Here is a 237709-nt window from a genome sequence, read left to right as displayed (position 1 = left end):
AGAAGTAATTGTGATGCACCCCACACACAGCAGCAGACCGAGACGGGGACATGTGTTGTCTGTAGAGTGCCAGAGCGAGTGGGAGCAGCAACTCGCCCACATCTAAAGAGAAGTCGCCAGGAACCTACTTTGGACTAATGTCAGAGACGCATAAACGGCAGTCGGCTGCTCGCAGTATGCTTTCTCTGAAACCCATGGGACAGTCCAGGAAGTCTAAAGGTACTGTCACACATAACGATATCGTTAACAATATCGTTGCTTTTTGTGACGTAGCAACGATATCGTTAAGGAAATCGTTATGTGTGACAGCGACCAATGATCAGGCCCCTGCTGGGAGATCGTTGGTCGCTGAGGAAAGTCCAGAACTTTATTTCGTCGCTGGACTTGCCGCTGACATCGCTGGATCGGCGTGTGTGACGCCGATCCAGCGATGTCTTCACTGGTAACCAGTGCCGCGCTTAGTAACCCGATGTTTACCCTGGTTACCAGCGTAAAAGTTAAAAAAACAAACACTACATACTTACCTTCAGCTGTCTGTCCCCGGCGCTCTGCTTCTCTGCACTCCTTCTGCATCCTGTGTCAGCGCTGGCCAGCCGGAAAGCAGAGCGGTGACGTCACCGCTCTGCTTTCCGGCTGACCGGCGCTGACAGTGCAGAGGAAAGCAGAGCGCCGGAGGACAGACAGCTGTAGGTAAGTATGTAGTGTTTGTTTTTTTAACGTTTACGCTGGTAACCATGGTAAACATCGGGTTACTAAGTGTGGCCCTGCGCTTAGTAACCCGATGTTTACCCTGGTTACCGGGGACCTCGGGATCGTTGGTCGCTGGAGAGCTGTCTGTGTGACAGCTCTCCAGCGACCACACAGCGACGCTGCAGCGATTGACATCGTTGTCGGTATCGCTGCAGCGTCGCTGAGTGTGAAGGTACCTTAAGGAAGGAAAGCCATAGTCGTAAAAGAACCCTACCAGGGGAGGGAAGTAAAAATAACCTGGCTGACATCACGTACCCACAGGGTCATCCGTTCATTGAACAGATCAGCACTTCTGGATGGTGACTCTGCAGCCGCCTCCCAGCAGTATATGAGGATCCATCAACTCTTTCATGCAGGGCGATTCACAAAAGTCACCATCAGGAGACCTGCACCAAACTTGCAGACAGCCACGAGCCAAATGTGGCTTGTAAGTCACAGATAAGGGACCCCTAATGTACATGGGATGGGGCGGATTGTGAGGCTTTCAGTGGTGAACAGAAGGCAGAGAACCCTCATTACCTGTCACATTATTCAATATGTTTAAGGAACATTTTTTTTCTTATTTCTAAACAGTAAAACCTTTAAAAGTTTTGGCTGTAATAAGATCAATTATAAAGACTAAATAGATTTCATTGTTCTTTATAAAACAATAAGGTGTTTGGATGCAGGGGCGGATTATCAGAGGGTCAATATGGGCGGTAGCCCAGGGCCCAGTGGTCTGGGGGGGCCCTGGGCTACCGCACAGATTGACCCTCTGATAATCATCTGTGAATTCCGGCGGCCGCCGCCGGCATTTGTGTGCCCCCGGACCCGGTGGGCAGAGAGAGGGGGCCCGCATCGGGCCCCTTCTCATCTGCTCACCGGGCCCTTTCCGGTGCTGCGGCGGTTTCCTATTGATGTGCGGGCGCGCGCCCGCACGTCAATAGTTAACAACAGCCGCTAGCCAATTGGAGGCTGGCGGCTGATGTCGGCCGCAGGCGCACATGTCACCTGGCGTCTGACGTCATTGTCAGTCGCCGGCGAGTGTGCTCTGTTGGAGGGAGCTCATCGCTGGAGCGCGGGCAGGTGAGGAGACTTTGTTTTTTTTTTTGTTTTTTTTTTATAACGGTGGACACACTGAGGGCAATGCTGGAGGACACTGGGGCAGATTGCTGGAGGGCACTGGGGCAGATGGCTGGAGGACACTGGGGCAGATGGCTGGAGGACACTGGGGCAGATTGCTGGAGGACACTGGGGCAATGCTGGAGGACACTGGGGCAATGCTGGAGGACACTGGGGCAGATTGCTGGAGGACACTGGGGCAGATTGCTGGAGGACACTGGGGCAGATTGCTGGAGGACACTGGGGCAGATTGCTGGAGGACACTGGGGCAGATGGCTGGAGGACACTGGGGCAGATGGCTGGACGACACTGGGGCAGATGGCTGGACGACACTGGGGCAGATTGCTGGAGGACACTGGGGCAGATTGCTGGAGGACACTGGGGCAATGCTGGAGGACACTGGGGCAATGCTGGAGACACTGGGGCAGATTGCTGGAGGACACTGGGGCAGATTGCTGGAGGACACTGGGGCAATGCTGGAGGACACTGGGGCAATTTTGGAGGACACTGGGGCAATGCTGGAGGACACTGAGGCAGATTGCTGGAGGACACTGAGGCAGATTGCTGGAGGACACTGAGGCAGATTGCTGGAGGACACTGAGGCAGATTGCTGGAGGACACTGGGGCAGATTGCTGGAGGACACTGGGGCAATGCTGGAGGACACTGGGGCAGATTGCTGGAGGACACTGGGGCAGATTGCTGGAGGACACTGGGGCAGATTGCTGGAGGACACTGGGGCAGATGGCTGGAGGACACTGGGGCAGATGGCTGGACGACACTGGGGCAGATTGCTGGAGGACACTGGGGCAGATTGCTGGAGGACACTGGGGCAATGCTGGAGGACACTGGGGCAATGCTGGAGGACACTGGGGAAATGCTGGAGACACTGGGGCAGATTGCTGGAGGACAGTGGGGCAGATTGCTGGAGGACACTGGGGCAGATTGCTGGAGGACACTGGGGCAATGCTGGAGGACACTGGGGCAATTTTGGAGGACACTGGGGCAATGCTGGAGGACACTGAGGCAGATTGCTGGAGGACACTGAGGCAGATTGCTGGAGGACACTGAGGCAATGCTGGAGACACTGGGGCAGATTGCTGGAGACACTGGGGCAGATTGCTGGAGACACTGGGGCAGATTGCTGGACACACGGGGGCAGATTGCTCGAGACACTGGGGCAGATTGCTGGAGACACTGGGGCAATGCTGGAGACACTGGGGCAATGCTGGAGACACTGGGGGAAATGCTGGACATACTGGGGGAAATGCTGGACATACTGGGGCAGATTGCTGGACACACTGGTGGTAATATTCTGGACACACTGGGGGCAATGCTGGACGCACTGGGGCAGATTGCTGGACACACTGTCTGGGGGCAATATGCTGGACACACTGGGGCAATATGCTGGACATACTGGGGCAGATTGCTAGACACACTGGGGGTAATATGCTGGACACACTGGGTCAGATTGCTGGACACACTGGGGCAGATTGCTGGACACACTGTCTGGGGGCAATATGCTGGACACACTGGGGGCAATATGCTGGAGACACTGGGGCAGATTGCTGGACACTGGGGCAATATGCTGGACATACTGGGGCAGATTGCTGGACACACTGGGGGCAGGACTGGAGGCATGGGCAGAATGTAGACACGGGGCATGATTGGAGACACGGGGCAGAATGAAAGACATGGGGCAGGATTGGATCATGGGGCAGGATGTGGAGACATATGGGGCAGGATGTGGAGATCATATGGGGTAGAATGGATACTCATGAGGGCAGGATGCGAGAACATATGGCTGGAGCCAGGAATGAGACACATGGGGCCAGGATGTGGAATATTATTACCATAGGGGCTAATTAAGGGATATTATTACTGCAGTGATGTATTTATTTTATTTTTTTAGTATACTGTTTTAAATGGGGGTCGGTCCTGTTACTGTGCAGAGTGACACTATATCGCCTTTTTTTCTTCATGTGGTGAAATGTAGAAGTTGTGAAAAATTAAGTAATGTGTTCTGCAAGTGGAGCTCGAGATAACTGTGTTATTTCCTGCAGAAACGAGTCCTGGCTGGAAGAAATGATGGCGGTCTGTGCTGGATGAAAGATGAAGGACTTCACCTAGAGACGTCACTGGTGAGTCAGTGTTACCTATACACTGACACTATACACTGTATACTATATAGAGGTCCTGTGTATAATACCACCAGTGATCTCTGTATTACCTCTACACAGACACTGCATACTAAGTACAGATCTCCTGTGAATACTGGCACTTATAGTGATAGTATTGTGTTGTTGTTTTTAGATGATCAGTATTGTAGTATTCAGTCACTATGTGGTGGTAATATGTGGTCTGGAAATGGTGTTGTGGTATTTGTCCCTTGTATGTGATATTTGGTCACCAAGTGGTGGTAATATGTGGTCTTGACATGGCGCGGTGGTATTTGTTCCTTGTATGTGATATTATTCGATCACTGTGGTTGTAATTTGTGGTCTGGTCATGGTGCGGTGGTATTTGTTCCTTGTATGTGATATTATTGGTCAAAATATACCTAAATTGTATTGCAGATTCTAACAAATATTTAATAGGTTACAGTAGAGTAGGGCCCGGCCATTTTTCTGGAATAATCTGGTTCGGGTATATCATGACCCCCGTCACATGACCCCCGTCACATGACCGGGGGGGGGGGGGCCCACGGTGTCTGAACAGCCCGGGGCCCTGGCTACCCTTAATCCACCCCTGTTTGGATGTCATAAAGGATGGTTCCTTGCTCTGCCGTCCAGTGAATGATTGCCGTGGAGTCGGCGTCACCCGATTGACTCGCTGCATCTTCTCTGTGAGAGCAGTTGATCACTGAGGGCATTGAGCTGGAGTTTAGGGTGTTAGCATGAGATGTCTCCAGCCCGAGCAGGTGGGATCTGACATCATCCATTCTGTATGTGATCGGTCTTCAGACTGGATGTTGATGTTGCAGTTGATTCTTATTTGCAGTCTTGATCTTCTATGTTTGGCCTCAGTCGGTTTCACTGGAGGCTTCATTTCTCCATAATAACAATTTCTCTTCAGTCTGGGGGACGGTTGGTGGAATGACCCAGCCTGTAATTTTTAGGATGTCCCTGTGAGAAAATGATAAAATGTTATGGAAAACTCTGTGGATTCTTGCACACGACGCACTATGGCATTTATGGTTTTATATATCAATGAGTAATTCAATCTTTGAATTTGTCTGATGAAAACGTCATCTTCTGGCAGAACATTTTCTCCACAGTAAATAGAGGCTGGAGACTTTAGCTTTAGGGCGCTATACTAAAAAAAGTGAATGCTCCTGTGCTTGTGCTGTCATGGAGTAGCACGCTTGCACACAACATTCGTCATATTTATGCTTCGCAGAATAACTCAATCAGTTCCGCAACACATAGAAATGGGCAGAATATTGTTACAAGGCTCAAGTAGGATAACTGTAACCCACATAAAAGGTGAATGTCTGCTTTGTGCACTCACCTGATAAATGAAGAAAATTACACAAGAATGATGCTCTGTGCATGAAAGATGGAAAATGGCGGCTGACCCTGTGCCGCACTGGATGGACTGTGCCGCACCTCCCGCTGTGCCCCGTCCAGGAGTGACACTTAGGTTCCTATAAAATATATATATAGACATTACATGTGACAATCTCTTGTGCCAAATCACATGGCAGCATAATACACAACAACTGTCACTTATAATTGGACTATAAAATAAAATACTCACTGTTTCTGCATCACTGCTGGCGATGAATTCCCTCAATGGAACAGAAGGGTTCTCCAGGCATCAAATAAAAATACAGTCACTGGCGGGTGGAATCGCATATTGGGGTCATTATCTACTACCAGAATCTCCCCATAGTTTTCCAGATATGCTCGGACCAGAAACTGAGGCTCGCTGTTAATGTGCCTGCAGAGTGCACAGCTGTTATTGTCCAGTAGCCATCTTCCAATGCAGGCCTTGTGGAAGAAGTGGGAGCACTGCATGTAGCTGGCTTGATCCCCAGGTGCAAAGTCATCCAGACAGATGGCACATGTCGCATGTGGGTCCTCGGCTGACCTTACGGCGGTGGGGAGTAGCAGCATGGACGAATTCACCACTGCGAGCTGGGTGGTAATGGGGGATGGGTTCCCATCTTCAGACCTTTCCAGTGGTGGTGGTGGTCTTCTTTGTCTCTGCCTTCTACCTCTAGTGTTAACAGGCGCTATCTCCATTCTTCTTCGTCGGGCAATCCTGCCCCTCGTCCTGTGGGCTATAGGGGAATCCTCCCTCCTATGCCGCGATGTTCCTGTGTGAAAAAGACAAACACATATAAGGATTTTCTCCTGTAGAATATTATCCCCTATAAGGCTAGGTTCACATTGCATTAGTGCAATCCATTTAGCGCATACGCTAACGGAATGCGCTAACGCAATGTCTAAAAAGGGATCGCGTTTAGCGATCCCGCTAGCGCAGATGCCCAATCTGCGCTACCGAGAAACGGACCTCGAACGCTGCAAGCAGCATTCAAGGTCCGTCAAATACTAATGTGACATCGCTAACGCATGCCAAAAATGGCATACATTAGCGATGCATTAGTTACATTGAGGTCAATGGGTGCGCTAACGGATCTGTTACATAGCGTTAATTGCACCATGTAACGGATTCGGTCAGCGGACACCCACTAACGCAATGTGAACCCAGCCTAAGGAATATAGATTTTAGAGACCTGTATATGGACGTATTAGTGGATCTTTACGCCCTTCCCCATCTTACCTGATGTAGAAGGTCTTGTGATCTCATTTGATGAAGGCTCTCCTGGGACTTGGGATGGATTAGAATTGTCCCTTGAAGCCATGATCCTCTCAGTGTGGGGCAAGATGGTGGAACTCTCTTAGCCCTGAAAACACTGAATAACGCTGACCAAAATAAATCTTCACGATAAACGCTCAAGAAATATTTCCTTGTCTTTGCCAAAAAAAAACAAAGTCAAAAGGGAGCACTCGCTAGAGATACTTCTCTTACATGTGTGCACCGATCAACACAACAACAGGCCCTTTAACAGCCGAGGCCATTATGATGTCATAATGTCATCACCTCACATTCCATGGTCATTGTTCCATGATGTGTCCTGATGTCACTGCCTACCTCATCATGCAGCTCTGAGCCACAGACTGCATATGCCTGTTCCCTTATATAATGCCATGTATTATTGGGATATACATGGAATTACTAATCATTTGTACAAAATAAAACAAAAAACTGATTTTAATAACAAAATCATTTATAATTCAAGTGAATTAAAGTTATTTCACTTGATTTGTTTTAAATCACAAGGTAAATAGCATAAAATATAAAGGTGAAATGGTTTTATTTTTGCATTACCCCATTTAAAAAAGAAATTCAAATCAACCCCCTAAGGACCTGGTTTTCGTTTCGAGATCCATAACTTCTTTTATTTCTCCCTCCACATAACCATATTTGGGTTTTGTTTTTTTGTTGGACGAGTTGTAGTTTTGGATGACACCAGAGGCGTAGCTGCGGTTTTGGCTGAGGGTGGGAGAAGCTTCTGAGTGGGCCCCCTACCCAGGTAACTCTGATTACAACTGGGTGGTGCACCCTAATAGTGGAGGAGAACCTCAGCAGGTGACTGCGCTGTTACTGAAAATAATCTGTATATCAAGACCAACATGGATATTACCGCCATATGGTCAGTGGTAGATACCAGTCTCCATAGGCAGACTCTATATAGTATAATATACTCCCCAAAGAAAGACTTTACATAGTATAATACACCCCCCATAGGCAGATTCTACCTATGTGAGGTGCATTATACTATACAGAGTCTGCCTATAGGGGTTATATTATACTATGTAAAGACTTTTTTCTGGGGAGTATATTATACTATATAGAGTCTGCCTATGGGGGGTGCATTATACTATATAGAGTCTGCCTATGTGAGGTGCATTATACTATACAGACTCTATATAGTATAAAGGACCCCCCATCGGCAGACTCTATAGTATAATGCAGAACCCCATAGGCAGACTCTATAGTATAATGCAACCCCCCATAGGCAGACTAATATAATGCAGGCCCCCATAGGCAGACTATATTATAATGCAACCCCCCATAGGCAGACTCTATTATAATGCAACCCCCCCATAGGCAGACTGTAATATAATGCAGCACTCCATAATCAGACTCTCTAGTATAATGCATTAGTGATGTCAGACGCTGACAGGGGATGATGTGAGAGGGAGCATAATGCTATTTCTCTCATCAATGTGGTCACCTGTATCAGCATCCAGCCGATATAGTTGAACCTGCGATGATGGGTGGGAACCGGGCCCCGCCGCCTGCTGAAGTTGCCCATTGCGGCCAGGTGGCACAACAGGGATATCGATTCCTTCTGCACTGTTGCAGAATGTAACTGTATTGGCGCACTGTGCACGCAGATAGTTAGAGCAGCCTAGCTCCAGATGGGCCCCTCAGAGCAAGAGGCCCAGGACGACTGCCCCCCCCATAGCTACACTACTGGATGACACCAATACTTTGTATTGTAAAATGAATAGAAGGCAAAAAAAATCCAAGTCCAAGTTCGGTAAAATTGCAGCCTCCTTCCCCCCCACCACCCACGTAATTCTACCATCATTTTTTTGTTTTGCTTTTATAGCACGTGGTAAGTGACCTGGCAGCATGGTTCTACAGGTCAGTACCTGGGGGTATAAAACTTGTCTTCTTTTGTTGCTATTCTTTATTTACTTCTTTTTGGTGAAAACAATTCTCAAATATTTTTCCGTTACTCGAGCTGTGTGAGGGCTTTTTTTGCAATCTGAGTGGATGGATTTTGATACCATTGCCAATTTTTATTTCTTACATTATTTATTTTACTGTTTTTTTTTTAAGGAAGAGCGGTGGCTAAAAAGTGATAATTCTAGATTACCGATTTTGATAGATCAGCCTTTTTTTTCAGATATAATGATATTATACATATATATATATATATATATATATATATATATATATATATATATATATAATGTATATATTTTTTCCACTTTTAAATTATTTTTTTGTGAAGAGAAAAAGGCAGATGTTTTATTATTTTATTTATTTTTTATTTTTGTAAACTTTTTTTGGGGGTTATTTCCCTGTAAGACACAAGTCTTTTGACACCTTTTCCGCACCAACCAAACAAATATGACGCAGAGGCCAATGCATTCCTGAAAACTGTCGTATTTGTATGGTATAATTTTTATGCAGGATCACAAGCAGAACTTATCGGTGGCTGTCAGCTGTATATCAGAGCTATAACAACCTGCTGCAACGGCTAAAATCAGTACAACTACTGATCACAGCCATTTAACCCTTCAGAGGTTGCTGTCAATAGATCTTGATGTTTATATGAGGGACGGGTCTCCCTCTTGATCCCTATTGGAACACCACGATTGCGAGGTGCTGATGGTTGCCATGGTAACCCCAAGCAAAGAAATCACCATGAGGATAGCTATTCTTTATAAGCAGGGTCTAACATGCCTCCTGTTATTGTAAAATTGAGTGATCTAACACTACATGAGTATTGCAGGGTATTAGATCAGTGGTCAATTAAGTGAAACTTGAAGTCCGATCCAGGGATTACCTAAAAAATACAAATTCTAATAAAATATGTAAAAACTAGCTGAAGAGCCCGGCGTTGCCTGGGCCTAGTAAATATCTGTGGTTAGTTATAGCACCTCACTTCTCTTATTTTCCCATCACGCCTCTCATTTTCCCAATCACATCTTTCATTTTCCCCCTCACATCTCATTTTCTCCCTCACACCTCTCATTTTCTCCCTCACTCCTCTCATTCCCCCCTAACACTTGTCATTTCGACCTCACATCTGTCATTTTCCGATCACTCCACTATTTTCCACTCCTCTCATTTTGCACTCACACCTTTTCATTTTCACCTCACACCTCTCATTTTCACCTCAGTATATATATGTTTGTCATCTCCCTTATATATAGTATACACCTGTATGTCATCTCCTCTATATAGTATATACCTGTATGTCATCTCCCCTGTATATAGTATATACCTGCTGTGTGTCATCTCCCCTGTATATAGTGTATACCTGTATGTCATCTCCTCCTATATATAGTGTATACCTGTATGTCATCTCCTTCTATATAATATATACCTGTATGTCATCTCCTCCTGTATATATTATATACCTGTGTGTCATTTCCCCTGTATATAGTATTTATCTGTATGTCATCTTCTATATATAGCATATACCTGTATGTCATCTCCTCCTGTATATAGTATATACCTGTAGGTCATCTGCTCCTGTATATAGTATATACCTGTGTCATCTCCTCCTGTATATAGTATATACCTGTATGTCATCTCCTGTATATAGTATGTACCTGTATGTCATCTCCTCCTCTATATAGTATATACCTGTGTGTCATCTCTCCTGTATATAGTATATATCTGTGTGTCATCTCCCCTGTATACAGTATATACCTGTGTGTCATCTCCTCCTGTATTAGACCTCGTTCACACGTTATTTGCTCAGTATTTTTACCTCAGTATTTGTAAGCTAAATTGGCAGCCTGATAAATCCCCAGCCAACAGGAAGCCCTCCCCCTGGCAGAGACCCGTTGAAGCGCTGACGTAGGCGCGAAACGGCCGTTGTCACATCCTGCTCACCTCTTCCCTTGTTCCACTGTCCCGGGCCGTCTATGTGATGGCGTTTTAAAGGCTTGAATAAAGATTGTTGCACCACACTGGACCGGTGAGTGTTGCCGTACTTCTCTTCAGATTTTTTGTAAGCTAAATTGGCAGCCTGAGAAATCCCCAGCCAACAGGAAGCCCTCCCCCTGGCAGTATATATTAGCTCACACATACACATAATAGACAGGTCATGTGACTGACAGCTGCCGTATTTCCTATATGGTACATTTGTTGCTCTTGTAGTTTGTCTGCTTATTAATCAGATTTTTATTTTTAAAGGATAATACCAGACTTGTGTGTGTTTTAGGGCGAGTTTCGTTTGTCAAGTTGTGTGTGTTGAGTTGCGTGTGGCGACATGCGTGTAGCGACTTTTGTGAGATGAGTTTTGTGTGGCAACATGAGTGTAGCAACTTTTTGTGTGTCGAGTTGCATGTGACAGGTTAGTGTAGAAAGTTGTGTGCAGCAAGTGTTGCGCATGGCGAGTTTTGCGCGTGGCGAGTTTTATGTGTGGTGCCTTTTGAGTATGTGCAAGTTTTGTGTGAGGCAACTTTTGCATGTGTTGCAACTTTTGTGCATGTGGCAATTTTTCCACGTGTGCAAGTTTTGCATGTGGCGAGTTTTCCATGAGGTGAGTTTTGCACTTGTGGCGAGTTTTGCGTGAGCCTAGTTTTTGCATGTGGCGAGTTTTGCGCGTGGCGAGTTTTGAGCGGCGACTTTTGTGTTTCGATTTTTATGTGGCGAGGTTGGTGTATGTGTGGTGAAATGTGTGCTGAGGGTAATATGTGTTCAAGCACGTGGTAGTGTGTGGCGCATTTTGTGTGTGTTTTCATATCCCCGTGTGTGGTGAGTATCCCATGTTGGGCCCCACCTTAGCAACTGTATGGTATATACTCTTTGGCGCCATCGCTCTCATTCTTTAAGTCCCCCTTGTTCACATCTGGCAGCTGTCAATTTGCCTCCAACACTTTTCCTTTCACTTTTCCCCATTATGTAGATAGGGGCAAAATTGTTTGGTGAATTGGAAAGCACGACGTTAAAATTTCACCTCACAACATAGCCTATGATGCTCTCAGGGTCCAGACGTGTGACTGTGCAAAATTTTGTGGCTGTAGCTGCGACGCCTCCAACACTTTTTCTTTCACTTTTTTCCCCATTATGTAGATAGGGGCAAAATTGTTTGGTGAATTGGAACGCGCAGGGTTAAAATTTCGCCTCACAACATAGCCTATGACGCTCTCGGGGTCCAGACGTGTCACTGTGCAAAATTTTGTGGCTGTAGCTGCGACGGTGCAGATGCCAATCCCGGACATACATACATACATACACACATACACACACACATTCAGCTTTATATATTAGATATCTGTCTGGATGACTTCGTAACTGGGGATGGAGTCAGCTGCATGCACTGCTCCCACTACTTCCACCTTGCCTGCATTGGAGGATGTCTACTGAACAATAAAACCTGTCCTCTCTGCAGGCACATGAACTGCTTCCACAGTTTCTGCTCCGGTCAAATTTGGAAAACTGTGGAAATTCTGGTAATAATAACCAATGACCCCAATATTTGATTCCACCCACCAGTTACTGTATTTGCACTTGGTGCATAGAGAAGCCTCATGTACTGCTGAGGGAATGCATTGCCAGCAGTGATACAGGAATAGTGAGAACTGTATATACTCGAGTATAAGCCGAGTTTTTCAGCACATTTTTTTGTGCTGAAAATGCCCCCCTCGGCTTATGGTCGAGTAAGATTCCAGAAGATGGAGGGGGAGCAGCAGGTCACAGTAGGCAGGAGCCAGCTGCTGCGGCTAGCTCCTGAGCCTGCTGCTAAAAAAAAATGAATATTCACCGAGCTGGCAGTGAATATTCATTTCTCTGTAATAGTGCGCACAGTAGTCGCAGCCCCAGGCTTCCTGCAGAGGCCGGGCAATCACGTGTGCCCGCTACTTAAGAGGAATTAATATTCACTTCTCTCCTCTCTCATTGGAGTGGAGAGAGGTGAAAATTATTTTCTCTTAAGTACCGGGCACACATGACTGCCCAGCTGCGGACACTGTGCTCCTACTTAATATCAATGAATACTCACTGCCCTCCACGCACATAGTTCCTTCTGGGCAGCGGTGAGTTTTCCGGCAGCTCTGCTCTGCTTGTGAGCAGCACATGACGTCACTGCCATGCTCAACTTACAAACAGAAAGCAGCTGCTGGCACTGGAACAAGATGCTGCGAAGGAGCGCAGGGACAGTAAGTATAATGGGTATTTTTATGTTTTCTGATGGGGGCCATGCAGACTAGGATAGGGATGAGGATCCATATAGACAAGGATAGCGATGAGGAGCCATGCATACAAGGATAGGGATAAAGAGCCTTGCATACAAGAAAAGGTATGAGGAGTCATGCATACAAGAATAGGTATGAGTTATGCAGACCAGGATAGGGATGAGGAGCCATGCATATTAGGATAGGGATAAGGAGTCATGCATACAATAATAGGGATAAGGAGTCATGCATACCAGGATAGGTATGAGGGGACAATGCATACCCGGCTTATACTTGAGTCAAAAAGTTTTCCCAGTTTGTTGTAAAATGAGGTGCCTTGGCTTATACTCAGGTCGCCTTATACTCAAGTTTATACGGTATATTACTTTATGATGTTCGTCCTTCGTTTTCGAAGATGACCATGACTTCAGGGTTAGAAGAGAATTAATAGTTATGGGTCCGGAGGTGGCTGATGAGCCCAATCCGGGCCCTGAAGGTTCGCCCACATACTTGACATACGAAAGCAGATGTGGTCAGTACACCAGATTCTGCTTGTGTCTTGCGTACAGCACGCTTTCTTTTAGCGTCACAGATTTTCCTATCTTCAGCTGCACGTGCTCCTGAGGTGATCCTGCCCCGACAACCTGGACGATCCAGAGCAAACTCTTCCCATTCATTGGTGTTGACTTCCAGGTTTTTGAGAGACACCTTAAGGCAGTCTTTATAGCGCTTCTTCTGCCCCCCAACTGCTCGCTTTCCTTGGCACAGTTCTCCGTACAGCAGTTGTTTCGGTAGTCGGCTGTCCGGCATTCGGACCACATGTTCAGCCCACCTGGCTTGGACTTTCAGCAGGAGAGTGTAAACGCTGCAGAGCCCAGTTTGTTACAGAATTGCCGTGTCTGGGACATTGTCTTGCCACCTGATGTGGAGGAGTCTGCGGAGGCAACTCATGTGGAAATGATTAAGCTGTTTAGCATGCCGGCTGTACACTGTCCAGGTCTCGCTAGCATAGAGAAGTGTGGTGAGGACCACCGCGCATTAGACCTTCAGCTTGGTGGTAAGGCTGAGTCCCCTTCATTCCCAGACGTTCTTACGCAGTCTCCCGAAGGCGGCACTGGCTTTGGCGATTCTGTTGTTAACCTCAGCGTCTATGGTTACTTCACGGGAAAGTGTGCTGCCTAAGTAGGTGAAGTTATCGACTGCTTTGAGGTTTTGCTCCTTCACAGTGATACTTGGCTCCTTGTACAGTTTTCCTGGAGCCGGTTGATACATAACTTCGGTTTTTCTAATGTTGATCTCGAGACCAAAACTGTCGCAGGCTTGCGAAAAACTGTCCATTTCATGCTGCATCTGCTGTTCCGTGCTAGCGTTAAGTACACAGTCATCAGCAAATAGTAATTCACGGATAACAGTCTCATGCACTTTCGTAACCGCCTTCAGGCGTTTTGGGTTGAATAGTTTGCCATCAGTCCTGTACCTAACCTGGATTCCATCTTCACAGTTGTTAAAGGCATCACTTAACATTGCAGAGAACAGCATACTGAACAGGGTTGGAGCCAGCACACAGCCTTGTTTTACGCCATTTGTTACTGGCAAAGCCTCAGATACGTCTCCACCGTTCAGAACCTTCACCATCATGGAACTGCTGGATGACTGAGATGAACTTGCTCGGGCAGCCAAATTTTGCCATGATCTTCCACAGGCCATCTCTACTGACTGTGTCAAAAGCCTTGGTCAAATCAACAAAAGTTACATAAAGGTCACGGTGTTGCTCCTGGCACTTTTCCTGAAGTTGACGTGCTGAAAAGACCATATCTACTGTTCCACGTTTAGCACGGAAACCACACTGGCTTTCGGGTAATAGTCCTTGCTCAAGGTGATGTAAAAGGCGGTTGAGCAAGACACGAGCCAATATCTTGCCTGCAGTGGACAGAAGGGAGATGCCTCGATGGTTGTCACAAGATTGGCGATTACCTTTCCTCTTGTATATGTGGATTATGCTGGTATCTTTCATCTGTTGGGGAACCTGTTCCTTTGTCCACATATATTGGAATAGTTTGGTCACCGTTTGCATCAGAACAGGGCCGCCAGATTTATATACCTCAGCAGGTATAGCATCATTTCCGGGTGCTTTTCCACAAGAAAGTTGTTTTACTGCTTTCCTGACTTCATCTCCACTTGGAAGAACATCAAGCTCCTTGTTGATTTCTACCTGGGGCAGGCGTGCAATAGCCTCATCATTGATATTGGCAGGGCGATTAAGAATATTATTAAAATGCTCAGCCCACCGTTCCAGAATTTGTTTCCTTTCTGTCAGCAGCTTAGTTCCATCTGCGTTAAGCAGGGATGAAGAGCTTGATGACTGGGGTCCATATACAGCTTTGAGCGCATCGCAGAAGCGTTTCTGGTCATGGGTATCTGCATAGCCCTGAATTTCGTCGGCCTTCTTGCTAAACCAGATATCCTGCATCTCGCGTAGCTTGATTTGTACCTTTCTTTTTATGTTGGTAAAGGCACCTTTCTTAGCTAACGATGTGGGGTCATTTTGGTACACCTTATACCACTGATGTTTCTCTTCTAGGAGTGTCTTTATTTCTTCGTCGTTTTCATCGAACCAGTCTTGATTATTTCTGGTTGCTCATCCAAGATGCTCCAGAGCAGTATTATAAACAGCATCTCTCAGAATTGTCCACTGTTCCTCAACGCCAATCTCCTCTGCCTGTAGTATATTTAACAGTCTGCCATCAAGGTCATTGGCAAATTCCCTTGCAATTCTTTTATTTTGCAGCTTATAGATATTCAGCCTCTTTGTCGTTTTCTGCCCTTGGGGTCTCCTCGCAGGCAGGATGCGGAGCCTGCACTTAGATACAATGAGGCGATGGTCAGTCCAGCAGTCTGCACCACACATGGCCTTCGTCACTCTAAAGTCCATCTCATCCCTTTTCCTGACAATGATGTAATCAATGAGATGCCAATGCCTCGAGCGTGGGTGCATCCATGATGTCTTCTTGCGGGTGGGTAAGCGGAATAAAGTGTTGGTGATGACAAGGTCATGTGTGGCACACATCTTGAGGAGCAGCAGGCCATTACTGTTACACTTGCCAGTGCCGTGTCTCCCAATGACCCCTTCCCAGTTTCGATGGTCTGTTCCCACTCTGGCATTAAAGTCTCCAAGTATAATGAGCTTGTCTGCCTGTGGGATTGCTGAAATAAGTGTGTCAAGTTCATCATAGAACTTATCTTTAATGTCATCCGGATTAGTCATCGTGGGAGCATAGGCACTGATCAGAGTCGCGCGTTTCTTGTTTGTAAGTGGGAGCTGAAATGTCATCAGACGGTCGTTGATGCCCTCCGGAAGCCAGGTAAGTTTACGAGCAAGATGAGTTTTGATAGCAAATCCCACGTCTGCTTCTCGTTTTTCAGTGCTGCCTCGACCACTCCAGAAGAATGTATATCCACCACCATGCTCTGTCAATTGACCCTTGTCTGCCAGGCGTGTTTCGCTGAGAGCTGCTATATCAACCTTGTAACGAGCTAGCTCCCGAGCAACAAATGCCGTTCTTCTCTCTGGTCTATCTGCCTTGGTATTATCCAGCAGAGTTCTCACATTCCATGTGCCAAGGTTGAGTACCATCATTTTCTTTTTCTTTATTGTGTGTCGACCGCTGTATGGGAAACCCGCCAGCTGCGGTAGGCCGGCCAGGTGAAATGAAGCAGACTATGTTTGAGGCACCTTTTCTAGCCCCTTCCTCGATTGAGGTGAGCAGAGCGATCCTGAACAGGACTGCTCAGACACCCAGGAGGCTGCCGAACTCCACTGCTGCTTCGGTCCAGTAGAGAGCGACCATATGGCCTGGGCCGCCTGTGTGCAGGTTCGTGACTACAGCTTCCAGTGACTCCACACCTGCTGCTTTGCCACTCTCCCATCGCCACAGGACTTTTAATTACGCAGTGGTTGAAGTCATGACTTGCGCTTGACTTGGATTAAAGTGAGGAGGAGTTGCGCAGTCGTCAACCTCACTCTCTCGCCCGTACCTATCGAGCCCCAGTGGCAAGAGCTAAGCGAGACAACTGGAGATAGGTCAGGGTGCACCATGATATTACTTTATAGTCCAGTTATAAATGATACTTATTGTGTATTATGCTGCCATGTGATTTGGCACAAAAGATTGTCACACGTAATGTTTGCATATATTTCATAGTAACATGAGCGACACTCCTAGATGGGGAACAGCGATTGCGGGGCATAGAGGGAGGTGCAGCACAGTCCATCCAGTACAAGCACAGGGTCAGCCGCCATTTCCAAATCACACTGGCAAGTCCACCTCTGAATGACTTAAGAAAAACAAAATTAAGACTTTGAAGTGGCCTAGTCAAAGTCCTGACCTTAATCTGAATGAGATGCTGTGGCATGACTTTAAAAAGGTGCTTCATATTCAGAAACCCTGGAATGTGGCAGAATTACAACCATTCTGCAAAGAGGAGTGGGCCAAAATTCCTCTAGACCGTTGTAAGAGACTCATTGCCAGTTTCGGCAAACGTTTGATTGCAGTTGTTGCAGCTAAGGGTGGCCCAACCAGTTATTAGATTTAGAGGGCAAACTTTTTTCCACACAGAGCCCTGTAGGTTTGGATTTAGGCAGCATCAATAGTAAAAAGTTGGTCATACAGGGTTAATAGCAGCGTTAATGGAGTGCGTTACACCGCGGCATAACGTGGTCCGTTAGCGCTGCCATTAACCGTGTGTGAGCGCTGACTGGAGGGGATTATGGAGCGGGCACTGACTGCGGGGAGGAAGGAGCGGCCATTTTGCGGCCGGACTGTGCCCGTCGCTGATTAGTCGTGGCTGTTTTGCCGCGACCAATCAGCGACTTGGATTTCCATGACAGACAGAGGCTGCGACCAATGAATATCCGTGACAGACAGACAGAAAGACGGAAGTGACCCTTAGACAATTATATAGTAGACTAGATGGTGGCCTGATTCTAACGCATCGGGTATTCTAGAATATGCATGTCCACGTAGTATATTGCACATCCCATGTAGTATATTGCCCAACCACGTAGTATATTGCCCAGCCACATAGTATATTGCCCAGCCACATAGTATATTGCCCAGCCACATAGTATATTGCCCAGCCACGTAGTATATTGCCCAGCCACATAGTATATTGCCCAGCCACGTAGTATATTGCCCAGCCACGTAGTATATTGCCCAGCCACATAGTATATTGCCCAGCCACATAGTACTGTATATTGCCGAGCTACGTAGTATATTGCCCAGCAACATAGTATATTGCCCAGCCACATAGTATATTGCCCAGTCACGTAGTATATTGCCCAGTCACGTAGTATATTGCCCAGCCACGTAGTATATTGCCCAGCCACGTAGTATATTGCCCAGCCACATAGTACAGTGGGGCAAAAAAGTATTTAGTCAGTCAGCAATAGTGCAAGTTCCACCACTTAAAAAGATGAGAGGCGTCTGTAATTTACATCATAGGTAGACCTCAACTATGGGAGACAAACTGAGAAAAAAAAATCCAGAAAATCACATTGTCTGTTTTTTTAACATTTTATTTGCATATTATGGTGGAAAATAAGTATTTGGTCAGAAACAAACAATCAAGATTTCTGGCTCTCACAGACCTGTAACTTCTTCTTTAAGAGTCTCCTCTTTCCTCCACTCATTACCTGTAGTAATGGCACCTGTTTAAACTTGTTATCAGTATAACAAGACACCTGTGCACACCCTCAAACAGTCTGACTCCAAACTCCACTATGGTGAAGACCAAAGAGCTGTCAAAGGACACCAGAAACAAAATTGTAGCCCTGCACCAGGCTGGGAAGACTGAATCTGCAATAGCCAACCAGCTTGGAGTGAAGAAATCAACAGTGGGAGCAATAATTAGAAAATGGAAGACATACAAGACCACTGATAATCTCCCTCGATCTTGGGCTCCACGCAAAATCCCACCCCGTGGGGTCAGAATTATCACAAGAACGGTGAGCAAAAATCCCAGAACCACGCGGGGGGACCTAGTGAATGAACTGCAGAGAGCTGGGACCAATGTAACAAGGCGTACCATAAGTAACACACTACGCCACCATGGACTCAGATCCTGCAGTGCCAGACGTGTCCCACTGCTTAAGCCAGTACATGTCCGGGCCCATCTGAAGTTTGCTAGAGAGCATTTGGATGATCCAGAGGAGTTTTGGGAGAATGTCCTATGGTCTGATGAAACCAAACTGGAACTGTTTGGTAGAAACACAACTTGTTGTGTTTGGAGGAAAAAGAATACTGAGTTGCATCCATCAAACACCATACCTACTGTAAAGCATGGTTGTGGAAACATCATGCTTTGGGGCTGTTTCTCTGCAAAGGGGCCAGGACGACTGATCCGGGTACATGAAAGAATGAATGGGGCCATGTATCGTGAGATTTTGAGTGCAAACCTCCTTCCATCAGCAAGGGCATTGAAGATGAAACGTGGCTGGGTCTTTCAACATGACAATGATCCAAAGCACACCGCCAGGGCAACGAAGGAGTGGCTTCGTAAGAAGCATTTCAAGGTCCTGGAGTGGCCTAGCCAGTCTCCAGATCTCAACCCTATAGAAAACCTTTGGAGGGAGTTGAAAGTCCGTGTTGCCAAGCGAAAAGCCAAAAACATCACTGCTCTAGAGGAGATCTGCATGGAGGAATGGGCCAATATACCAACAACAGTGTGTGGCAACCTTGTGAAGACTTACAGAAAACGTATGACCTCTGTCATTGCCAACAAAGGATATATTGCAAAGTATTGAGATGAAATTTTGTTTCTGACCAAATACTTATTTTCCACCATAATATGCAAAAAAAATGATAAAAAACAGACAATGTGATTTTCTGGATTTTTTTTTCTCAGTTTGTCTCCCATAGTTGAGGTCTACCTATGATGTAAATTACAGACGCCTCTCATGTTTTTAAGTGGTGGAACTTGCACTATTGCTGACTGACTAAATACTTTTTTGCCCCACTGTATATTGCCCAGTCACATAGTATACAGCACAGAGCATGTAGTATACAGCACAGAGCCACCTAGTATACAGCACAGACACGTAGTATACTGCCCAATCACGTAGTATATTGGCAAGTCACGTAGTATGCACCATATCCCTGTTAAAAAAAAAGAATTAAAATAAAAAATAGTTACATATTCTCCTTCCGGAGCCTCCAGATCGAAGGGGCCGGTTACCGATGCTCCTCGCGCGCTGCGGGCTGAAGAGTCATTGCGGTCTTGCGAGATGATGACATAGCGGTCTCACGAGACCGCACGTCATCATCTTGCGAGACTGCAATGCATGCAGTGGTCACTGGGGCATCGCGAGGAGCATCTATAACTGGGCGCATTGACCCGGAGGCTCCGGAAGGGGAGTATGTAACTATTTTTTATTTTGTTTATTATTTTTAACATTAGATATTTTTACTATTCATGCTGCATAGGCAGCATGAATAGTAAAAAGTTGGTCACACAGGGTTAATAGCAGCGTTAACCGAACGCGTTACACCGCGTTGCCATTAACCCTGTGTGAGCGCTGACCGGAGGGGAGTATGCAGGCGCCGGGCACTGACTGCGGGGAGTAAGGATCTGCCATTTTCTTCCGGACTGTGCCCGTCGCTGATTGGTCGTGGCTGTTTTGCCGCGACCAATCAGCGACTTGGATTTCCATGACTGACAGAGGCCGCGACCAATGAATATCCCTGACAGAAAGACAGACAGACAGACGGAAGTGACCCTTAGATATCCCTTCTTTTCATGCTTTCAATGCACTTTACTTCTAGACATGTTTGGCTAAAAGATTCTTTGCACAATATTGTCTAAGTATATGGGATTCTTATCCTGTTTATCTGTTATTAGGTCAGTATTCCCACCAATGATTTTCCTGTACTATGTTTTCTGATGTTGTTCTTTAGTCCTCTATTTCATGTTTTTTATAATATGATTCAATAAAATTTGATATATTTTATAAGTTGTTTTTTTTTGTTTCCTTTTGGTTTATTCACCTATTTCTGGGTACATTAACAAAAATAGTTAAACAATACTATCCGTTATTATTTAGAATGGCACTTCCATATTTTTGACACGAAAACAAAAATACTCAAACCTACAATAAGGACTGGTCAACAAAGAGATCCATAAAACAGGTACATGTTATTAAATATCAAAATGTGTTAAAACGCAAAGAATACAGTAAGCAAAAATGTCATATAGGGGATGCTGGGTGAAACAAATGGTATGGATATAATGGGCAGGGAGGTATAGTTGTAATGATATTTTAGTACTGTGACAATAATCCTCTCCAAGTATGCTTATAACCACAATCTGGCATTATCCATAGTCAAAATGTAATGCTAAATAAAAATAGGCACAAAACAATATATAGTAATGTAATATGAGTAAAGACCTTTTATAATGAAAATAGGGATTTTTGTGTACTCACCATAAAATCCTTTTCTCCGAGCCACTCATTGGCTCTTTGGTAAGTAAATACAAAAAGGGTTAGCTCCTCCTCTGCAGTATACACCCCCACTGGCTCCGGATAATACCAGTTCAGTAGCAAAGCAGTAGGAGATTAACAAAAATTAACCGTAGGTACAACATGTCAGACACTAAAACACTCATCATAGGCAACAGGCCAAAACAAGGGTGGGTGCTGTGTCCCCCAATGAGTGGCTCGGAGAAAAGGATTTTACGGTGAGTACACAAAAATCCCTATTTCTCCGTCGCCACATTGGGGGACACAGGACCGTGGGACGTCCAAAAGAAGTCCCTGGGCGGGAAATAACAACACAACAGTGTAAACTCATGGCACCTGCTGTCTACAGGTGCGCCACCGCTGCCTGCAGAATACGCCTACCCAGGCTTGCATCGGAAGATGCCTGAGTATGGACATTGTAGTGCTTTGAGAAGGTGTGCAGGCTAGACCAGGTTGCAGCTTTGCAAACTTGCTCTGCAGACACTTGATTCCGAATGGCCCAGGAAGCACCTACCGACCGAGTGGAGTGTGCCCTGAGACCCGCTGGGATAGGCTTGCCTTTGATGCGATAAGCCTCTTGAATAGCTGACCGAATCCATCTGGCAATTGTCGACTTAGAAGCGGCCAGTCCCTTCCGGTGTCCTGCCGGGAGCCAGAACAGAGCTTCCATCTGTTGAAAAGGTGCCGTCCTAGACAAGTTCTTCCTGAGAGCTCTCACAAGATCCAGAGAGTGAAGAGCCTTCTCCACGCGGTACGTCGGAGCAGGACAAAATGACGGAAGTACGATATCCTTGTTAAGGTGGAAGGAAGACACCACCTTTGGCAGGAAGGTAGGGGACGGTCTGAGGACCACCTTATCTCGGTGGAATGTAAGGAACAGCGTCCGACAGGAAAGGGCAGCCAATTCCGAGACTCGTCTGATCGACAAAATATTGACGAGAAAAGCCACCTTCCTTGAAAGGAGAGGTAGAGAGGTGTTCTGCAACAGCTCGAAGGTAGATTCCTGCAGGACACCTAGGACCAGATTAAGGTCCCAAGCCTCTAGAGGTGCTCTGTAGGGAGGCACCACGTGGGAGACTCCCTGAAAGAACGTTCTGACCTGGGGTTTGGAAGCAATTTTACATTGAAAAAGGACTGACAAGGCCAAGACCTGCCCTTTAAGGGAACTCGGCGAAAGCCCCAAGTCCAGACCAGATTGAAGGAAATCCAGGACGGTAGGGATGTTGAAAACCAACAGAGGGCGACCTCTGATCCTGCAACATTCAAAGAAGGTCTTCCAGGTCCGATGATAGATGCGCGGTGACACTGGCTTTCGGGCATTGATCAAAGTGGAAACTACCTCGCGGGAAAAACCTGCTTGAGTCAGAACCCAGGATTCAATGGCCAAGCCGTCAAACACAGGGCCCCTGAGTTCTGGTGGTAGATCGGGCCCTGAGAAAGTAGATCTGGACGATCTGGTAGACGCCAAGGAACATCTGCGATGAGTTTGACCAGCTCTGCATACCACGCCCGGCAAGGCCAATCCGGAGCGATGAGAATCACCGGAACACCCTCCGCCCTGATCTTCCTGATGACTCTGGGAAGCAGGGGCAGGGGAGGAAACAGGTAAGGAAGGCAAAACTGACTCCAAGGAAGGACCAGCGTGTCCGCCCCGATTGCTCTCGGGTCCTGAGACCGGGCTACAAACTGAGGTACCTTGGCATTGAACCAGGAAGCCATCAAGTCTACGTCCGCGGTACCCCAACGAAGGCAGATTTGTTGGAATATGTCCTGATGGAGAGACCACTTGCCTGAGGCTAGACCTTGCTAGCTGAGGAAGTCCGTGGCCCAATTCTCCACTCCTGGAATGTGAATGGCCGATATGACCGAGTGGTTGTTTTCGGCCCAGCGAAGAATGTGCTCTACCTCGCACATTGCAGCTCTGCTGCGTGTGCCCCCTGATGATTTATATAAGCCACAGCCGTGGCATTGTCTGACTGGATACGGATGGGGCAGCCTGCTGGGAGATGATGGAACCGCCTTAGAGACAGCCAAATCGCACGTATATCTCCAGGATATTGATTGGAAGGTGAGACTCGTGATGAGTCCAGGTTCCCTGCGCAGTGTGATGGCGAAAGACCGCTCCCCAGCCGAGGAGGCTGGCATTGGTAGTGACTACCAGCCAATGGACTGAGAGGAAGGACCTCCCTTTGAGGAGAGAGGTTCGGAGCATCCACCATTGGAGTTTCTGCTTGACCCGAGGGGAGAGAGGACACAGTCGGTCGAGGAAAATGGACTCCCATCCCATGCATCCAGCATGTAGGGAACGGAGGTGTAGTTGCGCAAATGGAATCGCCTCCATTGCTGCCACCATCTTCCCAAGAATCCTCATGCCAAAACAGATGGAACAGGGAGACGGCTGGAGAAGCTTCCAGACCCCCTGTTGAAGAGCCAGGACCTTGTCCCGAGGAAGAAGCACCAACACTAGGGAGGTGTCCAGGGTCATGCCCAGGAAGGAGATCCGTAACAGGAGATGACTTTTCTAAATTGACCAACCAGCCCAGTCGAGAAGAGTATCTAAGGAAATGCGAACTCACTCCTCGCAGGCTTGGAAAGATGGGCCTTTGACCAGTAAGTCGTCTAGGTAGGGAAGCATGACTAGACCCCGAGAATGTAGAATGGCCATGACCGCTGCCATGACCTTTGTGAAAACTCTGGGGGCGGTGGCGAGGCCGAAGGACAAGGAATGAAGTGAAAATGTTCCTCTCTGCGGGTGAAGTGAAGAAACCTTTGGTGAGGTGGAAAGATTGGGATGTGGAGGTACGCATCCCGGATGTCGATGGATGCTAAGAATTCGCCTTATTCCATCGAGGCAATGACGGAACGGAGGGATTCCATCGTGAAATGGCAGACTTTGACGAATCTGTTCAAGAGCTTTAGGTCCAGGATGGGCCTGTCTGTTCCATCCTATTTGGGGACCATGAACAGATTTGAAAAAAAACCACGGAACCTTTCGTCCTCTGGGACAGGGACAATGACTCCATCTTGGCGGAGCGACTCGATGGCCTGGGAAAAAGCCCAAGCACGCGTTTCCGCTTTGGGAGGGCAGGAAGCAAAAAACCAAGTTGGAGGGGGGAAGGAAAAATTGATTTTGTAACCGGAGGACATCAGATTCCTGACCCACTTGTCGTGAACGACTGTGAGCCAGGCATGACGAAGCAAGAGAAGGCGTCCGCCTACTTTGCTGGAGTCGTCCGGACGAGATTGCGAGTCATTTAGAACAAGATGGTTAGGGTCTGGATCCCCTGGACCTAGACTGCGTGGTGCGACCCCTCCAGGAATGGTTGTGCCTGTACGAGGCCTGTGGGCTTTTGTCTCTGCCTGCCCGGCGCCCAGAACCAGGGGAACTGGCCGAGGAATGCCATGCGTAATTTCCACGAAAGGACCGAAAACGAGCCTGCGGCTGTCGACGGAACGGTTGTCTGAATCTCTGCTGGGGAAGGGAAGTACTTTTTCCCCCTGTAGCGTCTGAAATCAGTTTGTCCAGCTTTTCACCAAATAATTGGCCACTGAGATATGGAAGGGACGTGAGGGACTTTTTAGATGCGGAGTCCGCTCGCCGGTTCCTCAAGCATAGTGCTCTCCTAATCGCCACAGTGTTTGAAGCCATAAGTGCAGAGCAATTCGCCGCGTCCAGGGAAGCGTTTACTAAGTAATCGCCAGCCAAGGAAATTTGATTTGCCAGCTCCGCTATTTCAGAAGGAGATAATAAACAAGAAAAGAAAAGCCACTATAATGTATGCACACCACCAAAAGTTATAATAAGTCAAACAAGCTTTATTGGTAACATATAAAAACAATTAAAACCATACACACAAAACTCCCTCCATATACGTGTAACCCAACACTACCCAATACACAATACTTCCATATAGTAGTGGAAAACATGCATCAAATATGGCAGATAATCAAATAGTATACACATATAAATAATTACTGGCAAAAGCCGCCCTGTCCTGATCAGCAAAAGATATATCTGTCGATGGCTCCCTCCGCTGCCCTTCACTTGCTGGCTGCCCAGTTCTTGCTATATTGTCTCTATATTTTGTGAGCCTTCTGTCTGGATCACCCTCTAGCTGCCGCAGCATGTTCCCCTCTTTAGCTCAGGATGGGTGACAGCCGTGCTCCTTCTTCCTATTTGGGGTAATTATTTGTCCGTATTTGCATGTGCCCTACTCATTATATACCAGGAGGACTATTTGCTGTGGGTAAGCTGCAGCCTGACAGGGTTTTGCTATCGACAGATATATCTTTTGCTGGAGGGAGTTTTGTGTGTATGGTTTTAATTGTTTTTATATGTTACCAATAAAGCTTGTTTGACTTATTATAACTTTTGGTGGTGTGCATACATTATAGTGGCTTTTATTTTCTTGTTTATTATCTGCTCTGCGTATTAGCCATTGTTTTGCACCCCCAATATATATTTATTTATTTGATATCATTGTGGTGCGCCAACTAATTTTTCTATGATGCTATGTCAGAAGGAAGATCACTGTTCTGTGAGGCCTTATGCAGAGAGTCTGCCCAAACAGTCACGGCTTTGGCTACTCAGGTAGCAGCGAAGGAGGGAAAGAGTGCCGAGCCTGAAGCCTCAAAAGCTGAACAGGCGAGACTGTCCACTAGGCGATCTGTGGAATCTTTGATAGAAGATCCATCTTTCACAGATAGGAGAGTTTTAGAGGACAAACGTGAAACAGGAGGATCCACAGGAGGGGATTCTGACCATTATTTGCGAAGATCGGGAGAAAAAGGATATTTGGACTCCAGAGATCTCTGGCCTGCAAACCGTTTGTCCGGACACTCCCTGTGTCGCTGGACTGTGTCCTGGAACTCCGGGTGATTGGCAAACACCCTATGAGTACGTTTGGTCTTTTGAAGGACACCGAATTATCCGTATTGGAGGTCGCCGGTTCCTCATCAACCTGAAGGGACTGGTTGACGGCCTCAATGAGACTATAGTGCTCTGATAACCTGGCGACTCCAGATCAAGAGGCCCATCAGACTCAGGTTCAGAGTCCTGGTCAGAAGAGGTGTCTGGGGAGCGAGAGCGGGAAGTGGAGCTACCAGATGCCGAGGCACCAGAGAGCCTGGGAAATGAGCTACGGACGAGCTTCCTAGATGGCCGCTTGTGCTTAGAATGAGAGCGGCCCCTGCAGGCTGAAGATTCCGCAGCCGTAGGAGAAGCCTTTTGAATAGGCGGATTAGTGGTCCTGCTCCTGGATGGACTCGATAGCTTTAGTCAAAGAAGCCACAGACTACAAAAGTGACAAAGCCCACTTAGGGGGACTGGTCACCGCAGGCTCGTTTGAGGCGGGGAGCTCCTGAGCACATTTAGGGTCACAAGCATTACGGAGTAGAACAGTATGCCCGCTTGGTAGCACAGCCTGACAGGAGGTGCAAGAGGTGAAGAACACTGTATGTGTTTTAGCAGATTTTTTTGAGGGTTTAGGCAGAGACATGTTGTGCTGCTAACCTCCGTGCACAGCTGATGTGGGGCACTTGTGCAGCTAAAAAGCAGAGCACTGCGTGCATGGGGAGGAGGGCCTGTGTCAGTGTGCAGCGCACCTACCCAGGTCCTGTGTCCTGCCGTGGCGCTGTGACCGGGAGGAGAGGTGCAGCCTGGCGTCCAGAAGCTTCTCGTATCCAAGATGGCCGCCGAGAGTATGTGGAGCGCTTCTAGCAGTGTGCGAGAAGCGCTAAACCGGTAGGCGGGGTGTCATGATCCCAGTGCAGGATTTCACCTACACGCCAGGGGTTAATGTGTTGATCAGTGCAGGCTCTGACCTGCACACCTGGGGCTTGTTATTGGCCTCTCTTTGGTTCGGGGTGAGCTTCTTATAGTCCTGGGAAGCTTCAATCTCTGTCAGTTATACTTTTGCTATTGGCTGAGTGTGTTGACCTCTGTTTGCTTGTGCCTTGTGCCAGTATTCTAGTTTGCTTGTATGGTTCTGACTCGGTTCTGTTCCCTGGTGTGATTTTGCCTTTTGATTCTGTACTGTGTATCTGCTTCTCTGGTTTTCTGACTCCTGCCACGTCCCTGACTATTCTTTATTTCCTTGCTCCTTGTGTACTGCGTTTCCGCTCCCATTTATTGACCTTGGCTTGTCTTGGATTGCGCCTCCCTCTGCCTCATCCTTTCCCTGGTGTCCAGTGACTCCCTTTCCCTTCTCCTGTACCCTTTGTTCCTGTAGTATCCTGCATACTCCTGCTACAGGACACTAAGCCCAGCCCCCTGTTGTCACGTGACCACAGGTCCTTTCAGTACATTCACTACCTGGCGTTCTGCTCACTCCAGCTCAGCTGTTACTGTGTTTTCTTGCCCAGCTCTCGGGCGCTGTGAGTATAACTGTCACAGGCTGTCTGAGACTCTGGGTTCTCACTGTCAGGGCAGCATAAACCACTGGGGAGTGCCACCTGGTGGTTTCTCCTGATATTATAACTGACCTTAAATTTTTTTTTTTCCCCTGCAGCATGGACCCGCTGCATGCTTTATCTGAGCAGGTGAAACACTTGACTCAGTTGCTGCAGAAGCTAAATTTGGAGCACCAAACTCTGGCCCAGTCCCAACGGCAGGTTGCGGACTCGGTTCAGGGGGCGCTATCCACAGGGTTTCAGCAGGTGGGGGCTAGAGATGTCTTTTTAGTCCCACCGGAACCCCCGGTTAAGTTACCAGATATGTTTGCTGGTAACAAAAGAGATTTTAGAGTGTTTAAGGAGGGCTGTAAGCTTTTCTTTTCTCTGAGACCCCGCTCCTCTGGGGATGAGAAACAGAGGGTGTGGGTGGTTATGTCCCTGCTTTTGGGGGTCCCCGCAAGCCTGGGCATTTTCTTTTTCCTCTTCTGCCCCAGAGAGAATGTCTGTGGATGTGTTTTTTGAGGCCTTAGGGCATATTTATGATGAGCTGGATAGAGTGCGTTTGGCTGAGGGCAAGGTGATGAGTGTCTGTCAGGGGAAGCGCTCGGCAGAGTGGTTCTGTTCTGAATTTAGACGTTGGACAGCCGAAGTTTCTTGGAATGATGCCGCCCTTCGGGGGCTGTTCCGTAGAGGCCTGTGTGAACGTCTGAAGGACGCCCTGGCACTTCATCCTCCACCTGACTCCCTGGAGGATGCCATGATTCAAGCGGTTCGCATGGATCGCAGACTGCGGGCAAGAGGCGTTATGCAACTCGAAACTTCGTTATTTTCCAGTGGAGGTGAGACCCGGACTCATCCTGCGGCTATGAAGGTGAGCACGGTCACCTGTGAGATGGAAAGAAGACGTCGCCAGGAGAAGCAGTTGTGTTTCTATTGTGGGGAATCTGGACATTGGAGGAAGGACTGCCCCTCCTGTCCGTCATCCTCCAAGGTGGCGGGAAACGACTAGGTCTGGGTAGTAGTCGATTAGGCTACCCAGACCTTCAGGTACGGTTTTCCTCACTTGCAAAAATTGTGCTTCAGGTGGAACTGGAACTTGGTGGTGGTCCTGTTCAGACTACCGCCTTTGTTGACTGTGGTTCTGCTGTTAACTTGATTGACACCCGGATTATGACTCTTAACCCCTTCATGACCCAGCCTATTTTGACCTTAAAGACCTTGCCATTTTTTGCAATTCTGACCAGTGTCCCTTTATGAGGTAATAACTCAGGAACGCTTCAACGGATCCTAGCGGTTCTGAGATTGTTTTTTCGTGACATATTGGGCTTCATGTTAGTGGTAAATTTAGGTCAATAAATTCTGCGTTTATTTGTGATAAAAACGGAAATTTGGCGAAAATTTTGAAAATTTCGCAATTTTCACATTTTGAATTTTTATTCTGTTAAACCAGAGAGATATGTGACACAAAATAGTTAATAAATAACATTTCCCACATGTTTACTTTACATCAGCACAATTTTGGAAACAAAATTTTTTTTTGTTAGGAAGTTATAAGGGTTAAAATTTCACCAGCGATTTGTCATTTTTACAACGAAATTTACAAAACCATTTTTTTTAGGGACCACCTCACATTTGAAGTCAGTTTGAGGGGTCTATATGGCTGAAAATACCCAAAAGTGACACCATTCTAAAAACTGCACCCCTCAAGGTACTCAAAACCACATTCAAGAAGTTTATTAACCCTTCAGGTGCTTCACAGCAGCAGAAGCAACATGGAAGGAAAAAATGAACATTTAACTTTTTAGTCACAAAAATTATCTTTTAGCAACAATTTTTTTATTTTCCCAATGGTAAAAGGAGAAACTGAACCACGAAAGTTGTTGTCCAATTTCTCCTGAGTACGCTGATACCTCATATGTGGGGGTAAACCACTGTTTGGGCGCACGGCAGGGCTTGGAAGGGAAGGAGCGCCATTTGACTTTTTGAATCAAAAATTGGCTCCACTCTTTAGCGGACACCATGTCACGTTTGGAGAGCCCTCGTGTGCCTAAAAATTGGAGCTCCCCCACAAGTGACCCCATTTTGGAAACTAGACGCCCCAAGGAACTTATCTAGATGCATAGTGAGCACTTTGAACCCCCAGGTGCTTCACAAATTGATCCGTAAAAATGAAAAAGTACTTTTAGCCTCAATTTTTTCATTTTCACATGGGCAACAGGATAAAATGGATCCTAAAATGTGTTGGGCAATTTCTCATGAGTACACCAATACCTCACATGTGGGGGTAAACCACTGTTTGGGCACATGGTAAGGCTCGGAAGGGAAGGAGCGCCATTTGACTTTTTGAATGAAAAATTATTTCCATCGTTAGCGGACACCATGTCGCGTTTGGATAGCTCCTGTGTGCCTAAACATTGGCGCTCCCCCACAAGTGACCCCATTTTGGAAACTACACCCCCCAAGGAACTTATTTAGATGCCTAGTGAGCACTTTAAACCCTCAGGTGATTCACAAATTGATCTGTAAAAATGAAAAAGTACTTTTAGCCTCAATTTTTTCATTTTCACATGGGCAACAGGATAAAATGGATCCTAAAATGTGTTGGGCAATTTCTCATGAGTACACCAATACCTCACATGTGGGGGTAAACCACTGTTTGGGCACATGGTAAGGCTCGGAAGGGAAGGAGCGCCATTTGACTTTTTGAATGAAAAATTATTTCCATCGTTAGCGGACACCATGTCGCGTTTGGATAGCTCCTGTGTGCCTAAACATTGGCGCTCCCCCACAAGTGACCCCATTTTGGAAACTACACCCCCCAAGGAACTTATTTAGATGCCTAGTGAGCACTTTAAACCCTCAGGTGATTCACAAATTGATCTGTAAAAATGAAAAAGTACTTTTTTTTCACAAAAAAATTCTTTTCGCCTCAATTTTTTCATTTTCACATGGGCAGTAGGATAAAATGGATCATAAAATTTGTTGGGCAATTTCTCCCGAGTACGTCGATACCTCATATGTGGGGGTAAACCACTGTTTGGGCACTCGGCAGGGCTCGGAAGGGAAGGCGCGCCATTTGACTTTTTGAATGGAAAATTAGCTCCAATTGTTAGCGGACACCATGTCGCGTTTGGAGAGCCCCTGTGTGCCTAAACATTGGAGCTCCCCCACAAGTGACCCCATTTTGGAAACTAGACCCCCCAAGGAACTTATCTAGATGCATATTGAGCACTTTAAACCCCCAGGTGCTTCACAGAAGTTTATAACGCAGAGCCATGAAAATAAAAAATAATTTTTCTTTCCTCAAAAATGATTTTTTAGCCTGGAATTTCCTATTTTGCCAAGGATAATAGGAGAAATTGGACCCCAAATATTGTTGTCCAATTTGTCCTGAGTACGCTGATACCCCATATGTGGGGGTAAACCACTGTTTGGGCGCACGGCAGGGCTCGGAAGGGATGGCACGCCATTTGGCTTTTTAAATGGAAAATTAGCTCCAATCATTAGCGGACACCATGTCACGTTTGGAGAGCCCCTGTGTGCCTAAACATTGGAGATCCCCCAGAAATGACACCATTTTGGAAACTAGACCCCCAAAGGAACTAATCTAGATGTGTGGTGAGCACTTTGAACCCCCAAGTGCTTCATAGAAGTTTATAATGCAGAGCCGTGAAAATAATAAATACGTTTTCTTTCCTCAAAAATAATTATTTAGCCCAGAATTTTTTATTTTCCCAAGGGTTACAGAAGAAATTGGACCCCAAAAGTTGTTGTCCAGTTTCTCCTGAGTACGCTGATACCCCATATGTGGGGGTAAACCACTGTTTGGGCACATGCCGAGGCTCGGAAGTGAAGTAGTGATGTTTTGAAATGCAGACTTTGATGGAATGCTCTGTGGGCGTCACGTTGCGTTTGCAGAGCCCCTGATGTGGCTTAACAGTAGAAACCCCCCACAAGTGACCCCATTTTGGAAACTAGACCCCGAAGGGAACTTATCTAGATGTGTGGTGAGCACTTTGAACCCCCAAGTGCTTCATAGAAGTTTATAATGCAGAGCCGTGAAAATAATAAATACGTTTTCTTTCCTCAAAAATAATTATTTAGCCCAGAATTTTTTATTTTCCCAAGGGTTACAGGAGAAATTGGACCACAAAAGTTGTTGTCCAGTTTCTCCTGAGTACGCTGATACCCCATGAGTGGGGGTAAACCACTGTTTGGGCACACGTCGGGGCTCAGAAGGGAAGTAGTAACTTTTGAAATGCAGACTTTGATGGAATGGTCTGCGGGTGTCACGTTGCGTTTGCAGAGCCCCTGGTGTGCCTAAACAGTAGAAACCCCCACAAGTGACCCCATTTTAGAAACTAGACCCCCCAAGGAACTTATCTAGATATGTGGTGAGCACTTTGAACCCCCAAGTGCTTCACAGACGTTTACAACGCAGAGCCGTGAAAATAAAAAATCATTTTTCTTTCCTCAAAAATTATGTTTTAGCAAGCATTTTTTTAGATTCACAAGGGTAACAGGAGAAATTGGACCCCAGTAATTGTTGCGCAGTTTGTCCTGAGTATGCTGGTACCCCATATGTGGGGGTAAACCACTGTTTGGGCACACGTCAGGGCTCGGAAGTGAGGGAGCACCATTTGACTTTTTGAATACGAGATTGGCTGGAATCAATGGTGGCGCCATGTTGCGTTTGGAGACCCCTGATGTGCCTAAACAGTGGTAACCCCTCAATTCTAACTCCAACACTAACCCCCCCACACCCCTAACCCTAATCCCAACTGTAGCCATAACCCTAATCACAACCCTAACCACAACCCTAATTCCAACCCTAACCCTAAGGCTATGTGCCCACGTTGCGGATTCGTGTGAGATATTTCCGCACCATTTTTGAAAAATCCGCGGGTAAAAGGCACTGCGTTTTACCTGCGGATTTTCCGCGGATTTCCGGTGTTTTTTGTGCGGATTTCACCTGCGGATTCCTATTGAGGAACAGGTGTAAAACGCTGCGGAATCCGCACAAAGAATTGACATGCTGCGGAAAATACAACGCAGCGTTTCCGCGCGGTATTTTCCGCACCATGGGCACAGCGGATTTGGTTTTTCATATGTTTACATGGTACTGTAAACCTGATGGAACACTGCTGCGAATCCGCAGCGGCCAATCCGCAGCCAAATCCGCACCGTGTGCACATAGCCTAATTCTAAAGGTATGTGCACACGCTGCGGAAAACGCTGCGGATCCGCAGCAGTTTCCCATGAGTTTACAGTTCAATGTAAACCTACGGGAAACAAAAATCGCTGTACACATGCTGCGGAAAAACTGCACGGAAACGCAGCGGTTTACATTCCGCAGCATGTCACTTCTTTGTGCGGATTCCGCAGCGGTTTTACAACTGCTCCAATAGAAAATCGCAGTTGTAAAACCGCAGTGAAATGCGCAGAAAAAAACGCGGTAAATCCGCCATAAATCCGCAGCGGTTTAGCACTGCGGATTTATCAAATCCGCAGCGGAAAAATCCGCAGAGGAACAGAATACGTGTGCACATACCGAAACCCTAACCCTAGCCCTAACCCTACCCCTAGCCCTAGCCCTAACCCTACCCCTAACCCTACCCCTACCCCTAACCCTACCCCTAGCCCTAACCCTACCCCTAACCCTAACCCTAGCCCTAACCCTACCCCTACCCCTAACCCTACCCCTAACCCTATTCTAACATTAGTGGAAAAAAAAAATGTCTTTATTTTTTTATTGTCCCTACCTATGGGGGTGACAAAGGGGGGGTCGTCATTTATTATTTTTTTTATTTTGATCACTGAGATATAATCTATCTCAGTGATCAAAATGCACTTTGGAACGAATCTGCCGGCCGTCAGATTCGGCGGGCGCACTGCGCATGCGCCCGCCATTTTGGAAGATGGCGGCGCCCAGGGAGAAGACGGACGGGACCCCGGCTGGATCGGTAAGTATGATGGGGGGGGGGGGGGATCGGAGCACGGGGGGGGGGAATCGGAGCGCGGGAGGGGTGGAACGGAGCACGGGGGGGCGTGGAACGGAGCACGGGGGGGCTGGAATGGAGCACGGGGGGGTGGAACGGAGCACCGGGGGGGGTGGATCGGAGTGCAGGGGGGGTGATTGGAGTACGGGGGGGTGATTGGAGCACGGGGGGAGCGGACAAGAGCACGGGGGGGAGCGGAGCACTGGACGGAGGGGAGCCGGAGCAGTGTACCGGCCAGATCGGGGGGCTGGGGGGGCGATCGGTGGGGTGGGGGCACATTAGTATTTCCAGCCATGGCCGATGATATTGCAGCATCGGCCATGGCTGGATTGTAATATTTCACCAGTTATAATAGGTGAAATATTACAAATTGCTCTGATTGGCAGTTTCACTTTCAACAGCCAATCAGAGCGATCGTAGCCACGAGGGGGTGAAGCCACCCCCCCTGGGCTAAACTACCACTCCCCCTGTCCCTGCAGATCGGGTGAAATGGGAGTTAACCCTTTCACCCGATCTGCAGGGACGCGATCTTTCCATGACGCCACATAGGCGTCATGGGTCGGATTGGCACCGACTTTCATGACGCCTACGTGGCGTCATGGGTCGGGAAGGGGTTAATAAGATAGGGACAGTTAGGCTTCAGGATCCTGTTAAACTGGTGGCGATTGACTCATCCCCTCTTACTCGGGACGGTATCTGTTTCAGGTCTGAACCTTTTTCTCTAAGAGTGGGCCCCACTCATGTAGAAAAATTAAGTTGTCTTGTGTTAGATAATTTGCCTGCGGGACTGGTCCTGGGAATGCCTTGGCTTCAACACCATAATCCTACCATTGATTGGGTGATGGGGGAGATCACTCAATGGGGATGCAAAGATAAATGTTGTAATCTGAAACCTCATGTTAACTCTGTTAAATCCATATCTGTGTCGTCTGTCGGTCTGGAGGGTATTCCGGAATACCTGAAGGATTTCGAAGACGTGTTTTCCGAAAGTGAGGCTGAGGCGCTGCCACCACATAGACCCTACGATTGTGCCATTGATTTAGTACCCGGAGCCAAGTTACCTAAGGCTCGGTTGTTCAATTTGTCTGGTCCTGAGCGCCAAGCTATGAAGGAGTACATTGCTGAGAGTCTCCGCAAAGGACATATCAGGCCTTCTGTTTCACCTGTGGCAGCAGGATTCGTCTTCATGAAGAAGAAAGATGGTGGTTTGCGGCCGTGCCTTGACTTTCGGGAACTTAACAAGATAACGGTTAGGAACACTTATCCGCTTCTGTTGTGAATTCGGTTGTCGGGCTCCCTCCTGTGGTCATGAATGGTACTTCGGCTGGTTCTGTCCATGGACTTCCTCTGGTGGGTGTTTCTGAGTTTCAGAGGTGACGAGGTTAATTCGTTAGCTGCTGCTCTATTTAACTCCACTTAGATCTTTGCTCCATGCCACCTGTCAATGTTCCAGTATTGGTCTAGTTCACTCCTGGATCGTTCTTGTGACCTGTCTTCCCATCAGAAGCTAAGTTCCAGCTTGTATTTCTTTGGTTTGCTATTTTTCTGTCCAGCTTGCTATTTAATTTGTTGTCTTGCTTGCTGGAAGCTCTGGGACGCAGAGGGAGCGCCTCCGCACCGTGAGTCGGTGCGGAGGGTCTTTTTGCGCCCTCTGCGTGGTCTTTTTGTAGGTTTTTGTGCTGACCGCAAAGTTACCTTTCCTATCCTCGGTCTGTTCAGTAAGTCGGGCCTCACTTTGCTAAATCTATTTAATCTCTGTGTTTGTATTTTCATCTTTACTCACAGTCATTATATGTGGGGGGCTGCCTTTTCCTTTGGGGAATTTCTCTGAGGCAAGGTAGGCTTTATTTTTCTATCTTCAGGGCTAGCTAGTTTCTTAGGCTGTGCCGAGTTGCATAGGGAGCGTTAGGCGCAATCCACGGCTATTTCTAGTGTGTTTGATAGGTTTAGGGATTGCGGTCAGCAGAGTTCCCACGTCCCAGAGCTCGTCCTTATTATCAGTAACTATCAGGTCATTCCGTGTGCTCTTAAAGGGAACCTGTCACCTGAATTTGGCGGGACTGGTTTTGGGTCATATGGGCGGAGTTTTCGGGTGTTTGATTCACCCTTTCCTTACCCGCTGGCTGCATGCTGGCTGCAATATTGGATTCAAGTTCATTCTCTGTCCTCCATAGTACACGCCTGCACAAGGCAAGATTGCTTTGCGCAGGCATGTACTATGGAGGACAGAGAATGAACTTCAATCCAATATTGCAGCCAGCGGGTAAGGAAAGGGTGAATCAAACACCCGAAAACTCCGCCCATATGACCCAAAACCAGTCCCGCCAAATTCAGATGACAGAGTCCCTTTAACCACCAGGTCCATTATTGTCCTGACCACCAGGTCATAACAGTACAGGTGGCCCAAAAAGTACTAATGCATCTCAATAGAGGGATAAGAGAAGTTCTGAGACCATTTTTTTTTTCTTTGCAGTGTGTTTTGTTTCTATTTTCCCCTTTACCTCTGGGTGGTTCAGGACACTGGTGTAAACATGGACATTCAAGGTCTGTCCTCTTGGATGGATAATCTCACTACAAGGATACAAAACATTCAAGATTTTGTGGTTCAGAATCCGATGTCAGAGCCTAGGATTCCAATTCCTGATTTGTTTTTTGGTGATAGATCTAAGTTCTTGAATTTCAAAAATAATTGTAAATTGTTTCTTGCCTTGAAACCTCGCTCCTCAGGTGACCCTGTTCAACAAGTAAAGATCATTATTTCTTTGTTACGTGGTGACCCTCAAGACTGGGCATTTTCCCTTGCGCCAGGAGATCCGGCATTGCGTGATGTTGATGCGTTTTTCCTGGCGCTTGGATTGCTTTATGACGAACCTAATTCAGTGGATCAGGCAGAGAAAATCTTGCTGGCTCTGTGTCAGGGTCAGGATGAAGCGGAGATATATTGTCAGAAGTTTAGAAAGTGGTCTGTGCTCACTCAGTGGAATGAATGTGCCCTGGCAGCAATCTTCAGAAAGGGTCTCTCTGAAGCCCTTAAGGATGTCATGGTGGGGTTTCCCATGCATGCTGGTCTGAATGAGTCTATGTCCTTGGCCATTCAGATCGATCGACGCTTGCGTGAGCGTAAAGCTGTGCACCATTTGGCGGTACTATCTGAGCATGGGCCTGAGCCTATCCAATGTGATAGGACTTTGACCAGAGCTGAACGGCAAGAACACAGACGTCGGAATGGGCTATGTTTTTACTGTGGTGATTCCACTCATGCTATCTCCGATTGTCCTAAGCGCACTAAGCGGTTCGCTAGGTCTGCCACCATTGGTACGGTACAGTCTAAATTTCTATTGTCTGTTACTCTGATTTGCTCTTTGTCATCCTATTCTGTTATGGCATTTGTGGATTCAGGCGCTGCCCTGAATTTGATGGACTTGGAGTATGCTAGGCACTGTGGTTTTTTCTTGGAGCCCTTGCAGTATCCTATTCCATTGAGAGGAATTGATGCTACGCCTTTGGCCAAGAATAAGCCTCAGTATTGGACCCAATTGACCATGTGCATGGCTCCTGCACATCAGGAGGATATCCGCTTTCTGGTGTTGCATAATCTGCATGATGTGGTCGTTTTGGGGTTGCCATGGCTACAGGTTCATAATCCAGTATTGGACTGGAAATCTATGTCTGTGTCCAGCTGGGGTTGCCAGGGGGTACATGGTGATGTTCCATTTTTGTCTATTTCGTCTTCCACTCCTTCTGAAGTTCCAGAGTTTTTGTCGGATTATCGGGATGTATTTGATGAGCCCAAAGCCAGTGCCCTACCTCCACATAGGGATTGCGATTGTGCAATTAATTTGATTCCTGGTAGTAAGTTTCCTAAGGGCCGATTGTTCAATTTATCTGTGCCAGAACACGCCGCTATGCGGAGTTATATAAAGGAATCCTTGGAGAAAGGCCATATTCGCCCGTCGTCATCACCGTTAGGAGCAGGGTTCTTTTTTGTGGCCAAGAAGGATGGTTCTTTGAGACCTTGTATTGATTACCGCCTTCTTAATAAAATTACTGTCAAATTTCAGTATCCTTTGCCGTTGCTGTCTGATTTTTTTTCTCATATTAAAGGGGCTAGTTGGTTCACCAAGATAGATCTTCGAGGGGCGTATAATCTTGTGCGTATTAAACAAGGCGATGAATGGAAAACAGCATTTAATACGCCCGAGGGCCATTTTGAGTACCTGGTTATGCCATTCGGGCTTTCCAATGCTCCATCAGTATTTCAGTCCTTTATGCATGATATCTTCCGAGAGTACCTGGATAAATTCCTGATTGTGTATTTGGATGATATTTTGGTCTTTTCGGATGATTGGGAGTCTCATGTGAAGCAGGTCAGAATGGTGTTCCAGGTCCTTCGTGCAAATTCCTTGTTTGTGAAGGGGTCAAAGTGTCTCTTTGGAGTTCAGAAGGTTTCATTTTTGGGGTTCATTTTTTCCCCTTCTACTATCGAGATGGACCCTGTTAAAGTCCAGGCCATTTACGATTGGACTCAGCCGACATCTGTGAAGAGCCTGTAAAAGTTCCTGGACTTTGCTAATTTTTATCGGCGCTTCATCGCTAATTTTTCTACTGTTGCTAAACCGTTGACTGATTTGACCAAGAAGGGTGCTGATGTGGTCAATTGGTCTTCTGCGGCTGTAGAGGCTTTTCAGGAGTTGAAACGTCATTTTTCTTCTGCCCCTGTGTTGTGCCAGCCAGATGTTTCGCTTCCGTTTCAGGTTGAGGTTGATGCTTCTGAGATTGGAGCAGGGGCTGTTTTGTCGCAGAGAAGTTCTGATGGCTCGGTGATGAAGCCATGTGCTTTCTTTTCTAGAAAGTTTTCGCCTGCTGAGCGTAACTATGATGTTGGTAATCGTGAATTGTTGGCCATGAAGTGGGCAATCGATGAGTGGCGTCATTGGCTGGAAGGAGCCAAGCATCGCGTGGTGGTCTTGACAGATCACAAGAATTTGACTTATCTTGAGTCTGCCAAACGGTTGAATCCGAGACAGGCTCGATGGTCGTTATTTTTCTCCCGTTTTGATTTTGTGGTTTCGTACCTTCCGGGCTCTAAGAATGTGAAGGCTGATGCCCTGTCAAGGAGTTTTGTGCCTGACTCTCCGGGTGTTCCTGAGCCGGCGGGTATTCTCAAAGAGGGGGTAATTTTGTCTGCCATCTCCCCTGATTTGCGGCGGGTGCTGCAAAAATTTCAGGCTGATAGACCTGACCGTTGCCCAGCGGAAAAACTGTTTGTCCCTGATAGATGGACTAGTAGAGTTATCTCTGAGATTCATTGTTCAGTGTTGGCTGGGCATCCTGGAATCTTTGGTACCAGAGATTTGGTGGCTAGATCCTTCTGGTGGCCGTCTTTGTCGCGGGATGTGCGTTCTTTTGTGCAGTCCTGTGGGACTTGTGCTCGGGCTAAGCCCTGCTGTTCTCGTGCCAGTGGGTTGCTTTTGCCCTTACCGATCCCGAAGAGGCCCTGGACGCATATTTCTATGGATTTTATTTCGGATCTCCCCGTCTCTCAAAAGATGTTGGTCATTTGGGTGGTTTGTGATCGCTTTTCTAAGATGGTCCATTTGGTACCTTTGTCTAAATTGCCTTCCTCCTCTGATTTGGTGCCATTATTTTTCCAGCATGTGGTTCGTTTACATGGTATCCCGGAGAACATCGTTTCTGACAGAGGTTCCCAGTTTGTTTCAAGGTTTTGGCGATCCTTTTGTGCTAGGATGGGCATTGATTTGTCTTTTTCCTCGGCTTTCCATCCTCAGACAAATGGCCAAACCGAACGAACTAATCAAACTTTGGAAACATATCTGAGATGCTTTGTTTCTGCTGATCAGGATGATTGGGTGTCCTTTTTGCCGTTGGCTGAGCTCGCCCTTAATAATCGGGCCAGCTCGGCTACTTTGATTTCGCCGTTTTTCTGCAATTCTGGTTTCCATCCTCGTTTCTCTTCAGGGCAGGTTGAGTCTTCAGACTGTCCTGGTGTAGATACTGTGGTGGATAGGTTGCAGCAGATTTGGACTCATGTGGTGGACAATTTGACATTGTCCCAGGAGAAGGCTCAACGTTTCGCTAACCGCCGGCGCTGTGTGGGTCCCCGACTTCGTGTTGGGGATTTGGTTTGGTTGTCGTCTCGTTATGTTCCTATGAAGGTTTCCTCTCCTAAGTTTAAGCCTCGTTTCATTGGTCCGTATAAGATTTCTGAGGTTATCAATCCTGTGTCATTTCATTTGGCCCTTCCTGCTTCTTTTGCCATCCATAATGTGTTCCATAGGTCGTTGTTGCGGAGATACGTGGCGCCTGTGGTTCCATCCGTTGATCCTCCTGCCCCGGTGTTAGTTGAGGGGGAGTTGGAGTATGTGGTGGAGAAGATTTTGGATTCTCGTGTATCGAGACGGAAACTCCAGTACCTGGTCAAGTGGAAGGGTTATGGTCAGGAAGATAATTCCTGGGTTTTTGCCTCTGATGTTCATGCTGCCGATCTGGTTCGTGCCTTTCATTTGGCTCATCCTGGTCGGCCTGGGGGCTCTGGTGAGGGTTCGGTGACCCCTCCTCAAGGGGGGGTACTGTTGTGAATTCGGTTGTCGGGCTCCCTCCTGTGGTCATGAATGGTACTTCGGCTGGTTCTGTCCATGGACTTCCTCTGGTGGGTGTTTCTGAGTTTCACAGGTGACGAGGTTAAATCGTTAGCTGCTGCTCTATTTAACTCCACTTAGATCTTTGCTCCATGCCACCTGTCAATGTTCCAGTATTGGTCTAGTTCACTCCTGGATCGTTCTTGTGACCTGTCTTCCCATCAGAAGCTAAGTTCCAGCTTGTATTTCTTTGGTTTACTATTTTTCTGTCCAGCTTGCTATTTAATTTGTTGTCTTGCTTGCTGGAAGCTCTGGAACGCAGAGGGAGCGCCTCCACACCGTGAGTCGGTGCGGAAGGGTCTTTTTGCGCCCTCTGCGTGGTCTTTTTGTAGGTTTTTGTGCTGACCGCAAAGCACCCTTTCCTATCCTCAGTCTGTTCAGTAAGTCGGGCCTCACTTTGCTAAATCTATTTCATCTCTGTGTTTGTATTTTCATCTTTACTCACAGTCATTATTTGTGGGGGGCTGCCTTTTCCTTTGGGGAATTTCTCTGAGGCAAGGTAGGCTATATTTTTCTTTCTTCAGGGCTAGCTAGTTTCTTAGGCTGTGCCGAGTTGCATAGGGAGCGTTAGGCGCAATCCACGGCTATTTCTAGTGTGTTTGATAGGTTTAGGGATTGCGGTCAGCAGAGTTCCCACGTCCCAGAGCTCGTCCTTATTATCAGTAACTATCAGGCCATTCCGTGTGCTCTTAACCACCAGGTCCATTATTGTCCTGACCACCAGGTCATAACACGCTTCCCCTCATTCCAGACTTATGTAACCAGTTATCAGGGGCACAATGGTTCTCCAAATTAGATCTCCGGGGGGCCTACAACCTGATAAGGGTTCGGGAAGGGGACGAATGGAAAACGGCGTTCCTCACATCAGAGGGACTCTTTGAAAATATTGTTATGCCGTTTGGGTTAACTAACGCCCCTGCTATTTTCCAGAACTTTATCAATGTGGTGTTTTCAGACCTGATAGGCCGTTTTGTTGTCATTTATTTGGATGATATTTTGGTATATTCCCAGGACAGTCAGTCTCACTTGCAACATCTACGGACAGTTCTCCAGAGACTCAGAGAGAACCAATTGTTTGTGAAATTGGAAAAATGTTCATTTTTCGTTCAAGAACTGTCTTTTTTGGGGCTGATTGTGTCCAGTATGGGGTTTCGTATGGATCCTAAGAAGGTGCTGGCAATTGCAGACTGAGTTCAGCCTTGAGATCTCAAAGGGCTCCAGCGCTTTTTAGGGTTTGCGAACTATTACCGGAGATCTATTAAAGGTTTCTCACAAGTGGTTAAACCACTGACGGATCTTACCCGGAAGGGTGCAGACGTAAAAAATTGGTCGGGACTTGCTAAGGAGTCCTTCTCTGCGCTTAAGAAATGTTTCATGTCAGCCCCGGTGTTGGTCCAGCCTGACCCGTCCAGACCTTTTATTGTGGAGGTGGATGCTTCTGAAGTGGGGGTGGGGGCAGTGTTGTCCCAGGGTCCGGTCACCCTCACTAATCTTAAACCCTGTGCCTTTTTCTCCAAGAAGTTCTCTTCCGCCGAGAGAAACTATGATGTAGGCAATAGAGAACTTCTTGCGGTCAAGCTGACATTCGAAGAATGGAGGCACTTTTTGGAAGGGGTGGCTCACCCTATCACTGTTATCACGGATCACAAAAATTTAGCATACCTTGAATCTGCTAAGAGGCTTACTCCTAGACAAGCCCGTTGGTCACTTTTTTTTTCACGATTCGATTACTCCATTACTTTTCGACCGGGGTCCAAAAATGTTAAAGCGGATGCCCTGTCCAGAAGTTTTGACCCGGTGTCTCCCCCCGAGCCGCCGTCCTCCATTCTTCGCCCGGGGGTGGTAGCGGCGATCTCGTCTGAGTTGGAACAAGAAATTTTGAGGGCTCAGTTCCTAGCTCCGACAGCTAGACCAGGGGATAAATTGTTTGTTCCAGATTTATTGCGGCCTAGACTTCTGCAGGAGTTTCACGGGTCTAGGCTCAGTGTTCATCCCGGTATCACAGCCACTAGAGAGGCTGTAGCCAGGGTGTTTTGGTGGCCTTCACTTGGGTCTGATGTTAAGAGATTCATTTCTGCTTGTGGTGTTTGTGCCCGTTCCAAAAGCTTGCATAGCCGGCCGGCTGGGGAACTCATACCTTTACCGGTTCCTGATAGACCATGGACTCATCTCTCCATGGACTTTATTACTGGTCTTCCACCTTCCAGGGGTAATACCGTGATCTGGGTGGTGGTGGATAGGTTTTCCAAACAGGCCCATTTCATTCCCTTGGCAGCATTGCCCTCAGCAGAAACTTTGTCAAGGTTGTTTGTGCTGCATGTGGTCCGTTTGCATGGGGTACCCCTGAATGTTGTGTCTGACAGAGGGGTGCAGTTTGTGGCCAAATTTTGGAGGGCATTCTGTAAGAAATTGGGCATCTCACTCTGCTTCTCGTCGGCGTATCACCCGGAGAGCAATGGTCAGACAGAACGCACCAATCAATCCCTGGAACAGATTCTCAGGTGTCTGACCTCCGCCAGACAGGAGGATTGGTGTGATGCGTTACCGTTGGCAGAATTTGCTTTTAACAACCGGGTGAGTCAATCCACCAACATGTCCCCATTCCTGATCAATTATGGGTTTAATCCCCATTTTGGGGAATTTTCTCGATTGGATTCCGGCTGTCCAGGAGCTGAGGGGTCTGTTCAACGGTTAAAAAATATCTGGGCTGAAGTCCAGCATAATATCTCTCGGGCCCAGGGTAGGTATAAATATTTTGCGGACAGGAAGAGAGCCCTGGGACACATGTTTCAGGTGGGGGAGAAAGTTTGGCTCTCCACACGTAACATCAATTTAAAGGTACCATCAGCTAAATTGGGACCGAAGTTCATCGGTCCGTACGAGATTGTGGAGATAGTCAATCCAGTGGCATATAGGTTGCGTCTTCCCACGTCCTTAAAAATATCTAATGTGTTCCATAAATCTTTGTTGAAACCCATGGGGTCTGTCAAGGAGGACTCAGAGTCTGTTGTTCCTCCAGTGTTAGTGGAGGGTCACTGGAAGTATGAGGTCGGACATATTGTGGACTCTCGGCGAGTGCGCCGCTCCTTGCAGTACCTGGTCCACTGGAAGGGATATGGACCGGAGGATCGTTCATGGGTCTCTGCTCACTCGGTACATGCAGATCGTCTGGTTCGGGCTTTTCATGCCAGGTACCCAGGGAAGCCTGGGGGTCCAGAGGCCCCCGTTGAGAGGGGGTACTGTCATGATCCCAGTGTAGGATTTCATCTACACGCCAGGGGTTAATGTGTTGATCAGTGCAAGCTCTGACCTGCACACCTGGGGCTTGTTATTGGCCTCTCTTTGGTTCGGGGTGAGCTTCTTATAGTCCTGGGAAGCTTCAATCTCTGTCAGTTATACTTTTGCTATTGGCTGAGTGTGTTGACCTGTTTGCTTGTGCCTTGTGCCAGTATTCTAGTTTGCTTGTATGGTTCTGACTCGGTTCTGTTCCCTGGTGTGATTTTGCCTTTTGATTCTGTACTGTGTATCTGCTTCTCTGGTTTTCTGACTCCTGCCACGTCCCTGACTATTCTTTATTTCCTTGCTTCTTGTGTACTGCGTTTCCGCTCCCGTTTATTGACCCCGGCTTGTCTTGGATTGCGCCTCCCTCTGCCTCATCCTTTCCCTGGTGTCCAGTGACTCCCTTTCCCTTCTCCTGTACCCTTTGTTCCTGTAGTATCCTGCATACTCCTGCTACAGGACACTAAGCCCCGCCCCCTGTTGTCACGTGACCACAGGTCCTTTCAGTACATTCACTACCTGGCGTTCTGCTCACTCCAGCTCAGCTGTTACAGTGTTTTCTTGCCCAGCTCTCGGGCGCTGTGAGTATAACTGTCACAGGCTGTCTGAGACTCTGGGTTCTCACTGTCAGGGCAGCATAAACCACTGGGGAGTGCCACCTGGTGGTTTCTCCTGATACGGGGCCTCTCGCGTGATGCATGCTGTGGGCGTAGATGCGGCCTAGCTGGGGCCGAAGCTGGGGAGTAAATTAGCGGTGCCCGGCCGCAAGATGCTGCCGAGCCCGCGGTGCACTCGGGAGCCCCCCACCCCTGCCAGACTCACCGCTGATGTCCTCTTCAGGCTAGGTATGAGGGGAGATGCAGTCAACCTCGATCCACCACCCTCTTGATGAGGAGGTGGAGAGGGACTGAGGAGCACTGTTCTTCAGTGGTGGTGCAGAGGGAGGGTGGTCGTACCGTGCCTATTGGAAGGTGGCCTCTCTGTATCCTAAGGGTTCGCTCACCTAGGATTTCACAGGGCTAGTTCTCAGCCGTACATCGCACGTCGCAGGAGAGGATACAGGGAGTAAACTCGCCGTGCTCGCCTGTGGATGTTTTGGGGGAGATCGGACCCCTTAAAAGGGTCCGTCACTCCATCATCCTCTTACGCAAAGTTAAAAATAGAATTAAAAATAAAAAGTAAGAATGTCTGGAGAAAAACAGATGCAGTGCCTCCTACGGACACTAAGCAAGAACTGGTATTATCCGGAGCCAGTGGGCGGTGTATACTGCAGAGGAGGAGCTAACCCTTTTTGTATTTACTTAGTGTCAGCCTCCTAGTGGCAGCAGCATACACCCATGGTCCTGTGTCCCCCAATGTGGCGATGGAGAAACAGTCCTCAAGGTGCTGCACAGTGGTCTTAAGCAGGTGCACAGCCAAAGAAGAAACACTTAATGATGTTAAGTAATGTGTGTGTAGTCTCGTGGTGGGGACAGAAATGCTTCCCAGACTTAAAAACACATAGGTGATTATAGATTAAGAGTATCTATCAAAGAAAGACTGCAGCAACTCAGTGGTAAGTACCTTACCGTGTGACTGCAGTAAATGTGCCAGGACAGAGTGTTCACCCAGGCGTCTGCTCATCCCAACGCGTATTTCGCCGCCAGCTTCTTCCGGGTGTGAAAAATGTACATTTCTCTGGAATAAGATATCGGTTCACAGATGTCAATGAATCACTTTATTCAACTCTCTATGACCTTATAGGGGGGTTGATCCTTCTGACTGAATCCCTTTAAATTATAGAAAATGCATGGAGCCATTTGAAGCTATGTCTACTCCCTCAAAATTCTGCTGACCTTTGAGAAAATGTAAGTGCCAGTGGCATAATGACCGCGGTTGCCACCGCAACCAGGCCTGCATGTGAGGTGCCTACCGACACCAAGCCCCATTACTTCAGCTGGATGTGCTCCTTGGACACTCATCGAACTGTAGTGTGTTGCGGGGCACAAAATCACCGTTTCCATGCACTGAAATACATGCTGCCGACCAGAGGACAGCAGCTGATGTCGGCATGTACATGACTGTGGACGCATGGCAGTGACGTCGTGCACTCCCAACACTTGGAGGCTGAAGTCAGCTGCAGGCTTCAAAAGAGGCCGCTCAGCGGTGGAGCGGAGGGAAGGTAAGAGCGTTTGTTTTTTTCTATGCATTGAACAGCGGCACCAGCAGAATGGGGGAACATATACCAGGATGGGGAACATATACCAAGATGGAGAACATATACCAGGATCAGTGACATATACCAGAATGGGGAACCTATACCAGGATAGGGAATATATAACAGGATGGAGAACATATACCAGGATGACTAACATTTATCAGGATGAGGGATACATACTAGGATGGGGAATGCATACTAAGATGGGGAACATATACCAAGATGAGGAACATATACCAGAACATATACCAGGATGGGTGACATATACCAGAATGGGGAACATATACCAGCATGGGGAATATACACGAAGATGGGTGACATATATACCATTACGGAGATCATCATGGGGCATATATATTCCTGGAAGGGGCCCAGGATGGGGGACATTACTACATAATGGGGAAGGGGGGCAACTTGTTTGTCCTTATAGGAATTAGAACACTACAGGGGTCCATACATCTGACCAACATGCAGGTCCAAATTTTGCACTGGGTCCCATTGGACTAGTTACACCACTCATTCAAACTGCTGTAAAGACACACAATTTTTAAGTACAAAAATGCTGTGTAATAAATTTTCAACCTTTAACATAATATCATTAAAGACATTTTCCCATGAACAAACTACATTTTAATCAATAGAACTTGGAGTAACAATTTCCCCAATTGGATGTGTTTAAAAAAATGTCCCTGTGCTAAGATAATCTTAGAAATGTGACCCTGCTGGATGGGCATGTCCGGATGCCGCGTGAGTGGTCGTGCAGCTGCTGGGCTCCCGCCGGGTACACCCGTATTGTGGCTAAAGCACCCTGCAACGGTGCTTTAAATCTCTTACTGATGGGTCCCAGGACAAACAGAAACCCGGCGCTGCCTGGAGCACTGTCGGCCGGCCCCGCGATGGCCCTGGATGTCTTTTTCTCTTCCATGATCACGGCGCCACTGGAGGCTGGGTGCCATCTTGCCACATTTAGGAGGCGGCTAGTGTGCAGGTAGAAGCTGCTGTCAGTGAAATCTGTTGTGAATTCTGCTCTTGGGTTCCCTCCGGTGATTATGAGTGGTAGTGCTGCTGTCTTTGGATCACAGCATTTATCAGGTGTCCACTTATTGCAATTTGGACTGGGCTATTTAGTCTTGCTTGATCCTTTAGTCAGTGCCAGTTGTCCATTGTTTTTTGGAGGATTCACATCCATACCTGGTCTCTCCTGTTTTGCTGTTCATTTCAACAAAGATAAGTTCTGGCTTTGTTTTTGCTGTCCACATGCTGTGGACCTTATAGTTCAGTGCATTTTCATGTTTTGTCTTGTCCAGCTTTGTCTGTGAAGGATTTTTGGCAGCCAAGCTGTGTCTCTGGAGATGCAGATATACCCTCCATGTCTTTAGTCAGATGTGGAGATTTGTATTTTCTGTGGTGGATATTTTCTAGTGTTTTAATACTGACCGCATAGTACTCTGTCCTATTCTTTCTTTTTAGCTAGAATGGCCTCCTTTGCTAAATCCTGATTTCAGTCTGCGTATGTCATTTCCCTCTCCTCTCACAGTCAATATTTGTGGGGGGCTGTCTATCCTTTGGGGATTTTCTCTGAGGCAAGATAGTTTTCCCGTTTCTATCTTTAGGGGAAGTTAGTTCTTAGGCTGTGTCGAGGTGTCTAGGGAGCGTTAGGTACATCCCACAGCTACTTCTAGTTGCGGTGCTAAGTTCAGGGTCTGCGGTCAGTACAGATACCACCTTCTCCAGATTATGTCTCATGCTGCTCCTCGGCCACCAGATCGTAACAGTACAACTGGCCCACAATGAGTTAAATGCATCTCAGAAGAAGGGAAGGAAAGTGCTGAGCCATTTTTTTTTCTACAGTCTGTTTTGTCTTTCCTTCCCTCTTTTCCTCTGGGTGGCTCAGGAGTTTGGCGCGGGCATGGAGGTTCAGGAATTGGTTTCTCGTGTGGACCAACTTGCTGCTAGAGTACAGGGTATTTCCGATTATATCATTCAGACTCCGGCTTTAGAGCCTAGAATTCCTACTCCTGATTTGTTTTTAGGGGACAGATCCAAATTTTTGAGCTTTAAAAATAACTGTAAACTGTTTTTTGCTCTGAAACCCCGTTCTTCTGGTGATCCCATTCAGCAGGTTAAAATTGTTATTTCCCTGTTGCGTGGTGATCCTCAGGATTGGGCATTTTCCCTGGAATCTGGGAATCCTGCTTTGCTTAATGTAGACACCTTTTTTCAGGCGCTAGGGTTATTGTATGATGAACCTAATTCAGTGGATCATGCAGAGAAGACCTTGTTGGCCCTGTGTCAGGGTCAAGAAGCGGCAGAATCGTATTGCCAGAAATTTAAAAAATGGTCTGTGTTGACTAAATGGAATGAGGATGCCTTGGCGGCAATTTTCAGAAAGGGTCTTTCTGAATCCGTTAAAGATGTTATGGTGGGGTTCCCCACGCCTGCTGGTCTGAGTGATTCTATGTCTCTGGCCATTCAGATTGATCGGCGCTTGTGCGAGCGCAAAGTTGTGCACACTGTGGCGTCCTCCGAGCGGAGCCCTGAGCCTATGCAGTGTGATAGGATTTTGTCTAGAGCTAAACGACAAAGATTCAGGCGTCAGAATAGGTTGTGTTTTTACTGCGGTGATTCTGCTCATGTTATTTCTGATTGCCCTAAGCGTACAAAGAGAATCGCTAGTTCTGTTACCATCAGTACTGTACAACCTAAATTTCTGTTATCTGTGACTTTGATCTGCTCATTATCGTCATTTTCTGTCATGGCATTTGTGGATTCAGGCGCCGCTCTGAACTTAATGGACTTAGAATTTGCCAGACGTTGTGGTTTCCCCTTGCAGCCTTTGCAGAACCCTATTCCTTTAAGGGGGATTGATGCTACACCGTTGGCTATAAATAAACCTCAGTTTTGGTCACAGCTGACCATGCGCATGGCGCCAGCCCATCAGGAAGATTGTCGTTTTCTGGTGTTGCATAATTTGCATGATGATATTGTGCTGGGTTTTCCATGGTTACAGGTACATAATCCAGTGTTTAGTTGGGGTTGTCAGGGGGTTCATAATGATGTTCCTTTGATGTCAATTTCCTCTTCCCCCGCTTCTGAAATTCCTGAGTTTTTGTCACATTTTCAGGATGTATTCGATGAGCCCAAATCCAGTTCCCTTCCTCCGCATAGGGACTGTAATTGTGCTATTGACTTGATTCCAGGTTGTAAGTTCCCTAAGGGCCGACTTTTCAACCTGTCTGTGCCAGAACATGCCGCCATGCGGAGCTATATTAAGGAGTCTTTGGAGAAGGGGCATATTCGGCCATCTTCTTCACCATTGGGAGCAGGTTTTTTTTTTGTTGCCAAGAAGGATGGCTCCTTGAGACCATGTATTGATTATCGCCTCTTGAATAAGATCACGGTCAAATTTCAATACCCTTTGCCTTTGCTTACTGATTTGTTTGCTAGGATTAAGGGGGCTAGTTGGTTTACTAAGATTGACCTTTGAGGGGCATATAATCTTATTCGTATTAAGCAGGGTGACGAATGGAAAACTGCATTTAATACGCCCGAAGGCCATTTTGAATACCTTGTGATGCCATTCGGACTCTCTAATGCCCCATCTGTGTTCCAGTTCTTCATGCATGATTTATTTCGGAGTTATCTTGATAAATTCATGGTTGTATATTTGGATGATATTTTGATTTTTTCCGATGATTGGGAGTCTCATGTGAAACAGGTCAGGATGGTATTTCAGATCCTCCGTAATAATGCTTTATTTGTGAAGGGGTCGAAGTGCCTCTTTGGAGTGCAGAAGGTTTCTTTTTTGGGCTTCATTTTTTCTCCCTCATCTATAGAAATGGATCCGGTTAAGGTTCAGGCCATTCATGATTGGATTCAGCCCACATCTGTGAAGAGCCTTCAGAAATTCTTGGGCTTTGCTAATTTTTATCGTCGTTTCATTGCCAACTTCTCCAGTGTGGTTAAACCTCTGACCGATTTGACGAAGAAAGGCGCTGATGTGACAAATTGGTCCTCCGCGGCTGTTTCTGCCTTTCAGGAGCTTAAACGCCGATTTACTTCTGTCCCTGTGTTGCGTCAGCCGGATGTTTCTCTTCCATTTCAGGTTGAGGTTGATGCATCTGAGATTGGGGCAGGGGCCGTTTTGTCTCAGAGGAATTCTGATGGTTCCTTGATGAAACCGTGTGCCTTCTTTTCTCGGAAGTTTTCGCCTGCGGAACGCAATTATGATGTCGGCAATCAGGAGTTGTTGGCTATGAAGTGAAATATTTAGAATTGAGAGTCCTCAGTGGTTGATACCTTTTAATGGCTAACTGAAAAGATGGTAACAAATTGCAAGCTTTCGAGACTACACAGGTCTCTTCATCAGGCAAAGACTGATCATCAGTGCCTGATGAAGAGACCTGTGTAGTCTCGAAAGCTTGCAATTTGTTACCATCTTTTCAGTTAGCCATTAAAAGGTATCAACCACTGAGGACTCTCAATTCTAAATATTTTTCTATCCACTGGCTAACACGGTACCAAGATATATTTCTTTCCTGTATGGCTATGAAGTGGGCATTTGAGGAGTGGCGACATTGGCTTGAGGGGGCCAAGCACCGTATTGTGGTCCTTACCGATCATAAGAATCTGATTTACCTTGAGTCTGCCAAACGACTGAATCCTAGACAGGCTCGATGGTCCCTGTTTTTCTCCCATTTTGATTTTGTGGTCTCGTATCTTCCGGGTTCTAAGAATGTTAAGGCTGATGCCCTCTCTAGGAGTTTTTTTCCTGATTCCCCTGGGGTTCTTGAGCCGGTCGGCATTCTGAAGGAAGGGGTGATTCTTTCTGCCATCTCCCCTGATTTACGACGGGTTCTTCAGGAATTTCAGGCTAATAAACCTGACCGCTGTCCAGTGGGGAAACTGTTTGTTCCTGATAGATGGACTAATAAAGTGATTTCTGAGGTTCATTGTTCTGTGTTGGCTGGCCATCCTGGGATTTTTGGTACCAGAGATTTGGTTGGTAGGTCCTTTTGGTGGCCTTCGTCGCGGGATGTGTGTTCTTTTGTGCAGTCCTGTGGGATTTGTGCGCGGGCTAAGCCTTGCTGTTCCCGCGCTAGTGGGTTGCTTCTGCCTTTGCCGGTCCCTGAGAGACCTTGGACGCATATTTCTATGGATTTTATTTCAGATCTTCCGGTTTCCCAGAGGATGTCGGTTATCTGGGTGGTTTGTGACCGGTTTTCTAAGATGGTTCATTTGGTACCTTTGCCTAAATTGCCTTCCTCTTTTGATTTGGTTCCGTTGTTCTTTCAGCATGTGGTTCGTTTGTATGGCATTCCGGAGAATATTGTGTCCGATAGAGGTTCCCAGTTTGTTTCTAGGTTTTGGCGGGCCTTTTGTGCTAGGCTGGGCATTGATTTGTCTTTTTCTTCCGCATTTCATCCTCAGACAAATGGCCAAACCGAGCGAGCTAATCAGACTTTGGAAACTTATTTGAGATGCTTTGTGTCTGCTGATCAGGATGATTGGGTGGCTTTCTTGCCATTGGCCGAGTTTGCCCTTAATAATCGGGCTAGTTCTGCTACCTTGGTTTCGCCTTTTTTTTTGTAATTTTGGTTTTCATCCTCGTTTTTCTTCAGGGCAGGTTGAGCCTTCTGATTGTCCTGGTGTGGATTCTGTGGTTGACAGGCTGTAGCAAATTTGGGCTCATGTGGTGGACAATTTGGTGTTGTCTCAGGAGGAGGCTCAGCATTTTGCTAACCGTCATCGGTGTGTTGGTTCCCGGCTTCAGGTTGGGGATTTGGTCTGGTTGTCTTCCCGTCATGTTCCTATGAATTTTCTTCCCCTAAGTTCAAGCCTCGGTTTATTGGTCCTTATAGGATTTCTGAGATTATCAATCCAGTGTCTTTTCGTTTGGCCCTTCCAGCCTCTTTTTCCATCCATAATGTTTTCCATAGATCTTTGTTGCGGAAGTATGTGGTGCCCGTTGTTCCCTCTGTTGATCCTCCGGCCCTGGTGTTGATTGATGGGGAGTTGGAGTATGTGGTTGAGAAGATTTTGGATTCTCGTTTTTCGAGGCGGAAGCTTCAGTATCTGGTCAAATGGAAGGGTTATGGCCAGGAGGATAATTCTTGGGTTGTTGCCTCCGATGTTCATGCTGACGATTTGGTTCGTGCCTTTCATTTGGCTCGTCCTGATCGGCCTGGGGGCTCTGGTGAGGGTTCGGTGACCCCTCCTCAAGGGGGGGTACTGTTGTGAATTCTGCTCTTGGGCTCCCTCCGGTGGTTATGAGTGGTAGTGCTGCTGTCTTTGGATCACAGCATTTATCAGGTGTGTCCACTTATTGCAATTTGGACTGGGCTATTTAGTCTTGCTTGATCCTTTAGTCAGTGCCAGTTGTCCATTGTTTTTTGGAGGATTCACATCCGTACCTGGTCTCTCCTGTTTTGCTGTTCATTTCAACAAAGATAAGTTCTGGCTTTGTTTTTGCTGTCCACATGCTGTGGACCTTATAGTTCAGTGCATTTTCATGTTTTGTCTTGTCCAGCTTTGTCTGTGAAGGATTTTTTGCAGCCAAGCTGTGTCTCCGGAGATGCAGATATACCCTCCATGTCTTTAGTCAGATGTGGAGATTTGTATTTTCTGTGGATATTTTCTAGTGTTTTAATACTGACCACATAGTACTCTGTCCTATTCTTTCTTTTTAGCTAGAATGGCCTCCTTTGCTAAATCCTGATTTCAGTCTGCGTATGTAATTTCCCTCTCCTCTCAGTGTCAATATTTGTGGGGGGCTGTCTATCCTTTGGGGATTTTCTCTGAGGCAAGATAGTTTTCCCGTTTCTATCTTTAGGGGAAGTTAGTTCTTAGGCTGTGTCGAGGTGTCTAGGGAGCGTTAGGTACATCCCACGGCTACTTCTAGTTGCGGTGCTAAGTTCAGGGTCTGCGGTCAGTACAGGTACCACCTTCTCCAGAGTACGTCTCATGCTGCTCCTCGGCCACCAGATCATAACAGATATCCTGGGGACTGGTGAGAGGCCTTCGGGCCATGCAGATGCTGGGACCTCGGGGGCTATGAGGGAAACAACACCTCAGCATGAAGCCCCAGAGCTTTGTTAAGGATATGTATTTGATTATGAAGAAATTCGGAGACATGTTGTCAAATGTTTATAGAATAAAAGAACAATTTACATTTTACTCAAAAATATTCCTATAAAGAGAAAAATCAGACAAACTGAACATTTTGCAGTGGTCTTTTAATTTTTGCCAGAGCTGTATATATCTGCTATATCTAAGGGTCACTTCCGTCTGTCCTTCTGTCTGTCTGTATGTCACGGATATTCATTGGTCGCGGCCTCTGTCTGTCATGGAATCCAAGTCGCTGATTGGTCTCGCCAGCTGCCTGTCATGGCTGCCGCGACCAATTAGCGAAGGCCACAGTCCGATTAGTCCCTTACTACTTCCCCGCAGTCAGTGCCCGATGCCCACTCCTTACTCCCCGCAGTCAGTGCCCGGCGCCCGCTCCATACTCCCCTCCAGTCAACGCTCACACAGGGTTAATGCCAGCAGTAACGGACCGAGTTTTGCCGTGGGTAACTCACTCCATTACCGCCGCTATTAACCCGGTGACCAAGTTTTTACTATGGATGCTGCCTATGCAGCATCAATAGTAAAAAGATCTAATGTTATAAATAATAAAAAAATAAAAAATCATTATATACTCACCTTCCGCCGCCTTTCCTGCTCCTCGCGATGCTCCGGTGATTGCTCCATTCAAGTGGCAGGGTCCGGTGCCAAAGATGGTATGCGACAAGGACCTGCCATGACGTCACGGTCATGTGACCGCGACGTCATCACAGGTCCTTGCGCTCATACCAACCCTGGGACCGGAAGCTGCCGCGTGCACCGCACACAGGGCCAGGACTTCAAAGGGCCTTCGGAAGGTGAGTATATGTTTATTTTAAGTCTGTATACTACGTGGCTCTGTGCTGTTTACGTGGCTGGGCAATATACTACATTGCTGGGCAATATACTACTTGGCTGGGCAATATACTACGTGGCTGGGCAATATACTACGTGGCTGGGCAATATACTACGTGGACATGCATATTCTAAAATACCCGATGCGTTAGAATCGGGCCTCCATCTAGTATATATATATATATATATATACACACACATATACTGTATATCTTACAGAATCTTCTTTATTATGTATATTGCCGTCCCTTATTACACAGTGCCCTCTCTTGTTATGTACAGCACCCTCCCTTACATATCGGATTATATAGAGCAGGGGTAGGGAGCCTTTTTCCGGCCGGGGGCCATTTGGAAATTTCTACCATCATCCGGGGGCCACATAAAAATGATCACCTTGAAAATTACAGGGGGAACAGAGATCACAGGGGGGCACATAGATCACAGGGGGCATATAGCTGGAGCACAGAAATCACAGAGGTGCTTATAGCTGCAGGGGCAGAGAGATCACAGGGGAAACAGATCACTGGGGGGCACAGAAATTATAGGGGGAAGAGATCACTGGGGGCACAGGGATGACACAGAGATGACATTGGGGCACATATCTGGGAGGCACAGAAATCACAGGGGGCACAGGGATTACATAGCTGGGAGGCAGTGATCACTATCAACTTATAGTTGGGGGGGCAAAGAGATCATACTGGGGCACATAGCAGAGGGACAGAGATCACAGGGGGCACATAGCTGAGGGGCACAGATCACCTGCAGACACAGAGCTGCCAGCACAGAGATCGCTCTGGACTCTCTGGCAGCAGCTCCTCTTCCAGGATAGGAGAGCATTCGACACTAACCTCACCCACCCCGATGACATCATTCATGTGCAGGGCAGGCAGCATTCTGTAATGAACGCTGTGTATCGTGCACTTGGGGGTTAAATGGCCGGTAGCTGGCAGTATACGGCGGCCGCATGAAAAGACACTGCGGGCCGCATGCTGCCTGCGGGTCGGAGGTTCCACACCCCTGATGTAGAGCCTGCCTTTATTACATACTGTCCTGTCTTGTTAAATATATAATGCAATGATGGCCGATGGAGCATGGGAACACTTATTTTCTAACGGAGGAGCTGATGGCCCGGTCGTCTGGTCACCGGATGCTCCATCAGCAGTCATTTTATATCTAACAAGAGAGGGGACTATGTAATAAAAGAGGGAGTTGTGAATAACAAGAATAAACTATGTAAGGAACAGCATTGTTCATAACAGCAGAAGATGCTATATAATAATAGACCGCCACATACACAACTCGAGAAATCGGATGAGAACAGGACATTCTCTGACCCTCACAGATGTGTGACTGGTTGTATAAAACTCTATGAGTCCGAGTGCCATTTGATAAAAAAAAATCTGGAAGCACACGGACATATCACTAGAATGTGAGAATGCAGCATATGGGATTTTACAAATAACATTATTACTCCACGTCACAGTGCAGATACAGAAGATGTAAAAAATACTGAATTCCCGAGGCCAAGAACAGCAGCAGGCAGAGATGTGCCCCACAAATGGCACCCAGATGACGAGGAACCAGGAAACTGTGTCGACAATCTTATATCCTAAAGAAATGGGGAATAAAGTTTGTTTTAAACTTGTTTAATAGAAAATTTGAAGACACGCAGTCCATTAAAAACAGAGATATGCAAAAGTTACAGTACTTCATACAAAATGGTACAAAGAATAAGGTGCATTTATTTCAACTGCCCTTAAGGGGAGTGTATCATCAGAAAAAGATCTTTTGCTTAAATCATTTTTTTGTGCTTGGACACACCAGTTCATGCAATGGTTTTCCTTGTTCTTTCTGGAATTTGCACATTGTAGATTCAGACGAAAAACCGTATCAATTGATATAATGAATATATTGTATGGAACCAACTAAAGAACAGATAACACTTTAAAGTGTACATATACAGACAAAACCCTTAAAAAAGGGGGTTATATGGGTTTTATTGGTAATATCAGGGTAGAATATAAAAAGAAAGGCTAGCATGCCCTAGTAGGCCCTATAGACCTGCTTCCAGTATCCGTTGTTTCTGATGCTGCACATCTCGTATCGTAAAGCAATTTTCTATGCTGTGAAGATATGAGATGTGCAGCACCTGAAACAGCGGATACTGGAAGCCTGCGCTAGCATTTCTTCTGCGGTGTTGCTATCAGTGTGTCAAGAGTGGGAGAAGATGGTTGCATTGACAATCCAACACCAGGGGCAGCACTTTGAACACATTTTATAAGTGGTCATAAACTTGTAAATAACTCATGACAGAATAAAGTTGCGTTAAAACCAAGCACACCATTGTTTTTCTTGTGAAATTCTCAATAAGTTTGATGTGTCACATGACCCTCTTCCCATTGGAAAAAATAAAGTTGGATCCAAAATGGCCACCATGGTCACCACCCATCTTGAAATGTTTTCCCCCTCCCATATACTAATGTGCCACAAATAAGAAGTTGATATCACCAACCATTCCCATTTTATTTAGGTGTATCCATATAAATGGCCCACCCTGTATGCGGCCTCACATTTATAGGATTTTGGCGTCAACTGTGGCGAGAACAAATCCAAGTAAATTCCAGTAATACTTGAACAATGTGTCTTATATACGAAGGAGTATCTTGCACTATTGGGCGCAGCATGTAATCCAAGTAACGGGATAATGGCTCATTAATAGAGCCCCTTCTCGACACTATCGGACAACCTGGCAGTTTCTCTATAGGTTTATGAACTTTAGGGATAAAATAGCAATACTTTTTTTGGGGGGTATTACACCATTTTATGGCAAATTTTACTGAAAATACTCCTTCCTCTACTGTCTGTCTCAATGAAGTATGTAAACGTTCTTTATTCACAAAAGTTGGATAGGATTTTAATAATACACAAGTGGAGGGATCAGACTGTTGACACTGTGCTTCTTGCATATAACAACTCCCTGACATCACCACAATATTGCCCCCCTTGTCTACAGGCTTAATTATTGGAACTAAGCCACAATGGGGCCTCTTAAAATTACATAAAAGTAAGAGGTATCCGAATATGACGATTGTAAAAAAATAATTTGTTGGTGGGCAAAAGAACCTATAAAAACATATATAAATGTGGCATCACGGTGCTAATTCTGGCTCAAAGGAAATAAAAAGTTTGAATTACTTTGACCTAAAAGTATAAAAAATACAATTCATGAACTGTTGGTATTTGTTCATTTTGCGACTAAAAATGGAGAAAAAAAGTTATGTGGTTCAAAATAATCTTCAATTATCCCACAAAAAAAACCTCTACTGAACTCTTTCGACTGAAATATGTAAAAGTTACAGCTGGCAGAATATGGTGCTGCAAAAACAAAAACTTTTGTAAAACAGACCTTTTAGCGTGCGTTCAAAAATAGGAAAAAGATAAATAACCCTGGTGTTGCAGTGACCTGAATATACAGTCAACTTATCACTTATAACCGTACGGTGAACAGAGTAAAATAGCAAAAATAAAGAAATTACAGATAATTCCTATATTGCTGTTTATTTGTTCAGTCTCCCAAAAAGAAGTATTTTATTAATATGATAGGTACATCACAAGGACAAGAGTACACTATTCAGGGATTCCGGAGACAGTAACGATATTTCGACCCTCCTGGGTCTTTATCGTGCTGCTGCTAAAAGTAAAATTAAAGACTTTGATTGTTCTAATATGGGATATACCATATGCATACAAATAAACATGTATACGTATACACAGTACCTTGAAAAAGTATTCATACCCCTTAAACTTTTCCACAAACGTAAATGTAATATTAGGATTTTATGTGATATGCCAACACAATGTAGCAAGTATTTGTCAAGTCTACATGGTTTTGTAATTATTTTAAAAGTATAAATTTGACAGTTGTGACATGCACTTGTTTAATTTCACAATTGTGACATGCACTTGTTTTCAGCCCTCAGTAGTCTGAAACCCCTAAAAAAAATCCTGAGTGACGAACTGCCTCTCCACAAGTCACATCATTATTGCATTTGTTGCTAAAGTAACATTTTTGTAGAAAATAGTAAAATTTTCATTTTTTCCTTTCCAATTGCTTTAATTTCTGTGAAACACCTGAAGGGTTAATAAACTTATTGAATGTGGTTTCAAATACTTTGAGGGGTGCAGTTTTTAAAATGGCATCACTTTGGGGTATTTTCCATCACATATATCAGTGAAAGTTACTTTCACATGTGATGTGGTCCTGAAAAAAAAAATTGGTTTTGTAAATTTTGTTGAGAAAACGAGAAATTGCTGATAAACTTTCAACCCTTCTAACTTCCTAACAAAAACAAATTATGTTTAAGTAATGAAGCTGATGTAAAGTAGACATGTGGTAAATGTTATTTATTAACTATTTTGTGTGATATAACTATAGGGTTTAAGGACATAAAAATTACATTTTGAAAATTGTGAAATTTTCCAATATTTTTGCCAAAATTCCGATATTTTCACAAATAAACACAAAAATATTTACCTAAATTTACCACTAACAAAGTACAATGTGTCATGAAAAAAATTTTTTTTTGTATCACTGGAATACGTTGAAGCATTTCAGAGTTATTACATAAAGTGACATTTGTCAGTATTTTTATAATTTGACCTGGTCAGTAAGGTAAAAACAGGCTCGAGAGTGATGCGGTAAAGGAGCGGAGAAACAATGCACACACATTGGGAAGGACCTGTCAGTTTAGGGAAGCAAGACAAGGGAAACAAGTGAATGCAACTGATGTCTTCATATCATAATTATGGGCTGTAGACACACATCACTTATAATCATAATACTTTATTATGGTTTTATAATGTATCCATAAAAAATATTGTCTGCTCGTGATTTTTTGATAAGCTGTCCAGAAAAAATAAAGTCAAGTTGACAAACCATGACACTACTCTTCGCTCCAATACCAGGAATTAAGAAAACTAGTCTTATGTGGGGGCAGATATAAAATAAAGGATTTTGTCCTTTTTTGGTAATCACGAGTCCTGAATAGAGGTCAAATATGTCTATTAGTTCTAATGCTGGAGATAGTGGCATCCGGGTGTGAGATACATAAAATAAGAATATTTTTTTACTGACGGGAGTTTGAGCCGGACTTCCTTTTTTCTCACCTGTTTGTTCCCAACTCTGCCAGCTGGATACAGCACCCTCCGGTCGATACATACAGCATGGTTGGCAAACTATTGGTAGTGCTGGTGAGCTTTTAACTTTTTCTATAAAATAAGGTAATCTGCACATAAAGCAAGACAATCCTCGCCCAACAGCTGCATCACCCCCGTCTGACTAATTCTAATCCCTGCAAATTTATGTTTTAGGGTCGATAGAAAAAGGGGAACCTGCTCTTCGAACACACAAGATGAAATTTCATCAGCTGGGTGTGGAGAATATTGCAGCCGGCAAAAAAAAAATTCTCACAACTTCAAGAAAACCACAAAATCTTAACATTCAAGTGGTTTGTTGTGGATATTTCGTTACATTTAGTATTTTGTCATGTCACTCTTAGATTACCCTTAACCTTACTGACAACTAAGCCAGTTTTGCCATTAGACCGTTTTTGATTATCTCCCCCATTGTGCGCACTTTTAAGAAGTGAAATCATGACACGGATTTTACATTTTTTACAATGTAACCCTACCTGGGTTTGGGAACGGAGGTGGTGAACATGAACTAATCAGAAAAAAAATAAAAATACTGCAGAGCTAAACAAGTTATTTCTGCCTTGAATGGACAAAGAGTTAAATGTCTTAGGAAAAACTGTACCCCATCAGGTGGAACACTTTCAATGACCAGTCACCTGACCGCTCATGTGACCGCGACGTCATCGAAGGTCCTTCACTCACCGCATTCCAAGGCTACTTTCACACTGGCGTTTTTTTTTAATACGTCGCAATGCGTCGTTTAGGGGAAAAAACGCATCCTGCAAAGTTGTTTGCAGGATGCGTTTTTGCCCCATAGATTAACATCAGGGACGCATTGCGACGTATTGACACACGTCGCAACCGTCTTGCGACGGTTGCGCTGTGTTGTGGCGGACCGCCGGGAGCAAAAAAAGTTAAATGTAACGTTTTTTGCAGCTGACGGACCACTTTTTCCGCCCCCACCTCCCCGCACCTCACAATGGGGCAGCGGATGCGCCGGAGAAATGCATCCGCTGCCTCCGTTGTGCAGCACAACAAACGCTAGCGTCGGAATCTCGGCCCGACGCATTGCGACGGGGAGATTCCGACGCTAGTGTGAAAGTACCCTAAGGAACAGAGGGAGACGCTTGCAGCGCTGTGATCCAGGGCCCGTCCGAGGGTGAGTATATCCATGTTTTTTATTTTTATTCTTTATTTTTTACATGAATATGGATCCCAGGGCCTGAAGGAGAGTCTCCTCTCCTCCAGATCCTGGGAACCACACGCCGTATAAGATGACTGGGCGTATAAGATGACCCCCGTCTTATACGGCGGGCATATCCCAAATTCCATATGTTATATGGAAAAGTTGGGGGTCGTCTTATACACCCAGTCATCTTATACACCAGAAAATACGGTACTTTAAGATTTTGTGATTTACATAATAATAAAAACTGCTCTATTAGAGTTTGAGAAATCAGAGATTAAGGTGGGAGGGGGTCTACAGGCATTAGAACAGATTTATTCCAATCAGTACACAGGCCTGAATAATCGCCAAACTTATTTCAGGGAACCAGTGTTCACTAATGAATTACTGGTGTCTCCTAGGAGTACTAGAAGACCATGAGTTTAGAAGGACAACTTTCCAATCATCTCTATGTGCTTGAACCTCTGAATATTGGGGCAGCTCTCAATGTCACATTAGAGCAAGTAACAGCAACAAGATCAAATAAGACATAACTGTCTCCTGGCCCAACCATATGGTATTTCACATCATACATTCAGCATGTGATCGGTCTTCAGGCTGGATGTGGATAGGCATTTGGTTCTAATTTTCAGCCTTGATCTTCCTTGTTTTTTCCTCAGCCAGTTTCACTGAAGGCTTATTTTCATCATGATGACAATCCACTCTTCAGTCTGGGGGACGGTTGGTGGAATGACCCGACGTGCATCTGTCAAGATGTCCCTGTGAGAAAATGATAAAAGATGTTATTGATACCTTGGTGGGATATTGCACACAACGCACTTTGGCATTTATGATTTTATATATCGATGTGTAATTCAAGATTCAAGACTTTAGTTTCAAAGACTCAATAAATATAAAATAATGCTACCGTGCTTGTGCTGTCAGGGAGCACGCTTGCACAAAACATCCATTTATTATTATTATTATTATTATACATTTTTATAGCGCCATTTATTCCATGGCGCTTTACATGTGAATACGGGGCAAATATAGACAAATACATTAAACATGAGCAGATAACAAGGCACACGAGTACATAAGGAGGGAGGACCCTGCCCGCGAGGGCTCACAGTCTGCAGGGGGTGGGTGAGGATACACTAGGAGAGGGAAGAGCTGGCTGTACGGCTGTTCAGTAGGTTGAGGATCACTGCAGGCTGTAGGCTTGTTGGAAGAGATGAGTCTTCAGGTTCTTTTTGAAGGTTTCTATGGTAGGCGCAAGTCTGATGTGTTGGGGTAGAGAGTTCCAGAGTATGGGGGAAGCACGGGAGAAGTCTTGGATGCGGTTATGGGAAGAAGAGATGAGAGGGGAGTAGAGAAGGAGGTCTTGGGAGGATCGGAGGTCGCGTGTAGGTAGGTACCGGGAGACCATGTCACAGATGTATGGAGGAGACAGGTTGTGGATGGCTTTGTATGTCAGTGTGAGGGTTTTGAACTGGAGTCTCTGGGCGATAGGAAGCCAGTGAAGGGCTTGACACAGGGGAGAGGCTGGGGAATAGCGGGGGGACAGGTGGATTAGTCGGGCAGCAGAGTGTAGGATGGATTGGAGTGGTGCCAGAGTGCTAGAGGGGAGTCCAGAGAGTAGGAGGTTGCAGTAGTCGAGGCGGGAGATGATAAGGGCATGCATCCATCACATTTATACCGCACAAGATGACTCAATTAATACTGTAAGATATAAATAGGTAGAATATTGTAACAAGGCTCAAACAAAGATAACTGTAACCCACATAAAAAGGTAAATGTCTGCTTTGTGCACTCTCACCTGATATATCAAGTAAATTAATCAAGAATGGTTCTTTGTGAATGAAAGGGCTGCAGATGGAAATGGCGGATGACCTCATGCTACTACAGGTTGGTCGGTGCTGCACCTCCCGCTGTGCCCCGTCCAGGAGTGTCACTCATGGTCCTATAAAATATATACAAACATTATGTGACAATCTCTTGTACTAAATCACATGGCAGCATAATACATAACTATCATTTATAATTGGACTATAAAGTAAAATACTCACTGTTCCTGCATCACTACTGACAATGCATGGCGTTACACAGTCTTATACCTGTAGACAAGATTCCAGCTTGCTAGAAGTATAGAATAACCAGATAATAAAACAATAGACAGGACACGTTGACTTTTAATTGGAAGATTTTGGCCACGGCCTTTATTAAAAATTTAAATACATAACTTTATAAAACATAACCAAACCGCAGCTTAGCCAAAGCTCAGGCCCGTTTACCATTTACAATACCTGCTGTCCACTCAGCTCCCTGAATGACATAACCCATTAGGCCTGTGGTGAAATGAGGGGCAGCACTTCCTTAATGCAGTGATGAGGAATGACGAACCCCCTTCATCGCTGCCCCTTATCTCTCCAGCTCACTTTTTGTTTACAATTTGTCCTATCAGTGGACGTCACTGAGGTGCAAAAACTACACTTCACCTAGTGACGTGCTGTTGACAGGCTAGACCCCATAACCAATCCCTGGGCTCCAATAACTAATATTATACTGGGAAAATCTTGGCGGGAGAACTTTTCGTGGGGGGTTATACTATGGCTTGGTAATGCCACACACTACCCTCCTAATGGTCCGGGTGCTGCCATTCCGTCAGCAGTACACAAGGCTTCTCCATGCACCAAGTGCAAATACAGTAACTGGTGGGTGGAATCGCATATGGGGTCACTGGTTATTACCAGAATCTCCCCATAGTTTTCCAATTATGTCCAGCACAAAGTCTGGCTGGCTGTTAATGTGCCTGCAGAGAGGACAGGTGTTATTGTCCAGTAGCCATCTTTCAATGCAGGCAAGGTGGAAGAAGTGGGAGCACTGCATGTAGCTGGCACTATCCCCAGTTACAAAGTCATCCAGACAGATGGCACATGTCGCATGTGGGTCTTCAGCTGACCTTATGTAGGTGGGGAGTAGCAGCATGGACGAATTCACCGTTGCAAGCCGGGTGGTAATGGGTGATGGGTTCCCATCTTCACACCTTTCTGGTGGTGGTGGTCTTTGTCTCTGCCTTCTACCTCTAGTATTAACAGGATCTATCTTCATCCTTCTTTTTCGGGCAATCCTGCCCCTCGTCCTGTGGGCTATAGGGGAATCCTCCTTGCTTTGCCATGATGTTTCTATGTAAAAAAGACAAATAATACATATATTAGGAATTTCTCCTGTGGAATATTATCCCCTATAAGGAATGCATATTTTAGAGACCTGTATATAGATGTATTTAGTGGCTTTTTAAGTGCTTCCATATCTTACCTGATGTAGAAGGTCTTACGATGTCATTTGCTGAAGGCTCTTCTGGGATGTTTAGGATATGGGATGGATTTGAAATGTCCTGAGAACCAATTTTCCTCTTAACTAGCCAAAATGCTGAAAATCTCTTGGCCTTGAAGACACTGGAGAACGCTAAATTGAAGAACTCTTCACTATAGATGCCGAGGAAATATTTTCTGGTCGTTGCCAAAAAAAAAACACTATGAAAAGGGAGCACTGAGTAGAGATACTTCTCTTACGTGTGTGCACCAATCAACACAAGAACAGGCCCTCTAATAGGCGAGGCAATTATGTCCAACCTATTTAGCCATCAGTTTATTAAAGGCTTTGTCTTGCTTTTTTCTCTACCCTCCCGTGAGTTATAACAGCAATACAAATAAACAGTATAAAGAAGCAACAGGTTGTTATAAGTATAACAAAGTGCTGTTTACGGTAGTCTTTTTAAAGGGATAATTGTTAACTTTTAGAAATAGTTTTTCTGAAAGACTCGAGAGTGAGTGTTATTCTTGTTGCATAAACAAGCCCCCTTTGAAAGCCAAGCCTCCTTTAAGACTGGACCTACCCACTGGCGGGGCATCTGGACATAAAGAGATCACCTATGCATTTCGAAATGGGTTCTTCCTAATATGAAGACATTAGTTGCATTCACTGTTAACTCTAAAATGATGATAATTGCAGTCAAAATTACTTATATAAGTTTCTTTTGCCTAAAAAAAACCACGGACATTTCACTTCTTTTTTTTTTTCCTAAATGGCAAAAATACGCCCTAATTTATGGACTCTCCTGGAATTTCTGGACGATGGAAACCCAAGCTACCACTCAAATACTGAAAATCATATTTGTGGAATATTTTTTCAGAATAGTAATAAAATGACCTGTAATAGTATAAGGCTTATTCTGTACATGATACATAGTATAGTGCATGGCGTACTGGTACATTACATACCCCGGCCTATCAGCCCCTGGAACACGAATATAACTAATCTATCAATCATCCACTATAATCTTTTATTATTATATGTAACAGTCCTTTTATATAGTCAGGTAATCTGATTGTCGTGTGCGTCAATGTAATGGCATATGGATTGGGCTCAGTACTCTTTATTTTGCGTGGGGTAATCACCTGCAAACTATAAGGCTATGTGCACACGGTGAGCATTTGCAGCAGATTTTTCTGCAACAAAAAACAGTGTCTTGGCAGGAAAAACGCCGCATAAAATACATGCATTGTTACATGTGTTTTTCCCATTTATTTCAATGGATAAAAAACGCTTAAAAAATTGACATGTTGCAGATTTGATAAAACACTTTGAAGGTTTAAATCTGTAAGGAAATAATAAACAGTGTGTGCATGAGACTTCAGAAATCTCATTCACTTTACTGGTACTGTAAAACACTGCATTGTTTCCGTCGTATAAATGCACTGTGTGCACAAGCTCTTATAGGGGAAGAATGATCATTCCCAGACCCTGAGTCAGTTTACATGTCCTTGGCCTGTTTGTTAAACAGTCCCTGCATGTGTTGCGGCTGTTGAACAGCTGCGAGACATGCAGGTGCGGGCACTCGAACATATTTTTCGAGCATGCCGAAGACACTCGGTTAGCACCCGAGCATGCTCGGATAACACCTTATCTGAGCACGTTCGCTCATCACTACTGTTTACCTTAAACTATTAAAAATGCATGAGTGAACATTACATACATTACCTCCAAAAATATACATATAGCATTATATGGTATAAAGTAACTCCAAAAATATACATATAGCATTATATGGTATAAAGTAACTCCAAAAATATACATATAGCATTATATGGTATAAAGTAACTCCAAAAATATACATATAGCATTATATGGTATAAAGTAAAATTCAGAACAGGCTTATAGCAAAGTTTTCATCTTGAATATACGGCACAGCCCTTCTTGTTAAACAGAATTTATATATTGATAAGGTCAACACTAGGGTTGAGCGACCTTTACTTTTATAGGATCGGGTCGGGTTTCACGAAACCCGACTTTTTCAAAAGTCGGGTCGAGTGAAATCGGCCGATCCTATAAAAAAGTCGGGGTCGGCCGAAACCTGAAACCCAATGCAGTGCATTGGGTTTCCATGGTTCCCAGGGTCTGAAGGAGCGGAAACTCTCCTTCAGGCCCTGCGATCCATATTTTAGTGTAAAATAAAGAATTAAAATAAAAAATATCGCAATACTTACCCTCTGACGCGCCCTGGTACTAATCGGGAACCTTCCTTCCTTAGAATCAGCCTTCCAGGACCTTGCGGTGACGTCGCGGCTTGTGATTGGAGGCGCGGCCGCCCATGTGACCGCTCACGTGACCAATCACAAGCCGCAACGTCACCGCTGACATCACCGAAGGTCCTGGAAGGGCTGATTCTTAGGAAGAAAGGCTGTCGGAAAGAAGCAGGGCGCGTCCGAGGGTGAGTATATTCTTGTTAGGTATATACTCACCCTCGGACGCGCCCTGCTTCTTTATTTGTAATGAATGTTTATTTGTAATGTGGTTTTGACTTACTCTATTTTTTTGGTAAATAATTATTTTATTATTTTCATTGTTTTGCAGCTTCTTGGCAATAATATAAAGAAGACGCGACAGGACAACACTCGGTGGATGCCATATCTGTGTTTTCAATTGAAAAAAAACTTTCAGTTAACTACTTGCAGGAGAAAGTTTTTGTAGCTGGTGGCCAATTTTTGTACTGTACCAGATTTTTGTTGTATGTGTTTGTTTTTAATGTTAAAATGTCTGCATTTGATATCTCTCCAGTATTTTCTTTTTTATAAGCAAAATACTTATTTTGATATTTTCTGATGTTTTATACCGGAGTGTTCCTCGGGGCACGCTTATAAAGTGTCTTATATATGTGTTTCTAATGAGTCACATTATATTTTTTTTCTAATTGTTGCTCTAAGATATCTCAAAGATTTCATGGTTTGGAAATGATTGTTATGCCTTTACTGTCTTATATAAAAAAAACTGAATGGACACTTGTCAGCTCTTCTCAGGTGAAATGTTAGCAAGTTCCGTCTGTTGGGCCATTATTCTAGGTCATACCCCCAGATCTGTGAACTGAGCAGTAAGGAAAATTAGCTGGTCTAAGAAGCATATCCATCTTTCCTACTTAAACACTTTCTTCATTGCTACTTAATGTTTTATATTTTAAAGCCATTGTAAGATTTTATAGAAGGAACTGATTGTAATTAGCACCATAGGTATCATCAGATTTTAAGGACAGTGGGCAATCATTCAGCACTTTTTTGTAGGCATACATCCTCTCCCCAGCAACCTGTATGCATTTGACATGACATTATTTGTTCCTTTTATTGCATTACTTTCTTCATTGATTCCTTTTGCATAATTTATATGTAGTTTTAGTGCTGGTTTTGTACTCTGAGCTTGTTGCCCTGTGCACAATATTTTAAGACAGACTGAAATGTCAAGTTTGTTCTGTCAAAAGCAGTAGTGTTTCAAAATAGATAAAAAACAACATAAAGACTACATTCTAGAGCTGCTGTTATACTTATAAAGACAGTAAAATGTGATAACAACTATTAGCAGGTCATCTTTAGTATGTAGGTTTGATGAATCGGTGAGTGGTTGTATTGTATTGTGTGTGGTATTGTTATTAGTATTGTGAACTTTATTAAAATGTTTGCCTTCTGATTCAGTGTTTACTTTTCTTAATTTCCAAAATGCTTGATTTCTTTGAAGGTTGTGTCTTCTGTCTTTACACACTTCTTTCTTAACCCCTTCCCAACATGCGCCATATATGTACAGGTCCTTCTCAAAAAATTAGCATATAGTGTTAAATTTCATTATTTACCATAATGTAATGATTACAATTAAACTTTCATATATTATAGATTCATTATCCACCAACTGAAATTTGTCAGGTCTTTTATTGTTTTAATACTGATGATTTTGGCATACAACTCCTGATAACCCAAAAAACCTGTCTCAATAAATTAGCATATTTCACCAATCCAATCAAATAAAAGTGTTTTTTAATAACAAACAAAAAAACCAACAAATAATAATGTTCAGTTATGCACTCAATACTTGGTCGGGAATCCTTTGGCAGAAATGACTGCTTCAATGCGGCGTGGCATGGAGGCAATCAGCCTGTGACACTGCTGAGATGTTATGGAGGCCCAGGATGCTTCAATAGCGGCCTTAAGCTCATCCAGAGTGTTGGGTCTTGCGTCTCTCAACTTTCTCTTCACAATATCCCACAGATTCTCTATGGGGTTCAGGTCAGGAGAGTTGGCAGGCCAATTGAGCACAGTAATACCATGGTCAGTAAACCATTTACCAGTGGTTTTGGCACTGTGAGCAGGTGCCAGGTCGTGCTGAAAAATGAAATCTTCATCTCCATAAAGCATTTCAGCCGATGGAAGCATGAAGTGCTCCAAAATCTCCTGACAGCTAGCTGCATTGACCCTGCCCTTGATGAAACACAGTGGACCAACACCAGCAGCTGACATGGCACCCCACACCATCACTGACTGTGGGTACTTGACACTGGACTTCAGGCATTTCCTTCTCCCCAGTCTTCCTCCAGACTCTGGCACCTTGATTTCCGAATGACATGCAAAATTTGCTTTCATCAGAAAAAAGTACTTGGGACCACTTAGCAACAGTCCAGTGCTGCTTCTCTGTAGCCCAGGTCAGGCGCCTCTGCCGCTGTTTATGGTTCAAAAGTGGCTTTACCTGGGGAATGCGGCACCTGTAGCCCATTTCCTGCACACGCCTGTGCACGGTGGCTCTGGATGTTTCCACACCAGACTCAGTCCACTGCTTTCTCAGGTTCCCCAAGGTCTGGAATCGGTCCTTCTCCACAATCTTCCTCAGGGTCCGGTCTCCTCTTCTCGTTGTACAGCGTTTTCTGCCACATTGTTTCCTTCCAACAGACTTACCATTGAGGTGCCTTGATACAGCACTCTGGGAACAGCCTATTTGTTGAGAAATTTCTTTCTGGGTCTTACCCTCTTGCTTGAGGGTGTCAATGATGGCCTTCTTGACATCTGTCAGGTCGCTAGTCTTACCCATGATGGGGGTTTTGAGTAATGAACCAGGCAGGGAGTTTATAAAAGCCTCAGGTATCTTTTGCATGTGTTTAGAGTTAATTAGTTGATTCAGAAGATTAGGGTAATAGGTCGTTTAGAGAACTTTTTCTTGATATGCTAATTTATTGAGACAGGTTTTTTGGGTTATCAGGAGTTGTATGCCAAAATCATCAGTATTAAAACAATAACAGACCTGACAAATTTCAGTTGGTGGATAATGAATCTATAATATATGAAAGTTTAATTGTAATCATTACATTATGGTAAATAATGAAATTTAACACTATATGCTAATTTTTTGAGAAGGACCTGTACAGTGCTGTGGGATCACATGAGCTCACACCAAGCACCGTCACGATCAAATGTGGGTGTCAACTCAATATGAGAGGTGACGCCCTGCTAGCATTGATCGTGGGTGTTTAGCCCCTCTGATGCTGCTGTCAATAATGACAGTGACAACAATGGGCATCGCAGAGGGTGGTAGCTCCCTCTCTGCTCCCATGATCACAATGCGTTTGCCATTGCTTTGTGCCGACGGTCTCCATGGTGACCCCGGGATGAAAGATGGCTGCAAGGTCACCCAGGGACTATGGCCTTGGCCTTTAAGCTCTTTGAGAGTAGGAGCTGAAATGCCTCCTCCCTGCCTGCAAGACGCTGATCTGATGCCCTGCAATTTAAATGCATTGCAAAGTATGAGATCAGGAAACATAGATGTCCCATACTGGGACAAGGTAAAAATGTATAGGCTCGTCCAAGGTTGCCTCCCCCTGTTTGATGCGGCGATGAGCCTGCAACTTTTCTCCGATCCACCCATGGCTGTTAACATCTTAAATGCTGTTGTCAATCTCTGACAGCAGCATTTAACATACCTGTGCCAGAAGCGCATCATAAACCCCCGCCCATCGGCATACACGGGCAGCAGTGGTCTGGTCAGTGGAGGTCTAGTGGAAGGAGTGACCGCAGACAGGCATCAAAGGCCTAACACCAAAAAATTGGCCTTGCTTTAGGCAATTAGAAATTGGTTCCAGGGGTACACGGGCAGCAGTGGCCTGGTCAGTGGAGGTTTAGTGGAAGGAGTGACCGCAGACAGGCCTCAAAGGCCTAACATAAAAAATTGGCCTTGCTGTAGGCAATTTGAAATTGGTTCCATGGGTACACGGGCAGCAGTGGTCTGGTCAGTGGAGGTCTAGTGGAAGGAGTGACCGCAGACAGGCCTCAAAGGCCTAACATAAAAAAATTGGCCTTGCTGTAGGCAATTTGAAATTGGTTCCATGGGTACACGGGCAGCAGTGGTCTGGTCAGTGGAGGTCTAGTGGAAGGAGTGACCGCAGACAGGCCTCAAAGGCCTAACATAAAAAAATTGGCCTTGCTGTAGGCAATTTGAAATTGGTTCCATGGGTACACGGGCAGCAGTGGTCTGGTCAGTGGAGGTCTAGTGGAAGGAGTGACCGCAGACAGGCCTCAAAGGCCTAACATAAAAAAATTGGCCTTGCTGTAGGCAATTTGAAATTGGTTCCATGGGTTACACGGGCAGCAGTGGTCTGGTCAGTGGAGGTCTAGTGGAAGGAGTGACCGCAGACAGGCCTCAAAGGCCTAACATAAAAAAATTGGCCTTGCTGTAGGCAATTTGAAATTGGTTCCATGGGTACACGGGCAGCAGTGGTCTGGTCAGTGGAGGTCTAGTGGAAGGAGTGACCGCAGACAGGCCTCAAAGGCCTAACATAAAAAAATTGGCCTTGCTGTAGGCAATTTGAAATTGGTTCCATGGGTTACACGTGCAGCAGTGGTCTGGTCAGTGGAGGTCTAGTGGAAGGAGTGACCGCAGACAGGCATCAAAGGCCTAACAAAAAAATTGGCCTTGCTGTAGGCAATTTGAAATTGGTTCCATGGGTTACACGGGCAGCAGTGGTCTGGTCAGTGGAGGTCTAGTGGAAGGAGTGACCGCAGACAGGCATCAAAGGCCTAACACAAAAAAATTGGCCTTGCTTTAGGCAATTAGAAATTGGTTCCAGGGGTACACGGGCAGCAGTGGGCTGGTCAGTGTAGTCAGATTGTAATGAGTGTCTGCCAGTTAGTAGTCAAAAACAATACAGAAATGTGAATGTCTCGCATTTAAAACACAACGGAAACACTAAAGGGTGCAATCATTAGGTACAGGGGTGGGATCCTCTGCGTAGTTTCTGACCTACTAATTTGGCGCAAAGTATTTACTTGGGTAAATAGAGGACATTGCCCCTGACTATGTGAAGTACCATCATACATGTCAACACAATGGTATTGTCAGTGTCAGGAATGGAAGGATGTCAGCGCATGGTCTAAACATTGGTGGAAGTGTGAGAGATAATTGTGGAAGTGGCAGAGCAATGTTTGACCTGGGGGTGGGTGAACTCTCTTGTGGACGGCGGTACAGGCCAAAGGGCCGCTCATGTTACAACAGTGTGTCTGACGTTGGGTGCGCACCACCACCGCCAGAGACACTTTATTGTACTATGAGGGACCCAGTGCAAGTGCTGTCGAGCAAAAGCGGACACACCCACCTCTTCAGACAAACAGCACTCTCACGGGTGCTTGCGCCAAGTCGCGATACCACGGGCCCGTGTGGGGAGTTTGGCCATTTAGGGAGGTGTTCACATGTATGCTGGACAATCAGCTGCTGCAAATTAAGACATTTGATAAGTAATTCACAGTAGTCCACAGGCAAGAGCTTTTCAGAGGAAAACTAGGTGTCGCCCGGGCAAGGTGGGGCAAAAGAATTAGAAATCCAGTTGTGGTTCATTTTAATGAATGTTAGATCATCAACATTTTGTGTAGCCAGACGAGTCCTTTTTTCGGTTAATATTGAACCAGCAGCACTGAATACTCTTTCAGATAGGACACTGGCAGCCGGGCAAGCAAGCTCCTGCAATGCATATTCAGCCAATTCTGGCCAGGTGTCTAATTTGGATGCCCAGTAATCAAATGGGAATGACGGTTGAGGGAGAACATCGATAAGGGATGAAAAATAGTTTGTAACCATACTGGACAAATGTTGTCTCCTGTCACTTTGAATTGATGCAGCAGTACCTGTCCTGTCTGCGGTCATAGCAAAATCACTCCACAACCTGGTCAGAAAACCCCTCTGTCCAACGCCACTTCTGATGTGTGCACCCCTAGCACTCCTGGTCTGCTGGCCCCTGGAGCTCGTGTGAGAACGATCACAGGCGCTGTGTGCTGGGAATGCCTGAAGCAAACGGTCAACAAGAGTTGATTGTTTTGTTGCTAATATTAGTTCCAAGTTCTCATGTGGCATAATATTTTGCAATTTGCCTTTATAGCGAGGATCAAGGAGGCAGGCCAACCAGTAATCGTCATCGTTCATCATTTTTGTAATGCGTGTGTCCCTTTTGAGGATACGCAAGGCATAATCCGCCATGTGGGCCAAAGTTCCAGTTGTCAAATCTGCGGTTGTGCTTGGTTGAGGGGCAATTGCAGGCAAATCGACGTCACTTGTGTCCCTCAAAAAACCAGAACCCGGCCTTGCCACGCCACCAATTTCCAGTGCCCCCGGGAAAGCTTCCTCATTAAAAATATACTCATCCCCATCATCCTCCTCGTCCTCCACCTCCTCTTCGCCCGCTACCTCGTCCTGTACACTGCCCTGACCAGACAATGGCTGACTGTCATCAAGGCTTTCCTCTTCCTCTGGTGCAGACGCCTGATCCTTAATGTGCGTCAAACTTTGCATCAGCAGACGCATTAGTGGGATGCTCATGCTTATTATGGCGTTGTCTGCACTAACCAGCCGTGTGCATTCCTCAAAACACTGAAGGACTTGACACATGTCTTGTATCTTCGACCACTGCACACCCGACAACTCCATGTCTGCCATCCTACTGCCTGCCCGTGTATGTGTATCCTCCCACAAAAACATAACAGCCCGCCTCTGTTCGCACAGTCTCTGAAGCATGTGCAGTGTTGAGTTCCACCTTGTTGCAACGTCTATGATTAGGTGATGCTGGGGAAGGTTCAAAGACCGCTGATAGGTCTGCATACGGCTGGAGTGTACAGGCGAACGGCGGATATGTGCGCAAAGTCCACGCACTTTGTGGAGCAGGTCTGAGAAACCAGGATAAGTTTTCAATAAGCACTGCACCACCAGGTTTAAGGTGTGAGCCAGGCAAGGAATGTGTTTCAGTTGGGAAAGGGAGATGGCAGCCATGAAATTCCTTCCATTATCACTCACTACCTTGCCTGCCTCAAGATCTACTGTGCCCAGCCACGACTGCGTTTCTTGCTGCAAGAACTCGGACAGAACTTCCGCGGTGTGTCTGTTGTCGCCCAAACACTTCATAGCCAATACAGCCTGCTGACGCTTGCCAGTAGCTGCCCCATAATGGGACAACAGGTGTGCAACAGTGACAGCTGACGATGGAGTGGTTTCACGACTGTGGTCTGTGGAAGAGCTCTCGCTTCTGCAGGAGGAGGAGGGGGTGTGAACGCCTACAGCCAACTGTTTCCTAGACCGTGAGCTAGGCACAACTGTCCCGAAATTGATGTCCCCTGTGGACCCTGCATCCACCACATTCACCCAGTGTGCCGTGATGGACACGTAACGTCCCTGGTCATGCCTACTGGTCCATGCATCTGTAGTCAGGTGCACCTTTGTACTCACAGATTGCCTGAGTGCATGGACGATGCGCTGTTTAACATGCTGGTGCAGGGCTGGGATGGCTTTTCTGGAAAAAAAGTGTCGACTGGGTAGCTCGTAGCGTGGTTCAGCGTACTCCATCAGGGCTTTGAAAGCTTAGCTTTCAACTAACCGGTAGGGCATCATCTCTAACGAGATTAGTCTAGCTATGTGGGCGTTCAAACCCTGTGTACGCGGATGCGAGGATAAGTACTTCCTTTTTCTAACTAGAGTCTCATGTAGGGTGAGCTGGAGATCGTGGAACTAGCGGGTGTGCCGGTGGACATGGCAGACTGAGAGACGGTTGGAGACGGTATTGTTTCCGCCGGTGCCCTAGATGCAGTATTACCTCCAACGAAACTGGTGATTCCCTGACCCTGACTGCTTTGGGCTGGCAAAGAAACCTGCACAGATACTGCCGGTGGTGAAGAAAATGGTGGCCTTACAGTGACGGAAGGGATGTTGCGTTGCTGAGTAGCTTCATTGGCCGAGTGTGCTACAACCTTAAGGGACGTTTGGTAGTTAGTCCAGGCTTGCAAATGCATGGTGGTTAAATGTCTATGCATGCAACTTGTATTGAGACTTTTCAGATTCTGACCTCTGCTTAAGCTAGTTGAACATTTTTGACAGATGACTTTGCGCTGATCAATTGGATGTTGTTTAAAAAAATGCCAGACTGTACTCTTCCTAGCATCGGATCCCTTTTCAGGAATTGCTGACTGAGCTTTAACCGGATGGACACGCTGTCCTCCAACATTTTTTTGCTTTGCCACGCGTTTTGGGCAAGATACGGGCCCGGCAGATGGAACCTGTTGCGATGTTGATGCCTGCTGCGGCCCCTCCTCCTCCTCTTCAGAACTACTGCCGCCTGCACCCTGTTCCCCCAATGGCTGCCAATCGGGGTCGACAACTGGGTCATCTATAACCTCCTCTTCTAGCTCGTGTGCAACTTTGTGTCACCGTGTAGGTCGGCGGTATAGCGTTCGTGACGGGGCAACATAGTCTCATCAGGGTCTGATTCTGGATCAGTACCCTGAGAGGGCAATGTTGTGGTCTGAGTCAAAGGACCAGCATAGTAGTCTGGCTGTGGCTGTGCATCAGTGCACTCCATGTCAGAATCTACTTGTAATGGGCATGGCCTGTTAACTGTTTCACTTTCTAAGCCAGGGACGGTATGTGTAAAGAGCTCCATGGAGTAACCCGTTGTGTCGCCTGCTGCATCCTTCTCTCTTGTTGTTGTTTTTGCTGAAGAGGACAAGGAAGCGACTTGTCCCTGACCGTGAACATCCACTAACGACGCGCTGCTTTTAGATTTGCCAGTTTCAGAAGAGGAGGCAAAAGAGCTAGAGGCTGAGTCAGCAAGGTAAGCCAAAACTTGCTGTTGCTGCTCCGGCTTTAAAAGCGGTTTTCCAACTCCCAGAAAAGGGAGTGTTCGAGGCCTTGTGTAGCCAGACGACGAACCTGGCTCCACAGCTCCAGACTTAGGTGGAATAATTTTTTTCCCACGACCACCTGATGCTCCACTACCACTACCATCATTACCAGCTGACAATGAACGCCCACGGCCACGACCTCTTCCACCAGACTTCCTCATTGTTTTACAAACTTAACCAAAGTAACTTTATTTGTTGCTGTCAGACAACTTACACGGTGAGCTATAACTTCAGTATGATTTCGATATCGCTTTACAGGTTGGTGAAACCGCAAGGAAAATCAGGCACAATGTTACACACTCTGTTTTCTGTGGCACAAAATCAGAGAGATGCCACACACGCAGGACTGTCACTCAAGCAAAAATGTCAATATTAATCTCCCACTTTTTTTTTTTTTTAAGGAGACTTTAGAAAAAAAATTAAATAAAATGATTTATTCAGGAAGAATTTAGAAACCAAATAAAATAAAATGATTTTTCAGGGACAATTTAGAAACAAACAAAAAAAAAAAATATAGGCTTTCTATGGCCCACTGAGTGAGAGATGGCACCCACAGGAGTCAGGAGTGGCACACAAGCCCAGAGGCCAATATTTTTCTCCCACTGATTGATGTGATTTTTTTTCAGGTAGATTTTAGAACCCAAATCAAGCAAAAAAAAAAAATAGGCTTTCTATGGCCCACTGAGTGAGAGATGGCACCCACAGGAGTCAGGAGTGGCACACAAGCCCAGAGGACAATATTTTTCTCCCACTGATTGATGTGATTTTTTTCAGGTAGATTTTAGAACCCAAATCAAGCAAAAAAAAAAAATATAGGCTTTCTATGGCCCACTGAGTGAGAGATGGCACCCACAGGAGTGGCACACAAGCCCAGAGGCCAATATTTTTCTCCCACTGATTGATGTGATTTTTTTTCAGGTAGATTTTAGAACCCAAATCAAGCAAAAAAAAAAAATAGTCTTTCTATGGCCCACTGAGTGAGAGATGGCACCCACAGGAGTCAGGAGTGGCACACAAGCCCAGAGGCCAATATTTTTCTCCCACTGATTGATGTGATTTTTTTCAGGTAGATTTTAGAACCCAAATCAAGCAAAAAAAAAAAATATAGGCTTTCTGTGGCCCACTGAGTGAGAGATGGCACCCACAGGAGTCAGGAGTGGCACACAAGCCCAGAGGCCAATATTTTTCTCCCACTGATTGATGTGATTTTTTTCAGGTAGATTTTAGAACCCAAATCAAGCAAAAAAAAAAAATATAGGCTTTCTATGGCCCACTGAGTGAGAGATGGCACCCACAGGAGTCAGGAGTGGCACACAAGCCCAGAGGCCAATATTTTTCTCCCAATGATTGATGTGATTTTTTCAGGTAGATTTTAGTACCCAAATCAAGCAAAAAAAAAAAATAGGCTTTCTATGGCCCACTGAGTGAGAGATGGCATACACAGGGATGGCACTCTAGCAGAAATGCCAATCTTAATCTCCCACAAAAAAAAAAAAAAAAAAAGGGACTGTCCCACAATTACTATCTCCCTGAAGTAATCTCAGCCAGGTATGGCAGGCAGCAATAAGGAGTGGACTGATGCACAAATGAAATAAAAAGTGTGGACAAACAAAAAAGATAGCTGTGCAGAAAGGAAGGAACAAGAGGAATTTTGCTTTGAAAAAAGCAGTTGGTTTGCACAGCGGCGTACACACAGCAATGCAGCTATCAGGGAGCCTTCTAGGGCAGCCCAATGAGCTACAGCGCTGAGGAAAAAAAAAAAATGTAGCCTCCACTGTCCCTGCAAACCGAAGGTGATGTTGGACAGTGGAAATCGCTACAGCACAAGCGGTTTTGTGGTTAATGGACCCTGCCTAACGCTATCCCTGCTTCTGAAGAAGCGGCAGCAACCTCTCCCTAAGCTCAGATCAGCAGCAGTAAGATGGCGGTCGGCGGGAACGCCCCTTTATAGCCCCTGTGACGCCGCAGACAGCAAACCAATCACTGCAATGCCCTTCTCTAAGATGGTGGGGACCAGGACCTATGTCATCACGCTGCCCACACTCTGCGTTCACCTTCATTGGCTGAAAAATGGCGCTTTTCGCGTCATTGAAACGCGACTTTGGCGCGAAAGTCGCGTACCGCATGGCCGACCCCGCACAGGGGTCGGGTCGGGTTTCATGAAACTCGACTTTGCCAAAAGTCGGCGACTTTTGAAAATGAACGACCCGTTTCGCTCAACCCTAGTCAACACTATCAGACTAGTGGGGGTTTAACTCCTGACACTTCTACCGATCAGCTGTTTGCGTGTCCCGAAGTGACCAGAGGTCAGTAGAGGCGGGCCGCATGGCTTCGTACATTGTGTAGTGGTCACTTTTTGGGTACTGCAATTTAGCTCCCACTGAAATGAATCTAAGCTGTTGTACTCAGCCACGTTACAGTGTAAAGAGTAGTAAGACCTGCAAGCAATTGACTGGGTGCTAGGTGTATGATCTGGTATTGATGACTGTGAGGAGATGGCCACGGAGTCCACAGCTTCTACGGGTTGCAGACTTTTTGCCAGGATGGAGCACTGGTTACGTCTATATTATTGCTGTGTTTTACTAGTGATTTGCTTGCTTGTCAGTTCAGACTCAGGAATCAATGTTTCCATTGACAGAAAGCAGAGAAAGACGTACAGGCTGGATCTTATAAATACATAAGGCCAGACAGAAGATTGCTAAAGGTAGATGTAAAGCAATCCTATCAATCTCATCTGTATCTCAAGGTCTCAAGCCATTGTGCTCCCAGCAACTAGGCCCATTGTGTGGATGAGGATAGCAGACCCAGGGGACCATAACTACAGGGGGTCTCACGTGCAGTCCCAGGTGATGGGCTTATGGAATATTTTTCATTTTTTTTAGATAAAAGAAAATGTGTAAGGGGGAAGGAGGAAAAGAAGCATCATGTTTAGTCAGGCAGTTGTTGGAGTGATGTTGAGGGGAGAGGATCTAGGCTGGAGCCATGAATGGATGGCCTATGGAGTTTTGGAGATCGGTTGCCAGCTGGGCTGGATCCTCCTGCTACGGCTGAGGGATTTGTCGTCTGGATTTCACAAACTTTCTTAAGGATTGCTGGACCTGGATGCATGGACATCGGTTGTGGTATTTGTCGTCTGGAGGAGCCTGGACTGTAGCTATAGATTATTCTGGCAAGAGATACAAAATCTAGTCTGGTACGGGGGCAGTGGGATTACCGGCCCCAGGGAAGGGATCTTGTGGACTGGGGGCAATGTATTTTGGCAATCTACCTGGGTTTGTTGTAAAACCATGAAGGTAGGGAAAAAAAATAGTTGCCTAGGTGATTATTACAATCGACAGCTTCAGATCTTCACAATGACCTATTCTGAGAAATCCTGGAAAACTCCATTAATACCCTGTCCACAGACTGAGTAGAATAGACAAAGCAACAGGTTCACTTTTATGTAATAAAGTCAGCAGAATGGTTTGTAGGAGTTAAATCTTGCACAGAAAAGTTCAGTAAGTTTCCACCTCGTCAATGTTCACTATAGACACCAGGGTAAAGATCAGGTCTTCACAACACATGACGTTTATGTGGATGGTCTCCAGCTATTGTATATGAAGCAGAAACCCTTCGTGGCTCTGGATCTGAAGAACATTCCTGAAATCACTCGCCATATTTGCTGCTGAATTCGATTGTACATCAGGCTGCCTTAACTTTAAGGAGATGAATGAATCTTTCTCTTCTTTACGCAAATCTTTAATTTTCCTCTTGTACACGACTGATCGCTCTTTAGAAATTGACCTGTAAGAACCAAAGAAAACACAAACTAAATATTCACTGGAAGCATTCAGAGGAGAAATGTTCCTCAGCTTTTTAAAGTGTATTAAAGAGTGAGCAATGAAAATACAACACTAAAATTGTGGACAACCAATAAGTAAAGGGTTTATCTAATTATGAACACATTTAACCCCTTCACGACTGGGCCAATTTTCATTTTTGCGTTTTCCTTTTTTCCTCACCTTCTTTCCATGGCAATAACTTTTCAATTATTCGGTTCAAATAGACATATGTGGTTTTGGATTTTGCGGGACGAGTTGAACTTTTGAATGACACCATTCATTTTACCACATAGTGTACTGAAAAACGGGAAAAAATTCCAAGAAGGGGAGAATTTGTGAAAAAAAAAAAAAGGAATTCTGACATTGTTTTTTGGGACTTGTTTTTACGGTGTACATTTTGTGGTACAAATTACCAGGCAATATGATTTAGCTTGTCAGTACAGTTACGGAGATAACAAACACTCCCATTTTTTTCTTATTATTATTTTAATGGTAACAAAAAATCAGAAGTTCATAAAAAAAAATTTTTAAGTTGTGTCGCCGTTTTCCGAGACCCATAACATTTTCATTTTTCAGTCAATGGAGCTGTGCGATAGCTTAATTTTTGAGGGGCAAGATCAAGTTTTAATTGATACCATTTTGGGATAGATGTGACATTTAGATTGCTTGTTCTAGCATTCTTTATGGCATTGCAGCGATCCAAGAAAACTTAATTTTGATTTTACTTGACTTTTTTTCCCGTTTCTGGCGTTTACTGATCAGTTTAATTATCTTTATATTTTCATAGATCTGACTTCTCTTAATGGATTAATACCACATATACAGTGCCTACAAGTAGCAATCAACCCCCTGCAGATTTAGCAGGTTTGAAATGCACTGCAGCAAAAAAAGAATGTTATTTCTTTGTTTATTTTTTTAAATTGTGAAAAGTCTTTTCAGAGGGTCATTTATTATTCAACCCCTCAACCCACCAGAATTCTGTTTGGTTCCCCTAAAGTATTAAGAAGTAGTTCAGGCACAAAGAACAATGAGCTTCACATGTTTGGATTAATTATCTCTTTTTCCAGCCTTTTCTGACTATTTAAGACCCTCCCCAAACTTGTGAACAGCACTCATACATGGTCAACATGGGAAAGACAAAGGAGCATTCCAAGGCCATCAGAGACAAGATCGTGGAGGGTCACAAGGCTGGCAAGGGGTACAAAACCCTTTCCAAGGAGTTGGGCCTACCTGTCTCCACTGTTGGGAGCATCATCCGGAAGTGGAAGGCTTATGGAACTACTGTTAGCCTTCCACGGCCTGGACAGCCTTTGAAAGTTTCCTCCCGTGCCGAGGCCAGGCTTGTCTGAAGAGTCAAGGCTAACCCAAGGACAACAAGGAAGGAGCTCCGGGAAGATCTCATGGCAGTGGGGACATTGGTTTCAGTCAATACCATAAGTAACGTACTCCACCGCAATGGTCTCCGTTCCAGACGAGCCCGTAAGGTACCTTTACTTTCAAAGCGTCATGTCAAGGCTCGTCTACAGTTTGCTCATGATCACTTGGAGGACTCTGAGACTGACTGGTTCAAGGTTCTCTGGTCTGATGAGACCAAGATCGAGATCTTTGGTGCCAACCACACACGTGACGTTTGGAGACTGGATGGCACTGCATACGACCCCAAGAATACCATCCCTACAGTCAAGCATGGTGGTGGCAGCATCATGCTGTGGGGCTGTTTCTCAGCCAAGGGGCCTGGCCATCTGGTCCACATCCATGGGAAGATGGATAGCACGGCCTACCTGGAGATTTTGGCCAAGAACCTCCGCTCCTCCATCAAGGATCTTAAGATGGGTCGTCATTTCATCTTCCAACAAGACAACGACCCAAAGCACACAGCCAAGAAAACCAAGGCCTGGTTCAAGAGGCAAAAAATCAAGGTGTTGCAGTGGCCTAGTCAGTCTCCTGACCTTAACCCAATTGAAAACTTGTGGAAGGAGCTCAAGATTAAAGTCCGCATGAGACACCCAAAGAACCTAGATAACTTGGAGAAGATCTGCATGGAGGAGTGGGCCAAGATAACTCCAGAGACCTGTGCCGGCCTGATCAGGTCTTATAAAAGACGATTATTAGCTGTAATTGCAAACAAAGGTTATTCCACAAAATATTAAACCTAGGGGTTGAATAATAATTGACCCACACTTTTATGTTTAAAATTTATAAAAATTTAACTGAGCAACAAAACTTGTAAGATTTATGCATCTGTTAAGAAATCCTGCTCTTGTTTGAAGTTTGAAGGCTCTAACTTATTTGCATCTTATTAAATCTGCAAGGGGTTGAATACTACTTGTAGGCATTGTATATATATGTATATATATATATAATTTTTTTTTTATTAATATTTTTATTTTTAATGTTGGGAAAGAGGGTGATTTTTAATTTTTTTTTTTACTTTTCACTGCTCTTTAACTGTCCCCTTAGGTGACTTGAAGCTGCGATTGTCTAATCGCTTGTGCTATATTTCACAAATCAAGGTTTTCTTTCAACCCCGGCCACAGGTCTCAGAGGAGCTCCATAATGACAAACACCTCATACCAACTCATTGGTGGCATGTGATTACGTCACTGGTGCGCCAATTGGTGCATAGAACGAAACACCCCCATGCCAGCGAGTGATAAATTAAGCTATCAGAATTTGACAAAGGCATTTAACAGGTTAACGATAGCAGGTGGAGCTTCACTCCATGTGACATACAGTGGGGCAAAAAAGTATTTAGTCAGTCAGCAATAGTGCAAGTTCCACCACTTAAAAAGATGAGAGGCGTCTGTAATTTACATCATAGGTAGACCTCAACTATGGGAGACAAACTGAGAAAAAAAAATCCAGAAAATCACATTGTCTGTTTTTTTAACATTTTATTTGCATATTATGGTGGAAAATAAGTATTTGGTCAGAAACAAACAATCAAGATTTCTGGCTCTCACAGACCTGTAACTTCTCCTTTAAGAGTCTCCTCTTTCCTCCACTCATTACCTGTAGTAATGGCACCTGTTTAAACTTGTTATCAGTATAAAAAGACACCAGTGCACACCCTCAAACAGTCTGACTCCAAACTCCACTATGGTGAAGACCAAAGAGCTGTCAAAGGACACCAGAAACAAAATTGTAGCCCTGCACCAGGCTGGGAAGACTGAATCTGCAATAGCCAACCAGCTTGGAGTGAAGAAATCAACAGTGGGAGCAATAATTAGAAAATGGAAGACATACAAGACCACTGATAATCTCCCTCGATCTGGGGCTCCACGCAAAATCCCACCCTGTGGGGTCAGAATGATCACAAGAATGGTGAGCAAAAATCCCAGAACCACGCGGGGGGACCTAGTGAATGAACTGCAGAGAGCTGGGACCAATGTAACAAGGCCTACCATAAGTAACACACTACGCCACCATGGACTCAGATCCTGCAGTGCCAGACGTGACCCACTGCTTAAGCCAGTACATGTCCGGGCCCGTCTGAAGTTTGCTAGAGAGCATTTGGATGATCCAGAGGAGTTTGGGGAGAATGTCCTATGGTCTGATGAAACCAAACTGGAACTGTTTGGTGGAAACACAACTTGTCGTGTTTGGAGGAAAAAGAATACTGAGTTGCATCCATCAAACACCATACCTACTGTAAAGCATGGTGGTGGAAACATCATGCTTTGGGGCTGTTTCTCTGCAAAGGGGCCAGGACGACTGTTCCGGGTACATGAAAGAATGAATGGGGCCATGTATCGTGAGATTTTGAGTGCAAACCTCCTTCCATCAGCAAGGGCATTGAAGATGAAACGTGGCTGGGTCTTTCAACATGACAATGATCCAAAGCACACCGCCAGGGCAACGAAGGAGTGGCTTCGTAAGAAGCATTTCAAGGTCCTGGAGTGGCCTAGCCAGTCTCCAGATCTCAACCCTATAGAAAACCTTTGGAGGGAGTTGAAAGTCCGTGTTGCCAAGCGAAAAGCCAAAAACATCACTGCTCTAGAGGAGATCTGCATGGAGGAATGGGCCAACAGTGTGTGGCAACCTTGTGAAGACTTACAGAAAACGTCTGACCTCTGTCATTGCCAACAAAGGATATATTACAACGTATTGAGATGAAATTTTGTTTCTGACCAAATACTTATTTTCCACCATAATATGCAAATAAAATGTTAAAAAAACAGACAATGTGATTTTCTGGATTTTTTTTTCTCAGTTTGTCTCCCATAGTTGAGGTCTACCTATGATGTAAATTACAGACGCCTCTCATCTTTTTAAGTGGTGGAATTTGCACTATTGCTGACTGACTAAATACTTTTTTGCCCCACTGTATACCCTAAAACATCAGATGTTTATTAGATATTCATTAAAAGAAGGATAAATATCTAACCAAATTGAAAACAAATCCCTATAACTCCTCACATAGAATACTATGTGACTGGCTCCAAATGTATTCTGCAGCAGAACGAAGACCCCAAACATACAGCCAATGTCAATAAGAATGATCTTTAGAGAGAAGAAGAACAAGGAGTTCTGGAAGTGATAATATGGCTCTCCCAAAGCTCTGATCTCAACATCATCAAGTCTGTCTGGGATTACATGAAGAGACAGTAAGATTTTCGCAAACCAACATCCACAGAAGATCTGTGGTTCTCCTTCCAAGATGTTTGGAATGATCTCCCTGCTGAGTTCCTTTAAAACCGTGTGGAAGTACCTAGAAGAACTGATGCTTTGATGCTGTTTTTCTGTTCAAATAATTTTATTATAACTTTGAAATTTAGTATTAGCATGTGGAAATAATCATATAGTCAGATCGCAAGGGAATAAGGGTAAGGAGAGGGAGGGAGGTAGGGGAGATGGGTTTGGGGAATGGTAACCTGGGATCATACTTATTCAAATAATTTTATTATATCTTTGAAATTTAATATTAGCATGTGGAGTCAGCTCACAAGGGAATAGGGGAAGGAGAGGGAAGTAGGTGGGGGGGGGGGGTTTGGGGAAAGGTAAGAACAACATTGTGGACACACTGTCCATTTTAAACAAAATTTGATAATGATTAACAATTTTTAACAGATTAACATATAGTAACATATAATAGCATATAATAATAGCAAAGAGCATATAATAAGTCATAATAACCTCACAGGTATGTAGAAGCCATCATCTTTCCTTTAATGCGATAGATTGGAGTTTACCTCAACCCATTTCTTCCATTTCCTATCATGTTTCGTATAGTAATTATTTACTATTGCGAAGTTTTCTTCGTATGTCTTGTGTAAGTTAATTTGGTCTATAATTTCAGTAAAAGCCGGTAAAGTCGGATTCTTCCAATGGAAAGCTATGATTTGTTTGACCACAAGGCAGATGTGGATGATAAGAGATCTCACATTTGTGTCTATTTTTTCCCAGTTCAGGGACAACAAGGTCATTGCAGGGGTAACTATAATATTACCTGTTAATAATTTGTTAATTAATTTTATGGCTTGCCTCCATAAGGGTTTTACCCGGGGGCATGACCAAAACACATGTAGCAAACTTCCACGCTCTCCACATTCTCTCCAGCATAATGGAGATCCTCCTGACGGCAGATGAGAAAGGCGAGCCGGAGTATAGTACCATCTTGTTATTATTTTATAATAGGCCTCTTTCAGTGTCATGCAGATGTTTGATGCATAAGTAAAGTGGATTGCATTTTCCCACTGTTCTGGAGTGAACGTTACATTCAGATCCCCTTCCCATTTTATCATATGAGCTAACTTATTGAATTGTATGTCATTGTTAAACCACCGATATATTTTCTTGTTATTCCAAAATAAATTGTGTGTGGGATTTTTTAGTAAATTAATAGTTGCTTCAGATATTTTTGGTTTGTTTGTAATGAATTTTTGAACTTGGTCCTTTAGTACCATGTAAGAGAAAAAGGCTGAGGAGGGTATTTTAAATTTTTGTTTAATAGAGCTGAGGGTGAGAAATTTAACCCCATCATGAATATCATTTAATTTTTGAATCCCATTGTCTCTCCATATGGGGGAGGGGTTAATATTTTGAGTAAGCATGATAATCTCTATAGGGGTATTTTGGAGGAGGATTTTCCTGTTGGAGCCTCTCTTTCGTTTGGACAATTTATTCCAGGCATATATAATGGGAGAAAAGATAGGGTGATGGGCGTAGGCCTTATAAGGTCTGTTGAGAATATGGTCAAAAACCAATTCTTTGGGAGATTTCCTATGGTTAAGTTCAATTTCAAGGTCAAGCCAATTCGGAGGATCTTCTTTCATGAACCAATACTGGCTTTGTTTTATTAAATTCGATAGATATAAAGCTGTAATGTTTGGTAAGCCTATGCCCCCAAATTCCTTGGATTTATATAGAATGTTTGTGGAAATGCGGGCCCTTTTTTTATTCCAAATAAACGTATTTATTGTTGATTGGAAGCTAGTCAGGTAGGAAGTGTTGATTTTTAGGGAAAGTGTTCTCAGTATATAAGAGATTTTTGGGACAATAAAAATTTTAGTTGCCAATACTCTGCCCCACCATGAGAGGTCTTTTGTACGGAGGAAACCCAGGTCTTTGTTTATATTTTCCAAGAGTTTGTTCAAGTTTTTCTTCATTAATGTAACATAGTAACATAGTTAGTAAGGCCGAAAAAAGACATTTGTCCATCCAGTTCAGCCTATATTCCATCATAATAAATCCCAAGATCTACGTCCTTCTACAGAACCTAATTGTATGATACAATATTGTTCTGCTCCAGGAAGACATCCAGGCCTCTCTTGAACCCCTCGACTGAGTTCGCCATCACCACCTCCTCAGGCAAGCAATTCCAGATTCTCACTGCCCTAACAGTAAAGAATCCTCTTCTATGTTGGTGGAAAAACCTTCTCTCCTCCAGACGCAAAGAATGCCCCCTTGTGCCCGTCACCTTCCTTGGTATAAACAGATCCTCAGCGAGATATTTGTATTGTCCCCTTATATACTTATACATGGTTATTAGATCGCCCCTCAGTCGTCTTTTTTCTAGACTAAATAATCCTAATTTCGCTAATCTATCTGGTTTTGTAGATGTGGGGAGAGTAATTTGGTGAAGGTTTTATAATATTCGTTTCCAAAACCATCAGGGCCTGGCGATTTAAAGTCCTTGAGTTGAAATTTGTGTAAATTATATAATTTGCTGTAATAATCTGCGAAGGAGTTGGCTATATCTTGGGGATGAGATACCGTTGTACCATTTTTTGTTTGTATTTTGGTGATCCTGTTTGCTTGTCTTATTTTTTTCATTCTATTAATCATGTAACGCGTTGGCTTATTAATTGAGGAATATTGCTTCATTTTGGAAATTTTGACCATGGTGTGGAATGATGAAAATATGATTTTCTTAAGCTCCTGCCTGAGGTTCAGTAGCTCTATTTTAATTTGAGTAGACGGGGGGTTTAAACTTAGTTGTTCGTTTTCTTTGTCTTTTATTTTATTTTGAATGTCTTCAATCTGAATTCTAAGCAACCTTTTCCTTTTTGCAGAGATTTGGATCATGATACCCCTCATGACTGCCTTATGGGCACACCAATGGGTGAAAGGGGATGTTTCAGTAGGTGAATTCTCTGTGAAATAATTTGTTAGTGATTTTTCTAATATTGATCTATGGTCAGGGTGGTGTAGTAGGTTAGCGTCACATTTCCATAGTGAATTTTTATTAACCGAGTGGCCAATTTGGATTTCTGCTGAAACTGGGGAGTGGTCCGAGAATGTTTTCCTTTCTATTGTGATTCTATAGATTTTAGGGAGCGTAAAAATGTCCGATAAGATTAAATCAATTCGTGACGCTGATTGATGAGGGTCAGAGAAATGGGTGTATTCAATTGAAGTGGTGTTTAGACACCGAAAGATGTCAAATAATTCATTTTGGTGTATCCAATTGTCTAAAGTATGTGGTCGGTATCTATTTGGGGTGGAGGAATCCATATTTGCATTTGGTACCAAATTAAAGTCTCCCAACCAAATCATGGCACCTCTCTTGATTGACATTACTTTTTTATTTACTTTGTTCAGAAAACCTATTTGACCTGTGTTGGGGGCGTAAATATTGATGATTGTGCAAATCTGGTTATTCAAGGAACAAACAAGAATATGAAACCTCCCTTTAGCATCTTTGATCTCCTCTAGAAATTCAAATGAGATAGTTCCTTCAACGATTGTGACCACACCGGCTTTCTTTTTTGTGTTGTCCGACTTGTAAATATGTGGGAAATTTTTATGCGAAAATTTTGGGTTGTCTGAGTGTTTAAATTTGGATTCCTGTAAACAAATTATATCGGCATGGCTTTTGGATAGTTCTCTCCAAAGGGTGTGTCTTTTGTGTGGACTATTTAAGCCTCTAACATTGTAAGATAATATCTTTAAACTCATTGTGTAGCAGCAAACCTGTGAGGATTAAGAAATCAATATACGTTAAGTAAGAGTAAGAACAATAAACAATAAACTGTAATGTCCACTTGAAGTGGTCCACTACGGTGAACCTGACTTCACCTGTTGGGGGAAAAGTTTGTGTTGCTAGCTCCCAAGCAACACCTTCTTGGTTGTTGACTTATACCCATGTAACATTAACAAGAACGACCAAAAATAGGTATTAGCTTCTTATCGGGATAGTTTCCCATTTAAGTAAACAATAAACTTGAACAAAAACTCTTCATGTTTTACCATCAGAGTCAAGGCGATCCTTATGTCGTGGTTGAAGAGGAATACTGATGGAGTGCAAGAAGTCTCTGCCTTCTTCTGGAGAATTAAGAACGATAAAGTTGCCTTTGTAGTTGACTATTAACTTGAGTGGGAATCCCCACTTATAGGAGATTTCATTGTCCCTGAGAGGTATGGTAATGCTTTGAAAAGTTTTCCTCCCTTCAATCGTTTTTTTGGAGAGGTCAGCATATATTTTTAGTTTTTCAAATGGCTCAGGGAAATGTTTATTTTCTCTAAAGTAATTTTTGATTCTTTCTTTTGTTTTGAAGAAGTGCACTCTCATGAGTGTGTCTCTGGGTAGGTCTTTAGGGATGGTGGGCGGTTTTCGCAGCCTATGTATTCTGTCAATTTCTAGCTCTTGCTCTGTTAGGGAGGGAATAATTTTCCTGAATAATTTTTTGGTAAATTCCTCCAGTTTGTTTGGGCCTATGGTCTCGGGGATGCCCCTAATTTTAATATTGTTTCTGCGATTTCGATCTTCTAAATCCGCTACTTTGAGCTTCAGCTTGTGCAACTCTTTTGTGATGTCTTTATTTATTTTAGAGGTTAGATCTGGCCTCTCTTCTATTTTTTTTAATTCTGTCCTCAAACCCGTCCATCCTTTTGCTGAGGAGGGACAATGAGTCTTCTAGTAATTTATTTTGTTTATCAAATTTTTCATTCATACCATGTTCGAATTTGTCCATTTTCTCTGTCAATTTAGATATAAGAATCCCCACAGAATTCAGATCAAATCCCTGGGTATCGTCTATGTTTGGGTTACTTATTTTTTGCTTGGATTTAGCTGGACTCAAGTTAGGAGAGGTTTCTGAGACCTCGTCAGATGAGTCATGTGGAGTAGTGTATTTTTCGGCTATAACCTCTGGAATTTTCCTCTTTAAAGAGGTAGATGAATCCATCTCTATAATAGTAGTGGGGGAGGATTGTTTTACTTCATTTTGGTTAGAGTGTTTTTTGTGGTCTGAATCTTCCTCATCTTTTAGTGGGGACCTGGACCTATTGGGACTTGTTTTAGTTATCAAGTCTTTTGATGTATTTCGCCCTACCCCTTTAAATTTTTGGGCTTTTTGAGAATTAGATAAGGCCATGTTTGAGAATTGGGGTTTGGCCGAGGATTTACTCATAATTATCCCCGATCCGTGCTCTAGAATTCAGATAGTAGTAACTAAGACAGTCACAGAATAGGGTAGGAGGGTTGCCCACACTCTAAATCTCCCAGCAAAGTTGGAGTTATATAGAATGATTTATATGTTGTCGTGGAAGAATTTTAGGGAGGATTAATCAGAATTCTCTACTGGTAACTCTGAAGTAAGAGACAAAGGGTTGCTTATTAGAATAACTCTAAGAATATAATTTAGGAGAGAGAAGGTACTATATAGGCAGGCAGTAGTTATGACTATGCAGAGATGCAGAGGGGTGTGTAAACTAATACTATTCACCTGGGTTTGATCCTACCAGAGAAATTAGGTTATAGCTCTTTTGCATTATAAGCCCTTCAGGCTCCTAACTAGTCGTCAGCAGGATTAGTTGTGTTGTAGTCTCCTCTTTTTGCTAGTGGATCTGGCAGGGTCTTCAAAGCCAACGGCTGGAACTCACCACCTCCAGAAATGGCGCTGAAGCAGTCCGGCCGGCTGTCTAAGTCCTCAGCTTGTGTTGCCGCTTTGTCGTCTTCCGGTGCAGGGACTTTCCCAGCCAGGAGCTGGAACTTACCGCCGATTAGATTTGCAGCTGATCGGGTCCAGCTTGGGTTGTCCAGCGCAGCTTTAACAGGAGTCGGTCGTGTGTGTCTCCTGGTCCGCCGCTGGCCACCAATAAAATGGCGGCATCTTCTGTTTTCTCCTATGATGCGAAGTCCAGGGGAGTGTTGGAGGTGGCGAGAAGCGCTGTCTGTCACTTCACCGGATCCTCCCTGAATCCTTAATTGTTCTTTTCTGCCTCCGCCTTTCAGACCGGGGAGGCTTGGTGCTGTATAGAGATGGGCAGGTAAATACTCCTATTGTGTCAGATTTTCTAAGATGGCGCCCGGAGAGCTGGTACTTCTCTAATTAGCCGGGCCGGTGTCGGGGTGAAGGTAATAAACTCTGTGACCCGTTAATTTTGAGGGTTCTTCTGTTGTCAGGTGGGTTGTCACAGTACTGGGTGGACAAGTTGAGGAATCACAGTCAATTTAACAGGGAGAAAACCGGCAGGAAAAACAGCTGAGGATTCCTGTCACAAAGATTGACAGGCCTCAAAATGCTGACAGGAATTTCTCTCAGAAGAGACAATTAAGTCACAAATTTAGGCTCTCTGTTATCCTAGAGAGATACTGGGAACATATCCTCGATTATTTTTACCAAAGGATGCTGTTTTTCCACGGTTTGAGTTGATTTCAGACGATGTCACTCAGGAGCTTAGGCACCGCACACCTTACACCATTGCTGCCTAGGCCACGCCCCTTTGATGCTGTTTTTCAAGGCAAAAAGCGGTCACAGCAAATATTGATTTAAATTAGATTTCTCTTTTGTTCTTTCACTTTGCATTTTGTTAATTGATAAAAATAAACTATTAACCATTCCCTTTTTTTAAAACCATTGTTATCTTGCAGCGCTTAAAACATTTGCACAGTACTGTATGTACTGGTAAACAAAAAGTATATTTTAGATAAGATGTATAATTGCAAAATGAAGATGCCTGTGCTCTCCAGAGAATTACTAATGAACTTTTATACCATAGCAAATTGTGCAAGAATTGATCTTTAAGTCATTACCATCTCCTGGGGCCACAGAGACACAGAACATCTAATGGAAGTTAAACTACAATTAAAAGGTTATTGATTATCCTGTGTGTAAAGATCTGGCATCGGACAGTGATTTGAACTCACGTGAAGTCTTTTCCTCTCAGCTTGTGGAATATCTCATGGTCCATGTTGTGGCAGGGAATTATGTTGTCAGGCCATTGCAGGCTGTGATTTTTGAGTTCTCCTGGAATATATCCCTTGCTGTTTATCCCAATTTTGCTTCCATTCCTTCCTGACTTTGATAATACAGACAACCCTGGAATGGGCTATGAAATATAAGAAACACATTTCAGGAGGTGTAATTATCCTTGTTATTTATTCATGCTGTGAGACAGTGAGGGGAATCACGTGCAAGGGCCCTTATGTGTCCCCCAGAACGTGCTTAGAAACATACTGATCCGGCTGGAATGGGTTGTAATCACAGCCATGGCAGTGGTTTTCATGTAAAATAAAAGTAAATGTGGAATGGGTCAGGTTATTTGCCCAAGTCAGTTTAGGAAAACACTGTCTTGGGCTTTTATTTTTGGAGAGATCTGCAGGATGGTAGTGGGACGGATCTCTCCTTCCAGTCTTGGTCTTACAAGTGATATGTTATACCCAATTACCACCAAGTACAGTGAATCATATCTATCACATCAGATAAATCTTTCCTATTACAATCTTTATTATAAAATTAATAAAGTAATCCCATAAAAACAGAGATGGTAGGGCAGTGTGATTATAGCCACAATAGTAGTAGATTATATTATACTATTATTATATTACAGTACAAACGTATAGGGGTTTCCCTATGTCAGCAGTGATTCTGTAGTTTTTAAGTAGCAGGATATTACTCAGATGTAACGAGTACAGCCTGTTATATGCAATTAAGAAACTTCACATATCAGCACAGACTCACTAATAATAGAAAAAGAATCAACAATATATAAATATTGGTCAAAACTGGATCCCTAATATGATTATTATTATATAAGGGAGTCTTATGCAAACAGTGAAAACACTTAATACATACCATGTGCCATTATGTGGTCTCATCACACTGCCTAATACCCTTACATGCATCTCGCGTTCAGCGTCGTCCCCTGACGGGCTTACATTTCCATTTAGTGATTTTGGTTGGCTCTTACAAGTGGCCCATGACCACAGTTTCCATTTAAACCTGCAGTAAAGGTTTGGGTGTGTCAGTTTTGTGTTTGGATTTCACATGTAGCACAGCTGAAGGTGCTATGCCCACGTATGCCTGGCTGTGTGAAGGGAATACATACAGACCAGAGCCAGCGACGTGGGCAACCACGATAGCACCCATGAACCTTCCAGGGGACTGGACTTTATTTACTTGTTCCTGGCTGCGATCCAGAGGTGAGCAATTTCCTGTGTGCAGTATTTGGACAATAAAGGATGTTTTACTTAACTTGCCCGGGTCACTGTCTCACTAAATTCACTGGCCGCTGCCTTACAATGTGTATAGACATTGGCACACACAAAAATGTTGCTAGAAGATAGTAAATTGAAGGGAATGAGGTTAAATTATTAAGGTATGTAAGATAAAGATATTTTGATTCAAAACACTACATATCTCAGCATGTGTTACCAGGTCGTACAATAACATTTCCTTTATTACAGCTTACAGTCATCTCAATAATTGAGATGAGCGGATTGATTGCAGGTCTCTGGTCCAGCGTCCAGCTCAGTGGTACCTGGCCGATAGACTAAAGCCCACGAATCTCACCTTCATTTGTCAGGGATAGCGCGGGGCCATGTGTGAGACATGACCCAAATGTGACGTTGCACCAATACTGACAAAGCAAAAGCCGAGCTGGGGACGCTGGACGGTAATAGAATTGCTGGCTTCACATCTAGCGGCCAGGTAACTATGACCTGTACGCCAGACCAGAATCCTGAAAATTGATCCGTTTAACTCAATTCAATATCTTTTCACATCATAATTGGGGCCAGAGAGAGTGGACACTGCGGGCAGTCCAGATTGGGGCAGTTAGCCTAGATGCTGCTAGTGACTATGGCATCGAAGGACTATGACATTAAGGACCGTGGCATCTAAGGAGTTTGAAAGAGGGATTTTATACTGAAAAGCAATAATGTTTTAGAAGATGTACGGTACATTTCAAAAACAATATATCATAGAATCATGGATTATAGTCCAAAAAGGTCCATTTATTACAAAATTATTTAAGCAAATATCCCCCCACCAGAAAAAAAAACAAACTAAATAAAAAAAACAATCTTTTCATTAAATAAATTGTCATGCACTGTGCCACAGGTCGGGCTTACCCAGGAGGGGCGTCAATATGCGGCTACCTGGTTTTCCCTAGAGCTCCAGATGGTGGATTAGGATTGAGCTGCAGGTAGCCACCGGGTACCACTCCAAGGACATTCCCCGATACTGCAGCAGCTGATCCCAAGGGTCAGGGTCACAGACACGGACTCAAAGTCACAGGCAGGACAGGAACCAGATATCCGGTAGAACCGGGTCAGGCTCAAATAGAACAGATGTTCAGACAGTGCGGATTCTGGATCACCAGACAGAATGGACACTGGTGCTGGTTCAGACAGGGCAGATTATGGATCACCAGACAAAGTCTAGTTCAGATAGTGCAGACACTGGAACACTAGACAGGATGGACACTATTACTGGTACAGGCAGTGTGGATTCTGGTGGTACTGACAGGTTGGGTAACAGGTCTGGGTGCTGGTTCAGAACGGGTATGGGAACAGGAGCCAGACAACGGAGTAAGCAGCTTGCAGACTAACTAAACACAGATGCTGGTCAGGCACCTCCCTACAGGGGAAGGTGCCTTAAATACTTAACATCTACGAGGTATTGTCTAGGGACACATCAGGAGAGCACGGGCTACCCCTTTAAGAAGCAGGGAGTGTGCAAGTACGCTGCCAGGACACTTGCGCGGCGTGTGCAGGTCCTGGGACATGATGGGAGCAGCGGCGGACGAGAGTCGCCGCTGAGCAGCCGTGGCAGTGAGTCTGTTGGCGTCCCATGCAGGGACGCCGGCGTTGGTGTGACAGAAATGTTATTGTTTAAACATAGTAAAAAAAAAAAACATAACAGCCTGGAAAAAGAGATTCCGTATGTGGCATATGGCATGAAAAAAAATGCAAAAACAAAACAAAAACTAATTCCAAAATTGCTGTTTTTTCTCCAAATCTCCCATGTAACAAATATAATAAAAATCAAACAATAAATTATTTGTTCCTCAAAAGAATGTAAAAAATGTAAGACCAATTGCATATAAAAAAACAACTACTTGATGGAAATATAACAAAATTATAGATCTAGAAAAATGCACCCCCGCTCTAATTATTTTTCCTATAAAACATACCGTATATGCTCGAGTATAAGCCGAGATCCCTAATTTTGCCACAAAAAAACTGTGAAAACTTATTGACTCGAGTATAAGCCTAGGGTGGGAAATGCAGCAGCTACTGGTAAATTTCAAAAATAAAAATAGATACCAATAAAAGTAAAATTAATTGAGACATCAGTAGGTTAAGTGTTTTTGAATATCCATATTGAATTAGGAGCCCCATATAATGCTCCATACAGTTCATTATGGCCCCATAAGATGCTCCATACAAAATAGGCCCCATATAATGCTCCATACAGTTCATGATGGACCCATAAGATGCTCCATACAAAATACGCCCCATATAATGGTCCAGAAAGTTCATGATAGGCCCCATAAGATGCTCCATTCAAAATACGCCCCAAACAATACTGCACAAAGGTTAATAATGGCCCCATAAGATGCTCCATATTAAAATATGCCCCATATAATGCTGCATAAAAGGTTAATGATGGCCCCATAAAATGCTCCATAGAATATTATGTCCACAGAAAAATCGATGAATCCAGCAGGAATGTAGTAAAATCACTAAATTTATTTCTTCATTTTTTTTTTTTTAAAAAGGAAAGGGTTGTATCCTATGGTACACCACTTGTAAATAAGTATAATTTCTTACAGCATTATGCACACATGGCGGCGTTAAGACGTTAGTCGAAACACGTCGGAAGAACGCTGCCATGTGTGCATAATGCTGTAAGAAATTATACTTATTTACAAGTGGTGTACCATAGGATACAACCCTTTCCTTTTTTAAAAAAAAAAATGAAGAAATAAATTTAGTGATTTTACTACATTCCTGCTGGATTCATCAATTTTTCTGTGGACTGAGTGCTCAACTTTTCCGTGCAGGAACAGGTGTGGAATAGCCGATATTCAGGTGAGCTGACTATCTTTTGGTTTTTTGTGGATAGAATATTATGCCCCATATAATGCTGCACAAAGGTTGATGGCCCCATAAGATGCTCCAAAGATTATGCCCCATATAATGCTGCACAAATGTTGATGGCCCCATAAGATGCTCCATAGATTATGCCCCATATAATACTGCACAAAGGTTGATGGCCCCATAAGATGCTCCATAGCATATTATGCCCCACTTTCTGGTGCTGCTGCGATTAAAAGACAAAAAAAAAATTACATACTCACCGCTCGTCGCTCAGGTCCCTGGCACTTGCGATATTCACCTGTCTCCATCATGCACCGCTGTGTCTTCCGGGTCTCTGCAGTGACTGTTCAGTAGAGGGCGCTCACTAACCACGTTATCACGCCCTCTGAGCTGAACGTCACAGCCAGAGGATGCGAAAGACGGAGCCCGGTGGTGGAAGGGGGACAGGTGAATATTTAATGGCTCACCCTCCCCCATCATACTCACCTGCTCCTGGCACGGTCCCTGCTTCTCCGATGCGATGGTCTCTGGTGCTGGCAGCTTGTTCCTGTGTTCAGCGGTCACATGGTGCCGCTCATTAAAGTAACTAATATGCGCTCCACCCCTATGGGAGTGGCTTCACGTCCATATTCATTACTTTAATGAGCGGTACCACATGACCGCTTAACACAGGAACAAGCTGCCGGCGTCAGAGACCATCTGAGAAGCAGGGACCGCGCCGGGAGCAGGTGAGTATGATGTGACAGCCCCCGCTACCCCTCCCCCAATGACCCCCTGGGACAATGACTCGAGTATAAGCCGAGAGGAGTACTTTTAGCCTAAAACTCTAGGCTGAAAATCTTGGCTTATACTCGAGTATATACTGTAACCAAATTCAGAAAAAAGTACTGAAACCTAAAAAAAATATAAATTCAGTATCAGTGTAACCTCCCCGATTCAAGGAATAAAAATGTTTTATACCGCATAGATCAATAAACATAGAAGAGTAAACATCCCCTGACAATTAACAAGTTGCCATAAAAATGGTAGAACTGCATGCACATGAGGTTGTATGCAAGTGTATGCATGCAAAAGGCATATTATGATCAGACACGACAAAAAACTGCAGGCAGAAGAGAAAAATAAATGAGATATAAATAAATACAAGTGGTGATGTGTGTGTACATTAAGAATTACATTATTTCTATTCTTCAGTTTTCATTATTGCCTCTATCTCGAATTTTAAGTCGTCTCTGAGTTAGTGGCTGGAGACTAGTGTCTATAATGTCTCCCATATACTGAGGCATGAGGGATTCCTGCTCTGCTGTCGAAAAGTGGCACTTGTTCAGAAGCAGCTTCAAGGACATTATACAGCAGTACATCAGTGAATCCAGCACTGGAATGAGATAAAACACTCACAAGGAAGCAGCAGCATAATCTGTTTTTCCACCTTCAGTCCTTTCTATTCCACTCTCTATATGATTCTATCGGCAGCTGTACTCTGATACCTCAGCTGGATTGAATTCCATCTTGTTTAAGCAACACAGATTTTATCAGCTTTAAGAGTGACTAATCACTTCATGAGGAATGAGAAGGAAAATAATTGGCTCATAAGCGTAGAAAGAGCGTTCTTCTCTGGTTTCGAATAGACCAATTACCGTACATACTCGAGTATAAGCCGACCCGAGTATAAGCCTACCCCCCTAATTTTGCCACAAAAAACTGGGAAAAATTAATGACTCGAGTATAAGCCTAGGGTGGGAAATGCAGCAGCGGTAAATTTCAAAAATAAAAATAGATACCAATAAAAGTAAAATTAATTGAGACATCAGTAGGTTAAGTGTTTTTGAATATCCATATTGAATCAGGAGCCCCCATATAATGCTCCATAAAGTTTGATGGGCCCCATTAGATGCTCCATATTAAAATATGCCCCATATAATCCCGCATAAAGGGTAATAAGGGCCCCATAAGATGCTCCATAGAGATATTTGCCCCATATAGTGCTGCACAAACGTTATGGCCCCATAAAATGCTCCATACAGATAATTGCCCCATATAATGCTGCACATGGCCCCATAAGATGCTCCATACAGACACTTGCCCCTTATAGTGCTGCACAAGCGTTATGGCCCCATAAAATGCTCCATACAGATAATTGCCCTATATAGTGCTGCACAAGTGTTATGGCCCCATAAGATGCTCCATACAGCCTCTTGCCCCTTATAGTGCTGCACAAACGTTATGGCCCCATAAGATCATCCATACAGTTACTTTCCCCATATAGTGCTGCACAAGCGTTATGGCCCCATAAGATCATCCATAAGGTCACGTGCCCAATATGATTTTGCTGCGATAAAAAAAATAATAAAATCGCATACTCACCTCTCGTCGCTCAGGACCCCCAGCACTTTCAATATTCACCGCTCCTCGTTCCGGTGCGGCTCCGTCTTCAGCACTGATGTTCACGCAGAGGGCGCGCACTGACCACGTCACTGCACCCTCTGACCTGAGCGTCACAGCCAGAGGACGTTGAAGAAGGAGCCGCACCGGAACGAGGATCGGTGAATATCGCGCAGCGCTCCCCTCCCCGTATACTCACCTACTCCTGGCGCGGTCCCTGCACGTCCCTGCTTCTTCCAGCGCTGCATCTTCTTCCTGTAGTGAGTGGTCACAGTTACCGCTCATTACAGTAATGAATATGCGGCTCCACCTCTATGGGAGGTGGAGCCGCATATTCATTACTGTAATGAGCGGTACCATGTGACCGCTCAGTACAGGAAGAAGCTGCAGCGCTGGAAGAAGCAGGGACGTGCAGGGACCGCGCCAGGAGTAGGTGAGGATAACTAGACAGCCCCCGCTCCCCCTCCCCCAAAAAATGGGCTGAAAATCTCGGCTTATACTCGAGTATATACGGTAATATTTCTGTAACCATGATTCGAATGTTTACAAGGAAGCACAGGAGTCAGATAGGGCATGTAATGATCTCGAACATGCAAAATAGGATAAAAAGATGACAAACTCCAAAATTTGAGAGTCAAAAAATGTGACAATTTCAAGGAGATTTCCATAACTTTTATAGAGTGATGACCTATCTTCGGAATAGATCATCAATAGTAAATTGGTTTGGGTCTGAACCACGGCATCCCCATCTATCAGCAGTTACTTACGGCAGCCACAGAATACTGACATGCCGCTGAACCAGCATCCTCCAAATCAATTTGTTCAACTCTATCAGCTACCCTATCATTTAGAAAAAAAGTCACATAAAAGTCACACGACAGTCATTACTCTGACAATTAGACAACCAAACGTTGCTATGTAGCCCTACCCTAAACTCCAATAATTTCCACAAGCTTTATGGAATCTGACTCATTTATCTAAGCCTTATATGTATATTAAAAAAATAAACCTTTGAAGAAGTTGGTGACTTTTCACATCGTAGTCTTATGGAGTAACTTGACATCATTTATTGCATATCAGAAGGTTTAATGTAAGTGTGACGTTTTTACAATGGACAAGTATCTCCCACCTTTAGGGCAAGGCCAGCTTTCCGCAGAGACAATTTGGCTCCTTGATCTTTTAGCAAGCCTTCTAGCTTGCTCTGCTGGTTACTTGCATGAGGTCCGTGGGCAGTCAGCTCTGTCTGAAGCAAACATCGGTGAAATCTCATTTTTTGCCTATTATCTGCAGACTGCACCGTTACTATAGGTTCCTCCTGTGAAGTATCATCTACGAGAGAGACCATGTTAGAGAAAACATGTAACGTTATGTACATATATATTCAGTGAGCAGCTTTTTCTAACAGTACTTCCCAGTGAAGTGCAATCCTGCATTGTACGGCCATGCTCCTTTTGGTAATACATGAAATAGGGCACCAAAAAGTATTAGGATTATAAAATGCTATACAGGTAGTCCTCGAGTTACTAACTAGACAGGGACTGTAGATTTGTCAGTAGCCTAAATTTGTATAAAAGTTGGAGCAGGGCCAGGAAAAGAAAAAATACAAACCTCCCAGGCCACCCCCATTGCTTGTTTCACCCCATCTGGTCCTCTTCTTTCCATCATAGTGCGCCGCATCCTTGGCCTCTTCACTATAGGCCAGGACGTCCGGCGGTGTCCATGCCTCTGAAGTCACTGTACATCATAAGTCAACGCCGAGACTTTATGATGTGCAGTGACTTCTTGGGCATGGTCATGGCCAGAAGTTCTGGCCTATAGTTAAGAGGCTAGGGATGCGGCGCATGACTCTGGAAAGAAGTGGACTAGACGGTGGGCAGCAAGGTGGCCGGAAAGATGATTATTATTTTTTGTTACCAATACTCACCTCATCTTTTACCTTTCTTGCCTCCTCAATGGCCACCATCTGGTCCTTTTCTTTCCGCCGTCACGCGACCTATCTTCGGCTTCTTCAATGTAGGCCAGGATTTACAGCTGCACTCAGGCTTCAGAGGACACTTGGCGTCATAAGGTCACAAAGCACGTCTTGACGTCATGACCTTACAACACTTAGTGATCTCTGAAACTTGGACATGGCTAGATGTTCTGGCCTATAGAGACGAGCCTGGAGATATGGCGTATAATGACGGAAAGAAGAAAAGTCGAAGGCAAGCGGTGAGCACCAGGGCGGCCAGAGAGGTAAGCACAGAGGTATTAGGTTTTTTTTTCTGAGTTTTTCATCTATAAGCTGTATGTAAGTGGAAGGTTTGTAAGTCGCGGTCTGCCTGTAGTGTCAAGTCTCAATATTCACCCTGCCAGTCTGAGGCTGTGCCTTCTTTATTATGTCTCTTGTTTGTGGACATTTTCACCTGCAGTCATTTCACAGCTACATCACAGTCTCATAGATTCTATTAATTTGCACACTGAGAGCAAATAGTAGATGTATTTCGGGCTTAATTTTACAGGGTGCTGTTAATTACATAAGAGCCGCAATAAGGCATGCTAATTATATCAGTCCAGTGGGAACATAACTGCGCTTATATTTATAATCAGTTGAACATGTAATTAGGAAATCATTTTAATTACCCAAAAAAAATTAATTAGAAATTCACCTGTATGGACAATTACAGGGGCAGACAGAGACCCCCTCTCAGAGGGTTTCTTATACAAGTCAAAGTCAATGTGGCGCTCGGCCCAACTCCAGCGGTCCCGGGAAAGCGTGGGCTGGAGGGTGTTTGCGTGCAGAACATTTTCTTTCCAGGCCTGCAATACAAGACATACATAGGTATTTACTTTATCAGCCTGACCTTTCAGAGTGCGAGATGGGGAGCTGACACCTTACATTAAAAACTAATTAAAAATATACAAGGACTATTTGGCTGTCAACGCTGACCTTTCTGTTTTAATGGGTTTTTAGGAAAATAACTTTTTATTGTTTTCAACTGCAGCGCATGCCATAAATATACACAAATGTAATAATTTTCCTGTTGTGATTCATCCCTTAGGCAAAACAAAACAAGACATAAAAGTCCTTATTACATACATATCACACAAGACTGCTGCAAAATTGCACGTTTGTTTGTAGCTGTACCATAAATCATTTACCTGGTACATCGGTCTACTAATTGGAAGCCTATTAAACAGTATGCTACAGGGACAGCAAGTACGTTTTTATAGCGTGTCTTGAGGACTTAAATATACCAATTGCCTCTTCAATGAGAAGGAAGACTTGAACTCTAGTGCCATCTACCGGAAGTAGCAATCCAAAAATTAATATAGACCCTTTAACCCCTTTACCCCCAAGGGTGGTTTGCACGTTAATGACCGGGTCAATTTTTACAATTCTGACCACTGTCCCTTTATGAGGTTATAACTCTGGAACGCTTCAACGGATCCCAGTGATTCTGACATTGTTTTCTCGTGACATATTGTACTTCATGACAATGGTAAAATTTCTTTGATATTACCTGCGTTTATTTGTGAAAAAAACGGAAATATGGCGAAAACTTCGCAATTTTCCAACTTTGAATTTTTATGCAAATAAATCACAGACATATGTCACACAAAATACTTAATAAGTAACATTTCCCACATGTCTACTTTACATCAGCACAATTTTGGAACCAAAATTTTTTTTTGTTAGGGAGTTATAAGGGTTAAAAGTTGACCAGCAATTTCTCATTTCTACAACACCATTTTATTTTAGGGACCACATCTCATTTGAAGCCATTTTGAGGGGTCTATATGATAGAAAATACCCAAGTGTGACACCATTCTAAAAACTACACCCCTCAAGGTGCTCAAAACCATATTCAAGAAGTTTATTAACCCTTCTGGTGCTTCACAGGAATTTTTTGAATGTTTAAATAAAAATTAACATTTAACTTTTTTTCACAAAAAATTTAATTCAGCTCCAATTTGTTTAATTTTACCAAGGGTAACAGGAGAAAATAGACCCCAAACATTGTTGTACAATTTGTCCTGAGCACGACAATACCCCACATGTGGGGGTAAACCACTGTTTGGGCGCATGGCAGAGCTCGGAAGCGAAGGAGCGCCATTTGACTTTTCAATGCAAACTTGACTGGAATTGAGATGGGACGCCATGTTTCGTTTGGAGAGCCCCTGATGTGCCTAAACATTGAAACCCCCCACAAGTGACACCATTTTGGAAAGTAGACCCCTTAAGGAACTTATCTAGATGTGTGGTGAGCACTTTGACCCACCAAGTGCTTCACAGAAGTTTATAATGTAGAACCGTAAAAATAAAAAATCATATTTTTTCACAAAAATTAACTTTCCGCCCCCAATTTTTTATTTTCCCAAGGGTAAGAGAAGAAACTGGACCCCAAAAGTTGTTGTACAATTTGTCCTGGGTACGCTGATACCCCATATGTGGGGGTAAACCACTGTTTGGGCGGATGGGAGAGCTCAGAAGGGAAGGAGCGCCGTTTGACTTTTCAATGCAAAATTGACAGGAATTGAGATGGGACGCCATGTTGCGTTTGGAGAGCCACTGATGTGCCTAAACATTGAAACCCCCCACAAGTGACACCATTTTGGAAAGTAGACCTCCTAAGGAACTTATCTAGATGTGTGGTGAGCACTTTGACCCACCAAGTGCTTCACAGAAATTTATAATGCAGAGCCGTAAAAATAAAACAAAAAATTTTTCCCACAAAAATTATTTTTTTAGCCCCCAGTTTTGTATTTTCCCGAGGGTAACAGGAGAAAGCGGACCCCAAAATTTGTTGCCCAATTTGTCCTGAGTGCGATGATACACCATATGTGGGGGGAACCACTGTTTGGGCGCATGGGAGGGTTCGGAAGGGAAGGAGTGCCATTTGAATGCAGACTTAGATGGAATGGTCTGCAGGTGTCACATTGCGTTTGCAGAGCCCCTAATGTACCTAAACAGTAGAAACCCCCCACAAGTGACACCATTTTGGAAAGTAGACCCCCTAAGGAACTTATCTACATGTGTGGTGAGTACTTTGACCCACCAAGGGCTTCACAGAAGTTTATAATGGAGAGCCGTAAAAATAAAACAAAAATTTTTTCCCACAAAAATTATTTTTTAGCCCCCAGTTTTGTATTTTCCCGAGGGTAACAGGAGAAATTGGACCCCAAAATTTGTTGTCCAATTTGTTCTGAGTGCGCTGATACCCCATATGTGGGGGGGAACCACTGTTTGGGCGCATGGGAGGGCTCGGAAGGGAAGGAGCTCCATTTGGAATGCAGGCTTAGATGGAATGGTCTGCAGGTGTCACATTGCATTTGCAGAGCCCCTAATGTACCGAAACAGTAGAAACCCCCCACAAGTGACACCATTTTGGAAACTAGACCCCCTAAGGAACTCATCTAGATGTGTTGTGAGAGCTTTGAACCCCCAAGTGTTTCACTACAGTTTGTAACGCAGAGCCGTGAAAATTGAAAAAAAAAAATCTTTCCCCCCAAAATTATTTTTTAGCCTCAGTTTTGTATTTTCCCGAGGGTAAGAGGAGAAATTTGACCCCAAAAGTTGTTGTCCAATTTGTCCTGAGTACGCTGATACCCCATATGTTGGGGGGAACCACCGTTTGGGCGCATGGGAGGGCTCGGAAGGGAAGGAGTGCCATTTGGAATGCAGACTTAGATGGAATGGTCTGCAGGCGTCACATTGGGTTTGCAGAACCCCTAATGTACCTAAACAGTAGAAATCCCCCACAAGTGACCCCATATTGGAAACTAGACCCCCATGGAACTTATCTAGATGTGTTGTGAGAACTTTGAACCCCCAAGTGTTTCACTACAGTTTATAACGCAGAGCCGTGAAAATAAAAAATCTTTTTTTTTCCCACAAAAATTATTTTTTAGCCCCCAGTTTTGTATTTTCCCAAGGGTAACAGGAGAAATTGGACCCCAAAAGTTGTTGTCCTATTTGTCCTGAGTACGCTGATACCCCATATGTTGGGGTAAACCCCTGTTTGGGCACACGGGAGAGCTCGGAAGGGAAGGAGCACTGTTTTACTTTTTCAACGCAGAATTGGCTGGAATTGAGATCGGACGCCATGTCACGTTTGGAGAGCCCCTGATGTGCCTAAACAGTGGAAACCCCCCAATTATAACTGAAACCCTAATCCAAACACACCCCTAACCCTAATCCCAACAGTAACCCTAACCACACCTCTAACCCTGACACACACCTAACCCTAATCCCAACCCTATTCCCAACTGTAAATGTAATCTAAACCCTAACCGTAACTTTAGCCCCAACCCTAACTGTAGCCTTAACCCTAGCCCCAACCCTAATTTTAGCCCCAACCCAAACTGTAGCCCTAACCCTAACCATAGCCCTAACCCTAACTTTAGCCCCAACCCTAACTGTAGCCTTAACCCTAGCCCTAACCATAGCCCTAACCCTAGCCCTAACCCTAGCCCTAACCCTAGCCCTAACCCTAGCCCAAACCCTAACCCTAGCCCTAGCCCTAACGGAAAAATGGAAATAAATACATTTTTTTTATTTTTCCCTAACTAAGGGGGTGATGAAGGGGGGTTTGATTTACTTTTATAGCGGGTTTTTTAGCGGATTTTTATGATTGGCAGCCGTCACACACTGAAAGACGCTTTTTATTGCAAAAAATATTTTTTGCGTTACCACATTTTGAGAGCTATAATTTTTCCATATTTTGGTCCACAGAGTCATGTGAGGTCTTGTTTTTTGCGAGACGAGTTGACGTTTTTATTGGTAACATTTTCGGGCACGTTACATTTTTTGATCGCTTTTTATTCCGATTTTTGCGAGGCAGAATGACCAAAAACCAGCTATTCATGAATTTCTTTTGGGGGAGGCGTTTATACCGTTCCGCGTTTGGTAAAATTGATAAAGCAGTTTTATTCTTCGGGTCAGTACGATTACAGCGACACCTCATTTATATCATTTTTTTATGTTTTGGCGCTTTTATACGATAAAAACTATTTTATAGAAAAAATAATTATTTTTGCATCGTTTTATTCTCACTATAACTTTTTTTTTTTTTTTGCTGATGATGCTGTATGGCGGCTCGTTTTTTGCGGGACAAGATGACGCTTTCAGCGGTATCATGGTTATTTATATCTGTCTTTTTGATCGCCTGTTATTCCACTTTTTGTTCGGCGGTATGATAATAAAGCGTTTTTGCCTCGTTTTTTTTTTTCTTTCTTACGGTGTTTACTGAAGGGGTTAACTAGTGGGCCAGTTTTATAGGTCGGGTCGTTACGGACGCGGCGATACTAAATATGTGTACTTTTATTGTTTTTTTTTTTTATTTAGATAAAGAAATGTATTTAGGGGAATAATATTATTTTTTTTCATTATTTAGGATTTTTTTTTTTTTTTTTTACACATTTTGAAAATTTTTTTTAAACTTTTTTACATTGTCCCAGGGGGGGACATCACAGATCACTGATCTGACATGCAGCGCTGCAGCCTTCACAGTGCCTGCTCTGAGCAGGCTCTGTGAAGCCACCTCCCTCCCTGCAGGACCCGGATCCGCGGCCATCTTGGATCCGGGGCTGGAGGAAGCAGGGAGGGAGGTGAGACCCTCGCAGCAACGCGATCACATCGCGTTGCTGCCGGGGGCTCAGGGAAGCTTCCCTGCGGGAAGCTTCCCTATACCGCCGGCACATCGCGATCATCTTTGATCGCGGTGTGCCAGGGGTTAATGTGCCGGGGGCGGTCCGTGACCGCTCCTGGCACATAGTGCCGGATGTCAGCTGCGATAAACAGCTGACACCCGGCCGCGATCGGCGGCGCTCCCCCCGTGAGCGCCGCCGATCGCGCTGGACGTACTATCCCGTCCGTGGTCATGGGGGCCCACCCCACCTCGACGGGATAGTAAGTCCCATGTCAGAAAGGGGTTAAGGAGCCTGGTCACTTGACTTAGGATAAAAGCGAAATCAGAATCTCTATTTACAGACACCTTACCACTTAACCCCTTAGTGACAGAGCCAATTTGGTACTCAACCCCTTCAAGACCCAGCCTGTTTTCACCTTTCTGACCCGGCCAATTTTTACAATTCTGACCACTGTCCCTTTATGAGGAATAACTCTGGAACGCTTCAACGGATCCCACTGATTCTGAGAGTGTTTTCTCGTGACATATTGTACTTTATGATAGCAGTAAAATTTCCTCGATATGACTTGCGTTTTTTTGTGGGAAAAAAAAATGGAAAATTGGTGAAAATTTAGAAAATTTCCCAATTTTCCAACTTTTTATGCCCTTAAATCAGAGTTATATTGCACAAAATAGTTAATAAATAACATTTCCTACATGTCTACTTTACATCAGCACAATTTTGGAACCAATTTTTTTTTGTTAGGAAGTTATAAGGGTTAAAAGTTGCCCAGCGATTTCTCAATTTTTCAACAAATTTTACAAAACCATTTTTTTAGGGACCACATCACATTTGAAGTCACTTTGAGGGGACTATATGATAGAAAATATACAAAAGCGACACCATTCTAAAAATTGCACCCCTCAAGGTGCACAAAACCACATTCAAGAAGTTCATTAACCCTTCAGGTGCTTCACAGGAATTTTTGGAATGTTTAAAAAAAATGAACATTTTACTTTTTTTCACAAAAAATTTACTTCAGATCCAATTTGTTTTATTTTACCAAGGGTAACAGGAGAAAATGGACCCCAAAAGTTGTTGTACAATTTGTCCTGAGTATGCTGATACCCCATATGTGGGGGTAAACCACTGTTTGGGCGCATGGCAGAGCTCGGAAGGGAAGGAACGCCGTTTGACTTTTTAAATGCAAAATTGGCTGGAATGAAGATCGGACGCCATGTCGCGTTTGGAGAGCCCCTGATGTGCCTAAACAGTGGAAAACCCCCACAAGTGACACCATTTTGGAAAGTAGACCCACTAAGGAACTTATCTAGGTGTGTGGTGAGCACTTTGAACCCCCAAGTGCTTCACAGAAGTTTATAATGTAGAGCCGTAAAAGTAAAAAATCAAATCTTTTTCACAAAAATGATTTTTACGCCCGTAATTTTTTATTTTCCCAAGGGTAACAGGAGAAATTGGACAACAAAAGTTGTTGTGCAATTTGTCCTGAGTACACCGATACCCCATATGTAGGGGGACCACTGTTTGGCACACAGCGGGGCTCGGAAGGGAAGTAGTGATGGTTTAAAATGCAGACTTTGATGGAATGATCTGCGGGCATCATGTTGCGTTTTCAGAGCCCCTGATGTACCAAAACAGTAAAAAAAAACACAAGCGACCCCATTTTGGAAAATAGACCCCCAAGGAGCTTATCTAGATGTGTGGTGAGCACTATAAACCCCAAAGTGCTTCACAGAAATTTAACGTAGAGCCGTGAAAATAAAAAATAATTTTTTCCACAAAAATGATCATTTCACCCCCAAATTTTTACTTTCACAAGGGTAATAGGAGAAATTGGACCATGAAGTTTGTTGTGCAATTTGTCCTGAGTACGTTGATACCCCATATGTGGGGGGGGGGACCATTGATTGGGCACATGGCAGAGCTCGGAAGGGAAGGAGCGCCGTTTTCGAATGCAGACTTTGATGGAATGGTCTGCAAGCGTCATGTTGCGTTTGCAGAGCCCCTGATGTGCCTAAACAGTAGAAACTCCCCACATTTTGGAAACTAGACCCCCCAAGGAACTTATCTAGATGTGTAGGGAGCACTATGAATCCCCAAGTGCTTCACAGATTTTATAATGTAGAGCCGTGAAAATAAAAAATCTTTTTTTTCCACAAAAATGATTTTTAGCCCCCAATTTTTTTTATTTTCCCAAGGGTAGCAGGAGAAACTGGACCCCAAAAGTTGTTGTTCAATTTGTCCTGAGTACGCTGAAGCCCCATATATGGGGGTAAACCATGGTTTTGGTGTACGGCAGAGCTCAGAAGGGAGGGAGCACCATTTGACTTTTTCAATGCAAAATTGGCTGGAATCAATGGTGGAGCCATGTCACATTTGGAGACCCCCTGATGTACCTAAACAGCGGAAACTCACAATTCTAACTCCACCCTAACCCCAACACACCCCTAAACCTAATCCCAACCATAATCCTCATTACAACCCTAACCCCAACACACCCCAACCCTAACCATAACCCTAACCACAAACCTAACCCTCATCCCAAACCTAACCCTAACCCCATCCCTAACCATAACCCTACTCCCAAGCTTAACCCTAATCCCAAACCTAAGGCTTCTTTTGCACTTGCCAGGTTTTTTGTGGCCCGTTATTGCGGGCCTTTTTTGTGGGCTGTATTGCTGCAATTTTCACGGTCTGCCGCAATAACGGACTTGCGGATTGTCTTTTTCGGGTTTGCAATACTATGGCAAAAGTATTGGAAAAAAAAACCGGCGGTCTGCAAAATCGGAAGTCACGGTGCACCGCAAAAACAACCTTCCATTGTTTTTGCGGCCCCATTGAATTATAATGGGGGCTGTGCCCGTTAACCATGAAAAATATCTGGTGGTGGGGGATGTAAATAATATAGCAAATGACCACTGGGACAAGAGTAACCATGCACCTAAGCGTAGGGACGGTAATGACACTCCCTTTGGTAATTATCTCAGAGAAATAGGCTGGACTGATCTGTGGAGGGTCCGCAATGTCAACACATATTCCTATTCCTGTTACTCGACTACATATGGCTCGATGTCAAGAATTGATGTCGCCTTGGGAAACGATAGGATGAACGAACTGTTAAACGGGGTGGAATATAATCCTAGGATTTTATCAGATCACAGCCCTGTTCAGGTCTCTTTAAAGTTGTCAAGTCAGGATGGTTTGGGGAAGGCGGGATGGAAAATTCACCCAGTTTGGTTACAAATTTTGGACATGGAAAAGGTGGGGGCAGAGATAGAGGAGTTTTTTAAGATCAATGAAGGGAGCGCAGAATGCCATGTAGTGTGGGACACCATGAAAGCGTATCTAAGGGGAATTTTGTTTAGGGACATCTCAAGACATAAGACAAGGACCAGAGAGCGGGATCAGGGTGTCCTAGAGGAATTGAAGGCAGCAGAGGCGGCATTGGGGGAACATCGTACTGTGGAATCTCGGAATCGTATGAGGGCAGCTCAGAGGGAGGTTGACCAGCTATTTTTGAAAAAGGCGGAGAGGTTGAGGGCCTTCCAGAAAGAAACCTTTTACTCAGAGGGGGAAAAAGTGGGGCACTTGCTCTCGGTAGTGGCGTCCGCGCAAAGAGAATCTTCACATGTCTACTCTATTAAGACGGAGGAGGGAACGGTGGTCACTCAGGGGGTGCAGATCTTGGAAGTGTTCAGGAAATTCTATGACAAATTATACGCGTCCAGTGTGGAGAGGGGACCCAAAGATATGGCAAAATATTTGGAAGAAATTGATTTGCCCCGGTTGAGTAGAGAGGAGTGTGAATTGTTGGAAGAACCGATTGGGGAGGAAGAATTGGGGGCTGCATTGGCGGGCGTTGCGGGGGGTAAGGCTCCGGGAGCGGACGGCATTCCAGCTGAGATTTATAAGACCCTGAAAGAAACTCTGTTGGCCAAATTGGTAGGGGTGTATAATAGCTCGTTGGAAAGAGGGGAGTTGCCTTTGTCGATGAGAGAGGCTATTGTGGTGGTTATCCCTAAGGCCGACAAAGATCCACTGATGCCAGAATCCTATAGACCAATTTCACTCCTGACTGCCGATATTAAGATTTTGGCAAAAACCTTGGCAAATAGGTTAAGTAGGGTGATAGACAAATTGGTACACCCTGATCAATCAGGCTTCATGCCAAACAAATCAACGGCACTCAATCTGAGAAGGCTGTTTTTAAATTTACAAATCCCTTCGGACAATGTTGGCAAAAGGGTTGTGGTATCATTGGACGCCCACAAGGCCTTTAAATGTGTGGAGTGGGGCTATTTGTGGTCAGTGTTGGAACGTTTGGGACTTGGACCTAAATTCATCTCATGGGTGCGGCTGTTGTACTCTTCCCCAGTGGCCAAAATTAGAGTGAATAATGTCCTTTCTGGGACTTTCTCTCTGTCTAGGGGAACTAGACAGGGATGTCCTTTGTCCCCACTGCTATTTGCCCTGGCGGTGGAGCCCCTTGCTGCGAAAATTAGAGGCTCCCGGGAGGTGAAAGGATTTATGTATGGGGTTTCGGAAGAAAAGATTGCGTTATACGCAGATGATATTTTGCTATTCTTGGAGGATTCGGGGGAGACCCTGGCAGGGGCGGAGGCCATTATTGAGGAATTTGGGAGTTACTCTGGTTTGAGAATCAACTGGGAAAAGTCCAATATGATGTTAGTAGATGGGGACTATGAGAATAGTGAAATACGGGACTCTCCTACAAAGCTGAGGTTAGTAGATAAATTTAAATACCTGGGGATCCAGATCGCGTTGCCTCTGACTAGCTTTGAGGAACTAAATTTGGCGCCACTTTTGCGGAAGATACGCACTAAGGTTCAGGCGTGGAAAAAGCTACATTTATCGGTTATTGGTAGAATAAATCTAATAAAGATGATTGTGATGCCGCAACTTCTCTACGTGCTACACAACTCCCCTATGTGGATATCGCAGAATAGATTTAGGAGGATTAAATCTCTATTTGGCGAGCTGATTTGGGATGGGAAAAGTTCTAGATTTAAACAAGAAATTCTACAAAGACCAAAGACGGAAGGAGGAGTGGCATTGCCCAACCCATGGTTATACTTTTTGGCTGCACAATGTCAACATTTTAGGGGATGGGGTGAGGAATCGGGTTGGGAGCGGACACCCTGCAGTCTGAGGAATTTGATTGGGTCAAGGGTACTGAGTGAGGGCCTGGAGGGTGGGCATTTTCGAGAGAAGGGTACTAAATTCTGCACTATTAGGCTTATCCAAAAGGTTTGGGACAAAGTTAAGGGAATTAGGGGAGTGAGGGCACTTACTAGGTTCTCGCCCTTGTGGAATAATTGTCTCCTACAGGAGTTTAGACAGATGGAGGGATTTCAGGTTTGGAAGGGAGCGGGAATCTCTCGGATGAGCCAGGTTTTGCACCAAGGTAGAATTAAGGATTTCAAGACATTACAGGAGGAATTTCTGCTGCCAAGCTCTGAACTGTATCAGTATAATCGCATCTCTCATGCATATCGGGCACAATGTAGGAGGGGGCCTATAGAGATTCAGGTGGACCTGATGCTAGACTTTATCCTTATGGGGGAAAGCACAAGGGGGGTGATCTCGGGAATATATGAGTTCCTGCTATTTTCCTTTTTAGAGAAACATCCTATCAGAGCCAGGGCGAAGTGGGAGGCCGATTTGGGGGCGATTGACGGCGATCGGTGGGACTCAATATTGGAATACGTGCCCAAGATCTCGATGAGTGAGCCTGGGAGGTTGTCACAATTGTTTGTTATTCATAGGGCCTATAGAACTCCGGATATGCTGTTCAGGGCAGGTTTAAGACCTAATTCTGAGTGCCCTAGGTGCTCGCAATCCGAGGCGGGTATCTTCCATATGATGTGGCAGTGCCCTAGGCTGGCCTCGTTTTGGATTGTAGTGATAAACAAAGTGGGACTAACATACAATTGTTCGGTACCACGGGACCCTCTGGTATGCATATTAGGTTACGTGGAGGAAATTGTAACTGATAACTTGTATAAAACAGTTATTGCTAGATTGCTGTTTATTGCACGAAAGTTGATCGCTAAGTTCTGGATTAGGGTTGAGCCACCAATGAGAAGAGATTTCATGATGCAAGTAGACCATATTGTTGCATTGGAGAGGAGCATCTATTCTAAAAGAAACAAGATGGACCTTTTCAACAGGTTATGGATTCCCTGGATCGAGTCGACGTGATCTGGAGACCTTGCTCGTGCTTTTGGAACATATATCCCCGTGGGAGCAGTATTGATACGACGCCTTCTTGTTCCTGGTTAATAATGGACATTCGGGTAGATCGGAGTGGTTCTTGTTAGGTCTCCAGGGGTGGGGGTGAGGGGGGGGAGGGAGGTTGGTTTGGGGCTGAAAGTTTATTGAAAATGCAAAACATAGATGTGTACTGTTTGCAGTAATGTAATCTGCATATATTTTTCTCACTGTTTAATAAAAACATTTGATTAAAAAAACCATGAAAAATATCGAGCAGGTTCGATATTTTTTCACAGCCGTAAATATGGCACTTATGGCCATACGGTGTATGGCGCTCCGTAGAATTATTGCAGCCCGTTTTTGCGGCCCCATAGAAATCTATTGGGACCGCAAAAATGGGACACAAAACCATGGTAAGTGTAAAAGAAGGCTTACCCTAACCCTAATTTTAGCCCCAAACCTAACCCTAATTTTAGCCCCATCCCTAATTTTACCCCCAACCCTAACCCTAATTTTAGCCCCAACCCTAACGGGAAAATGGAAATAAATATATTTTCTTTGTTATATTATTTTTCCCTAACTAAGGGGGTGATAAAGGGGGGGTATTTACTATTTTTTTTTTATATTAATAACTGTGATAGGGTTTATGACAGTGACCAAAATGAACCAATACGAAAAATCTTCCTATTGTTGCCGGGTGCTTGCCGGCAGATCTCGGCAGGCACAATACGCATGCGCCCACCATTTTTTTCTCCCGGATGAAGATGGCGGCGCCCACCGGAGGAAGGAGGAGGAAGGGACGGGGGCAGGATCAGGGACCCTATTTCTCTCTCCTCTGATGTGCGATCACATCAGAGGAGAGAGAAATTACATGGCACAGCGGACTTTTTTTTTTTTGTGGCCGACGCTACACGGTTAGTAGCAACAATCGCAAAAAAATGTTCTTTGGTCAGGGATAGCCGAGACCCCGAGATCTGCCGAGTACCGGGCAGCAGATCTTGGATGGCGCACTACGCATGCGCCCGCCATTTTTTCCCAGGAAAAGATGGTGGCGCCCATAGGGGGAGAAAGCAGGAGGACCCACAGACACTGGTAAGTATCGGGGGGGAGGATCGGGGACCCTATTTCTCTCTCCTCTGATGTGCGATCACATCAGAGGAGAGAGAAATTAAATGGCAAATTGCATTTTTTTTTCTTTTGCGGTTGCCGGTAAACGGTTAATTACCGGCAATCGCAACCCGGGGCTCAGTAAAAACTAACCCGAATCATGTTCTCTGGGGTCTCGGCTACCCGTGGCAGCCGAGACCCCGGAGAAAATCCAACTCTGGGGGGGCGCTATACACTTTTTCCACAGTTTTTCCATTTACAGTAATGAATATGCGGCTCCACCCCTATGGGAGGTGGAGCCGCATATTCATAACTGTAATCGGTGGCCCCACGTGACCGCTCATACAGTAGAAGGTGCGGCCAGGACAGGAAGCAGCGCCAGCGAGGGAGCGAGCCGGGTGAGTATTTTAAGAACAGCGGGGGGGCGTACAGGGGGTGTGGACATGGAGCTTTATTTTAAACATGAGAAACTTAAAAAAAAGGAATATTCATATCTTCTCTACAGCAAACGCTGCTGCAGGGAAGATATGAATGGCGGCTTCAGCACCACGTGGTGGGGACAGCGCTTACTGTAGCGCTGTCTCCTGCACGGCACACGGACTGCACACGGACAACGTCCGTGTGCGGTACGTGTTTTACACGGACCCATTGACTTTAATGGGTCGGTGTAATCCGTGCGCCCCCACGAACACTGACATGTCTCCGTGTTTGGCACACGGAGACACGGTCCGCAAAAAATCAATGACATCTGCACAGATGCATTGATTTTAATGTGTCTACGTGTGTTAGTGGCTCCGGTACGTGAGGAAACTGTCACCTCACGTACCGGAGCCACTGACGTGTGAAACCGGCCTAACACTGTAAATATTGAGTCTTTGCATAAACTTGATGTATATGTCAATAATAGCTCACAAAATTACAAAACACTTATAATTCTACAGTACTTTAGTAAACAGAAAATGTAGTTTAATGCTGGTTTAATAGGTCCATACGTGTAGGTTGAAATCCGATTTGCTCAGTGACATTTATGAATATATTCAGGCTCTATTTTAGTAATCCTTTGACAACGCAAAAGGAGAAATATGCATTGGGGAGCGGCCATCAATCTAGACATTGTGTATTAATTGCTTAATGTGAGTGTTATTCACTATGCATTAGCAAACTATATTACCTCTGCTATTGCTCAAAATATTAGTATCTTTTAACTGACCAAGTAAAAAATATAACTTTTTGGGCATTTTCAGTATTAGTGGGTGCTTGCAAATCTATGTGCTCGCTACGATCATGCTTTATATTAAAGTCCTTATATCTGTGGTGTATTACTTTTTAAACCCCCATCCTGACGGTGATTTTCTGTTTTTGCCTTTCATTTTTTTATTCTCCTTTTCCAAAAAGCCATCATTTTTTTTATTTTTCTGTCGACACAGCCGTACAGTGTTTTGCTTTTTTGTGAGATGATTTATATTTTTGAAGGCCACCATCGGTTTCATCATGTGATGCAACTGAAAGCGGGAAAAAAATCCCAGGGCGTTGAAATTTGGAAAAATTTTAAATTCAATTTCATTTTATTTCTTTATTTTTTTTAATAAATATATATATATTTAAAAAAGTAAAAAAAAATACTGAATTTTTTAGTCCCTTTAGGGACTGTTATGTATAGCAAAAATCACAATATCCTATAAATGCCAGCCGTGGGCTGGCTTTTGCAGGAATACAGTAATCATAGGCGAAGGGGTCCTCAGTAGGCTCCTGGCTATCATGACAACCTATTGGCTCTCCACGATTGCAATGCGGAGGCACCGATGGGCAGTAACAAAAGCACTTCCCCAGGTTGCGAGCTGTGAATGTCAAGTCACAGATTGTCAAACATTCAACAGGTTAGCAACTGCGGGGTGAACTCCATCTGCAGCTGTTAGAGGCAGAGGATTACTGAATAACACAGCCATCATCTGCCACCAGTTTCTGACCCCGCATCATAGTCAATGAACAGACGTACCAATACATCAGCTGTCGGTAAGAGGTTACTGAATTCTATAAAAGTAATGTTTATAAAAGAATTCATTCACTCTGAATAAGTGTCGGGCATCTTCTAAAGGCAAAATAAAGTTACCACGAGGACGGCATTAGCTCAACCATGTGAATATTTTATTATATTGTATACCTTGGATAATTCCAGGATCCGAGCATCATCTGGCTTTTTTGAGTGCTGGTTGCTTTCAATGCTACTTATAAATCCTGGATACAGGAAACCGCTCGGTGTCATCCATTCTTCTCTAGACTTTGCTCCTCTTTTTTTCAGCTCCTCTATAGCACATACTGGACTCACAGTAGCTGACTGGTACTCTAGACAGTATGAGTATCTCTGGTTTGGTTCCTGAAAGAAAAATAATTAATCTGAAAATAAAATACTTTTTGAGAGTATGAAATTCTTAGTGTAAGTTTAATTACTGTGAAGTCACACGTTATTTGGACACTCATTGATAAGCTAGTCCTGGTGGACTTGACTTTCTCTGAATAGCCAAGTAATGCTACTTTCACACTAGCGTCGGATTCGGCCCGTCGCAGTGCGTCGGGCCGAGATTCCGACGCTAGCGTTTGTTGTGCTGCACAACGGGTGCAGCGGATGCATTTCTCCGGCGCATCCACTGCCCCATTGTGAGGTGCGGGGAGGTGGGGGCGGAGTTCCGGCTGCGCATGCGCGGTCGGAAAAAGCGGTCCGTCGGCTGCAAAAAACGTTACATTAAACGTTTTTTGCTCCCGGCGGTCCGCCACAACACGGCGCAACCGTCGCAAGACGGTTGCGACGTGTGTCAATACGTCGCAATGCGTCGGTAATGTAACTCTATGGGGCAAAAACGCATCCTGCAAACAACTTTGCAGGATGCGATTTTTCCCCTAAACGACGCATTAAAAAAAACGCCAGTGTGAAAGTAGCCTAATACTACTGCTGATTGCAGCCGTGGTCTTTCTAAGAACTTGGGTCTGATATTTATCACTTGAACTGACTGTCATTAAGATAATCCCTGTCTACATGAAGCCACCTGGGATCATCCGCCATCGGCCAGTGCAGAGGATTGCTAACAGAGTTCTGTCACCCTAGCAGAGCAGTCCTGGTCCATACACTACATGGTCAGCCATACATTTTTGAAGTCCTGCAATCATAGTACATTCTTGATTTTTTTTTTTTAGACTTGAGCAGGCAGCGATCGATATATATTGATCCATTTTTGATATAAGCATGTCATTGCTACAGTAAAGTCAAACAAAGACTGGCGGTGAATTAGTGATGAGTGATGTTTCCTGCGGATACTTTCATTTACTATATTCTCAGATAACCCCTTTAACTGTCTAACTAATTCTACTGGGTATTATTGCACTGCTATGTTCTTATGCAGCATTTTTACGGAATTTTTTTTTTCCTGCAGCCAAAACGTGCTGTCTTGGCAAGAAAACCCTGCATTTAAAATACCCACTCTTCAGCATTTTCGTGGCTTTTATTAAACATTTGTTCCAGGTTTTTTTGTTCATTTTTATGGGTGAAAAACCACTGATTGACAATGAAGGATTGACAAGCAGCAGATTTACAAAACACAGCAGTTTTCCAATTCAAGGAAAAAAATAAAACAAGCATGTGCATGAAATTTCTGAAATCTCAACCTTTTACGTTACCATAAAAAGCAGCTCTAAATTTGCATAAAAAAGCAGCCCCCCCAAAAAAAGCAACGTGTGAACATAAACTTACACAAGACAGCATGAACCTGAATCTAACCTTACATATTAAACCTTACAGAAATCCTTTTATTCCTGCTGGAGATTACAAGCCTGCAGGTAGCTGTGAGATAGCGACTTTCACCAATCTGAATGTAGAATGCATGAGCCAATATTTAACATACCTAAAGGTTTTAATATATTCCGTATGCAAAAATAATAGATCAAAGGGGTTTTCCATACTCTATAACTTACTGGTAGTGGGCCCAGTGTGGGGTAGGAAAAAAAATCTTATAGTCACCTACCATACCAGGGCTGCTCCTTCACACTCACAACAGAATGTGATGGCTACAGCTGATCAGAGGCTGCTGATTGGCTGCATTGATCATGTGAGATGCTGCTGATTGGCTGCAGTGATCATGTGAGATGCTGCTGATTGGCTGCAGTGATCATGTGAGACCTCCTCTGGGTGTGGATACTCTGAGACCGGCTGGGGACACAATAGTGAGTGGGGAGGAGAGGCGACAGTCCGGGAGGTGAGTAAAGGATTATTTTTTTTCTTACCCCAACCAGAGCCCATTAACAATAACTTCTAAACCAGGGAACCCCATTTTAATGTTGTTCTGCAAATAAAGAGATTCTTTCATGTTAACTAACCTCAGCCATTTTCTGTCTTAAAATCTTTTGTGCCAGCTCTGTAGAGTTGAGTGTTTGTGAGCTGTAATTGTGTACAGGCATCCCGTCTACAGGAACGATCTCCACGTACTCCACTATAGGTTTCTTCAATTGTCTGCTCATCTGCCAAACATGGTCAATGTTTGTCTGCAGGAAAGAGAGGACATTTTATACCCTACTTCATTCCAAAGAATCCTGGCCAAGAACAGTGATAGAGAGGGCTAAAAGCAATTTATCAATAGTACGTTAGGCAATATTCACATTGGTATTGGAGGCTTTATTCAGATTAAATTATAAACTGCTCAAAAAAGTTAAGGGGATGCTCACAACATAACCCTAAGTCAATTTAACATGTTTCTCAGACTGGAATCCGGTTCCGAACCTCTGGGACATTATGTATGGGTCCAGCCTGAGCTGCCAAGTAGGACCAAAAACGGTGAGCTCTGATTCAAGTCTGGGGGGAGCTCTTCCAGGATAACAACATCTCATCATGTGCGTTCATAGACATTGTATAGAGTGCACCTATATAGGCACATGAGGGCCATATACACTATTGAGTCAGTTTATGAGTGATGAAATTCATAGAATTTGGATAAGCCAGTGATTCTACGCTTTACTTTCATTTTCATGGTGATTTGGGATCCAGCCCTCAATTGGTTGATTTTGGTTTCCACTGAAAGTTGATACATTATTTTGTTCCCAATATATTATACGATTTATATCAGCAAAGATTTCCAACTTGAATGAATGGTTCTTGAGATCTGATGTGGTGATTTATGTGTTCTCTTAATTATTTTGAGTGGTGTGTTTGACAAAATGACGTTCCCCTTGGTGGAAACTATTGCATGCCAATGGGATCCATGGTGGTGACCGTAACCTGTTCTAACTTTAGGCCATAATAATATATTTATTATGGAGACCATGATGCATACAGTGGTGAAAATAAGTATTTTATACACTGCCAATTTTGCAAGTTTTCCCTCCTAATCTAAAAAAAAATACAGACAATCACATTGCATGATTTTTACATACGGTAATTAATTTGCATTTTATCGCATGAAATAAGTATTTGATACAATAGAAAGAAAGAAATTTGATACAGAAACTTTTGTTTGTAATTACAGAGGTCAGACATTTCCTGTAGTTCTTGACCAAATTTGCAGACATTGCAGGAGGGATTTTGGCCCACTCCTCCATACAGATCTTCTCCAGATCTTTCAGTTTTCAGGGCTCTTGCTGGGCAGCATTCAGTTTCGGCTCCCTCCAAAAAAGATTTTCTACTGGGTTCAGGCAGGAGACTGGCTAGGCCACTCCAGGACCTTCAAATGCTTATTGCAGAGCCACTCCTTAGTTGCCCTGGCTGTGTGTTTCAGGTCATTATCGTGCTGGAAGACCCAACCACAACCCATTTTCAATACTCTTACTAACGCAAGTAGGTCTTGGCAAAAATCTTGCGATACATGACCCCTTCTATCCTCCCTTCAATAGGGTGCAGTTGTCCTGTTCCCTTTGCAGAAAAGCACCTCCAAAGTATGATGTTTTCCCCACCATGCTTCACAGTTTGGACGGTGTTCTTGGGGTCGTAATTATCCTTCTTCTTCCAAACACATTTTTTTTGAGTTGATACCAAAAAATTCTATTTTGGTCTCATCTGACCACATGACCTTCTCTCGTGTCTCCTCTTATTTATCCAGATGGTCATTGATGAACTTCAAATAGGTCTGGACAGGTGTTGGCGTGAGCAGGGGGACCTTGCGTGCCCTACAGGATTTTAATCTATGACGGCATAGTGTGTTACTAACAGTAATGTTTGAGAATGTGGTCCCAGCTCTCTTCAGGTCATAGACCAGGTCCTCTCATGTAGTTCTGGGCTGATTCCTGATCGTTTCTCAGAATCATCCTTACCACATGAGGCGAGATCTGGAATGGAGTCCCAGACCACGGAAAATTGATGGTCATCTTGTGTTTCTTCTATTTTCTAAAAATTGTTTCAACAGTTATTGCCTTCTCACCAGGCTGCTTGCCTATTGTCCTGGAGCCCATATCAGCCTTGTGCAGGTCTACAATTTAGTTCCTAGTGCCCTTAGACAGTTCTTTGGTCTTGGCCGTGGTGGAGAGGTTGAATTGTGATTGATTGAGTGTGTGGACAGGTGTCTTTTATACAAGTAACTAGTTCAAACAGGTGCAATTAATACAGGTAATGAGTGGAGCGTAGAAGGGCTTCGTAAAGAAAAACTAACATGTCTGCGAGAGCCAGAATTCTTGCTGGTTAGCAGGTGAACAAATACTTATTTCATAAAAATCATACAATATAATTTTCGGTTTTTATTTTAAGATTCTGTCTCTCACAGTTGAAGTGAACCTATGCAAAAAATTACAGTTCTGTCCATTCTTTGTAGGTGGGAAAACTTGCAGTGTATAAAATACTTATTTTCCCCACTGTATGTTCTAATGTCATAGTTTATGTTAGGCCAGTTTTGTGAACAAAAACTAAGTAACCCCCAAAATGATAGCATGATGTAAAATCATCATCTTTACTAACATTTTGGAAAGTTAGAGATGGACACTTAAGTGATGGGTTGTCTTTAAACATCTTCCGATACATTATCGGGTCTCTAGTAGTGTTGAGCGATACCGTCCGATACTTGAAAGTATCGGTATCGGATAGTATCGGCCGATACCCGAAAAATATCGGATGTCGCCGATACCGATACCCGATACCAATACAAGTCAATGGGACACCAAGTATCGGAAGGTTTCCTGATGGTTCCCAGGGTCTGAAGGAGAGAAAACTCTCCTTCAGGCCCTGGGATCCATATTAATGTGTAAAATAAAGAATTAAAATAAAAAATATTGATATATCCACCTCTCCGGCGGCCCCTGGACATCACGCTGGTAACCGGCAGGCTTCTTTGTTTAAAATGAGCGCCTTTAGGACCTGCGAATGACGTCGCGGCTTCTGATTGGTCGCGTGCCGCTCATGTGACCGCCACGCGACCAATCAGAAGCCGCGACGTCATTCGCAGGTCCTTAATTCCTAGAATTAGGAGTTTAGTGAATGAGAATGATGTCGCGGCTTCTGATTGGTCGCGTGGCGGTCACATGAGCGGCACGCGACCAATCAGAAGCCGCGACGTCATTCGCAGGTCCTAAAGGCGCTCATTTTAAACAAAGAAGCCTGCCGGTTACCAGCGTGATGTCCAGGGGCCGCCGGAGAGGTGAATATATCAATATTTTTTATTTTAATTCTTTATTTTACACATCCCTATGGATCCGATACCGATACCACAAAAGTATCGGATCTCGGTATCGGAATTCCGATACCGCAAGTATCGGCCGATACCCGATACTTGCGGTATCGGAATGCTCAACACTAGTCTCTAGCCTTCCTCTTCATGATAAGTCTCTTCATTTTCATCCCAAGAGATCTTCAAATGTTATCTTTTTTTTTGCATTATAATAAGCTATTGGACTGAAAAGGGCCCATATATTGCTTTTGCACAAATGTCTTCTTCTGTCTATGTCGGCTCCTGCATTAAACCTATACCCGCTTTGATATATAATAACTTTAGAGAGTCCTACACAACTTTGCTAAAGCAACAAGAGGAACAAAAATGGTGGGAATGTAGAAAGTTCAGGAATTCTAAATGTCAAATGCTAGTAGAGTCTGTGCACTTACCTGAATGTGGTCCTTGGTCTCGCAATTCTCAATCTCCTGTTTCAACTGAATGTATGGTTCATTAAAATTATCTAAGGGTACATGCAAATGACTTCTAAACATTTTGTCCTCTTTCTCTGAAATAACCAACTTTTTGCTGACTGTATTTTCTTTATCTGCAAACAAATCTCCCGGTTTAAGTGGAACTCCAAATTCTCGACTGAGAAGGTGAATCATTTCTCCTGAAGGTAGGAGGTCGCTCTGAATGACATCTCGCAACTTTTTGGCACGGCAGACATAATCTAACCTTAAAAAAATACAACAATACAAACAATTTGGAGAGACATAAAATTGCAGTAAATTCAGATTGCATGTGGTATAGTTTATTCAGTAACCGTCAGCTACAAATTAAAGAGTTATTCTAGCCATGTAGATTTATCAGTTAATGTCTGGTTAGGTGATAAATGTAATATCAGTAGAGTTTTGCCTTTTCGAAGAGTTTGTATGAAGTTCAAGTATGCCTAATAAAAGTCCATACAACTCTATGGTGGTTACAAAATATCGGAAAGTTTTCATTTGCTGTTTCCTAACTTGTAAAGTGTTGTACAATATGGTAGAGGGCGTGCTCTATCACCTGTCCATAAAAACTACTTCTGGCAGGAAGGGTGGACTTACCAAAGTAGCCAAAAGTTTGGTAATTAAATTACTTTCTTTCTTATGTTTTGTCGGTGGCCATTTTGCCAAAATTAACAAGAAGCAGTGTCATATTGGTTGGTAATATTTCAGAAACTGATGACCAACTATTATTTTGTCAGTTTATCCAAGCTATAATAAAGAGGCAAATTACAAAAAGGCAATTATGGCTGCACTGTGTTTAATAATATGGAAATGTTTACACGAGAGTGCAGATCCTTCTTAGGCCAGTCTCACACGTCCAGATAATTCCGGTACCGGAAAAATCGGTACCGGAATTATCCGTGTCCGTGCGTTTATGTGGCACATCAGTGTGGCACACGTGTGCCGCCCGTGTGCCGACTGGGTACCACACTGAGAGTGCAGGAGACAGCGCTAGAGATAAGCGCTGTCCCTTGCATCTGGTGCTGAAGCCGCCATTCATATCTTCTCTCCAGCAGCGTTCGCTGGCGAGAAGATATGAAAAATCCTTTTTTTTTTTTAATGTTTTTTCGTGTTTAAAATAAAGATCCCTGAACCCATCCCCCTCCCACCCCCTGTGCGCCCCCTGCTGTTAATGAAATACTCACCCGGCTCCCTCGCAGCATCCTGTCCTGGCCGCAGCTTCTCCTGTATGAGCCAGGACAGGACGCTGCGAGGGTGCCGGGTGAGTATTTAATTAACAGCGGGGGGCGCTCAGGGGGTGGGGACAGGGATCTTTATTTTAAACACGAAAAAACATTAAAAAAAAGGATTTTTCATATCTTCTCGCCAGCGAACGCTGCTGGAGAGAAGATATGAATGGCGGTTTCAGCACCACGTGGGGGGGACAGCGCTAACTGTAGCGCTGTCTCCTGCATGGCACACGGACTGCGTCCGTGTGCGGTACGTGTTTTACACGGACCCATTGACTTTAATGGGTCCGTGTAATCTGTGCGCTCCCACGAACACTGACATGTCTCCGTGTTTTGCACACGGACACACGGTCTGTGAAAACACGCTGACATGTGCAGAGACACATTGATTTCAATGTGTCTACGTGAGTCAGTGTCTCCAGTACGTGAGGAAACTGTCACCTCACGTACCGGAGCCACTGACGTGTGAAACCGGCCTTAAAGGGAATCGGTCACCACTATAAATATGTGTTACATGTATTTTGTAACCAACCAAAATGACTGCAAATACAACTCCTTTTATGGTACTAATAAAAGTATCAAAACTTCAAAATATAAAATAGTGTAAATAAAAGTAAAAAACACAAAAATCATCAATTTAAAAATAGAAGAGACTTCAATATTACAGAGAGAAAATATTAATAACTAAGAAGGGTATCTACCTGGACAAAGCTTGAAAGCACAATGGCGGGACCATGTCTCTGATGTACAGAAGTGGCTGATTTACTAAGGCATAAAGCGGTTCATGAAGTTGGACATGACACAACAAAACTCCAAGATCTTTGTATAAACGCTCATGAAAAGCCATTTCTGAGTTGTACAGGATCACCAGCTTTCCGTTCTGCTCTGCTGCCCTAAAATAAAATTTGGAAAAATTAAAATTACAATTCCACAACTAATGAAACATTTATACACATGACTCAGACACATCAGTAAACACTACATATAGAAGAATGTTTGCTACCTGGATGGTACAGTCTCCCACAGCTCTTTTACAGCTTTTTGCCTTAATCCTTCTAAAACGAATAGGTGAATGTCTCCATCCATGATGTGAACTCCAGTTACAACATCCAGGGAAGCGTCATCTTTCTGATCATCCCTTAAGCTCACTCTGGACAGGATATCCAAGGACAGATTAATTGGGTCCAGGTCAAGGCTAAAAGCGCTACAGTTGATGTCTGTTATTTTCCGTATAAGATCTTGAAACAATTCATTGCTCTTGTAATCAAAAATGTAGATGATACGTCCAAAGGGACAATCAGGATCCACGGTCTCGGAAGAAAGGGGCACTGCCAGGTCTACCCTTACTTTGAGACGAGATTGAGCCTCTACATAATGTCCTACTGGTAAGGGTGAAATCTGGCTGTTATTGACAGATCCTACTATTCCACCGTTTTTGCTACATGAATGATTCTCTGTGGCATCAGGACGTTCACAGTTATGGATCGGAATGGAAATATTCAAGTATGTTGCACCATAGACCAGTTCAGATAATCTCATTTTTGCAATCCCATAAGGATCAGACAATCTGTCTCGTTTCATGAAGGGGTTATGGACAGTGCTTTTAGAAGTCACAAGACCGACATTACTCAGTTTTTCATCTTCAGGTTCCATGCCAAAAAGTGATGGCTTGCTTATGTCCTCCTGTATTTTCTGATCTCGATCATGCACCTCGATCTCTATAGGAGAGCCGAGAAGAAACTCACGCAGCTTTCCTGGACTCATAGTTCCTACAAAAACAACATTGACGTCTCTGAAAAAAACATGCGTTCCATGTATCTGGCCTTGAGTTTGGTGAACAGGAAGGTCTTGGAATCGGTATTTGCAATACACTGGAACACATTTTTCCTGAAAAATATGGAGATATCACACATTACATAATGCATAAACATTATGCGCCATTCAAGGGGCCATCAGGTATTTCAAAAGAGCCTGCTTATCTCCATCGAGAGCACTCAAAGAGACAGAAGTTTTGATCTGTGAGGAGACAGGACTCCCGCTATTCACTAGGGGAGAAGCACTCATCCTGACACTGCTCTCTACCAAGATCGAATACTGACCCCATAAACATTTTATTGTGCCAGTCTTCAACTAGTCGGAGAGCAGTGACAAGCTGAGCAATTCTTACCCTAATGGGAGCCTCAGCACCCCGGTCACCAAAGACTAAAATTGCTGACATGTCACTAGATGTCTAAAGTTTTCTCAAAAGCGCAGTTAATCTTTATAAGTTGCCAGATGTTTTACCAATAGCTTATGTTAGGGGTGTATGCTATATTTTCGTCTTCAATCCTGACAGTAAGTTACCTTTCCTGATCTGCTGAATTAACCATTTTAGGAAAGTGGGTTTCAATGTGTGTTTCTGCCACACAAAAAGCTTACAAGAACCCAGTGATGTTCACAAACTGGAACTTTTGTTTTTGTTTTTCACAATTAGCAATCTTGAGATCAATGTAGTATTAGAACAAAAAATAAATAAAAAAAAGTCGACCAAAAAATGCACAACAACTTGGTGTGCGTTTTTTGGTTCATATTTTACTTTTGATTGTTATTTATTTGGACATGCAGCATCCATGAATTACATAGTGAATTATGTGCCTAGTGCTTGGCATGGCAACCTTTGTTGTCAGGAATAATAAGCTTCCTGACATCTGGTGATAAATTTGTATTTGTCTTTGCCATGTTTTAATCGAAAAACACACACAAAAAAAAAAAAAAAACTAGGCAAAATTCGACTACCCAAGACATTATATGCTAAATATTTGGCCCAGCAAATGTTGAAAACTAACACGAAAAAGGATAAAACAATGTCAATCACAATTTTCATCCTTATAGCCGACAACCATTTGCGTCCGGTTCACTAAAATCTCAAGGAAAATGGCATCACAACAATCAGACAGAAGTAATCACTCTTTTCTCATTTAGTTTCTATCTTAGGTTTTGTCTGTTTAATGGCCAGTGTGAACATACTCCTATATATTGCATGCATACCAACTTATACTCCGGCTCATTTAAAAAAAAATTGTATTCAGTGCCACCTGTTAATAAATGGAAATTTGTGACCATTTTAAGATGTTAAGCATTTCTTGGTGGGTCCAAAAGCTTACCTACTTTCCTGTATTATCTAGGTGTCAAGCTGAAAGACTACACAAAGTGGACTTTATCAGTGCCTCTAGCCACCCCTGGGTGTATCCTAGCATGTTAAGCAAGTGTCCCATTCAACTTGACTATCTTCTGGCCTATGAGATGGGTTTAAGCACCTTTCTTTAATTATGGTTCCTGACTAGTAAAAAAAAAAATGAACAAGTGGTTCCCAAACGCAATACTGTTGCTTCTCTAAAGTGGTTGTACCAAGTTATTACTTATTCAAAGGAGAGATAATAAGCTGCTAATTGTAACGGAAAAATAGTCCAACATGTTGACCAACCTTCCACTTTACTGGACTGTGGGAGATATTTCGGCTATCTGCACCAGTCCCCAAAATAGGGAATACATGCATGTGGGACCATCTCGCTTTTCAAACTTGGCACTCCGGAGCTCCGCTCTTGGGATCAGTGGAGGTCCTCCAAGTTATTGATTATTTAGTATATCAGTGACCATCTACATTTATTTTGTAACACTTTTAATGCTGCCTTGTTTTACCGTTGACTTGTCGTATGATATACAGTCATATGAAAAAGTTTGGGCACCCCTATTAATCTTAAGCTTAATGTTTTATAAAAAAATTTTTTTTTGCAACAGCTATTTCAGTTTCATATATCTAATAACTGTTGGACACAGTAATGTTTCTGCCTTGAAATGAGGTTTATTGTACTAACAGAAAATGTGCAATCTGCATCCAAACAAAATTTGACAGGTGCATAAGTATGGGCACCTCACCAGAAAAGTGACATTAATATTTAGTAGATCCTCCTTTTGCAAAAATAACAGCCTCTAGTCGCTTCCTGTAGTTTTTAATGAGTTCCTGGATCCTGGATGAAGGTATTTTTGACCATTCCTCTTTACAAAACAATTCTAGTTCAGTTAAGTTTGATGGTCGCCGAGCATGGACAGCCCTCTTCAAATGATCCCACAGATGTTCAATGATATTCAGGTCTGGGGACTGTGATGGCCATTCCAGAACAGTGTAATTGTTCCTCTGCATGAATGCCTGAGTAGATTTGGAGCGGTGTTTTGGATCATTGTCTTGCTGAAAGATCCATCCCCTGCGTAACTTCAACTTTGTCACTGATTCATGTACATTATTGTCAAGAATCTGCTGATACTGAGAGGAATCCATGCGTCCCTCAACTTTAACAAGATTCCCGGTGCCGGCATTGGCCACACAGCCCCAAAGCATGATGGAACCTCCACCAAATTTTACTGTAAGTAGCAAGAGTTTTTCTTGGAATGCTGTGTTTTTTGGCCGCCATGCATAACGCCTTTTTGTATGACCAAACAACTCAATCTTGGTTTCATCAGTCCACAGGACCTTCTTCCAAAAAGAAATTGGCTTCTCCAAATGTGCTTTTGCATACCTCAGCCGACTCTGTTTGTGGCGTGCTTGCAGAAACGGCTTCTTTCGCATCACTCTCCCATACAGCTTCTCCTTGTGCAAAGTGCGTTGTATAGTTGACCGATGCACAGTGACACCATCTGCAGCAAGTTGATGCTGCAGCTCTTTGGAGGTGGTCTGAGGATTGTCCTTGACTGATCTCACCATTCTTCTTCTCTGCCTTTCTGATGTTTTTCTTGGCCTGCCACTTCTGGCCTTAACAAGAACTGTACCTGTGTTCTTCCATTTCCTTACTATGTTCCTCACAGTGGAAATTGACAGGTTAAATCTCTGAGACAGCTTTTTGTATCCTTCCCCTGAACAACTATGTTGAATAATCTTTGTTTTCAGATCATTAGACAGTTGTTTTGAGAAGCCCATGATGCCACTCTTCAGAGGAGATTCAAACAGGAGAACATGATTGCATACACCTGGCTATGAAGTTCAAAGCTCAATGAGGTTAGAAAACCAAAAAAAGTGCTTTAGTAAGTCAGTAAAAAGAAGGTAGGAGTATTTAAAACAAGAAAATGATAAGGGTGCCCATACTTATGCACCGGTCAAATTTTGTTTGAATGCAGATTGCACATTTTCTGTTAGTACAATAAACCTCAATTCAAGGCAGAAACATTACTGTGTCCAACAGTTATTAGATATATGAAACTGAAATAGCTGTTGAAAAAAAAACAATTTTTATAAAACATTAAGCTTAAGATTAATAGGGGTGCCAAAACTTTTTCATATAACTGTATACAAAAGTTACAGCCCTCAGCCCCTTTGACAATCTTAAAGGATTTACTCATGTCTTAAACATTTTAATGACTTTGAGCAACTTGTACATTTTCATTACAATTTCATTTATATCCAAATTAATGCACTATGAGAATATTAAAAAATAAAAAAAAGTTGTTTTAGATTTTGGTGCGCTACCAGCATTATATCTGTACAACAGTCTACAGACCTCATTTTGCATATTCCTCAAAATCTAAATATAATTTTTTTTTAGAAAACTTTAATTATAAAAACCATTCTAGTAATATTCTCCCAATTCCCTGAATGGAAGAAGTTGAAAGGAACACGGGCTCTTAATATCTTTTTCAATTATACCTGTGTCCGTACACTTTGTAATAACAGATGCAATTAGCTTCGGTACAAGCAGTATAAATAATGAGCTGGAAATACCCGACTCAATAACAAGTGAATCAGTGTAAATCATTCTGAAACATTTAATTAAACTTAATTACAGAATGTTAAAGAAAACAGAATATGTACCGTATGTATCCTATAAATAAATGTTAAGGACAAATTGATCAATTATATGTATGATTAAATGCGGAATTTCATATTTTCAGATCATATTAAATGCTAATAATGTATTAAAAAAGACACATAAAAAAATATGTGTCAAGGAAAACAATACAATGTCCATTATCCATTTTCTAGATGTTAGGCTTCAGCTTCTGATCCAATTATTTCTCATGGGCAAAAAAGTTAAGTGACTTGAGTGTAAAAACCGCATTATTTCAGCTGTTTTTTTTATGTGCAGAAAATCTGCTGCATTAATAACAGATCAAGCAAAGTGGAGGAGTATATATACCTATATATAAATGTACAAAGGAGGTAAGATCTGTATGACAGAGCACATCAAGTCTCTATGAGCGCAGAACAGCCCGGAATTTGGGCTGATACATCTCACCTAGTGATGAGCGAACGTGCTCAGATGATGGATATAAGTCAAATATCATTAAAAAAAAAAAAGTTAAAGTCGGTGCTGAACTGTGCATTTTTGGTGCATTTTTCACTATAGGATTTCATAGATTGTAAGCTTGCGAGCAGGGCCCTCACTCCTCCTGGTATCTATTTTGAACTGTGCTGTAATGTCTATTGTCTGTACAAGTCCCCTCTATAATTTGTAAAGCGCTGCGGAATATGTTGGCGCTATATAAATAAAATTATTATTATTATTTGTGTACAGCTGAAAAAATGTATGTAAAAAATGCAGTTGAGTTTTTAAGTGTTATATGTCAGGAAAAAAAAATAGCTACACCTGTAATAAATCAGAGCACCTTGCTTTTGCATATTTCGGTAACACCACCTGCTGAAAAATTGCCTCAGGGCATGTTTATCTGGGGTTTTTTTGAGGCAGAGAAATAAGACGTAGTTTGGAAGAGAAATCCAAGCGTCTTTTTTTTTTGCAAGGTTTTCCGATCTGAAATAGTTTTTGAAACTTTTTTTGGTGCAGATTTGACAAGATTTTGGCTTTTTTTTTTTTGCTTATTTTTTGTTGACTTTTGACTTGACAGTGTAAAGTATTCGTCAAGGAATCAGCATCAAAGAAGTGACACGATCTCATCCCCGGGCTCCCGTCTGCTGCACTGATACACCCAGAGGTGTAGACCATTCTTCAGAGAGAAGCAGGTGGAAGACAATCTGTGCCAATGAGCTGTGAATCCAAGTCAGGCAGTGCTCTCTCTGGGCAGGTGAACGCTGCTACATCAGGGTAAAGGGGAAATGCTGATAATGGCCATGCCAAGGGTGCAGTGAAGCATCACCCTCATTTGTATCTGAAAGACTCTCTTTAAGGCCAGTCTCACACGTCCAGGTAATTCCGGTACCGGAAAAATTGGTACCGGAATTATCCGTGTCCGTGTGCTTACGTTGAACATCAGTGTGGCACACGTGCGGCAGCCGTGTGTCGCCCGTGTACCGACTGAGGACCACACGGACCGTGCAGGAGACAGCACTAGAGTTAAGCGCTATCCCCTGCGTGCGGTGCTGAAGCCAGTATTCATCCCTTGTTTATTACAGTAATGAATATGCAGCTCCACCCATATGGGAGGTGGAGCCGCATATTCATCACTGTAATGTGTGACACCACGTGACCGCTCATACAGGACAAGCAGTGACGCTGAGAGGATGTAAGCTCCAAGGGAGGTGGGAGGGGGCAGATTACCGGCAACTTTATTTTAAAAACAAAAATAAATAAAAAATATTATTCATTCCTTCTTTCCAGCAAACGCTGCTGGAGAGAAGAAATGAATGGGGCTTCAGCACCACACGCGGGGGAGACAGTGCTTACAGTAGCGCTGTCTCCTGCACGGCACACGGACTGCACACGGACAACATCCGTGTGCGGTACGTGTTTTACACGGACCCATTGACTTTAATGGGTCCGTGTGATCCGTGCGCTCCCACGAACACTGACATGTCTCCGTGTTTTCCAAACGGACACACGGTCCGTGAAAGCATGCTGACATGTGCAGAGACACATTGATTTTAATGTGTCTACGTGAGTCAGTGTCTCCGGTCCGTGAGGAAACTGTCACCTCACGCACCGGAGCCACTGACGTGTGAAACCGGCCTAAGATTGTGTACAAGTTGCAATCGTGAAAAAATGTACTGAGCTTTACGATAATCAGATCTATTTCTCAGACTCTACTTATGAATTGCCGAGCATGATTATGAGCTAGTAGTCAGTAAATAGCAGTAAAAAGAATGGAAAAACGTAGAAAACGTTCATATGGAGAACGGTCCTTAAAAAAAAAATCTGCATTTTTGCTTTAAATTTGCCGTTTGAATTGATGTTGGACCATGTGTTGCAATCCGCAGTGATTGCTGTGTGGAAACCAATTATGGAAGGCTGCGTGTTGACTATTGAAAACAAATGTCAGCAAGTTTGCAGGTGGTTCTTCACATGCATTTCTGCACCAGAATCTGCACGATAAAACCGCTGTGTTAACATAGTTACTATGGGTAATTTTTTTTGGAATTTTACACCCCTGTTCTAACTATTGTCAAATTTTAATGCAGTTTTGCTGGGAATTTTTCCCCTTTTTCCTTAAAATATTACTGAACTTCCACATGAGAAAATGCATGCAATACATACAGATTTTGCAGCACATTTTTAAAAGGGGAATATTATAGCATATGTGAATACAGCCCTAATGGCCCGCTCACACTGGCGTGTAACTCGGACGAGTGCAATCTGATAAAACAATCGGATTACACTCGGACCAATGTTATTCAGTGAGGTAACGCAGACCTGCGCATTTTTTCTCAGCTGTATTTGGCACGAGAAAAAATGGCAGAATGCTGGGATTTCACTCCGGAATCTGATGAGAGGGAGAAAAAAAAACAGAAGTTAGACAGGCCATCAGTATGACATCCGATTTTTATGGATAAATTACAATTCTGTAAGATGGGAAACTCAATGGTCCTGTAAATGCTTAATAGCTGCTGAGTAAAAAAAAATGGATTGCACACGGATGACAAGAGTGAAAAAAAATCATCCCACTCTCCTGGATGAGAATGGGACCAATTCTTTATACGCTAGTGTGAGCAAACCCTAAGATGTTAAATCTGTTCCAGTCTTCTGGCAGAGTTTTCAGGCTGAGTGGAGTTTTTCGAGGTTGTTTTTATGTACCATTAACGCCCAAAACATGTGAGCAAAAATCAAACCAGGACCAGTAGGAAACAACGGGAACCAAGCAAAATTGGTAGTGCAACCCCCAATCCCAAAAAAGTTCATATGTTATATAAAATGTAAAGAAAACAAGACTGCATGGATTTGGAAATCTCGTAGCCATATTTTATTCGTAACATAACACTGATCAGAAGGTGACCATTAGACATTTTTCCATTTAAATTGACGGGAGCAACACATCACAAAAAAAAGTTAAGAGAGGGCCATGTCAACCATTGTGTGGCATCCCCTCTTTTTTTTTTTATTACAACAGTTAGTAAACGTTTGGGAAGTGAGGACATAATTACTGGAGTTTTGGGAGAGGAATATTGTCTCGTACTTGTATGATGTATGATTCTCACAGTTACACAGGATTGCAGGATTTTTCATTTCAAAATGTGCCAAATGTTTCCTATTAGTGAGAGGTCTGGACTACAGGCGGCCGGTTTATCATTCAAACTCAATTTGTCATCAATTTCTAAATGAGTTCATTTTTTAAACAAAATAGAAAAATGACTTGGACGGCATTCACACGTTGAGTATTCCGTCAGTATTTGTAAGCCAAAGCCAGGAGCGGGTGATGAATACAGAACTGGTGACGTGTTTCTTTTCCTCTGATTGTATCTCTCTTGGTTTTAGCTTACAAACACTAATGTAAAATACTGACCAAATACTGAACGTGGACTAACCTTCACCTTCTGATCTGTGTTCTGTTGTAAATAAAATATGGCTATTAGAGATTTCCAGATCATTCTATTCTTATTTTTTTCTTTAGATTTTACAAAGCATCTAAATTTTGGGGAAATTGGGGTTGTATAATAAATATTATTATTTTCATAATTAAATAGTCCTATTATCTAAACTGGGGAAATTCCTTTAAGTACAAAGTACCGTATATACTCGAGCATAAGCCGACCCGAGTATAAGCCGGCCCCCCTAATTTTGCCACAAAAAACTGGGAAAACTTAATGACTTGAGTATAAGCCTAGGGTGGGAAATGGAGCAGCTACTGGTAAATTTCCTCCATATACAAATATGCCCCATATAATGCTCCATGCAGTTCATTATGGCCCCATAGATGCTCCAAATAACAATGTGCCACATATAATGCTCCATACAGTTCATTATGGCCCCATAGATGCTCCACATAAAAATGTGCCACATATAATGCTCCATACTGTTCATTATGGCCCCATAGACGCTCCATATAACAATGTGCCACATACAGGTCCTTCTCAAAAAATTAGCATATAGTGTTAAATTTCATTATTTACCATAATGTAATGATTACAATTAAACTTTCATATATTATAGATTCATTATCCACCAACTGAAATTTGTCAGGTCTTTTATTGTTTTAATACTGATGATTTTGGCATACAACTCCTGATAACCCAAAAAACCTGTCTCAATAAATTAGCATATTTCACCCATCCAATCAAATAAAAGTGTTTTTTAATAACAAACAAAAAAACCATCAAATAATAATGTTCAGTTATGCACTCAATACTTGGTCGGGAATCCTTTGGCAGAAATGACTGCTTCAATGCGGCGTGGCATGGAGGCAATCAGCCTGTGACACTGCTGAGATGTTATGGAGGCCCAGGATGCTTCAATAGCGGCCTTAAGCTCATCCAGAGTGTTGGGTCTTGCGTCTCTCAACTTTCTCTTCACAATATCCCACAGATTCTCTATGGGGTTCAGGTCAGGAGAGTTGGCAGGCCAATTGAGCACAGTAATACCATGGTCAGTAAACCATTTACCAGTGGTTTTGGCACTGTGAGCAGGTGCCAGGTCGTGCTGAAAAATGAAATCTTCATCTCCATAAAGCATTTCAGCCGATGGAAGCATGAAGTGCTCCAAAATCTCCTGATAGCTAGCTGCATTGACCCTGCCCTTGATGAAACACAGTGGACCAACACCAGCAGCTGACATGGCACCCCACACCATCACTGACTGTGGGTACTTGACACTGGACTTCAGGCATTTTGGCATTTCCTTCTCCCCAGTCTTCCTCCAGACTCTGGCACCTTGATTTCCGAATGACATGCAAAATTTGCTTTCATCAGAAAAAAGTACTTGGGACCACTTAGCAACAGTCCAGTGCTGCTTCTCTGTAGCTCAAAAGTGGCTTTACCTGGGGAATGCGGCACCTGTAGCCCATTTCCTGCACACGCCTGTGCACGGTGGCTCTGGATGTTTCCACACCAGACTCAGTCCACTGCTTCCTCAGGTTCCCCAAGGTCTGGAATCGGTCCTTCTCCACAATCTTCCTCAGGGTCCGGTCTCCTCTTCTCGTTGTACAGCGTTTTCTGCCACATTGTTTCCTTCCAACAGACTTACCATTGAGGTGCCTTGATACAGCACTCTGGGAACAGCCTATTTGTTGAGAAATTTCTTTCTGGGTCTTACCCTCTTGCTTGAGGGTGTCAATGATGGCCTTCTTGACATCTGTCAGGTCGCTAGTCTTACCCATGATGGGGGTTTTGAGTAATGAACCAGGCAGGGAGTTTATAAAAGCCTCAGGTATCTTTTGCATGTGTTTAGAGTTAATTAGTTGATTCAGAAGATTAGGGTAATAGGTCGTTTAGAGAACCTTTTCTTGATATGCTAATTTATTGAGACAGGTTTTTTGGGTTATCAGGAGTTGTATGCCAAAATCATCAGTATTAAAACAATAAAAGACCTGACAAATTTCAGTTGGTGGATAATGAATCTATAATATATGAAAGTTTAATTGTAATCATTACATTATGGTAAATAATGAAATTTAACACTATATGCTAATTTTTTGAGAAGGACCTGTATAATGCTCCATACAGTTCATTATGGCCCCATAGATGCTCCATATAACAATGTGCCACATATAATGCTCCATACAGTTCATTATGGCCCCATAGATGCTCCATATAACAATGCGCCACATATAATGCTCCATACAGTTCATTATGGCCCCATAGACGCTCCATATAACAATGTGCCACATATAATGCTCCATACAGTTCATTTTGGCCCCATAAGATGTTCCATATACAAATATGCCCCATATAATGCTCCACGCAGTTCATTATGGCCCCATAGATGCTCCATATAACAATGTACCACATATAATGCTGCTGCAATAAAAAAAAAATGACATACTCACCTCTCGTCGCTGCTCCTCGGCGTCCCGTCTCTCCGCACTGACTGTTCAGGCAGAAGGTGGCGCGCACACTAGTACGTCATCGCGCCCTCTGACCTGAACAGTCACTGCAGAGAACGCGGAAGACAGAGCGGCGCCGACACTGGAACGAGGGACAGGTGAATATGAAATACTCACCTGCTCCCGGCACCGTCCCTGGCAGCTTCTCCCGGACAGATGGTCTCCAGGTGTGGCAGCTTCTTCCTCTGTCAGCGGTCTCTGGTACCGCTCATTACAGGAATTAATATGCGGCTCCACCCCTATGCGAGTGGAGTCCATATTCATTACTTTAATGAGCGGAACCACGTGACCGCTGAACAGAGGAAGGTGCCCCAGGAGCAGGTGAGTATGTGACCGTCGTCGCTCCCCCTCACCCGCTGACCCCCCTGCCAATCATGACTCGAGTATAAGCCAAGAGGGGCAATTTCAGCCCATTTTTTTGGGCTGAAAATCTCGGCTTATACTTGAGTATATACGGTAAGTATTTAGTTTTGTCTCCATGGAGCAATAATGAATATAGAGAACAAGGCAAGAGCATTTACTGTGACAGAAAAGGAGAATAGAAGAGTTTGATCCCTGTAAAAGGGTGGTGAGGCAATGTCTAAGCTAATTAGTATTAATCCTATTCTCCAGGCAATTAAAATGCATCCTGGACACCTAGGAAAACACAGAACACTTTTTGTGATCTCTAAGCTTGAAAGGGAAACTGTCAGTAAGATGAAACCCACTCCCTTATTCAAACTGCATATATGGGCATGTACTGTAGGTCTTTGAAATGTAAATCCACCTTTTATATCGTCTTTCTGTTGCTGCTTTCCCAAGTAATCAACAGTTTCATTCATATGCAATTGAGGCCTTAAGTGCTCTGGGTGTGAGAGAGCACTTCTCAAGCCCCTGCCTCCTGAGGTTGATTCCCAGAATAGCACCAGCCTCTTTACCTTGATTGATAGCTCAAGGGCCTAACTTCCTTGCCTGACAGTGAGCTATCAATTAAGCCAATATGGATGGTAAGGGAAGGGCAACTCGTGCGGGACAGAGAGCCTTGTAAAGTGCTTTGTCATGCCAAGAGCACTTAATATCTTATTTGCATATACATGAATACCCTAATTACTCGAGAATACAGCAACAAATAGATGACATAAAAGGGTCAATGGATTTACATTTAAAAGACCTGAATTCCCATGTATGCAGTTTAGGGATGTTGATCTTACTGACAGACTACCTTTAAGCGCTATTTAAATAAGCCGAGTCCAGTTCATTAATGAGTGCTGATTGACTATACACAGGTGCTTCTCACAAAATTAGAATATTATCGAAAAGTTAATTTATTTCTGTTCTTCAATACAAAAAGTGAAACTCATATTATATAGAGTCATTACAAACAGATTGATCTATTTGAAGTTTCTGTTAATGTTGATGATTATGGCTTACAGCCAATGAAAACCCAAAAAGTCATTATCTCAGTAAATTAGAATACTTTATAACACCAGCTTGAAAAATGATTTTAAAATCTGAAATGTTGGCCTACTGAAATGTATGTTCAGTAAATGCCCTCAATACTTGGTCAGGGATCTTTTTGCATCAATTACTGCATCAATGCGGCGTGGCATGGAGGCGATCAGCCTGTGGCACTGCTGAGGTGTTATGGAAGCCCAGGTTGCTTTGATAGCAGTCTTCAGCTCGTCTACATTGTTGGGTCTGGTGTCTCATCTTCCTCTTGACAATAGGATTCTTTATGGGGTTAAGGTCAGGCGAGTTTGCTGCCAATCAAGCACAGTGATACTGTTATTTGTAAACCAGGTATTGGTATTTTTGCCAGTGTGGACAGGTGCCAAGTCCTGCTGGAGAATGAAATTTCCATCTCCAAAAATCTTGTTGACACAGGGAAGCATGAAGTGCTCTAAAATTTCCTGGTAGACAGCTGCGCTGACTTTGATCTTGATAAAACACAGTGGACCTACACCAGCAGATGACATGGCTCCCCAAACCATCACTGATTGTGGAAACTTCACACTAGACCTCCAGCAGCTTGGATTGTGGCCTGTCCACTCTTCCTCCAGATTCTGGGACCTTGAAATCCAAATGAAATGCAAAATGTATTTTCATATGAAAACAACACCTTGGACCTCTGAGCAACAGTCCAGCTCTTTTTCTCGTTGGCCCAGGTAAGACGCTTCTGACATTGTCTATTGGTCATGAGTGGCTTGACACAAGGAATGCGACACTTGTGCCCATGTCCTGGATACATCTGTGTGTGGTGGCTCTTGAAGCAATGACTCCAGCAGCAGTCCACTCCTTGTGAATCGTCCCCACATTTTTGAATGGCCTTTTCTTAACAATCCTTTCAAGGCTGCAGTTATCCCTGTTGCTTGTGCACCTTTTTCTACCACAGTTTTTCCTACCACTCAACTTTCCATTAATATGCTTGGATACCGCACTCTGAACAGCCAGCTTCTTTAGCAATGACCTTTTGTGGCTTACCCTCCTTGTGGATGGTGTCAGTGACTGCCTTCTGGACATCTGTCAAGTCAGCAGTCTTCCCTATGATTGTGGAGCTACTGAAAAAGACTAAGGGACCTTTTTAAACGCTTAGGAAGCCTTTGCAGGTGTTTTTTGTTAATAATTCTAATTTACTGAGATAATGACTTTTTTCTTTGCATTTACAGGTCCTTCTCAAAAAATTAGCATATAGTGTTTAATTTCATTATTTACCATAATGTAATGATTACAATTAAACTTTCATATATTATAGATTCATTATCCACCAACTGAAATTTGTCAGGTCTTTTATTGTTTTAATACTGATGATTTTGGCATACAACTCCTGATAACCCAAAAAACCTGTCTCAATAAATTAGCATATCAAGAAAAGGTTCTCTAAACGACCTATTACCCTAATCTTCTGAATCAACTAATTAACTCTAAACACATGCAAAAGATACCTGAGGCTTTTATAAACTCCCTGCCTGGTTCATTACTCAAAACCCCCATCATGGGTAAGACTAGCGACCTGACAGATGTCAAGAAGGCCATCATTGACACCCTCAAGCAAGAGGGTAAGACCCAGAAAGAAATTTCTCAACAAATAGGCTGTTCCCAGAGTGCTGTATCAAGGCACCTCAATGGTAAGTCTGTTGGAAGGAAACAATGTGGCAGAAAACGCTGTACAACGAGAAGAGGAGACCGGACCCTGAGGAAGATTGTGGAGAAGGACCGATTCCAGACCTTGGGGAACCTGAGGAAGCAGTGGACTGAGTCTGGTGTGGAAACATCCAGAGCCACCGTGCACAGGCGTGTGCAGGAAATGGGCTACAGGTGCCGCATTCCCCAGGTAAAGCCACTTTTGAACCATAAACAGCGGCAGAGGCGCCTGACCTGGGCTACAGAGAAGCAGCACTGGACTGTTGCTAAGTGGTCCCAAGTACTTTTTTCTGATGAAAGCAAATTTTGCATGTCATTCGGAAATCAAGGTGCCAGAGTCTGGAGGAAGACTGGGGAGAAGGAAATGCCAAAATGCCTGAAGTCCAGTGTCAAGTACCCACAGTCAGTGATGGTGTGGGGTGCCATGTCAGCTGCTGGTGTTGGTCCACTGTGTTTCATCAAGGGCAGGGTCAATGCAGCTAGCTATCAGGAGATTTTGGAGCACTTCATGCTTCCATCGGCTGAAATGCTTTATGGAGATGAAGATTTCATTTTTCAGCACGACCTGGCACCTGCTCACAGTGCCAAAACCACTGGTAAATGGTTTACTGACCATGGTATTACTGTGCTCAATTGGCCTGCCAACTCTCCTGACCTGAACCCCATAGAGAATCTGTGGGATATTGTGAAGAGAAAGTTGAGAGACGCAAGACCCAACACTCTGGATGAGCTTAAGGCCGCTATTGAAGCATCCTGGGCCTCCATAACATCTCAGCAGTGTCACAGGCTGATTGCCTCCATGCCACGCCGCATTGAAGCAGTCATTTCTGCCAAAGGATTCCCGACCAAGTATTGAGTGCATAACTGAACATTATTATTTGTTGGTTTTTTTGTTTGTTATTAAAAAACACTTTTATTTGATTGGATGGGTGAAATATGCTAATTTATTGAGACAGGTTTTTTGGGTTATCAGGAGTTGTATGCCAAAATCATCAGTATTAAAACAATAAAAGACCTGACAAATTTCAGTTGGTGGATAATGAATCTATAATATATGAAAGTTTAATTGTAATCATTACATTATGGTAAATAATGAAATTTAACACTATATGCTAATTTTTTGAGAAGGACCTGTACTGTAAGCCGTAATCATCAACATTAACAGAAATGAACACTTGAAATAGATCACTCTCTTTGTAATGACTCTATATATGAATTTCACTTTTTGTATTCAATAATTGAAATAAATGAACTTTTTGATGATTTTCTAATCTTGTGAGAAGCACATGTACAGTACATGTTAATCAGTGGTTCTTTACTGGCCCATTCTCGCTAGCCTATGAACACTGTATAGGGAAGAATGATTTTCAACATGGGACAATGTGCTGCCGACAACTCGATTTGATGCTGGGACAAATAATCCAATCCACTGACGAGCAAGTGTTTTGGTTGTTTGGTGGCGGCAAGCTTACAGTGGGCAATAATTGCCAACGCTCGTTTTCTGATTATCGGCTGGTTTCACATTTGCAGTTGTGTCCGCAGCATTTCTGACGCAAACATCCGCATGCGTCTTGACTTTTTATTTTTAACATTGTAGACGCAGGTGCATGCGTTTGCATACGTTCGCCCACGTTTGCTTACGCGTGTATTTTTTCGTGGTGTGCGGCTAACGCATCATGTTGGAATTTTTGAGGCAGCAAATTTCTGTCAAATATGCGCAGGCATGTGCATGCGGATGAGTGCGTTAAAAAAAATGCATTACTGTCTATGGGAACACATGCGTACGCATGTCTTTGCGTACGCATGCATTCGATGCCCTTGCGTACTTTGGACTGCGCATGTCCAGGAACTGATTGTGACATGCCCATTGAGACACGCCCTCCTGGAAATATCAAACGCATGCGCATAAAAAGCGCAAACGCATGTAAAAATGCATGTAAAAATGCATGCAAACGCTGCTTTTTTTTGCCGTCATGCCTAAGCTGATGCGGATAAAAAACGCTGCGTTATCATGCGGTTTTGAATGCGTTTGCGGTTGCGGATGATACACTGCGCACATAGATGCAAATGTGAAACTAGCCTAAGCTATTGTTTTTTTTTTTTTATTTAAATAAATTTTTATTAACAAAATAAAGAACATCCGGATGTCATTTACACTGCATTATATCACATGCACGTTTTCTTATTTCAATACACCCCAACATTATCCCAACTACCCCCCACCCCATTCCCAATCTATACCCACTGAGGCGTTATCTGCCTCGTGTAGTTTATCCTAATCCAGATCTTAAGAAACTCGACGTCTATACTCCTCATTCCAATTCAAACCAAGGAGACCACATCTTATTATACATATTTATTTTCCCCCTTTTTTTGTACACCCCCTTTTCCAATTTTAAACCATTTTGAACATATTGGAGAAATTCCCTTCTCGCAGGTGGTTCCACATTAATCCAATTTCGTGCTATCACTTTCCTTGCCATGTAGAGTAGCCTAGCAATTGCAACCTTTTAAATATTATCAACTCCAATTTCTTCCACATATCCCAGCACGCATACCATCGGGTCTCTAAGAACTCTACACTTATACGCTGCTTCAACCCGACTCAAAACCACCACCCAAAAAGCAGCTAGCCTAGGACACGTCCACATCATGTGATATATTCCAGCTTTCACACTCGTACACCTCGGACACTCAGAATTGGCACGCAATCCCGCTCTGTATAGCACTTCCGGAGATTTATATACTCTATGCAGAATATATAACTGCGAGAGTCTATATGGTTCACTCAAGGATAGTCGCGGAATCCACTCCATCACCGATTCCCAGGTTTCATTTTCCATCGGTCCTACATCCCTCTCCCACTTAGCTCTCGCCTTTATAGGGAAATCTAGTAAAAACGTGCGCATAAGGTCCTTATACAGGGTGGAAATAACTCCCCTTGTAGTCCCGTCACCACACACATACTCCAACACAATATCATCCTGAATTCTGAAATCCACCTTCTTCTTCTGAGCTCTAAAGGCATGTCTCATCTGCGCATACTGATATACCCCTGTGGATCGCAGCCCAAATTCTTCCTGCAATTGAGAAAAGGACTTCAATGCCTGCCGCTGGATTATCTGGTGAACAAAGCAAATTCCCTTATTCTGCCATTCCATCAGTCCTCCCAAAGCCTCAAATTCCTTTAAATTGTTATTAGACCATATCGGTGTGAATTTAGTCAACCCTGTAACCCCACGAATCTGCCTTAGTCTATTCCATAATTTTCGAATCAGGAACAGGGTTGGGTATACTTTCCCCAAAGCGCCCAAAGAGCCATCCTCCAAACACCTGACCATCGGTCGTCGGTCCGTCACCTCTTCCATTAGATGTTGTACTGCACTGGATGACGCCCCTCGCGCCCAGCCCTTCAAATGCTGGCTCTGGGCCGCAAGGAAGTATATTTCCGGGTTGGGCAAAGCCAAACCACCATCCTCCTTAGGTCGCTGAAGCGTCTCCAGGCTAATACGTGGATATTGTCTACCCCATATCAAACTTCTAAAGAGGGCATTAATCTGCCTGAACTTCCCCCTAGGGATCCAAATTGGTGCGTTATGTAAAACATATAGGATTTTAGGCATCAGGACCATTTTAATAAGGTTTACTCTACCGACGACCGATAGATGTAATTTATTCCAGGCATCTACCTTCGCCTTGAGTATCCCCATAACAGGAGCCAAATTTCTTTGTAGGTACTCCATAATTGGCACCGAGACATATATTCCAATTTATTTAAATTTGGAAACCACCTATAGCCTTTCATCACCCACATCCTCACTTACATTCTCACCTACGTCATCCACCCTAAAAAGAACCGACTTATCCCAATTAATTGTCAATCCTGACACAGCACCAAATCTCTCAACAATTTCAATGGCCCCTCTTAGTGAATCGTCTGGATCCGCCAGGAACAGCAAAACATCATCCGCGTATAGCGCTATTTTTTCCTCTATTTTCCCATACCTAAACCCAGGGACCCTATCAGACTGCCGAATCTTAGCGGCAAGAGGTTCTACCGCCAGCGCGAACAGGAGGGGTGAGAGCGGGCATCCCTGCCTAGTACCCCTAGCCAGCCCTATAGGTCGAGACAGCTCCCCGTTCACTCTAATTCTAGCCGACGGTGATGAATACAGCAGCTGTATCCAGGCCACAAACTGCGGACCAAACCCCATACATTCCAGCACCTGCCAGAGGTATCCCCATTCAACACTGTCAAACGCCTTATGTGCATCCAGCGATACAATCACTCTACGACCACCGTTATCAGACTCTACCTGCAAATTTACATACAACCTGCGCAAATTGATCGCCGTGGATCTGTCAGGCATAAAGCCAGATTGGTCCGAATGCACCAGACTCGCAATAACACTAGAGAGTCGGAGAGCCAACACCTTGGCCAAAAGCTTGACATCAATTGTTAGTAAAGAAATTGGGCGGTACGACTCCGGTTTCCCCAAGTCCTTATCCTTCTTTGGAATAACCACTATTATGGCCTCTCTCATAGAGGCTGGCAAACACCCACAGGACCTAGCTTCCTCCAGTACCATTTTTAATCTAGGAATCAACACTTCTGCCAACCCTTTATAGATCTCAGCGGGTAGCCCATCGACCCCAGGCGCCTTCCCATTAGCCATAGACATCAATGCCCGACTTAATTCCTCCTCAGTGATAGGGGTCTCAAGGCTCTCCCTATCTGCCTCATTCAGTCTCAGCAGATCCAGACCCTCCAAGAAAGTCAGAGTGTCCTCGACCGATTCACCAACCCGGGAGGAATACAAATCTGCATAGAAGTCCGCGAAGGCCCTCAAGATTTCAGGCGTTTCCGTTATTCTACCTCCACTTGCAGAGTCCAAAGAATGTATATATGAAGAACCTCTCTGAGCAGCAGCCACTACCGACAGCATATGTCCCACTGTTTCTCCCTCCTGATAAAACAAAACCCTTTGGAAATCCCGCTTCCTCTCAGCTTTGCCTAACAGAATCTTTTCCAAATGATCTTGTGCGCTTTTCATCCTTTTCTCTGCCTCAGGGGTTCCCAGTGTGGCCATCCCATCTTCTGCTTCCTTCAACTCCTCAACTGCCGCTTTTTCTGCCTCCCTCGTCCTCCGCTTACACCTACTAATGTCCCTAAACAGTAGTCCCCTCAGATACGCCTTCATTGCATCCCAGATTGTAAGAGCATCAGTGCTTCCATCATTTAAGAGAAAGAATTCCGCCACCTCCCGTCCTATACTTTCCAACTCAATACTCTGTAACCAATTGGGATGAATCTTCCATTCTCTCCCACTTGTCGACCGTGCCCCCTCCAATCTAACCTCTACTTCAATTGGACTATGGTCCGACAGGGCCCTTGGCAGATATCTCACCTCCACAACCAACGTGTCCAAAATCCTGTTACCCAGAGCCATATCAATCCTAGAGAGCGTGGCATGCGCCGGTGAATAACATGAGTACCCTCTCTCTCCAACGTGTCTTACCCTCCAAAGATCAATCATACCTATCTCCTGTATATAGGTGCCAAATGTTGTTATGTGTCCCTCCGACCTATTCTGAGTATTTTTATTTTTGTCCCAGTAGTCATCACAGATGTTGTTTAGATCTCCGATAATTATTAACGGTATTGGCCCCCATCTTTCCACTCGCTCCATTACTTCTCTAATTTTCCTGCTAGAGTAGGGAGGCGGAATATACATCGCGGCAACACACATCATCACTCCATACAATATACACTGTATTAGTACGTACTGCCCCTCCACATCCACATATACCTTCACCTCCTCATACTGAACTCCCGCTGGAACCAAGATTGAGACTCCTCTTGCATACGTGGAGAAGGTAGAATGATAACCCTTCTGAATCCACCGTCTATTCAGGACATCCACCTTCTCCCTTACCAAATGTGTCTCCAGCAAGCATATCATTGAGGCCCGTTGGTCTCTTGCATATTGCAAACACGCGGCACGTCTGGATTTCTCCCCTAGGCCTCTCACATTCCAGCTCAAAATCTTAAAACGGGTCCCCATCACTTGACTCATCTTTACTAAAAGTATCATCATTTTTGAGCACGAGCTGTCTAACTACCCTCCCCCCCCCCTCCCAACTCCCCCTCCCACTCATCCCCCCTCACATCTAACCATTCCACCTCTCTCCAAGAGTGGGGCATCATCGCCCATAGCGAACACTCCGTTTGGCATTACCTTCCCAACCCTCCTCCCACCACTGTACATAACAGGATTTCAGACATTTTGAAAAATAACATATCTCAACAGATTTTAAACATAGAATTATTTACACATGCAAGAAACCTACATACACTTAAAGTATGCCGCATACCCTTCCTCCCTCCTTCCCAACAACGATTACACCATCCCATTAACTTTAACTGAATATAATCCAGCTCCCTTCTTCGCCACCTGTACTCCTTGGTTTGTCAATCACATGACTCTATGCCCCCTGACAAATAAGTAACCCAAATAAGACTTTTCCCACAGTTTCAGTCTCCTTTTCCTTTAAGCTTTTTAGCATTAATGTCAATCCACTGGGTAGCTTCCTCCGGCTTCTGAAAAAAATGAATTTTATCAAACGCCACCACCCTCAGTCTTGCTGGAAACATCATGGAATACTGCACTCCCAACTCCCTCAGCCGTCTCTTGATACCCGTGAACATCATCCATTGTCTCTGCACCAGAGTAGAATAGTCCGGGTAGATAGCAATCTTTTGGCCTTCAACTGTCAGATCCGTCATGTCTCTGGCCTTCCTCAGGATAATGTCTCTGTCTCTATAGTTTAGAATTTTGGCAAGCATGGTACGGGGATTCGCTCCAGGGACAGGTGGTTTCGGCGGGACCCTATGCGCTCTTTCTACCGCGAACACTTTTGTTAGCGCCGTATCTCCAAATGTCTCTAACAGCCATTTTTCAATATATTCCGTTGGATTCCTCCCTTCAGCTTTTTCAGGGATGCCCACTATGCGAATATTGTTTCTTCTGGACCTGTTCTCAAGGTCCTCATTTTTTGCCGCCAATTCAGCTATTGCTTGAGTGAACTTTTTCTCTGCTTTTTGCAGCTGTACTATATGGTCTTCTGCAGTGCTCACTCTCTCCTCTACCTCCCCCACACGTTTGTCAATCTTCTGCATGGCTGCGTTTATCTGGGCTGTGTCCCCCTTAACCTCCTGTATCTGTAAGGTCAGAGACTGTTTACATGAAGAAACCAGCGCAAAAACGTCTCTTAGGGTAGGCGCAGCTTCTGGCGCCATTTCCTCGGGTCCCCCTTCTGCCACCGCCATTTTACTCTCCTTTCTCCCCTGTTGTACCTCATGTTCTCCTGCTGGGCTCTCCTCCTCCTCCTCCTCTTCGGTCTCAGCTCCGGCTCCCTCCTCTGCGGCCTCCGCTCTCGCAAACTGCTGGAGCTTTGCCGCTACCTCCATACGCTTTCTGCATGCGGCGTTCTCCTTGTCTGCCTTGTGTCGGCGCCATCTTGGATTGCGCCTGCCTCCCCGGCTCCCGCGTCCTTCTGCCGTCTCCTTGTCATTCTCGCCGGTTTAAGCGCTACCGCTCAGCGCCACCGGACTTTGCAAGTCTCCCCGCACCAATAAGCCCCCACAGGGACCAAACAGCAGCGGCTCTGCAGGATTTTGGTATGTACAGCGGCGGGAGCTCACAGCCGCACGTCCGCTCACATGGACTCTAGCCTAAGCTATTGTTACACGAGCAATGAGGAAGGTAAATTACATGTTTATTATAGGCATTGTGTGAAATGAATGTATTCTACAGAATGCCTACCATTAGTTACGAGTGAGTGCACTCGTTGCTCGGGTGACCTTCGAGTATTTGTTAGTGTTCGGAGATTTAGTTTTCATCACCTCAGCTGAATGATTTACAGCTACTAGCCAGCCTGAGTACATGTGGGGGTTGCCTGGTTGCTAGGGAACCCCCACATGTAATCAAATTGTCTAGTAGCTGTAAATCATTCAGCTGCCATGATGAAAACTTAATCTCCGAACACTAACAAATACTCGGAGGTCACCCGAGCAATGAGTATACTCGCTCACCACTACCTAGGATTATTTGAAAATTCTTTCCTTCTGGCCTTTTATATTTTACGATGGGATTGTATAGAATGCCTAGTTATAGGCAATATGTATGGATTGAAGTTAAGCAATTTGGCAATTCCTAATTACCACAAAAACCTGGCTTGGACTAATGTCTGGATTATAAATTACCTGTAAAACATTAATTGGTGTCGGTGACATTGGAAGACATGTAGCTGAAAGGATACGAACAACCAATGGATTGAGATCACGTCTTTGTTGATCCGACAGTAAAGAAGTGTTAAGGGCCAAAGTCACATAGCCGTCTAATATTTGAGGTGAGCACTCCTGCAGACGACTGGTCACTGACCGATCTCCTAAGAAAAAGAAATACACAATGCCAATTATTTTGAAAGCAAATTAAATTGTCTTTCTCATGATATCAACAGCTCCAATGGCATTCACCATGACAGATGCTTTGCACCCAGTCTTGATACTACTACAACTTACACAATGCTTACTTTACGTGTAGAAACCCTTGGATTTTACAGCACAAACCTATACTGTCTCAAATACAAAGCAACACTACATTGTAAGTACCATATATACTCGAGTATAAGCCGAGATTTTCAGCCCATTTTTTTTAGGCTGAAAGTGCCCCTCTCGGCTTATACTCGAGTCATTGTCCCAGGGGGTCGGCGGGGGGGGGGGGAAAGAGGGGGAGTGGCGGCTGTCACATCATACTCACCTGCTCCCGGCGCGGTCTCTGCACTTCCCTGCTTCTCCGTTGGTCTCCGGCGCCCGCAGCTCTTCCTGTGTCCAGCAGTCACGTGGTACCACTCATTAAAGTAATGAATATGGACGTGACTCCACTCCCATATGGGTGGAACGCATATTCATTACTTTAATGAGCGGTACCATGTGACCACTGCACAGAGGAACAAGCTGCTGGCATCAGAAACCATCGCATCGGAGTAGCAGGGACCGCACCGGGAGGGGGCGAGTATGACAGGGGAGGGTGAGCCATGTGATATTCACCTGTTCCCGTTCCACCACCGGGCTGTGTCTTCCACGTCCTCTGGCTGTGACGTTCAGGCCAGCGCGATGACGTGTTTAGTGCGCACCCTCTGCCTGCACAATCACTGCAGAAACCCGGAAGGCACAGCGGCGCATGGTGGTGGAACGGGGACAGGTGAATATCGCAAGTGTCAGGGGCCCGAGCCAGCGGTGACACCGTCACCTGGCACCCAACAACGAGAGGTGAGTATATCATTATTTTTTTTTTAATCGCAGCAGCATATGGGGCATATTATTCTATAGAGTATCTTATTGGGCCATCAACCTTTATGGAGCATTATATGGGGCATATTATTCTATGGAGCATCTTATGGGGCCATCATTATCCTTTTTGCAGCATTATATGGGGCATATTTTAATATGGAGCATCTTATAGGGCCATCAATATCCTTTGTGCAGCATTATATGGGGCATAATATTCTATAGAGCATCTTAAGGGGCCATAATTAACCTTTGTGCACCATTATATGGGGCATATTATAATGTCGAGCATCTTAAGGGGCCATAATTAACCTTTGTGCACCATTATATGGGGCATATTATAATGTCGAGCATCTTAAGGGGCCATCATTAACCTTTGTGCAGTATTATATTGGGCATATTTTAATATGGAACATCATTTGGGGCCATCATTAACCTTTGTGCAGCATTATATGGGGCATATTTTTGTATGGAGCACCTTATGGGGCCCATCATGAACTTTACGGAGCATTATATGGGGCGTATTTTGTATGGAGCATTTTATGGGGCCCATCATGAACTGTATGGAGCATTATATGGGGCTGCTGATTCAATATGGATGTTCAAAAACATTTAACCTACTGACGTCTCAATTAATTTTACATTTATTGGTATCCATTTTTATTTTTGACATTTACCAGTAGCTGCTGCATTCTAGGCTTATACTCGAGTCAATAAGTTTACCCATTTTTTTGGTGGCAAAATTAGGGGTCTTCGCTTATACGCGGGTCGGCCTATACTCGAGTATATATGGTATGTCGAAAAGGAAAATTTTGAAGAAAACTGCCCCTAAATGTACTTTTATGGTTCTAAAATGTGGAATTATGATGCAATTGGATAGACTTGCCACCATAAGCGGAATACTGTCCTATTACTACGTTATAACAAAGTCCCAGATGTCCCACAAAATCGTGTCTTTATTGTAGAAAACAACTTTAAAAGTGCATGCCCTGGAGGCCGTAGCGTCATCCTGTACGGCTGTGCACATCATTCCAGCACAAGTCTCCCATTGGTATGTGCAGTGCACAGATGTAGATGGGGGAAAAAAATATTACAACAATCAACTCATAAATTAGATGTTGTAAAGAGAAATAAAATCTTAATGGCAGAATTTCCAGTTTTCGGCCACTGCACCTTCCCGAAAAAAAACAAAACAATAAAAAAGTGATCGAAACAGAGGACCCGAACAAGCCCTCATAAACCTCTATCGGCTGAAAAATAAAAAAGTTATAGGTCTCAGAAAATAGGTTATAATATATTTAAATTGAAACGTGCGTCGTGTTGGTGGGTGAGCTTGTATGCACATAGCTTTTTACCTATTTGTCCTTTCATGTATCATATATATTACTGCATTTCTACGAGACTATGTGCAATAGTCTTGGCACCATTATGACTATTCATTATATTTTTTACATGACATGATATCTGACATTTACTTATTATTTCTAGTCAGAATTTATTTACATATATTTATGCTTTCGCTGGTTGATCAGACATACAATTCCACTGCCCATACACTTTGTGAGAGTACTTTCTCAAGATGTAAATGACTATATCTCTTTCCTCCTTTTAGGCTCACCCACCTTCCATATCTGTATTTTGTCATGTTGGTTATTTATGTGATTATTTCTTTTTTTTAACCATATTTCCTAATAAAGATCGTATTACTCCTATTTATGTCTGTCCTAAGACTTTTTTCTTTTTTGTTAATTCTTAAATATAATATATATATTATATATTGTGGCAGGGTCACTGGCACAGTGTATGAAGGGAGATATGTGTCACTGATCTTCACGGCGACTGAAAGCAATTTTCAATGAATGGTCCATATTTCCAGAGAGATATGACAGCTTGGAATAAAGGTGGCCCATAGTGCGGAGTCAGCCTCAATACTGGCATCACTTCTTATATTAATAAATGATCTGAGCAGGAACATGGCAGATACAACGATTGTATAACTCAGCCTATCACATAATTGTATGTCTACACAGCCGAAGCAGCAATCATCACCCTCTAATGCAGTGTTTTTCAACCAGTGTGCCGCGGCACACTAGTGTGCCGCGACACATGGTCGGGTGTGCCGCGGGGAACGGGAGTCAGCTGTTCTCTGTGCCGACTGTCAAGCTGACAGCCGGCACAGAGAAGCTGCAGCGCGCCGGCTCCCGGAGATCAATTGTACTCGCAGACATCTACCAGCTGCGAGTACAATTGAGGCTCTGACCGCTGGGTCAGAGCGACGCCAGCAGCGTGATCAAGTCATGTGATCACGCTGCTGACGTCACTATCCGGCGCGCCGGAGACAGAAGACACTTGGTGGTAAGTGCTCCTGTGCTGTGGAGCTGAAGACACCGAAGATTCAGCGTGGGGTGGGTTTATGGGGAGTATGTGGGGGGATTTATTAAGTGTGTGGGGGGATTTATTAAGTGTGTGGGGGGATTTATTAAGTGTGTGGGGATTTATTAAGTGTGTGGGGATTTATTCAGTGTGTGGGGATTTATTAAGTGTGTGGGGGGATTTATTAAGTGTGTGGGGATTTATTAAGTGTGTGGGGATTTATTAAGTGTGTGGGGGGATTTATTAAGTGTGTGGGGATTTATTAAGTGTGTGGGGGGATTTATTAAGTGTGTGGGGATTTATTAAGTGTGTGGGGATTTATTAAGTGTGTGGGGGGATTTATTAAGTGTGGGGGGGATTTATTAAGTGTGTGGGGATTTATTAAGTGTGTGGGGGGATTTATTAAGTGTGTGGGGGGGATTTATTAAGTGTGTGGGGGGATTTATTAAGTGTGGGGGGATTTATTAAGTGTGTGGGGGGATTTATTAAGTGTGTGGGGGGATTTATTCAGTGTGTGGGGGGGATTTATTCAGTGTGTGGGGGGCATTTATTCAGTGTGTGGGGGGATTTATTCTGTGTGGGGGGGATTTATTCAGTGTGTGGGGGGGATTTATTCAGTGAGTGGGGGGATTTATTCAGTGTGTGGGGGGATTTATTCAGTGTGTGTGGGGGGGGATTTATTCAGTGTGTGGGGGGATTTATTCAGTGTGTGGGGGGGATTTATTCAGTGTGTGGGGGGGATTTATTCAGTGTGTGGGGGGGATTTATTCAGTGTGTACGTGGGGGGGCTGGAATTTATTTAGCATGTGTGGGGCAGGGTGCATTTATTCTGTGGAAGGGGATGGATTTATTCTATCGGAAGGGCAGTGGATATATTCTGTGGGGGTGAGTGGGGAGATGGGGGTGGACACAGTAGCGAGGGGAAAAATGTGTGCTGACACAGTATTGGGAGCATTGGTGATGGGATGTGTGAGGACAGTATGGGGGGTCGGGGGAATGTGTGAGGGGGGAATGTGTGAGGAGGAAATATGGAGAGAGCAAAGGGGTATGTTAGCGGGGGGGGATGTACAGGAGGAGGCTATTAGAAATGTGTGCAGACAGTATGGGGGGATGAAAGTGTGAGTGGGCACAGAATAGATACTGAGTAGTGTGAGGGTAACAGCCAGGAGGAGACAGTATGCCAAGTAGGAGGAGTGTAATGAAGGGGCACAGTAGAGAGACTGGGCTCTCTATGAGGGACACCGTATGAGAAGGCAGTGTGAAGTATGGAAAAGAGAGAGAGGGTAGTGTGGATGGCATGTACCATAAGAGGGACAGTGAGGGTCATATTATGTGCTGGGAATAAAGTGAGGGGCAATTATTTACTCAGGGGCTCAGCCTAGGGCAGATATTGTTATTCCGGAGCATTATAATAACACTGCTATCTTTAAGGGTGTTGTGTCGGGATGTGCTGCAGAAGACACGAGAAGATGGAAGTCTGCAGAAACGAGCTCTGCCAGTGGATGAGAAGAGTCATCATGGCATCTGGACAAGGTGAAGATGAAAAGAAAGAGGCGACTCCACAAACAACGTCATCTATCAGGTACCTGGATGTAAATGTGTTTTTTTTGTGATACTAATTCTCATTTTTATTTGTTAGGAACATTAAAGGGGATGTCCAAGGTTGTGATGAGTCTGCAGTCATACTATGTGACTGCAGACTTCTGAATTCTCACAGTGCGCACTGCTATCATAATTCTCTGATGTTGGTGATTTACATACATGCGGTCACGTGCTGACTAGACATGTGTGGCCTCATTCAATTAAAATGAATTGACTGAGGCCGGACACGTCTAGTTAGAATGTGGCCAGAAGTATCCAAATCACATACTTGTGCTGTCATGACCGTCCACTCTGGCCACCGGCAAGGGAGAATCCTGAAAGTGTGCAGTGCTTGCGCTGTGAGAATTCAGAAGCCTGCAGTCACATAGAATGACTGCAGACTTTCATCTCAAACCTGGACGCACCATTTTGTGCCATTTTGGTTGGTGGTGTGCCTCGGGATTTTTTAAGTATAAAAAGTGTGCCGCGGCTCAAAAAAGGTTGAAAATCACTGCTCTAATGAGACACCAATCTTATACAGTAGAATTTTAGTAGTAAAACTAAGAGAATACAATAAAAACAGTGATTATTGTTCCAAAAAAAACTGTATTTTTATTTATTTATTTTATTAGTACAATGAAACTTTAACATTTCAAAGAATGCTCATTAGCATTATTAGCATATTAAAAGATTAACCTTCATTTGTTTTTGTTTTTTTTGATAAATCAATAGTACACGTCAAAATAACAAAGTTTGCAATATATCTTATTGGAGAAATCTGTTTTTTTTTCTTCTCCTCCTTAACTGATCCTACTACATTCACAGGTATAATCTGTATTCAGTGACTGTAGGTTTTTACATTACTGTGATAGGACATGACAGTTTGTGCTTATAATCTTCTATGGAGAGTGGAGGAGCTGGAAGACAATACTAACGAAAAACAAGATAAAGGTACGTGCACACAATGTCTGTTTTCAGGTGGAATCCGCTTGGAAAAGAACAAAAAAAAGAAGAACTTAACGCTTCAGGGCTTCATAATCATGAAGCAGTAAAAAGAAGTAACATGTTCACTCTTTGGGCGGCTTCCAAATGTAGTTAAATTCATGGGAAGAAAACGCTGGTGGTGTAGCCGCCGCAAAAAATGCCAACATAACTACCAGCAAAGCAGCTTCAGAAAAAAGACCGCCAGCGTTTTTCGGAAGCGGCTTCACCTGGAAAAATCTCAGTCCTTAACTACTGTTTTGCTGGACTGGCTTCCTTTCACCAATTTGCATTTGCAGAGCCCCTGAGGTATTAGTATAGTGGAAACCTCAGAAGTGACACTATTTTATGGAAACTATAACCTTTCAAGGCACTGAGGTGTAGTGACCAATTTGACCTAAAAAAAAATTAGGGTGCAAAAAGAGAACATTTTTTTCCCAATTAGCGCAAGTATTTGATGAAGACATTTCTTCTGCATCAAAAACATGTCTCTTGGCAGGAAAACAACATGCGCTTTGCCGCCTATTTTCAAAATTCTATTTTTATTGAAAGGTTAACTAATTTTCAATCACAAAAATACAACAAAAAGAAAAGAATAGCTAGGACAGTGTATTTGGCGCCTTTTTTTTATACATTTTTCCTGTTCATTAGAATGGGTGAAAAAACTGCAAAAAACGCTGAAAGAATTGACAGGTTTCAGATTTGAAACAGCTTCAAAACTGCAAGGACAAAATAAGCAAAATGTGTAGAAATCTCATTAATCTTACTGGCAAAGTAAAATGCTGCATTTTTCGGAGTAAAAACGCAACATACACATACCCTTAGAGGTACCTTTTTTTTTTTTAACTTGACAGTTCAGTATAAGATTTACCATAAAAATATACAACAAATATGTTTTCTTATTTTACGTTTATAATCTTTTACTGAATTCTACAGCTTCATCACCACTATCTTAGGGCAGTCCCACACGTCCAGATAATTCCGGTACCGGAAAAATCGGTACCGGAATTATCCGTGTCCGTGTGCCCGTGCGTTTCTGTGGCACATCAGTGTGGCACACGTGCGGCACACGTGTGCCACCCGTGTGCCGACTGGGTACCACACGCACCGTGCAGGAGACAGCGCTAGAGATAAGCGCTGTCCCCCCCACGTGGTGCTGAAGCCGCAATTCATATCTTCTCTGCAGCAGCGTTTGCTGTAGAGAAGATATGAATAATCCTTTTTTTTGTTGTTGTTTCTCGTGTTTAACATAAAGATCCCTGTCCCCACCCCCCTCCCACCCCCTGTGCGCCCGCCTGCTGTTATTAAAATACTCACCAGGCTCCCTCGCTGGCTGGCGCTGCTTCCCGTCCTGGCCGCACCTTCTACTGTATGAGCGGTCACGTGGGGGCGCTCATTTACAGTAATGAATATGCGGCTCCTCCTCCCATAGGGGTGGAGCCGCATATTCATTACTGTAAATGAGCGGCCCCACGTGACCGATCAAACAGTAGAAGGTGCGGCCAGTACAGGAAGCAGTGCCAGCGAGGGAGCCGGGTGAGTATTTTAATAACAGCGGGCGGGCGCACAGGGGGTGAGAGGGGGGTGGGGACAGGGATCATTATGTTAAACACGAGAAACAAAAAAAAAAAAGGATTATTCATATCTTCTCTACAGCAAACGCTGCTGCAGAGAAGATATGAATCGCGGCTTCAGCACCACGTGGGGGGGACAGCGCTTACTGTAGTGCTGTCTCCTGCACGGCACACGGACTGCACACGGACAACGTCCGTGTGTGGTACGTGTTTTACACGGACCCATTGACTTTAATGGGTCCGTGTAATCCGTGCGCTCCCACGAACACTGACATGTCTCCGTGTTTGGCACACGGAGACACGGTCCGCAAAAATGCATTGATTTCACTGTGTCTACGTGTGTCAGTGGCTCCGGTACGTGAGGAAACTGTCACCTCACGTACCGGAGTCACTGACGTGTGAAACCGGCCATATTCCAATGTAATAAACAAGGGATATACACTGAGGTTTTGCAATGTCCAATGTTCCAAGGCATCTCAGTGTCCATTATTTTTCAGCAATTGCAGGTTCTCTGTGCTTAAATGAATACCTTTCTACTGTGTTAGCATGTGGAATAAACAGCTTACTAAGTTTATTTTGTGGGTCAGTATGATTAATGAGAAAGGGGGAGAGTTATTATAACAGGTTATGTGTTAGTGGCAATGGCAATTAAAGACTCAAATTCAAGCGGAGATTCTCTGAATCAACACAGTTTAAAAAAACCCAGCCCATGAGATCATGGGTTAAAGGGGTTGTCCGGGACTTTTAGGTTGATAGCCTATCCTTAGGATAGGACATCAATGACACCCGTCACCGCCTGCTGTTCCCGATGATAGTGGAGGTCAGATTTGACCAGTTGCGGAGCTGCACAGCACAGCTCAGTTGACGGAATGGTGGCCGGGTACTGTACATCCTCCCTCTATTGATTTTGAATAGGTGAGGGATGTACTGTACCTGATTACAGCCACTATACAGTCGACAGAGCTGTGCTGTGCAACTCTGCAACTAAGAAATTTGGGAGGCCGCAAACACTGGTAGCACCTGATCGACGGCAGTGCTGGGTGTTGCCCCCACATCAATCATACACTGATAACCTATCTTAAGGATAGGCTATTAATGATAAAGTCCTGGCAAACCCCTTTAAAACGGAGGTATTAAGCTGCCACACAACTGCTACTTTCACTTTAAACCACTTATATACTGGGCTGGCTTCCATCTATGGCGCCAATTCTGCTCTCATATTGAAGAAGAGAAGCCATGATCCCAGTTATGGGCCTTCGTAGCCGGGACGTAACTCATACATCCTTGGCTACTGAGTTCCAACCCTGCAAGGTGGTATGAGCTACTTCTCTGGTAGGGAAAGTATCATAAAAAACGTATATCATCTACTATTTACATTACATTAAAAAAAATGATCCCGGGAAGAGTCCTGACATTTTGTTACACAGTACGGCGCCACCTTGTGTTGAAATTGTATAACAATATGCAGGTCCATCTGATGAGCTGAGCGCTGGTCACACATGCTCAGTCACTCTGCCCTCTCTCTACACTTTACAGAGAAACTAACAGAAATAACTTTTTGCCTCTCAAGCCGGCTCTGCATAGACTAGCATGTGTGACCTGCAGCACTTACACTAGAATTGCGTGTGAACACAGGCTCTAAAACAGTAGTTTTCGCCATACTTTGCCAAAGCTGCAGGAAGTGGCAACAGTGCCAAGTGCCTTCAGGATGGCACAGGTACAAAGGATGGATTGACTTGGCAGTGCTAACATAGAACGATCAAGTATTTAGTTTTTAAAACAATTGTATAACCTTTGGATAAACTTTTCTGCTGATATTTGCACGCACCTGCAAGAAGCGGCATGAAGTTATTGCACAACATCAAATACTTCCTTTCTCCTTGAAGTGATGGAACGCTTGAGGCCTTTTCACACTTCTCTTTCTCTGATTTTTTCCTGACTGGGAAAATAAAGGAATAAATAAGTGATGAAATGCTGTAGTTTTCTAAAAAAAGAAAAAAACAACATACAGTAGAGTTTGGAAGCGTAAAGACTAAAGTATAAGCGCTGAATATCAAATTACAGAACAGACACCCCATGGAGTCCTGCTCTCATAATGCTAGGTTCACAAAATCCGAAATTATTTTCTTTACTTTAGTACTTTCACCGAGAAAGAACTGCGAACTGCTAAGACTGTTGACTATGGAAATACCACATGGTGTTTTTCAATCCCATGGTTTTATTCATTGAAGCTAGCGTTTATGCTCTAAAAGTCCTGTGCTTTCTACCACATTCTGTAAACTGGAATTTTAGGATATCATTCAGTATAATGTAACATCTGGCCAATGTAATACTTTGGGGGGGGGGGTTTATTCCCAAGCTTTGAAGAAGCTCCATAAACTTTTTATATGTGTAGTAAAAAAAAAAAAATATTGTCGGAAGTTTTCACAATTTTACAGCGTTCTTTTACTTTTACGTAAACTAAAAAAAATATACATATATATTGTTTGCTTGTTGTGTATTTATATATATATATATATATATATATATATATATATATATATATACACAACAAACTGATCCCATGAAAGCAGGAGAGCATAGCAGCCAGATATGATAAAAATAACAATGAAGGGGGGAAAAAAAAGGAAAGGCGGCAGATAAAAAAGGGGTTTAACAATAAAGTGTTCTAGGAATATATTGCGCACTCATATATTTATTGGCGAAAAAAAGGAGAAATTAAAAAAATACTTACATAATTATGGGAAAGTAGAATAATATAGTTTGTAGGTGAGAAAGCCTTGGCATTGGTGCTTAAAGGCACAGATGATTGGCCTCGGGGAGACCAAAACATCCAACACCGCGGAGACACCATCACGTGTTTCTCAACGCAGTGATTCCAGAACACTGCCCCCATCCCTTATGGGAAATATGCAGATGCAAGTAGAGAAGCTGCGGAGACACCATCACGTGTTTCTCGACGCAAGCAGTGAATAGCCAGGCCTTTCCCCGGGAAGGAACAACCACGGGAAGGGCAGCATCCTATGAAGGAAAGCCACCTATGCCAAGCATGGTATCCATCCACAGACAGCTGTTTCGGGGTTTTTGCCCCTCATCAGTGTGGAGTAGGAATCTGGCTATTAGGAGCAGTGCCTAGTAAAAAGGCTATAAAGGCACAGATGATTGGCCTCGGGGAGACCAAAACATCCAACACCGCGGAGACACCATCACGTGTTTCTCAACGCAGTGATTCCAGAACACTGCCCCCATCCCTTATGGGAAATATGCAGATGCAAGTAGAGAAGCTGCGGAGACACCATCACGTGTTTCTCGACGCAAGCAGTGAATAGCCAGGCCTTTCCCCGGGAAGGAACAACCACGGGAAGGGCAGCATCCTATGAAGGAAAGCCACCTATGCCAAGCATGGTATCCATCCACAGACAGCTGTTTCGGGGTTTTTGCCCCTCATCAGTGTGGAGTAGGAATCTGGCTATTAGGAGCAGTGCCTAGTAAAAAGGCTATAAAGGCACAGATGATTGGCCTCGGGGAGACCAAAACATCCAACACCGCGGAGACACCATCACGTGTTTCTCAACGCAGTGATTCCAGAACACTGCCCCCATCCCTTATGGGAAATATGCAGATGCAAGGAGAGAACTGATGAGGGGCAAAAACCCCGAAACAGCTGTCTGTGGATGGATACCATGCTTGGCATAGGTGGCTTTCCTTCATAGGATGCTGCCCTTCCCGTGGTTGTTCCTTCCCGGGGAAAGGCCTGGCTATTCACTGCTTGCGTCGAGAAACACGTGATGGTGTCTCCGCAGCTTCTCTACTTGCATCTGCATATTTCCCATAAGGGATGGGGGCAGTGTTCTGGAATCACTGCGTTGAGAAACACGTGATGGTGTCTCCGCGGTGTTGGATGTTTTGGTCTCCCCGAGGCCAATCATCTGTGCCTTTATAGCCTTTTTACTAGGCACTGCTCCTAATAGCCAGATTCCTACTCCACACTGATGAGGGGCAAAAACCCCGAAACAGCTGTCTGTGGATGGATACCATGCTTGGCATAGGTGGCTTTCCTTCATAGGATGCTGCCCTTCCCGTGGTTGTTCCTTCCCGGGGAAAGGCCTGGCTATTCACTGCTTGCGTCGAGAAACACGTGATGGTGTCTCCGCAGCTTCTCTACTTGCATCTGCATATTTCCCATAAGGGATGGGGGCAGTGTTCTGGAATCACTGCGTTGAGAAACACGTGATGGTGTCTCCGCGGTGTTGGATGTTTTGGTCTCCCCGAGGCCAATCATCTGTGCCTTTATAGCCTTTTTACTAGGCACTGCTCCTAATAGCCAGATTCCTACTCCACACTGATGAGGGGCAAAAACCCCGAAACAGCTGTCTGTGGATGGATACCATGCTTGGCATAGGTGGCTTTCCTTCATAGGATGCTGCCCTTCCCGTGGTTGTTCCTTCCCGGGGAAAGGCCTGGCTATTCACTGCTTGCGTCGAGAAACACGTGATGGTGTCTCCGCAGCTTCTCTACTTGCATCTGCATATTTCCCATAAGGGATGGGGGCAGTGTTCTGGAATCACTGCGTTGAGAAACACGTGATGGTGTCTCCGCGGTGTTGGATGTTTTGGTCTCCCCGAGGCCAATCATCTGTGCCTTTATAGCCTTTTTACTAGGCACTGCTCCTAATAGCCAGATTCCTACTCCACACTGATGAGGGGCAAAAACCCCGAAACAGCTGTCTGTGGATGGATACCATGCTTGGCATAGGTGGCTTTCCTTCATAGGATGCTGCCCTTCCCGTGGTTGTTCCTTCCCGGGGAAAGGCCTGGCTATTCACTGCTTGCGTCGAGAAACACGTGATGGTGTCTCCGCAGCTTCTCTACTTGCATCTGCATATTTCCCATAAGGGATGGGGGCAGTGTTCTGGAATCACTGCGTTGAGAAACACGTGATGGTGTCTCCGCGGTGTTGGATGTTTTGGTCTCCCCGAGGCCAATCATCTGTGCCTTTATAGCCTTTTTACTAGGCACTGCTCCTAATAGCCAGATTCCTACTCCACACTGATGAGGGGCAAAAACCCCGAAACAGCTGTCTGTGGATGGATACCATGCTTGGCATAGGTGGCTTTCCTTCATAGGATGCTGCCCTTCCCGTGGTTGTTCCTTCCCGGGGAAAGGCCTGGCTATTCACTGCTTGCGTCGAGAAACACGTGATGGTGTCTCCGCAGCTTCTCTACTTGCATCTGCATATTTCCCATAAGGGATGGGGGCAGTGTTCTGGAATCACTGCGTTGAGAAACACGTGATGGTGTCTCCGCGGTGTTGGATGTTTTGGTCTCCCCGAGGCCAATCATCTGTGCCTTTATAGCCTTTTTACTAGGCACTGCTCCTAATAGCCAGATTCCTACTCCACACTGATGAGGGGCAAAAACCCCGAAACAGCTGTCTGTGGATGGATACCATGCTTGGCATAGGTGGCTTTCCTTCATAGGATGCTGCCCTTCCCGTGGTTGTTCCTTCCCGGGGAAAGGCCTGGCTATTCACTGCTTGCGTCGAGAAACACGTGATGGTGTCTCCGCAGCTTCTCTACTTGCATCTGCATATTTCCCATAAGGGATGGGGGCAGTGTTCTGGAATCACTGCGTTGAGAAACACGTGATGGTGTCTCCGCGGTGTTGGATGTTTTGGTCTCCCCGAGGCCAATCATCTGTGCCTTTATAGCCTTTTTACTAGGCACTGCTCCTAATAGCCAGATTCCTACTCCACACTGATGAGGGGCAAAAACCCCGAAACAGCTGTCTGTGGATGGATACCTTGCTTGGCATAGGTGGCTTTCCTTCATAGGATGCTGCCCTTCCCGTGGTTGTTCCTTCCCGGGGAAAGGCCTGGCTATTCACTGCTTGCGTCGAGAAACACGTGATGGTGTCTCCGCAGCTTCTCTACTTGCATCTGCATATTTCCCATAAGGGATGGGGGCAGTGTTCTGGAATCACTGCGTTGAGAAACACGTGATGGTGTCTCCGCGGTGTTGGATGTTTTGGTCTCCCCGAGGCCAATCATCTGTGCCTTTATAGCCTTTTTACTAGGCACTGCTCCTAATAGCCAGATTCCTACTCCACACTGATGAGGGGCAAAAACCCCGAAACAGCTGTCTGTGGATGGATACCATGCTTGGCATAGGTGGCTTTCCTTCATAGGATGCTGCCCTTCCCGTGGTTGTTCCTTCCCGGGGAAAGGCCTGGCTATTCACTGCTTGCGTCGAGAAACACGTGATGGTGTCTCCGCAGCTTCTCTACTTGCATCTGCATATTTCCCATAAGGGATGGGGGCAGTGTTCTGGAATCACTGCGTTGAGAAACACGTGATGGTGTCTCCGCGGTGTTGGATGTTTTGGTCTCCCCGAGGCCAATCATCTGTGCCTTTATAGCCTTTTTACTAGGCACTGCTCCTAATAGCCAGATTCCTACTCCACACTGATGAGGGGCAAAAACCCCGAAACAGCTGTCTGTGGATGGATACCATGCTTGGCATAGGTGGCTTTCCTTCATAGGATGCTGCCCTTCCTGTGGTTGTTCCTTCCCGGGGAAAGGCCTGGCTATTCACTGCTTGCGTCGAGAAACACGTGATGGTGTCTCCGCAGCTTCTCTACTTGCATTGGCATTGGTGCTTGGCATGCCAATTAGTTTTTTTTTACATTATGAAATCGAGAGAGAAAGCATGTTTGCTAGCCCGTATTTTTTTTTGCTGCATGGAAATGTCATCTGGAATGGGGCTTAACGCTTGACCCCAAGCTAGCGCACAGTGAGACAGTCTAACATTTTTCTCCAAAATTCCTTAATAAATTTTTCCCAACAAAATGTGCACTCCTAGACCATCGTCAATTTAGTAGTTAAAAAAAAAAAATCATGATTTCTGCAATGATGAGGGTCTGCTAACTCTCTCAGGTGATATAAGTCGTATCAGCAGTCATTAAGGGGTTAAAAAGATTTTTTTCAACGTAGAAGAAAGCTTTCTGTGTTAGCACATGATCAGTAAAGTTTATGAAGGGGGCTGGCTGACTGGCTCATTTTAATAACTAAGCAAGTCCTCTTCTCTATTAATAGCTGAGACAATCAGTGACAGGTAAGGCTGGCTTTGCTACTGAAATAAGCAGTCAGTTCCTACATATCACTGGCCACAGTCTAACAGACAGCTCCCTCGTGAATCAAACCCAGTGAGTACCTGGAAGTGTCAGGACCACTTATAATCTGTTGCTGATATATTGAATTTGAGACAGATTTCTTAATTTATGGTAAGTACATTACTAAATTTCATCTTTTTGCACTTTCTAAGCATTAAAATATATATTTTTTTAAACACTGAAGAACACTTATAAGGTCCCAAATTATCATAGCCCTAGGCTACAAGGCTTACAGTGCCTTGCGAAAGTATTCGGCTCCCTGGAACTTTTCAACCTTTTCCCACATATCATGCTTCAAACATAAAGATACCGAATGTAAATTTTTGGTGAAGAATCAACAACAAGTGGAACACAATTGTGAAGTTGAACAAAATGTATTGGTTATTTTACATTTTTGTGGAAATTCAAAAACTGAAAAGTGGGGCGTGCAATATTATTCAGCCCCTTTAACTTAATACTTTGTTGCGCCACCTTTTGCTGCGATTACAAGTCTCTTGGGGTATGTCTCTACCAGTTTTGTACATCGAGAGACTGAAATTCTTGCCCATTCTTCCTTGGCAAACAGCTCGAGCTCAGTGAGGTTTGATGGAGATCGTTTGTGAACAGCAGTTTTTCAGCTCTTTCCACAGATTCTCGATTGGATTGAGGTCTGGACTTTGACTTGGCCATTCTAACACCTGGATACGGTTATTTGTGAACCGTTCCATTGTAGATTTTGCTTTATGTTTGAGATCATTATCTTGTTGGAAGACAAATCTCCGTCCCAGTCTCAGGTCTTTTGCAGACTCCAACAGGTTTTCTTCAAGAATGGTCCTGTATTTGGCTCCATCCATCTTCCCATCCATTTTAACCATTTTCCCTGTCCCTGCTGAAGAAAAGAAGGCCCAAACCATGATGCTGCCACCACCATGCTTGACAGTGGGGATGGTGTGTTCAGGGTGATGAGCTGTGTTGCCTTTACGCCAATCATATCGTTTGGCATTGTTGTCAAAAAGTTTGATTTTGGTTTCATCTGACCAGAGCACCTTCTTCCACATGTTTGGTGTGTCTCCCAGGTGGCTTGTTGCAAACTTTAAACAACACTTTTTATGGATATCTTTGAGAAATGGCTTTCTTCTTGCCCCTCTTCCATAAAGGCCAGATTTGTGCAGTGTATGACTGATTGTTGTCCTATGGGCAGACAGTGCCACCTCAGCTGTAAATCTCTGCAGTTCATCCAGAGTGATCATGGACCTCTTGGCTGCATCTCTGATCAGTCTTCTCCTTGTTTGAGATGAAAGTTTAGAGGGACGGCCGGGTCTTGGTAGATTTGCAGTGGTATGATACTCCTTCCATTTCAGTATGATCGCTTGCACAGTGCTCCTTGGGATGTTTAAAGTTTTGGAAATCATTTTTTATCCAAATCCGGCTTTAAACTTCTCCACAACAGTATCACGGACCTGCCTGTTGTTTTCCTTGGTCTTCATGATGCTCTCTGTGCTTCACACAGAACCCTGAGACTATCACAGAGCAGGTGCATTTATACGGAGACTTGATGACACACAGGTGGATTATATTTATCATCATTAGGCATTTAGGACGACATTGGATCATTCAGAAATCAACAATGAACTTCTGGAGTGAGTTTGCTGCACTGAAAGTAATGGGGCCGAATAATATTGTACTCCCCACTTTTCAGTTTTTGAATTTCCACAAAAATGTAAAATAACCAATAAATTTCGTTCAACTTCACAATTGTGTTCCACTAGTTGTTGATTCTTCACCAAAAATTTACATTTGGTATCTTTATGTTTGAAGCATAATATGTGGGAAAAGGTTGAAAAGTTCCAGGGAGCTGAATACTCTCGCAAGTCACTGTATACACTCAGTTATTATCACTCTACCTTTACAACTAATTGAAGTAAATCACACATACCTGTTTTTGGTGTTTGGTGAAAAGAGAACAAAATAATTTTTTGTTTTGTTTGTATCATTCATTTAACCCCAGAAAATTAGAAAATAAAAGGGGCAAATTTTTGCACAATTCCGTGAGCCCATGGAAATTGGACTGCATTTGATATCATCCAAGTGCAGTCCAATGCTTTTCTTGCACCCATAGGTTTGAATGGGTGAGTGGCTTCTAATTTTACAGTGAAAACGCAGCGTGCAGTGATTTATTTTTCACAGTGAGCTTCAGTCAGTGAAAAAAATCAGAAATCAGCGTGGTCCCACTATAAATCAACTCTGACTCTGTGTCATGGAAGCCCCAAAAGATGCACCAAATGTATTAATGACATGGGCTTCCTAATGAATTTGGCGCATTCTATTTCACCAATCTTTGAGGAATCATCCCCTTTGATTTGTATTTTTGCCATTTCCCCAAGATATAAATAACTGGCACCTAAAATGTCACCCCCTCTAGAAGCTTCAACTTTCCCAATAACAAAAGAATCAAACAAGGTATATCACAGATACATTTCTGCTATGAGATGGCAAAATCAACATGGTCCTAGGGAGCAAAATGATCCTTTCCATTATGTCCTTAAGGGGTTTGATGACTTATTTTCTAAAATTGCTTATAAATTACCACTGAAACTATATCCATAGACTAGGCTTACACATCGCTTATACCCATGTGGCTCCCAGGTTGTATACAATACAGATGTGGTGGAGATCTGAAGATAGTAGTGAGCGGGGCACCCATGTTACTGTGTGTCCTTTTTCTGCTTGAGACACACTGGGGACAAGTTATTATGCATTTTCTCTACATGTACGGTACCTTTTTCTGCGATAACGCTCTCAGAGTGCTTAGGACGGCACACAACACCATGTTCTCCCTTTGATGATGACTCTTCCATTTTCTGGTTTTTCGAAGACTGTATTTTCAATTCATGTTTCTGTAAATCGGTTTTCATGTCTGTCCAGCTTCTTGCTGATTTCGGCTTTACTGTCTGTCCTGCCGCGGTTTTTTCTGACTGAGCCACAATGGATAAGCCGGTATTTACCATCTCCAGCCTGTCAAAGAGATCAGTAAGAGATATTACTTACCGGGAAGAGGATGAAGCCAACACATTTATCTGGTAAAAAGCACTTCAATATAACGCATCAAATCGTACATTCACATCATTAATATTTCACAAGCAGTGTGTATTATTAATATATTCACAACATGTTTGTCATGTAACTTCGGCACATATGCGAAAACATACCCACAGCCTATAATGGGTAAAGCATGCCCTTTCAGTACACGTTTCAGCAGTACTATGAGAGTACACCTTTCTGCTTTAAAGGAAATTTGTCACCAGGTATTTATTACCCCCTCTTAGAGCAGCATAAAGTAGAAGCAAAAACCCTGATTCCAGCGATATGTCACTTACTGGACTGCTTGCTGTAGTTTTGATAAAACCCATGTTTTATCTGCTTCAGATCCTGCAGTTCTCTGAATGCTGAGCTCTGTATAACTCCGTCCACACCGATTGGCAAGCGGTGTGGTTGGAGTTATACGCCGCTAAGCATTCAGCCCACACTGTTTAAACCCGCCAACTCTATCTGTCAATCAGTGGTGTGGGTGGGGCTATATAGAACTAAGAAGTTAGGCCACGTGTAGACCTTCAGTATTTGATCAGTATATTACATCAGTATTTCTAAGCCAAAGCCAAAAGTGTTTGATAAATATAGAAGTGGTGACGTGTTTCTATTCTATTATTACTTTTCCTCTGATTGTTTCACTCCTGATTTTGGCTTACAAATACTGATATAAAATACTGACCAAATACTGAATGTGTGCACGTGACCTAACTGCTGAGTTCTATATAATCCCGCCCATACCACTGATTGGCAGATAGTGTGGGCGGGTTTAAACAGTTACCAATAAATGGTGTGGGCGGGGTTATACAGAGCTCAGCAGTAAGAGAACTGTAGATCTGTAGCAGAGAAAATAGGGATTCTGTTAAAAATGGGCAAGTAGCCCAGTAAGCGACACATTACTGGAATCCAGGTCTCTGCTCCCACGTTATGCTCTACTCAGACGGGGCAGAAAATACCTGCTTACAGATTCCCTTTAATATTGGTTAATTCACAGGACTATTATATTCCTAAAATCACAGTTGTCCTACAAATCATTCTGGAAAGCATGTACAAAATTATCATTGTGACTACTACATTAATTATAGAAGTCCAATTAAAGAAACTGAATACTATTACCTTTTGACACAGTTGCTCTGCTCTAGGCTCAAGGAGCTAGTTTCTGGGACTATGACACGTGGGAATGTTTCATTCTTCGTGCATGTCAGTGCTGGCATAATAAAAAAGGAATATACTGTATATATTATTCAATGAGCAGACGATTAAAGGAACAACAATCCATTTAAGAGAAAGCATGGGTCAATTCAGACATACGTGCTTAAAGCAGAAACCATGATAATATCATGGCTCAGTTAATAATTTGATTTTAGCTATACTGGAGGGTGATGATTGACAGGGTGTCAAGGCTGATATTACAGACTTCACTGTCCTCTACACTGACCCTGACATTTCTTTGGAGCCCCTTCAATTGACAACCTCTGCGATGTGCTTGTTACTAGAAAGCACATTGCAGTGCTTGCCAGTAGAATGTTGTGGACAGTGAAGTCTGTCATATGAACTTGCTGATGAGTGGTGCAGACTGACTCTTCAGTTGAACGGCCCATCACCTGTGCTGTAAAGCATCGGCAAAGCGCTGTAAAGTACTTTCCAATGACAAGGACATCACAACATTTGTCAGTGCTCCAAATCATTGGCAGGATCCATGAAGACTGCTCTGAGATTGTGCTCAGACTGCTGTCAATCATTTGAAGGCAGCTCTTTCCCCCCATCAGAAGCAGTGTGATCTTCTCATTTCATTCCATCTGAATGCTGTACCCAGAAGAGGGGTGGATAGAATGTAACAGAGACAAGAAATAATGCCTGCAAATCAGCAGAGGATTAGATGACCCAAACTAAGATGTGCTCATGGAAGCAGAGCAGGTAATGAAAGTTTATTAGAAAAGTGGTTACTAAGAAGATTTCGGACATATGAAAGTGGGTCAAAAAGTAGTGGAAAACCTTTTAAATAACATGTTTTTGTTCTAGTGATCGGCTGAAGTCATTGTGGTTGGATTCCACATTTTGGTGGCATATACTAGTGATATGACATCAATATCTATGTTGACCCAACTCCTTTTAGATTTGTTATATATGGAACCAGCCAAAAGTTTGGACACACCCGTTCATGCAATTCTTTTTGACGTTCTTATTGGAATTTGGACATTGCAGACTCAGACTGAAAGCAGCAAAAATATAAAGAAACACACATAAAAACAAGGGGTAAATAAACACGTGATAAAAACAGAATATGTTAAGCCTTAAATTCCTCAAAGTATCCCCATTTAATCTAAGACAGCAGCTTTACATATCATTAGCATTCTCTCAAGCAACTTCACCAGGTAATAACTTTCCCAAAATTCTTGACACAGTTGCTGAGCACTTGTTGGCTGCTTTTCCTTCACTCTGCGGTCCAACTGTTCTCAAACCATCTCAACTGAGTTGAGATCCAGTAATTGTGGAGGCCATATCATCTGGCACAACACTCCATCCCTCTCCTTCTTGGTTACATAGCCATTACATACAGTGGGGAAAAAAGTATTTTGTCAACCACCAATTGTGCAAGTTCTCCCACTTAAAAAGATGAGAGAGACCTGTAATTGACATATTAGGTAGACCACAACTATGAGAGTCAAAATGAGAAAACAAATCCAATAAATCACCTTGTCTGATTTGGCAAGATATATTTTGCCAATTATGGTGGAAAATAAGTATTTGGTCATTAACAAAAGTTCATCTCAATATTTTGTTATATATCCTTTGTTGGCAATGACAGAGGTCACACGTTTTCTGTAAGTCTTCACAAGGTTGGCACACACTGTTGGTGGTATATTGGCCCATTCCTCCATGCAGATCTCCTCTAGAGCAGTGATGATGTGGGCCTGCCGCTGGGCAACATGGACTTTCAACTCCCTTCAAAGGTTTTGTATAGGGTTGAAATCTGGAGACTGGCTAGCCAACTCCAGTACCTTCATATGCTTCTTACGAATCATTATCATGCTGAAAGACCTAACCACGTGTCATCTTCAATGCCCTTGCTGATGGAAGGAGGTTTGCACTCAAAATCTCACAAAATATGGCCCCATTCATTCTTTCATGTACACAGATCAGTTGTCCTCGTGTTTTTGCAGAGAAACAGCACCAAAGCATGATGTTGCCACCCCCATGCTTCACAGTAGTGAAGTTTTGTTTCTACCAAACAGTTCTACTTTGGTTTCATCGGACCATAACCATATGCCATTCTCCCAATACTCTTGTGGATAATCCAAATGCTCTCTAGCAAAATTCAGATGGGCCCGGACAGGTACTGGCTTAAGCAGGTAAACACGTCTGGCACTGCAGGATCTGAGTCCCTGGTGGCATAGTGTGTTACTGATAGTAGCCTTTGTTACGGTGGTCCCAGCTCTATGCAACCCATTCACTAGGACCCCCCGTGTGGTTCTGTTCTTGTGATCATTTTGACCCCACAGGGTGAGATCTTGCGAGGAGCCCCAGATTGAGGGAGATTATCAGTGGTCTTGTATGTCTTCCATTTTCTTATTATTACTCTCACAATTGATTTCATCACACAAAGCTGTTTGCCTATTGCAGATTCAGTCTTCCCATCCTGGTGCAGGGCTACAATTTTGTTTCTGGTGTCCTTTGACAGCTCTTGGGTCTTCACCATAGTGGAGTTTGGAGTGTGACTGTTTGAGGTTGTGGACAGGTGTCTTTTATACTGATAACAAGTTCAAACAGGTGCCATTACTACAAGTAATGAGTGGAGGACAGAGGAGCCTCTTAAAGAAGATGTTACAGGTCCTGTGAGAGCCAGAAATCTTGCATGTTTTTAGGTGACCAAATACTTATTTTCCACCATAATATGCAAAATAAATCTTGCCAAATTAGACGAGGTCATTTTCTGGATTTGTTTTCTCATTTTGACTCTCATAGTTGTGGACTACATATGATGTAAATTACAGGCCTCTCTCATCTTATTAAGTGGGAGAACTTGCACAATTGGTGGCTGATTAAATACTTTTTTCCCCACTGTAGCTTGGAAGTGTTTTGGGTCATTGTCCTGTTGCAAAACAGATTATGGTCCCATTGAGTGCAAACTAGATGGGATGGCATGTTGCAAAATGCTGTGGTAGCCATGCCAGGTAAACGAGCCTTGAATTTGGAGTAAATCAAGAACAGTGTAACCAGGAATACCATCTCTCACGATCTCACCTCCCCCTCCATGCTTCACAATAGGCACCACGAGGTAGAATCTATCCATAACTATTTTTACATCTCTCAAAAAGACATGGTAGTTGGTACTAAAAATCTCTAATTTTCACTCATCAGACCACAGTATAGATTTCCACTGATCTAGTGTCCAGTCCTATTGTTGCTTGGTCCAAAGAAGTCTCTTCTTGTTTGTGGTCCTCATTAATGACATTTCTGCAGCAATTCAACCATAAAGGCCGGCTTCTGGACAGGTGATAAGAAGATGTGTCTGCTAATAATGATAATGTGTGCAAACTGTAAAGCGCTGCGGAATATGTTAGCGCTATATAAAAATAAAGATTATTATTATTATTTATTATTAATGAATATCTATGCATCATTTAGGAGGCCAGTTATCTGAGGTTCTGGCAATTTACATTATGTGAGGATAGTAACTCTAATGAACTTATCCTCTGCAGCAGAGATAATTCTTGGTCGTCCTTTCCTATGGCGGTCCTCATGAAAACAAGTTTTATCATAAAGATTGATGAATGTTATGACAGCACTTGAAGATATAAAGCAGCTTGAGAGAATGCAAGGGTGTGTAATGCTATCATCAGAATAAAAGGGGTATACTTTGAGGAATGTAAGAAATAGAGATAGGTATCCAGCAGCAAATCTGGGCAAAATTCATTAAAAACAGTAAATTTATTTATAAATTCATTAAAAAGGCAAAAAAAGTTTAAAAAAAAGAGCAATTCCTGGGAATATACCCAGTTTGTCTTACGCGTTTTGAACTGTCATGTTCTTAATCATAGTCTGGCATAGTTCGCTGACGCAAGTGAATAGCTTAAGTAGTAATGTGAAGAGGAAATGACTTACCAAACTAACTTTCATTTAAAAAATGAAGAAAAAAGCTAGAAGATCCAATATAATCAATAATTAATGTATATACATGAGGTCTGTTCTAGTGTTCATATCATGGTAAAGAAAATTAGAACGGACCTCATGTATATACATTAATTATTTATTGATTATATTGGATTTTCTTCCTTTTTTCTTCATGTTTTCTTTTTTTAAATGAAAGTTAGTTTGGTATATCATTTCCTCTCCACATTACTATTTATTTGTTTCCATAGGTATTCCTTCATGAATTTGCTGCCTTCAGCCTGAATCTATAATGTGGACATTCCAATAGGAACAAATAAACACTGCCTGAACAGGTCTGCCCAAACTTTTGACTGGTACTGTAAGCAGATTGGATATTTAAAAAAAGAAACTAAGTAATAAAAGTCTACCTCAATTAAAAATGCACCGCTGTCTCCAAATAATTCTCATGCATCTTTTTGGCAGAATAAAGCCGGCTATTTTCCAGAGTTTCAAAGTGAGTCAATCGTAGTGTTATCACAGTAACATGATTTATTATTTACTACAGCTCAGGAGAAGCCGAGGAGAGAACGATGATTAGCCAGTATTATAAAAGTCCACTCCTCACTCTTCATATTAGTCAGGTGATATATCCCTAATTATTACTACAGTACTCAATGTATTATAGGGGTTGTATTAAGTATGTAAGTTGTTGATAAGATAGGAGATAACCCACTGATCTCTGGCGTTCAACCATTGGAGCCCCAGCAATCCAGATAATGGGAATGTGCAGACCTGTTTGAATGTAGCAGGTATCAAGCATGTGTACCTCTGCTTCATTCACTCTCTATGATTAGCACACTACTTGCCTTGTTACGGGTTTAATTTACATCAGATTCCATTATATGGTGACCAATCTAAACTGTTAAAGATTCAACCATACTAACTTATAATGGGCAGCACAAAGGTTTTCATGGTTTTGGTGATGGAATAACAGCATACAGTGTATGGGAGTCTGTGGTGGCATCATACTGTTCAAGGGGGTCTGTGGTGGATCATACGGTGCGGGGCCTGTGGCGACCATCATACTGTGTGTGGAGCTCTGATGACCATACTGTGTGGAAGTGTGTGGTGGACATGATACTGTGTGTGTGGGGCTGTGGTGGCAGCATACTGTGTGGGGCCTGTTGTGAATTCTGCTCTTGGGTTCCCTCCAGTGGTTGTTGGTGGGAATGCAGTTGTCTCTGACTCGCAGTCCTGGCCAGGTGTATCGGATAATTACAATTCTGACTGGGATATTTAGGTGTGCAGGATCCTTTTGCCCTTGCCAGTTGTCAATGTTTCTTTGGAAGTATTGGATCTCTGCCTGGCCTCTCCTGCTTATCTGCCAGTTCAGCAAAGATAAGTGTCTGTTTCTTTTCCTGTGGCACACATGCAGTGTGCTTATTTTCAGTACTGTTCGTTTGTTTGTCTTTTGTCCAGATTAGACTGTGTCTGTGTTTTCTCAGTCTGGTTGGTTTCACTGGAGTTGCAGATATACGCTCCTACATCTTTAGTTAGATGTAGGAAGTTTTTTGTATATTCTGCTGTGGATTTTTGAAGGGTTTTATACTGACCGCACAGAACTCTGTCTTATCCTGTCCTATCCAGCTAGAGTGGCCTCCTGTGCTAAATCCTGTTTTTTCTGCCTGTGTATGTTTTTTCCTCTCCGACTCACCGCCAATATTTGTGGGGGACTGTCTATCCTTTGGGGATTTTCTCTGAGGCAAGACAGTATTCCGATTTCCATCTTTAGGGGTATTTAGTCCTCCGGCTGTGACGAGGTGTCTAGGTGTGTTAGGTACACTCCACGGCTACTTCTAGTTGCGATGTTAAGTTCAGGTTTGCGGTCAGTATAGTGGCCACTTTCTCCAGTGAAAGTTCTCATGCAGCTCCAAGGTCACCGGATCATAACAGTACAACTGGCCAACAATGAGTTAAATGCATCTCAGAAGGGAAGGAAGCTCTTGAGCCATTTTTTTTTCTCCAGTCTGTTTTGTGTTCTCTTCCCTCTTAATATCTGGGTGGCTGAGGAGCCTGGTGCAAGCATGAATGTTCAGGAATTAACTTCTCGTGTAGACCAGCTTGCTGCTAGGGTGCAAGGTATTTCTGATTATATTGTTCAAACTCCTGCTTTAGAACCGAAGATTCCTACTCCTGATTTGTTTTCTGGTGACAGGCCTAAATTTTTGAGTTTTAAAAACAACTGTAAACTGTTTTTTGACCTGAGACCTCGATCCTCTGGTGATTCCATTCAGCGGGTAAAAATCGTAATCTCCCTGCTGCGGGTGACTCGCAGGATTGGGTGTTTTCCCTGGAATCTGGGAATCCGGCTTTGCTTAATATTGACTCCTATTTTCAGGCTTTAGGACTATTATATGATGAGCCTAATTCTGTGGATCAAGCTGAGAAGACCTTGTTGGCCCTGTCTCAGGGTCAAGAGGCGGCAGAATTGTATTGTCAGAAATTCAGAAAATGGTCTGTATTGACTAAATGGAATAATGATGCTTTGGCAGCAATTTTCAGAAGGGGGCTTTCTGAATCTGTTAAAGATGTTATGGTGGGGTTTCCCACGCCTTCCGGTCTGAGTGATTCTATGTCTCTGGCCATTCAGATTGACCGACGCCTGCGGGAGCGCAGAACTGTGCGCGCTGTGGCGTTATCCTCAGAGCAAATTTCTGAGCCTATGCAATGTGATAGAATTCTGTCTAGAACGGAACGACAAGGTTTCAGACGTCAAAATAGGTTGTGTTATTATTGTGGCGACGCTTCTCATGTCATTTCTGTCTGCCCCAAGCGGACAAAGAGGATCACCAGTTCAATTACCATCAGTACTGTACAACCTAAATTTCTGTTATCTGTGTCCTTGATCTGCTCATTGTCATCATTTTCTGTCATGGCGTTTGTGGATTCAGGCGCCGCCTTGAATTTAATGGATTTTGAGTTTGCCAAGCGTTGTGGTTTTCCCTTGCAGCCTTTGCAGAACCCTATTCCTTTGAGGGGCATTGATGCTACACCCTTGGCTAGAAATAAGCCCCAGTTTTGGACACAGGTAACCATGCGCATGGCGCCAGCCCATCAGGAAGATTGTCGATTTCTGGTGTTGCATAACTTGCATGATGTTATCGTGCTGGGTTTTCCATGGTTGCAGGTACATAATCCTGTGTTGGACTGGAAGTCCATGTCTGTGACTAGTTGGGGTTGTCAGGGGGTTCATAATGATGTTCCTTTGATGTCAATCTCCTCTTCTTCACCTTCTGAGATTCCAGAGTTTTTGTCTGATTTTCAGGATGTATTCGATGAGCCCAAGTCCAATTTTCTTCCACCGCACAGGGACTGTGATTGTGCTATTGACTGGATTCCAGGCTGTAAGTTTCCTAAGGGTCGACTTTTTAATCTATCTGTGCCTGAACATACCGCCATGCGGAGCTATATTAAGGAGTCTTTGGAGAAAGGGCATATTCGGCCATCTTCTTCACCGTTGGGAGCGGGGTTCTTTTTTGTTGCTAAAAAAGATGGTTCCTTGAGACCCTGAATAAATTATCGCCTCTTGAATAAAATCACGGTCAAGTTACAATACCCGTTACCTTTGCTTTCCGATTTGTTTGCTAGGATTAAGGGAGCTAGTTGGTTTATCAAGATTAACCTTCGAGGGGCATATAATCTTGTTCGTATTAAGCAGGGTGATGAATGGAAAACTGCGTTTAACACGCCCGAAGGCCATTTTGAATACCTTGTGATGCCATTCGGACTCTCTAATGCTCCATCTGTTTTTCAGTCCTTCATGCATGATATCTTCAGAACTTATCTTGATAAATTCTTGATTGTATATTTAGACGATATTTTGATTTTTTCCGATGATTGGGAGTCTCATGTGCAACAGGTCAGGATGGTATTTCAGATCCTTCGTGACAATGCCCTGTTTGTGAAAGGGTCTAAAAGTCTCTTTGGGGTGCAGAAAGTCTCTTTTTTGGGCTTCATTTTTTCTCCTTCATCTATAGAGATGGATCCGGTTAAGGTTCAGGCCATTCATGATTGGATTCAGCCCACCTCCGTGAAGAGCCATCAGAAATTTTTGGGTTTTGCAAATTTTTATCGCCGTTTCATTGCTAATTTTTTCAGCGTGGTTAAACCCTTGACCGATTTGACAAAGAAGGGCGCTGATGTGGCGAATTGGTCCTCTGCGGCTGTCTCTGCCTTTCAGGAGCCTTAAACGTCGATTTGCTTCTGCTCCAGTGTTGCGCCAACCGGATGTTTCTCTTCCGTTTCAGGTTGAGGTTGACGCTTCTGAGGTTGACGCTTCTGAGTTTGGGGCAGGGGCCGTTTTGTCTCAGAGGGATCCTGTTGGTTCCTTAATGAAACCGTGTGCCTTCTTTTCCCGTAAGTTTTCGCCTGCTGAATGCAATTATGATGTCGGCAATCGGGAGTTGTTGGCTATGAAGTGGGCGTTTGAGGAGTGGCGACATTGGCTTGAGGGAGCTAAGCACCGTATTGTGGTCTTGACCGATCATAAGAATTTGATTTACCTCGAGTCTGCCAAACGGCTGAATCCTAGACAGGCTCGATGGTCCTTGTTTTTTTCCCGTTTTGATTTCGTGGTCTCGTACCTTCCGGGTTCTAAGAATATTAAGGCTGATGCCCTCTCTAGGAGTTTTTTGCCTAATTCTCCTGAGGTCTTAGAGCCGGTCGGTATTCCTTTCTGCCATTTCCCCTGATTTACGACGGGTTCTTCAGGAATTTCAGGTTGACAAACCTGACCGCTGTCCTGTGGGGAAATTGTTTGTTCCTGATAGATGGACTAGTAGAGTGATTTCTGAGGTTCACTGTTCCGTGTTGGCCGGTCATCCTGGCATTTTTGGTACCAGAGATTTGGTTGGTAGGTCCTTTTGGTGGCCTTCATTGTCACGTGATGTGCGTTCTTTTGTGCAGTCCTGTGGGACTTGTGTGCGGGCCAAGCCTTGTTGCTCCCGTGCTAGTGGGTTGCTTTTGCCATTGCCAGTCCCTGAGAGGCCCTGGACGCATATTTCGATGGATTTTATTTCTGATCTTCCGGTCTCCCAGAAGATGTCTGTTATCTGGGTTGTTTGTGACCGGTTCTCTAAGATGGTTCATTTGGTGCCCTTAACCAAAATTGCCTTCCTCTTCTGATTTGGTTCCGTTGTTCTTTCAGCATGTGGTTCGTTTGCATGGTATTCCGGAGAATATTGTTTCCGACAGAGGTTCCCAGTTTGTTTCTAGGTTTTGGCGGGCCTTTTGTGCTAGGCTGGGCATTGATTTGTCTTTTTCTTCTGCATTTCATCCTCAGACAAATGGCCAGACCGAGCGTACTAATCAGACCTTGGAGACTTATTTGAGATGCTTTGTGTCTGCTGATCAGGATGATTGGGTGGCCTTCTTGCCATTGGCCGAGTTTGCCCTTAATAATCGGGCTAGTTCTGCTACCTTGGTTTCGCCTTTCTTTTGTAATTTTGGTTTTCATCCTCGTTTTTCTTCTGGGCAGGTTGAGCCTTCTGACTGTCCTGGTGTGGATTCTGTGGTGGACAGGTTGCAGCAGATTTGGGCTCATGTGGTGGACAAGTTGGTGTTGTCTCAAGAGGAGGCTCAAAGTTTTGCTAATCGTCGTCGGTGTGTTGGTTCCCGGCTTCGGGTTGGGGATCTGGTCTGGTTGTCTTCCCGTTATGTTCCTATGAAGGTTTCTTCTCCTAAGTTTAAACCTCGGTTTATTGGTCCTTATAAGATTTCTGAGATTATTAATCCGGTGTCTTTTCGACTGGCGCTTCCGGCCTCTTTTGCTATCCATAATGTCTTCCATAGATCTTTGTTGCGGAAATATGTGGAGCCCGTTGTTCCCTCTACTGATCCTCCGGCCCCTGTGTTGGTTGATGGGAAGTTGGAATATGTTGTTGAGAAGATTTTGGATTCCCGTTTTTCGAGGCGGAAGCTTCAGTACCTGGTCAAATGGAAGGGTTATGGCCAGGAGGATAATTCTTGGGTTTTTGCCTCTGATGTCCATGCTGCTGATTTGGTCCGTGCCTTTCATCTGGCTCGTCCTGATCGTCCTGGGGGCCCTGGTGAGGGTTTGGTGACCCCTCCTCAAGGGGGGGGTACTGTTGTGAATTCTGCTCTTGGGTTCCCTCCAGTGGTTGTTGGTGGGAATGCAGTTGTCTCTGACTCGCAGTCCTGGCCAAGTGTATCGGATAATTACAATTCTGACTGGGATATTTAGGTGTGCAGGATCCTTTTGCCCTTGCCAGTTGGCAATGCTTCTTTGGAAGTATTGGATCTCTGCCTGGCCTCTCCTGCTTATCTGCCAGTTCAGCAAAGATAAGTGTGTTTCTTTTCCTGTGGCACACATGCAGTGTGCTTATTTTCAGTACTGTTCGTTTGTTTGTCTTTTGTCCAGATTAGACTGTGTCTGTGTTTTCTCAGTCTGGTTGGTTTCACTGGAGTTGCAGATATACGCTCCTACATCTTTAATTAGATGTAGGAAGTTTTTTGTATATTCTGCTGTGGATTTTTGAAGGGTTTTATACTGACCGCACAGAACTGTCCTATCCTGTCCTATCCAGCTAGAGTGGCCTCCTGTGCTAAATCCTGTTTTTTCTGCCTGTGTATGTTTTTTCCTCTCCGACTCACCGCCAATATTTGTGGGGGACTGTCTATCCTTTGGGGATTTTCTCTGAGGCAAGACAGTATTCCGATTTCCATCTTTAGGGGTATTTAGTCCTCCGGCTGTGACGAGGTGTCTAGGTGTGTTAGGTACACTCCACGGCTACTTCTAGTTGCGGTGTTAAGTTCAGGTTTGCGGTCAGTATAGTGGCCACTTTCTCCAGTGAAAGTTCTCATGCAGCTCCAAGGTCACCGGATCATAACAGGGGCCTGTGGCGACCATCATACTGTGTGGGGAGCTCTGATGACCATACTGTGTGGAAGTGTGTGGTGGACATGATACTGTGTGTGGGGGGCTGCGGTAGCTTCATATTGTGTGTGGGGGCTGTAAGGCATCACACTGTATGTGGGGAGCTGTGGTGGCAGCATACTGTGCGGGGCCTGTGGTGACCATCATACTGTGTGGTTGGCTCTAATGACTATACTGTGTGGAAGTCTGTGGTGGACATCATACTGTGTGGAAGACTATGATTAACATCATACTGTGTGAGGGTCTGTGGTGGCCATAATGCTATGTATGGGTAGCTGTGGTGGCAAAATACTGTATGGGGCAGTAGTAACGATAGCATACATGGTGCTGAATAACTGTAAGGAGGCGCAGGGGAGCATTATTATGACAAGGAAGTACAGTGGGAACATTATTATTGTGTATTGGCAGAAATGGGGCACTATTATTGTGTGGGGTACAAAAAGAGGAAACTATTACTGTACAGGACACATAGGGGGCATTATTACTGTCTAGGGCACTGGTGTTAGCACTATATAGTTTGTGTACAGGTTACGGAATGTAAAGAGGGGGCTGGAAAGCAATAAGCCAAATATATCTGTGTGTTATATTTGGCAGGGACAAGTTATGGATAAAAGAAGTGGTCATGAAAATCTGGGCCAATTGGAATAGAGAAGGAAAAATAAATGATTCCGATAAAAAAAAAAAAAAACACCACTGGTGAGTATCTGTATATGATTAACATATTTGGGCAGCAGAGTACTGGTGTAAAACTGGTATTATTACCATTACATGATCACTGTATGGTGGCAATATCAGTCTAGCACTAGTACAGAGGTTTTGTGATAATGATCAGTATGGCGGTATTATCACTACAGTATAATAAGGTAATATTTGGTTATGGTCTGGTGTTATCTGTCTATTATATTGCAATATTATTTTTATGGTTGAATTATTATTTAATCTTATATAAACATAATATTCAAAATATGGGTCATGCAGTAAATATTGGTTTCCGCTTGTCAGGGTAATACTATTAGTAATCGAGATGCCCGCCTCCCCCCCCCCCCCCCTCCTGAAAAAGGGCCAGGGAACACCACGGGCCTGTGAGCTTGCAAATGCCAGGGCTGAATTTCAGTCCAGACACGGATCTGTTAGAATGGGAAAATCAAGTGGGTTAATTGACTTGGAATGAGGCATGGACATCTAAATAACTGCAAACATTGTGGTGGTTTTCTCGTACAGCAGTGTTGAGAATATATCGAGAAAGGTGTGATCAAGGAAACACAGCGGACAGAGACTTGTTTGGACCAGCGAAAAGGGATGCTGTGAATTAAAACAACTCAGTGTCCAAAGGGGTATAGGAGGAGTATGCCAATTATTTAGTCAAGAAAAATGCAGCAAATAGAACAATGTTAAGTGTCCGTAGTTCTTGCTGCTGGAGTAATGGTGTAAGGAATATGATCATGGCACATTTAAGGTTCTCTAATACCTGTGGATAGACATTTGGGCAGTAGGGTCTAACACTGTAGATGACCAAGGTCAATCCATTATGGCAGCCATTTCTTCTATAGCAGAAGGACATTTATAACCTTTAATAAGTCACGTGGTGTCCATTGGACCCCAATCGAGTTTGTTTTCCTTATATTTCCTCATGCATGGAAGATAGGCAACCATCCGTTTCGGTAGCCTAAAAGCTCAATCACCCCTCCTTCCACAGAGTATCGTGAGACGCGGTGTCGATTACACGTGTCACAGGGAGGTGTTTGGGGTCCAATTTTGGCGCGACTAACTAAAGGTTGAGAGGACAATGGAACACGCCACAAGAGTTGTATATTGGTTGGAATATGAGATGAAGTTTCCTTTGCTTCCCTGGCCATCACAGTCCCAAGATCTTAGTCCTACAGAGCATCTATGGCAAGATGTAGAACAGGCTTCAGAACAGATCAGTATCACCATCTAATTTGCAGCTACTGCAAAACGCTTGGCAATCTGCATGAATCAATATTCCTGCAGAATGATTTCAATATTTAGTGGAAACTATGCCATGACAAATTGTCCTGGTTCTGAAGGTAATAGTAGGTCCATAGATGGGTTTCTCTAATCTAGTGACTAATCAGTGTATATTGAGTATCAGTTTATACGTGTAATGCTAGAACAAAACTGAGCAGTCAGTAAAGAATATGCGTGAGGAAACTTTAATTTTACATACTAGTAAAAAAAATGTTTCTGTATATTCCTAACACAGGTCCCATAATCTGTGCAACAAATTAAATGTGCGGACTGCTTAAAATGTCTCACATTTACTGAGAAAAGTGATTGATGGTCCTGCGTTGAGATCTGGGTTTATTCTAAATGCTTCTCCCTGGCTCTTGATATCATCAGTAGAGCGTAAAGAAACTCTGCGACATGATTGATTGCCGAGCATCTGAGAACCTTAAGACAAGTCACATTTAGGAGAAATCTGCAGAGTTCAGTTTAAATAACAGCATGGCCCGATGCTAATTGTACTGCAAAGAGTAATTGGATTGTGTGAAAAACTGCTAAGATTCTGTCAGCACTGGAGATAATCCAAAACTGCGGAAAGTAATGTTAAAAAATGAGAATTAATGGCACAATAAAATAAACAATGACATTATTATATTACAATATCATTCAAATTAACTACGGCTTCTAAGCATTAAATCTCCACTTACAAAGAATCTGAACGATACAAGTGAACTTTCTATTACTAACCATTACTAGAAATTAATGGGACATTGCCCTCTTCCGTAGGAAACAAACTTTCTTGGTGTCCAACTCAAGGGTTTCAGAATTTTGTCCTAGAAAGTTTGGCACGTTAGTTTTCCCTACAGGCCCAATATTCTTATGTCTAATGCATACTCCCCATTTTCCTAACCCACAATTCCCTCTGTACATAGAGCACAAATTACAAAAGAAAAAAATGACCATAAAAGCCCAGATAAAACAAAATATGTGAAACACAGCAAATCTTTATTAACGATCAGGTGATAACAAAAGGTTACACAAAATATAACCGTGTAAAATCAAGGGGCGAAAACCTAAGATGATAAAAAAACATGTGTCCTGAAGGAACTAAGTAATCATAAGAAGATATAATGTTGGTGAATATACACCGCTATATTTAGTATTGCATGGGTAATACCTTGTGTCCAAATATTAAAGTTATGTAAAGTGCTAGTGTATTATCACAGGTATAGTGCAGGCAAAACTCACTGCTCAGTATAATAATAGTAGAAGACTCCCTCACCTGAGAGGTGTCCCCCATCGCGAGTTTCAGCTGTCGCCTTCGAAGGCAACAGGTTCCAACAGCTGCCTATCACACAGCAAAGGGTGAGGAGTGCTTCTCTTGGACCTTAGCACCTATGGCATTCATTAGCCTCTCAGACACAATCATGCACTGGACGCACAATTAAATTTAATTGCAAATTATTGTTATTCTTTTCAATCTACAAACCCCCTACAAATGTGCTTTAGGTGGTAGGCTGCTCAGTTTGCCCCTCGTCAAGACCCTGTCTACATGCCCACAGGTGTTGTAATGGATTCCTGTTATCTGTGTTTGCCTTGTTTCTACTGTCATGCAGGCAAATGCTTGTCCTTACATTTCTAAGGCCGGGTGTCCACGATCCGGAAGCAGCAGCACTTTGGAAACAGAGCATGTGTGCTGTATCCAAAGCCCTGCGGTCTATTGAACGCAGGTGAATCCGCATGAGTTCAATGTACCAAGCGGATCCACCACGTTCAATACATTCTATGGGTGAATTTAGTCTCCGCAAGAGGCTCCTCTACACCGCCAGGGACTCAGATCCTGCAGTGCCAGACGTGTCCCCCAGCTTAAGACAGTACATGTCCGGGCCTGTCTGAGGTTTGCTAGAGATAATCTGAACTATCCAGAAGACTATTGGGAAAATGTCATATGGTCTGATGAAACCAAAGCAGAACTGTTTGGTAGGAACAAAACTCGTTGTATTTGGAGGAGACAGAATGCTGAGTTGCATCAAAGAATACCAAACCTACTGTGAAGCATGGGGGTGGCAAAATCATGCTTTGGGGCTGTTTCTCTGCAAAGGGACCAGGACGGCTGATCTGTGTACATGAAAGAATGAATGGGGCCATGTATCCTGAGATTTTGAGTGCAAACCTCCTTCCATCAGCAAGGGCAGTGAAGATGAAACGTGGATAGGTCTTTCAGCATGATGATGATCCTAAGCACAATATTTTTGAGCTGGAGGCGACAGGAGGTGGAAAGCAGGGCTGTGGAGTCGGAGTCGTGGAGTCGGAGTTAGTTTTGGTTGGAGTCGGAGTCGGTAGAAATGTAGCGACTCCGACTCCAGCTTTTAAAAAAATGTATTAATATTTCATAATTGAACTTTCATATGAATTTTATAAATGTTACTCAAATATATATGTTCTATCAAACTATGAACAACAGTGATAAGAAGTTCTGCTGGAGATAGAGACATTTCTTACTTCTTGTATGTCACTGTTCTCCACTGCCCTTATCTAATCTTATACTTGGTTAACCTCATGCTGCCCCAACCCCCCTACTTACAATGTATGAAACTGAAAGTGAAAATGTGTTGCAAATTCTTAGTAGTAAAGCTCCTCCTCTAGACTAGATGTTTGGTGTGCGTCTTCCAAGCATCTCACAGCTGCTATTCAGAAGAGGAAGACTGTAAGAAGTATTATCCTTTCAACAAACTTTGCATCAGTTAACTGTGAGTACATGAGGAATAACAGTATTACTGACCACTATATCAGTTGTACGACCTGGCAATAATTTTAGGAAAAACAATTGTCATTTAGATTGTGAATGCAGAATTAAAAACCTGAGAATGTCAAAGAAGCATCACATTAAATCAGCTGTATTTGAACATTTCACCATGACAAATGATACAGACGAAAACAAATGCTGTGAAGCCAAGATCAGTGCATATTCAGGCAAAGATAAAAATGCTCCTACCAGAGCTTCTAATCTAAAGAGACATTTACAGCGCTTTCATCCAGAAGTACTGAAAGCAGTGGATGAGAAAGACTGCATCCAAACCAATGAACCAGTGCCCAGCTCTTCCAGCCAAACAAAGGAGCAGAGAACTTTGCAGCCATCAGTTGCAAGATATTTTGTCAGTGACAAAGTTACTGTGACAATGACAGTAGATACATTTAAAAAACAGATCATAGAGCTTGTTGTAAAGGATAGTCTGGCTATTTCATTATTTTCACGACCAGCTTTTATGTGTCTGAATGGGAAAATGGCCCGCAAGCTTGGTGTTTCTCTGGAGAGAGAGAGTATTAGAAAATTAGTAATCGAAGATTCTTTTAAACAAAAGGAAGAACTTAAAAAACTCTCAAGGGACACTTTCTGTGTTAGGACTGGCGGAACGCACCAAGACAGGTGACGAAGATGCGTTCGCAGTCCGGGGTCCACCGTGCAGGTGAGAACCTGCTGCTAGCAATTTGCAGACTCTATAGCGGTACACTAAAGTAAACACGCGTGGGTTAAACCTCACCCAGCGTGAGGAAAGCGATCCTGTTAATTCACAGGACCGCAATACCGCACTAGAGAGCGAGCAAGTGGCCAGCGGACTTAACCCCAGAAGGGATTGAAGCCCGATTAGGCCCTTGCTGGCACAACACCGCAACTGGGTGTGTAGAGAACCTTCAGAAATATAAGCGCACAAGTGCGCGAGCGATGCCGCACTAACGGACGCCACTAACCACCCAGACTTGGGTATGGAAAGCGCAAGGCAGGCGCACGGCGCCGTACTGGCAGGCACAGCTACAGGACGCTGTGATGTGTGTTTAGTGTAGTAGGCTAAGTCGGGCGCTAGATAGCAACCGTACACCTTCCGCGAACAGACATTCAATAGGGAAGGGGTAACCAAGAACGACTTGCACTCACACATACACACATATCAATTGTAAGACAATACTAGCGCATGGCCGTGCGGTCATGCGCAGTTTATATAGCTGCAGCACAGGAAATGGCTACAGAACTTTTGCCCTTCTAGGACCTGCCAAGAGGACCAATGGAATGTGCCGCAGAGCCTGAGCACATGACCCTCGATCTCCAACGGGAGATCTTGCCCTGGGCATGCTCAGTGTGTGCAGATAAGGACTTAGTCCCAGAGAAGTCCGCTCGCTGCTGACCAGAATAGGCTTCAAAGGCAGAAGCTGGAGAAGCAGCAATAACTCTTCTCACAGAGTCAGACTGAGCGAGACGCTGGGATCGACGTCCCTGCTGAGCAGACTCCACTGCGGCTGGAGGGGAATGGGAGACCGCAGCGGAGACGGATCGAGATTCCCCCTGTGCAGCAGAGGAAACTCGACTCCTAACATTACCCCCCCTCCTAGGGCCCCCCCCTCCTTGGGCCTCGCTACGCTCGAAGGCAGCAATGAGCTGTGGGGCCCGAATGTTTTCAGCAGGCTCCCAAGACCTGTCCTCTGGACCATAACCCTTCCAATCCACCAAATAAAACTTTTTGCCGCGTACCACCTTGCACCCCAAAATAGCGTTCACCTCGTAATCGTCCGTAGACGAACCCGATGTCCCGGCAGATGACTCGGAAAACCGGGACATGTATACGGGTTTCAAGAGGGACACATGAAAGGTGTCGGTGATACCCAAGAGTGGAGGAAGAGCCAGGCGGTAGACCACGGGATTAACCTGCTCGAGGACCTTGAATGGGCCCAAGTAGCGAGGAGCAAACTTAGTGGACTCAACTCGCAGCCTGATGTTACGGGCGGAGAGCCACACCAAGTCGCCAGGAGCAAAGGCCGGGGCAGGGCGCCGATGTGCATCGGCGGAGGACCTCATTCTCTCCTTCGAGGCCCGAATGGCATCCTGAGTGCGGTCCCAAATGTCCCGTGCCTCCACTGCCCAGTCTGCCACCCTGGAGTCAGCAGAGGACACGGGCATAGGCACAGGAACCCGCGGATGCTGGCCGTAATTAAGGAGGAAAGGAGTCTGACCGGTGGAATCGGCTACAGCGTTATTAAGGGCGAACTCTGCCCATGGTAATAAAGATGCCCAGTCATCCTGCCTGGCAGAAACAAAATGTCGCAGATATGTGACCAGAGTCTGATTGGCCCTCTCTACCAACCCATTCGTCTCGGGATGATATGCGGAAGAGAGATTTAACTCAATGCTGAGAAGACGACAAAGCTCTCTCCAGAACCGAGACGCAAACTGGGGACCCCGGTCACTGACAATTTTGTCTGGCATGCCGTGTAGGCGGAAGATGTGTCTTATGAACAACGCTGCCAAGGCCCGTGCAGAAGGTAACCGTGGGAGCGGCACCAAGTGCACCATTTTCGAGAAATGATCGGTAATTACCCAAATGACGGTACAGCCGCGAGACTTGGGCAAACCCACTACAAAGTCCATCCCGACCATCTCCCAGGGCCTGTCTGCCACCGGCAAGGGATAGAGTAACCCAGACGGCCGTTGTCGAGGAGACTTATTTTTGGCGCATGAGACACACGCCAGAACGTAATCCCTGACATCTCGCAGCATATGCGGCCACCAGTACGTCCTCGCCAGCAGCTCAGATGTCCTTTTAGTCCCAAAGTGTCCACCCACCCTGGAGGAATGAGCCCAAGAGAGAACCTCCGGTCGCAAATTTATGGGCACAAAAGTCTTGCCTGGAGGCACAGACTCAAGCGACACCGGAGCCACGGTTCTCAAGCTCTCAGAAGGAACAATAAGCCGAGGCTCTCCTTCCTCCTCCTCAGATGACACAACAGAGCGAGAAAGAGCATCAGCTCGAATGTTCTTCTCCCCAGCGACATAATGGAGGGTGAAGTGGAATCGGGAGAAAAATAAGGACCATCTGGCCTGGCGAGAATTTAGCCTCTGGGCTGTTTGCAAATATAGCAAATTTTTATGGTCTGTAAATACTTGAAAGGGAAAACGAGCCCCCTCCAAGAGATGTCTCCACTCAGAGAAAGCCAATTTCATCGCTAGCAACTCCCTGTCCCCGATGGAATAATTCCTCTCCGCTGGTGTGAAGGTCTTGGAGAAGAAAAAGCACGGATGCTTCCGACCTTGAGCATCCTTCTGGAAGAGGACTGCTCCAGCACCAACGGAAGAGGCATCCACCTCCATTATAAACGGCTTATCGACATCGGGACGATGTAGGATGGGAGCGCTAGCAAAATGAGACTTAGTAGAAGAAAAGGCCCTGGAGACCTCTTCAGACCACACTTTGGGATTTGCTCCCTTCTTGGTGAGGGCTACCAAGGGAGCTACCAAAGTTGAGAAATGGGGGATGAACTGGCGGTAATAATTAATGAACCCCATAAAGCGCTGCACCGCTTTAAGTGAATGGGGTTCTTGCCAGTCCATCACAGCCTGTAGTTTGGCAGGATCCATAGCCAATCCTTGGGCAGAGATGATATAGCCCAAGAAAGGTAAAGACTCCTGCTCAAACACACACTTCTCCAACTTTGCGTAAAGAGAGTTTGCCCGTAAGAGGTCGAAGACTCTGCCAACATCTCTCCGGTGGGAGTCAATATCTGGAGAGAAGATGAGAATATCATCCAGATAGACTACGACCGAGGTGGAAAGCATATCCCGGAAGATGTCGTTGACAAAGTCTTGGAAAACGGCTGGGGCATTACAGAGCCCGAAGGGCATCACCAGATACTCATAATGCCCATCTCTGGTGTTAAACGCCGTCTTCCATTCGTCCCCCTCACGAATGCGAATCAGGTTATAAGCTCCCCGCAGGTCTAATTTGGTAAATACCTTAGCTCCCCGTAGCCTATCAAAAAGCTCAGAAATCAGGGGCAGCGGGTACTTATTTTTAACGGTGATGGCGTTAAGACCCCTGTAGTCTATGCAAGGACGCAACTCTCCATTCTTCTTCTGTACGAAGAAGAACCCTGCCCCAGCTGGTGACACTGACTTCCTAATAAATCCTCTTGCCAAATTCTCCTGGATGTATTGGGACATAGCCTCCGTTTCCGGGAGAGAGAGGGGATAGACACGTCCCCGAGGAGGTTCTGCTCCAGGCAAGAGATCTATAGGACAGTCATAGGGACGGTGAGGCGGAAGGGTCTCCGCGGCTTTTTTGGAAAAGACGTCTGCATAAGACCAATAGTGTTTGGGGAGAGTAGAGAGATCTGCGGGTATCTCAGTGGTGGAAACCTGAACGCACTCTTTCACACATCTGCCCTTACAGGATTCACTCCAACCCAATATCCTCCCAGAGGTCCACTCAATATGTGGGGAGTGGAAACGAAGCCAGGGCATTCCCAGCAGAATCTCATCCATTCCCTCGGGAAGGACAAGAAGGGAAATAGTCTCCTGGTGGGATGGGGACATGGCTAACGTGAAAGGGACAGTCTGATGTGTGATCTGTAATGGAAGTGTCGACCCATTCACCACTCTCACGGTTACTGGTTTGGCTAGCATAGCCAGAGGTATTGCGTGGCGCTGAGCAAAAGCAGAAGACATAAAATTTCCCTCTGCTCCTGAATCCACACAAAGCTCTACTGTAAGAGTGGATGTGCCTAACAGGATTGTCCCTTTAAAGGACAATTTTGAGGAAAATGCCGCGGTGTCCAGTGAACCTCCTCCAATGGACACTAGACGCGATCGTTTTCCCGACCGCCGTGGACATTTATTAGCGAAATGTCCCGGTTGCTGGCAATTTTTACATAGCACAGGTACTCGAGCGGTCTGAGACCTAGATCCCGCTCGAGAAACCTCCATGGCCTCATGGGAGTCGGACGCCATAACAGGAGATTCTAGAGGTTTGGCAAAGATGGGAGCCAGCCGAAACCTCTGCCTACACTGGGTCCGCTCCAACCTCCGCTCGTTAAAACGGAGATCGATGCGGGTAGCTATAGTAATAAGCTCCTCCAGTGTGGCGGGAATCTCCCTGGTGGCCAAGGCGTCCTTCACATGATCTGCCAGTCCTTTCCAGAACACCGGAATAAGGACTTTATCCGGCCATTCCAGCTCAGAAGCTAGAGTCCGGAATAGGATGGCAAACTGGCTGACCATGGACGAAGCCTGAGTAATTGCCAACAATTGGAGCGCGGTATCGTGGGTGACACGAGGTCCCAGAAAGACCTGCCTCAGAGCGTCCAGGAAGATAGGAGCACTCTGCACCACACGATCACCACGTTCCCAAAGCGGCGTTGCCCACTCCAACGCCCTGCCCGACAAGAGAGATATAATGAATCCCACTTTCGCCCGTTCCGTAGGAAAACGTGCAGCCAGCAGCTCGAGATGTATGGAGCACTGGCTCACGAATCCCCGACATGGCTTACTGTCACCAGCAAACTTGTCTGGAAGCGGGAGACGGGATAAGGTCGGAGCAGGGGTGGCAGCGGACAAACTGGCTGCAGCTGCACTTGCAGCCTGAACAGCGACAGCAGTAACGTCCACAGCTGAGGTTGTGCGCTCGAGAGCCGCCAACCTACCCTCCAGCTGCTGGATGTACTGCTGTAGACGCTGACCGTCTGCCATTTACTAGCCAGACCCTGGCGCTAGTATTATGTTAGGACTGGCGGAACGCACCAAGACAGGTGACGAAGATGCGTTCGCAGTCCGGGGTCCACCGTGCAGGTGAGAACCTGCTGCTAGCAATTTGCAGACTCTATAGCGGTACACTAAAGTAAACACGCGTGGGTTAAACCTCACCCAGCGTGAGGAAAGCGATCCTGTTAATTCACAGGACCGCAATACCGCACTAGAGAGCGAGCAAGTGGCCAGCGGACTTAACCCCAGAAGGGATTGAAGCCCGATTAGGCCCTTGCTGGCACAACACCGCAACTGGGTGTGTAGAGAACCTTCAGAAATATAAGCGCACAAGTGCGCGAGCGATGCCGCACTAACGGACGCCACTAACCACCCAGACTTGGGTATGGAAAGCGCAAGGCAGGCGCACGGCGCCGTACTGGCAGGCACAGCTACAGGACGCTGTGATGTGTGTTTAGTGTAGTAGGCTAAGTCGGGCGCTAGATAGCAACCGTACACCTTCCGCGAACAGACATTCAATAGGGAAGGGGTAACCAAGAACGACTTGCACTCACACATACACACATATCAATTGTAAGACAATACTAGCGCATGGCCGTGCGGTCATGCGCAGTTTATATAGCTGCAGCACAGGAAATGGCTACAGAACTTTTGCCCTTCTAGGACCTGCCAAGAGGACCAATGGAATGTGCCGCAGAGCCTGAGCACATGACCCTCGATCTCCAACGGGAGATCTTGCCCTGGGCATGCTCAGTGTGTGCAGATAAGGACTTAGTCCCAGAGAAGTCCGCTCGCTGCTGACCAGAATAGGCTTCAAAGGCAGAAGCTGGAGAAGCAGCAATAACTCTTCTCACAGAGTCAGACTGAGCGAGACGCTGGGATCGACGTCCCTGCTGAGCAGACTCCACTGCGGCTGGAGGGGAATGGGAGACCGCAGCGGAGACGGATCGAGATTCCCCCTGTGCAGCAGAGGAAACTCGACTCCTAACATTCTGTTTCTTAAAATGGATGCCTGCACACGTCACAGAGTGAACTATTTTGCCATCAATGTCCGATTTATTTGTGACAAAAATGAAATAGTTACCAAGACATTGGCAGTAAAAGACACCAAAGCTCATCACACCAGTGAGTTTCTCCAGGTCTTGGTGGAAAAGGTTCTGCAAGACTATGAACTTAAAAAAGAGCAAGTTCTTTCTGTCGTAACGGACAATACTTCAAATATGATAAGTACTATTAAGCTAATGAATGAGAGTAATGATGGTGACCAGCAGCTAGAAGAACATTCTGGGTCCACAGACACAGAAATGTTTGAAACAGAGGAACACAGTATTGTAACTGAGGAGCAAACTGAAGTTGCTTCAGATGAACAGCAACATGATAGTTTAGATGATCTTGTTGAAACTGTGTCAATACGTTCTTTCATTCATCACATGCGCTGTGTTGTGCATACGCTACAGCTGGCTATAAGAGTCAGTCTGCAAGAAAGACATGCTGCTGCACTGATTGGCAAGGTGAGAAAATTGGCTACTGTTGCCAGAACCCCTAAAGTTGACTCAATTTTGAAGAGACGTGCTGGAAATGGGGCAATTATTGATCAAGCCACACGATGGGGCAGTACTTACTTAATGATTCAGCGCTTGATTGAACTGAAAACCTTTCTTGTAGACATGGCTAACCCTCAACTGACGCTAAATGAAAGTCAGTGGAATCAGATGACTGAGCTGGAAAAATTGCTAGAGCACCCATTTACAGTGACTAAAAAATTACAAGCAGAGGACTTAACTCCAGGTATTTTCTTAAAGGAGTGGAAGAACCTGATGTTTCGCCTGTCCCAAAGAGGAGGGTTAATTGCAAGTGGCATTGCTACATCAATGAAACGGAGAGAGGAGCTACTATTACAAAATAAAATTCTTTTGGCAGCTGTTTATGTAGACCCAATGCATCAGATTCTTCTAGATGACCAACAGCTAACTAAAGGAAAAGAAGCTCTGTTTGAAATTGCAGTAAGGATGAAAGGGTTGCAGAACAGTCAGGAGGAACAAGAAGAATTTGGTCGTCCTGCCACATCTTCACCCTCATCAACTGATGAAGAATTTAATTTCGAAAAAATATTTGGATCACAAGGACCGTACAAAGCGTTCCCGCATAGAAGAGTCATCCCCATCAAAGAACACAGCCAGTACATTTCGTCAGAATTTTTCATGTGCACTAAAAGAAATTGGGAAATTTCACCGTTCATCAAAAATAACAGTACAACAAGCGATTCCCCTGTATCCTGACATTGTCAGAGATGTTGCCCAAGTGGTTACTGCTTTGCCACCAACCCAAGTTAGTGTAGAGAGGTTGTTCTCTGCTCTCAAAATAATTAGATCAGATTTGAGGGCATCCATGAAGGAGGATCTGACAGAGGCAATACTTTTTCTGAGGACAAATTTATAGATTTCTTCTTATTAACTGCATAACAGTGTTTATTGCATATTTACTTACAAGAGTTTATAAAAGTTTATAAAAGTTATTTGCTATATTCTAATTGTATTCTAATAAATATAGTTTTTGCTCTAAGTGGTCTGATTACTTATAAGATGGTGAGAAACTGAATAAGCACGATGTTAATATTTGACAACAGTAAATTTATTGTTACGAATTGGCCATTTATGAAGGAGTCGGAGTCGAAGCCGGAGTTGGAACCTGATAAAATCCAGGAGTCGGAGTCGCAACTGTGGATTACCGACTCCACAGCCCTGGTGGAAAGAGCTTGGATGTGCGGTTTGAAGGACAGGGCAGAGTCGAAAGTTACTCCGAGGCAGCGGACTTCCGGTACGGAGGAAAGCATGATGTCATTGATTGCGCTAGCTAGGTCAGGTAAGGAAGATCTATGAGATGGAGGAAAGATAATTAGTTCAGATTTGTCCACATTGAGTTTGACGAAGCGAGAGGAGAAGAAGGAGGATATGGCTGATAGACACTCAGGGATTCTGGATAGCAGAGCGGTGACGTCTGGGCCAGAGAGGTAGATCTGAGTGTCATCAGCATAGAGGTGGTACTGGAATCTATGGGACTTTATGAGTTGTCCCAAGTCAAGTGTATAGATGGAGAAGAGTAGGGGTCCTAGAACAGAGCCTTTGGGGACTCCAACAGAGAGAGGGTGGGATGAAGAGGTAGTGGGAGACGCTAAATGTGCGGTTGGAAAGGTACGAGGAGATCCAGGATAGGGCGAGGTCTTTGATACCAAAGGAGGAGAGGATCTGTAGTAGGAGGCAGTGGTCAACAAGTCGAAAGCAGAGCACAGGTCTAGAAGGAGGAGTACAGAGTAATGTCCATTACTATCACTGCTCTAGAGGAGATCTGCATGGAGGAATGGGCCAACATACCACCAACAGTGTGTGCCAACCGTGTGACGACTTACAGAAAACGTTTGACCTCTGTCATTGCCAACAAAGGATATATAACAAAATATTGAGATTAACTTTTGTTAATGACCAAATACTTATTTTTCACCATAATTGGCAAAATAAATCTTGCCAAATCAGACGAGATCATTTTCTGGATTTGATTTCTCATTTTGACTCTCATAGTTGTGGTCTACCTATGATGTCAATTACAGGCCTCTCTCATCTTTTTAAGTGGGAGAACTTGCACAATTGGTGGCTGACTAAATGCTTTTTTTCCCCCACTGTACATCCCACCCTACAGCAAGGGGAATTGGACTTAAAGGAGTGAGACTCTCACTCCAAGGAGCCTCATAGTAGCTGCAAGACTTGAAAACGTTTATATTATTTTATGATATTTCTTTAAAAATAAACTAGTAATCACGGCTCGTGAGAGAGGGAATCATAGCGCTTATGTTATGTATGGCATTTTGACTCATTGCATAACCTTGTTGTTAGAACGCTTATGACAATGAAGGCTTCATTATCCAGACCAGGAGGATAAATGTACTGAGAAGGTCAGCATATTCAAAGCCTGTTCTCGGCCATCATGAAAGAAATGTGTGGGGTTTATAGATTCTGCTGCTTCTTTTGACTTGTCTCTAAAATGCATTGCAGAAAAATATGCTGGCGTGGCAGAGATAAGGAAAATGGTATTAAAATGATGTTTGAATATTCTCTTATCTTACATGTGTTGGTCATGGCATTTTCTGTATCTTCAGCTTTACAACCTGATTATAACTTGAAATTCAAGGAAATTACTTTATTATGGAGTCATAAATCAGTTTTTCCAAGACCGACAAGTATAGTCAGGTTTGTCTACTGTAAGTTTGGGGAACTTTAGTAAGTATATTAATTGGCCCCATGAATTATCACACGCAATGCATGGACAGATTTATCAACAAGAGCAGTGTGTCTGTCACTTGGTGCAAGCTTGAATCACTTTTCTGTACTATGGTTTTCTCAGGAGCCGCCAAAATGACATTAGTCAGCACTGTAAATCCTTAAAAGGAATCTGTCAGCAAGTTTTTGCCTTGAAATCTGAAAGCAGCATGACGTAGGGGCTGAGACCCTGATGCCAGCGATGTGACACTCACTGAGCTGATTGGTGCAGTTTTGATAAAATCCCTGTTTTCTCTGATGTTCATGCAGACATGCTATACTGCTGATATAATACTGATTATATTGAAACTACAGCAAGCTGATGAGCAAGTGACACATCCCTGGAATACTGAGCTGCTCTCAGATTAAAGAGCAAAAACCTGCTGACAGATTCCCTTTAAAAGGAATGTTTGGGGGCTTGTTCTACTGGAGGGGTGCGATTAGTATAGCTTTTCACCAGTTGAACTTTTCTTGCTGTAGCCATGTTTATAAAAAAGAAAATACCTAAGATAAAAAAACAAAGTGAGAAAACACCCTGCAGTAAATAAATAAATAGCAATAGTGTGTGAACATAACACAGTACTTACCGTATTTTCCGGCGTATAAGGCGACTTTTTAACCCCTGAAAATCGTCTCAAAAGTCGGGGGTCGTCTTATACGCCGGGTACGGCGTGTGCAGGGAGCGATCCTGGATGGTTCCCAGGGTCTGAAGGAGAGGAGACTCTCCTTCAGGCCCTGGGATCCATATTCATGTAAAAAATAAAGAATAAAAATAAAAAATATGGATATACTGACGTCGCGGTCACGCAGGTCCTACGCTCCATAGGGAACAGGTAACCGCTGGTATACTGAAGTGGTGGCCGGTAACATAGACAATGAGCAATATACAATAAAATCAGAAATCCCTTCATTATTAGGGTTTTTTAACAAATTATTTTTACAAGAATTTTTACAAGAATTTTGAAATTTTAAACTAATTCAACGTAAGGGGGTTATATATATTTTTTTTTACTATGGGCCTAAGAACTAACAGGCAGGTAGTTGCTGACTGCCCACCTGTTGTGCCCGGCGCTGATCTCTGCCAGCACAGAGCAGTCTAAGACCGCTCCTGCAAGCTATTCCGAGTCTTCTTGTGAAGTTGCGTCAACATAGCGGCTCTTCTTTCTTCTGCTTTGTTAATGGCGATTGACTGCCGATGTCATGCTGATTGACAGCCGGCTCCCTGCTGTCTAACTGTGGCAAGCCAGATGTCAATCAGCATGACGCCGGCAGTCACGCTGTGTCGACAGAGTAGAATGAAAGAAGAAGAGCTGCTCTGTTGACATGGAGCAGCTAAATCGCTGTTAGGAGCAGTCAGTGGCCGCTCTGAGCCTCTTGTTAGCAACTACCTGCCTGTTCGTTTTAAGGCCCATAATAAAAAAATATAATAGTCCTTGACAACCCCTTAAAATTCATTGTGGTAATGTCTATAACCAAAATTAGAAAAATGTTGTCTCTGTCTAAAAATGTATATGGACTTAACTGTAGGTTAAATTTAGACTTTGATTATATATAGGTACATTTTACCTTTGCACTATACCTGTACATGATGTTATGTGACCACTTTGATGATTCTAAAGTACTAGATGGTGGCCCGATTCTAACGCATCGGGTTTTCTAGAATATGTATGTATGTATGTATGTATGTATATAGCAGCCACATAGTATATAGCACAGGCCACGTAGTATATAGAAGCCATGTAGTATATAGCAGACAAATACTACGTGGCCTGTGCTATATACTATGTGGCTGCTATATACATACATACATACATATTGTAGAATACCCGATGCATTAATACAGGCCACGCAATATAGAACAGTGGCCACACAGTATATAACACAGCCCAAATAGTATATAACACAGCCCACGCAGTACAGTATATAGCAGCCATGCAGTATATAATACAGGCGACGTAGTATATAACACAGGCCATGCAGTATATAACAGTGGCCACGTAATATATAGCACAGGCCACGCAGTACATAACACAGCCCACATAGTATCTAACACTGGCCACGTAGTATATAGCAGCCACGTGGTATATAACGCAGCCCACGCGGTATATAACACTGCCCACGCGGTATATAACACTGCCCACGTGGTATATAACACCTGCCACGTAGTATATAGCAGCCACACAGTATATAACACTGCCCACATAATATATAGCAGTGTGGGCACATATCCGTGTTAAAAAAAAGATAATTAAAACAAAAAATAGTTATATACTCACCCCTTGGGATCCAGCGAAGCTGTCCCTATGCGCGCGGCTGCCGCCATCTTCCGTTCCCAGGATGCATTGCGAAATCACCCAGATGACTTAGCGGTCTCGCGAGACCGCTAAGTCTTCTGGGTAATTTTGCAAAGCATCTCTGGAAACGGAAGATGGCGTTAGCCCGCGAGCGCATCGTCGGAGGGTGAGTATAGCAGGTTTTTTGTTTTTTTTAAATTATTTTTAACATTAGATCTTTTTACTATTGACGCTGCATAGGCAGCAACAATAGTAAAATGTTGGGGACACACAGGGTTAATAGCAGCGGTAATGTTACCCGCGGCATAGCGCGGTACATTACCGCTGGCATTAACCCTGTGTGAGTGGTGAGTGAAGGGGAGTATGGAGCGGGCGCCGGGCACTGACTGCAGGGGAGGGACTAATCGGACTGTGCCCATCGCTCATTGGTCACGGCAGCCATGACAGGCAGCTGGCGAGACCAATCAGCGACGCGGGATTTCCGTGACGGAATTTGCCGACAGAAAGACGGAAGTACCCCTTAGACAATTATATATATAGATAGCATTGAGGATTGCATGAGTATTTAACTTTACTTATTGATTGTATTTCAATAATTTTATGATCATTATGCAAGTGATATAGACTGTTCTCACGTTATCCTTGCTATATACTTAATCATTTCACATAAATCCTTATGTGAACTTAAAAACCAACTGTAGGAGTATAGTGTGATAGGGTAATTGTCGGTAGTCACCACCTGCACAACCATTTCCTTTATGGAGATGTCTAAGGGTATAAGCAGACGTTGCGGATTCCATTGCGGATTTACCCGCGTTTTACCTGCGGATTCCCAGCGGAATTAATGCGGATTTTGTGCAGATTTCACCTGCGTTTTTACACCTGCGAATTCCAATTATGGAACAGGTATAAAATGCTGCAGAGTCCGCACAAAGAATTGACATGCTGCAGAAAATAAACCGCAACGTTTCCATGTGGAATTTTCCGCAACATGTGCACTGCGGATTTGGTTTTCCATAGGTTTACATGGTACTGTAAACCGCATGGAAAACTGCTGCAAATCCGCTGCGGATCCGCAGCAAAATCCGCAACGTGTGCACATACCCTAAGTGTATGTGCACCCGTTGAGTATAATTTGTGCACCATTTCTGCATCTCTTGGCAGGAAAAAATGCACTTTCTGGTGCATTTTTTATTGATTTGAGTGAAGTCAATGATGAAAAATACAGGGCAAGAATTCACATGCAGCAGATTATTTTCTGCACCAAATCTTCAAGTCACAAATATTCAACGTGTGCATGGCACGTCAGGTTTCTCATCCACTTTGCTGGCTTCAGGTTTTGTCACAAATCCGGGCAGAAAAAACGCACCAAATCTGCAACATGTGCACATAACCTTGCTGTACCACTGTAGTGCTCCTTTTTGTCACCTTCATTTGCACCAAGGCGGGTGACACTGATTCACAATTGTTTATGCTTCCTAATTGGACGGATTGTTATCCCTGAATTTAATTGACTTGACATTTTTCTGAGATGTGCAAGAGTTTCCTTAATTTTTTTGTAGCTTTACTCACTACATTAGCAGCACGTGATTTCTTACAGAAAGTGGCGCCGTAATAGCAAACAAACATAAAAGCTCATCACAAGCTGCAGGAGACTTACTGGCCAAATAACACTGGGTGAGCGCGAGCACTGATGTCGTAACGTTCCTCTACACAACCGATACAGGGCATCCGCCGGGCACACGCGGTAATCTATGTGCAGATCGTGGAGCGTTTCCTCATGCAGGTAGCAGACGAAATACTTCATGCTGGTCCTCATCACCATACAACACCTATCTCTGCAGCATATTATTGTTTGGGACTAGCTCAATTTTGCACAGAGTTATAAAAATAAAATTTTTACGTTTTCAGGGGAAAAATAAAAATCTGTCCCTGTAAGCACATATTGTATAGGTATCATGATCATCACTTATTGCTTGCTGGTCAATATTAAATGCTTTGTTGCAAATGCTGTGCAACTGAGTGGGGGGCACTGATTACACTATAGGGGGAGGCACTGCTGTGACTATTAGGGAAGGGAACCTAATGTGATTAGTCTAGTGTGTTTGGGGCTACATTGACTAGTTCCTTGTAGTTCTGTGATGACTTAGTAGATTGGGGGGGGGGTGGCCTATGATCAATAGCGATGCCTTTTCTGGCAAGGGGTATTCCCCAGACCAGCGGCCCACAGGCTACATGTAAGGCGTTGCGAGGTGTAGGGCATTACGCTGTACTTTTTACTTGTCAATCAAATATGAAAAGTGAGGTATTTCACATGTACACTAATATTAGCTGGTCACGTCACATCTTGCAGAAAAATTATTCATCATTGAACACATAGATGAATGAAAAAAAAACATTGTAGCATAACATTAGGTGTTTTTACTATTCATTTGCTTTCAACTGCAGTTACATTTCCTAATGTGAAGAATAAGAAGATGCATCTAATGCAGAAGTATTCGAGATGTGTTCGGTCTCTTTCACGGCTCTGACAAATCCTTACAACTAATCGGTGTGCAGTCTGTATAATACGCAGGAAGAATGGGTCCTCAAGAAGGAGAGCTGATTGTCATGGCAATTTTTTGGTCTTGGTAAAATAAAAAAAAAAAGTGTAATATCAGGTGGAAGGGGGCTGCTTTATTTAACTCTAAAATATCTCCATATGCCTTAATAGGGTTTATGGATAGTTGGTTTCTAAACTAGACAAAATCATAAGCAGAGTACTACAATGCAGAGATATTGGCAGGGACGAAGGAGACCCCTACTGTGCTTTCTCTAGTTCTTGAAACCATCAGCTACGACACATAATGAAAGTATTTAAAAAAACAAAACAAAGAGATGGAAAGCTTTTCATGATATTGCTCAGTGCAGGCGTTTAAGTTGCTATAAAAGGGAGCAAAGTATCTCTGTGATTGGCAGCACTTGAATGTCCCGACTCACTTGGAGAAGTAATTCCTCACAGTCCTAGGAGCTTGATGAGCAATCTTAATGCAGCACGGAAAAGTGGTGTTTGTGCAGCGAGGCAATCTAGCTGAAGCAACGGCAGCACTTGTGGCTGATCCGGAACAACAGCAACTGAAATGGCTGAACCGGCAATGGCAGCAGAGCTCCAACAGCAAAGTAGGGATGAGAAACCGATGTAGGAGATGAAATGCACCTGTCCTGGATCCGGGCATTACTTCCCTCACCTCAGTCCATCAAACTCTGCTGTGCTTCTGGGGCGCCCCAGTGTCCTGGTCGTCACAGTGGTATTACTTTCCTCTCGGGGAGAGTGATGCTACGTTTGGAGGCAAAGAAGGATAACTGCATCCAGGTATCCCAAACATGCAACACATTTCACACTCCAGGCCACCAGAGGGAGCTTCTGCTCCTATTTATTAGGTCACTCCCCAAATAGCTATATAAGGCTACTTTCACACTAGCGTCGTACGACGCACGTCGCAATGCGTCGTTTTGGTGAAAAAACGCATCCTGCAAAGTTGTCTGCAGGATGCGGTTTTTCCCCATAGACTAACATTAGCGATGCATTGCCACACGTCTCAACCGTCGTGTTGTGGCGGACCGTCGGAACAAAAAAACATTGCTTCCAACGTTTTTTTGTGCGTCGTGTCCGCCATTTCCGACTGCGCATGCGCGGCCGGAACTCCGCCCCCTCCTCCCCGCAACTCACAATGGGGCAGCAGATGCGTTGTAATAATGCATCCGCTGCCCCCGTTGTGCTGCGTTTTCATAGGATGCGTCGGAACGTCGGCCCGACCCACTGCGACGGGCCGACGCTAGTGTGAAAGTAGCCTAACTGGTAGTCTGTAGGTAAAGTTAGTCAGTTCCAGACAGGAGTCAGTTCCTGACAGAGCTCCAGACAGGAGTTCTGGATGGAGTTCCAGACCAGAGTCTGAGGAGGACAGAAGGTCAAAGGAGCTGTGCATGCCCTCAGAGCTGCAGCTCCCAGAAAGAGACATTGAAAGACAGAATTGCATTGCAGCGAGCGTGAAGGAAGTCGAAGCAAAGGAGAGGATACCAGAAGGGGACCAGCCCCGCTCAGGCTGCCTCCTTCTGAGGCACAAAATCCCGGTAGCCGGAACACCGAGGTAGCAAGGACCTCTACGCCTTATTTCAGAGACTGGCAGGACAGCTAATTGCAGGTTACCTGTCCGCACCTACATCCAGGAGGCACGGTGACACCTACAGAGCCAGGTTATCTAAGAGACGCTATAAACAGGCTCAAGTCACCAGTCAAACAGGTTTAGTTCAATCTTATATGGGGGACAGAGAGAGCGAAACATTGCATTTGTGAGACCCTTATGTGAAGCCATAGGCAGTAAGGGACTACACCACCGCAGCGCAAAGGAAGGCTACTGATTTCCACCTGGACAAGGGAACTCTGGACTTGCCTCCAAACCGGCCGGACGCTGCCTGCCCTGTGACCTGGTGCCCTGGACTGTGGATGCTGAAGTCTTCAGTAAAGGTAAAGAGACTGCAACCTTGTGTCCTAGTTCTTCTCTGCGCCTCTCACCATCCACCGTCTACACACCGGGAGCCCTGGAGATACACTTCACCTGTGGGAAGGTATACCATCTAGCTGCCATAACATCACCCCAGCGGACCCCTAAGCAAGCGTTGGTCACCCTGACTGAATACCACAGGTGGCGTCACGAACATAAAGTTTATCCCATTAAAGACCTTTCCCTTTTACACGGACGTCCCAGGGCCACGGACCGGGTCAGCCACCATGACATCCCCCTGTGAACCGCCGGACCCGGTACCGAGTACTCCACGGCTCTTGGGGGGCGATTCACTCCATATCGGGCTTTGTAGATGGCCCGGTGTGCACCCATGTCATCATCTGCCTGGGCCTGGCCTACCAAGACGCACACCTGTGTCTTGATATTAACACTTTTAGTTTGTCTGTGCATAGTTCCCTGTCTGCGGCTTCCAGTACTTCAGCTACCTGCCTGCCTACGGCTTCCAGTACTTCAGCTACCTGTTTGCCTGCGGCTTCCAGTACTTCAGCTACCTGCCTGCGGCTTCCAGTACCTCAACTACCCGTCTGCCTGCAGCTTCCAGTATATCAGCAATCCTGAGACTTTCAAGACCTCTGCTATCTGTCTACGACTTTAAATATTTCTGGTACCCTTTTCTCACATGCCTCACCTGCTTGCTGCCCGTGTGCACACCTGGACCTTGGAGGATCCACCTCACCAGGTGAGCCTAACAGTAGAGCAGAGTCTGCATGGGAGGATCAATGCAGCGGAGCTGGTACAGTGGTGCAGCAGAGCTGACCCAGTAATGAGAAACTAGTGTAGCAGAGCTGGGTCTGCATTAGAAGCTCAATGTAGCATAACTGACACAGCAATGTAGCAGCGTTGAGTGAGTGAAGAGAACAAGCAGAACTGAGTTTGCAGCACAGCTGGCAAAGGGATATAGCAAAGTTGACAAAGTAAGCAGGCTGGTTTTACACAGCTGGGTTTGCAAAGGAGGCAAATGTAGCAGTTCTGGGACCAAAAAATATCAGAGTTTGACAGCAGCTATTCCTGCAGTAGTGTTAGAACCACTCAGACGGACGTCCTGTCACCCCAATGGATAACATCTCTAGAGCGTGTTGGGTTGTGCATGAGAAAAAAAAAGAATCGGGCCCGACACCCTCATCTCTAGAATCAAGACAGGTGTGTAAGACTGATTTCCTATAAAGTTGGTCAGTGTGCAAAACTAATATTGGAAATAGAAGAAAAGACCATTTTTACAAAATTTCAGATTCACTATGGGAAACATTGGCAGAAATTCTGCACAAAGGCAAAGGATCTGCAAATCCTTAATAACTGTTTCATAGACAATTACTATCTGATGATATCAGGCTATGGAAAGCAAGCTCAAGAGAGTCGAACAGGTCAAAGGTAGAAAATGTCAGGGCAAAAAATTACCTAACAAAAGCCTAGAATAAAAAGGTCTTGTTGGTTTGGAGATTTTAATAAAATGACTGCACAAACTCAATATGAGCATGATTAGATGATGAGCAGCTCTTAGTACAAATTAGATATGTGTAACAGAAAATACACTTACCTTGAGTATTGTAGTCATCCAAACATACTATATTCCCACTTTTCTCAAAAGTAAAACTTTGTTTGGGTAGACTCTCTTCAAAGAGATTTTTCTGATTCAATACTAATTGTTTTACTGCAGCCGACGCCATAAGAGAGAAAAATAACAGTATAACTATATATTGCACTGTCCAGAGTCAGCTCTAGGCACAACGTAATACATTATTACATAAAACGAAGATACTGATGGACAGAATCCCGGCCCCATGAAAGATCAGGATAAGACGAACAGTTATTATAAATGTAGAACGTAACGTCTAAAGGCACACTGTCACACTTGCAATATGTCCGTCACAGAAAAGCAGAGGAATGCTAATGTAGACTATAGTACAAGATATTCATTATTTCTCTAACTTCTGATTTTACAAATAAGTGGCCATTTTTAGGTGGCGGTTGTCATTGAGATTGTAGCATGTGTGGAGCTGTGGACCCCCCTAACCTTACAGTCCCTATCCGAATATAAAACTCACTAAATTAAATGGTGATTTGTGATTGGATGTGGAAGTCTGCATCCAATGTAGCAATCCGCATAGCAAACCACGTACACGTGGCTGGACCCCACAGAAGCCTAACCTATGTGCAGGTGTAATGCTACGCAGCCACCGCCTTCTGAAAACTAGGGCTCGTGCACACAACTGTATTTTTGGCCCAAGTGCAATTCAACAAAACATTGAATTAAACTTGGACCAATGTCATTCTATGGGGCCGTGAACATGTCAGATTTTTTCTTTGAACAGGGACTATCATAGGAAAAAAAATCACAGCATGCACGATTTTAAACCAAAATTCAGATTGCACTCGACATGTAAGTCAATAAGTACGGAAAAAAAAAAAATTAGACTGAACTCAGATGACATCTGAGTGCTGTCTGATTTTCACGGACTGACAGAATTAAGTAATTTTTTTCCATCTTCTCCTCATCGGAGAAAATCTGACCACACCCTGGTCTCTCTCTGACCACACCCTGGTCACACTCTGACCACACCCTGGTCACACTCTGACCACACCCTGGTCTCACTCTGACCACACCCTGGTCTCACTCTGACCACACCCTGGTCACACTCTGACCACACCCCAGTAACACGCTGACCACACCCCGTTCACGCGCTGACCACACCCCGGTCACGCGCCGACCACACCCCGGTCACATGCCGACCACACGCCGGTCACATGCCGACCACACCCTGGTCACACGCTGACCACACCCTGGTCACATGCCGACCACACCCTGGTCACACACTGGCCACACCCTGGTCACACTCTGATCAAAGTGTGATTAGCATAATCGGTCCAATTCTCCCAGATGAGAGAAAATACGGTAGCGTGAATCTAGCCTTCGTGTGTGAGTGCTGTTCATCAGTATTTTGCACCTTCCTCCATTATATACAGGTCATCTATCTGTACACTCCTGGGGACTGATCAGGGACTAGTTGTCTAGGACAATTAGTCCAAGAGGCAGAGCCCCGCCAGCTTCATCTTGTCTCGCTCAGTTAAACTGACAAGTATCTTCCTGTGAGTTTAAGACCACATTCAATTTTACAGCAGTATTTGTAAGCCAAAGCCAGGAGTGGGTGAAAAATACAGAGGTGGTGACGTGTTTCTATTATACTTTTCCTCTAATTGTTCCTCTCCTGGTTTTACCTTACAAATACTGATGTAATATACTGACCAACTACTGAACGTGTGAATGTGGCCTACCTGCTAGTGTAGGGCAAGGGGGCATGGAAATCCGCCAGAGAATGGCCTCCTGAATAAGTCAGCTCATCCACAGCCACGAGACATACAGCCGCGGGGACTTGAACATAGTTTTCGAGCACGCCGAAGACACTCAGCACCTGAGCATGTTCAGATAACACCTTATCCAAGCACGTTCACTCATCATTACCAATCAACTATATTACAGGTAAAATATATATATAAAAAATTTTTTTACCTTCGGAGTCCTCGCCTTCTTTCACAGTTGACACTCTAAAAGCCTTTGGTCGATCAAACCTAGCTTTAGATGACACCTTGTCTTTGGTGCTCCACATTTTCACGCGGATCTCATGTTTTAAGGCTTTTAATAAAACGTCTTTCGTAACAGAGAATTCAACACTGTGGCTCCATGTCAACCATGTTTTCTCATTTTCTTGCCATGGTTTTAACAACTGGAAAAAAAATCAGAAGAATTTATGATCAAGCATGAATTCATTGCACTTGTTTTACAGGTTAATGTAGCAGGTTTGCAGAGTTCACATAGTAGATGACAGTACTGGTAATATACATTTACGGCACACATAGGCTCCACATTTTCTTATCACACAGTTTAAAAGCTACATCTACCTTACAGTACAAATACCCAGAAGGAAAAGAAAGATGCAACTTACAAATGATGAAAAATCACAGTATTTAGACACGTGCAGAACACAGAAATTGTATGTATATATACAGTACAGACCAAAAGTTTGGAGACACCTTCTCATTTAAAGATTTTTCTGTATTTTCATGACTATGAAAATTGTACATTCACACTGAAGGCATCAAAACTATGAATTAACACATGTGGAATTACAGGTCCTTCTCAAAAAATTAGCATATAGTGTTAAATTTCATTATTTACCATAATGTAATGATTACAATTAAACTTTCATATATTATAGATTCATTATCCACCAACTGAAATTTGTCAGGTCTTTTATTGTTTTAATACTGATGATTTTGGCATACAACTCCTGATAACCCAAAAAACCTGTCTCAATAAATTAGCATATTTCACCCATCCAATCAAATAAAAGTGTTTTTTAATATCAAACAAAAAAACCAACAAATAATAATGTTCAGTTATGCACTCAATACTTGGTTGGGAATCCTTTGGCAGAAATGACTGCTTCAATGCGGCGTGGCATGGAGGCAATCAGCCTGTGACACTGCTGAGATGTTATGGAGGCCCAGGATGCTTCAATAGCGGCCTTAAGCTCATCCAGAGTGTTGGGTCTTGCTGAAAAATGAAATCTTCATCTCCATAAAGCATTTCAGCCGATGGAAGCATGAAGTGCTCCAAAATCTCCTGATAGCTAGCTGCATTGACCCTGCCCTTGATGAAACACAGTGGACCAACACCAGCAGCTGACATGGCACCCCACACCATCACTGACTGTGGGTACTTGACACTGGACTTCAGGCATTTTGGCATTTCCTTCTCCCCAGTCTTCCTCCAGACTCTGGCACCTTGAATTCCGAATGACATGCAAAATTTGCTTTCATCAGAAAAAAGTACTTGGGACCACTTAGCAACAGTCCAGTGCTGCTTCTCTGTAGCCCAGGTCAGGCGCCTCTGCCGCTGTTTATGGTTCAAAAGTGGCTTTACCTGGGGAATGCGGCACCTGTAGCCCATTTCCTGCACACGCCTGTGCACGGTGGCTCTGGATGTTTCCACACCAGACTCAGTCCACTGCTTCCTCAGGTTCCCCAAGGTCTGGAATCGGTCCTTCTCCACAATCTTCCTCAGGGTCCGGTCTCCTCTTCTCGTTGTACAGCGTTTTCTGCCACATTGTTTCCTTCCAACAGACTTACCATTGAGGTGCCTTGATACAGCACTCTGGGAACAGCCTATTTGTTGAGAAATTTCTTTCTGGGTCTTACCCTCTTGCTTGAGGGTGTCAATGATGGCCTTCTTGACATCTGTCAGGTCGCTAGTCTTACCCATGATGGGGGTTTTGAGTAATGAACCAGGCAGGGAGTTTATAAAAGCCTCAGGTATCTTTTGCATGTGTTTAGAGTTAATTAGTTGATTCAGAAGATTAGGGTAATAGGTCATTTAGAGAACCTTTTCTTGATATGCTAATTTATTGAGACAGGTTTTTTGGGTTATCAGGAGTTGTATGCCAAAATCATCAGTATTAAAACAATAAAAGACCTGACAAATTTCAGTTGGTGGATAATGAATCTATAATATATGAAAGTTTAATTGTAATCATTACATTATGGTAAATAATGAAATTTAACACTATATGCTAATTTTTTGAGAAGGACCTGTATATACTTAACAAAAAAGTGTGAAACAACTGAAATTATGTCTTATATTCTAGGTTCTTCACAGTAGCCACCTTTTGCTTTGATGCCTGCTTTGCACACTCTTGACATTCTCTTGATGAGCTTCAAGAGGTCGTCACCGGGAATGGTCTTCCAACAATCGTGAAGGAGTTCCCAGAGATGCTTAGCACTTGTTGGCCCTTTTGCCTTCACCCTGTGGTCCAGCTCACCCCAAACCATCTCGATTGGGTTCAGGTCTGGTGACTGTGGAGGCCAGGTCATCTGGTGTAGTACCCCATCACTCTCCTTCTTGGTCAAATAGCCCTTACACAGCCTGGAAATGTGTTTGGGGTCATTGTCCTGTTGAAAAATAAATGATGGTCCAACTAAACGCAATCCGGATGGAATAGCATGCCGCTGCAAGATGCTGTGGCAGCCATGCTGGTTCAGTATGCCTTCAATTTTGAATAAATCCCCAACAGTGTCACCAGCAAAGCACACCCACACCATCACACCTCCTCCTCCATGCTTCACACTGGGAACCAGTCATGTAGAGTCCATCCGTTCACCTTTTCTGCGTCGCACAAAGACACGGTGGTTGGAACCAAAGATCTCAAATTTGGACTGATCAGACCAAAGCACAGATTTCCACTTGTCTAATGTCCATTCCTTGTGTTCTTTAGCCCAAACAAGTCTCTTCTGCTTGTTGCCTGTCCTTAGCAGTGGTTTCCTAGCAGCTATTTTACCATGAAGACCTGCTGCACAAAGTCTCCTCTTGTTGTAGAGATGTGTCTGCTGCTAGAACTCTGTGTGGTATTGAACTGATCTCAAATCTGAGCTGCTGTTAACCTGCGATTTCTGAGGCTGGTGACTCAGATAAACTTATCCTCAGAAGCAGAGGTGACTCTTGGTCTTCCTTTTCTGGGGCGGTCCTCATGTGAGCCAGTTTCTTTGTAGCGCTTGATGGTTTTTGCCACTGCACTTGGGAACACTTTCAAAGTTTTCCCAATTATTCGGACTGACTGACCTTCATTTCTTTAAAGTAATGATGGCCCCTTGTTTTTCTTTACTTAGCTGCTTTTTTCTTGCCTTAATACAAATTCTAACAGTCTATTCAGTAGGACTATCAGCTGTGTATCCACCAGACTTCTGCTCAACACAACTAATGGTCCCAACCCCATTTATAAGGCAAGAAATCCCACTTATTAAACCTGACAGGGCACACCTGTGAAGTGAAAACCATTCCCGGTGACTACCTCTTTGAAGATCATCAAGAGAATGCCAAGAGTGTGCAAAGCAGTCATCAAAGCAAAAGGTGACTACTTTGAAGAAACTAGAATATAAGACATAATTTCAGTTGTTTCACGCTTTTTTGTTAATCATTTAATTCCACATGTGTTAATTCATAGTTTTGATGCCTTCAGTGTGAATGTACAATTTTCATAGTCATGAAAATACGGAAAAATCTTTAAATTTGAAGGTGTGTCCAAACTTTTGGTCTGTACTGTATATGTCTATGAACAGTTTTGTATCCCCACCTGTTGGTGATGCAGTGTACTGCTGCAACTGTAAAGGTTTGAAAGAGAAAAGGCTTGGTTGAATCCGTACTTTAAAATTGCTTACACAAAAAGGCAAATCGCGCAAAGAAGAAAAAAACAGTAGTTAGGAAAGAGTAATCCTATTGCTGCATATATATTAAAGGGAACCTGTCACCCCCCAGGTGTTTTTAACTAAAAGAGCCACCTTGTGCAGCACTGATGATGCATTCTGACAAGGTGGCTCTTTTAGTCCGGGTCCCTGGCACTGCTGCAATATTCGTTTTTGACATTTGTCCCTCATACCTCGAAATGGCCACGGGGGCAGGTCTTTCCCCCCTAATCCAGACGCCTCACAGCCGTCACTCATGGCCTCTGCTTGCCAGGGGCCTCCTCTTCCTTGATTAGCGTCCCCGATGCCTGCGCTGTTATTTTTGTTTTTTCGGGCATGCGCAGTTGCGCTGCCCTTCGAACTTGCAGCGCAGGCGCCGGGGAGGCTAATGAAGGAATAGGCGGCGCCCTTCTCGCAGAGTGACGGCTGTGGTGCGTCTGGATTGGGGGGAACAACCTGTCCTCCTGGCGATTTCGAGGTATGACGGACATTTCAAAAACGATTATTGCAGCAGTGCCAGGGACCCGAACTAAAAGAGCCCCCTTGTCAGAATGCAGCATTAGTGCTGCATAAGGGGGCTCTTTTAGTTACAAACGCATGGGGGGGAGGGGGTAACACGTTCCCTTTGAATGGGAGTATACTCGGGACTACAGAACAGGGCAAGGACTTGCGTATTCTTTTTACAAGTAAGCTGAGGAGCAGCTGCTAAAGCAAACAAGATTTTAGGGTGTGTAAAAAGAGATAAAATCCATGATCCCAACGTATTGTTACCTCTTTATAAATCACTTGTAAAGTCACATCTAAAATATGGGATCCGGTTTTGGGATCCACATTTTAAAAAGGAAATTCAGAAGTTAGTCAATTCAGAAGAGGCAACTAGATTATTACAAGGCATGGAAGGCCTCTCATATGATGAGAGGTTGGAAAAGATGGGCTTGCTTAGCTTAGAAAAAAGACATCTCAGAGATCAGTATAAAGGACTGGCGCATGACTTATTTCTTCCAAAGAACCAGGAGGTGCTCACTACGGGTGGAGGAAATGCAAATCCAGCAGCTAAACAGGAAAGGGTTCTTTACAGTTAGAGCAGTCAGACTGTGGAATGACCGACCACAACAGATAGTAATGGCAGACACTATAACAGGTTTTAAAAAAGGGCCGGATGCTTTTCTCACAACAAATGGAATTGTTGGTTATGGATAATCTAGCAATAAAGATTGAACTTGATAATCTTTTTTCAAGTTATATAACTAGGTCTGGAAATGCCAGAATTGCCCATTTTCAGTCACTGAACTGCCCCCAAAAATGCAATAAAAAAAAGAGATCAAAGCGTTGTATGTACCCCAAAATTGTACTAATAAAAACTACAGTTTGCCATGTAAAAACCATGTCCTTGCATTGCTATACTGAAGGAACAATACAAATATTTCTTTACAAGCACATTTCTAAAGTTCTGAATTTTTTTAACCACTAAAATAATAATACATGGAGGAAAAATAAAAGCACATAATTAATATTGCCTGGTTCTGGAGGGTGTGACAGAGTCACTGGGATAGTATGTGAAGGGAGATACGCGTCACTGCGCATACTGCGGTCAGTGATGTAAAATCAGTGTTTTTGTCTCCAGCAGGCTAAGTGCTGAGAGGGTTAATAGGAACCGTTTTAGTGGACCTCCATAGAGCGGGTGGGCGGAGGTCCACTGTATCTCCACCTGCAGAGTCCGGACAGGACCTGAGTGAGGTCAAGGTCATGTGATCATCACATGGGGTGTTAAATACCTGTGCATGAGAGTCAGGAGGTGTCCTGTCTTGGGAGAGCAGGAACTTCCAGATATCTCCTGGAGGAGCTAAAGGACAGTGTGGGATAACGGCAGGTGAAACCTGCAGAGAAAGGACTCTGTGAAACTTTATTTGTTTTGTTTTCCGTTACGCCAGGAAGGTTCTGCTTTTATTTTTCTGAACCCTGCCTTGGTGTATGGTGATGTTAATAAACCAGCAGGTGTTTCATCACCAAAGTGTTCCTGTGTCTACCTGAAGAAGCAGCTGAGTGTGTCAACTCCTCACAAGGGGTTAAATGAGAACCAATGGAATAGATCACCGATTGATTCTATATTAAAATTTGATTGATTCTATGTAACTTGTAACATTTCTAGATGTCCCGGATCCAGCAGGGCTGTCCAAAATTTGGGGAGCTGTCCCACTGTTTGGGGAGGTCGGGGGCATGTCTGGACTTCAGCTGTATATGTGCTAAAATCACATCCTTCCAGGACTATTGATTCTTTGACAGTCTCAGGTAATTTGACCAGGCAGCGGAGAAAAAGAGCAGGACACAGGCAATAGGTGTGTATCAGTGAGAGTGGAGTGTGTGTCAGAGCTGAACGACTATATAGCAGACATGAGCATCTGCGTGTGTGCGTGTGTGCGTGTGCGTGGCTGAGCTGGGTAAGTGTACAGCAGACCCGAGAGTGTTTGCGGCAGAACTGAGTGGGTGTATAGCACAGCTGAGTGTACGTGTGTCAGAGCTGAGAGAGCGTATAGCAGAGCTGAGTGATTGTGTATAGCGTAGCGAGTAAGTGTACAGCAGAGCTGAGTAGTTGTGTGTGGCTCAGTGAGGATGTGTGGCAGTAAGTATATATAGCAAAGCTGTATGTGCACACTGTGGGGGCATCATACTGTGTGATGAGCAGGTCTGTAAGGGCATAATATATTTTGGTAAGCACTGTTGGGGCATTATACTATGTGTGGGGGACGGTGGGGGCATCTTACTGTATAGAGAGTACTGTGGGGACCATAAAAGTGTGCGAACACTAATAGGCTTCACTAGGAGCAACAGTTCTGTGTGTTCACATACAAAGGACTGTCCAGGGTTAGGGAAGTGGCTTTCACGCCACAGTATGTGTACCTCTTTCCTGTCTTTCAAAGTTGTGAAATATGTATTGTAGTGCAGCGGGGTTGGTGCAGTGTGACAGACAGGAAGTGACCAAAGGAAACAAAGTGACTTTAATGTCCAACTTACTCACAAACGGAAAACAAATGGCATCCTCCGGATCGCAGCTGGGAATCAAGACAGTGTGTATCCGAGATCGGTTTCTGTGGGCAACTGCACCACCGTGTCACGCTGAGGGGTGCCAGGCCTTTTGGCTTCGCTTGGCTCTGTTACTTCACACAGGCTCAACCTTGCAGAGCCACCTGCTCTGCAGTTTGAAAACCAAGGCTGACACACCCAACCCTTTGCTGCAGGGTTTTTAAATAGAATCTGTGGCCATGGGCCACTTGTAAGACATGGCCTGGAGGGAGCAAACTGCCCCACCACAGTCCTGTAGTTCGCTCCAAAAATAAAAGCCCATGCTGGGTTTTCTTAAATCTGCCTTGGGCAAATAGCTTGTCCATGACCACACTTACTTTTATTTTGCACTGCAATCACAGCTATGCCTGTGACTGCAATGCACTCCAGTGGCCTTAATACGCTTCTATGTGCATCCTGGGGGACACAAAGCAACCCTCGCATATAACACCCTGTCACTGCCTCACAGTATGCTATTTGTTATTGAACAGGGGCTTTCATAGTTTCAACCTACATATGCACTTCGTTCAGCAGTTGCCATCATTACAAATATCTGTTTTACTTTAAAACACTGCAACATGGATAAGGCATCCACCAGCTTCTCTGAGCCCTGCTCTGCTTCAATGAAAAACAAGGATTTTTCTAATAATGGAACCTTTCTCTAATTTGTTTCCTGTAGTCTTGGGCCACATAAATCATCTGCATGTTAACTTTAACTGCTGCCCGATATATAACACTTTATTACTCCCGCAAGACACAGGACGGGCTACGGTTCAGGAGCTTAGCCCATGTCACACAGGACAGATGTCGGCTCAGGAGCTGAGCCCGCACCACACAGGACAGGTGCTGGTTCAGTAGCTAAGCGCACACCACACAGGGCAGGAGTCAGCTCAGGAGCTGAGCCCGCACCACACAGGACAGGTGCTGGTTCAGTAGCTAAGCGCACACCACACAGGGCAGGTGTCAGCTCAGGAGCTGAGCCCGCACCACACAGGACAGGTGCTGGCTCAGGAGCTGAGCTTGCACCACACAGGGTAGGTCCCGATTCAGCTTAGGCCGCACCACACAAGACAGGTGCTGGCTCAGGAGCTTAGCCTGCACCACACAGGACAGGTGCCGGCTCAGGAGCTTAGCCCGCACCACACAGGGCAGGTGCCGGTTCAGGAGCTTAGCCCGCACCACACAGGAGAGGTTCCGGCTCAGGAGCTAAGCCCGCACCACACAAGGTAGGTGCCGGTTCAGGAACCGAGCCTGCATCACATAGGGCAGGTGCTGGCTGTGTTATACATCCGGCACCTGCCTCTCACAGCAGCAATCACTGATGTTTTACCATTTCTCTAACAACAGCATTTGACCCTTGTGGTGTGTCTGTTTTGTCACCCTTCAGCCCACTTGCAACGTGGTCATCGGGTGCAGATGGGTTGCCATGGCAGGTGGGGGGTTACTGAAGATTTCCATCTTGGAGATCTTATGAAGCCCAACTACAGTGGTTAAATAAAGATATGGCAGGATGTCACATCTTGAAAGCCCTAATGGCGGCAGTTATCTCCTATGAGAAATAAAGAATTGGTTGTTATAATTTAACATGCCCTATGCTTCCGATATCATTAAAGGTAGATTTGGGGGCCCCCATACACACAAGACTTTGAAATAATTTGCATCCCAATGGTATGATAAGATCCCTATGGAAAGTAAATCAACTTTAATCTGCCGGACAATATAAAATGTAATTATTATTCAACATATTATTCTTACCCGAGTCTCATGCTCCATGTACAGCTTGGCCACAACCCCAAACATTACTACGTCCACTTTGGTAGGTTCTGTGTCTTCAGGGAGGAGAAAATATTCAAAGTGGAAATATTTCTGGGCTTTTGGAGCTTCAATTACGTTCTTGGGGGCCTTACGGTTGCCTTTTCCTTTACCGTCAGCATTGCATATATTGTCTTCTACAGAAACGATAAAACACAGTGAGGAGGGATAAAGGACAAACAGAGCTGCTCAGAGACACAAAATTGGCTTCTGTCCACATCACGTTTAGACCCTTCGTCAGAGGTATATTTTATGAGGATCTCCTCATGTACAACTATGACAGAAGACTGCAGAGCATTTCACTGTATAGGTCACTGTATAGGCCCAGTATACACTGGGAAACGTCACTAATAACAGTTTGTAAAATAAACCTAAACCGCGTGGTGCATACCTCTGTATGCACACATACACATTTGTATATTCCATTCCATCGGATGTATATGCCTGAATTGCAAACAAACTGTATTCACATGTATACAGCAGACATCAAATGGGAAAGACATACCGGTAGTTCAAAAAAAATGTTCTTTTGACTTTGGCTTCTTTTTTCAGATTTACATCTTACTGCATTTTTGGGATGTACAAAAAACATAGTTGATCACGTTTTTTGGGTCCAAACAACATATGAAAGTTGTCCACATTTTCTTTGTCCATTATCCATGGGAGACATGTTGAGAAGTAAAAGGGTATGTGCAAACGATCCGGAGTTGATGCAAGTTTGACGCTGCGTACTTATGCAGCGTCAAACCCGCAGCGGCCAAAAGTTACAGCACTGCGAATGGGATCTCAAGAAATCCCATGTCCACTATGCGTCCACAGACACCCGCAGAGACTGACATACGGCGTGTCTTTCCAGACTGCAGCATGTCAATTTCTCTTGCAGAGACACTAGTCTCCGCAAGAGAAATTTCACCCACAGAATGCATTGAACGCAGTTCAGTGAACACATGCGGATTTACCTGGGCTCAACAGACACCAGCGCTTTAGACGTAGCGAACACGAGCTGGGTCCAGAGCATTGCTAGTTCCGGATCGTGTGCACCCGGCCTGCCTAACAGTATGTTTCAATACATAGTTACATAGCTATTAAGGTTGAAGGAAGACTTTAAGTCCATCTAGTTCAACCCATAGCCTAACCTAACATGCCCTAACATGTTGATCCAGAGGAAGGCAAAAAAAACCCATGTAGCAAAGAGTAAGCTCCACATTGGGGGAAAAAATTCCTTCCCGACTCCACATACGGCCATCAGACTAGTTCCCTGGATCAACGCCCTATCAAGGAATCTAGTGTATATATCCTGTAACATTATACTTGTCAAGAAAGGCATCCAGTCCTCTCTTAAATTTAAGTAATGAATCACTCATTACAACATCATACGGCAGAGAGTTCCACAGTCTCATACATCATATTCACAACGCGTTTTACCCTACAGTCAGTGGCTCAGTTGGTGCTAATGTCTGAAGACGAAGACAACGGGACTCAGGCGTATGCACTGCAGGGGCCAATGACTGTACAAAAAAAAAAAGCAGACAAAATCACCGCATGCTCTGTCGGACACTATGTATCAGCTGTATCCGGCCATTAGAGGCAGGCTTCAAAACACAGTCGACAACGTCTTGGCATGAGCCTCAGTCAGATACAGCAGTGACTCCATCTGCATTATTGCAGTCAATGGCCTTGACAGCGCATATATCCGGATCCCATTTTCCTGAGATAAGACTCGACGGAGCCACTAACAAAGCAAAATGCAACGTGAGCCTCATTCACACGTCTGTGCTGCAAGTACGTGTTGTGTCCGCTTTTTTCACAAATACCACATGTACCCTTTATAGTCTGTGGTGCTGTTCACACATTTGAGTTTTTAAATAGAATTTGGGTCTGTGCAAAACACATGGAGACATGTCCATTTTTTTTCGGCAGCATGGATGACAAGGGCCAAAAGAAATCTATGGGTCCATGAAAAACACATAGCGCACATGGATGGCATACAAATCCGTGTGCCGTCTGTTTTTAACATTGCAAAGTATAGAAGCTTTGTCATTTATTTCTTAATCAATTGTGAAAAACACTGATGACCACACTGATGGTAAAAACGGACACACGGGTGACAAATTGATGCACCTTTTTTTCACGTATGTGTTTAAACATGGATATGTGAATGAGGCTTAGGCTTGAGGCTTAGGCTATGTGCACACATATTTTTGATGGCTGCAGATTTTTCCGCAGCAGATATTAGAAATCCGCAGGTAAAAGGCACTGCGTTTTACCTGCGGATTTACCGTGGATTTACCGTTTTTTACGCGTTTTTTGTGCGGATTCCACCTGCGGTTTACACCTGCGGATTCCTATTATAGAGCAGGTGTAAACCGCAGCGGAATCCGCACAAAGAATTGACAAGCTGTGGAATGTAACCCGCAGCGTTTCCGCGCGTTTTGGGCATGGGCACTGCGGATTGCGGTTTCCATAGCTTTACATTGTACTGTAAACGCATGGAAAGCTGCTGGGGACCCGCAGCTGCAGATCCGCTGCGGATCCGCAACAAAATCCGCAACATGTGCACATAGCCTCAAGGTGTATATGTATCATTAAAAGCTTGTTGAAAAGAGAATTAAAAAATAAAAGCATAAAGACATATACCACCATACGGACATGTTTATTATTAGGGTATTCCCATCTCACCACACATGGTTAAGATAGGAATATCTGTCTCGGCGGCAGCCACAGCAGTCGGGATGACAGAATCATCAGAAGCGACTACACTGTGCTGAGTTGTTTCTGCAACACCTAACCACTTCTATGGGAGTTATGGAAAGAGTGTAGTCCTCGGACTTTGCCGTTTCCATAGTCCTGATGACGTGGCCAGAAACATTTACAGCTATGAAAAGGCTGAGATGGGAATATCCCATTAAAGTAAGAGAACAGACCAAGCATGTTACTTTTCTATATAGGAATAAAAATGACCTTTTTTGGGTGGTGACGGGATGGCAAAGCTGATGGTAACTGTGCAAGTCACTGTGTGGGGCTTATCTTGTAAATCTCTACATGCAGGCACATCACGTGCTTCTTTAGCCTCTTGTATTAAACCATCGGTGGTCTCTTGACTTTTGGCCTCACATGGCCTATCCTTCTCAAACCGCTCTTTCCCTATCTCTGGAGAGGAGCAATCAGTTCCATAATCCGACAAATCTTCCTTTCCTGATGCCAATGTTCTTTGCTGGGATCTGGATTCACTGTCGGTAGGGACCCCGCTGTCGTAGTCTTCAGATTCTGCAGCCATCATCTCCTTTGAGGCAAGATCTGAGGACGTGTCGTCAGCTGCAAACAGAAAGGAAGAGCCAATCATAGACGCTCCGAATGGAGAAAGATCATAGGATGGAAGTATACGATTTGGCATTTCTAATGCAAAAATATGGAAAAACAGTCTCAGAGAAAATGTTTTTACCTAAATATTGAGAAGGTGCTAATGATCAGAACCACTAACAGGCTCCATATCAGCAATACTAGTTTTGTTCAATTCGTTGCAAGAAAAGTACCGTAAAAAATGCGTGTAAAAAGGAAGGCAAATAACCGTACATCGAAAGCTACCCTTAGGCCATGTTCCCACGTGCCGAAATATATTTTTTTCTGCTGCAAATTTTTTTAATGTTTTCATAAGTTTTACACAACAAAAAAATGCAAAAGCAATCTGCTCTGTTTTTTTTGCAGTTATCATTGCTTTTCTTGATGCTTTTTTGATGCAGTTTTGATGGATCGGTTTTCTATGCAATTTTTCTTTAGTGCAGAAATGCTGGGACTCCACACTTAAAAACGCAATTGCTTTTCTTCAATGTACTTTTTCAGTCTCACCATAAAAGTCTAGTTCAACAAAATCTTTAAAGAGGTATTCCCATCTCCAAGATCCTATACCAATAATGTAATATTAATAATATTAGTAAATACCGTACTTCTTATTAGAAATGCAGTATAGTTCTTCGGATTCGCTATGTCTTTTTCTTTATGTGTAGGCATTGCAGGACCCTAGGTATCCATGGTTATAACCACTACCAACTAGCTAACTATCACTATATCAGTGGTCGTAACCATGGATACCTAAGGTCCTGCAATGCCTACACATGAGGAAAGAGACATAGCAAATCAGAATAACTACAGTTAAGTCAAATATTTGGACAGAGACAACATTTTTCTAATTTTGGTTATAGACATTATTTACCACAATGAATTTTAAACAAAACAATTCAGATGCAGTTGAAGTTCAGACTTTCAGCTTTCATTTGAGGGTATCCATATTAAAATTGGATGAAGGGTTTAGGAGTTTCAGCTCCTTTACATGTGCCACCCTGTTTTTAAAGGGACCAAAAGTAATTGGACAATTGACTCCAAGGCTATTTCATGGACAGGTGTGGGCAATCCCTTCGTTATGTCATTCTCAATTAAGCAGATAAAAAGCCTGGAGTTGATTTGAGGTGTGGTGTTTGCATTTGGAAGGTTTTGTTGTGAAGTAAACATGCGGTCAAAGGAGCTCTCCATGCAGGTGAAACAAGCCATCCTTAAGCTGCGAAAACAGAAAAAACCCATCCGAGAAATTGCTACAATATTAGGAGTGGCAAAATCTACAGTTTGGTACATCCTGAGAAAGACAGAAATCACTGGTGAACTCATCAATGCAAAAAGACCTGGGCGCCCACGGAAGACAACAGTGGTGGATGATCGCAGAATAACTCCATGGTGAAGAGAAACCCCTTCACAACAGCCAACCAAGTGAGCAACACTCTCCAGGAGGTCGGCGCATCAATATCCAAATCTACCATAAAGAGAAGACTGCATGAAAGTAAATACAGAGGAGAACCAGGAGGAAACCCCCGCAAACACGGGGAGAACATGCAAACTCCTTGTAGATGTTTTTCTTGGCGGGATCTGAACACAGGACCCCAGCGCTGCAAAGCTGCAGTGTTGCCCACTGGGCTGCAAGCACTGCTCTGCAGATGGCTGGATTACTGCCTCTGCTAGAAGCCTGGGAGTCCGCACAATCCGGGCTTCATTACTTGGCTTTAGTAGTGACAGTACATCAACATCGCTGCAGTCAGTCAGTGATTGGCTGCAGCATTGTCGAAGTGACGTCTTGCACCAGCCAAGTGAGCCTGGGGTAGTAGTTGAAACTCAGCGCTGGATCCTGAGAGTGTGTGTTAAGAATGGTTTGGGTTATGTTTTTGTTTTTTTTACAACATATCAGGAAAAAAGTTCAGAAATTGACCAACCCCTTTAAGAAGGGGAGGCCAAATAGTCTACCATAATCAAATGGCTGACTGCTTATCCCTTTTTATACTCTAAGGAGAACTAGCTAAATGTGTTAGTGGTTGTCTCAGACTCAATAACATACAGCTTAATTACCCAGAAAATGTGGTCACCCCGACGTAATGTGTGGCCAAAATGATGTCACTGCAAAGGAGCAATACTCAGACTGGTCACTAGAGGGAGCTCCCAGCAGCCAGACAACACATGCACAGGAGTGAGAATACTCAGGGGGCCCAACTGGCAAAGCCACTGAGCATAATAGGGAGGGGAATAGTAAAACTATACAGCTGTAACCTCCACATGGAAAAATAAATACATCTGCAATGCACTTTATAGTGTACTGATCATTGCATTACACCTGGCTGCCAATATAATAGGACTCGTATTCTATAATGTATGAATGGTTGGAGCTCTGAATCTTATGTTTGGCCTGCACAGCCCCATGTAAGTCTGGAGTGTAGCAGTTGTGCCCAGGAGCTTACGGGTTATGTTCACACGTTCCTGATTTCCCTCCTTTTTTTTTTCAGGACAAAAACCGCAGCTCTTTGCAGAAAACGCAGGTCCTTTTTTTGGTGCTTTTTTGGTGCGTTTTTTGATGCGTTTTTTATGCAGTTTTCTATGCAGAGTCTGTGTGTTTTCTAGGAAGTTTTTTAGGGTTAAAATGGCTGAAAATACCCTAACCCTACCCCTACCCCTACCCCTACCCCTAACCCTACCCCTAACCATAACCCTACCCCTAACCCTACCCCTAACCATAACCCTACCCCTAACCCTAACCCCACCCCTAACCCTAGTTCTAACTGTAGTGGGGGGGGGGGGAATTCTTTATTTTATTATTGTGAAAACCTATGGGGGTGATAAAGGGGGGGGGGCATTTAACTGTTTTTTATTTTGATCACTGTGAGGTTATCACAGTGATCAAAATGTGCCTGGAACGAATCTGCCGGCCGGCAGATTCGGCGGGCGCACTGCGCATGCGCCCGCCATTTTGGAAGATGGCGGCGCCCAGGGAGAAGACGGCCGGACGGACACCGGGAGTCCCGGTAAGTATAAGGGGGGGAGATTAGGGCACGGGGGGGGGGGGGCATCGGAGCACGGGGGGGGGGGCATCGGAGCACGGGGGGGGCATCGGAGCACGGGGGGGAGGCATCGGAGCACGGGGGGGGCATCGGAGCATGGGGGGGTGGGATCGGGGCAGCCACACTCCGCCCACGCACTTCCGCCCGCTTCCCCGCACTTCCTGCTGCAGCGGTTCGGCACCACAAACCGCAATAAAACCCGCAGATATATTTTTGATCTGCGGGTTTTACTGCGGGTTTGACCTCACAATGGAGGTCAATGGGTGCAGAACCGCTGCGGCTCCGAAAAAAGATGTGACATGGTACTTCTTTTTTACCGCAGCTATTCAGCGCGGCTTTTTTTCTGAATTTCAGGATCGTGTGCACAGTGGTTCCTGTTTTCCATAGGGTACATTGTACTGTACCCTGCATGGAAAACAGCTGCGGAACCGCAGCGGCAAAAACGCTGCGGTTCCGCAGAAAAAAAACGCACTGTGTGAACATGGCCTACATATTACAGTTCTGGTATGTTTTTTCAACAAAAAACCCCTTTGCAAAAATATTTGGATTGTTGTTTAAAGGTGTTATCTAGAGGAGAACATTCTTTGGTAAAAAGAGCCCCGATGCTCTTGTTCTGACACTGTCACTACTCTTTGGCACTTTCTTGACACATAGGAAATGCTAGAAATGCAGCTCAGACAATCACGGGATGATTCGCTTTGCACTTTCCGAAGTGGCAAATACAGATTTAGTTGTGGATATTCTGCAGATTTAGTACAGATCTCGCCTTTTGTTTTGCAAAGGATGGGAATCCCCAGCATATATTTACAATCTGCAGATTTAAAATGCAACCTATTGTGTTATGGCATGGATGTAGGGAAAAGGCGGATGTCGGCTGTGTTATACAGCTGGCATCTGCTTCTGATAGCAGCAACTGGATCTAATTTTGATCGCTGCTGTTTTATTCCTAAATGTCGCTGTAAATTTCTGACTGTGGTATTTTAGTGGCGCAAGTCTGGTGGAGGCCCCTCACTTTATGCCGTGACCCCATTACAGGGTTGTCATTAATAAAGGATCCCTACACTGCCAGTTTGGTGCTGAAGCCCCCACAGATCATTATTTGTACAAGCAGACGATCACAGGTTCTGATCACTGGGGCACCTGCACCATTTCTGCATCTCTTGGCAGGGCAAAAGCAGCTGCAAACACGCGTGTTTTTGATTGAAGTGAAGTAAATTGAAAAACGCTGTCAAACACACGCAGATTATTTTCTGCACCAAATTTACAAGCCAAAAATACTAAACGTGTGCATAACACTTCAGATTTCTCATTCACTTTGCCATCATCAGGTTTTGCCACAAATCCATGCAGGAAAAAAACGAGACAAAAATGCACCAAGTCTGCAATGCGTGCACACAACCTTAAAGGGACACTGTCACCTGAATTTGGAGGGAACAATCTTCAGCCATGGAGGCGGGGTTTTCGGGTGTTTGATTCACCCTTTCCTTACCCGCTGGCTGCATGCTGGCTGCAATATTGGATTGAAGTTCATTCTCTGTCCTCCATAGTACATGCCTGCACAAGGCAATCTTGCCTTGCGCAGGCGTGTACTACGGAGGACAGAGAATGAACTTCAATCAAATATTGCAGCCAGCGGGTAAGGAAAGGGTGAATCAAAAACCAGAAAACCCCGCCTCCATGGCTGAAGATTGTTCCCTCCAAATTCATGTGACAGTGTCCCTTTAAAGTCACTTTCATATTTTGGCTTTTTTAAACTTTTTATTTTTTTTGGTCTCTAAGGGCTCTTTTAGATGTCAGTGTGCCCGGTACATGTGGTGACAGTTTTAACAAGTACCAGAGACATTTACACATGTAGACCCAATCAAGGGAATGAGTTTGTGCATATGTCAGGGTGTTTCCACAGAACGTGTGTCCGAGGGCAAATACGCTGGCATGTCCGGTTTTACGTGCAGCACGGGCCGCAAAACAACATGCACACGGATGACATACGTGTCATCAGTGAGACATGTACCAGCACCTGGGAAGCAGCGGTACGGTTAGCGCTAGTTCCTCGGCGCCGGGTGCTGAAGACCGCTCTCATCAGAATATTGAGAAATAGATTCGAAGGCAACATCAACCCCACTCACCACCGCCACAGGGCAAGTGGGAAGAGCCGGACAAAGCACCAGAATTGGCGCATATAAAAGATGTGCCTTTTCTGGGTGGCTACGGGCTGCTGGTTTTAGGCTGGGGGGGACCCCTTACCAGCCTGAGAACACCAGCCCCCAGCTGTCTGCTTTAGCAAGGCTGGTTGTCAAAAAATGGGGGAACCCCACGCTGGTTATTTTACATTATTTAGTTAAATAAATATGGCGTGTGGACCCCTCTATTCTAGATAACCAGCCTTGGTAACACTGATAGATGAGGGTTGCAGCGCTCAGCTGTCAATTTTGCCTGTCTGGTTAGCAAAAATATAGAGAAACCCATGCTGTTTTTTTTATTAAAGGGAACCTGTGTTAGAGGTCGAGTTCCCGCTTCTGCACAGGGGGAATCTCGAGCCATCTCCACTGCGGTCTCCCATTCTGTTCCAGCCGCAGTGGAGTCTGCTCAGCAAAGACATCGGTCCCAGCGTCTTGCTCAATCTCACTCTGTTCTAAGAGTTACTGCTGCTTCTCCAGCTCCTGCCATTAAAGCCAGTACTGGTCAGCAGCAAGCGGACTTCTCTGGGACTAAGTCCTTGTCTGCACATACTGAGCATGCCCAGGGCAAGATCTCCCGTTGGAGATCGAGGGTCATGTGCTCAGGCTCTGCGGCACATTCCATTGGTCCTCTTAGCAGGTCTTGGAAGGGCAAAAGTTCTGTAGCCACTTCCTGTGCTGCAACTATATAAACTGCGCATGACCGCACGGCCATGCGCTAGTATTGTCTCATAATGATATATGTGTGTGTGTAGATGGATGTATGTCGATGGATGAAAGCTCCTAAATATCCCTCCCTAGAGTTGTTGTCTGCTCGCGGATGTTGGTAGCTATCTAGCGCCCGACTAACCATCTGCACGATACACACATTACAGCGTCCTCTTGCTGTGTTCGCCTGTACGGCGCCGTGCGCTTGCCTTGCGCTTTCCATACACAAGCCTGTGTGGTTGGTGGCGTCCGACAGTGCGGCATTGCTCGCACTCCTGTGCATTTATATATTTCTAATTAGTTTCCTTACACACCCAGTTGTGGTGTTGTGCCAGCAAGGGTCTAATCGGACTTCAATCCCTGTTGGGGTTAAGTACGCTGACTGCTTGCTCGCACTTTAGGTGTGGTACCGCGGTCCTGTGACGCAACAGGATTGCTTTCTTCACGCTGGGTGAGGTTGAACCCACGTGTGTTTACTTTAGTGTACCGCCAGATAGTCTGCAATTTACTAGCAGCGGGTTTTCACCTGCACGGTGGACCTCGGACTGCGAACGCATCTAAATCATCTTTCTGGGTGCGTTCCGCCAGTCCTAACAACCTGTCACCCCGAAATTCGCGGGTGAGGTAAGCCCACCGGCATCAGGGGCTTATCTACAGCATTCTGTAATGCTGTAGATAAGCCCCCGATGTAACCTGAAAGAGGAGAAAAAGACGTTATATTATACTCACCCAGGGGCGATCCCGCTGCTGGTCAGGTCAAACGGGCGTCTCCGGTCCACTGCGGCGCCTCCCATCTTCATTACAAGACGTCCTCTTCTGATCTTCCGCCACGGCTCCGGCACAGGCGTACTTTGCTCTGCCCTGTTGAGGGCAGAACAAAGTACTGCAGTGCGCAGGGCCTCTGACCTTTCCAGCGCCTGCGCACTGCAGTACTATCCTCTGCCCTCAACAGGGCAGAGCAAAGTACGCCTGCGCCGGAGCCGTGGCTGAAGAGCAGAAGAGGACGTCTTGTAATGAAGATGGGAGGCGCCGCAGCGGACCGGAGACGCCCATCTGACCAGACCAGCAGCGGGACCGCCCCTGAGTGAGTATAATATAACGTCTTTTTCTCCTCTTTCAGGTTACATCGGGGTTTATCTACAGCATTACAGAATGCTGTAGATAAGCCCCTGATGCCGGTGGGCTTACCTCACCCGCGATTTTCGGGGTGACAGGTTCCCTTTAATTTACTAGATGGTGGCCCGATTCTAACGCATCGGGTATTCTAGAATATGTATGTAGTTTATTTATGAAGATTTAAGAATAATGCAATGAATACACAGGATAACACAGCCCTCGTAGTATGTTGCACAGCCCACGTAGTATATAGCACAGTCACGTAGTATATAACAGGCAACGTAGCATATAACACAGCCACGTAGTATATAGCACAGCCACGTAGTATATAGCACAGCCCACGCGGTATATAACACAGCCCACGTAGCATATAACACAGCCCACGTAGCATATAACACAGCCCTCGTAGCATATAACATAGCCCACGTAGCATATAACAGCCCACATAGCATATAACACAGCCCACGTAACATATAACACAGCCACGTAGTATATAACATCCCACGTAGTGTATAGCACAGCCCACGCAGTATATAACACAGCCCACGCAGTATATAACACAGCCCACGCAGTATATAACACAGTCCATATTGCACAGCCACGTAGTATATTGCACAGCCACGTAGTATATTGCACAGCCACGTAGTATATAGCACAGCCCACGCAGTATATTGCACAGCCACGTAGTATATAACACAGCCCACGTACTATATAGCAAAGCCCACGAAGTATGTTGCACAACCATGTAGTATATAGCAGCCACGTAGTATATAGCACAGCCACGTAGTATATAATACAGCCACGTAGTATATTGCACAGCCGGGTACTATATAGCAGCCACGTAGTATATAACACAGCCCACGTAGTATATAACACAGCCCACGTAGTATATAACACAGCCCACGTAGTATATAACACAGCCCACGTAGTATATTGCACAGCCGCGTAGTATATTGCAGCCACATAGTATATAGCACAGCCCACATAGTATATAGCACAGCCCCTGTAGTATATGACACAGCCCACGTAGTATATAAAACTGCCACGTAGTATACAACACAGCCCACATAGTATATAGCAATGTGGGCACCATATCCCTGTTAAAAAAAGAATTAAAATAAAAAAATAGTTATATACTCACCTTCCGGCAGCCCCCGGATTAAGGCCAGGCATTTAGCGATGCTCCTCGCGACGCTCCGGTCCTAAGAATGCCTTGCGGCAATTACCCGTGATGATGTAGCGGTCTCGTGTGATGCTACGTCATCAGCGGTCATTGCCACAATGCATTCTTGTATGTCTATGTGTATATATTTACTGTATGTGTATTTATGTATACATGTGTCCATATATGTACTGTATCTGTATATATGCACAATGAAAACTATATGTACAGTATATATGTACCTACAGTATATACACTATACCGTGTGTGCATCTCTGTATTACATGCATAGCTGACAAATGTGCGACATTTCCCCCCAATGTGCGGCAGGAGCTGAGGGGCTTTTAACTCCCTTGATTTGACTTATGATGAGAGAAGGAGGAGTCACTGACTGGACGGTAACAGAACAGACACTCTCCAGATAGGCTCCGAGGAAAGGAGAGAGGCAGGGTGGGGGTGCCCAGAGATGGGGGACAGGGAGTGAGGAGAGCCGGGGCTATGGAGACGTCAGGAAGAGAATGCTGAGAGCTGTGCACACCGAACACGGTCTGCCCTAGCGAGACCACCACAGCGACATAACAGTACAGGGAGGAGGGAGGCGCACACCGGAGCGCGGCGCACACACACAGCCGCATCTGCGGGGGGCGCACCACATCCTGCCGCGTCTGCGGGGGGGGGGGTTGCACCACATCCAGCTCTTTGGTTAGTCGCGGCATTGGAGGAGCCCTGCAGCAAGCACGACGGCGGCACACACTGCGCATGGGCTCAGAGGATGAGGGTCTCCCTGGGCTGAGAGGAGACTGAGTGACAGGAGGGGAGTAGGGAGGGGACAAATCACTGATTGGGTGCGGCTGGCCGCGACCAATCAGCAAGGCGGGATTTCTGAGACAGACAGACGGAAGTGGACCTTAGACAATTATATAGATAGCACAAGTGGCAGCTGTTGAACATTCATCAGCGGCCGCCTGCTCTCATTGTTATTAGCGGCAGCAGGTGTAGGCTGATAGCAGTAGTAGCCCCATCAGATGATGCCTGCTCTCATTGTTATTAGCGGCAGCAGGTGTAGACTGATAGGAGTAGTAGCCCCATCAGATGATGCCTGCTCTCATTGTTATTAGCGGCAGCAGGTGTTGGATGATAGGAGTAGTAGTCCCATCAGATGATGCCTGCTCTCGTTATTAGCGGCAGCAGGTGTAGGCTGATGGGAGTAGTCCCATCAGATGACGCCTGCTCTCATTGTTATTAGCGGCAGCAGGTGTTGGATGATAGGAGTAGTAGTCCCATCAGATGATGCCTGCTCTCCTTGTTATTAGAGGCAGCAGGTGTAGGCGGATAGGAGTAGTAGCTCCATCACATGACGCCTGCTCTCACTCTGATCAGTTGAGAACACAACTGTCAACATTATCCCCTGCTAGCTCAAAAAAAAGTTAAAGGGACACTGTCACCTGAATTTGGAGGGAACAATCTTCAGCCATGGAGGCGGGGTTTTCGGGTGTTTGATTCACCCTTTCCTTACCCGCTGGCTGCAATATTAGATTGAAGTTCATTCTCTGTCCTCCGTAGTACATGCCTGCACAAGGCAATCTTGCACAGCGCAGGCGTGTACTATGGAGGACAGAGAATGAACTTCAATCAAATATTGCAACCAGCGGGTAAGGAAAGGGGGAATCAAACACCCGAAAACCGCGCCTCCATGGCTGAAGATTGTTCCCTCCAAATTCAGGTGACAGTGTCCCTTTAAGGCTCTAGCAAAATAGCCAGGCCACATAAATCCAATTTTTTTATTACAAAGTTCTGACGAAAATGTTAAAAAAAAGACAACCGATACCCTTGCAATCGCCGGTCATACTAAACATGGTACATGACAATTTTATCAGCGAACAAAAAAAAAACTCCTACGGGTATGTCCACTTAAAAAAAAATGGATGAATACAAAAAAATCAGGACTAGAAGAATGGGAGGAAAAAACTGAAGAGCAGAAATGAACTATCGGAGGCGGCAGGAAAGGAGACGACACATTTATCATCAATCTTGCAAAATGTCCCCCCCCCCCCCCCCCAGTAAAATTTACGGGAGTGCGTCCTACTAAAGTGCATTTTTCTATATTTAGTCATTTTTTTCACCCTCTGGCACAGGCTACGTTTGTATCACGCTACATGCTGGGAATTGTAGTGCCTCGCCGTTTGTAAGCCTACATCAATGCATTCTGAGTTATAAAATACAAATCTGACATTTCCTAGGACCCCTGCCCAGTTCACGGGACTGTCGTATCGAGGGTCTTATTGCCGAGTGTCAGCAGGTGCAGCTCCTCTCCTTACCTCCTCCGCAACTCTGTGTGTACAAAACTCCAGAAAGTAACGACAAACTGATGTCCATCCGCCGAGAAAAATAGTCCGCGGCGATTTTATCATTTTTCTTCCTCATATATAAAACAAAGATTGCTAAAAATCAAATTGCTCCTGTGGAGAAGATTAACATTTTACCTCATCAAAGTGCTCATGAGGGCTCATGAGTCCTAGCCAAACGTGAAATAGGACCGGCGGATGGATACACTAGACTGAGCGTATAAACGTTACTATAGCGACGTCCTGTTCAGTCAGTGCAATGCATGAGTGTGAGGTGCTGAGGTGGTCAGTGTGTAATGTCCTGTGCTGAGGTGGTCAGTGTGTACTGTCCTGTGGTGAGGTGGCTGGACTGTAATAAACAGTTATAAACTCTGTAGTGGTGAATATACGTAGGTACCTGGTTAAAATCTTCCTCACAAGCATTGCCAAAGCTGAGGGGCACTGCCCGCCATGATCCCTTCACAAAAAATAAATGCAGACCTCCTAAAGAAAGTGTATACAGACCAGTCCAATGTGGGCCCTGGGGTGACAGTCCCATTGGGCCCCTTTTTGCTATAACTTTTAGATTTTCTTAAGTCATTTTATTTTCAGCTTTCTACGGGTTGTTTTAGTTATTTCCATTCTGCGGTCCATGCGACTTTCCTATCTGCTCACATTTTGTGAGGTAAAAGGACCAATATACAGCAATTCTGCCATTTCATTTTGTAGTTTCCCTATGGGATAAATATTGTCATTTTATTAGATGGTGCAGCACACAGTCATGCCAAATAATGTAATTCTTTTACGCTGTGCTATGCTTTTATCAATGAACCTGCATGCTTTTTTATAATTTTTTTAAATATATACTTTTTTTTTTACATTTTGTTTTTGCTAGTCCTTTTGCTAGGGAACTTCAACCTATGATCGCTTCATGCCTTGTGCAATAGAAAACAATACCAATATAGCAGTGTAAAATCATCGATCGCCTATACAGTCCGGCTATAGATTGTGCTTCATAGATGTACAACATGGGGGAGAGTTGATGCAAATCAAATAGTGGCTGTCGTTCGGGAACCCTAATAACTGTGTTTTCCCTGACTAGCTCCTCTTTTGATTAGCCGGCCTGATGCCAAGTCATCGTTGCGCACATGTGATGTCACGCCAGGCTACCTAATCAAAGCAAGAGTTGCGGTTCTTAGGGCTCCCATCCAGCGGCCACAGAATACTGACCTGGCCAATAGACAGGGTCCTCGGAATTGATACACATCAACTCTACACTGGGGGGAATTCAGTAGACAATGCTATCATGTTACAAGGGTTTTACGGTGTGTTGGAAGGGACATCTGCCCCCATTTCCAACCTATTAAATGCCACTGTCACTATTGACAGTAGCATCTAATCAAGGATAGTTCCATTGGCGGCATGTTGAACTGCGGTGCAATCTGTAATACACAGCCAGCACCTGCTCTGTGTGGCACAAGCTCAGCTCCGTACATGCCACGAGCACATTCACTGTACACTGGATGTTTCAAGTTCAAACCTGGGCACAGTAAACCCTGGTATTTTCTTTGCATATGGTACCAGTCCTGTTTGGACTCTAAATTATACCCCAAAATGTGTACCTAAAAAGGATGGCTGTAAGGAGAGGATGAGTGGCACCAAGGGACCAGCCTGCTCCTTTGGGTCTCGTGGAGATGCAATGGGATAGTGAGAGAAAACAAGGACACATTCTGTGGGGGCGAAAAATTTTGTGTAAATGATCCAAGAGGACCTTCAATGCCCCTGCAAGTGCCACTCCTTCTCGAATTCATCAACTGAGGCATATAGTGCTTGTGAGCAGAATTAGTGAAGCAACCAGTGGTTCTATGCAAGAGGGCAGCAACAGTCGAGATGAGTTTGACATTGACTTCTGTGCTCTGCATAGACAATGACTGACATGGTAGAACTCTCAGTGTAAGGTCACGTCCACATGTTCAGTATTTGGTCAGTATTTTACCTCAATATTTGTAAACCAAAACCAGGAGTAAGTGATAAATACAGAAGTGGTGCATATGTTTCTATTATACTTTTCCTCTGATTATTCCACTCCCAATTTTGGCTTACAAATACTGATGTAAAATACTGAACGTGGGAACATGGCCTCAGGCCCCTTTCACATGTCCACGTTTGCCGTACTTGTGCCATCTATTTTTTTTCACAGATACCACACGTTCCCATTATGATGTATGATTCTATGCACATGTCCGTGTGTTTACATGGACCCTGTGTCCGTGCAAACCACACGGAGACGTCCATTTTTTAACAGCAGCATGGATGACAAGTGCCAATACAAGTCAATAGGTCAGTGTAAAACATGTACAGCACACATGTGGTGCCCATGAGCTGTACCTGTTTAACATTGCAAGGTATAGGAGAAGCTTCGGAATTGATTTTTCTTAAGCCATACCGGAAAAAATGAATGGCACACAGATGACACACTGATGGCTCCCTGAGGACACACTGATCCAAACCACTGACACTGGTAATTAGTGTTGAGCATTCCGATACCGCAAGTATCGGGTATCGGCCGATATTTGCGGTATCGGAATTCCGATACTGAATTCCGATACTTCCCGCGTATCGGATACCGGAATCGGAAGTTCCCAGAATTCAAATTGAACGCAGCAGCCAATGAGGAATGAATGAAAGTGTGGGCACATCCTGTTTAGCATGGTGGGCATGTAAGTACTGGCAAGGCTGGGATTGGCTGCTGAAATGATGTCACTCTGCACTATAAAAAAGCGCTGCCGCCATTTTGCGCTCACTCTGCTGTGATTTCAGTTAGGGACAGGACGCTGTGTTCTAACTGAGGGCCAGTCGAGCTAGCTAATTGCTTTATTTTCCTTTCCAAAGGCTAATTTAGCAAAACGCTGTGTGTTCTTCACTGTTCACCTTGCTCTTGCCTTGCAGCGCTGTTTTAACAGCGTTCTGCAAGGTCTCTGTGTGTGTGTGTGTGTGCAGCTCACTCTGTAGTCTGTGTGCAGCCATATACCCGGTTGTATTCAGCTCAGGGGGGGTTCACACTGCCTCACACAGTTGTTCTTTTTTGCTCTTAGTGCAGCCTGCTGCACATTTTTTCTCAAATTTCCTATTAGTGTTTTTCCACCAGTCTCCAGCTCTATTGTGGAAAAACACTACATAGGATAACCTAGAGGGGGGTTTTTGGGCCTTGCAGCGCCGTTTACGGCTGTCTGCACGGTCTCCGTGTGAGCCCAGCTCGCCCTGTAGTCTGTGTGCAGCCATAGCCGGTTGGATTCAGCTCAGGGTTCGTTACTGGCTCATACCTTGAGAAAAATTTTCCTTTTTTTCAAATAGTGCAGCCTGTTTAAAATTTGAAAAAAAAAATTCCTATTAGTGTCTTTCCACTCGTATCCAGCTAAATAGTGGAAAAACACTATATAGGATAACCTAGAGGAGGGTTTTTTGGCCTTGCAGCGCCGTTTACGGCTGTCTGCACGGTCTCCGTGTGAGCCCAGCTCGCCCTGTAGTCTGTGTGCAGCCATAGCCGGTTGGATTCAGCTCAGGGTTCGTTACTGGCTCATACCTTGAGAAAAATTTTCCTTTTTTTCAAATAGTGCAGCCTGTTTAAAATCTGAAAAAAAAAATTCCTATTAGTGTCTTTCCACTCGTATCCAGCTAAATAGTGGAAAAACACTATATAGGATAACCGAGAGGAGGGTTTTTTGGCCTTGCAGCGCCGTTTACGGCTGTCTGCACGGTCTCCGTGTGAGCCCAGCTCGCCCTGTAGTCTGTGTGCAGCCATAGCCGGTTGGATTCAGCTCAGGGTTCGTTACTGGCTCATACCTTGAGAAAAATTTTCCTTTTTTTCAAATAGTGCAGCCTGTTTAAAATTTGAAAAAAAAAATTCCTATTAGTGTCTTTCCACTCGTATCCAGCTAAATAGTGGAAAAACACTATATAGGATAACCTAGAGGAGGGTTTTTTGGCCTTGCAGCGCCGTTTACGGCTGTCTGCACGGTCTCTGTGTGAGCGCAGCTCGCCCTGTAGTCTGTGTGCAGCCATAGCCGGTTGGATTCAGCTCAGGGTGCGTTACTGCCTCATACCTTGAAAAACAATTTCCTTTTTTTCAAATAGTGCAGCCAGTTTAAAATTTGAAAAAAAAAATTCCTATTAGTGTCTTTCCACTTGTATCCAGCTAAATAGTGGAAAAACACTATATAGGATAACCGAGAGGAGGGTTTCTTGGCCTTGCAGCGCCGTTTACGGCTGTCTGCACGGTCTCCGTGTGATTTAAACTAGCTCTGTAGCCCGATCTGCACCAAAAAAAAGGTTAAGTTCACCAAACACAACTTACACTTGTGTAGGCCACATTTGCAAAATAATAAAGTTTAGTCCACAATTTACAACATTAGTGTTTCTTACACCTGTTAGGAGGAGCATTACAGGAATAAGCACACTAAGGCCTTAGTACTTTTCTGCTTATCTTTATCTGTCAACCAAGATGAAGAGGGCAGGGAGTAAGGCACGTGGGCGTGGGCGCGGAGCAGGGAGAGGAGCAGGGAGAGGACGTGGTGATTCTGTGCCTGCTGCGGGCGCCGGTGACTCGTCGTCACTCAGTTTCAGCAGGGAACAGTCCTTCATGCGCAGCTTTGTCGGAGAGCGCCGTGCACCGCTGCTGCGTGAAGACCAAATTGAAGCCGTTGTCGGGTGGATGGCAGCTAACGCCTCGGCATCGACTTCAGTTAGTGCCACATCCTCTCAGGCACAGAGCACTGGAGAGCAGCCATCTGTCTCTTCACCACCTGCCAAATTGGCCAGGCAGTCAGAGAGCCCAGGACAGGAGCCGTCTCTACTTCTGTTCTCTGAATCTCTTGGCTTGGAAACAGGGGGCCAGCCAAGCAGCATTGGAGAAATGGAAGAAGAGGCAGTGTGCAGTGATGCCCAACACCTTTTTCTCTCTGACTCTGAAGAGGCAGGTGGGCCAGTGCCTCCGGTGACCACAGCGCAGTACGCATCTGATGATGAAACTCAGGTGCCGCTTTCTCGTGCGTACTGTGCTGCTGAGACTACCCAGGAGGAGCAGTTGGTGGCAGAGGGTAGTGGAGATGATGAGGTCCTTGACCCATCGTGGCGTGAGGAACAGGAAGGTGGTGGGAGCAGCTCAGAGGAAGAGCTTCCTCTTACGGGCCAAAGAGGGAGAGGGAGGGGGAAGACTGCGGAGCCTGTAGCCTCCACTTTGGCACCCGTTAGGAGCCTGTCTCTTTCCAAAGCCAAAAAGGGCGCTCCCAAGACTTGCAGTGCCTGGTCCTTTTTTGACACAGTTGCAGATGACATTTGTTTTGTCAAATGCAAGCTGTGTCATCATAAAGTAAAAAGAGGGAAAAATGTCAGCAACCTCAATACCACAAATATGTGGAAACATGTGCGGACCAGGCACGCGGTGGAGTTACAGAAACACACTGAAGATGTAGGCCAACCAACAGCGGCAGCTACCACCTCTTCAGCTCGTGTTGCCTCTTCCTCCAGCTCACGCACAGCTGGTTTGGCTTCCTCCCAGAGACCTTGTGTAATTCCACCCACAGCACCACCTTCCCAGTCATCCTCACACTCCCAGTCTACTCTACAGCCATCGGTAGTACAGGCATGGGAGAAAAGGCGGGCATTCTCGGCCAACCACCCCCGAGCACAGGCTCTGAATGCAGGCATTGCCAAACTGTTGTCCCTGGAAATGCTCTCGTTCAGGCTGGTGGAGACTGACAGCTTCCGTGACTTGATGGCATTGGCAGTCCCACAGTACAAGGTGCCCAGCCGCTTTTACTTCAGCAGGCAGGCTGTCCCTGCCCTGCACAGGCATGTTGAGGCAAACATAAAACATGCGCTACTGAACGCCGTCAGTAGCAAGGTCCACCTCACCACCGATGCGTGGACCAGTCAGCATGGACAGGGGCGATATGTTTCCCTCACTGCCCATTGGGTTAATGTTGTTGAGCCAGGTACAGATCGTGCGAGTGGCGCAGGACGTGTCCTGCCCACTCCAAGGATTGCAGGAATCCAGTCTGTACGCATCGACTCCTCCTCTTACACCAGTTCCTCTGATTCCTCTCTGCAGGATCCGTCACAGTCCACCCCCACATGGACCCGTGAACGTTTACCTATGACCGACATGAGCACAGCCGTGGCCAAACGTCAGCAGGCCGTCTTGAAACTAGTTTCATTGGGGCATCGAAGCCACACAGCGCAGGAGCTCTGGAATGCTATAAAGCAGGAGAGCGATGTGTGGTTACTGCCAGCGAATCTCCAGCCAGGCATGGTAGTGTGTGACAATGGCCGAAATCTGGTGGCAGCTTTGGCCCTTGGCAACCTCACTCACATCCCATGTCTGGCACATGTGCTCAATTTGGTTGTGCAGAGTTTTCTGAGGGACTATCCGGATCTTGATGCCCTGCTGCACAAGGTCCGCCTAGAGTGTGCTCACTTGCGGCGTTCCAGCTTGGCCAGATCCCGCATTGCTGCTCTGCAGCGCCGATTCCGCCTTCCGGAACACCGCATCATATGTGACCTACCTACCCGGTGGAATTCCACGTTACATATGTTGGAGCGGTTGTGTGAGCAGCAGCAAGCAGTTATGGAGTACCAGCTGCATCAGGCGCAAAGAAGTCGCAGTCAGCGCCGATCAGACTTCACAACCACAGAGTGGGCCACTATGAAGGACGTCTGCCAGGTTTTGCGTCCTTTTGATTATTCCACGCGGATGGCAAGTGCAGATGATGCACTAGTCAGCATGACTGTCCCCCTTATCTGCCTGCTTCAGCAAACTTTGCAAGGGTTAAGGGATGATGTGGTGGAAGAGGTGGAGGATGAGGAGTCACCTTTTCCATCAGCTTCTGGAGAGTCAGCGCCACGTGGTTCCTCACAAAGGGGTACGCAGGGGCCAATTTGTGAGGAGGATGAGGAGGAGTCAATGGAGGAGGAAGAGCTCCGTCCAGAGGAGGGAGCGACACAATTGTCCAGTGGTCAGTGTGTACAGCGAGGGTGGGGTGATGACGAGCGGGCAGAGATCATGTCTCAAGCAGGGGACAGCGTTTCTGGGCCGGTTGGCACTCTGCAGCACATGGTGGATTTCATGCTGCAGTGCCTGAGAAACGACCGCCGCATCGACCACATTCTCAACATGCCTGATTATTGGGTGTTCACCCTCCTCGATCCTCGCTACCGGGACAACGTCCAAAACCTCATCCCTGCGTTGACCCGGGAGCGTAAATTGCGGGAGTACCACGACACACTGGTGAATTCCATCATCTTCTCCTGTCCAACTGAGAGGAGTGCTGCTAGTGCTTTACAAAGCAGCTCAGTGCGTCGAGGCAGTGGGGGAGGCTCTGCCCAAAGAGGGAGCAGAAGCAGTGCCTCTGCCCAAGGCAAGCCCAGTATGGCACAACTCTGGCACACTTTTGTGTGCCCGCCCCAAATGTCTACACCATCACCGGCGGCTCCAGTCAGCAGGAGGCAACGGTTCCGTCAGATGGTGACAGACTACATGGCTTGCCCTCTTACTGTACTCCCAGACGGCTCTTCCCCGTTCAAGTTTTGGGTCTCTAAGCTGGATACATGGCCAGAGCTAAGCCAGTATGCATTGGAGGTGCTGGCTTGCCCTGCGGCTAGTGTCTTATCGGAACGTGTCTTTAGTGCCGCAGGTGGTGTACTAACAGACCGTCGCATGCGACTATCCTCCGATAACGTTGACCGGCTTACTTTCCTGAAAATGAACCAGGCCTGGATCTCGCAGGAATTTGCCACTCCTCTGCCTGATTAAGTAATTGGGTGTCATCCAGGTCTCCTGCTGTGTTCATCTTTCTACCACCTGAACTGCTATTCCTGGGCTCCAACACCGCCAGTTGCGGCTCAGAAGTGCAGGCTGCACAGTAAAAACATACGACCCAGTGTTATTGGGTTTCAGTAACGTCAGCTGATCCCCAGCTGTGTAGCCGGCAATGTGTCCTGCGACCGCCACGCTGGCACAACAACCTAAATGTAAGGGAACCTGTCCCCCCCCCCCCCCCCGTCGTTTGTTACTGAAAGAGCCATCTTGTGCAGCAGTAATGCTGCACAAGGAAAAGGTAGCTCTTTTTTTTTAGCTCTTTGCACACGCATAACTTAACACTTATAAAATGTGTTCACTGATACCGTTATACCGTCCCGGAGCTGGGACTTTCCTTCGTAATGTGACGCAGCACAGCCGTCATTCCTACCCCCTTGGTGCCATGCGCTGCCTCCTCAGCGTTGTTTTAAGCTGTCACGGAGCCTGCGCTGTTCTGTTATCCCTTGGGCATGCCCTATTTGCGCTGCCTGTCTTCTGACATAATTTGGTGTCAGGCTGGCTGCGCCTGTGCGGCCGCGGTGCCCGAGATCCCGCCTCGCAGTGTCTTCTGATTGAGTCACACTGCGGGCCTGGGATCCATGGGCATGCGCAGTGCATATCTTCCCCTCGGGCTCTCGCTCATTTCCCTCCGCCTTCTTTAGACTGTGCGCCGTCAGCTGATCCCTAGCATGCCACGGCCGTGACACCGCACAGTCTGAAGAAGAGGGAAGGAGGGGAGTGAGAGTCGAGGTTATGCACTGTGCATGCCCATGGTTCCAAGGCCCGCAGTGGGATTACGTTAGATGAGACTGCGAGGTGGGATCTGGAGCAGCGTGGACGCACAGGCACTGACAGCCTGACACCAAATTATGTCAGAAGACAGGCAGCGCTAATTGGGCATGGCCAAGGGCTAACAGAACAGCGCAGGCTCCGTGGCAGCTTAAAACAACGCTGAGGAGGCAGCGCACGGCATCAAGGGGATAGGAATGACAGCTGTGCTGTGTCCCATTACGAAGGAAATTCGCACCTCCGGAACGGTTTAACGGTATAAAGGGACACATTTTTAGTGTTTACTTCGGTGTTTGCAAGGAGCATAATTAAAAGAGCAACCTTTTCCTTTTGCATCCTTAGTGCTGCACAACATGGCTCTTTCAGCTACAAACGTCTTGGGGGGGGGGGTTAAAGGTTTCCTTTCAACTTGCTCCAATCAGGCTTCGGCCTACACTCTGTTCCTCTGCTCCTCCTGCTGTCCCTGGGCTCTAACACCGCCAGTTGGTGCCTGGAAGTGCTGTGTGCACAGTCAACAGTCGCTCCTCTGTTATTGGGGTTCAGTAACGTCAGCTGATCCCCAGCTGTGTGTGCGGCAATACCTCCAATCTGCTCCTCCTGCTGTCCCTGGGCTCTAACACCGCCAGTTGGTGCCTGGAAGTGCTGTGTGCACAGTCAACAGTCGCTCCTCTGTTATTGGGGTTCAGTAACGTCAGCTGATCCCCAGCTGTGTGTGCGGCAATACCTCCAATCTGCTCCTCCTGCTGTCCCTGGGCTCTAACACCGCCAGTTGGTGCCTGGAAGTGCTGTGTGCACAGTCAACAGTCGCTCCTCTGTTATTGGGGTTCAGTAACGTCAGCTGATCCCCAGCTGTGTATCCGGCAACGTGTCATGCGACCGCCACGCTGGCACAACTAAAATGTAAGGGGACCTGTCCCCCCCCCCCCCCTAGGCGTTTGTTACTGAAAGAGCCACCATGTGCAGCACTAATACTGCACAAGGGAAAGGTCGCTCTTGAAATTATGCTCCTTGCAAACGCTGAACTACACACTCATGTAATGTGTCCCCTCACACCGTCCAACCGTCCTGGAGGTGGGACTTTCCTTTGTAATGTGACGCAGCACAGCCGTCATTGCTACCCCCTTGGCACCGTGCGCTGCCTCCTTAGCGTTGTTTGATTCCGTCATGGACCCTGCGCTGTTATGTTATCCCTTGGCCATGCACAGTTTGCGCTGCCCGTCCTCTGACATCATTTGTTGTCGTCCTGGCTGCGCCTGTGCGTCCACGCTGCCCGAAATCACACCTCGCAGTGTCGTCTAATGTGATCCCACAGTGGGCCTGGTATCCATGGCCATGCGCAGTGCATATACTAGCCTCTCACTCCCCTTCTTCACGCTTCTTCAGACTAGGCGGCGTCAGCTGATCCCTAATAGCATGCCACGGCCGTGACGCCGCACAGTCTGAAGAAGCAGGAAGGAGGTGAGTGAGAGGCGATGATATGCACTGCGCATGCCCATGGATCCCTGGCCCGCAGTGGGACTACATTAGATGACACTGCAAGGTTGGATCTCGGGCAGCTTGGACGCACAGGCACTGCCAGCCTGACACCTACATGATGTCAGAAGACGGGCACCGCTAACTGTGCATGGCCAAGGGATAACATTACAGTGCGGGCTCCGTGACAGAACCAAACAACGTTGAGGAGGTGGTGCCCGGCACCAAGGGGGTTGGAATGACGGCTGTGCTGTGTCACATTACAAAGGAAAGTCCCACTTCCGGGATGGTTTGACGGTGTGAGGGGACACATTATATGAGTGTGTACTTCAGCGTTTGCAAGGAGCATAATTTTCGGAGCCACCATTTTCCATGTGCAGTATTACTGCTGTACAAGATGGCTCTTTCAGCAACAAATGCCTGGGGGGGGGGGGTTAAAGGTTCCCTTTCAACTTGCTCCACTGCAGGCTTCGGCCTACACTCTGCTCCTCTTTGATTCCCTGGGTTTCAACACTGTCAGTTGCCACCTGGAAGTGTTGTCTACACAGAAAAAAACACTAGGTGATGTGTCAGTGGGGTTCAGCACCGCCAGCTGTTCCCCTGCTGTGTAGTCGGCAACGTGTCCAGCACAAGCCACGCTGGCACAACAGAACAAAAGCTGCCACCAGTGCAGGCTTCGGCCTACACTCTGCTCCTCTCCTCCTCCTGCTGACCCTGGGCTCAAACACCGCTAGTTTTTGCCCGGAAGTGCTAGCTGCACAGAGAAAAACACCAGCCAATGTGTTAGTGGGGTTCAGCAACGCCAGCTGTTCCCCTGCTGTGTAGCCGGCAACGTGACCTGCAAACGCCATGCAGGCACAGGAACTGAAATTAAAAGGGAACCTGGCCCCACCCCCCCAGGTGTTTCTATGTATAACAGCCACCTAGTACAGCAGTACTGCTGCATTTGTACAAGGTGGCTGACTTTTTCTCCTTGCCCACGTGGAACTCAACACGTACAAAATGTGTCTCATTGAGACCATTCCACTGTCCCTGAGGTGTGACTTTCCTTTGTAATGATACGCAGCACCCCCCTTGGTAGCGTTTCCCGTCTTTTGTCATCATGGTTAGCTGGCTGCGCCTGTGCATCCGCCCTGCTAGAAACAACGCCCCTCGTTGTCATATTTATTTTGTCAGCGAGGGTGTGGTTTATGGGCACGAGCAGTGCATATATTCGCCTGTCTTAACTCATCTCCTTCCGCCTTCTTCAGACTGTGCGGCCTCCTGGCCGTGGTAGGCGATAAGGGATCAGCTGAGGCCGCCCAGTCTGGAGCAGGTGTAAGGACATGTGTAAGCGGCAAACCTATTTACTGCACAAGGCCACGAATCCCAGCCACGCAGTGTGATTTTTTGAAAACACACTGTGGGTCTGGGATTCATGTCCATCGCTAACCGCAACGGCCGACATGAAATGAGGTCAGAAGACAGGAAGCGCTCACAGCGCATGGCCAAGGGATCACAATAGCGCAGACTCCTGTACAGCAAATAACAACGCTCAGGAATCTGCGCCCAGTACCTAGGTGCAAATTTTGACACCTGTGCTGCGTCTCGTTAAAAAGACAAGTCACGCCTCCACAACTGTTTGACAGTATAATGGGCTAAATAGTGTACGTGTTTTAGTCAGCGTGTGCAAGGAGCAAAACAAATAGAGCAACCTTTTACTTGTGCAGCATTAATGCTGCACAAGGTGTGGCTCTTGTACCTTGCAACACCTGAGGGGGGGGTTAAAGGTAACCTTTGAAATTGGTTCAACTAGGCTTCGGCCTACACTCTGCTCCTCTCCTCCTCCTGCTGACCCTGGGCTCAAACACCGCTAGTTTTTGCCCGGAAATGCTAGCTGCACAGAGAAAAACACCAGCCAATGTGTTAGTGGGGTTCAGCACCGCCAGCTGTTCCCCTGCTGTGTAGTCGGCAACGTGTCCAGCACAAGCCACGCTGGCACAACCGACCAAAAGCTGCCACCAGTGCAGGCTTCGGCCTACACTTTGCTCCTCTCCTCCTCCTGCTGACCCTGGGCTCAAACAACGCCAGTTTCTGCCCGGACATGCTAGCTGCACAGAGAAAAACACCAGCCAATGTGTTAGTGGGGTTCAGCACCGCCTGCTGTTCCCCCGCTGTGTAGCCGGCATCGTGTCCAGCACAAGCCACGCTGGCACAACCGACCAAAAGCTGCCACCAGTGCAGGCTTCGGCCTACACTTTGCTCCTCTCCTCCTCCTCCTGCTGACCCTGGGCTCTAACACCGCTAGTTTTTGCCCGGACATGCAATCTGCACAGAGAAAAACACCAGTCAATGTGTCAGTGGGGTTCAGCAACGCCAGCTGTTCCCCTGCTGTGTAGCTTGCAACGTGACCTGCAAACGCCACGCAGGCACATGAACTGAAATTGAAGGGAGCCTGCCCCCCACCCACAGGTGTTTCTATGTATATCAGCCACCTTGTACAGCAGTACTGCTGCATTTGTACGAGGTGGCTGACTTTTTCTCCTTGCCCACGTGGAACTCAACACGTACAAAATGTGTCTCATTAGAGACCATTACAATGTCCCTGAGGTGTGACTTTCCTTTGTAATGACACGCAGCACCACCCTTGTTAGCGCTGCCCGTCTTTTGACATCATTGGTTAGCTGGCTGCGCCTGTGCATCTCCCCTGCTCGAAACAACGGCCCTCGGTGTCTTATTTTTTTGGACAGCGAGGGTGTGATTGATGGGCATGTGCAGTGCATATGTTTGCCTGTGTTCACTCATCTCCTTCCGCCTTCTTCAGACTGGGTGTCCTCATGGCCGCGGCAGGCGATAAGGGATCAGATGAGGCCGCCCAGTCTGAAGCAGGTGTAAGGACATGTGTGAGCGGCAAACATATTTAGTGCACCAGGGCACGAATCCCAGCACCGCAGTGTGATTTTTTAAAAACACACTGTGGGTCTGGGATTCATGTCCATCGCTAACCGCAACGGCCGACATGAAATGAGGTCAGAAGACAGGAAGCGCTCACAGCGCATGGCCAAGGGATCACAATAGCGCAGACTCCTGTACAGCAAATAACAACGCTCAGGAATCTGCGCCCAGTACCTAGGTGCAAATTTTGACACCTGTGCTGCGTCTCGTTAAAAAGACAAGTCACGCCTCCACAACTGTTTGACAGTATAATGGGCTAAATAGTGTACGTGTTTAATTCAGCGTGTGCAAGGAGCAAAATTAAATAGAGCAACCTTTGACTTGTGCATCATTAATGCTGTTCAAGGTGTGGCTCTTGTACCTTGCAACACCTGAGGGGGGGGTTAAAGGTAACCTTTGAAATTGGTTCAACTAGGCTTCGGCCTACACTCTGCTCCTCTACTCCTCCTGCTGACCCTGGGCTCAAACACCGCTAGTTTTTGCCCGGAAATGCTAGCTGCACAGAGAAAAACACCAGCCAATGTGTTAGTGGGGTTCAGCACCGCCAGCTGTTCCCCTGCTGTGTAGTCGGCAACGTGTCCAGCACAAGCCACGCTGGCACAACAGAACAAAAGCTGCCACCAGTGCAGGCTTCGGCCTACACTTTGCTCCTCTCCTCCTCCTGCTGACCCTGGGCTCAAACAACGCCAGTTTCTGCCCGGACATGCTAGCTGCACAGAGAAAAACACCAGCCAATGTGTTAGTGTGGTTCAGCACCGCCAGCTGTTCCCCCGCTGTGTAGCCGGCATCGTGTCCAGCACAAGCCACGCTGGCACAACCGACCAAAAGCTGCCACCAGTGCAGGCTTCGGCCTACACTTTGCTCCTCTCCTCCTCCTCCTGCTGACCCTGGGCTCTAACACCGCTAGTTTTTGCCCGGACATGCAATCTGCACAGAGAAAAACACCAGTCAATGTGTCAGTGGGGTTCAGCAACGCCAGCTGTTCCCCTGCTGTGTAGCTTGCAACGTGACCTGCAAACGCCACGCAGGCACATGAACTGAAATTGAAGGGAGCCTGGCCACCACCCCCAGGTGTTTCTATGTATAACAGCCACCTTGTACAGCAGTACTGCTGCATTTGTACAAGGTGGCTGACGTTTTCTCCTTGCCCACGTGGAACTCAACACGTACAAAATGTGTCTCTTTGAGACCATTCCACTGTCCCTGAGGTGTGACTTTCCTTTCTAATGATACGCAGCACCCCCCTTGGTAGCGCTTCCCGTCTTCTGACATCATTGGTTGGCTACTTGCGCCTGTTCGTCCGCCCTGCCTGAATAAAATGCTCCTCGTTGTCTTAATTATTTTGACTGCGAGGGTGTGATTGATGGGCACGAGCAGTGCATATCTTCGCCTGTCTTAACTCATCTCCTTCCGCCTTCTTCAGACTGTGCAGCCTCATGGCCGCGGCATGCGAGAAGGGATCAGCAGAGGCCGCCCAGTCTGAAGCAGGTGTAAGGACGTGTGTGAGCGGCCAAAATATTTACTGCTCAAGGCCACGAATCCCAGCACCGCAGTGTGACTTTAGGAAAAGCCACTGTGGGTCTGGGATTTATGGCCATCGTTAACCGCACCGGCCAACATGAAATGAGGTCATAAGATGGGCAGCGCTAACAGGGCATTGCCAAGGGATAACACAAGAGCGCAGACTCCTGTACAGCAAATAACAACGCTCAGGAAGCTGCGCCAAGCACCAAGGCGTTATTTTGGACACCTGTGCTGCGTCTCATCAAAAAACCAAGTCACGCATCCACTACAGTTTTACTGTAGAATGGGGTAAATTGTGTATGTCTTTCATTCAGCGTGTGCAAGTAGACAAATTAATAGAGCAACCTTTCACTTGTGCAGCATTAATACTGCACAAGGTGTGTCTCTTGTACTTTGTAACACCTGAGGGGGGGGTTAAAGGTTTCCTTTGAAATTGGTTCAACTAGGCTTCGGCCTACACTCTGCTCCTCTCCTCCTCCTCCTGCTTCAACACGGGCTCTAACATCGCAAGTTTTTGCCCGCAAGTGCTAGCTGCACAGATAAAAACACACGCCATTGTGTTAGTGGGGTTCAGCAACGCCAGCTGTTCCCCCAGTGTGTAGCCGGCAAAGTGTCCTGCAAACGCAACGCAGACACAAAGCTGCCTCCAGTGCAGGCTTCGGCCTACACTCATCTCCCCCTGCTTACCCTTTGCTCCAACACCGCTAGTTGGGGCTCTAGGAAGACAATCTTTAATAGGCAAGGCAACGCATCCGGGTTCCAGCACCGCCAGCTGGTTCTCGGCAGTGTTCTTGTCACAGGTACTCCCTCGTGCCAAGCCTGGTTTCAGCACCGTCAGCTGTTTCCGGGTTGTGTCAACTTCACTGAGACGCCTATGCTTGCCCCGTCGTGGGGCGGTCGAGTTAGCCAACTCCAGGGTGCCTCCAGTTTAGGAGCTTCCTATGTGGGCTGCGTGAACTGGTAGTCAAGGCTGGTTCTGTAGTGCCAGTAGGCCCAGCTCCCCCT

General features: G+C 44.8%; 1 protein-coding gene across 1 annotated transcript; it reads right to left on the bottom strand.

The window, feature by feature from the left end:
- Positions 1-78149: 78149 nt before the first annotated feature.
- CFAP92 (cilia and flagella associated protein 92 (putative)) lies at positions 78150-222181 on the bottom strand. Its single transcript, XM_069737595.1, has 18 exons — positions 222124-222181; positions 211233-211586; positions 208215-208408; positions 199675-199888; positions 197704-197817; positions 163582-163672; positions 162158-162393; positions 154061-154171; positions 144638-144822; positions 122024-122907; positions 121722-121913; positions 119735-120020; positions 116038-116202; positions 113834-114046; positions 99348-99498; positions 97829-98028; positions 90139-90320; positions 78150-78507 (listed from the first exon to the last, which is right to left on the bottom strand). Exons 1-18 carry the CDS (start codon positions 222179-222181, stop codon positions 78312-78314), a joined length of 4026 nt encoding a protein of 1341 aa, XP_069593696.1. The 3' UTR covers positions 78150-78311.
- Between the last annotated feature and the right edge of the window lie 15528 nt (positions 222182-237709).

This window comes from Ranitomeya imitator, chromosome 8 (genome assembly GCF_032444005.1).
Source record: "Ranitomeya imitator isolate aRanImi1 chromosome 8, aRanImi1.pri, whole genome shotgun sequence".
NCBI lineage: Eukaryota > Metazoa > Chordata > Amphibia > Anura > Dendrobatidae > Ranitomeya > Ranitomeya imitator.
This window is presented reverse-complemented; position numbering and strand designations above follow the sequence as displayed.

Coding starts and splice junctions, on each gene's coding strand:
- CFAP92 (XM_069737595.1), bottom strand. CDS start 222,181: ATGGACATCAGTTTGTCGTTACTTTCTGGAGTTTTGTACACACAGAGT. Junction 197,818..199,674: donor AGAAGGCGAGGACTCCGAAG/GTAAAAAAATTT, acceptor CGTCGGCTGCAG/TAAAACAATTAGTATTGAAT. Junction 114,047..116,037: donor TAAGACAGAAAATGGCTGAG/GTTAGTTAACAT, acceptor TTTTTCTTTCAG/GAACCAAACCAGAGATACTC.